The 241,474-nt window shown below is 43.9% G+C and overlaps 2 protein-coding genes across 10 annotated transcripts; both read right to left on the bottom strand.

The window, feature by feature from the left end:
• Positions 1 to 14,960: 14,960 nt before the first annotated feature.
• On the bottom strand, positions 14,961 to 28,195 carry kdm4ab (lysine (K)-specific demethylase 4A, genome duplicate b). Of its 4 annotated transcripts, none has more exons than XM_018734859.2 (22): positions 28,075 to 28,195; positions 26,887 to 27,047; positions 25,477 to 25,652; positions 25,070 to 25,184; positions 24,670 to 24,863; positions 23,788 to 23,837; positions 23,562 to 23,665; positions 23,225 to 23,362; positions 22,827 to 23,059; positions 22,581 to 22,735; positions 22,143 to 22,498; positions 21,604 to 21,709; positions 21,002 to 21,186; positions 20,533 to 20,725; positions 19,991 to 20,067; positions 19,716 to 19,771; positions 19,158 to 19,266; positions 18,666 to 18,854; positions 18,370 to 18,540; positions 18,156 to 18,275; positions 17,866 to 17,958; positions 14,961 to 17,482 (listed from the first exon to the last, which is right to left on the bottom strand). In XM_018734859.2, exons 2-22 carry the CDS (start codon positions 27,025 to 27,027, stop codon positions 17,342 to 17,344), a joined length of 3,102 nt encoding a protein of 1,033 aa, XP_018590375.1. In that variant the 5' UTR covers positions 27,028 to 27,047; positions 28,075 to 28,195; the 3' UTR covers positions 14,961 to 17,341. The 4 variants fall into 4 exon arrangements, with proteins under 4 accessions (XP_018590375.1, XP_018590378.1, XP_018590376.1 ...); XM_018734862.2 differs by having other exon boundaries at positions 22,161 to 22,498; XM_018734860.2 differs by having other exon boundaries at positions 22,143 to 22,483.
• Positions 28,196 to 37,529: 9,334 nt separating this feature from the next.
• On the bottom strand, positions 37,530 to 217,935 carry LOC108923793 (receptor-type tyrosine-protein phosphatase F). 6 transcript variants are annotated; one of them, XM_018734751.2, is made up of 36 exons: positions 217,527 to 217,935; positions 152,450 to 152,620; positions 136,888 to 137,033; positions 135,951 to 136,092; positions 113,400 to 113,588; positions 110,347 to 110,364; positions 107,346 to 107,456; positions 96,849 to 97,118; positions 94,670 to 95,251; positions 93,618 to 93,751; positions 91,549 to 91,693; positions 89,101 to 89,406; positions 86,082 to 86,275; positions 78,675 to 78,701; positions 73,743 to 73,860; positions 72,920 to 73,498; positions 71,736 to 71,833; positions 70,759 to 71,015; positions 69,039 to 69,120; positions 67,928 to 68,140; positions 64,120 to 64,274; positions 62,121 to 62,132; positions 60,238 to 60,350; positions 57,689 to 57,721; positions 55,888 to 55,985; positions 49,645 to 49,768; positions 48,861 to 49,036; positions 46,667 to 46,786; positions 45,944 to 46,098; positions 45,416 to 45,701; positions 43,629 to 43,807; positions 41,738 to 41,864; positions 41,433 to 41,558; positions 40,217 to 40,371; positions 39,830 to 39,965; positions 37,530 to 39,462 (listed from the first exon to the last, which is right to left on the bottom strand). In XM_018734751.2, the coding sequence occupies exons 2-36, from the start codon at positions 152,538 to 152,540 to the stop codon at positions 39,394 to 39,396; spliced, it is 5,766 nt and encodes a 1,921-aa protein (XP_018590267.2). In that variant the 5' UTR covers positions 152,541 to 152,620; positions 217,527 to 217,935; the 3' UTR covers positions 37,530 to 39,393. The 6 variants fall into 6 exon arrangements, with proteins under 6 accessions (XP_018590267.2, XP_029105878.1, XP_018590268.2 ...); XM_029250045.1 differs by lacking the exons at positions 62,121 to 62,132; positions 110,347 to 110,364; positions 217,527 to 217,935 and adding an exon at positions 173,022 to 173,346; XM_018734752.2 differs by lacking the exons at positions 57,689 to 57,721; positions 62,121 to 62,132; positions 110,347 to 110,364; positions 217,527 to 217,935 and adding an exon at positions 173,022 to 173,346.
• Positions 217,936 to 241,474: the final 23,539 nt, after the last annotated feature.

Raw genomic sequence — 241,474 nt, 5'->3', positions numbered from 1 at the left:
TGTTCACCTTATATGCACATTTCTTTTACTATATCTGTGCATTGAGAATCTTATTTCTCACGTGTCTTCTTCCCAAATTTACACCATCAACTTTTAGCTTTTTCACACATAAATGCTTCTTCTGCACATCTTCTCATTTGCGCTGTGTGCTTTCTCAGAAATTTCAAGGGTCTGTTCTCCACCAGTGTTATGTACCATATTTCCTGTTTAATTCAGTGCAGCTAGTATTGCGAAATATTTTCCTTTAATTTTTTTAATGATTTTTTTTTTTAAAAAATCAACCAAAAAGTTGATTTTAATCCCATTTACATATTGGGCTGATGCTTTTCTCCAAAGCAACTCACAATGTTAAGGTTACAGCTACAAGCATTTACCCATTTATACAGCTGGGTAATTTCACTGGTGCAATTTAGGGTAAATGCCTTGCTCAAGGGTACTACAGCCAGTGTTAGGATCAAACCTGTGACCTCTGAATCCAGGGGCAGTAGTTCTAACCAGTACACTACCAGATGTCCCCATTTAATAATAAAATAAAAAAAAATCCTTTAACTAGCCAATACCTTTTTTTGAGCCTTGCCAGTGGACTTTTGCTTTGTTTAAACAATTATTTGTACACTGAGGGCAGGGACAAGTGCAAGGCCCTTCAAACATACACACTGATCTGTCATTATTAAGCCAAGGCCAGTGCCTGCGTGCTTTCATCTGCTTTAGAAGACTACGAGGAGATGCAGTGGTTACGGGACTCTCGCCTATAAAACGCTGGTCCTTTAGAGTCCCGTTTGACCCTCCGTGTTTCCCGGCCTCCCTGAAGACCTCAGCCTCAGCGCTCTCATGTAATAGCTCTTTATTGCGAGGGGGAACCTCTGATTTTCACTCGTATTCGTTCTCGTCTCGAATGCATGCAGTTTTCTGGCCACGTATAATGCCCGTGGTTCAATTTCATGCAAGTATAAAACGGAGGTTGTACCGGGACTTGTGTGGTTTGTGTGCGCTGCAACGTCACAATACGTTCGTGTCGTAATGGAATCGTTGATTAGGTAGATCAAAGCTAAAATAAAATTAATTTGTTAGCTTTCATTAATATATCTGGAGGGGGGCGCGGCGGGTTTGGCCTGGTCCTGCTCTCTGGTGGGTCTGGGGTTCGAGTCCCGCTTGGGGTGCCTTGTGACGGACTGGCGTCCCGTCCTGGGTGCGTCCCCTCCCCCTCCGGCCCTACGCCCTGTGTTGCCAGGTTAGGCTCTGGCTCACCGTGACCCCCACTTGGGACAAGCGGCTTCAGTCAGTGTGTGTGTGTGTGTGTGTGTGTGTGTGTGTGTGTGTGTAATATATGTCATTCTTTACAATACTGAGTCTTCTTACGCTCCTGTTGTTCTCTCTGCATCTTTCACAATGACCCCCTATAGTTACTCCAGCCAGATTAATCTAGTCTTAATCCCTTCTCTTCCTCTGGAATTTCACTTGATGGTCTTTACTAATAAATTACTGTGTTAGAATAACTGTGAAGCTTACAGCCTCCGTTTTTTTTTAATTTATTTTAATTTTTATTCAGTTTGTATTCTTTCCCAAGCTGACAAGTGTGCATATCAACTGGTTTAAATGTCTGAATGTGGAAACACATGTATGCTGCCGTGCGATTGTGACTAAAGTCATATCATTCCTTTCGCAGTTGATACAGGAAGCGAAACTCAGCAGCAAGACACAAGGACAGGAAAGGTGTGTTCAGCAGAGACAAGGCAGGAAGCATGAGAGCAAGTTAGAATCATATTCTGTTGACCTTATAGTCAGTCCCCGTAACATATGGATGGCCCCGTACCAGCCAGCACCTTCTTACGAGTCCCCTTGCTTCCATTAGCCAATAAAATGCTGAGTGATGGAACTCATACAGCACATGACTTAGCAAGCAGAACGCTGCCTAGATCCCTCAAAATGCTTATGCCAAAGACCTTCAACAGTTTTAACATCGCAATGCCCAGTCATCTGGGTAATAAGTTATTTATATTTTGTATGTAGCGTAGTATATGTCAAACTGTGTGTTTTTTTTTTTTTTTTTTAATTTAAGGGCTTCATTTTCTAGTGTCTCTTGCATGTCAAATTTGTTCAGAATCTTTTAGTAAAGCATTGCATTTTTTATTTAATACTCCAAAATGCAATACACGTTCTTATCAGACACGTCTCAACATCCATCCCCTTCGATAGGCCTGAGCAGAAACTTGACCTTGTCTATGCAATGCTGTCCATTACAAAATATATTAGTATTGGTCCACTTTATTAGTCTGTGTATCTCTGAGTTCATTTTACTTGAACGTTGACTCATTGACACTCTTGTTATCTGAAGTGACATCTGCAAAATATCAAAGCGATGGATTACTTATCAGTTATGGATACGGGCAGGTAACTGGAAAATGACGACCTTGATCCCCAACAGTCTTGGGTTAGGCTGGGCTCCATAGCGACAGTGTGTAGAACATCTCTGCAGCAACTGTGGGTGCTCCCTGCCCTGAGCTGATACAACAAACACCTCTTTCTGCATAAACTGGACCGATACTAATATATTTTATAATAGACAGTATTGCATGGGGGGGGGCATGGTGGCGTAGTGGGTTTGTTGACCGGGTCCTGCTCTCTGGCAGGTGTGGGGTTCGAGTCCTGCTTGGGGTGCCTTGTGATGGACTGGCGTCTATCCTGGGTGTGTCCCCTCCCCCTCCAGCCTTGTGCCCTGTGTTGCCCTGTTAGGTTCCAGCTCGCTGCAACCCTGGTTGGGACAAGTGGTTTCAGATTGTGTGTGTGTGTGGGTGTGTGTGTGTGTGTGTATTGCATAGACAAGGTCAAGCTTTTGCTCAGTCCTATCAAAGGGGACGGATGTTGAGACATGTGTCTGATAAGAACATGTATTGCATTTGAAGTGTTAAATAAAAAAAAATGCAATGCTTTACTAAAAGATTCTGAACAAATTTGACATGCAAGAGACACTAGAAAATGAAGCCCTTAAATTAAAAAAAAAAAACACAGTTTGACATATACTACGCTACATACAAAATATAAATAACTTATTACCCAGATGACTGGGCTTTGCGATGTTAAAACTGTTGAAGGTCTTTGGCATAAGCATTTTGAGGGATCTAGGCAGCGTTCTGCTTGCTAAGTCATGTGCTGTATGAGTTCCATCACTCAGCATTTTATCGGCTAATGGAAGCAAGGGGACTCGTAAGAAGGTCCTGGCTGGTAAAGTAAAATGAACTTATTAACTTATAGAGACACCAAAACCAGCTATTTACAATGAGTTTGTGTGGTAATGGATTGAATAGGTTCTGATTTAAATCTCCATGCATCTCACCATCATCTGCAAAGAGCCATGATTCAAAAATCATGAAAACAGGAGACAATGAAAAATAACAGAATCCAGCAGCTCTAGTAAACAGTACAGTCATTTCTGCTACTACACAAGTTTTCATAACATGAATCGGCTTGCGTGCTATTAGTAAATAGGGGAACGATGGCAGTATACATGGTGGCTTATATGCAATTTTGTCCCCAACTCTGCATCAACCCTTAAACACTGAGAAGGATTCAGCACTTCTGAGGGAGAGAGGGACACAATTCCACCCCATTGGAGCCAAAACTGGGAAATTCTAGATTTTTGATTTTGAATCCCTTGTGCATGGGACCCCCAAGCGGGCAGAGGTGGAGGAGCATAGCAATCTGGGTGGGGTGCAGAGGGTGATCAACTCTTGTAGATATTGGGGAGCACATCTATTGAAAGTCTTGATGGTTGTAACCATAGTTTTAACTTGATATGGGAAGAAACAGGAAGCCAAAGCAGGGAGGAGCAGGGGGATACATGGGAACAATTTAGCAGCTGAAACACAACTCATGCACCAGCGTTCTGCATCAGCTGGAGAGGCTTCATGTCAGAGGCTGGAAGACCAGACAGGAGGGATTTGCATGTGACAAACATATAACCCTATATATGTCATTCTTTACAATACTGAGTCCTCTTACGCTCCTGTTGTTCTCTCTGCATCTTTCACAATGACCCCCTGTAGTTACTCCGGCCAAATTAATCTAGTCTTAATCCCTCCTCTTCCTCTTACTCTGGGATTTCACTTGATGGTCTGTACTAATAAATTACTGTGTTAGAATAACTGTGAAGCTTACAGCCTCCCTTTTTTATTTACTTTTTTTGCAAGCCGATAAGCAAGTATATCACTTTGCAAGAGACATACTGTAAGTAAAAACTTATCTGCTTATATCTGCCGGTCACTTTGTTATTTTCCAAATGCCATTTTAGATAAAGCAAGATTGTAGACATGTCAGTGTCATTTTAAGTAAAATTAGAGACTAGAGATTAGAGAGATACCAAAACCAGCTTTTTACAGTGCATAATCACAAAAAGGTTGTCCAGGGTGCATCTCCCCTCAGCCTTGTGCCCAGCAATTCTAGGATAGGGTTCAGACCTCTGCGACCCTGATCATCACAAGCGGTTAATGAAAATGCACGGATGGATAGACGGATGTCAGATGCGCTAGCGCTCTGCGTACGGTGCTCTCATGAAGCCTGGTGTCACTGCAAGCCATGAACACAGCATCTGCATAGATGCAGAAGTGGTACACAAGTGGTATCTTACCTGGGTCAGCAAGGTCAACACAACTCTTAATGTATCCGACCAGATTTCTGTTCTTCTGTTCTTGTAAAGAGTAAGAAGTATAAACACAGATACTTCGTATAAAGCACCATACCGCTTACGGTATTAAACTAAAGAGGCAACGTTTTTGAACCGAGACTTGCAATTTACAAAAAAAATCACGGAATGTGTTCAGCCGGCGGCATTTTTGCTTATAAAAGATAACCGGAATGATGGTGGTTTGGTTATAAATGAAAGAACAAACTGTTGGCGCATCCTTTTCAAAACTCAACACTGACAAGTGTGCAGGTATAGATGCTATAGGTAGTTAAACTGTACTTGTCGCGCTTTTCATTGCTCTCCTGCTGGAAGCGTTGGCAGATATTTCCGATCTGTTTACGTTCCGACTCGAACGGAAGTTTTTAGAGCCGAGACTGGAACGCTTTGCATGCAGACGCCCTCGGGAGGCTGTAAAACCGTAGCTAATATACCCAGATGCCGGAAGGGCAGTGTGTTCTTTGTGCTCATTTTCACACACTGATAGACATGTAGCACTGATTCAAAGACAAAGCAAAAGGGATGGAGACATGTTTTTCTAATTTCTTGTCTGCAGAAGGTGGTTTTGGCCAGCAGCTGATCAAGAATATGATCAAGAGTATACCAACGTGGAAGTGTGAAGGGCGAAAATGAGGCCGCGGCGACTGAGAAGTCATGAGGCTTTGTTTTTAAAGCGGCCTGCTCCTATTTCTGGAGTCTGGGCTCCGGCAACAATGTATTTTGTGCAAGAAAAGGAAATGACCTCTCTGGAATCTCACTTGCAACAGACACCCCCCCCCCCGCAGCCCAGTGCCACTACTTTGCTCGTCACCCTAATAATTTCCTCTTTCTAAAACAATGCAGACACTTTCCTACTTTGCGTACTTTGTCGAAGCACAGTTTGGTCATTTTATAGGGAAGAAGTGAAGTGCTTTCCCTGTTCACCTCTTTCACGGTTGTCTGTGATTTCCATCTCTTGTGGGAAATGGACATCTGAACAAAATGAAGCTGCGTAAACAAAACTCCTCATACCCACAAAGGCCCTGCGTAGACAAGCCAACGTCACCGTTGGGGCCGAGAACCTGGACATGTGACATTGGTTCGGTGTCCATGAGCGCATACCACGGTATGGCCAGCCACAGGCAAGGCCCAGAAGATAAACCCTTGTCATTTCCCAAAGTCTGTATCAGGATGAAAACATTGATTGGAAGGAAATGCACTGATCTTGGTCTGGAGACAGGACTTGAGCAATAAGACAGCTCAAAAAGTAAACAGAAAAAAAAAAGCAATCTGCTTATCTGACTTCCCATCCTGTGTTTAACGTCCATGGCTTGTCGCTGTAAGAAGTGCTCTAAGAACAGACTTCCCCAGACGTACCAGGGGCTCAGTCTTGGGGGCATCTTCGTTTTTCCCATAGGTAGCCCTTCCTTTACCTCATACGTGCTTCGGTGGCAAAAACGATGGCACTTTTCTATCTTTCCATTGAGGAATATCCCTCCTTGAGCCGTTCATCACATCTACGAGCGGAAGGCAGCAGAAGCCACTAAACGGAGACTGTGATGCACAAAGTTTCCGGTCCTGCCGTGTCTGTCTGTTCCCACATTGCATTGATCCTCCCACTTTGAAGGGTCTGTTATCTTCCGAGCAACCAAAACCTTTATGAGCCTTGAGACAGGTGACAATGTCATAAAGGCCCGAAGTGTAAATGCTACTTCTCTTCTGTTTGCTCTCATTGTCCATCGTTTTCTGAGTCACATCATGTGATTAGTCTTGGTACAGAAAGAGTATACAACGATAGTGTTTCTTTCTGATGCACATGCCATACGTTGCGTTTCCTTGAACGGTTTCAGAGGTGAATTCCTTGGAATTCCATGTTCGCATGGATCCGTTGTTGATGCAAAATAAATATTTGGGAGGGACCGCTGACACCCAGACTGGACCAGGGTTGCACAGTACCACCGTGACAGGGGGCATGATGGGAGAGAGGACCACATTCCAAATGCCCATGGCACCTGACTCCCGCGTGAAGATCACATGGTCTTCATCTAAACTGCTAATAGGCCTAAAAGATTAAGTGGAGCTCTGGGAATCAAACTTCGGGGAGGAGGGGCGGCTCTTGAAGATAAGGAGAAAAGAGTATGTTTGATGTCCCATTCCCGGATGTGGAATTCCGTCACGATTTGTATCCTTGTGTTTTTATTGATTGCGTTATGGACTCACAGGTTGAGTGCAACCGCCACCCGCCAAAGAAATGCAGATTATCCTGTCTACTCATATGCACCGTCACAAAGAAATCCCTCTTCCTGATGTGGAAACAGCAGTTCTCCTCTTTTAGCAAACGAGAATACGTACGGCAGTTATCGTGTCGAACTACCTCCCGTTGGCCTGGTCAATGGGTTGAGTTTCATGTTTCTTCAGCAAAGCTAAGCCCATCCATTTACATCCCAGGAGTGACGAAAGGTTTGATTTAACAGAATAAAATTAACTGAACTGAGCCTATTTGAGGCTCTCCCCAAAGGCAAGTGTTCAAAGTCCCTGAAGGCAACATCTCTGACATGTTCAGACACGGTTACACCTGCATATTTGGAGGGAAGTTGCGTAGGCAGTTCTGTTTTCAGTCAGACTCCACGAACCCAGCCGTTTCTGATCTTTCACACACCAAGCTGTGGGAGCTGTCGGCACAAGCAGACGCAGACGCAACATTTCACCAATTCAATCATTCTGCCCAACTTCTCTAAGCTGGCACCGCTTTCTGTTTTAACTAAACTGGTGTAAAAGTCGCAATGGCAGTTGAGAGCAGAGGGGAACTGACTGCGGCTGGTGTTATATACGTACCTTCGATCAAGTGACACAACAAATGAGCGGAGTCGCCTTGAAAAACACGAGTTTTTGAAACCAAAAGGCAGTTTAAAATGAATGTTTTTCTGAAGAAAGTCAAGCTTTTAAAGAAGACAACTTTAAGTGATTCACTGTCTTTGTTGGAGCTTGAAATGTCAGGGAAGCCCAAACCATCCTGGATGCTGCTGACTGCACTCTATGAGTTTTCTGGTATAAGAGCAATATTTGATGTTGCTAAAGTGCAGAAACAGAATAGAGTATAGATTTTAGGTTTATAGAATTGATCATATCTTGATCAATAATGCTGAAGCCTGGACTGCGGCGCTGGCCTTGCTGTAGTGTGGGCTTCCTAATGTCACGGGCTCCAATCCCATAAATTTTCCTCTAACCGACGGCACCTCAGCGATTCCCGCGTCAGGGACTCTTGCAACAGATCCTTGGGATCTCACTTCTCGGTACATTTCTGCTGAACGTTCGCACTGGCGGCTCTGTGCTGACACTGGCAGCAGGCCGTTCCGCTGGATGTGGGAAAGAAAAGTAGGACTCGGGCCACAGGGGACACGTGACATCACGGGGCGACTTTGCAAACCGGGCAAGAGAACGTCCTACAGCGGCGTTTGAGGGGACGGGTCACCAAAGCCCTGGACCGCTGCCTGTGAGCTGGAACTGTAGCAATTTGGGTGGAGCTCCGCATACGACTGCAAGCGGTTGTCACTCGCCCACCCTCCCCCCGCAGCACCGCTCACCACACCCCCATCTCCCGTGGGCAGTGACCCTGTGTCTCGTTCCAGAATAGCACGAGCGAGTCTCCTCAGTGCTCCCTGGCCCAGATCGCGGTACGCTCCCTCCTTCCCGGCAGACGGCTCTTGGCCTGCGCTCTGGGTTCCGACCTTGAAGCACAGCTGTGAGACCATCATTGTTATCTGGCAGACCTGTCTTCTCCTCCGTCTCCATAGAGAAGACTGGAAAAAACAACTTTTCTTTGTTCTGCGTTTTCCGTGATTTGACCTTTGCTGATCCTCCTGGGTTACTGGGTAATGTTTAACGCCGAGGGCCCGTGGCGAGGCTGACCTTGGACATGCAGCTTAGTCAAAATTCGGCGCTGCTTTCAGTGGTCAGATACCGTGTGTCCAGTGGCACACGGGGCCACTGCGAACCTTGGCAGCGTTTCGAAAAAACGGCTTTGCCGTTCGGTCGTTTGCAGCACGACGATTAATGAGAGTGAGAAAACAGCCAAGTTGTTTCCACGATATAAAACTAGGATTTACTACAGATTCCTCCCGTCTCAACCTCCATTTCAGTGACATTACGACTCTGCAGCCTTTCAAGTTTCAACGCTGCCGGGAACACCTAACAGGAGGGTTGATCGCTTAGTATCCGAAATAAGAAAGTAAAAACCTTAAAAAAAAAGCAAGGATACTTTCGACTCGGCCTCGCATTTGCCGGCGTCTCAGAGACTGGGCTGCGAGAGTCAAATAGCCCCAAAGCGCTTGTTCCCGAAGGTCCAGGACGCTGCGTAGACGCGTGCGGATTAGACCGTTTCTCAGGCTGAGATCGCAAAGCGTCTGAGAGGGCAGACACCACTCTTTTCACGCTGATGTTCCCAAAGCCTTCGGGCTGCTGTTTCCACAAGCGCTACAGGCTTCGTCCATTTCCGCGACGCATTGTGTTGGGGTTAGGATGTGGGCTTTTTACGAGGAGATGAGCAGCAGGTGTGACAAATTCGTATTAAGAGACACTTTGAAAATGAAAGATGAGAGAGAGGATGGTTTTGGTGGTTTGTTTTGGAGGGGGGTTGCGGGGACATGCTGTCGGTGCCTTCGGCACTGCCGAAATCTGTGCCGTGAAGTCTGGAAATTATACGTGTGCGACAACCGTGCTGGTTTGCTGGGATAAGAGGACATTTGCTCTGGTATCTTTGACTATACCTTTATTTCAGGCTGAGTGACGTTTCAGAGAGAAGGGATTCAGAACCGTAGGAAGACACCTGATCGCTTGCACTGGAGCCCCGGTCCCTCTCTGTTCCTCTTACCAGGTCTCCTCATTGGGACAGAAGGGGCTTAAATACGGAGCCCTCGCATGCTACACGTTCCCCGTCGACGTGTTCTGTAAACCCTTGTTCTGTATGAAGGTACTTTCATTTCCATATTCACGACAAAGAGCTCATGTTCATTTACATTTTGTTCTTTTCATAGTTGTGGCTGTGGGGGAGACGCTTCAGTGTGATGATATAAACTTGCGCCATTCTTTTGTGCGTACTGTGCAAATCTTCTTCAAGGTTACCTTAGTAACTATCCCAAAATAAAAACACGCAGAACTGTATCAACAGGTAGTCAGACATGACGGTAAAAAGCAGGTTATTTCAGCCTCGACAAGTTAAAGCCCTGTGAGGATAAGTATAAGCGCAGCTGATTACTGTGTACATTGGGTGTACCTTACTGGAGGCCCGCAGGAGGTAATGATTTACTGTGTCATCGAGGCCTCATGCACTGAATACTCTGCTAGTATACACACACACACACACACACACACACACACACACACACACACACACACACACACTGGCTGAAGCTGCTTGTCCCACGTGGGGTCACAGCGAGCCGGAGCCCATCCCGGCAACACGGGGCTCAAGGCAGGATGGGGAGGGGACACACCCAGGACGGGACGCCAATCACAGGGCACTCCAAGCGGGACTCGAACCCCAGACCCGCCCCACAGCGGACCCCCCACTGCTAGTGTACATAAAGGCTTTAAATTATATGCCTCCTTCTAATTAAAAAAACAGCCGACCGAAAGCGATCTACTGTTCTTTGCCAAACCCATAAAAATATTCACATTTTGCTGTATATTGTTGCTGCTCGGTGTACATTTTCACTCTAAAGTATCCCGCTGGAAAGGTACTATACAAAAATAAATTGAACCAAATCAAATGTAAATCACAGCTAAATTACTCCTTACAAAAATGAGACAAATTAAACACTTGGTCATACCAAGCAATGACTGATCTGTGTTAAAAGATGCTTTTATTTAAAATAGATGAAAATGAGTTTAAATGCATTCATTTCATGGGAGAAAAATAATCCTCCCATCAGCCCCAGTGTGACCCCAGCGATATGATGCTGCGATTAGCATCGAATTCAGGATGCCATGGAAAGTAAATAAATACCGGACTGCAAAATAACACGTGATACCCAACATGCGCTTCCACGGTGTCTCTGTTCCGGCAAAAAGATGAAATGGGGTTTTTGCGAAAAGAGTGTAAGAACAACACTGCTGGATTCGAGGGGTGGGGGGTGGCAAACTGCTGTGAAAAAAGGAGGATCATAAAATATCCGGGAATAGCGTTTCAGTCTGTATGTGTTCATCAGCAGACGACAAAATGATGCATAACAAACAGCTTAATTATAGCCAAATGCTGGGTACCTTCCTCAGCAGGCAGTTTCAATGTCCCATTAAATTCGAGCCACCCTCCCTCTGACTAACATGGTCAAATTGCAGATTGAAATGTTTCCTTTCTTTACGAATCAGAACAAGGACGAAAGTAAGAAAAGACACGTTACATCGACATGTTTTGGACTGGGGCGCAGCACACTTAGAAGAAGGTAACTTTCTGATTGCCCTTGAGCAATAGGCCACGTTTTTGGGGTAGTGTATCGAGGGGGCAAAGTTTCGGCGTTATCTGATCACGCAGCTCTGCGATCCGCTGAACTTTGTCACATAAGCTGAGCAAGTGTGCAAAACAGCCTTTTGCACATCGATCGTTTCCTGAGAGCGGGCAGCGTGCAGCCGCAGGAATCAACTGATCTTTCCCGGCTCCCGAGGGCCACCCGGCACTTGCGGCCTCAAAAGAGACATTTCAAAGCCACCATCGTCTATTAATCTGAATCTGCGGTGAGCCCTGGCATCATTAGCAGCACTTTCTCTCCTCCCGTTCTTTTGTGAGCCGTTCTCGGGCAGAGAGAAGAGAGAGAGCGTAACCAGACCCAAAGCATTCACACCAGACCTCCAATGGTCCCCAAGGAGGTTGCGGTGAGCTAATTGGTTGGACCACAATGCCTTTTTGTGCTAAGTCAAGAGTGGAACCACGGGCAGCTACCTCATACCAGAGAGATGGGGTGGGTGACCTGAGACAGAGAGACTAGCAGTTGCCACAAGAAAGTGCATCTCTTGACACAACAGAGAAGACCTTTGCAGCCCAGAGGGCTCCAGCCAAATGAGTGACTCATCTGCACATTTCACGGCGGCCCAGAAACACGGAGCATATCCCGTGTGACGTACTTTCTCTAAGGGTGATGAGCCAAAAGTGTTTAACCGTTCCATCGGCACAGGAGGTGAGCAACCCCCAAGGGCGAAAACCACCAAGAACCAGAACCAAGTGTCCATTTGCAAGTTACATAACGGCTTTATTGAGGAGTCAGCTTGGGGATCGCATGAGGGACGTCCCGTGACGCTCCAGCTCCACAAGCAGCATTTCCTACCTGTGGACGGTCTCTCTACGGACGTATCTACGCAAAGGTCTCCTCAAAGTCGAGGAGGAAGTGTTGGTCTGCTGGAATCTGTCATGAGCTTCTTAAGTCAGTTCAGCTAAAGTCTACGAAAGTCTTGGATCCACAGGAAGTGGGGGGGAGGGGGGTGCCGAACCATAAGCGCACAGCGCAATCAGAGAATTAGTCCGGGATCCAACTCGGATTCTATGCCTTTTCCAAATTTTATGCAACACGCGTGAGGTCAGAAAGGAATATTTATGAACACAGAGCTGAAGTGTTATTAGTAAAACAAGCTCCTCATTTTCGAAATGTGTTCCAGCACCGCAGGGCCCAATCTGTAGGTGATGGAATACAGCCATCGCCGAAATGACATGGATTCTAGACTCCCATCACCAAAATGAGCCGCCGAGTCGAAAACGGGACAATCGAGGCTAAATCTCTTTCCAGAGCTGCTTTGATTACATCTATGTAATTATCTGGCAGGGCCCGAGAGGTGATCCTCGTAACTGCGTCCATTTCTTCTCAGCACCCTCCCCCCTCAAGTGAGCAGGGAATTCCAAAGAATGGCCAAGAGGCTTAGAGAGTTACAAAGGAAACCACCTACGTTTGCTTTCACTCAAATCACGTCAGCAATGATTTGTCCCATCCAGGGGAGAGGGGGGGGGGAAGAGAAAAAAAAAAAAAAAAAACTTTCCATGCCCACAGTGACCTTTAAGGTCAGCACAGATTGTACCTGTTATGAGCAAAATGGATATTTCTGTTGGACCCTATCATGTCACGGAGAAATTTCCAGATGGCACAGGGTGAGCTGCCGTTAATCTGTTACAGGTGATTGTAAAGGGTAACTGGATCCACAAAGAATGTTTCATGTGAAATAACTACGTTGGAAAACACCATCTGAATGAGGACTTCCTTTGCAAATTGGCTCGTAGGGGAAAATACACACAAGTAGCACAATCTGGATAAATTCTGCTCAAATTAGTACCTTAAATTTGACCTGCGTGAGCCACTTAACCTGTCCTTATTGCCATAGATTTCCAGATAATAATAATAATAATAAAAAAATTGTCCAAGGTAGTGTGCAAGATGAGAGCCCCTGCAGGAGATTCCCTCTCTGGTCCTCAGCGCTTGTGAGACAGTGTGCGTAAGTCCACCTTCAGACAGCAGTCCCACATTTTGTGTTATACTTTCATTCTTCGCGAAACATCAAACAACATATTAGTCGCCGCCCCCTTTGTTTATGCTCGTTAGCGATCGTCATCGTTTTCCCACAAACCTCACTGAAGCAACTGGTCTTCCAGTGGCGGTTTCACACGAGATGAGTAGCAGGTGGCCAGAATAACTCAGCACATCTGTGTCAATTGTCCATTGTTTTGGACTTTGCTATAAATTATGAACAGTACTCTGGATAAATTTGCTAATCAGAAATATTCTGTTGTTTTCAGCAAGGTGAAGAGAGCTGAAGTCTGTATTTTCACGTGTTGTTCAGTTTTCCAATCCTTCACTGCAAACTATGCTGACATCCAATCAACCAAGAACACAGTGAACACGATAACATTTTCAGCAGCATCTTCTTCCTTTTATCAATTGCTTTCCAGCTTCTGAACGCCCCCAGCGGCACCTTATCAGCTTATTAACACGAGCAGAAATGACATCTGACCTGCCCGTTCTCTTGCACCGGTAGCCTATCAGTTCACGGCTGCGCTTTAACAGCAGCACGCAGTCACACTCTGTCTGCTCAGCAAACACTCATATCCAGGCCCACACTCTTCCTCGCTCAGTTCCTCTCCTTCTCGCGCTTGGCACAAATACTTTAGCGGGAGCGAGGCGGCTTCCAGCAATTGTCTGTGCTCCTTTCCTCACTGAAGCCTCCCGCTGCCGTAAGCGTCTCCGCGAAGACGGGTCACCGCTCACACACGACACTTACGATTTTACCCTGCCCGAGCCGACGTCCGCGGCAAGAGGGCGATGGTATTCCATCTGTAGGAACACCAGGAAACCTCTTACCAGTCACTGCTCGCTAGTCTTAATTTCACCTCCACATTTAAATGTGGCTACTGCTACGTGGCTGTGTTTTCGTGGAGGGAGGGAGGCGGGCTGGCTGGCTGGCAGCATGTAGACTTACAGTTAGGGTTGCGCAGGCACATGGCAGGCACACAACTTTCAAATATTTCTGTTATTTGGCAGTCTTTCCTTTTCATATATTTATAGTATAGTGTAGGGAAATATTTACCTACTAGTTGTTCGAAGTGCAACTGTGCTCCTCATCGGTAAAAACCGGCAATTGCACAGCGAAGGAAATAGTGTACATTTCCCCCCCCACACTAAAGAAGCTCTCAGAAGGCCTTGTACAAATTGAAAACAACTCCAGTTTACACACGTGTGTTGAGTATATCTGGGAGGTACATTCATTTGCCCTAATTAGTAAATAAATGCTTTGTTATCAGCTGACTAAGGTTCCTACACAATCTTAAATTACAGGTGAAACATGATTATGAGTAAAGCATTTACTGAGAAGATAATGGCCAGACCCACCTTGATCTTTACTACATCACTGCATGATAAGACATTTTTTTATGACTTCTACAAACGTCTAGTCAACTCTGGTATGGAAGTTGAGGATAGTCAGAAATTGTGTGCCTCGGTTCTTCTCACAGGTCTAGTTGAGGTCAGCAGTGCAATTTTCCACGTTTTTCCCACATACAAACCAGCCGTTCAGCCCTTGCTTGGCGACCCATTCCCCTACAGGCAGGGGGTGTCCCAAGATTTGCGGTATGATAACGACACATGCCCTATCAAAAAAACCTCACTATATGTCACATCACAACGGTATGTCCATATGGCACGTGTAAATGTCTTTTGGTGGACGCTGAACACTTCATCATGACATAAAACAATAACAAGAGCTTTAATATAAATACAGTGAAACTAATTTATTATAGAAGTTCACTGCATGTTTCATAATTATCTGAGTGCCATAAAAAATACATCTGCACCAATTACATGTGATTTGCATGTAACCGTCAGGCAGGAAAGTACAGAGCAGGCACATTGCACTAGATTTCCTGCTATTTTTGTCTTCACAAGTTGTCACCTCTTTACAAGTGACACCAGATCAGTATTTACAGGGTTACACGACTGCCTTGCGAGTCCACACTGTGACTGTACACACTTTTATGCTACAGTGTTTAAACTACAAACAGAGCTGTGGAGAAACAGGCATGATGGCTCGCAGAGGTCATCTGTAACATTTGCAATTTCTGTGTCTCTGGCCATCAACCATTAAATACTAAGTCCAGTCTTGACACAGTAAAAGCCACAGTATAAAGGGTAAGAAAAGAACATAAGACAAAAAAATGCAGTATGGGTACGAACACATGGTGAAGATGGCCGCTGCTACATTCAAATGTGACTCTGCAATGATGTCTACGTATTACCAGGCTTCTACAGTAACAGAAGCAGACGAACATCGCAGTGCCACACTATCGTTACAATTAACATTGTTGCTGTTATTAACGTCGATGCTTTGCTTACCTCTAATGTCGATCTCGACCCATTCACAAAAGAGGAAAGTCTAACGAGGCGATTCCACTACCTTCTGGGCACTGGGCTGTTGTCCTGAACCAGCATGCTAACTGCTGCCTATGATTATGTAAAAATGTGATGAAGGAGGGAGAAGAGGATGCAGAATGGAGGAAGAAGACAATTCACTGCGACACAGTGCTTGGGCCAGGTGCTTTACTGAGGTGCTCGAGCATCCACTGTAGTGCTGCAGAAACCCGAGGATCCTGCCGGGTCAGGGGTTGGGGGGAAGGGTTGAGCGCAGGGACAGAGATGGGGGGCCCAGAAAGTATGTCATCGCATTCAATACTGCGTTTTACACTTTCAAATTATCTATGCATAAAGCCACACAAAAGACAACTCACAACACAACATGTCTACAACACAGAAAAAAAAATTAACTCTTTCAACCCGATATTGTAAGAACAGACTTAATTAGCTTTCAGATTAGGAAAAAGTCATTCTTTTACATGTGCAGTGAATAATAATAAAAAAAAAAAAAAACTGCACAGTATTAAAAGATAGCAGAGGTGGAACCACAAACAGTGGAACTCAGGACCAACTCTTGACTTTTGGAGCCTGGAGATCCCTTGCGAGAGCACGGCGAGCCACAGCGTGGGACAGCGACTGTGTGGGATGGCAACCTGAGTCAAACGCATCTTCCTCCAGGAAGTGCAGGGTCACTGTGGGCAGAACCTCTTACAAGGGACCGCAGAGAGGTAACTTCTCAGGAATAAAGAAGTCATAAATGCGCCGCATTCTCGGCAAGTGCATCTCGCTGCATGAGAGCTTTTAACAACAGTATATATTAACAAATATAGTTCTTCAATGTAAAAATAATACATCTTAAATAAAATTAACCAAAAAAGAAACATCTGAATAACAAATATAGATACATCTTGGGTTTAAGCTACTGTAAAAACATTTGCGTTTTTAAATTCTTATACAACATTAAATTAACTGAGCAATTTAACATTAAAGGTTACTGAAAGATACCAAGAGGTATCAAAGGGTTCGAGGAAGAATAAGGCTTGGCCAAGGAGCTGCTTTTATGAGCTTGGGGTAAAAAGAAATAGACGTACTTTGCAGTTGTTAATGGGTACTACAATTGTATAAATATGATTAAAGAAAAATTAGGTAGAAATTAATGTATTGCAAGATTGCATACTTAAAGTACTTAATGATAAACTGGATTTGCAAAAAACAATGCTATGAACAAATGTCTGGCAATTTTCCCATCTTCATATTTCAATCTGCAGGCTCGACAGCAACAAAATGGCACTTTTGTTCGCGAGCGCTGGCAGAATTAGCACCCTGAAGAGGATGAAAATAAAAACACGAAACGGTGGCAAAGTCTACTGACAGCAAGAATCATGCTGTGAAAGAAAGCAAAACTTCTCCTCTGAGCAGCAGTTCTGGCTGCTTTGATGCAGTACGGACTCACGAAATTGTCCCCTCGTTGTGTTGCTACACGACACAAAGGTCTATTAAAAAAAGCAGAGGACAGCAGTATTTACTGAAGAGTGGTTTTTAGAAAGAACAATGCAATAAAGTTAAGCAGACAACACAGGGCCCAGTTAATGCAGGCTGAGGATGGTGGCACTGTGGCCCTGGCCCAGTGGAACCCTGCTGGTCAGTCAATAAGTTAAGGTTTAGAGGGTAAAGCATCCCAAATTTATTAAGAAGGGAGGGGGGGAGGAGGAGGAAAGAAAGAAAGAAAGAAAGAAAGAAAAAAAAAAAAAAAAAAAAAAAAAAAAAAAATCAGTGCTGGTAGGTCCCGCTTAGTGCAGGTGGAGGGTTATTCCATGATGGCTCTGTAGAGGACGGGCTCAACGTAGTCACCCCTGTATCTCGAGCTGATCACCCGCTGCCTCTTGGCATCTCGTTTTCCCTCCGGCTCGGTGAAGATTCCGTTGAAGCGCATGTCCGAGGCGACAGACTGCAGAAGAGAGACGCAGTGCATGCGGTCAGCGCTGACTCAGCACGTTCCTCGTACCTTCATTATGTTCGCTGTTGAGTGGCACTTTGACATTTTGCCATCACGCAGCTAATGCCAGCAGGAGAAACTTATAACTAACTGAAGCTGGAATGTGCTAGTTCGCAGAAACGCAGCAGCATGTAAACATGTTGCATACTAACCTGTACAACATTCAAATGACCTCACCGCAAATCAGCCACACACTGCAATAATGTGCTCAGAATGCTTTTGTGAGGAGTTTCTTCTATTATCGTAACTCGATCCTGCAGCGAAGAACAGTTGCTCAAGCCTCCGAGTGCCGCGACTTCCCCCCGACCCTGCGCAGCACGCTGGCATATGCTCACCAGTCGTGCCTTGACTCGCTTCGGCAGCTCCTCGTCCAGGGTGTACACGTCATCCCTCTTGGCGGTGAGCTGCGACGCATCCTCAAACTCCACCTGCACCGGAGGACAGTGTCCGCATGTGCACGTACCATGAGTCACAGGGAACATCGGTTTCGCTGCACGCTCCCAAGAAAACACACACACACACCCACATCACGAGGCAGCCAGAGCAAGACTGCAGGAAAACACGTGGTCGATCACAGTACTCCAATCAGGACTAATTCATGCCTGTCACGGAATGCCGCTCTCACCTGGTACATAGGGATGAAGTGAGCGGCCACAAACTTCGCCCCGTAAATGAGGCCGTCTGTCCACCGCACCTGTACCACCTCCCCCTCCAGCGGGGGGCCGAGCTGCACGCAGTCTCTGTTCTGGAGCAGGGAGAGAGAGCTCTTGGAATGCAGCAGGCAGGCAGACCTCACAACAACCCACCAGGCAGGACAGAGGCGCGGATGCGGAACTTACCACAATGTCCTGAGGGAAGAGGTTGTCGCTGAAGGAGCCGTCGTCGAACACCACCTCGTAGAAGGTGGCCTGGGTGAGCTTCACCACCTCGCACTGGTAGTAGCGGCTGTTTTTGTGCTTGCAGATCACCTTCTGGCCCACCTCAAGCTCCCGCAAGGATGCCTTATTGCGCTGGACGCCGCATGCAGGGGCAAGAAAATAGAGAGAGGACCAGTGGTAAGTGTGTGGATGTCGGAGACAAGTACGCTCACTGAGAGGCAAGCGGGGAGCAGCGGCTCAGCGGGATCGTCACTTACCTTGGCCTGCATCGGCCCCATGTGGCGCCAGCAGGTGATGTACACCACGAAGGGCCAGTCGTCCGGGTGCATGAGGACGCCGGCAGCCTGCGCGCACGTTGCGTGGAAGGAGGTGGGGCAGCGGCCGTGCGAACACTGCACGCAGCAGCCAGACGTTCGTTTCATGCGCCTCTTGCAGAACGAGCATTTCTAGCAGGGGAGGGACACGCCCAAAGGTACACCTTAGCACCAGGACGGGGACTGCACTGCACGACCAGCTCCAGTACAAGTACACTAACAACACACCCATAATGCCTCAAAATGCATGTGGAATTTCGGCGCCGGAGGCAATGTGTTTATGGAAATACTTGTTTGTACTTCACACAAACTACCTGCTTACGTAACCACAAACCCTTGCGAAAGACGTATTACCGTGCTCAAAGAGTCACTCGCAGTAAGCGCACATGGAGCTTGATCTCAGGTTACAACAAGGACGATTTGGCTTGAACTCACCAGCTTAAACCTCCTCAGGGGTATGCTGCTGAGATCCACGGGACCGCGGTCGGACAGGTTCACAAAGCGGGCCTCCAGCACTGCCACGGCACACAGCACATGAACCCACCTGCAGGGGAGCGCATCAAACAGCCGTTCAGGAAACCAGCCCAGGCAACACACCTTGGGTACCTCTGAGGCTGGCAGCCAATGGATGGTCCCGCAAAACAGTAAACATGTGGGGTGACTGCCATTTACCACAGTGACCAAAACAGAAGCCTCTATCTCTCTGGTGGAGCTCAGTTTTCAGTGGTACTGTCAGCACCTCCAGAAAAATTCTATGGCAGGGAAATTAAATAGATCTCAAGGACGTTGTTTAGAAAGTTACAAGGCCTAGGAGTCATTCTGACTCTAGCACACACACAGACCAGTAAATAAAAGTTACTTAAGGACTGCAGGCTCTCGCAGAGGCTTCAGAAAACAATCGCAGTTATCAAGCTTGACAGACTTTCTGTTCCTGAAAAGTGTTACTGCTTCCAGTGCAGAGCGCTGTGTCCTCCATTGTTCGGTGCTACTCACTTGTCATTGTTGGCTTTTTGCAACGCTCCCCCCCTCAGTGAACACAAACAACAATCCTGCAAAGAGAAAAAAAGCACACAATAACACCATTATGTGTAATGAGGTTCCCGTCAATCGACAATAGGCACAGACCTTCTGGTGGTGTCTCCCCCTGGTGGCAACAAATGCCGTACAGTTCAGCGGAGGGCATTACCACCCAAGCATCTCTGGCAGCAACTGCCACACACACAGCTACCTGCGCAAAAGCCTACAGGGTGCTAAAGAGATGGACGGACCTGCGTTAGTGCATCGGCTTCGCAGCGCGAACACTTCCAGCCCTCGGACACTTTCTCTGGAGGCACACCGTAGCAACCTGGTGCAAGGTGGGGACAACAACACAAAGTAAGTGGTCACTGAGCAGCATCGATCACAAAAAGAGCAGTGGTGCAGCTAGTAGGGCAGTCTGTGTGGCATCTGCATATTGTTACTGTATTGGTGAAGATTTCCTCCCTGTGGTCGCTCTGGTTTCCTTCCACAGCTCAGAGACTCGTGTTTCAGGTGGTTTGCCCTTATCGTGTGTACGTGTCAGTGAAGATGTGTGTGTGATTGCCCTGGTGTGACCCTGCCTAGTGGCCTATGCTTCTGGGATAGGTTCTGCATCAGTGGCTATACTGAATAAGCGATTATTGATAACGGATTACTTTATTCAGTTATTTTTACCACGGCTACAAAGAAACTCCAACAACACTATGTTTGTCATTCCAGTGAGCTAGAAGCTTCAGAAGTCACTACGAGTCAGAGCCACATTCTCTCAGTAACTCGTGATGCGTGAACTCACTTGTATGAACGCGCACACAGCACCGGGAGCAGCTGACCAGCAGACTCGTTCCATCCTCCTCTACGTAGGGTGTGGTCAGGTCTACCTCGGAGCTGGTTGTTGAGCTGAAGCACATCTCCGGGATGAGGGGTTTAGTCCTTGGTCGAACACCAGAGGGTTCCTGGAGTGGTTGTCCACCGTTCTCGTACTCATTCTGGACAGACACGTGCACACGCGCGCACAAACAAACAGGCACACAGACACCTTATCACTGCCCTTTAACAATGAAAAAAAACTCATCCTAAGAGCAGTTTGTAATTTTTTTCTATAAGAGAAAAAACAAACCCGCGGAGCTCAGGCAGTGAGAAAACTGTATTTGATGTCCTGGTATGCGATGCTGGACTCGCAGAACCCAGGAACGTTGTTCCATGAACAGAAACACGTCTGCTAGCACTCAGGTGTTGACTTTGCAACTGGGGCTCACATTTACCTGCTGGTACGTGTGGAACAGCAGGCAGACGGCGCAGTAGGGGGCCTGCTGGCCCATGCGCTGGTTATACTCCTTTTCTGCTTCAAAGTTGTGGGGTCGGTTCTGCCACAGCTGGGCTAGCGACTTGGCCCAGGTTTCTGTCTCCTGGTCTTCTGTGTCCTCCTCTGCAGTTTGCTCCTGCATCTCTGGGGGGGACAGTTGGGCGTTCAATTGGATGCTTAGAACCTGTATTACCATAGCAGAGTTCAGAATTTATTCAGAGAAAAACTCTTCCACGATAACCTCCTGATGCCAAACCATTCATTTCGGCTCACTGCTGAAGACGTTTTTTTAAAAGTATCACCAAACCGTACTTGCACAGTGATGCTGCATGTTTGGAGATGGGCTGTGGACAACCTACAGAAATGTATGCAAAAACTGTCTTTTGCTGCAGATATCAATGTGTGTGTATCACATGTAAAAGCAGACCACACCTCTGAAGGAGCATGCAGATTTTGCGATACCAGATCAGAGTTCTGTAAAAAGATGTTTTTAAAAAAAAAAAAAAAAAAAAAAAATGAAGTGGCAACTCTCTAATCTTTATCATTGTCACTGCCACTCACCCTCCTCGCTGACGCAGTCCTTGATGAGCGGATGGAGGCGGGGCAGTTTGCTGAGGGGTTGCCGTTTGCTCTTCATGTTCTTGTTTTCTGCACCCGGTTCCATCTCCTGATGAAGAGAGACCGTCCAGTAAGACCTTGGGGGTCATGTTAAAGGATTGAGACACCCGTACCTCCCAAGCATAGAGGTGAGTTGCAGACAGGATGCCAACCCATCAAAGATGACTGACAGAAAGCATTTTGGGTTGTGTCTCACACTGTACCTGGTCAACAGTGAGGCAGCAAGTAGCATACTACTAAGAGCCTCTGACTTTGGACTCAAAGGGCTCAGGTTCAACTCTCACCTCTACGGTACTTACTCTGTATCGATACAGTAAAAATTACCCAGCTGTATAAATGGGTAAATCACTGTAAGTAGCTTTTTTACTTTTATAAAGCGTAGCATTTTAAGTCGCATTGAAAATAAGTGACTGCTAAATGAATAAATGCAAATGTGAAAAATGTAATAAGGCTAAAAGAGGGGCTGGCATCAGCACGCTCACCTTTTTGCACTCGATTACCGTAGCGTCTGTATCCTCTTTGCTCGGGGTGGAGAGATGAGGTGTGCAGTATTCCCCTTTGGCGTAGCTGTGTACGTGCAGGGCGTCAGAGGGACTCAGGCTGCGGTGAAACAGCAGGCTAGCCACTCCAGCTTTTGGCGCTGGACGGAAGTTTCCGCTGGGGCCCGCTACCATGCCGCACCGTCCAAGGGCCTCTTGGTGGAGGTCGCTTTTCTCCTCGTGACTGGCTCTGTCAGTACATTCCTCCTCAGCAACGGTGCTGTCCTCCGACTTGACTTGTAGAAAGGAAGGCCCCTTCCTCTCACGATCCTGCTGTTCATCTGCTGAAGGCAGCAGATCTACGGTTCAGACAGCAGCGTTGGGCTGACAAGACAAGCTTTAAGAACGAACTCAGGGAACACAGGAGAAAAGACACCCTACCTTCATCTCCCCTGCTGTCCTCGCCAGGAGGAGACAACCTTATCCTCTTCCCTGCCCTGTCCTCCAGCTGTGTCTCCTCATCTTTTGGAAGCACCTCCTCAGGGACCTCCAGACACACCCTGTGCCTCTTAGTTCCAATGCGCTGCCTGGAGGTGCTGAGGGGATAAAGACAGAAAACTAAACAAACAGAACCCCTAAGCACAATGGTGAGCCAAAACACTTGTGCTTCCCCACCAGGGAACGCACCTTCTCTTCTCCTCTCTCTCGGAACCAAGATCATCCCCGTAGTCCTGTCCTCCGCAGCCATCCTTGGTATTAAATCCCCCTCCGCCCAGGAACTCGGCTGCCTCGGGGGTGGGCTTTGTGTGATCAATGGGCACCAGATCCTTGCCCGCCTTCCACAGCTTGTAGCGCTCTGGCTGGAATTTGCGCACAAACACGTCCATGGAGATCTTCACCATGTCCTTCCTGCAGGAACACTGTGGGGAGGTGGGGTTGTTCAGAAACTCCGTGTGCATTTTACATGTGTTTGGCAGCTACCAAGCTCAACCACAACTAAACCAACAGCCTTCAGTATATTAACACTGCACAGGGTTACAACAAGTGGTTCACCAGAGCACCCCGAGCACACCCAAATTCCTTACCAGGATGGCCTGCTTGCCGTACTCAATCCAGCGCTGCGTAGCGAAGTTGGTGGACTCAGCACAGTTAAAGCCATGGTTGAAGCCAGCGTGGTAACCGTAGGGAAACGTCACCATGAACTCTCCAGCCTCCTGAGTGATCTAATAACAGGATGTGTACTTCTCTTAAGATGCCAAATACAGTCAGAGCACACATCTAAATTCTGTTCTAAAAAGAAAAAGGCAGGCAGGCATAACGTGAACCAGAAAACTCCCACAAAACTGACACGACACAACACCTTTACAGAGCAACATATTTAGGGACAACTTTCCTAGGTAATACAGACACTCTCACTCTTACCTTCTCAAATGGAATGCCATACTTCTTCAGAATGGAAGGGGAGATGAGGGTCATTTTGTGGCGAAGGAAAGCTTCACAGTTTTGAGAACTTCCAGGGAAAAAACCTGAGAGGTGGAACGAGAACAAATCACGCTACGGCGCTGTACAGTCAAGACTATGCTACAGAGACACATTTACAGAAGAAAACCTGGCTGAAGCTCAAAACCAATCATCATCTTGCGCTTACCTTTGGCCAGGCGCTCCAATCGCTTCCCATGTTCTGGTGGTACGCAGTACCTACAGGGACAAAAACAAGTATCTCATTCAGGTTCAAAAATAAAAAAAAGCTATATTATACACATACATTAGGGCATTAACTTTACACAGTAGATCAGATATAAGACATTCCAATATAAGATAGAATTGCATGAAAGGCAATAGAGTTGGACCCCGTCCTTTTGCTTTTATACTGATAAAATAATTTGAATTTTCAAAACAAAATATTTTTGAGCTCTTTATTCTCTTTTTTCCTCTTATTTCTGTACAGATAAATTACTACAATGTCTTTTCAAACAGATAGGTTGATCATGTCAGCTGTCACTGCAAGTATCTATAAATGGGTGTGCAGTACAATGTAGACTAACTTACAACGCAGTAAAATACCTTGGACTCCACTGTTTGCCTTATATCAGGTCTTTCTTATTTCATGCTTTTGAGGCATTACAGGGCTATCCTCAATCTCCTTTTATGCAAAGACTGATGAACATATGCAAAAATCCAATGCAATTTTCCAACTACGTTGTACATTAATACTCTCTAATGCTTGATGATGTAATCGTAAGGGAACTGAAGTGACACTACTGAGGCAGCAGGTGGCACAGTGGTTAGAGCTGCTGTCTTGCAGTCAGAGGTCCCCAGTTCTACTCCCTACTCCTGGTGTAGTACCCTTAAGCAAGGTAACTGACACAGCAAAAACTACCTAGCTGCATAAATGGATAAATCGGGGTAAGTTAGTTAACAGTGCAAGTCATTTTGAGAACAGTGTTAATTACATAATGAACAAAATCCAGCTCTGAGTCAATTGATCTGTTTCACACAATTTCTAAGAGCTCTGGAGGAGAAATTTTACCAGGACTTGGGCTCGCCAAAGTGCAGATAGTTGATGCTGTAGAGGTCCATGTCCTCCGTGTGCCAGGCAAAGGTGGTCTTCCACATGCCAAAGTACAGATAGGGCGTGTTGACCCCCTCAATGGTGATGCCGCTCTCGCGCTCAACTGTGTCCAGGATGGTGTGAAGGTGTCCAATGTTCCACTCCATCACATCCTGATCAACCACATAAAACACTTCTGAGAAACCATCCAACCACTAGAACTTAGTGAATGCAATAATCATCTACAAGTGAGAAGTAAAGGCAGTGAGACAATACAATCTTAATTGTACATCTTAAAGTAAACTCACAACAGGTTTTTGTATACACAGTATTTCACTGGACTAGGACAAAGCACTCCACACGCTAGTGGCCACTTCACCTGGTCATAGAGTGTCCCGTTCACATCAGCCCCATATATGGGGGGGTTGAAGGTCAGGTTCTTCCAGTACTTTCTTTCCAGCTCTTCAAAGTCCACATACCGAGGAGTGCAGAACCTGTAGCATTTTGGAGAGTGGGCAGTCTTCGTAAGTCCTAATAAGTTAGAGTTTCTCTGACAAACTGCTTGCATATGGGATCACCTACATTCCTATGAAGTGACAGCTATCATTTAGTAATAGTGCATACATCACACAGTTAGAATCATCACATGAAAAACAGCCATGAGCTTGCACTCTGCTGTTTGGTTGATGACATCACCTCTACAGCACCTTACAAACCACAAATTTGTCCACAATAATCCTGCAGCTCCAGGGTAGAGGTGGACCGACTTGCGCTCCACCCACTCACTTGTCACTGTTGGCAATCCTGCGGAACTCGCGCACCGTCATGGGCTTCTTCTGGATGTTGTACTGGGTAAAAAGGCCCGACTGGCCCGTCACCACTTGCTGGATGGGGGCTGCGATCACCAAGTCATCAATGTCATCATAGGACCGTCGGGGTTTCCAGTCTTTGGGGGGCACGATCTGGGAAATTTGCACACATGGTCACATTCCACATGCCAGAATGAATTTACATGAATGAAAAGAGTCAACAGAATCAACCAGTGAACAGGGGCCAAACCAGAAAAATGTTTGACAACCTAATTAACGTCACCCAATCAGTCACACAATCCCGTGAAAAGGGGTAAAACTGGATTTTTAATGTTCTTAGATCCAGCACAAAATAAAGATTAAGAATATTACAAGGAAGGGTAATCGTTTAAATCCAGATATTTACATTTACACTAAATCAACTGAACCCAGAGCCATGCCATTTTGCTCTGGTGCCACTTAAGAACAAAGGATTCCTTTTCTAAAAAAGAAGAAATCCAGCATTTTTGACAGGGCGCTTAGAACAGTTAAGTGTGACATAAGATTTACCATTTAGGACTTCACACTGGATGTATGCACTGAGCAAAACCAGATGCTTCTTAGGCACAGAAACACCTCTTACTCGTAGGCAGTATGAACTATGATTAAAGAAGTGCCCGAGTGTGAGAACATGATGCTTACCATGGCTGAAATATGGCTTGGATGGATTTCGCCTAACAGGTGCAGAACTTCTAGAGCTTTGATTGCAAACGTAATTTTTTCCTGTCTCACTGTGGAACAGTCTTATTTTCGGAATTTGCAAATATATTCTGCACCCACCCACACCACACAAGCACAAAACCCACACATTTTGAATATGCTTGTTTTTGGCGACCTCAACTGCCATCCTGCACCTGTGCTGTTGAAGGTCACACAGAGAAAACATATTGCTTAGGAATTTGCAATACTGTGTAATTTACCACAATGTGCAGGTGCACAATTCATCAGCAGTTTTTGGGGACTGAGCTCTTCAGCTTCAATGCAACTTGCAACGTGACATATGTAACCGACAATCACGTGAGCCACAAGTTACATTTGGCCAAAGGATGCAAAACAGCATCTGTGGTGCAATGTCTAAAGGTGCGAGACTTCCTTTACAAGCATGGCAAGGAAATGCCACTTTAAATTTAGATTTAGTAGCAGTACCTGTCCAACGTCACTAAGTCCTTTGGGCAATATGTGCAAATGGAAAAAGGTCCCCCATTAAAGTAGTTTTTTTGGGCTGTGACACTGCTGATGTTATCAAACCAGTTAATGGAATTCTTCTCAAATGTTCACGTTTTCATCTCATAGTCTGGATCCAGTGTACCGTACCCTGTGGATTAACCCTTTCTGCTCTGTTGCATACCTTTGCCAGGCCAGCCCTGTGGGCCCCTTGGGATTCCATGTATGCAATGTAACGGCTGAAGTTCTTGAACTCCTCCTTGTTGGGGTAGAAGGTCATTATGCCCCTGGAGCTGGGATTCTGGGGTCCCGTTTCCGAAGCCATCGCGGCCGAGGTTTGCGCTCCTTCAGAGGACAAACAGAATGCGTGACAAAAGAGGATGTCGTCGCTGTCAACAGCACTGCCTTGATTCCTTAAAAGTCGAAAAATATCAAAACGCACAACTCAAACACTTTCAGCCTGGTGTGCGTGTGTGTGACTGTGGAAAACAGGAATAACAGGTGAAGTTTTGAGAACAAGCAGTTAGGTCACAGGACACCTCTAGCCAAGTGACATTTGCATGGGAAATTATGAAAATTTCATAACAAGACACCACTTCGCTGGGGTTTTTTTAAAAAAAAATATTTCTCAAAAATAACGTACTTTAACAAGTCAGTAAAAGTCAAACTGGTTTATTCTGAACCCGTCATGCTTCTCCTGCCCAACGCAACACTCTGTCCTTTACCTCAGACTCAGGCACCACTTTGTTTTTTTTTTTTTTTTTTTAAATTTATTTACAGTAACAGTGTACAACTTGTTCCACTATGTGGCAGTAACAATAAACTTGAGCTTCTAATGTCTCTTTCGAATCACTGAGCAGCGGTGTTGAGGCAAACCGGGGGAGCGTGTCGAGATGTTCTAGGAAAAGCGCTCAGTGAGAAACGTACACTGACTGGGACGGTCCACTACATAATCTTTCATCGCTATCTGTGTCTCTCGGTTTCCGTCTCCGCCCACAACGTCACCACCCCACGTGACCGCCACCTCGCTCTCTGATTGGTCAACACCAGTGTCTATTTACAAGCCTTCATGGCCCACTCCGATGCAATAAATGCTAACTAGGTATCTCAAATAACAGTCTCACCGTGTACATTTGTCCAATACCAAAAGCAGTGCGCGTGTTCGTGTACTTACTTTACCTCAAATACGGCTTTAGCGGTCCGTTCGTGACCCATTGTCGGGCCACTGCAAAACGAAGACATAGCAGAGAGAGGCTACGCTAGCCGTGACGGGGGTAGCCTAGCCTAGGCAGTGCGTAAAATAAAAAAAGAAACTAACGAAAAGCATCTAAAGATTACACTTTGTAGGTACAAGCGTAACAGATATACTTACTGATTGTTGTAAAATAATTTCTGATTGCTTGAGTTTGTCCTCGGTGTCTTGGTAAAGATGTTAATTTAGATATTCACTCCGAAGAAGAACAAACAGCCTCCATTACTTGCTCGTGTACGCACGCGCAGGTTTTTTTTGTTTACCAGCAAACCCTTTGACGGCTACTTTCCCGTGATTCGCTTCACGCTGAGCCAATTGCCGCTTTCTCTGAACGGTACGAGCCAATCGCTGCCCGGCTGGCAGGAGGCAGCCAATTACTGCAGTTTGGTAAGGTATGGGCCGAACAGCGTTCTCCTGCTATGTTAGTGGAGGCTTTTAATAAGACAAGCAGCGATGTTAAAAATTTTCTACAAAGTACGTTTTCATTTTTTATGAATTGAATGTCATATAAAACGAGCAAAAATGCATTTCGCGAAAGTGACAATATCGTGTAGGTGTTTCGATAAACAAAGGGGCGGGGCGATACGCCGGCGCTTCGGGCCGCGTAGTGAGGTGTGTACGTGCAGCCGCGCACGCACGCTCGCGCCGCGTTCGCTGAGGCCATTTTGAGGCACAAATGAAACGACAGTAGTAAACCAGTGCGGCCTGGTGTAACTGTATTCTAGTGGGCTATGTTTTATTCTGTCTCTTTTTCTTAATAAAGACAGACAGTCCCAGTTCCAAAGTAGCTGTTTAATGAACTTAAAACACCGCACTTACACAATCACGTTGCGTGGGCTAGCTTTCTCCCGGCGCACACTCACTGTAAAACTGGCACCTTGGCACCTGCTGCAACAGCATAGATATATAACAGAAGTCCCTGTTGTTACAGGCTACACACACAGCGAAACAAGCAGGGCTGAAAATAACTTGAGACGATAACAGCAGCGCGTTTCTCCGCCGCGTAGAATAGTGTCTCCTAGCGGCGCACTGAAGCGCCAGGCAAGTCGCTTGCGAGCTTGTGGCACCTGGCATTTCCGCCACAAACGAAACAGTCGCTGCTTCATCGCAGAGCGGAGCTGGAAAAGGAAGCAAAATAAAAGTGTAAATAAGTGACCCCTGCCTTGCCCACACGGTACCTTGTCTTCGCAAGGAAGCACCGCGTTTCTGCCACAACACACACTCATGCAAAGACTGTGTATAAGTTAAAAAGTGCCAGGGCCCAGGTTGGGGAACAAAAATGAGAAAGAAGTACTGAGTGGAGCTGTACACGTATCCTACCGCCATACCGGGAAATGGCCGCTGCCGTTGAGGTGATTTCTTGCCGAGAGGACGGTTTCGTTGCTGTACCAGCAGAACCACCCTTGGGCGAGGTGGAGACTCGGCGAGTCTCTCTTCTCCCCTTCTGCCATCCGAAGAAGTGCTGAAATGCGTCGCGAATGAGCTGAAAACAGTTGATTTATCAGCCGAAATATGTCATACAACATGGACGTGACCGAAGAGTTCGCTTGAAATCGGAGCTGCCTGGAGTGGACAGCCGGGCCCTGACTAACTTTTGAGTAATAAACTTCCCGCTGATACAAACGTTCTAAACAGGTGTTTAGTGTTGATGCTTTCATGGAAAAAAAGAGCTATAGGGTATCGAGTCAAGTCACGTGCTAAGGATGGAGTGTTAATGACTCCGAATTGCAAGCAAAGCTCAAGTTTTCCAGAAGAGAGTGAAGACGGTGGAAAAAGATGCAAACAAAAGGCAAAGAAATTACCCAGCTGTATAAATGGGTAAATAATTGTAATCTCAACACTCTAAGTCACTTTGGAGGAAAGCATCAGCTAAACGTGGATGATTCTGCACCTTCAACATCTGCTTCTGAGCCCATAGCTGAAGTGTAGCCTCTTGATATCCCTGCACCTGAGTGCAATACCTCCGAGTCAACGCAAATACGCCACTTCCGTCGTCTTTTAAAGCTCTTATAATTATGCTTCTTTCTTTTTACTATGCTAATATCGTGTATTAATGAATTTTGAGCGACGTTTAGTGTAAAAGAAGGGATCAAAGAGCTGAAAAGGAGCACTAAAACCCCAATTTCATTCTTCATTGGGTTTTCTTATTTACGCGGTGTGGTAAGAAGTCCTGCCAGGGGACAGAAAATGTCCAGGCATGTGCACGAGGCATCCCGGCTCACCAGAGGGACAGGCTGTCTGCCTGCTCATTGTGTGCCATCTGCTAAAGGGAGATAGAGGGAGACAGCCTGCTGCGATGCTCCATTTCTGTCGGAGAAAGCCCGCGGTTGCCTCCCGTACCACGGAACTGTCTGGTTTGCTGACATTTACATTTATCTATGTAGTAAATGTTTGTCTCAAAAGTGAAGCATTCAGAATAAACCAGTGCATTTCACAAGAGACAAAGAGTTTTAGATACAGACACACAGTTCTCATAGCAAAGCAGGTTTCTCCCCACACACACACACAGAGTCAGAAACTGTTTGTCCCGATCAGGGTTGCAGCGAGCCGGAGCCTAACCTGGCAACGCAAGGCTCAAGGCTGGAGGGGAGGGGACGCACCCGGGACAGGATGCCAGTCCATCACAAGGCACCCCAAGCAGGACTCGAACCCCAAACCCACCCCATAGCAGGACCCGGTCAAACCCGCCATGCTGCCGCCCCCCGCCCCCCTGGTTTGTCCAATTGCACCTTTTTTGCCAGCACATGTAACACATGAGCAGCTGCATATCAAAGTGATGATGAGGCCCTGGCTCCCTCTGTTTCACATTCGACTTTCAAACTTTTTGAGTAATGAAGTTTCTAAGTATGAGACCAATTGTAATTAAGTCCTGTGATTATATTTGATTGAATGTTGTGTTTATCCATCTATCTGTCTTTTCTAATTTAATTTCATCTGGATGATGCATTTGTTCAAAGCAATTGACTGTTTTAAATGGTTATAAATAATTTCATTCTTTAGCTTTTTAAGACCAGTTTATACAGAAAAGCAATGAAATATAATGGGGAAAGAAGTGTCAGGAAATCTGTCCCTATGACAGAGTGCATGGGTTTCCTCTGGGTGCCCTGGTTTCCTCCCACAGCCCAAAGATGTGTTTCAGGTGAAGGGGGGACTCTAAATTGCCCGTAATGTGTATGATTGCATTGCGATGCAGAAGTGTCACATCCGGGCTATACTATACCATAAAACTGTCTTTGTGACGTTTCACTGGATTATTTAAACAAATTTATGCAACATATGGTACGCACACACGCACTCTGAACTGCTTGCCCCACACGGGGTCACAGGGAGCTGGAGCCTAACCTGGTAACACAGGCTGTAAGGCTGGAGGGGGAGGGGACACACCCAGGATGGGACACCAATCCATCACAAGGCACCCCCAGCAGGACTTGAGCCCCAGACCCACCGGAGAGCAGGACCCAGTCCAACCCGCTGCACCACGATGCTCCCCCTATATATGGTGCATATTTGTAAAAAATGTATTTAGTTAATTGATAACATTGTTTAAATAATCCACAAACCAACAAAAAGTCATCAAAAAAGTTGGTGGCACGGTAGCACAGTGAGTAGTGCTGCTGTCTCACAGTGCCTGGGTGGTGTGAGAGAACATGGGTTTGATCCCTGCTTCATCTGTGTGGAGTTTGCATGTTCTCCTTGCATCTGTGTGGGTTTCCTCCCACACTCCAAAGTGATGCTGTTCACGTTTCCCCCATTGTGTGTGTGACACAGAGAGTGTGTTCCACTGATGTATGGATGAGTGACCCAGTGTAAGTAGTGTATCTAGCAGTGTAAGTCACCGTGCTGAGTAAGGTGCGTGGGCTGATAACACTACATACAGTTCACTGGAAGTTGCTTTGGAGAAAAGTGGCTGCTAAATAAATGAAATGGATAACCAATAATTCTGTTTAAAGACACAAGGCCACATTGCTTTTGATTGTAGTGACAGGTACACATAACATCACGTGTCATGTCGAGGTGTTCTGGTATTGTCACAGTGCTGGAGTTAAATTATAACATACTGTCCACCCTATCCATGACACATCCACAAGGGTAAATAAGTAGGTAATGGAAGTTTTCAGTGCCAGAACTCCACAGCTGTTAACTATCTAGTTAAACCGTGATAGAAGGTTTACAGCTTTTAAACCAGCAGAGCACTTCTCAGTGGAGGGAGACCTTGTTTGAGTTACAATACTTTTGCTTTGTTCTTATGCCTGAGTGTAACTTAGAGGTGCATATATTTGGGTTTTCTTACCAACACTGTCCTTCTCTCCCTTTTGTTTCCTTGCTGTGTCTTGTTGGCTGTTTAGTTTTAATTGCAGTCAACGTGGGATTTACATGTTTTTTGTGTCTTTGCATGAGTTTCCTCTGAGTGCTCTGGTTTCCTACCGCAGTCTGAAGATGTGATGTTTCAGGTGAAATGGTTACTCTGAGTAGCCTGTAGTGTGTAATTGTATTGCAAAGCAGAGCCATCCCATTCAGGGTGTACTTTGCTTAATGACCTATGCCTCCAGGATAGTCTCTGGACCACTGTGACTCTGTATAGGATGAATGATTATTGATAATTGATAATTGTTGGTTGGATGCTTCTGCACAAAACCCAGGACTTTTTTAATCACTCCTGGGGGAAGTTTTTCTTTTTTTTGGAAAAAAGATTTTTCTGTGAAATGACAAAATGAAGCAAAATATGGAAGAGAAAAATGTTTAAAAATGTCATATATAATAAAGGTAAAACAGTAGTTTCCTCAGCTTTTGTTCATCATCTTAATCATATGCGTTTTGCCATCGAGTACCTCCGACAGATAAACATGACGTTCAAGATGCAAAGGCGGCTACATTTCCACTGACTCACTCGCTTTGAACGGCTTAAACAAACAATTAATGCGTGAAATAAAAGTGAGCCCTGTTTGTTATTAGGCGTATACACAAGTGTAATAGATTTGTAAAGTGGTGGCTTTGATTTTTGGAGCCCCCCCAGGAGAAAGCCCAGGGACGTGAATTAAACCGTGGCTGAATCAGATGAAAAAATGTGATACCCATCAATGCGATTACATTCAGGCAGGCAGCCAGCTACTGGATCAACTTCCACTGCCTTCATCGCGGATGGCAGGCAAAGGCAGAGACAACAAATATTAAATATGGAAATCGTCTTCAGTGCTCTGTTTATGCCTCAAAACAAAAACCACATGAGATGATGATTCCTAACCACAGGCTATGGAACCTGGGCAAAAAAATTGCCTGGCATATTTTTCATTTGTGTGATGTGAGAACGTATGAACACAATCATTGTTAATGATCCAAAACAGCTGTGTGGAATATTAATAAGGGAATTAAAGAAGAACTTAATTTGTAAGCTCCACTTGTGAGCTGTTGTATTTCACTTTGTTAAGCTCACATAAAGGGATGCGCTAGGCAAGTGGAGTAACAGGTCAGGATATTACTGACATGGTGTTTGTCCATTATTCAGAATTCAGAGGGGTTCATATTGAAACCTGACTCCCAAAGATGTACAGAATCTGCTCGGTGCTAATTCATGTTTTTCTGGGATCTCAGACAAAAACCTTGTATTTTACGGTTGCATTTTATTACCTGGGGGCATGGTGGCGTGGTGGGTTCAGCAAGTGTCCGCTGTGTGGTGGGTCTGTGGTTCCGGCCCTGCTTGGGGTGCCACTCTAGGTGTGTCCCCTCCCCCTCCGGCCTTATGCCCTATGTTGCCGGGTTAGGCTCCGGCTCGCTGCGACCCCGCTCGGGACCGGCAGTTGCTGACGATGGACGGATGGATTTTATTACCTTCCTTTGATGAATCGAGCCAACTGTTTTCATTTTAAATTGGAAGTAAAATTTAGCATCGCCATCCAAAACAGAGACAGCCTGACTGAGCTGGACCAAACAAACAAAAGGTTAACACCGATCAAAGCAGCAGTACTGGACTGATTTCTGATATACGTCTTCACATACATTCTTGAAGAAAAGACAAAAAGACTTACTACATTGTTCAGGAATCCCTCATATAACAAAAGGCTCTTTTTGTAAGAATTCTGATGTACGATCAAATTTATTTGTACCCGTAAAGTCTCAAGGAGCTGTCAGCTCATACAGGGTGTGGCTTGCAAGTATCTCTCATAAATTCCTTGACTTTTTAATCATCTATACTAATAATCACCGTTAAAGTTTTTTCTTTAAACTGTAAAGAAAGGCAATCTTTAAACAAAGTGATAAAATGAATGTAATTCTCGTTAAAAACAGTGACGACTGACTTTTTGATTTCACTCACTATTCTTTTAGTGTAAATGACACTTTACAAGCAGACCTACAGTGAAAGGTTAGAAGTGGTTACAGTAATTATGACAATGGCATCATTAGGCAGTGTTAATAAACTATATTTTATACAGTCCATTTACAGCTGGCTTCTCAAAGTGTTTTACAATAAAAGAATATGGGTTACAACTCAAAAGCAATTAAAAATAAATATTAGCATTAAAAAATCACACCAGTAAAAGAGCAGAATCCATAGATAATAATCAATGCAAAGATGTAGTGAGCCTGGTCCTATCCTAGAAGCATAGATTGTGACGCAAGGTACACCCTACATGAATTTGCTGCAGCTACACACGTTACGGTCAATTTTGTCACAAGTTCACCTGCAACACACATCTCTGAATTGTGGAAGGAAACCAGAGCACTTGGTGAAAACCCATTTGAACATGGAAAAAGATGCAAACCCCTTAAAGACAGAGCAGGATTTGAACTAACATCCGAGTCTAAGGCCCAAGCCCTTGGGTGGCCCCCAAGAACAGAACAAAAAATAGAATAAGAAAAAACAGTAGGATGCATGATGGGATGGAAAGGGAATACAAAAGAATGGAAAAGGGGTGTAAGAAGGAACACGCAAGTATATTATATATAAATGACTTTGAACGTGTGGTCTTGAAGCACGAGTTAAAGGTGTGGATAAAATTCTGATATTTTGGATTTCAGTTTGAAATGACACTTTGTTTAAAAGGCAGTGATTTTCAACATTTGGTGAAAAACATGAGCGAACCATCTGTGGCTCAGAGCTCATTTAAGCCAACTGTAATAAGTTATTTTTATGGGAACTTAAGGAGCACATCTTCCTGAACAAATTACACTTGGTATGTGACAGAAGCCTGTACTACATACGTAGCATATTATTCAGGTGAACAACTAAGTCTCAGAGTAATTGGGTGATGCTCGTATACGTGTGATTACTAAATGTATAAAATATTGTATTTCCCTACGTCCATGCAGGGAGTGTGACTTCCCTGCAAGTCACGCTCTCCAAATTCAAGCGACTGTCAGAAACTGAAATCTCTGACCTCCTGATATCACACAGAGCCATCAACTGCTCGCTAGATCCGATCCCATCGTCACTACAGCCCATCTTCCTGCAACTCTCTACCTTCACCTCCAAGATCATCAACTCCTTGCTCTCCTCTGTCTGCTTCCCACCTGCCTTCGAAATTGCTAATTTCACCTCTGGTAAAGAAACCCTCCCTGGATCTTAACTCGGGCCAAAACTACAGGCCAGTCTTCCTCCTCTCTTTTCTGTCAAAAACTGTAGAACAGGCAGCCTGTGATCAACTCTCTGAATTCCCCACCCAGAACCATCTCCTTGATGGATATCAGTCTGGATTCAAACCTGGTCACTCCACCAAGACAGCGCTCCTAGCAGCGTATGATGGTCTCCAGTCGGCTAGAGTGGCCTCCCTCTCTTCGGTCCTCATCCTCCTTGACCTGTCTGAAGCATTCGACATGGTCAACCACCAGATTCTCCTCTCCTCTCTTAGTCAGCTTGGGATCAAAGGAGCAGCACTTAGATGGTTTGAGTCCTACTTATCTGACAGATCCTATCAAGTGGTCTGACAGGGCTCCTGTTCTTCTCCTCTGCCTCTCAACTAGTGCCCTGCAGGGCTCGGTACTGGGTCCTCCGCTTTTCTCGATCTACACCTCCTCCCTCGGCCCTGTCCTTGCCTCCCATGGATTTAAATACCACTGCTATGCTGATGACACCCAGCTCTTCCTCCCATTTCTACCTGGAGCAGCAGACATTTCTGTGCGCATCGCTGCCTGCCTGTCAGACATCTCTCCATGGATGTCTGATCACCACCTACAACTGAACCTCTTTAAAACAGGGATCCAACACCTCCCAGCTGGCCTGTCTTCCAGTCATGATATCGCAATCAAACTGGACAACTTACTCATCTTGTCTACCTCCTCAGCTAAGAGTCTGGGAGTGACAATCGACTCAAGCCTATTCAGCACATCGAAACCACAACACGGACCTGCAGATACATCCTGCATAATATCCACAGGATCCGTATAGACCTCACAACAGACTCTGCGCAACTACTTGTCCAGGTCACGGTGACATCCCGTCTAGACTACTGCAGCTTGTGTGGCCTTCCTGCTACTTCCATCAAACCTCTACAGCTGATACAGAACGCTGTTGCCCGAGTTGTTTGACCTGCCAAAGCGTTTGCATGTCTCTCCTCTACTCGCTCTCTGCACTGGCTTCCAACAGCTGCCTGCATAAAATTTAAGACCCTGCTTATGGCCTACAAATGCATGGAAAAAACTGCTCCCAGCTATTTACAAGACTTGATCATCCACTACACCCCAACCAGACCGCTGCGCTCTTCCACATCTGCCCGCTTGGTGGTCCCACGCACAAAAGGTAAAGCATGGAGGTTCTTGGTTCTGGCTCTGTTATGGTGGAACAATCTCCCCCTCTCACTCAGAACTGAAGAGTCTGTCTCTCTCTCTCTCTCTCACACACACACACACAGTCTGAAACCGGCGAGCCGGAGCCTAACCCGGCAATACAGGGCACAAGGCCGAAGGGGGGGAGGGAACACACCCATGACGGGACACCAGGCCGTCACAAGGCACCCCAGGCGGGACTTGAACCCCAGACCCACCAGAGAGCAGGCCCCGGCCAAATCCACTGCGCCACCGCACCCCCTCAATTGCAGAATCTCCATTCAATTTAAAAATAGTCTTAAAACTCACCCTTCCAGACTCACTTCATCCATGATCTCTTAAGTTCATGTAAAGTCTAATTGTTTATGCGCGATAACTAAGATCATGCCCGGATAAACCTTTAGGCAGCTACTCCTGTAACGGAACGTAAATGTATCTATGCATCTCCAAAAAAAAAAAAATACTAGGAAGGGATCAGGAATCGTGGATATTCTGATAAAGTTTTATGCAGCTACTCGTGTGATTAACATTGGTTCATATGGTAGAAAGAAACAAACCACTCAATCACACGCCTGCAGCTGTCTTTTCCCGCTAATATAGTGCACATTGCATTTTCTGAAATATACGTTGCTTTGGAGAAAAGCATCTGCTAAATGAATAAATGTAAATGTATTTCATAAAGCTTTCATCCATTTATAATTGCACATTTCAGTCAAATTTTTAATCTTTCTGAAGGGTAATTGAACTCTGTGCTTTTGCAGAAGTAGACCACCAACCCTTCAGCTTACAAATGCATTTCTTTAACCATCATGGGGCCTGCTGCTCTACAGCATCATCTTGGGGCGGGTGACAACACAGCACCCTGTCAACCATCTCTGGCTGGACCGTTGTGAGGTAGAAAGTGAAGACAGTTGTGTGCCACGGTGCCTGAGGTTCCAGGATTGGCCAGCAGCCCCTACCTGAGGAGGGGGAGGCAGAGGTGTGGCCTCTAAAAGACTGCAGAAAATTGGCAGCTGAAACATTCTGCTAGAAGACAGAGAAGGGAAAGAGGCGTGACAAATGAGTTGTACAAAACCCAATTATTCAACTTTATTAACATCAAGGAGTTTTTGCAACGCTTTTCCTTTTATTAACAAATAGAAAACAGACTGTGTATTCAACAGATTGAACCCCTACAGCACTATGCATACACAAGGTAAAAATGAACTTTAATTTTCCCGCAAATATTTCAGTCCCTTGTCTTGAAATGCACTGCTGAGCGAGCACACTGGATTATATGTAGAACTCCTCCACCACTGGCTTGTGCTGCCACACCCTGCCAAGATGCCTCACTTCCTGGGCCTCGGGTGGCAACTTCATAATACAGTAGTTTATAGCATTGTACCATTAATACAAATTCAGTGACACAAGTCTCTTTTTGCCGTCATCCCTAGTGTCGATTTGTCGAGAGAATCAAGGATTATTTATGAGTGGAATATCGAACAATTGTTAATGCTGTTGCAGGATGGCAACAAATGTATATATGTATATATATATATTTATATTTATGTATTTATAAAAATAATAGCAGGCCTGTCCAAGGGGTGCAAGGCTTCTCTTGTCCCCTGGAGGGTGACCGTCACTGTACAGTTGGGTGTTATTCTCTGTTGCGTGGGGTGCTGTCCATCACCCCGCCTGTTTGGGGTTCTGCTCTTCCTGGTTCTGCCCAAACCAACAGATCTGGTGATTAGCCCACAAGGAAGGGGGCCGAGGGGGTGTAGGCTTCAGGAAAAAAAAAAAGGGCCTCACTACTGGTTTTGAGGGAGACTGCGATCGCCTGTTCTTCCCAACGCCATTCCTCACTGTGAATAGTGGTCTTGGAGTGACATAGGTTCCTTATGAAGTCACAGTTAACAGCTATTGAGAACAAAGTTAGAATCTGTACACAGCTGATATCTTTTCTTTAGTTAATTGATTCATTGTTCTGTTCCTAATGGATTTATATAGTACCACTAACTCTGGCATATGCTTTATATTTGTTTTCTATTATTCACTTCTTTTTATAAAGTACCAGGAATTGAAAAGACTTATAAAATCCCCCATTCCACTGTATAAGACAAGGAAAACAAAAAATAAGAATAATAATAAAATCATGGTAAAAAAAATTGACAGCAGCTTAGAGAACAGAAGTCCTCTTGTATTAGTATCTAGGGACATGTTAAAAATACATGTCCCTTGTGCTAAATAACCTACAAAATATGGAAAAATTAAAAGAAAAAAATGTACCAATTATGGAAAAAAATAGAAAACAGACGAATAGATAGGGCCATTAAGACTAAAAGAAAAAAATTACATGATTATAAAAAAAACAAGAATCTAAATATATCAATAACAATATAAATGATAATGATAATAAAATAGGCAAAATAATGCTTCCATGTTGCCTGTAGTGAATGGAAAGGGAGGGATATGTTGTGTGCAGTGTTGTATCAGACTGCCGTTCAAGGTTGTTGGTTTCTACGGAGGGTTTTAAAGCAATCTCGCTGTGCCATTCCAGGTGGACCGCTCGGATGGAAGGCTGGCCGGCTGCTCCATTCCCCTCCCCTCTGGCAGCTCTCTGTACAGAATCAGGTGGGTGGAAATGGCTCAGAAGGAACACTTGGCACTCCTGAAGGGATTTCCGGGGGGGCTGTCCAGGAGTGGTTACGTTGCATAGTGATCAAAACTCCCCAGGTACTCCAGTGCTGCTCGGTAGCACAGCTGGTACTGGTCCTGAGAGCCGCACAGAGACAGAAGCACTTGTGTCAGCGAGCAACTGTGAATTTGTTGAACACAACAAGTTTGCAAGTTAACAAGTAGCTGTGTCCATCTGCATCCAGATGTGGAACTGGCTGTCTCTTTAATCCTCCGCCTTGTCCATTATACAACCCCATCTCCTGGCCAAACCTTACTGCTCCTTCTGCATCGGCTATTGCAGAAGTAGTTTTACATAAATACCGTATCAAAACTCTTATTTCCAAGCAGAATTTGGTTTGTACAAAAAATGCTAGTAAAATACCTAGGTAGAGGTATTGTTCCCTGAGTATTTACCACATCCAGCCTGTGACCCCAGTTCCACTCCACTCTACCGCAGCCCTACCTCTGTCTGCACCATGGCTGGCCGCTGGGTGCGCAGCGTCTTGACGGTCTGGAACAGGTCAACCACACCCTCGTATCTCATCCTCTCCAGAACGATGCTGAGGGTGATGAAGACTCCTGTCCGGCCCACACCAGCACTGTAGAGGAGACAAATGCGTTACATGCTGGGCCACCTTGACACACACACTTTTTCTTTCCTGCCCTCAGTCCACGTATTGAATTTGTCTCCTTCCTGCCATTTTTTTGGACTCACTTGTGTAACACTAACATGCAGAAACTCTAAACAAGCTGCAGTGTTGTCACTACTGACAGTTTGTGTGCACTTGTGGTGTACAGTATATTTGTGTTATATTTTGATAGGTAGCCATTTTGGAACAGCTGTTTTTACCTGCAGTGCACAGTGATTGGTCCATCCTGCCCAAACTGCTCCTTGGTTTTGTGCACCTGGCCAATGAAGTCAATAAACCCCTCTCCGGTTTTTGGCACTCCCTGCTCGGGCCAGTCAGTGAACTGGAACTGGCGAATGGTCCTGGACTGGCCATCCTGGTGGGCCAGTGAGAGACATGATGTGAAACTGCAGCAGCAGGTTGTGCACAAGGCAAGTGATGTGACACAAACATCCTACTCAACGACTTCAAAGAGGCTCTTGGCTTTAAAAAAAAAAAAAAACGTCACTACATACAATGTCTAAAGATAGTTCTATTTATAGGAGTAGCTTATGGTAGCGCTTTCTGGTGTCTTTATCTTCCCTGTGTCAGCCACTGGATCCTTCTGTTTCCCAAGCAAGGTTGTACAACAAACAGCAGAGGGGAAATACGTAGAAGATGTGTAGAGAGGAAGTAAACATGTCGGCGTGATCTTTCTCTTCGACACTAAGTAAAACAGTGGCTACGAAGAGCCTGTGCAGATTAAGGAGCTTTCTAATTCCCAGATGGCAGGATGAGTGGGAGTATTGCATTATCTATAAAACACAGATAAAGCTTCGTTTCCCATACAGAGATGTCCTACAGAATCTGGTCAGCTTCCTTGTGCCGTGATTTAACCTTCTCCTGCAGGGCACTTAGAGAGGCACACTAAAATGATGAAAAATGACAAACTGCAGATACAAAAAGATGTGGTTTAAGTTGTGTCTCTGGGCAATGACACTTCAGTCCTGCTGAATGACAACACAGTTAAATCACGTGGCTGTCAGCGTGGAGATACAGACGGCAGAGTGCTTGTCCTGGGCTCCTGTGGAACAGGCCCTTGAGCTGAACAGCTCACACACACACACACACACACACACACACACACACACACACAGGTGTGGGTATGAAACTGTACATCAGCAGTTGAGCCTGTGTGGTGCACTGTGACTATTTCACACCCTGGCCTATTTTTAGAGAGCACAAACCTGGAGTTTCCAGAAGAATCCAACCTCAATTCCCAGAAGAAGTGCATTTTTTACTGGCCTGTGGCAAATTATACTAGAACTGACACAGTTCCCTTATTTTTCATCTCCTCAAGAGAAAACTAATTAAGAAAAAACAGTGGAAAAGCTGAAACATTTGCTGAGAAAAATACAGAGGAGATGAGAGGGCAGAAAAGGGATTGACATGACCTACCCTGGCATCAGTGACCTTGAACTCCCTCAGGATGTACTGGGGCATGTTGTACTCTGCCATGGGGTCAACCACAAAATACTGGTACCGCGCAGAGCGCTCTGCGGGCCAGTACTGGTGGCACTTCTCCTAGAAGGACAGAGATGAACAAGGGTTGCTCCTTCATGTGGCAGTTTGTGTTTGAGGTGCAAACACTGGACCACAAGGTCCTGACTCCACCTGCTCTCAGAATGTGATGAGCTGTGTAACTGGTTGCAAAGTGTGAAGCGTTAGCGCTAAGGAGAGCCTCCTGGGGACATCTCACTCACTCGGCCCATCTCCCTCAGTTTGGTCAACATCACCACGATGGTGGAGTTGTGTTCCCACAGCATTCTCCAGAAGTCCTCCGTGGTCTCAGCCAGGGGGCCCTGTGTGGCTATGTAGGCCTTCTGCTGCCTGCAGGCATAAGGTAAAATAGGAGTGAGCACTGGGGCCTCAACCCCTCTCCCACGAGACCCCGAGTGTTCCCACAATACCTACGCCGACACTCTGCTAGAAATCCTGACGTTACGTGGCGCACAGTTATAACACAAACTGGAATGAAGGCCAGCGCGATGGAGGATGCAGGGACTAGCCCTTCCTCACATTCCACAGTGAGAGCGGGTCACACTACACGCCAGCAGAGGGCAGCACGGCACAGTGTGAGACACAGCACGGCAGTCTTCTGCACGGAGCCGTGGGTGAGCGACTAATGAAGGCGCTGCAGAGGGAACCAATAATGTAAAGCCTGGAGATTAAGGCCAGCTCGAGGCCCTGCTCCACACAAAGGAGGGTGAGCAAGAGGAGCAGCAGTAGGAGGAAGAGGCGGTGGAAGAGAACGGCTGGCCTCGTCTGTCCCTCCCACTACCTGTCAACACCAGCTAATAACAGCACTGGAAATTTTCCCTTCTAAAGAACCATGGACAATCAGGAAATGCCTTGAGGATCATCTCCCCATCGCTTCTTTCTGCTCCTTCTACCGCCTTTAAAAATTCCTGACCTCTTCCCCCCCTTGCTGCACAAACCCATACTGCTACGAAATGACACGCATTTCCTAGCTGAGCTGTTCACAAACATGCAAATGCAGGCACACTAAAGAGTCCCGTGGAGGGCCCAGTTTACCTTTATTTATGAAACCTAATTAGTGCACAGGAAAGTGCTGGTGTCGCCTAAAGACTGGCGTTCAAGAAAAAAAACCCAGCTGGCACCGTCTCACGCTCCACTCCCAGCCTCAGGAGCTGTGCTGGACAACAAGTGGCTGCGTCTCATGGAGCTATTTCCTCCAATTAGGGGAGCAAAGTTGCAGATGGATGGAGCCCACCCCTCATCTCTGGACAACAAGGTGACTCGGGTAGAACGCTCCCTTTCCAAGCAGCACTCATGCTGTTGCGTGTGGAGAAGGGCAAGATCACGAGGTGTACTTAACACCTTCCTCCGCAAAAAAGATGGGAGTACATTTATCAAGCATTTGATTAAACTACCTTCACACTGGGAATCACTGCAATTACAGTATTTACACTTTAATAAAGGAGAGGCCTCTGTGGAACAGCTTTTAATAATGTTTAATTTGCTGAGGAATGGCAGTCTCGACACGCCCCTGGACACGTCTGGCGGGCTACAGTTTTGTGACATTTCACGTTCACTGATTCTTGCACCCAGTGTTGCACTAGGTGCTGGGTCTATTAAAAGGCTTCATTGTGCCCTTGCCAATATAATCGCCCCTATATTGGTGAATGTTGTGCTGCACAGGTCAGCAGCATGCCAGGCCCAAAGCGCAGATCAATTAAAATCCCATACTTGGTCGATGCTCTGGGAAAAAAAAGCCATTTTCACAGGGAGTTGTTTTACTCTCAAAACAGGGCCCTGTCACCACTGACTGGAAACACGGAGACTGCAGACAATCTGGCTACACATGAAAAATTGGGTGGGTATATTTAAAAAAAAAAAACAAACTTTTAGACTTGTCGATGAAAATGGTTTTCTTCACAACTCTGATGGCAAGCAGAAAGGCAGCATCCAAGTTATTTCATCGTCTGAATGGAAGTGTTTGACAGCAGTGCCCAAGCTCAGTACTCGCCATCTCTCTCTCTCTCCCTCTGTGTTTTTCCCAACCTCATTATTACTTTCTTTCTCTCTCTCTCTCTCTCTCTCTCTCTGTGTGTGTGCCTGTGGTCCTCGTACCTGTATCCATCGATGCAGCTGGCATTGATGTAGTCCGAGCCCTCCACCCCCCGGATGGGCTGCAGACACACTCGGGTTGACTCAAAGGGCATGATATTCACCAGGCGGTTCTTGAACTTGTTGCAGGGGAGGTTGGCACTGATGAATCGTGAGGTATGAGCCTTGGAGTTGGCCAGTCTCTGCAGGGGAAAGGAGGTGTGAACCAGGTTAAGAAGCAAGTGAGCGTGCAAACTAAACCTTTTCCAGAAGGTACTGATGCGGGGCACGTGACCCAACTGCTCTGTATATTACTGATGTGTATGGACATGTCGAAAGGGATGGCGCTCAGCCTGATGTTCTCAACTTCAAATGAGACTACACCTACTCATGTAAACCTTGTTGTGTTTGGGGAGTAACTGTGCAGAGGGAAACTGGCATGTGGGCATACATTACATTTCATATACACCCTTTCATCTGCACACAGGTGAATCTAGATGTATGAACTCTGTATCCATAGAGTGGGAACAAAAGCAACCTGCTGTCAAAAGCCCCCCCAATTTACCCCCAGTAAAGTTGATACTACTGACGAACTGCAGGATCACAGTGCACCAGACCTCATTATTCTCTTTTTGAATTACAATTACCTCCCTCCAGGATGAGTTTGATCCCCATAATTTCAGCACCTCACCAGAACCACCCCCCCACCTTTTTTCAAATTAAAAAAAAAAAAAAATACACACACACACACACACACACACTCTGGTCCTCAAGCACACTGGATTGGGTCTCTGCTGACGGGCAGCTGGATAAGCCAGTGGAGCGAGACCTGGACCCCGCCCCAGGATAGCAGCAGCGCTCTGCGGGTTTATCCACGGAGCTGTCAACGACCGTGTCCACCATGCCAGCCCTTCTCCCCCACATCTCAGATAAGTCTGACAGTCGGATTGCTCACCCGCAGAGAACCTCTTTATTTGTCTCTTTGTATGAGAGACAAAATGGATACAAATCCCCAGCTTCTCTCGGCGCAAACTGCTATGATGCAAGCGCAAGAGTTTCTGGCACTGAGCAAATAGGGTAAAATTTCAAGCTGAACTCATACTGGCTTCTCCTGCTTTGGCGTCACAAAATGTCTCAGCTGCTTTACAGAGTTCACAATAACAACATGAGTTATTTACCATTAGGTTTTACTATGTTCTCACATACAAACATGAACAGAAAAACAAAACTTTATAAAGAACTTTTACTGCATTTATGAGTACTAATTTATTAATTTTAAAAATGTGTAGAACTGGTGATGAAACATCCCCGTTTGCACTGCCACGAAAAAACTCTGCTGGAAGACAAACTGATTTTTTTTTAACGTGCAACATTCATAATTCTACAGAAGTTCAAGATGTCCTGGGGAGAGGCAAAGCGGGCAGCCCAGGACAGAGAGTGATGGAGACATGCAGTGAAGGCTCTATGTTCCAACTGGTGCAAAGAGGATTAAAGAAGAGTTATAATTATGCCCTCTACTGGCAACTGCAAGCAGTGAACACAGGTGTGGAAAAACCTCTACAATGTCCCACAGAGTCAGTGTAGAGTTGCATCCCAGAAACTGTACAGAACTCTTCACTGCAGAGTATATATTTGATTGTTGAAAATTAAACAATGCAGAAAAAGCCAACAGAAAGATGGCAACCTGTTACTGTCAGCACTATATTCTGCTAACTGTGCGCAGAGAGCCAGGGATTTGCTGACAACGAGAGCGCAGCGGACGGCACTGGAGAAAAGTAGAACTAATTAAAGGGAACCGACGGAAACGTTACCTTGAACTCCAGCTCCATGGCGGTGACTGTCTCCCCCGTTGGGACCTGCATGAGCTTCTGGATGTGAGCATAAAGATTGCGGGCAGGCACCTCCGTGTTGCCACAGGTGGCTGCCTCCAGCAGGGCCTCGTGGATAAAGATGTACTGGTCCTCGGTCTGCACCATATAGTTGCGCTGGGCTCGCATACAGGTCACATGGCCATAGATGTCCACCGACTTTTCATGCTTCATCCGCTCCAGCATGGCCTCGATGACTATGAAGCAGCCTGTGCGGCCCACACCAGCGCTGAGAGTGAGCGGAAGAAGTAGTGGCATTAGGGCGCTGCTGATTGTTTACCCACCCCACGCAAACTAAAATACACCATCACGCAAAAACAGCCGCACAATTGCTACTCCCACCATTTACTCGTATGGAAAAGACAAATGCTGCGTGAAATAGTACCAAGAAACTGCAAAACAGCACAGATCCTCAAAGGATGTGTGCAGGGAGTGGCCAAGGGTGGAGTGGGGGCAGAGGTGGCGGCCTACCTGCAGTGCACCACCATGGGCCCAGCGTCCGGCGGATTGCAGGCCTTGACGCGGCGCAGGAAGGCCAGGATAGGGGTCGGGTACTCTGGGACTCCGTGGTCGGGCCAGGCCATGAACTGGAACTGCCTGACCTCCCTCTTCTCACTGGAGCCGTTCTGTGTGGGTTGGGGCAGGATGGGGGAGGCTCTCTCAGCAGCATTCGCAGAGACACGTGGATCAGCACTTTACTGGACTGCCAAAGGCCGGGCCATCTGGCACCCCAGCAGTGCGGATGAAGGGCATACGGCACGTTTCTTCTACAATACTGAGGTGATCTAGGTCTCGGCTATTCGGAAGCGTGTAGCAGGAGCTGCCCCTGCTGCCACCGAAAAACTACAGGACTGCAGGACACTCTTCCCTACTGTCAGCACATACATTATTTACTGTCCTAGCAAAGTAAAAGCACACAGCTGACAATTTCACACAGCTGGCTATTCACTGAGGCACTTCAAAAATAAACACAGTGGTTAGGGGTGTCAACAGAAGCACCTTTGTTTATATTTAAAATCGTGACACAGAAGTCCTCATCTGCTTTTCCGATCCTCCTCTGATAAATCACATTTTGAAAGTACATCACAAAATCTTAGGATATTTCTGCTTGCTGGATGTACCAGAATCCCTGTCTAGAGCAGGACAGCCTTCGGGTTGTCCACAGATGCTGAGAGTAACTGGTGGTACTCTTACCTTATAAAGAGCGAAGGTGCGCACACTATAGGTTGCCAGCTCCACTGTGTCCAGCATGGTCACCTGGATCATACCGTAGGTTTCTGTGCCTCGGATTGGCCAGTACTGGTCACACTTCACCTGTGACACACAGACACTAAATGAAAGTACTGCCATTACATTGTAATGCAATCCCAAACCACTGAATGAATATGTCCTCAGCTTATGAGAGTGATGCCAAGTCTGAGACTGAGCGCAGTTTGAGGAAGGTTCACTACCCAGGGGCTGAGGATACACAGTTGGCTCCCAACTGTGACCGGAGCAGAGGCAGACAGACTGAGCACAGCATGCACCACTGACTCTGCTCCCGAGCTCGGGAGAAACCACAGAAAGCTAGCAGATTTATGGTGCGGAGGCCAAGCCTGTGGGTGGGAGGGGGGAGCTTGGACAGCGGCCTAACAGATGGGGGCATCACGCTACACAGACCCCCGACCCTAGGCATAGGGCCTTAGGATAGCCCTGTGGCTTCACATGTTGTCTTCGCATCTGGCTGTCTTGTGGAGACACGTGCTGGTTCGAGAAGGGGGATGCCCAGTAGCTGTGCAGCATAACTCCAAAGAGCAGGCGAGCGCACAAAGCTGTATGACGTACGGGGCTGACTGCATGCAGCCAGGCCACCACCTGGTCTCATCGCAGAAAGCTTCCTATCAACCTGTGAACCGAGTGCGATCACCACACAGCCGGTGTGAGACAAGTGTTAAGTGGAGGTCACATCCATTCTGGAGAACTAGCTTTTTTAAAACTCTGAAATGTGTTTCTGTTAACTCTAAATGTAGTGTTTGCCTCCTTGGCTTTCAGACTGCTTCCTATACATAAACTGCTATTGCACTTCACACTGGCAAGATTAGGAAACAAACTGCACGACAGCAACAATCGGACACAGAGGTTTTGTAGATTTTCCAGGCATGAATGTCAAGGTGCAGCACCATGCAGAATTTGAAATGGAAGCTGACACACAAGCCGTGCCTTCACTGTGGAACAGGTTAGGGAGGGATAGTTGCACCCCAACCCCCATCTGTACACTCCTATTCTCCTGTCAGTGAAAGTCCCCCCCAAATACCATTTTCCTGTGAGAATTTTGTGGAGATAGAGTGAGACTGGGATGGACAAACAGGCTTCTGGGTGATGTCAGTGAGAGTGGGTAAGGTTTCATCATGGATGCATTCCCCGTCTTGCCAACAGTACCTCCCGATGTGAAATGTGTATCATCTCTGCGAGACAACGGACTTTGTCACTCAAAAAATACAAGCTGCCGGGACGTAACAGCCATGTAGGACTAGACTAATAAGCATTCTGAAACTGCATATCTCAGGAAGATGGCACAGTGGCACAGCAGAACAGCGAGTAGCGCTGCTACCTCACAGCGCTTGGGTGGTGCGAGAGGACATGGGTTCAATCCCCTCTCAGTCTGTGTGGAGTTTGCATGTTCTCCCCGTGGGTTTCCTCCGGGTGCTCCGGTTTCCTCCCACACTCCAAAGACATGCTGTTCAGGTCCCCCATAGTGTGTGAGTAACAGAGAAAGTGTGTTCCACTGATGTATGGATGAGTGACCCAGTGTAAGTAGTGTATCCAGTAGTGTAAGTCACCCTGGTGAATAAGGTGTGTGGGCTGATAACACTACATAGAGTTCATTGGAAGTCGCTCTGGAGAAAAGTGTCTACTAAATAAACGTAAATGTAAGTCAGGTTCACTTGGGAGCGTGGCCAGACGTCTCCTCCTCCGTGTTGTGTAATTGGTGTCAGTCGTTTGATGGCTTTTTCTGACACATGGGTATGCTGGGAATGCTGTCAGTCCAAACCGCTTCAGCTGTAGCGCTAGCTTCCACCATCTACTGTCATTCCACAAACAGTTCCAATTATCTTGCTCAGACCCCTGAACTTGTGTGGGTGTACTCTCTCAATGATTGCAAACCGACAGTCTTGTTGTTTTTACTCTGTCTGAACTTGTTTTTCTTGCTTTCATTTCCCCATCTCAATTGTGACCTTACAGCTATCTGATTCTTCAAATAGCTGCTGTGCCACTGTCAGACTTTGACATTTTAGCACCAATGAGGACAGTCTCACTGTTGCAAAACGACAGCCTGACTTGGACAGACAATGGCACGTGGTCTACCAAATGGTGAACCTGGACATGGGAGCTACGTTTGTGAACTCACTCTGGACTTCTCTTCCAGCCGGGTCATCATCACAATGGTGCAGGTCCTCTGCTCCCATACCATCCTCCAGAAGTCACTCAGTGTCTCAGGCAGTGGGCCCTGTGTGGCAATGTAGGCATTCTGCTTGCGGTAGCCGTCAATGTAGTTGGCATTGATGTAATCGCTTCCGGGAACACCTGGAAGTGGGTAACAGTGTGAAACGGATTCCTCAATATGTGTACAAAATTTTGAAATGGTGTTTTCCATTGCACAACCATCAAATAACTAAAACAACTATCATTCATACGGTTTTCTTCAGCCTTTGAACACAGCTAGAACCAGAACACTTATTTTGTTCCTGATTCCAAAGTTCCTAACTCCTAAATCTCAATACATGAAAGTTTTATAATAGAAAACCCTAATTTATTCACAGGATAGGTTCTGTAAGAATCTTGGATAAAGCTATAACAAATAAATTACTCTAAGACACTACTTTTTAGTTGATTTTTTTTAAACTTGTAGCTCTGTTAAAAAAAATTAAGCTAATATAATATGTTTTCTTCATAAACTCTCCATTTTGGTAACTGGCAACTACATAAATGACGAAAACAGAATTATAAATAAAGGTAATTGTACGTATCTTTGGATATTTGTAACTTGACTGCTCATAATATAGGAAGCTACTATACAGGTATTCCATTATATTGGGAACAACAAACCAGACCTGTGGTTCCACACTTCAGAATGAGATGTATAATGGACTTGAAGTCAGTGCGTTTATGCCTCTTACTGTGAGGTCACTCACCATCGATGGAGGAGAGGATCACCCGGGAGTGATCGTAGGCAATGACATTTGCATAGCGATTCTTTGGCTTGTTGACCTCCAAGTTGGAATTCTCCCATGTGAACTGCTGGCCAGGATCAATGGACTGCAAATGAGAAAGATTGGAAGAACGGTGGGCATCAGGGTGACACTTGTGTCCTACAAGTTGTTCTTTGTCATTGTAAACTGGTGAACAAGCACAGATCTGAAAAACTGCGGACAAATGAATATGATATGCAGGTTCATATTTCTGTATTTATGTGTGTTAGAGCTGAGAGAGAAAGGAAGGCCAAGAAAGCCTGCTTGTTCTGTTCTCTACAGCAGCAATGTGGCTGGAGAAGAAGCAGACTGAAGAGATCAGGAAACAAGCAGTGCAGACACGATACCCAACTCTCCTGCCACAGAATGTACTGCTTACATCATCCAGAGGTCCTTCCCATTCTGTCAAGCCTGTCATGCCAGCCTCTCTGTTCCCCTTTGCTTGAGCTGCAAAGACGATGCCTGAGGGCATCTGAACTTTGCACTAACTCCAGGGCTCATTCTTACGCCAATATTGGCTCTGACACAGTTTGCTCTCAGAGCTCTTTAAATGGCACACGTGTGGCACCCAGCAGCTTCACGCACCAACCCCCTCTGCTTCCCTATCAGCACACTTCAAATCGAGGCCTTGACTTCTTTAACACGTGCTGTAATGAAAGGCAAACACAGCGTAAAAGCCACTTGCAGATCCAATATTGCACTCGGAGGCTGGGTGCGCGAGTAGGATCTTATGATCTGCAAATATGGGCCTGGTGAAAATTTCATTGTGGTGCAGAGGTCCCTGCAGAATCTGACTGGTCTGGATGAGTCAGCGGAGGTCATCTTAATGAGAGTAGTGCTTTTTTGGTCCCCTTGCCAGCAGAGCCCCAGGCAACCCCGGAGTGACGGAAACCAGTACTGGGTTCACACAAGTCATCTCCTTAGTCTTTATCCCACTTCAGCTGGCCTGGGCAGCAATCCATGTATGAAAACGAGACCGCCAGGTGGAACAGATGGTAAAAGCGTGCACTGTGTGTATTCCTAAATCTAATCTGCATCTATGGCCTGGCAGTTAAATGCATTTTAAAGCCCACAAAGAATGGATCTATGCTGGGGGTGGGGTTAAAGTCAGCTAGTACAAGGTCACAACTTTTAAGAGCCCAGGTAGGAAAAGTCAACAACCAGTGACACTTTTTTTTTTACACTGTCTCAGACCATTTCCATGAAGCAAGATGGACATTGGACTGTAGTGTTTCCTGCAAGGACAAAGATTTTAGCAGCTATATGATTTCAAGGGCACAAACGGTGGCCACGTCCTGTTCCTCTGTCCTCTAGCAGCAGACCAGGACGGTGAAAAATAAGCCCTCTTATTGGTGGGCTGAACATGATAGAGCCACCACTGCCTTGCTGTGCTTGGCATGATGAGGTGTGGAGAGAGGGAACAGCTTACTGGGATGCTCATGCATCCTGACAGTAGCACAGTTGCCCAGGGGTGGTGACCAAGTAGGCATGGCCATGTGAAGCTCACATAGTTCAGCACAGAGGCAGGCGCTTTCCGAAAGACTGTGAGCTGGCTTTTCAGTTTCACGGCTGTGCACGTGCACCACACCAGCCTCAGGACTTTTTCCACGATGAACTTTAAAAGAACCTTTTGAGAAATTCAGTGCTGTACTTTGGATAATTCCTTCTTGCCATTTTGGTATTATGTGGGGGAGTCATAACTCTCACATACGTTATCTGAAAGAATGTAAGCTCTCAACCTTGGGCAGCCATCGAGGCCATTACAAGTACACTTGCCCGCAAAGTACACGTATCTGTAAATAGTGTCTGCAGACTGCACAATCCCTGATGGTTTAACCTTCCTGTAGTTTAAAAAAATGTTTTGCCTCTTGTTTTCATATTCTCTTATCCACAACTGCAAGCAAAGCGTATTATTATTTGCATCCGAATGACACATCTGAGGTCATGAGAATCCACAATATATCAGTAGTAAAACCCAGGCAGGTTCTCCACACTGTGGAGGTGTGTGTACTCCTAATTCTTAATTTCCTCTTGGAAGGTGAACGAGCAGACAAGGGCCGTATCTTTGTATCTGCCACCGGGGGACTCTACAGCTGCTTGCCTGCTCAACAGCGCCATGGAGCAGCCATTATTCAGGATTGATCTTTGCTCTCAAATCACCGCTCAAACCAGCTCAGTGTCCATTATCGTGGAGTCCTTCACCTACAAACAAATATAAGGTAGCACAGCCACCATGTCTTCAGTGTCAATATGGGTTTTATTAAGGAAGAAACGCTCTGTCCTTGGTATTACAATGTTTCTGGAAGACAAAAATATTTCAATATGTCGGTGGGCAGCTGTCATGTCAACATTAAACTGTGAAGACTTGCCATTATGCCCCACTGGTCCCATTTCTTACTGTGATAACAACATCCTGAAAAAAAGCTGGGAAATAGACATCGGGCACCGAAAATGCCACTCAATTGCAGGGATTACCTGGTCTGAAAATGCAACGAAATCAAAGTGCCGGCAATTTGAGTGGGAGTGGAAATTTTTCGTGCAGGGAAAACGTGCAGTGATTCCGCAGCTGTAAATTAGCTGCAGTGTGGCCAGGCGATAGCTGGTAGAAACGAGATACTAGAAGAAAAAGGGGAAAAAAGGCTTCTAGAAATCCCTGCTGCATCTCCTGCCTCTGCTCGCACTGACACGTTCCAAACAAGCTGCCACTGACAATAATGATAATGGCGTGAGGGGTCTATTGTGTATCCTATTTAACAGGCTGTTAAGTTGGGCTCCTGCACCTTCAGACTGACAAATGCTGCTCATTACTGCGAATGTGCCCCGCTGACGGAGGTATCAGCAGCACCCCTTGTCGCCAGGATGCTGTTTGTTCTGCCTGCTATTAATTCACTGCAACCAGGGGACTAAAACAGTGCTATTAAAAGACACATAAAGACATTTTTCCTCAAAGTACCCCAAACATTTGAAAGGCTGTAAAGCCTGGTGATTTGATTTCACCCATTTTTCAGTCTATCTTCCAGTAACGTGGTAATAAAGTAAACTCAGGTGTTTTGCCCATTAACGGGCCCGGAACTTGCTTTTACACATCCTGGGTTTTTCGTTTAACATTCACATGAAGGTCACTGTCCACAAAGACCGCTCATGGGAACAACATCAGTGCTCGTTTCCAATTTATTACGGTGAAATTCTGCAAGCACTTCCTCAGGCTGCCCGGATTGTTCATTTTTGACATCTCTTGCTAACAGGGGACTCTGGGTAGCCTGGCTCTTGGTGCAATCTTAGAAGTGCAGACGCTCATACACACAGAAGCACCTGGGTATGCAGACACGCATTCTGATGCATGCAACCTGTGAGTGGAACTCTGTGCCCCCGCCCTCTCCTCCAATGTGGTGTGATTAAACCCGCCCGCCAGCCCACCCGCCGGCAGCTCTGTGCCAGGATGAATATACAGATCAATGGGGGCTGACAGTGTCGGGGGCGGGCAGAGCGGCAGACATTCTTTGCTGTATTCCTTATTGAGATGCTGCAGAAATGCAGTGTCCAGCCCAACAATAGGCCCCTCTGGTGCCTTTCTGTGCCGCTTGCTAAGCGGCAGTTATTTATGAGACCTGTCCCAGCTTATGTGGGATGCTCCTTGAGGGTGACTGTATGTACTACCAAACAAGTGCACCAGCAAAATGAAAGGCAACCATGAAAAAAATGCTAGGATCTTGTTGCAGCAAAGCAGCCTTTCCAACGTCCATTTGTCAAATATCGCCGTGTGTAGTAAGGCACGGATCGATCAAAGGTTTCTCATTAAACCATTATTTTGCTCTGTGAAAGCCCCTTTACTCGCGGAATTTCTTACGCACAGATTTGTGATGCTTGTGCCACAAGTGGGCGCCAAACGAAAGACCACTGTCACGGAGCCGATGGACATGCTGCGGTCAGCAGCAAATTGAGCTTTTGTTTCTAAATAAAAACAAATATAAATGTAGGAACACAGAAACCAGATCCCTGGTGGTCTGTGGATACATCTCCCCTCTGTCTCTCTGTGTGTCCATCAGAGATTCATATGCACCTTAGTCTTTTTATGTATGTCACAGCAGCCATTTTGGACTTTTTCCATACAGAGATTTCAGATGTTTGCTCTGATTTCACTGAAGGATGGGGTTGGAAAGGAAAATCTTAATAGGATCCATGTCAGACTGCTACAGAAAGGACCATGAGAATATAGAGGGACTGGAGTCCAGTTTCAGCTCCGTGACCACACGAACTTCAGTCAACACACTGCTCTAGCAAACACTGAAGTGAGTATGGTAATATGTTGGCCTGTTGGTTATTTTTCAAAAGACTAGAATACAACAGGTAACATGCTTGGGTACAGCAAGCTTAATATAGCAGTAATGATAATACTACTTTAAAAAAAAAAAAAAAAAAAAAAAAAAACCACTATCTGCATATCATAGCAAAACATACCAGCCGTGTGAATCCACAGATACAGAACAGAATGCTTGTTTCACTATAATGAATGTGACTTTAAAAAAGAACGGAACACTGAAATGAAGCCACATACTGTGCTATAATTGATCTCTTCTCCCTCATGCTGCCCCCATCCTCGGACAAAACACCTTAATATTAGCCACTTTGCAAATAAATATCTTTCCAGGGGACACATGCTTGTGCAGTGTTTGGTGTTCCCAGCTTTCATCTACATTTGTATCTATATATATTCCTCTGGAAGAAACAGTAGCGTAGTGCTTAAAGCAATCATTGCAAACCTCACAATCAATGGATCTGGGTTCAAATCCTGTTTCTGCTACAACATTGTTGACGATGCCATTAACCTAGAATTAATAAACTAAAAACTACCTTGCTGAACCCTAACTTTCCTAGTTTAACATTTTAAGTCACTTTGGAGAAAAGTGTCAGCTAAACAGAGAAAATAAATGTAAGATTTGTACCTGTACTGGGTGCTCACAACTGACACATACCGGCACCCATATGTATTCCTGTAGGGAACGGATTATTTGTGATTTTGTTACACTTATTCCTCTACGTTTCCTGTTTGTTGCCTGCAGTTGACATGCATCTTCTCCTACACTTCATCTGGATGAAGGCTGCGTCAAGGGTATGAAATAAGAAGTAATCCATCTCCCCAACATCCGAGTGTCCTGATAAACGAGTCACCTCCAAATTAAAAGGAAAACACAATAACCATGGTAACAGGAGGTCATGCTCGACACGTGCCACACATTTTTTAACCAAGTGGGAATCAATGTGCCAGCAGTCGCGGAGCCCCCTCAGTGACACTAAACACACTCCTGACTGTACAGGCAGGACCAAAGGCTTTGCTTTACATCAGGCAATTTCAGGTTTATCCTTTCTAAAAGATGCCATTGGAGACGCTGTACTGCATTTATATTTGGCATGAATCTTTGTGTTCCCTGACTGCGGCAAGACAAGATGGATGGAGAGGGAAAGCGAGAGAGGGAGTGAAAATCAGGGCGGGGGGGGGGGGGGGGGGTATCGGGAGGGTGTGAGAGTGTGAGCAGAAAACCCTTCTCCTATTTCCTGGTAAGTCCTCTCACTCGTTACTGTCAGCATGTTGCTTTTTTTTTTTTTTTTTTTTAAAACTCAAGCACTTCATCACAAAATGGGAGACTTTAATGGAAGAGCATCTCAACTTGCTGCAAACAAAATGACTTCCTGTGCCGTGCCATTCCTGCCATTAATTTGGCTACAATGGACAGCTCTCCCGCACAGTACATTAGCAGCAATGACAAGTGCTCCATGTGCTCGCTGAGACTCAACGCTTTACCGAGGGGTCTATGGCTCTTTGTTCCGCGTCATACGTTGTTATTCTTAGAAAGCCCATTTATTTCCGATAATCTGTGCATGGCGTAAAGGTGAGGGTTTAAAAAAGAGCATCATCATATCATTATATGTAAATCTTTTAGTATTATTTATATCGTATATTATGTATATTGTCACCAGACTCTTGCCTGTGTACTGCACTGTCTTGCACTATATGTCTTATGTGGTTCAGAGGTCCAAGAGAAATGAAATGAAATTTCCTTCCCGTGTTACTCACCTATAGAGGAATGAAAATAAAGTTGACTTTGATTATGCTGGAGTGTTAACGTGCCTGAGCACAGTCAAGTGACATCCTTGCCGTCATGTTTTTGGGGAAAGGGACTCACTCACCTCATACTCCTGTGAGAAGCGGAGGCCGTCGTTGGCCTTTAGTCGCTCAATGTGGTCAGCCAGGTCACAGATAGGGATCGGTGGATGCTCCCTCATGCCTGCGTGGAGGGGACACGACACGGTGACACCGTCAGATCTGGCAGGCTGCGCAAAGGAGCCGACAGCACAAGTTACACCAGCCTGGGGCACGCTGACAGGGATGACACTGCCAGAGACACAATGCGGGTGTCTGGGTAAGCACAGAGCTCGACGATGTATGTGGAGGGACAAAGAGAAAGAGAGATAAGGAAAGAGAAAGAAACGAGGAGATAAAGAAAGAGTGTGAGAGCAAAAAGAAGCGGACGCAGGTTGAGTTGATCATGCTGCGCAGGACAGTAGTGAGGCTGGCGGACACCAGTGATGTGCATGAGTGAACGAGCATGCTCGCAGCTGGCGAGATTTGTGACCTCGCCCCCCTTCCTGGATTTCACCCTGGGTTTGGGGTGGGGAGGGGGAAAGGTTGTATGGAGGCCACACAAGAATATCCCAAAGAGCAAAACCACAAAAAGTAACATTCTAGCAGTTCTGTCACTTTCTCAGACTGGTTGCCATAACTGTTCCTGGCTGGAGCAAAACAACACCATTTCCTCCCCATGGTGAAGCAAGGGGGCCATTGACAAGTTTGAAGCAACTGCATGATTTCGATCCTTCGCGCACGTCGTCAAAAATATCTGCCTTGACATTTTCCCATCATCCTCTAAGATTTGCTGTCAGGGTTTATTTGATGATTTCTAACTAATCTACTGGCCCAAATTCCCTGCACATCTCCGACTTGGCACGCTTGATGCTTAACTGGGTTTTTTAAATGCACTGTGCACATTTCAGTGGTGAAAGACCTGAAGCGACTGAGACATGCGTAACCAGTACGCAGAGAATGCAATTAAAAAAACACAAGCGCGCGCGCGCACACACACACACACACACTCTAAAGAAAACCATGCATACCTGCATAAAATAAAAGGTGCAAACACTCACAGAGTGGCTTCAAGGACTGCTCTTACCAAACATAACAGGACAGGCCATGATGGAACACACACACTTGCAGCTTCTTGTTATGGTCACATCATTGTGGCACTAATGGGTTTTTGCAGGCAATCCTCAGGCTCTGGATACATTAGATGCCTGGTAGGAATGGGTCTCGGAGGCTCATCTTCAGTTCAAGACCCGCGGCTGCACCGCAGCCCATCAAACATTGCTCAATACAATCCATGTAGGACTTGAGATGTAAGACAGCAGTCTATTCAGCATGAGATTATCATCATTAATTATACAGCTGGCAGGCCATCTTACCCAAAGCAAGTTAAACTCATTACACATATACAGGATGTTCTCTGCTCAGCGTGTGTCAGAGTCGTCGGAGCTTCACTGGTCAACGATTTGCGCTGCATATTAGATTAAATGATGTTTACCCTCCCCCTGCCTCCCAAGACTGCAGTGGAAGCTACCCTTTGGAAGGCTGTCTTCTCCTGGGCAGAAACAGTTGTGAGAGCCAGCCTGTGAAATGGAAATGGGCAGCATCATGGGGGGGGGGAAATACCAGCCCCCACCACCACTGCCGCCACCCCACTCATCTGCCCGCCAATCGGTCCAGAAAACAAACACACCGCTACAGGCTTCGAGAGGACATGGGCCTTAGTGACAGACAGGGGAGACGTGATGAGGGAGGAGAAGCAGAGGGATGGTGGAAGAGGGAGCTCGAAGCGGAGAGATGAGAAGACAGAGCCACACATTGATATAACACACAGCAAGAGTGGAAACTAACTTGGAGTGTTCGGGCAACTGGGGGCACTGGGACCTGTGGAGAAAAGATGAGGGGGAGGAAAAAATAGCTATCAATAATCATTACCTGAGCTTAAAGACCGCAATGTTCCTACCAGACTCCACACTGAGGGGAGGAAATTGCCAAGAAGTACTGAAAGAGTGAGAGGAGGCAGATCAGCAGGAGAGCAAGAAAGAGACACAACAGAATGCATGTGGAAAGAGGGGACAGAGGCAGAAAGGTAAAGAAGGGCAGGAGTGTGCATGAGAGAGGGGCAAACAGGCAGGTCGGGGGTGGGGGTTGTCGAAGTCGGTACCTATGGCCCCGCGCTTATCGCCCAATACAATCTAAATGTTGTCCTCCAGTGACTTTGAACACTCCCACAGTCTTAAATCAAGTTTTGGCGTTACACACGTTAACAGTGTGTAACTGACATTTGCTTTAAGACATATTTTGGATCCATACCAGACAAGTTCATCAATCTCTTTGGGGCGTCGCCGTCGAAACGGACGCAGCCAGAGGAGTCGGAGAAGTAGCTGGCTCAGACCGGCTTTTTTGTTCTCATGTTCAGAAGGTCATCAGATTTGAGTGCTGCTCGGAATGTATCTGACTTCAGCACTATCAGGTTTACGGATTCCACTTCGCGGTAAAGGTAGCTCTTCCAGGATAAAAACCATAGGCACATTTTGCACCCAGCGTTAAGCAGGGGGTGCGGTGGCGCAGAGGGTTGGGCCGGGTCTTGCTCTCCGGTGGGTCTGGGGTTCGAGTCTCGCTTGGGTTGCCTTGTGACGGACTGGCGTCCCGTCCTGGGTGCGTCCCCTCCCTCTCCAGCCTTACGCCGTGTTAGGCTCCGGCTCCCCGCAACCCCGTATGGGACAAGCGGTTCAGAAAGTGTGTGTGTGTGGGTTAAGCAAGGGGGATTTAATTAAAATGTGCAGTCATGTTTTTATATCGTTACTAAAGACTTACTTCCTAACGCCTACTGTCCATTTTTAATGGGAACTTCTGAAGAAAGCCCTTCCATGCAGTGCAATTCCTAAAACCCATGAAAAAGTGTGACCAGTGGAGCAGGCAGCGCAGGGCCTAGAGCAGAGGAATAGCCCACCCTCCAGTGAGCCGTCTTCTGTAATTCCTCTGTGAGGTTCAAAGAGAAGGAGTGCGGATTCCCAGGAATTAGTGTCTTTAATTACCTCAGATTGCTGCAGTTCACGGCATAGGGACAGAGCTCGTGAACAGTGACTTACACTTTCTGTCAAAGGCCTTTATCCACCCCTCTCTTACCTTGAAATCCAAGGCAGCGGGACTAAGGGTTCATTTACATTTAAAAAGGAAAAGACTGCAGGCAGGTGCTGGGGATCCTTGCTCCTGTCCCTGACCCGAGCACCTCTGATGAGTACGGGAGAGTAGGCTGCGACGAGTGTTACTCTTACCCAAGAGATTCTCTGGTCCTGGGAGGGACTGGAGAAACCTCCTCCTTTCTGCAACTCTAATCGCCCAGCAGAAATAATTAGCTGCTTAGTCTCACCTGTGTCGTTGGTCTTCACCTATCCATGGAAACAGCAGCTACCTCAGACTGCGCTGCTCTAAATCTCTCTTAGTCAAGGCCTGTGATACAGAAAGGCTCACAAAGCTGACAGTGTCTACTGCTACCTTCTGCACTAGTGGCTATGTACTTCCATTGGACAGTAGCTTGTGATCCTCACTTCTACTTTAATGTTGCTCAGAAGCTTGTGTTATAACCAGTCTTGCCAGACAGGACGTTAGTACGTAAACATCCCTCTCCAGGTGGCAAACGTGGTCAAGATGTTCCAGACGTAAGAGTGTTTGGAGCTTAGGAGGCAGATGGCACTGGAAAACTGCTTTCAAGGCTCGGACGTGGGCCCAGCGGCACCATTGCCATCTCTCTCCCAACCATATCTCTGTCAAGTGGTCTTTAAATGTGATATTCACCGCAGCGTGGCTCCGGGCTATTTTGTAAAGGAACGTTCGCAGGACCACCGCCTTCAGTCGAGTTCTGTTATTACCTGTAGCAGGTACATCTGCAGCTTTCTGTATTATATAAGCTTGCTCAGGATAAAAAAAAAAAAAAAAAAAAAAAAAGGACTTCAGAATTCTGATTTCAAATCTTTGCTTATCTGGAGAAAACACTGAGTGAAACAAGCAACCCTACTGCTTTCAAAGAGAGAAAGTTGAGGAAGAAAAAAACCCTGATAAACGAGTGTGCTGAAGAAGACAAATGCTGCGTTAATGCAGTGCTCAGTGTGGGAGTGGGAATGAAGAGGCAGTGAGGGCAAGCATGGTGGGGGTGTCCAAGCCACCCAACCTAATGGCTCCGCATGGCTGCTTCCTCGCCGATTGTGCTTTACTCCACTTCCCCTGCTCAGTGTGGCCCCGTTTTAAGGATGAACCGTAAAAGAGAATGTGAGGTCCCTCCAGCAGCACTGTGCCTGCACATGGTTCAGGCTTTTCCCACTTTCTCATCTTCCATGACAGTAAAGCGCTGGGAGGAGAGGTGCTTGGACAGCGAAGGAGCACAGCTAACAGGAAAATACCTGGGGTCTGGTAGTTCAGCCTCCTCATCTCCACAGGGTCCGAGGAATTGGCCAGCAGGCAGTCCTTCACACCACCGGGGTTCTCGTCCTTGGGCGAAGGGGACGCCCGCTTCCTGCGTCACAGAGAAAGAACCAGAGACATGAGGGGACAGGAAGGTGTTGGTGTTTGTCATAGCTATGGCCCTCCTCAACCTCCTGTTGCGCATTAACAGCACTCGGTTGTTCTGCACGAAGATGTTACACCAGGTTGGTGCAGCTTAAATGATGCATTCAAAGGATTAGGTTAAGTGTGTAACCCAATCGAAAGCTGCAATGGATGGCGTGCATAGAAAATGCAAATGTGACACTAACATAACCAACAACAAAGACTATATTTAACAGTACCAGTCTAAGGTCTGAGTCCAACCAAGCAACCTGGACATCTTGTATGGGAGAAACCGGACAGAAGACTTAAAGCAAAACAACCCATAAGCGCTCTACATCTCTGGGAATTGCTGCTGAAGAGCTGGGAAGACATGGCAGCTCATCTCCTGATCAGAATTGCTCATAGAATACCACGTGAAAACTAGTTTCCAGCAAGCGGACTCTCACTTTTCACTGGTACCACAGATAAGGTGAGAGGCTCTGCGAGTGCGGCTTTCGGGTACCAAAGCAACACCCAGATTTCCAAGAAAGGTGCTGCTTGTCTCCGAAGATCTTGCCAGGTTTCCTATGCTGAAAAGAGCAGCAAAGCAGTGCATGTGCTGCTTACTAAACATCCTTTTATCCAGGCTCCGATTTGAGAGAAAACAAACCAACGCTGTGATTAGCGGATCAGCTGGATGGCACAACAGTGGCTAATTACGCGGCGGCATCACCTGCACTGGTGGGCGCGTCCTCCATCAGGTAGCGGCGCAGCCTAGCGCTAACGCGGGGAGGAGCACATCTGTCAGCGAAGCCCCGCATGGAGAGGGAGAAAAAAACCCGTGGGCGCCACTGCGAGTAGCGCGCCTGAAAATTTCACATCTCATTGCACCCCATTTGCAAACTTCTGAGCGCTGTTTAGCAATCCTTCCTTACAGGCGCTTGAGGGGGAGGGGGGGGGGGGGGGGGCACAAAGGGAATTTAAAAAAAAAAAAAATCACCAGAATGTAGTTGGGCATGGGGGTGCCTTTGCAGGGTATCCTATCAGCACTCTGAGGCCCTAACTGCCTTTCTGATGGATGATATCGGTCAACAATCTCACAATCCCATGTCTCTAACGGAGTGTGGCACCCTGTCTCTCACCCTCATGGTTCCTTCACCCTCCAGCAAAAAGACAAGGTCATTTACATCCGCTTGCACGCTCTAACAGCAAGCCAGTGACAACATGGGGGCACAAATGGAAGAGGGTTTGGGCTGCAAAGGCAAGAACCAAGCAGGAGAACAAAGCCTTTTGTTAATCTCACCTGTCTTTGAAAAAAAAGGAAGGTTTGGCTGAGGGAAATGTCAGCTTTGACATTCAAAACACTTTTCATTCAACAGCTGCCTGGCTGGCATTTACTTTCAAAGGGGATATTAAGATCTGGGCGAGATAGAGGAGGGGGCCTGGACTCCGTGAATTCAGATAAGTCAGCCTTAAAAAAACCACAGCAGATCAACATTAACGTCGCTTTTAGCGCTGAACTTGGCGACACATTTGCATTTCTATGGGGGTGGGGGGGCGTGCAAAATGATTTGTAGAGGTGATAAAATGAGGTGATGTGACATGGCTTGAACTTTACAATGACAACACAAATGACAGCACCACAAACTCCAAGAGTTCTGCACTGAAACAGAGCGGACACTGTGAGGCCCAGATTAAGGCGATTTCACCGGGCGTACAGTCAATCTGTGTTAAGAGTACTGGGATGAAGGACACCCACCTTTCTTCTTTGCTGTGTCCACAGAAAGCAGGGAGAAAGAGTGAGACAGAGGTGATTAGGTGAACAGATGTTGCCTAGCTTACTGGAGGAGAGGAGATTTACGGGCACTGCATTTCCCCGTGCCCTACAGTTTATTTCGACGCCTGTGGTGACATTTCAAAAATGGAAATCTGAAGGCCATGGTCTAATCCCAGTGCCTCTGAGACCATCCTAACCCAGGTTTCTGTACCTCCCATAGGCAGGATTTCTTCGTGGAGCAGGGAACAGAATGGGGGGGGGGGTCTACAGTGAGTTCAGTGAACAGGGTGCACATGGCATTAACAGAAACTTTTGGAGTCTCTGAGAGGGCATAAAGTTGGGCTCACCAGAAGCCAAAATATATCCAATCAGATTGCGAGACTGTAGTGACTGGCAGAGCCATAGCCTTGCAGGAGAATTGGGGGCTATCTGGCGTCAAAGGCTCTCAAGCTGTGATGTTTAATGACTTGCCAAATGTGTTGCTGCACGTTTTCGTCAGCCAGAGTACAACTGTTCGTAAAAACAGCAGTCACATGGCGTGGCTTGGAAAACAAACCTCAGAAGGGGACAGGGGCTGGAGCGATAAAATAGAAAAGGGAGCAACTCCAAGCAACTCTAATATTAGAGATGTCTTAATTCTTAATCAGGATCGATGGAACAAACTTGCAAATGTTCTGCAGTTCTGCACATCAATGTATATAGAAATTAAACAGTAACTCAATAAATACTTAAAAGAAAGACCTAGTTTTAAGACATATTAAAGTACTATTAAGAGTGGTGCTGTGCAACGTATTCTAATTTGAGGGAAAACAGCCACTTTGAAAGGTGTGCGTTGGGCCCAGCTGATCTCCGCCAAGGAGGAGCTTGACATGAAGATGCGAGGCTTTGATGCGAGTTGGGCCGCGGGCCAGTAGCTCTGCCTCTTAATTACGGCTTGTGAATCGCTACTGAGCCAGGCTGGTGGGCAGGGCTGGCAGCCTCAAGAGAGCCAACGTTCGAGCCACTAAGGGCCAACAAGTCGAAGGTAACTTTGTGCAGTGCCAACAGAGGGAGGAGGGCATCTGCTTCGCACCTATACTGCCCTCCTTACCCTCCATCAAAAGCTGTCACTCGCGTTACGTGCAGATGACAACATGTTGCTGGAATTTAGTTTACACTTCTGGGTGGGCCATATGTGCTTTTTTCATTCATAATTCCTGAGCTAAAGTAGCTGCCATTCGAGCTCCTGCTTCAACTGCCAGTTACACAAAGCAGCTTCATTAACAGCTCTTGATTCAACATCAAGCTGCCTGCATGCAACACACCAAATGCACTTCAGGGATTAACTGTAGAAGCAGATTTACATTTGCATTCATTCATTCATTCATTTAGCTGATGCTTTTCTCTAAAGCAACTTACAGTGTTAAGTGACTTACAATTATTTACCCATTTATACAGCTGGGTAATTTTACTGGAGCAATTCAGGGAAAGCACCTTGTTCAAGGGTACTACAGCCAGAGGTGGGATTCTAACCTGTGACCTTTGGCTCCAAAACAGCAGCTCTACCCACTATAGTATCAGGTGCCTCATCATGGTCATGAAGGGAAGGAACTTTCTGCTTGGGCACTGCACTGAGGAAGACAGAGCTACACACATTTCCATGTTCTGCTTACTTCTCGCTATCTGCAGTCTGAGATGCTGCTGCTTTGCTCCTATAACTTTATGAGGGCTGACAGATTCCAAGGACACGTTGCAGTGTAGGTGACCGCATCATGTTCAGGGCCCAAAGGATTGTTTACAAGATGCAGGCCCACATTTTCTGACCCAAGGAGGGTAATGTGGCACTAGAACATGCGTGTAGCTGTCAAAGGCATGGGGATCACCGATTCCTCAGAGAGCAAAACTCAGCAGTACACCAGTTTCAAAATGCCACACTGCAGGGCAATGTGGCAACCTGAGTTAATGCCTGTGGGCAGACTGAGATCAGCAGAGAGGTTCTCACCTCTTGAAGAGCAGGATGGCGATGACGATGATGACAATGAGGACCACGGCCAGGACAGGACCCATTACCCACAGCATCTCGGGCTCCTCGATGGAAGCAGACATGCGGGGGCTCACCTTGATGGGGTCTGAGTAGGGGCTAGCCGCAAATGTCTTCTGCAGGAAGGGGAGGGAGGAAATGGAGCAGAAAGAAAAGTGATTAGCGATTAGTAGACATTTCCCCATCTCTCATTGAGAGCATGCGGAGAATAAGGTCTCCAGAATTACATGACTGTAGGGAGGTCATTATTGCTGAGCTGGTAGCACAGGAGGAGGTGCGAGTATATAATGAGCGTAAAAAAGGAGGTCTGCCGTAACTTGGACTGAACGAGAACATGAGAGGAGGTGAAGTTGACGATTTTGAGATGGAACTCAAAACTCTCAGAACTCAGAAAAGTGTGTGACCAGCGGAGGCTTTTCAAGTGGGAAATTACGAGGCACGAAACTGTGGAAGGCCCGGAGCCTCTTGACTATTACCGAAGGATAACACTTCTCCCTTTCAAAGTCAAGTTTGATAAAAACGAATTTGCGGTTCCCTCGTTCACCTTCCGCTCAGCTGAAACATTTACGCAGTCTTATGGAAACGAAATGAGACATGATATATTTATATTTTATCGCGGTGATCTACCACTAGTTATTCCACTTTCATCTCTGCAACAAGTAGCTAGACAGAAGCCTGTGGCAGCTTCTGCGCATGTTCTCTGGGTTTCCTCTGCGCTACAGTGCAAAATGTGGACCATCCCTTGGAGATGCCACCAGACTGCTGTACCTTCAGAGTGGATCTGGGACAAACTCCCTACCTAATCATTTTAGCGGCGCATCTCAACCACCAGACGAGAGTGCCGACAATGGCTAAGAGGAGGCTCTGATGGATTGGAGCAAGGAAGGGGAAATTCATATCCTCTTCATTAGTATCCTGAGTGAGATGCTGGACTGTGACTTAAATGAGATCTCGCAGCTGCCTGTGCAGCCTCGAAAGGGTGTGGAAATACTGGCCACTTTTTTCTTGAGTGTAAATGCGTGATTGAGACCCCTACCACTGTCCGGGTCTGCATTCATTATCTACTGCCCAGGGCGGTCAGGGACACTCACTGTCCAGCTAGCTCCTTAGTCACCAAGAGTGTGGCTGGAGCCCGGAGTATATGTGCTACATCTCCCTCTGATTTCTGTCATTACTGGTATCTCCAGTAAATTCAAGAAGCAAAGAAAATTGTCAGTGAAGTGATAAGGGACATTAGTGGGAGACATCTCACGCACATATTCCTGTTATCCTGCAAAGTCACAGGGGCGTCTTTGCACTGTCGCCATCCATGTGTGTACACAAGAGTGAGTGTGTGTATGTATACTGTGTTTGCAAATAAGGATATGTATGCATAACTATGGAAAAAACCCTGTTCTGCATATTCATGGTGATGTACAAGGCACCCTTCCCTTTGCCACTGTGGTTCAGTTCTTTGGAATTTGAATTGAATTTAACAGCACATAAAGCCCCTGTTACAAAAACAATGCAGCAAAATTCAGGTTATAAATATAGCAACAAGGCACCAAACTTCAGGAAGACCTATAAATTCACCTTGATGAAGTTGTTCATTGTACAATCTGGCCTGTGACTCAGTATCTTTGACATGTAATAAAATAAAAAGTAGCAACTGAAAGTGTATAATTACTTTAATTAGCTCAATAAATAATTATACCAAATGCTTTCTGACGGGCACTAAGGGTTTCATTCTGTTTCAGAACCTTTCTGTGTGCACATATATAAATATATGGACTGACAGATGATTTAATATTCATAAATAAATTCTTCAGACAGTGCACTTCAGACTCATGCGTGTGTCTCAGTTGCATTTATCTGCTGGATGGGACTGAGATTATGAGGCTGCTGAAGAATGGAGGGTGGAGCTCGGATGACGAGGCATGGTATGTACTTTTGCTGCTCTTATTCTGACTTCCATCCTTTCGGGCCTCTGTGTCAGAAACGTATAACAGCAAAAAAAAAAAAAAAACAGCACAATTAAATATCCATGGGGAATTTCAGGTGATCAATGTGTGGGGTCTTGAGTCAAGCAAAGACTCAATGTGTCTGCTCCTCACTGGTGTGGGAGGTGTGTAGGTGTATTTACTTGTGTGAGCCCTTGTGTGTGTGCTTGAGAAAAGGTGAGAGACAGGAAGAGAAAAGTGAGAAGTGAGAGAGAGGAGAGGGATGCAGCTTCGAAAAAAATGAAAGCCGGCATTATGTGCATTGGGGCCGAACAGCAGGCATGCAGACGTTTGGAGGAAGCTATGGTCGCAGATGAGCATGAGCGTCACAGTCCCCCCACCACATCCCATCGGTTGCATCTGCGCTTTTGCACTTTCAGAAGTTTCATCAGCTGCACAGAGAGGATGGTGAAACGAAGGCTGCATTCTCACAGTGGCAGCTCTCTCCCTGGCCATGTAAGAGCATTATAAGTGGACCACCTCTCCCCTGTTTCCTCCTGCCTCTTTGAGAGCTAATCCTGGCCTTTTATCTTTGGGAAACAGGAAGGGAGCTGGGGGCTTTTCTTCACTCGAAGGACTGACCCCCTTCTCCCACTGTTTGCCTCCATTCTCTCTCTCCATCTCCCCGCCTGCTTTAAATGATCCGGTGTTTATGCACACTCCGCATCTATCATTCAATTTCATACTTCCACTGCTTGTTTACCAGCCTCAGGAGGTACTGTAAGCCCCTCTTTTCCCTTCCCTGGTTGCTGCCCTCCCCCACCTCCCATGGCTTCATCCCTCGCCACTTTCACCTCAACATCACTGCAGCCTGTGCTGGCTTTAACTGGAGGGCCAAACAAAAATAAGATCACTATACTGGATTTCAGATGTTTCTGCTGGTGCGATGCTTTCTGCAGGAATTTGGAAGTATTAAGCCCCAAGACATCCCCTGAGTGAGAGAACGTTAGCCTTTTGTGTCCCTCCTGCAATGCTCTAGGACTCCAAGAGATGGTAAAAGCTCAAAATCAGGAAGGCGACACAATCTACCTAGAAATACTGATGGCTTTGAAGTGCTGAGAGGCAAGGTCATGGCCCTCACATCTGAGAAAAAAAGAAGCACAACTGATACAGCAGATTTTGGATCATTTAAGACCTCAAGAAAACTGCTTTTTCTATTTTCCCCTTCTACTAAAACAGGTGTCATCCTTAAACCAGATCAGGACAAATCAATTCTCGTGGTATCTTAAAACGCCACGAAAGTCCAGCAAGAGCAGTGAGCGGTCAGTCCTAATTAATATTTATGAATCTGGGCTTGGGACACTTCACTTCCAGTGTAATTGACTTATTTCTCATTCTACTAAGTTCATTCAACTTGTCCAGTGAGCACTATTTTGGATTTTTCAGTTGTTGAACAGCTGAAGGGGCTCACAGGGGCTAGGAAATGCAGTGTCAGCACTTCAGTGCAACCAACATGCCTTGCACCTGGAGGTCAGCCCAAATTATCACCTTGGTGGTGGAACATGGCTGAGGGATAATAGTGTATTTGCTCATTTATTCGATCATTCGCCTTCCAGCAGAGGCCTCGCAAAATGTCATGTCACTGTTAATTTCTGCAGCCGAGCGCAAGATTCCACCCTTTGGCTCGTCCAGAACTCTGTCACTCAAACACTGCAGCTTCCTGGAGATGTGCTGTCACTACTGCTACTCTCTGCCTGGATTGGGATCAGCGAACCCAGTGGTAATGGTTAAGGACAGGACAGGATTGGCTGACCCCAAATCAGCGAGGGGAGCTCAGATGGCACACTCACCGAATCCTGGTCCTTGAGGGCCGCCAAGACAAAGCACAGGTACTGTTGCTGGCTGGGAAGGGGCTTGTTGTAGAAACCATTGTAGTTCTTCTCGTCACCCAGGGTGAAGGTATCGGGCAGTGTGGCCAGCTTGGCAGCTATGTAGGGCTTGACAGAGTTAGCCTGCCGCCGCCGTCGCCTCCTCAGGGCGGAGCTCTCACTGGTCTCCAAGAGCTGCCATGAACAGAGGAGAACAATTTAAGTCTTCTCTGCACAGTGAGGACCCGGAGGCCATTTCCCATGCCTTCATGTAAGTGCCGTCTGATCCAGTAAACCCAGAACCCTGCAATTAAGTATTCCATGGTAAGTCTGTAGGGCTCCATCTTGAGAAACTGTGTATGCCTAGGAGCACAAAACCCCCACAAATAGGCAAGGGACTTTGTCAAAGGACAGAAAATGCTACTGATCTGGTGACTTAATCTCAAAGCGACTCAATTACGTCAAGGCACGCCAAGGCCCACCTCGCTGCAGGTATGTCATTGAAGTGCTGAGTCAATAGGTTGGGGCTGAACTGACATAGGCCAGTGGGGCTGCCATTTCTGGACCTCTGACTCACAAGCTCTGAAGGCAGTGAGACTGCACTGTGGCAGGTTTAGGCACTTTAGTAAACAGGGCTTCATTAACTCATTGCTTCTGAAGGGAGACCATGTGTCAAATCATCAGCCAGCAAGTTTGTCTGTCTGGGGGATTGCTGGATAATTTTTCATTTCTGATTTTTAGCCTATACGTGTATTGCTTACACGGCTTGTTCTTTAGGAAAATTGTTATATGTGACAGAATTTCCGTGGATCTGAACCCATCTAGTTTGTATACATATATAGGGCATGTGATATTTTTGTTCACATTTGGAGATACTTTGAAGGATGCCTTTCTTGGAGACCGAAGTGACTGCAAGAAAGCAAACTCAGGAGAAATCCCACTCAATATTATTAGCAGAAGTGCAAAGCACAGCTATGTGAAAGCACATAACAACTCAGAGGAGCCCAAGTATAAATATGAAGCTACAGCACAAACAGAAATGCAAATGCCAATGAGAAAACACTGTCAAACACCAGGGCAGGTGGGTACTCACATCATCCAGCTCTAAATCATCTGGGTTTTCCAAGTGGCGGGATGTGGCTGATGGGATTGGCACCACCACAATGTAGTACCACCTGGAAAGAGAAATAATGAGCTTCAGTGTCCCCCTCAAAGCCCACACCATTTTGCTGGGATGCAATTATTCTGCAAACATGTGCCTGACATTCTCAGATCTTGCTTACTGTTTTGGCCTCCTCACCATAGCTGGTGCACTCTCGCCTGTGCATGACTGTGGACTCCGATACACACGTCTGATGATTAGGTCATCACAAGTAACAGCTGATGCTACCTGATTACATGGCTTTGAAGGCTAATGCTTTGGTCCTGTCAAACTACTTCAGCAAAAACTTGTCTAAACTCACTTCCATTTCTAGGATCTCAATTAGTTGTGCTGGAGTCCTATTTAGCCATGACTGTGTAAACCTGAGTGCTCTCGTTTCAAATGTCATCGACCAGAACTCTGTGCAAAACCAATGTTTCCACCCTTGAGAAAGTCTCTTTCAACTGGAGCCCTTCTCACCCTTGCAATGTTGAGGACAGGACCAGAGAGAACAGTGATCTGTGAGTCAAAGGGTTCCCATCTTCATGTTTAATTAAAAAAATGTAGCAGGAAAATTTAGAATGCAGACTGTATGGCCAAAATAATTTTTTTTTTTTTCAGAAAATTCACTGATGTTCTGACAGCATGTATTAAACCAAACAACCCTGAAATAAGTCCACTCCCCCATATGACATGAAATCAACATTTTTCATTTCAAAAACTACTTCAGCATGCAAAACTATAGCCTTAAAATGAGTCGCTTAACCTTAATTGGCCATTATTGTTACAGTTGATTGCCTGAAGCCTATAGTGAGGACCCAAAGGTACATAACAAAATTCAGACCATCTAGAGAGGAGCCAGCTATCCACCAGTACCTTGGGAGCCGTGGTGATCACAACAGTTATGGTCACAGAAAAAAAAACACGTTCCTCTGCGCTGAGAGAATAACACCTCATGCTGGTCCATAGACCACATAAGATTATAAAGTCTGATCAAAACTGGAATGTAGGGTGGATACTCACCCTGTTTAGGTCGGTCTTGACACAAACAACAATTTACTTGTGTCTTGAATCCGATGCAAGACCTGAGACTGATGTCCACTTTGATTTATTCCAGTGAATAGCCAAATGGCTTCAGCAGTGCTCTTGGCAGCTCATCCTAGGCAGTTAAGTTTGCTCATGTTCTAAATCTTTGGTTTGAGGGTCATACATGAAAACTGAAAAACTGCTTGGATTTGTGTTGGACTGTAGTTGGGTTTGGAGGAAATGTACTGCTTACAACACATTTTGCAGTGGATAGTTGAAGTCTTAACAGAATAGTTAGACAGAATTCAGAAATATTCTGACCTGAAAGTGAACTAGCACCAAGGACAACTACGTTGACTGTTGTTGATCTGAGAGCAGAGGGAGAAAAATCAGTACCTACAAAAATCTGTGATGATCCACCAGGCTGTTCTTGCAGCCAAGGCATTTGCAATGTAAGGCAAATGCTTCTCAGTTTACTGTAAACCTTGCAGGTTGGGACAGAAATAATACTAACTGCATTAACAGCTTAAATACAGGCCTCCTTTCCTGAGCATTGACTGCCGCCATACAAATCAGCCAGCTCAAACAGGTTTCCAGGGGATGGTAGATGGCACAGCAGGTGGGGTGGCCATGCAGGGCAGCTCACCTGATGGCTGCTTTGCTCTGCACTTTGGGCAGGTTGACAGTGAGCTTGCCGCCCTCCTCATGACTCCGGTTGTACAGCACGGGCTTGGTCCGGAGAACATCAGGGGCCGTGCGGATGGACACCTGCTGCTGCAGACCCCCTGCGCTGTAGCCTCGGCTCATCAGCACAAAGGAGTAGTTTGTATCAGGTTGCAGCTTGGTGATTAGCTTCCTCTTCAGGTTGCCCTGCACTTCCACACTCTGCTGATTGTACAGAATCTAGAAAGGGTGGTGGATACAAGGGTCACCTGTGTGCTCAAGCAAACACACAGCCCAGCACTGAAGCACTTCTAACTGCACTGTATTACGAACAGTTTATTTGCACATTTGCCTAGTTCCCAGCTATTTGGGTGGCAACTCATTTTCAAGAATGCTTTAGTCCCATTTAAAAAAAATCTTTCATGTAGGGAGATTAAAACTGAAAACTTGACCCCAACCTAACTAGTAAGTTAGCTCCTCTGAACACTATCTTGGGCTGAAAGCCATGGCTGCATCATTCAGACAATTCAATGAGGTAATTACTGTAATGTGATTATTATTATGGAAAAAAGAAAACTTCTTTCGAGATGCAAAGGCCAATTACAAGCTTAGCCAAATGCTTCTGCGTAATGAGTTAATTATCCTGTTTATGCAATAAATAACTCTTTAAAGAGTTACATCAACTGCAGAAGGAGCTATTAAAAAGCTAACAGTGGGAAATAAAGCTTAGGCTCATCCCATCCATCTCCCTCATTGAAATTCTAAACCTCTCTCTGTATCTTATTTACAGCAGAAGTACTTGGAAAAGAAAGAAGGAAAGAGCACTTGTAAAGCCCCAGCAGAGCAGATATCAATTTCAAAAGTTTGCTTTCTCGCATCTGCCACCATTTCTAAATGTAGCTATTTCAAGTGAATTTGCTACTTCAAAACTGAACTTCGATTTTCCTCCTGCTGGTTTACCTTGAAAGGCACTTGGGACTTGTAGTTCTCTGGGACCTCCCAGGTGAGCAGGACAGAGGTTTTCATCACGGATTTCACGGCGAAGTTTGAGGCAAACGCTGGGGGGGGGGGTAAAAAAAAAAAAAAAGAAAAAACAACACACTGCTTAATTGGTCCTGTAATCGGCTAAACGGCCAGCCACTTGGCCGTCTCCTGGGGAACACAGCTGGAAAAGATGGGCCACATTTAAACATCGATTGCAATTACACCAACGGCCAGTTGCAAACAGCACATTCTGATCACGAAACTGAAGAACATACAATGCTGCCTTTATTTTCTGAAATACCATACACATCTCTGTGCTTCATTACACAAAGCACATAACATACTGTTGCCCAATAATGCAGTAAATTGCACAGAAAGAAACATCTGAGACAAAGAATAAGACGACTTCAAAACAGATTATTACTCAAAACCCATTTAAATGGCAAAAATAGTGATAAGCTAAACTGCTGTGGTTCTGACATGCATGAGTGCTGTTAAAATGCAGCACAGAATCAAGCAGGGGGTGAAGGGTAGCAAAGAAAATATCACAAACGTAGTGTGTTAAGGATATAAATAAAATACATAACATGATTAGTTGATTTCTGCTAAATCATTTAGCTATTTGTGTGTCAACACATAGTGCCGTGGCATTTTAGGCTGGTGTGACCGAATATGAAGCAGAGAGGGCAGACGTGACTGGAATGACATTTATGTGGTCTGACACCGCTCTGGTGTGACTCCAGGCTCATTCCCATACATCTCCACAAGCTGTACATCTGGCTGCCTTCTCTCCACTTCCATCTGCTCTGACTAGTTCAATCTTCACGTCCACCTGTTAGCGTGTGTGTCTGCTGCCGTGTGCTTGGCTGCGTGTCTGGTGATAACTAGGCTTGTGAACGTGTGTGTGTGTGTGTGTGTGTGTGTGTGTGTGTGTGTGTGTGTGTGTGAGAAGGAGAGAGAGAGTGAATGAGTGACTGAGAGCAGACAGACTAAATCCAAGGATCTAAATCAAGGGCACACATGTCCTGAGCCACCCTGTAGTAGAAAACAGAGGAGCTTGTTCCCTCAAGGCCCGCAACAGTAGCAGTTAATGAGCCTTGACGGTCACGCCCACAGGCATTGAAGAGACCTGCCATGGCTGCTGTGGCACCAGCACTCACCGGGTGCAGTGGACATGGTCCTGCTCTGGATGCTGGGACTGAGGGGCCCCCCACCCTTGCTGGTGAATGCACGCACACGGATGTCGTACGTGGTCTCAGGCCGCAGGCCGTGCACGGTCATCTGCGTCTCGGTGGTGGTGTTGGTGCTATTCTGCTGACTGTTGATGTCGCGGTACACCACGACATACTGCAAGATCCGCCCATTGCGCTCCGACAGCAGCGGAGGGTCCCAGGCCAATTTGGTTGTGGTCGTTGTAAGGCCCACCACACGCAGGTTCTGCGGAAAGCCACTCGGCACATCATCTGGTGTGGTTATCTCCTTCACATACTCCTCCCCGGTACCTGCTCGGTTCTTGGCAGACAGCTTGAAGACGTAGGTGGCACCCTTGTGCAGGCCTGTGACTGTATAGTGATCATCTATCTTCCTGAAGTCCTTAACGATGTAAGTCTCCTCCTCGTCCCTCTTGTATTGCAGTCTGTAGCCCATAAGCTCGCCCACCATCTCTTTGGGTGGTTGCCACTGGATGAGGGCTGTGTTCCCAATGGTGGTGCTGATCATCATGGTGGGTTTCCCAGGCACTGTGAAAAAGATGGGATGGCTCTTACAGGGAAAAGGAAAACTTTGTTCTCAATACTGAATGTGACATGAGGACGCACAGCCTCAGAGACATTCTGCTACTGGTAGAAGCACAGAAAATGCCTTGTGGAAAACATAAAATTAATTAAATAAATTAAATAAATAAAAAAACATAAAATTATCTCCTAAAAAAAAAAAGAAAATTAAGAATTTTATCAGATTTCAATTTTAAGACGCAAATCGTACCTGCTCCAGTAGTGGTGACCACTTTGGCCTTGCTGCGGGCTCCGTCCCCCTTGGTGGTGTATGCTGCCACTGTAACCGAATACGATGTCTCGGAGAGCAGCCCCGTTATGATGGCCTCCTGGGAAACAGAAGGGAGTGGTCAGAGACACTGAGCAGATTCAGCGAACCACTGCCATCAACTCTTCCAGTGAAGAGTTCTGGGCAGAAAGCTAGCCCTTCATCCATGCACCACACAAAGGCCCCTCCTCAAACACACCCCCATGCATTAAAACCATCAGATAGTTAATTGAAGGGCTCTGTCAGCTTTTTGTGAGCGAAACAAGGTTGCTGTGCTCATACTCAAACTCTGATGGCTTTAAGGCAGAAAAAGCTTTAAGGCACACTTTATCCATGGTTAGGCACTCGCATTACGCTTAAATCAAATGTCAAACAAAAAACAATACCATTTATGTCAGCCTTCTCTTGTCTTGCCAAACTGTTTGCAAGGACCTTATGGCCCTGAGGACATCTGGGACTTCAGGGAGTCCTGCATTTGGCTTATACCACCTCCCATAGCCAAGAGTCTGTCAACAACCAATAATGGCTACCTTACTTTAGATGGATAATGGCATTCGGCAGAGAATAAGAAAACGCACACCCTCAGTAAAGCAGAGCCTCGATTAAATGAAGTCTAATTGGTGCCAGGTGAGCGTAACACCACATATTTGGAACATGTGTTCCTTTTTCTCACCGCATCCTCTGTGTGCCTGCATTTTAAATAAATAATTTATAGTAATTTCTCAAGCAATTGGGCAAATCAAGAGATTATAAATATGTTCAGAAATTGCCACTGTTACGGTCATAGGTCATTGTCAGAAATAGGCTTTCTCAGATGAACCATGGGTAGATAACAGGTGCAAGGTGTGATTTGTGGGCAGCCTGATGGCATCAAATGTCACGGTATGGACGAAAACTGTAATGCTGTCCAAAAGTCTTTTGTGTGGTCACCAGTAGGCAGCTATGACCTGGACTGACTGCAGTGCTTAAAATGCACACAGCCAACAGACTGCTGGGGGCAGATGATAAAAATGTTACTTCATCTATGTATGGGAATCAATTACGCTTAATTACTCTTCATTAAAAAGGAAGAGGAGAGACAACACTGACACATATGGTAGTCTGCTTTGATAGGAAAAAAGTGAATCAACATTAAATGAAAGGGAAGAAAACAACAACAACATAAACAAGCCACATCTTAATTACAGAAGCCCGAGAGACCAGTTTTTACTGGCGGATAACCCGATCAAAGTATTCTTGTCCTACCGTGGAGAAGGCCCTTCCCTAATTACATCACCTGTTTGGGTGATGTAAACCCAATACTGATCATTATAACATCAAAATGACTACAGCCCTCCCCCTTTTCCTTTACTGTAATTATGGGCTTTGAGCTCATGAACAGATTCCAGAAAGAAGCGAGAGAGCACCCAAAGTTCAAGCACTCTGGTAGGGCAACTCTCCACAGATGCACGCACCCAAGTGTGTGAGTGCACAGGACACACTACTCACCCAGACTCTGGCTTCAGCAAGGCGACAAAGCTCATCTTACAGTATTTTAATTGCATGGTATAACACTCTTTTTTATGGAAGCCCTCTTTTGAGAGAGGTTAAACCCACAGCACTAAACCAGATGGGGAAACTCTGCCTCCTCCTAAGTAATCAGATGATTCTCTTTCATCGCCCCTTAAAGTTACGAGGAACCCATGGAAGCAGTAAAGTGCAGATAGGTGAGGTGGGGCTATCTTCCATCTTCAGACGGTGCGGGGGGCCGGAGGGGGTTTCCAGTACAGAACACCCATCGAGGCTCCCCTTGAACATTAGATTACCGCCTTGGGCTCTTCTCTAGGGGGAGACTAACCAGAACCAGGAAAAAGTAAAAACACAGATATAAGCAGCAGCATGTAATCCCAGAACTAGTATAAAAAGAGGGGCTTTTAAATCGGTGTCTCTTGCTTCAGTTTTATCAGATCATATTTGCTGGATCAAAAGTTTTCTTTGCCAATTAAAGTTTAGCTTTAGTCAGTAATTATGGAACCAGTCTACACTGGGTAGTCTGGTTTGAAAGCAATTTTGAATTTTTTTCAAACGCGTTCAAAGGTTGTTCGGCTAACTCCTCTTCCTCAGGGAGAACTAGATTGGGGGGGGGGGGGGGGGGGGGTGAATTATCAAATGTTATTAAGCTCATTGTGAAATTCTCATTATTTTAATCATACAGAAGTACATTTCAGTCAGAGCACTGGGATTTTTAGCAAACTTTAATTTTAGAAGTGGAATCACATCTCTACTTTTAAGTGAGGGAGAGGGGACGGATTCATGCAGTTTAAAAGATTAAAGGTTCATTCCTGTTTTTTTTCTTTCCAAACACTCCAAATTGAACAAAACATCATCTTGTGTCCTCCTGACCGCCCGTGAGTTGAGTCGAGGACAGGGGGGCTGTCTGTTCCGCCATACTATGCGCTCAGTCATAGATCATTAGGAGTCAAGTGGCTGACATGCATGTTAGCATCACGGATGACTGAGGAAAGGAATAAAATAAAACAGTGTGATGCCACGTTTTCAGCAAGGACTGGCTTTGCTGCCCCAAAATGCTGCATCTGGTGCTTTCTTTGAAAATTCCAGTTTGAAATTTGAGCATTTTTCATTTGCAGGGGTGAGGAAATTCCAAGAACTTAAGAAATAAAGCTCACACCCCTTACTATGGAAACTCTTGGAAGGAGTAATATTAAGCCCGTTTTAATATTAAACGCTAGAATCATCAAAATCTGAGCTTGTATATGTATTTGATGTAATAGCTGTCACTATTTAAAAGAGTCACAGTCAATCAGGTCTGACACTACCTTCCAACGTGAGAGCCTGGCAAACTTGTCTACGCAGACACAACTAACAAGGAGCACAGACTGACGATACTGTAAACATGCATGGTGAAAATAAACTGTCTGCTTCGAGCCTGCACATGCACACGGGACCAGCGAAGTACATGGAACCAGGGCTGTTGCACACACAGACACACACAAATGTCCCAGAGGTTGCAGGGCAAGGTGTAAATCCTCTTTTATTATTGCTAAAAACAAGGCGGCAGCCACTCGGGGCCAGTTTGACAGTTGCGTGCGTTTCCTGAGCCTGGAGGTGAGTCACACAACTACGACTGCAGTGAGGAGAAGAGACTGGCCCATCTGGACTGGCCAGTCCAGCTCGATGAACCCAAAGAGGGGCCCTGCAAGCCCCGACAGGCCAAGCGCATTCTTTGGAGCTGAGGGCTCTGCGGGTGTGGGCAAGCAGGCTGCCAGCACTCCTGGCAGAGGGACAACAGGAGAAGACATGGGTGGGGCTAGCATGCATACACTGGCACTGAACCCTTCTTTTCCTTCAACAACATGAAACAAAGAGGATTTACAGCTTTAACGCCTGCAAGTCTGACAGTGCAGCGGGTTCTCACGCAAAGCAGTGAAGACAGGGACTGGGCCGTCTTCACTCTCTCTCTCTCTCACACACACACACACACACACACACACACACACACACTCTCTCTTTCCAGTGTGTCCCCTGCCACTGATGGTGGCCCCACACTCTTCACAAGGTCACTGCCATGACTTTTTTATTTTAAAACTATAAAACAACTAAACTGAGTTTCTGAATAATTGCCACAGATGAGTTTGCTTTCAGCAGCCCCAAACACTTCTATAAAATGTATTAAAAACAGCAGCTTAAAAATGTCTTAAAAGTAACGAAACTTAAAAATGGTCAAGTCATGTGATGCAAAATTTTTTTTTTTTTTTTTTTTTTTGAGTTGGGGCTACAGAAAGGTAGTCAAGTTATGCTTGGTCTTCACTTACCACCATAGCACCAAAAAAAAAAAAAAAAAAAAAAAAAAAAAAAAAAAAAACTTACGGGAAACACTGATTTCACTGTGATGGACACACACCCACACAGAGCCCAGATGGAGGGTCTACAGACACCTTCAGCTCCCTCTCAACAACTTCAAAAAAACAGCACTGGATCCAGCTGGTTTCCCCTTGAAGCAAGGAATAAAAGGGTCTCTCTGCTCTCATCAAAGTGGATGCACAGGTGGACCATCCACGATCCTACCACAACACCTCAAGGCTTGATATCCCCAATAACACAACCTTCCCAACCCTGTCACCCCCTCCCTTAACCACATTTTACTGGGAGACGAGCAGATTGCAGAAGGGGAGACATGTACAAAGAAAACTGTCTCCTAGCGCTGCCTTACAACAGATGGACATGTTGGACAGTGAAAGAGTGGGTGGCTGTCTGCTGGATGTGCAGGTTTCACATCGAGAGCCAGACTGAGAAGAGCAAAATCGTGATGGCGACTGAGAGAACAGTCTAGTGGTGACAGATTTGAAACAGTCAGTCGACAGAGGAAAGATAACATACAGGCAAGAAAGTGAGAAGCAGTTCTGAGATCCCAGAGTATTAAGGAGGTGGATCTTCAGAGAGGACAATTGAGGGTCCAGATGCCTTTGGAGAGCATCTGAACTTCCACTGGATCTGAAGTGTGTGATACTTTATTAGTGATAGCAAGTGCTTCAGCACATGACCTTACTGATAAAGGCACAATGCCAATTACTGGAGCTAATCTTAAAAGCAAGTTGGCAGTTGGGAGGGGGTATCATACTGTTATAATGTTATGGTAAGGGACAAAGAAAAAGAACAAAAAAACCCATGCTGTTTCACAAGCTGCTTTGCTCTGAGTATAAGCATCTGGAGGACAAACAAAGAAGCTGCCCCGGCTCTGGGTGAGAGCTTGTGCGGAGAGGGTTAGTCCCTGAAGAAGCGACAGGGGGGGGGGTGGCTGCACAGCAATCCCACTGGCCAGGTACTGCTTACAGAAAACCCGCAACGCACAAACCAGCACACACTTCAGTTACTCACATAGTCCGTCGACTCCTCAATTTTCCACTGACGGGGCAAGACAGATGGGGGAAAGGAGTCAAAAACAGATTTAAAAAAGGTTTTCTTGTTTTCTTCAAACAGCTGTAAGAGGAGGTCTTACAGTAGCATGCTTTTCAGGAAAGATTAGTAAATCTGTTAGGAGGGAAACGAGCACTTTTGAAAATGTCTCAAAAGGCTGTAAAACAGAAGGGAAAATTCTGACATTCAATACAGTGCCGCCTGGAGACATGGCAGGAGTTGCATCAGCTGAGGGCGTCTTCGCTATGATGAAGGGATGGAGCCTGGTCGACCCCAGATGGACATGCGAAGAGCTGGACACAGAACTTCTCAAGACTTCTGATGGCTCTAGCTACAGGTGGCTTTTAGGAAAGAACCCATGTTGCAGTTCACAAAGAAAAACTTACCTGATCTGCAGTTCCTGGGAGGACAAACCTGTGGAGCTTCTCGATCATGATCACACATTAGGAAAAGCAGTAAATCACCCAGTTCATCACCGGCTCCCAGCCTTGTGGCTTTGTGACATTCCCCTTCTGTTCCTATGATACACTGCCTTGTTATTCCCTGCTGTCCTCTAACGCAGAAAACCCTTTGCTCATTTATCTGACATTCACATGAGGGAAATGCGCATAGCACAACCGTTACCTTAATGCAGTCACAACTATAATTCAGGTATGTTTATTGCAGTATAATAATGTGTTACTTTAGGATTTATCATGCCTCTCAGAGAGAACCATTCCCATTTTCATTTCAATATATATTCAAAACTCTTTTTCATTGGTCTGCAGGGCTCTGCAAGCAGGCATCTCATTTCCTCTGTCAGCATGAAGTGTCAAATCGCATTATGCCACAGTCGTGTGGGACTAGCATCGCTCAGCTCCGACAGGCCCAACAGCCGTCACCAACACTCTTGCTACCAGAACTAAGACACTGCTTTGATAGGACCAGCAAGCATGGTCGTCAGTTACCTTTCAGTCAACAGAGAGGCTTCACCACACCTACTGAATCAGGAAGTGGTAACCGCACAGGGGCAGAGCCAACCACTGACTGAAAAGCTGCATTTTCCTGAGAAAAAAGTTTTGCCACTGCAAACCATGGTGCTGTTTTGTGACCTAAGGTGAACTTCAATGCCTCTGCCACTTAAGTTTTGTATTGGTTTAGCTCGAACTGCTATGGAGACACACTGTAAAAGGCCAAGGATGTGTGAAGGGGGCGCATTGCACAGATGTCCGCCACATGGACACTGCCTAAAAGATGGCGCTGTAGAGCACACTGGGAGCTTTTTCTGGTCGTCTGAGTTGGAGTTCTGCAAGGTCCCCTCATTTTTGAATTGGAGGTGGTGGACCCGTGGCTGGGGACAACTGAATGTGGCGAGCGCAGCTATAATGGGCCTTTGTTGTGTTTTTGTGTGCTGCCCTTTGACAGCAGGGTGGGACAGGGGCACAGCAGGGGGCTGGCTGGCTGAAAGCCACTTCTGCCAGAGATGCGCAATTATTTATCCGACGCCTTGGCACCTGCCTGACCCCCCCCCCAAAAAAAGAGATGACGCAGCAGCAGTAGGAAAGACAAAAGAGAAGTACCTGCGATTTCCCGCCTGCCTCTTTCACCCTGTGCTTACTGCTCTTATTTATTTGTCCTCCATTCTGTGTTTATGACATTTTATTTCATACTCAGTATAGTGGTAGCCAACTGAAATCTGCTGGTCTCTTTTCCCATAAATCCCTTGGACACCCCAAACACACACACACACACACACACACACACACACACACACACTCAGCAGATGGGGAAGGCAAGCAGCAAGGCTACGTGATTTAACTCTCTTGTCGATGTGCTGTTGTATCTGTGAGGGGCTGAAGATGAAATTTCACCTCCAGAGGTGAGCCCTTCCGCCTATTCAGCAGAGAGCCTGGGAAGCTCTAGTTTTCCACCTGCTTGCATTGGCGCATTGACCTATACGCTCGTTCTGTGTTCTCATTTACTGTATCCCTGCTGTATGACAAAGAGCTCATAAACCCTGGTCACTCTCTGCACCCCCACTGCTTCCCGCTAATGGAAGGAAGGATTTTTTCTTGTATATTTTAAAATAAAATAAAAAAAAAAACAGTAACGGGAACTGGTTTATAGTCTGTTACCTCTTATGCACATGAATGAGGGTGTGAAGCCCCACACTCCAACCTACTGGGAAGGGGCACATCAGTATTCCTCTGAAGAGGGTCTGCAGACTAAAGCCAAAAATAGCAAAGCCTCAACCTCCTCGGCGATTCCTTCCAAAAAAAATTCAACCATAAACATGTAGCCTCTAAGGTGTGAGGAACTGGCTCAAAGAGCGGCCCACCAGCAGCTATCGCCACCTCAAAATAGTTGAGGAGATGGCAGAATGACATGAGGCTCCATTTTTAGCAGGTTTTCTCGCTCCCAATTCAGTGTTTCTAACAGCCACATTTGTTTATAAGCAATGGCATACTGCCTAGGACATGAACCAGGGTCCTTGGGCAACACACTGGTAGATGCGGGATTCTTTTTATAGGCATTCTCTCATCTGAAGAGATCACAAGCAGCTTTTCCTATCCACATGCATTAGTTGCCTTTTGGGGGGGGGGACCTTTAAATTACAAACATACAGCAATGAGAACCTTTTGCAACAGCGTTATTCAATATGTTAAGTCATGCACTGCCAGATCAGTGGCCCTCACTGCCGTAAGGATGGGGGAGGGTAACTGACAATCTGAAACGAGGAGTGATGTGCTCCATTGGACTTTTCCATCCAGTTCTACTTGGGGAGAGGGTGTGTGGTTGGTATGTGAGGGAAAAGGTAGACATGCAATTGGAGCTGCCACACATGGCTCTGACAAGCCACTTCCAGTCCAACTGCTTTTACCACAGTGAAACAGAGACCGCAATACTGTACCCAGGACCACACGCTCATCCCAAGAAACAAATACATTTTCCAAGGGCATTAAATAAAAATCTTGGCATCCAAGACAGATAAACGGCAGGGAAAATAAAAATGAAGGACCAGCTTGTAATCGGCATGCTCTCTCATAAAATGGAATATAATCGCAAAAGGTCATAAATGACAGGGAAGCTGGTGTATCAAGGAAATGATCACCTCTTTCATGGAAGATTTCACAAGCAGAAGAGAAAACGGTGCCTGGGGCACAGAGGTCGTGCTTTTTGGGATCATGGGCAGTGAACTCCTGGTGAACTGTAACTGTCCTGTGAGTGTCAGGGTACCTCTGTATGCCCACACACTAGATGCTGGAGTGCAGACTGTGCCTTGTAGCCACCCTGTGACAGGACCGCAGGTGAGCTTGGACTCCAGGAGGTCTAGGATAAGACGGCATGTATGAGACTGTAGGAACATGTCCTTCCCGATCTTTACGGTAGATAATTACCACTTCTAGTGACTGTTAGGGTACTCCATGTAACTCATCTACATATTGATTTTAACCTTTTTTTTGTAAAAGGTATTGGGGGATTTAAGGACTGATTGAAACCATCAATATTTGGCATGATTTGTATTATTTGTTGTAAAAATGTATGGCTCTAAATGTAGCTATTCACTGATTTAGTGTCCATTACTCAAAGAAATTAACTATTGATCCATTTACAACAAACCTAAAATCCAAATTACTGTGATACTTGTTTTCCCATCTATTACAATCATTACAACTGCCAAGCGGCCATTCACTTACACTAATGTTTCATTTATTTTGCCATTATGTATAAGCATATACTTGTCAGTTTTGAAATAGTGTATAAACATATGTATAAAGGGGGGCGCAGTGCCACAGCGGGTTTGGCCTGTGCCCACTGTGTGGCGGGTCTGGGGTTCGAGCCTCACCTGGGTGCCTAGGGGTGGACTGGCGTCCCGCCCAGGGTATGTTCCCTCCTCCTTCAGCCTTGCACCCAGTGTTGCCGGGTAGGCTCTGGCTCGTAGCACTTGCAAATTGCATATGTATAAACATAGGGTACAGGTGCAGCAAGTAGTGTAGTGGTTAGAGCTGGTGCCTTTGGATCCAAAGGTCACAAGTTTGAATTTCACCTGCAGTTGTAGTACCTTTGAACAAGGTATTTACCCTAAATTGTGCCAGTAAAAATTACCCAGCAGTGCAAATAGGTAAATAATCGTACTTGTAAGTCACTCTGAAGAAAAGCATCAGCTAAATGAATATATGTAAATGCAGTATAATGTGGAAATAAAGAAGCTCATCACAGAAGAGTAGTGTGACGGAAAGGAAGCTCAAATAGAGTTATTGAAAGATATGGCTGATGTTGTTCTCAAGAGGCTCCTGTGCTCTAGGGTAAAGCAATGAAGGGTAGAGAAGAGGGTCAGCCTGCATGCGGTTGAGTCACATGGTGACAAGGCCGCCATGAGTGAGAGTGCGTGCCAACACAGCTCTGCCCCTGGGAGGTGGGGGTGGTGAGGAGGCAAGGTGACCAGCCAGGAGTTTGTCACAAGCAGCAGGGCTCCAAATCTACACAGAGACACTGAACACACTTAAGAAAATAAACAGACATTCACCTCCTCACCCCACCATTACTTGAAAATTAACTGCAAAGTTAGGCTATTGTGTGGAATATGAACATGAAATTTGTCCTGGAAGGCGGGGGGGTGTCCCTGGGAACACAGGCTCCCTGGGAAGGCATGTTTACTTGGGCTGAGGGAGACAGAGATAAAAGTACAACAAAGATTTCTTATCTGATTCAGGGTTGAAGGGGAACTGGGCATGTTGGTGGAAGCAGAGCGGATTTGTGAAATTAATGAGAAACGTCTTCCGAAGTGGTGCTACTGGGGGATGTGCTGTGAAGCATGGGAAAATAATTCACTTGCAATTAGAGGTTTATGTTCTGGAGTCACAATGACCTTCATGGCCAACAGTTGGTGCAAATTCTGGGTAACGTGACTCCGCAATGTTACAAGAAGCTAAATACCTCCAGTTTGAGCGGAATCTGTAACATAGGAAATAAAAGCAAAACAAACTCAAATTATAAACAAGGCTTTCTGGTAACAGTTATAATAATGTTTGCCCAGGAGATGAATCTGATCTTTGATGCTGACTGCACAGACCTGTTATATAAGCTGTAGTACCAAGGTGCTGGATGGAGGAGTGCAGAAACATAACCGTTAGTATTCAGAGAGGCAAATCCCGACCAGTGGGGATGCATTAAAAAAACGCTACTGTAGCTAAATGCAAGGCAGCAAATGATCTAACACTGGGTGTACTCCTAAATCAAATAATCCAGGCAACTGGCAATGACATCCAACATCGAGGAAAAAAATCTAATATGTCCCAACAGATTTTCGTCATCTACATCGCAATTGTTTTTCCCCTTTTTCTTACCCTCTCCTCTGTGAAGCAGATAAACCGCAGACTTCAACACAAGGAGTCACCTGGCATTTCAATACCGACAGCAAGCGCAAACAAAGAGCCCTTATTGATCCCGTCGCAGAACACGGAGCCAGGATTTTCTCTTTTCTCCATGATGCGCTGTGGCAACACGCTAAGTGGAGCGCAATGAAGGCCTCTTGTAAAAACATCCCTGCAGACCATGTAGTAAACATCTTTCCTGACACCTCTTTGGCAGTGACAATCAGTATAGCACAGCTTTGAGCCCAAGCAAAGCTTTCGTAAATCATAGTAAACATGCTCCGGCTCTCCGACACAAAAGGCCCAGCTCAACGGTTCCTCAAGCCCTGGCAAGCCCTGGGTCAGGCCCACAGAGGCACAGTCATAACCGTGTTTGGCTAAAGGTGCCCCCCCACCCAAAAGGAATGTGGTGTTATCAGAGGAAGAGCTAGGAGACAGCAAGACAGAACAGGAGATTACTGGGATTAGAGGGAGGGGCTTGTGGTGGGGAGCTGTTGTTCGCAAAAGCAGAAGTCTTTATCGATGTTGCTTGTGCACACACTGGCGTTGATAAGGAAAGGAACGTGACCACGGGAAGTGGAGGTGCAACCAGAGCCCTGGTGGAAAGGCAGGCAAACAAGAGCACAAACATTAATGACCAGGATGGAGCGACACACCCGAACAAGGTGCTGATGTCTCAAAGCACCATGAAGCAGAGCATCAAAGCTATCCAGAAATATGATGACCTTGAGAGGATGGCAGAAGGAAAACAGGGGACCTACAAAAATGATCTCAAACCATTGACCAGGAAAATTACACACTACAAGAGAGACTGCAGTTTCGTGGCCAACAACTGCATTAATTTTGCTTGAATTTCTAAGATGTACTTCTGTGCTGCCACCTTTTATTTGTTCTCTGAATTACTCACAATTTCATACAAGCACAGGCCCTCTAACCAGTCCACTTAAGTGTCTGTACAAAAACACTGTTCTAGTACATGTCTAATAGACACTGTAATTTATACAGAAGGAGACAATTTAAATAATATCCTGTACACACAGGAAGCATTGCTTTTAAATTGACTAAAAATTATAGGTGAAATTACAGAAGTGACGACTGACTGGAGAAGATGCCATTTATCTGCAAGATGCATGACTTGCACCCATTTTTCTGTGTTTTGCGCTGCATAGAGAGGCCTTATGATGACATTGTTGCAAAGTGGATCATTTTTCCCATAACAGAGTCTTTTTACACCATCATGGCTCATTTGGAATCTCCTGTCAGGAGCTGATGAAGCTTACCTGAACTAAACAGAGAAGAGCCATCAGGGGCAGCAGTGATGGGATGGGAAATGCATGTTTCCAAAAACTAATTCTAGGATAACAACGGGAGCCCTTTAATTAAACACCAAACTCCCCATCTCCCTTTCTGTAGATGATTCCACACAGTCATGGATTATACAGGTTCTGTCGTCTGGATTAGCATCTCCTCTCAACCCCCACCCTCACACAAAGGATCTTCGGGCAATTTCCAGTTTGCGCAACAAGTGAGAAGAAGTCATATATAATTTATAAGAGAATAACAAGGCAGTGCATATGTAATACCACTAAGTCTTAAAGGGGGCCAGTTTGGAAAAAAAAGCCACCAATGTAACAGGTATTAAAAATGAAACACTGAATTGAATGAATGAATTAACATACAACCTGTTATCCTGTCTTTAAACATTTTTTTCTCCCTTACCTACCCCCCCCCCCCACCCACCCACACACACACACACACACACACACACACACACAGCTATCTGCTTTTCATCTCCAACTAAAAAAAACATAACAGGTCAGGGAGAGAAAGAGACAAGTCTCTCAATAAAATAAAAAAGCAGTCACATGCAACCTTATGAAATTAGGAGAGCAGTATCTGAGTACAGAACAGGAGGAGGACACATCAGTATTCATCAGCCCTGCTCTGCCCTCCAAATTTCAGCAGTAGATGTGACACTGATGACTGCTAAGTGACAGCAATCGTCAAGCAGTACCTGGGCCTCTGGCAGCGCCACGTCCATGATGCTGGGCTGCCCACGAGGCTCCCCATCCTCCAGCCGTGAATATATGACCTGGTAGCCCCGGATCTGCCCATGCTGCTTCCCTGAGAGGGGTGCTTTCCACATCACCCTGATAGCGGTGGAGTTCACGGCTTCTGCCTCCACCTTCCTGGGTGGAGCACCGGGCACTGTGGAGAGTAGGGGAAAGGAATTGGGGACGTTACGGGGCAAAACTGTCATCTACCGTAGGGGCAAACAACCCTGCTCTTCAAGTGGATAAAGGTAGCAATTCTACAAAGGCCACTTTGCCAGTCAAAATGAGCAAGAGATGCTCCTGAACATGAGTGCCAATTGAGAGGTGAGTAGCAAATAGCAGCCATAGGGGTATCAGTCACACTTAATGAACAGGGCTGGTTATGCCTGCTAGTTATACAGGCAGGCAAAGAGGGACAGGGAGTGGCAAATGGGGAAGGAAAAGCATTAGTGTAAAGAAGTCATGGTGGTTTCCAGGTGGAAGAAGCCAGGTGGAAATGCTCAGTGTCTCCACACCAAGCTGTTGTAGGGTATAGTGACACCAGATGGAGTACACACGGGTTCGGTTGCCATATTGAGCTCAGTCGGGGAACGTGATCAGGCTGCGCGGTGGCTAAGTACTCGGCCCCTTTTGCTGCACTGCTTCAACAGTTACTGTGCTTTCAGCAGCATGCTGTGTCACAAATCCATTCCAGGTAAGTGTTTTGGTCGCTTGCAGTGCCTCGTGAGGTCACTATAGTTTCAACACGGGCAAGGCTGCTTAGCCCAGGGGCCTCCAGCCTCAGTGGCTTGTGCTGAGCCTCTGCGGTTGTGTTCTCTCTATACTGTCTGAGCTTGTTCCCCTTGCAAATAAAAGCCCACATCCTTCCTTATGAAATGATTCAGCCTGAGGGGGGGATCAGCTCTAACCTCAGAATGAGAGTCTTCCATGCAGTAAACACTGTCTTTCCCCAGCACATCATAATGCATCCTAACGTCACCTGTTTTTCTTCCCCCCTTCACTGTTTTCCCATGGAAACTGCCAGACAGCAAGGGCAGCATAAGTTCACTTGGTGTCTAGCTTAATTCTCAGCATTCCGTTTCGCTAATTCAGTTTCCCTGGAGTTGACCGGAGATCTGCGGACCTACCGGACGGGCAGGGGCCACGTAGAAAGTGATGCAGGAAAAAAAAAAGCGGAATGACAAGGATTGAGGAACTGGCCTGCTTGCTCAGAGGGATACAAAATTTTACAGCATAACCAGTATGCATTTGTTCCTAGGGCTGGTGAGCGGCACTGGGAAGCTGAAGCGTGTACAATAACGGTGAGGCTTTTTCCTTGGAAATGAAGGACATGTTGGGCTCCAGTGAAATTCTCAGTCCCTAAACTTATAGATGAACACTGGCTGCTTTTCACTGTCTTCAAATAAATAAATTATGAGAGGAGGCCTGAGAGGAAGCAGAATGGGAGGATGACAGGAGCCCTGCTCCACTTCTGTGGGACGTGGGGGAATCAGAGCTGGACCCTGGATGGAGAAACGCAGGCCACAGCTGCACGTTCCACAGGGATTCGCAACCTTTGGAAAACCATGTAAAAGGAATGGGCTTCAAAGTGGGATACGGGACAGAGTGGGGGGAGAGAGGAGGAGGGCGACAAAGAGAGAAGAAGGAGACAAAGATATCTGAACTGAATTCTGAGCAAGTCTGAGAAAACAAAAGCACGAGAGTGAGAGAGCATAAAGCAGACCTGGTTAGAAGTGGGTGTGTGCAGAAGGGGCTACGTGCTTGGGTGAACAGAGAAAATCCAGTTAGCTAGAACAAAGCTTATGTTGTCTCCAGGAGGCCAGCGGGGGCTGCATCCGGTCTGTAGTCGCACGGCTCTACTAGTCTGGGAAAGAGGGCGGAGCTTCCACGAGACAGACCCCCTCCCACCTATTCTCACCGCCCCTGACTGGACCAAGCCTGCCAGATGTGGGCCTGGAACAGCCTGTTCCCCACAGTACACTGATCCGATCGATGCCTCTGGCAGCCTGGTAGAGTCATGCAACAGCAGCTGTTGGGTACAGAGACTCCCGCTACTCCCCACCACCACCCCATCTGCACTTCACACCCTACACCCCCTGCTTGCCCATCACTTGGCACTGCTGCCCTCCACAAAGCAGATGTGGACCATATCAACCCAATTAAGAATAAAAACGAGTAATGGCAGCAGAGAGTAAAGCAATTAAAACGAAATGTGGGAAGTTGGAGAGAACGTTGCCAGAGTATTAGTGTGTTAGGCCTTGTGACAACACAGACCCATTTTCTGTAGGATACTGTCAGAGCGCAGGCTGCAGGTGATTAGAGCAAAAGCAGTGGATAGCTTAGGTGGCAAACAGTCTTTATCGTTGCCTGCTGTTGCCCGCATTGCTGCAGCACGTTCTTAAGCCAACTGAGCTCGCTTATCAGCAGCTACACTTCAATTTTGTTTGGAGTATCGGCATGAGTTTAGATTTGTCCGGTTCCCAGTTCCGTGATTGGAGTGTCTGGAAAGGTCAAGCCATCCTGGCTTTATTTGGCACAGTCTGCCCAGACATGGCGATAAGCGTAATGGAGCTTCTGCAGCTGTGAGAGGACAACAACTCTTGTCAAGCACCGCTTTGCCATCTAAACCTTCCGTCTAGCTCCGCAAGACCTGGTAGAGGTGACTCCTAGGAGCTCCACCCACACACAGATAACTGGAATCAAGGTGACTCCACTGGCAAACACAACTATGCAGAATATGCATGATGCTCCTACACGAAAGAGCTTTCTATCAAGAGCTAGAGTTCATTAGTTTGCATGTCACAAGTCCTCAATCAGGCTGACCCAAAACTCTATTAGCGTGTGAAAGCAGTCCTTACTGGACAGTTGCAGTCGGAAATGTTACCCTTGTGCACTGAAGCCGCAGGCAGAAGGGAAGGGAAGCAGCAGAGCCAAAGAGCTAGTTGCTGTGGCAATGGGACCATGCGGTCGCACACCTACCGTCCTCATTGGTTCGGATACGGGTGACGGGGCTCTCTGGACCAGGCCCCACATCCGTGTGCGCCCGCACGCAAACCTCGTACTCGGTCCACTTCTCCAGGCCCTCCAGCACATAGCTGGTGGCGTCCGCCTTGATGCCTGTCACCTCATGTCGCTCTGAGTCCTCGCCCTTGGGCGCCTGGTAGGCCACGGTGTACTGCACAATGGCCCCGTGTCGGCTGTCTGCCGGGGGTGCCACCCAACTCACCTTGATGCTGGTGGAGCTCAGGCTGACCAGGCGCACCTCCTGAGGAGGTGCTGAGGGGGCTGCAGAACACAACCAAGGAGGGAATGGATCAAGCAAAGGAGCAGGCAGGGAAGGAGTGGTGGGAACTGTTGTTTCTGGACTGAGAGAAGGTTAAAAACTTGCATGCACGCTCCAAGCTTCAAAATGGTGTTTTTAAGCTTCAGAACTGAAGTTGATGTTTGGGCAAAAGCGAGCCACAGAGATGCGGCTTCCCTCACACTGCGTGTTAAGCTGGAGGAGTGCACACGCTGTGGATGTTGTGTCTGATACTGAGAGCCAGTAACAAACTAGCTGTCGGCTGCCAGCAGCACAGCACGTGTTCAGATGACATCAGTTCTCCAGGTGAAGGAGGGACAGATGACGAAAGGGGTCAACCTCTGCCTTGCAGGATCCTGGCCTTGACTCCAGCTCCACCCCAGAGAGGATGGCAACATAGCCTGAGCCTCCGCAACTCTGCCCTGAGCTGTGTGGTAACCTTCCTACCGACGGCAAGTGGAGATCTAAGCCCAACACGCAGTGTGCAGTCACATCTCCCTTCAGTATCAGCCTCATGTGTTCTACACAGTCCAGAAACAACTCAAAAAAGGCTACACAAGAATCACAATGGTTGAAATAAAACTAGTGACTAATAAAAATAAGGCAATAACTGTACAAAACAGGCATTCTTACATGCATACAGGAAAAGACAGAAGGGATGGAAGAGGGTGGAAGAAGCTATGGCATGCTTGCTTGTGTTTGGGGCAGGCAGAGCAGTGAGCACAGATTGAGCACTACTATCCTTGGAGACCAAGGGAAGTTTGCAGTGTGTACAGTGTTGCAGTGGGGGCGGCTGCGAATCTGCTGACAATGTGTACAGGGGGTGTGAGGATGAGCAGGAAAAAAGGTGACAAATACAGAAACAGGCTAACAAAAGCCTGTAAGTAATTCATTGGAATTTCTTCTTTTCAGATCTTTTTTTTGGGGAAGGAGGGTGTCGGAGGTGTCTGAGACAAGGGAAAGATCAAAGGGGACAAGGCTTTAAGCGAGAATATAAGCCTGGCGAGAAAGAGAGAGCACATGGAAATAGAGAGACAGACAGAGAGTAAGGGAGACAGGAGAGGGAGGAATAGGGAGCCAAAGAGGCTCTGTGACAAGCTTGCACATCTCCAGGGATTCTGACTCATGCTGTCAGAAGGAGAACAGATAAGGAGCTGGAATAAGAGGCAGATTTTGGGCATCCGTTCCTATGGGAACTGGATCCTGGGTGTATGGAGGTGTTTTTTTTTTTTTTTTTTTTTTTTTTTTTTTTAAATCAGCTGACAAGTAAAACAAACGGCTTAGAATAAACATACATTCCTTTTGGAAGCCTTCATAAATATTTCAGGACGTTCGGGCCCGCATCTGACAGGGAATGTCTCTGTCACATTTGTTGGCATCACTTTATTGAAGGTAAAGGAGTCTAGCAAAATTGAGTCGATTACGGAGGCTGAAGCACCTCTCCTGATGCCCACCTATTTGTTTATTTGGAGTAACTCGAGTGCAAAAATATTATTATTTAAAGAATTATTTAAACGTGATTTAAGCACTTTTTTCAGTGCTGCAACGGGGGGGACCACACAAGAAACGGGGAATCTTTAACAGACAGCTGCTGTGCCACTATTTGTGCCAATCACAGAAACGGCAAGAAATCAAACACCAGGGTCTGCCAGTTTGTCTGGGAAGTAATAATTCTGAGAATTGAAACAACTAGAGTATTTCATTTCATCCTGTAGGCTCTTTACATAGAAAGATGTCTATCTCCCAACCCAACAGCACACACACCACAAAAGTTACGGGATACCGGTAGAATGGCAGTAGTCAGTCTGAAATGTGCGTCACTGCTCTGGATCAAAAACAAGAAACACAAGCTCCAGAAATCACAATACATTGCTTTCTGATGCTTTTTTGTTGTGCACACAAAATATTGGTTGATACACACGTAACATACCTTTGGGCCTCATCAATGAACAAAGATGTCCCTTGTTCAGAGGCATGAGGGAATTAATTGAGGAGATGCCACAAAGGCTTGAGAGGGTGAAAGAAAATCTTTGCTGGCTGAAAAAGCTGTGTGTTACTTGAGGGTCATCCAGGTTTAGTCGATACTGTGAGGAGGCAGGAGGGAAGGGGTGGGGTGGCAGACTTACTGGACTGTGCAGTTCTGGCTTCAATGGGTTGAGTGTAGACCCCCAAGCCCATTTCAGAGCGGGCTGCCAGAGAGAATTTGTAAAGCGTGTCAGGTTTCAGGCCCTCCACTGCATAAGAGCCAGCTGGGTCAAAGGTCACATGGATCTGAGGAAAAAAAGGCAGAGCATGTACTGCAGTCAGCTGTGTGGACACTGGACATACCGTGAGAATCATGCATCAAAGATTTATCTCATGTTGAATCCCTCTTCCTGCAGAATCTTCCAGCGCTGGTCATTACTTTGTCCCCCACAGTGCTACTTGTTCCTACTCATTCTATCTGCATTGTCTGTCAGGCAATGGAATGAAAATGACAGAACTCATCTGACATGCAAAGATTAAACAAAATAACCCCTTGGCTCATAGATTTAATATATGTGGTTAGGGGAACATTAAGGCGACTTTCACCACGTCCACTACAGAAGACATTGCCCGTGACTTTCAGTGATGCCAGCAGTTGGACAGAAGCCAGTTTTTTTGCCCTTATTCCAGGGGTGGTTGCCGTGGAAACCCATCATCATATCTGAAGGGAAAGCTAAAACTGTGATGCTAGCTAGTAATATTGCACATATTGCAATGTGCTTATTCCACTTGAAATGACTATTTCATTTGTTTTAATGCTAATGATATCTGAAGGTAACTTTGTGAAGACTCCAAGTCAGTAATATATAATACACACACACACACACACACACACACACACACACACACACACACACACACACACACACACACACACACACAGAGTACTGTGCAAAAGTCTTAGGCACTTAGATGTTTCACAAAAATATTTGTTTTAAACAGCTATTTAATGTCTTCTGCATTGGTGTCAATGGGAAAGAGCATGTTTTAGATTTTCAAGCATTCCTTCTGCATAAAGTTACAGTATTACAGTAAGGGTTTTGTATGTCGTTAAAGAAAGTACACACACACACAGTCTGAGACCACTTGTCCCAAGAGGGGTCGCGGCAAACCAGAGACTAGCCCAGCAACATAGGGTGCAAGGCTAGAGGGTGAGGGGACAAAACCATGTTAATTAGCTAACTGTAAACAAAGCAGCATTTTGCAAACCTTAAATATGTTCGTAAGATCTTATAACACAGTAACACAGATAAACTAATATAATAATAGACATCTATGAACAGATGACATATCAGTGAACTGGCAAGAGGCGAGCAACTTACAGTGTGTCTCCTGTTGAAATGTGATAAAACATAAAAGTAGAAAGAAATCAGCAAAGCACATGTGGCTTGTTGTGTTACTGCTGCCATTGGTAGGCAATCTGTTCAACCAAAGACCAGGAAACACGTTAGTTAACCTGTTCCAGTTGGACAGCAATCCTTACTATCTTTAGTGTTCCTGGAGAAAGAGACAAGTGGGCCCTGGAACCAATGTCCAGGAAATTTAGGAAAACGCCAACAGATCACACAACTGTAATCTGTTTTCCAGATAGAAAAAAATGTATTTGTATTCCAGCACAACACCTGACTTCACGAACATCAAGAGCAGCAAAGAGCATCTAAGTGTGTAAAGTGGTATTGATTAGTAATTAGTGGAAACACGGGCAAATTGCAGATAATGAAAGAGAAGACTAAGTTGCAACCTTAAGAGACTGATGGCACACTCTTTTGTAGCAGAACAGAAACTTCGGAAGGTCTTTCCATTTTTTTGACAAAAGGGCTGCTGTACTCAGTAATTTTTCCTGATGTCAATATTGGAAATCATTTATTCCCCCACTGCAAATATTCTGCATGATTTCTTGGAGACTGAAGCACAGAACATTCTTCCTGCCTACATTATATTTAATCAGGCTGGGTAAAAGAGGAAATAAAACACTTTCACTCATTCTTCAGAAAAGATCTCATGATATGGAGTAGGGACATTAGCTTTTCCCTCACGACCCCACTGTGGAGATTAAATGTGTGCATTTCAAGGAGGAAAAAATGTGCTGTTTTGCTTTATGTCTTGGAACCAGGGACAGGCCACAGCTTCCTGTGCTGTTCCTCTACCATTTTCTTCACAGAGTTCCTACCTTATTGTCAGAGTTGGCCTCCCAGTAGGTGAGTTCGTATTTGGTGATGGGGTCCTGCACAGGCCACAACCAGGTCAGCATGATGCGGGTGTCTAGTTCCGCTTCGGCCTCAAAGCTGGAGGGCTGGGCTGGAACTGTGAGGTGCATTGGAAAAGGAGAATTTAAACAGTGCTTCACCTGTGTTACCAGCCATACCTTTCAGGACAGCAAATTGGAAGGACTCGCATAAAGAGTACAATAAACGTGTAAGATATAGGATTTTCGATATTTAAAATACTTCTCCTGGCAATCATCTTGCGAGGGGAAAATGCACCTCAAATATGTTAACAAGATTACGGGGATTTAGAACAGGGTGCAATTCGTGGCACATGCTTAACAGACCCTTGAGAGAAAAAGGCAGCGGAAAATGGCAAAAATGTGGTGCTGAGAGCTCTCAGTGTAGCAAAAAGGGAGGAAAAAAAACATCCCTTGCGAAGGGCAGTGGAAAATGGAACTAAACCTGGAAAGCAAAGACACAGAAGCAAAAGCCTGGACAGCAGTACAGAAAAAACTGTCAGGGTGGGATTCTGGGAAATGTGTATTATCAAAGATATGTAGCATCTGACCCCAACAGGCATACAACCATCTAAAAATACAAGAATGGTGGACATTTTCCTTGGTCACTCCATCCAAAGTCTAGGCTACATGTCGACACACTGTCTCCTCAGCATTCTGTCCATAATGTGTAAATTTTAGGAAAGTACAGAGTAATCAATAGATGGAGGGAACAAGTAAGCCAGGTTTAGCATTCCAACTGACAGAGCCATTTCCACTGTGGCCCAATCAAAAATTTCCAGTATTATAAGAGCCTGAAACACAGCAAACTGCTGCCATGAAGCTGGAAAAGCCACGTTTGGACACCAGGCTCCTACCAGCGACCACATGCTGCCGTAGAAAACACTTTGACAATCAATCCACTTTTATTTCCTTTACGGGTACACCTACGTGACGTGCATGCTCTCTTCACCCATTTACACCATTGGATGTACAGCAAATGAGGTGGCCATACTCACCGCCCTGCTGGGTCTTGACCTGTAGCACATCAGAGGGGGGGCCATCGCCCACAGAGGTGAAGCCCAGCACTCGGATGCTGTAGGTGGTGTCTGGCTGGAGGCCTGAGATAGTGGTGAGGCGACTGTCGTCCGTGTTGTGCTTCTGCCAGGTGCTGAGCGGCGACTGCAGGCTGGTAGTGTAGTAGACTCTGTAGCCGCGGATCTGGCCGTTTGGCTCCTCTGGTGGCTCCCACTGCACCAGCATGGTACTAGAGCTCAGCATGCGTGCTTGTACATGCAGAGGGGGTGAAGACGGTGCCTGCTCGCCTGTGCGGGCCTCGACGATGTCGCTGGGCGGGCCCCGGCCAATGTTGTTAACAGCCATGACGCGGAACTCGTACTCAGAGTAAGGGCTGAGGCCACCAATACTGTAGCGGGTGGTGGCCACACCGTCCACCTCCTGGAAGCCGTTATCTGACACCTTGGCTTTGTACTGGATCACATAGTAGGAGATTGGCTCTGAATTGCCTGAGTCCCACGTAAGCGTGACACTCGTAGCCGTGGTTTCTGTCACAATCAGGGAGGTGGGTGGCTTCGGAAGGGCTGTGGGAGACCACAAAGTATGCAAATTAATAGCTGAAGTGAGAGTCTCTTGCAGGCTTTGTGCAGACACACAGTGGGGGACCTCAGGAGGATCAAGGTGAGGCCCCTTCAGACTGAGGTGCTCTCAGTCTCCACCCTTTGGGCAAAGCAGCTCTCAAGATTTCAGCCCACAGCATACCGAAAGATTTAAAAAATTGTCTCCACCACTACACTTCACATTCTTGTCTTCATTTATATCTGTTTACAAAAGAAATAACTAATGTGCGCTTAGACCCAGTAAGGTCATCATCAGTGTTCTTTAGTGGGGAGGAACGTGAGAATGCACATCGATTAAATATTTGGGCAGCATGGTGGCACAGTGAGTAGCACTGCTGTCTCACAGCACCTGGGTGGTGTGAGAGGATATGGGTTTGATCCCCGCTCACTCTGTGCAGAGTTTGCATGTTGCCCCTGTGTCTGCGTGGGTTTCCTCTGGGTGCTCTGGTTTCTTCCCACAGTCCAAAGATACGCTGTTCAGGTTCACCCATAGTGTGTGACAGAGAGAGAGAGTGTTCCACTGATGTATGGATGAGTGACCCAGTGTAAGTAGTGTATCTAGCAGTGTAAATCACCTTGGTGAGTAAGGTGTGTGGGCTGATGACACTACATAGTATTCACTGGAAGTCACTATGGAGAAAAGCATCTGCTAAAAAAAATGTAAATGTATTTAAAATACATTCTGATTAACTACTTTGCAGAGTACAAAGTACAACTTGCTGCTCTGAAAGGCATTTCTATGATGTTTTTATGAAATGTATTTGTTTTTTGTGCTTTACATGTACAGATCTGAAACTAAAAAACTGGCAGAAACATGTGCTGCTGGGAGATCAGGGCAACATACAGCAGCTCACCAAAGCTTTGGTTAGCAAAGTGAACACTGTGAGGTTTGTCCAGACGTCTGGCTGGGATAAACATATACTCAGGATAATCAAAGGAACACAGAGCCTTTAATTTTATATAACTGTCTCAAACCCTTTAGCAGCAGAGCACAAGATCTATATATACACTGTATGTGTGCATGTTTCAGTGTGTGTGTAAGTATACTTGTGTTTTCAGCTCAAACTAAAGTCATTTTGGGGACAAGTAGTTACATTTCTATACAGCAGCCTGTCATGTAATCATTAGAGACAAATGTGGCAAGACAACAGGATTTCAAAGCGCTTCTGTGCCAGTATTTGTGTTGTTAGAGTTGTTGTTGTTGTTTTTTTCCTCCTAGCAATGGGATGAGGTTTGATAACGAGCGCTTCCTGAGGAATACCACATGGAGTCCTACCAAGGGAAACTCTCAGAACAGGTTTTTAAAACAGTGATGTGCGCTGTCTCAGTCTCGAGCCAAACCCAGAATGCCCGAGGAACCAAATTCCTCCTAACCGCATGATGGGGTCTGTATGTTTGTTATGATAACCGTGAAGCTGTTTGTCAGTTCTGTAGCTGAGGAGATGTTTCTGGTTTCTTGTAAACAGGATTTGTCCTCTTCGGTAGACTTCCTGGAGCACATAGGTATACACATTGTCAGCTGTAACTGGGGGTGACAGTGTATGTGTCAGGCAGCGCTCACCTTTGACAGTGATCTGGGCAGTGGCCTCAATCATGCCCAGCGAGGAGATGGCCACGCAGGTGTAATTGGCTGACTCGCGGATGTTGGTGAGTTCCAGCACGTTGCGGCCCACGGGCATTTCATCCTCCTTGGTAAGCTCCACCAGGCCCGCCATCCACTTGACATATGGCATTGGGGCACCCACCGCCACGCAGGTGAGGTTGACACTGCCGCCTGGCATAACCTCGTGGTTGGTGGGGGGGATGGAGAAGCGGGGCGGGACACGGCGGACTGCCGGAGAGAAGAGAGAAAAACGTAGGGGTGTGGCGGGGCGAGCCAGAACAAAGGAGAGACAGAAAATGTGGAGAAAGGCGGCGCTGTGGGGAGAGGCTCGGCTATGGCTACAGCTGGTCTCTTGAGCATCAAAATGGAACCAAGAGAAGAGAAATGGACATGCCCAGTCCATATAATCTCCTTCATATTCATATTGAGGGCCTGGGCATTACTGTGGCTCTGTTAAAGCTTCTCATCTGGGTCTTTGGCAGAAGCCAGTAAATTTGTGTTTTGTGGCTGCACTGGGACGTGTTGAATTAAAGCAAACAGCAGGTGGACGCAGTGAACAAAACAGAGTATCTTCTCCCAGACTGGCCAGTTAGTATTAAAAGGTTTCCATCTGTATTCTGAGACTGAACCAGCACAGTGGAGACTGGCAAAGCCAAGATGTAAATCCTAGCACTACTGAAGCATGAAGACATGTTCGAGGGCCTTGGCTATGAGCCACTGCAGGAGTGACAGCGTGAAACCAGCCCAGCCAAGCTTCGCGGGGGTGTGGTGGGTGGGGGCTGCTGGACAGGGGCTCTTCCGAGTGCCACATCTGCACGGGTCGACAGGCACCCCGTGAAGCTCCCTCATTCAGACGTGCAACCATGGAAAGGGGTTCCCATGGAAACACACATGCCTGTCAAAGTATTTGGAGGCAGTGAGGAGAGGGTTAGCAGCTAATGGTACGCAACTGATTGCAACACAATTAAGGCCTGGTCTGGTATAAACAGGCTGCTGCATAAAGGAAGTCAGCCTCATGTGATAAATCATCTTCAAACAAAGGAAACTGAAGGACGGCTGTATAGTCTGCAGTACAAAAGTTAGATGCAGAAAGAAAGAAAACAAGTACTGATAAAAAAAAGTAAGATAAACAGATTTTTCTCTTTGGAATAGAAAAAATTTCTTAAGTTTTGTTTTTTTGGGGAGGAAGACAAGGAGCAGGACGCTCTTTCACATGCAGTGAAAACATTCTGAAACCACAGGCAAATTGGGATTCCAGTTTGTCTGAAATTTGTCTGGAAGAAGATGGATGACAATTCAATGTGGTGGCAGACCCCGATGGTGGAGAGTGGTTGTGGTCATGTGGGCTGCTTTGGTGGCCCCTTTTCAGACCCAACTCGACTGATTTTTGAAACGTGTGAGCTAGCTGGGCTTCCTCCGTTCATCTGCCGCCACTATCCCGACAAACTGACCTTCTGCAGTGCTCGCATTCAACCATGACAAAGACCCCATAAAGAGGAGACCCCACAGGCTAGAGCCCAAACCGGATTCCTCCAGTCCCACATTTCTGACTCCCAGTCTGCCATTTTAAGGGATGGTTGAGAAGGCAACTAAAACAGACCCATCTTTCCCACTATTGTTTTTCCTTTTGGGCAAACAGTGGCAGTCCAGTGCTTGGAAGACAAGAAGATAGTGTACTTTTGAAAGTAAAAAAAAAAAAAATTAAATATTAAGTAATGGCTCTGTGAGGCAGAACCAAACCAGCAACCATTCATCTGCCATGGGGGAGGTAGCTGCAAGAAGTTTTTAAGTGTCCAAGCTGGCCATTACATCAGCAGATACGTATGCCTCATAATTCTATGTTCTGAAGGCAGATATAGGAAAGAACTCCAATTCAGCAGGAATGTGGCATTCAATTCTGACTCCACACTCAAGCTAAGAGAACCCATTTGCATAGCGTACTGTCTGAAATCTTTTGGCAAAAGAGGAAAACGCTGGGAAGCTAATCATCTTCCAAAGCACCAAGGATGCTGCTGTCATTTAGCAGCAACACACTGGACTGGATTCCCATGCCGCAGACTCCTTGACGTGGCGTGGCCTCCTGTGCTGAGGTTTGACGTTAGTTAAAGGGGTTGGCAGGCGCTAAACTTTTTGAACTTTTGTGACAGAGCCTATGAATCATACCAGCACTCCTAACAAAGTTTCTTCTCCTCCATTTATGCTCAGGCTCCATATCCATCTTAAACCTGCACATGCCCTTTGAGTGCACACAAACAAGGTATATATTCTGTAATGAGTGTAGATTTTAATTGTGCATCTATGTGTCAACACAGGTTGAAGTACAACTGTGAGTCATCTTGGGGGAAATAATTCAGATTCTTAATTCAGAGGGAAAGATGACCAGCAGCTTTAACAAAGCTCGAGCAGCACAATGTGCAGAATGAGCGGCATAGAAGTGCAGTGCAGATAACGGGTCTGTAGTTAGTTAGTGTGCCAATAACAGATACAATGATGTTCACTCATGGACATGGAAATGGTCACAAAATAATGGCAGTTTGAGTTAGAGCACATCTGGGTCAGGGCCCATTTCATAGCTACTTATTTGACAGCGTGTTTCTTGGATTGTGCGAGAAGCCACATGAGCCAATACAGACTATGTGAAGCTAATTTAAAGCAGACACACACCTCTGTTCACAGCATGCTTCATGCCACGGTGAGGATGGAGGGTCACTCACAGGTTCTGGGGGGGTTAGAAGGCTCAAGGTGGTTGCTAAGACTATCATTTATGCACAAGACACTCTCTCAGGCAATGCATGCAGCCAAAGTGTAGGTACAGGTGTGGAGGCAAACATAGCCAGGGCAGCATGCCTGTGTGATCAGTCAAATGAAAAAAATAACAGAAATACCCCAACAACTAATCCCCCAAAACCCCCCGGGGGTTCCAGCCCTTGCTGTTCTCTGGCACACACTGCTTTGGCAGGGGGGAAACTGTCACAAAAGTCAGGGAAACAGCAGAGTGCTCGTTCAGCAGAGCAGAGCTGAACATACACTTTTGACCTGCATATCATTTTCTAAAACATTTACTTTCTTCTTTATTTGCTGTATCCGCCCCTCAAATGGAACAACATTCCAGTATCTAAAAGCTAAAACTAAACTGTTCTCTATAGCTAGCTCCTCTTATGTAGTACAAGCAAACTCCTTTGATTATAAAACCTAACAATGTGAGCAAACCCAGACAAACATGCGAACCACTGTCACAGAGCTGGCGGACACAAGCACACTGTTGAAGCGCAGCAAGAAGGTGTTGCCATACTATAATACCCTTGAACAAGGTACTTAACCCAAACTGCTCTAGTAAAGTGTCCGGCTGTCTAAATGGGCAAAATTATTGGACAAGTACCTTTGGATGAAAGCCTTGATAAAGAGACGAGAAAGTAACCATAATCATTTTATTCAGGGTGGTGCTGATTGTAAGTGGTTTGGCTAGCAAGCGGCACAAGGCAATCTCCCCCGCCACTGCCTCCTCCCCTACACTCAGGAGTGAAGGCCACTGGAGTGAAAGGAGACCCTATCTGCTCTTCCCATTCCTCGAAGAAACCTCACAGCTGTCACAGTGGTGTGGCACTGTTGTGACGTGCTGCTTGTCAAGCCCCTTTCGAGAAAGGCCATTCGAGAAAGCGAGAGGAAATTTTTCTCGGAGAGTCAGAGAAAAGTGACAGAAAAGATGTGCTGCAATGTTTCGTACACAAGGTGTAAACTTTCAACTGATCTTGTTTAAAGGGTGTTCGGAGACACAGTTGCATAGAAAGTACGCCTTTTAACATGATGCCACTACTGATATTCCCTTGGTGGGCTGAAGTTCCAGCCATAATGGACTCCAGTTCTGCTAGAGCCACAAGGGAGTGACATCACTGCTACACCGTACACCCAGCTCAATGTCACACAGATCTCTGCTTTCACAGGGGGGCAAAGGGAGTCTGGAAAGTGCCCCACCCCACAGGACAATGCCCAGGCCCTGCAACCTACAGAGCATGAATATACTCCTCTGGAATCCCAGCAAACACACTTAGGTAGAGGCTGCTGTGGCAGCAGGAATGAACAGGAACAAAGACCATGGATGCGTTTTCAAGCTCCCACTTTGTACTAAACCAGGTGAACTTTACAATCACAGTCCCCCCGAAAAACATTTTGCATAACTGGTATTAAACTGTAGAATGGGGAACATAAATGGGGTCGTGTGTGAATTTGACTGCAAAGAGAAGACATATTCTTATTGTCTGACATACACTAAAAATAAAGCTGGCTTTGAAATGATACAGGTGCTAATTTATAGCCTCCACTGCAATTTCTGAGATGAAAATAACTTTGTCATGATAGACCTCCACTAGGAAAAACGTATCAATTATTGCTTCCAGAACCAAAGAAAGAAGCTTGTGGTTTATTTCTTTAGCAGCTAGACAAATTGTTAAGAAATGCAAACGTCCATTTTTAATTTAAATTTGGGTTTGGCAAGGAAAACAGTTGAAGTGGTTTGAAATTAAGAAAAGCATTGCAGTCCTTTCTTAACAAGGAGCATGTTTCCAAAGTGCCAACCTTTAGCTGCGGTGAAGAAAAGACTTGGAAGCTGGTACAGAGCCCTCAAAGGGCCTTGGCGACAGTGATCGCAACAGCAGCCCTCATCGCTGCTCTCTTGCTCCTTTGTTCACCCAGACAGATGAGGACCTGAATCAAACATATTGATCATAAAGCTACTTTGTAACGACTAAATGCTCAGTAACCCAAAAGCAGCCCTTGGTACCTTACCTTGTAAAACATATTACAATGTACGGCATTCAGATTTTCAAAGGGTCCATTTCTTAGGTTGTGTACTGAAACCGGGACATGCTGTTAACAGTGACACATATCTAGCAGTCCCTGCATCTGCTGCAATGCCCTTGAACTGTTATACCACCTGCTGGCCATATATAAGAGAATTTGCAAAGTATGCCATCATACTGCAAGCTGAGCTACAAAAATGGATGAAAGCATTAACAGAAATGTGGGATTATTGTTCAAATTTATCTAGCATTCTGCCTGAAGAAAGAGGGGAGTTTCCCATGTCTGACCTTTGTGCCCTGGACCAAAAAGAAGAAAAAAAAAAAAAAGCAGTGTCATCAGACAAAAGTGAGCACACAGAAGCACTCAGTTCTGGCAGCGTAGCTTTTGACAAGCATGAATACAAAGAGGGAAGTAGCAGAGCTGGAGCAGTGGGCAAGGAGTGAGTTCAAGGGCATGGCGCCTGGGGTGGGAGTGGGTGTGGTGGGGGAAGCAGGCCAGGTGGAGAGATGCACAGGCAGACATAAGGATGGAGCACTTGGACAATAAAAGGACTCATGCAAGCATTCTCTGGTCATATCAGGCAGGAATGGGCTGTGAGAAGCATTGCAATAGCACAAGTGGGGTGAAAGGGTGCACTACTGGACTGTTGGGGCAGAGGCTGCGTCCCCGCAGGACAGGGGTGTGGGAGGAGGGTGGGAGGGACCCGCGGTGCCCAGTCGGCTCCAGTCCACGCAGGGCCTGGCGTAGGAGGGGAATAAAGTGAAAAGGACCAACCTTCCCGCTGATCTGAGAGGTGAGTTTGGGTTTGATTGTTTTGATGGCAGAGTGCGATGGTGATGGAAGGAGTTAAATAATAATAGCAAAAAATAATAAAACAAAGAAAGAAAAAGAGGAAGAAGACAAGGAGAAACACAGAGAGAGTAAAACAGGCCAATCTTCCGCTTATCCACAAAAGAGAGTGAGAATATGTGATGGAAACAACAGCACAGGACATTGATTTACAAGCCACAATTGGACACACACACATGCACACGCACACACACACTCGCCCTCTCTTGCTCGTGCAGGCGTCTCACGCACGGCAACGACTTCCCCTGAATAAAGATGGCCATGGACAATCGGTGCACGCTGACACCTCTACTTCATTATACACAGTACAGACACTGTCCAAATTTATTCTGTGCACCGACTCCTTGAGAGCGAAGCCACTGAACAGGTTTGAGGCTGGATATGAATTCAAATGGGCCAAATGAATTAGTCATTCATTTCACTGTGCACTCAAAACGGTCTTACCCCACATTCCTGACACAGTCTGTAGCATGCACGTGTTCCCATGGAGGGAAACAATGCATCTCTTTTCACAGGCGGCCCACACTGAAGCTAAACATGAGATATACTTATGCTGGGCTGAGACCACAAAAGAAGAAATATAAAAAATAAACAGGGCAAGATGAAAAAGGCCATGCAAGATACATATTTATCAAGGGGTTTCGAAGCTCATTAAATAACATGATATTCTAACAGATGAGCAATGAATTTCATTACTGCTTTAATATTTAGCCAAATACACACACACACACACACACACTTACATACACACATGCTCCCACACATATATACAAGCAATGGTATAGCATGAGCTACCCAAACCCCCACATCATCTTTTCAGAAACACCTGTGATGAGATACATGAAAAACATGAGTGAGTGCAGACAATGGACTCCTTTTCATTGGATAAGGATAAGCATTTGACAAATGAACGTTCACATATACAGTCAGTATACATGCCTTGGACGGGCCCATAAGATGGGCTCAAAAAAAGCAAGGAACACAACAAACAGCTTTTCAAAACACCGAAAAAGCAAAAAAGGACAGTGAGATGGTGAGTGTGAGAGAGAGAGAGAGAGAGAGAGAGAGAGAGAGAACGAGAGAGAGACAAGTGGACCTTGAATGAAGACACCCCCCATCCCCTTGCCCCACTGCTCTTGGCCACACATGAAGACACGAATGCTTTTAGTGCAGAAGCCTAACAGCACTGGTGATACACACACCTGGAGGAAGAGACAGGCACTGACAGGAACACACACAGACAGACGAGCACAAGACACACAGACAGCGCGACATACTCAGAGAGGAGGCAGGACCCTGGGAGCTCCACGTTTACAATGCTGTTGGAGTTTAACATGCTTTAGTTGTGAGAAATGTTATTATGAAACAGCAGGACAATGGACCCCAGCCCAACACCCAGGTTAGTTTTGAATGAGGGTTACTTGAACTCTTGATACATTAATCATCATCTGAAAAATGGAAACGCTAAGATAGATACAGAAATATCTACAAAGAGTTCTAAGCTAATATCAAGCTAAAAATAACAGAGTTGAAGCATTATAACCATATAATAGATCGTTGTGAGTTCTCAAAGGCAATTGTCCATCACATCTCCTTCATGAGTCACTGCTCATTTCTTTCATATGTAACTGAAAGCAAACAAAAAGCGGAGGCAAATTTTAGCCCTTGCCATTTAAAAAAAAAAAAAAAAAAAAAAAAAAACGCAAAGCATCCGGTGTGTGTCATTGAACAAGAACATCAGGGAGAACACAAGTCTGCTGCAACAGACCTGAACAGAAGAAACAAAACGGAAGCCGTGTCCATCGGATTCCTGCTAAAGACAACTTGTACCAAATGATGTTTGCAGCTACCTTTGGGAGCTCCCTTCATGACTTGCTTTCATTTTCAACTACATCTGTATTGAACAAGCTCAATCTGCAGTATCAACAAAGAAATAAAGAAAGACTTCACTTTATTATTGAAGTGGACTGGCGCCCCATCCAAGGTCTACCCTGCCTCATACCTCTGTTTCTGGGATGGGCTCCGCAACATGGCCACCCTGCACTGGACAAGCAGCAACTGATGATGGCTGTAGTGAAGGAGTTGATTTCATTAAGTAATCTCAGGGGCAGCAGGTAAGCTGTGTAGCAGTAACAGACACAGACTTGTCTCCTGAAGGCTGCTGGTAAAACTCTACTCCCTGCTGCTGACCCACAAGTAGGGTACTATTACGGTAAAAAATTTACTAGAGCAGCGTGGCATACGTAACATGGCATCGATTTAAATTCTGTTTAGAGCATTTTAAGAAGCACAAGAGAGCCCCTGGGGCAACTGCTCCTGCAAAGAGACAATCCTTCAATGTTCCTTCTTCCTATCATAGCCAAACTGCGTGACTTCGCAGACAGTACTTTGTCCATTTTCAGCTACAGTATTACAGTACAGTTCCTGAATTAGTAACCCTTCTTCAGGCCTATTTTCTGCTCACCAACAGCCATCTCATGTCTCTTCATTTTATAATCTAACAGTTTAGGGAACAATATACTTCTGTTTGGTCATTTCTGGGCGTAGAGGTGCCTCCAGAAACTTGTTCTGTTTCTGTAGAAAGAAATTCAGTCACCATAACAGTGTTTTTTTTTGTTTTGTTTTTTTTTTTTTTTAAATTGTTTACACTGGCAGGTGGTATCATTAATTGTAATTCCAATCTCACTGGGCGGATGAGCACTCCCGTGTTTCCAGCATTGCCTGACAACATGTGAGTAGCACCACACGCTAGCTGGAGGCTTTCTTGTTGGACGGGCTTCTTCTGCTGAGCTGCCGTCACCTTTAAGGGTGAAAAAACTGCGGAGTCGACACCCCTTAAAACAACAATGTGCCTGCTTTTGGATGAATGTGATGTTCTTGTTATTTGAACGGATCAAAGGAGGAATAATAGGAGCTATTTGGAGTGTCTCCAAAAGCTACGTTCATGTTTATGGATTCAGTATGATGATTATGAAATACAGAAAACAAACTGTTTCATAACTTGATAAAAGTAAAAAATTAAATGCTCTGCCTGCATTATTGAAATAATAATAATAAAAAAGTAAGTTGGCACAAACTGTGTAAGCGTCGAGACAAGTGCACAGTTACTGGCCCACGAGAGAGAGATGGCTTGTCCGGCAGTGCTGCTTTGGGGCGGGGCCAAAGGAGGGTACTGCGGCAGAGCACCCCGTGAGCCCACCATCTGTCCCATGTTTCGGTCACATCCTGGTCCACTGCAGCTCTACTGCAGGATGGGACAGCACGCCGTGAGGCCTCCCACTAGCACATCGCCCTGGATCTCAAAGTGGAGTGTTTATATCAGGGAGCATACGGGAAATTCTGGACTTCACACATGCACAAGGTGTGGGGAACAGGAAAGGTTTACATCACTTTCTCTCACTCACAGCCATGTTCTGTCTGCTGTGAATGCTACAGTATTCTAAATGAAATTCTCTCCCTGCCTTAACACAGAAGTAAAAAACACCCCAACATTCATCTTTGTAGCCACTTTCTGAAGAAAGCATAAGGGAAAACTATTTTAACCGTTATCTTTATAATGCAATACCTAGCTGTATGATGAAGCACATTAGGAATAATAATATACTACTGACATTTCTCATTATGGCTCCCTGTGACAGTCTTGGATTTCATCAGATAAATGGTATTGTCCTTAACCATAACCTCAGAACACTATTACTCACAGCACGTATTCGCCTGAGCACCTTCATATTGATCTGAGCAAACGTATATCTCTTTTTGAGCTCCTGATGGCTTGCACACTATTATATTTCGTGGTGACCTCTGCTTCTACAGAGGATTTCTTGCCATCATTATAAAACTTACGAAACAACGACACTCGTTTTATAAAAATATTTTGTGTACTTTTTCAAGGGCTGAAACATTCACTCAGATACAATGAATGTGTTTCCCTAAAATATGCTGTCGTTTATAGAGCCATTACTTAAAAGCACAATTTTGTGTGGTAAAATTGTGCAGAGATGCAGTTAGACTTGTGTTTTGTGATAGAAAACATTGCAATAATCCGGTTTTCTATTTCCATATAATTTGAGATGGGAACGACAGCTGGCAGTATATGCAACATAACTCAGACTTTTCCACAACATGTCATAATTGCCTTTGAGAACATGAAGATTTCAGTTCCCCTGTTCAAGGGAAGCTATGAGATCTTCTCCATAAAGAAAAGGAGAAGGTCAAGATTCAGATGAAGGCTGTGGATATGTTGAGAGAAGATGACTGTTAAAAGTCACTGCAGGCAAAATTCCCCTATTTCACTACCAAGTACAACAAGAAGGACAGCAACACAAACAATAACAGTAAGATTTTGGTGTTTTCTAGCCTACAATCCCAGCCAAGTCTGCAGAACAGACACCATCCTTTGTTTCTTTGCAATGCTGGTGTGGCTTCCACAGTCTAGCCCCAAATTCAGACTCTTGTCCAGAAAAACTCATGCTGGTGGGCTTGTGACGAGCATTGACTGACATGACAACGGCATGGAATCCCAGACGATGTGCACTGAGGGCTGGATTCAATGGGAGATCACAGCAAGAAAAAGAGACGTCTGAACACTGAGGTTCACGTTGACTTTCAAAGGCTAAAAACCGTCTCCATCCTGCTGAGCGACACAGAAGAGTGAGGTTAGTGGTGCAAAATCCCACGGGTGCAATGCTGAAGGGTAAGAAGACGAACGCCTGACCTGGGTGGCAGTTAGAAGTGATGGAGGTGAGGCACCACAGTGAAGCAGTTAGTGACCCAGAACTACCGTGGGGCCGAGTGGGGTGGGATTCTTACCACGCACGTAGAGGTTGGCAGGAGCAGAGTAGCGTGTCCCGGCGCTGTTCGTGGCCACACACTCATACTTTCCCTGGTCGGACTCCTCACTGTTCTCGATCTGCAGCGCTCCTGGCAAATGTGGGGGGCAAGGAGGTAAAAAGAAGGGCATAGTCAGGGATCAGGTTCATTTATGATGACCACACATATCGTGGTCAGATGGCCTGAGTCCTCTAACACACTTTCACACACAAGTTAGGGGGGTACTAAGAACACTAATGAACACTAAGAACAGAAAAAACAAGAGTGTAACCCGTATCCACAGGTGGAGAGAGGCTTTAATAACAACAGTCAATCTCCGGGGCGGTACAATTCTCTAGTACAATTCACAGATCTACACCAAAGGGATCAGTTTAGCAGATGAAGAGTTTGTAGGTATTGCTGTTTATACCGATATCTCTGTGTGCTCATTTGAAATGCAAGGATTCAATAGAACCAGCTTCTTCTGAAGATTTTAGATATATATTCTCTTCCTTAGCACTGTGACATTAAAAAGTCCTAGTGCAACACCGTCCATACCTGCATCTACCAAAACAATTTCAGCAAAACAGAAGTCAAAGTAAACTATTTTAATCATTTATGCATATTGATAGTATATTAATGTGCATACCTGCCACTCATGTCACACTGCAGGAAAAGACCTATGTATGAGTCTTGGCTAGCGGAGGTTCCATGACACAGTTACGAGATGCAGTTAGTGCCCAGTCTTGCATGTGTCATCACTTGGGGTCAGCAAGCACCACAGAGCAACGTACAGATGTGCGGCTCCTGCAATGAATGTGCCTATGGTGGACCCTACACACCTGCCTGTGTACAAGAATTCACTGCCAACCCTCTTCATGCAGAGAAGACCAATGATGAGGTTAGTGATGATGTACAGGCTGTGTTGTGGAGCAGAGTGCTACTGTCTTCTGGAGATAGTAGAGGAAAGTCAAAGGTTTCACATTTGCACAGCTGCAGACCAGCTACGAGGACACATGGGCTACAAAAGAAAGGGGTGGGAGTGTTAAGCTGCCAGATAAACCTGCAGCAAATTGCTAATCAATTCTGTGATTTATATCTCCATGTGCTATTAGCAGCAATGCAGCCTGTATCACTCCATCCACAAGAACTCTGGGTAATTAAAATCAAAGGCTGAAAAATTATATAGTGCAGTATCCAAGTACACACAGGCTTGTTATTCCACCTGAAAGATTAAAATAAAAGATTGGCTCCCAATGAGAACTTCACACAAAGAGGCTTGCAGACCATAATATTTGCAAGGAAAACAAGTGTTGACTTCATTAAATATGGACTTACCTGATTTGATCAAGTGCATCAAATCGATACTTTTTATATACTCATTTTGTAACCTTTTCCTCCATTTCTACTCAACCCATCTATCCTGCTGTGTATTTCCTACAGACGATTCTCAGGTGAAAACTCAATTTTAACACAGTGCAAACAGACGCCGACTTCTCGCTCTAACAGCCAAGCATTACTGTAGAGCAGTAAAATTCAAGACAGACACCATGCAATTTGTAAAAAAAAAAAAAAAAAAAAAAAAAAAAAGGTGAAACACACTTATAAAAAATATATGCAAAAATATATTTCAGGAGTCCAGTGATGCATTATGGGATGAATGGCTCTGTTACGAAAATGTTTGGTACCGACAAATGTGACTCAAAAGAAACAGAAGGTGAGACGACATCCACAATGGCTCTTTTGCAGTGAGGTCGGTGTCACTCAGATCATGGGGATTTCTCAGCCCACACCTGACTGCTTCTTCTCCAGTGCTCCCAACGACAGTGACTGGACACTCTGATCGCTCACTGGGAGGAGATCACATCAAACTGATGCGCTTACCACTACTTGCATCTGCAAAGACAAACGGTAATCTCTTTGCCAGCACCAACAGCACTGTGTAGCGAAACTTCCCCAGTACAGTAAACAGTGAGCTTGCGTTATAATGCAAACACTCATAACTATCATCAAATTCAACATGAAATGACTGCTCTACTGCAGCTAGCAACTTAAAAAAGAAAAAAAATATATCAAGTGTTATGTAACTAACACCATGCTGTTTGTTGCCTGGCATTTTCTCTCAGAGTTAATTGCACAAGGAAAGTAGTCGCTAGCAGTGAACCCTGACACCTCAGGCAATAACAGGAAGCGCTGGACCAAAACGTGGCTCCAAAATGTACTATTTTCCCTCTCACACCGGTTTATACGCAAACTCCCCACCTATGGGCTTGCTACGCTGGGACGTTTCTCCTCTGACCAACCACTCGAGAGGTGCTGACAGACAACTTTCAGCCGACTTGACACCTCAGATTTTCACTTTCCATCAACGTTAAAATGCGGCGAGCTCGGGCATCCCTCTGGAAGCCCAGTGCAAAAGCGCAAGCTGTGGGATTCTGCAGAGGCTTGTGTGAAACACGAAGCAGATTTTCCAGACAATCCATTGCCTTCAGGCAATTCCTGTTAACTGAACCTGGTTCCATGTAAAATAGAAGTGAATATGAAAATTAAGCTGAATCCAGGCAGTCTGAAAGCAGGAGAGCTGCAACTGGCCACGTCTCAGGTGACATTTACACACAGTTCTTACCTCCAGTGATATTAACTGACATACCACATGCACACACATTTTCAGTCTTAAAAGTATGTCAGGGGAAAGCCCAGATTTAGAGAGCCAAGGTTTAGCATTGAGGTAAACCGTTTTTGTTTTTGCAAAAGTGTTGTTTAATAGCCCCTTCAGAAAGTTATGCTTCCATGAAACTTGCACATTGACCTCATCTCTTTCTTATTAATCAGTTTCTTGGTATTTTATTCATTTAACTAAAAACAAGACGCAACAACAATGAAACAGGGCGAGCGCTGAGCAGAAGAGGTGTTAGGGGCCGAGAAAAAGCTGGAGATGGGTACAGGGGGGAGGGGCGGATGGAGTGAGTCGACAATTCAGGGCACTTTTCAGCATTCTTACCTCTGATTGGTGTACCACCTGGTGAGGTAAATTGAATGCAAATAAGATTAGAGAGAAGCGTTAGTAAAAAGAGGAGAGAGAGTGAGATAGTGAAAGAGAAAACAACAAAAGGAAGGAAACCAGAACTGTGTACTTCTAAAATGAGTTTAATATTTTCAGCTTGAGGAGGGAATAGGAAAGACCTGAAAAATAGCAGTGAATAATTATAGAAAGGTGGCACAGCTATAAGTTAGTGCTGCTCCATCAAGATGAAGCGAAGAGTGTGGCCGGCAGACTGGCCATTCACCTGTACGCTGAGCTGGACTCCATACTGGACCTGTGCTCCAGGCCCGGCCCAGCGCAACCCTTTACATGTTGCGAAATGTAAAATATCGTTTCATCATCTTTCCCTTCATCATGTCTGAGTTGACAAAAAGTTGGTGACAATACGTCTGCTTCTTTGCTCCTAGATCGAAATTAACGTATTTATTCAACAAATGATAATAAGCCTAGTTGTTAGTACAGGAAAACAATCTGGCAGAGAGGTTGTGGAGCGCGTTGGTTACCATGCAGATCTGAGATCCGCATACTAAACCAACCACTTGCCACTTGGACGGAGCATAGAGATAGGAAGAAGGGTTAAGAGTAGAAAAGCCTCCTTAAGCTGTCTGTGGTGACCTAGGAGGACAACAGCTTACAAGTGGCTTTTCTGTGGACGCCGAAAGCTCACTTCTCACATTCACAAAAGAGAACTCCCAAAGAAAACCCAAACTCTGCAAAGTCAGCCTCTGTTACACCGAGATTACACAAAGTCCTTCTGGGCAGATTTTACTGTAGATACCATATCATAACTAGTACTCCTGCTCCATTTTAGCAATACTTAGCATCCTTAATTCTGCATAATTCTGCATTGAGCATCAAATGCACTCTGTTATCTGTTGGTTTCTTGGATTTGCTTTGTCATTATTTACCAGAGAATGAAAAGGCTCAAAGACGAGGCTGAGAACTGGATTCATCTATTAAGAACCAAAGCTTTTATCAAGAAAGCACAATGGGGCCTCATGCACTTCGGTTGGACCAGTGTTTCTGAGTTGGTACATCGAGTGCTCCACTACCTTGCAAAACTTTAGTTTTATTCCCTTATTAGTACAGGATGTGGGGTCAAAGCCCCACAAAGTACTCGTACAAGCCAAAGCGAGGGCATGGCTGATCTTTCATGAAGTTGGACCCAGATGTCAGGACAGCTGGTAGTGTAGTGGTTAGAACAACTGCCTTTGGACCCCAAGGTCACAGGTTCAAGCCTCACCTCTGGCTGTAGTACCCTTGAGCAAGTTACTTATCCTGAATTGCTCCAGTAAAATTACCCAGCTGTATAAAGGGGTAAATAATTGTAACCTTAACATTGTAAGTCGCTTTGGAGAAAAGCATCAGCTAAATGTAATATAAATGTTGATGTAACCTCTGAAATATGAGTTACCTGTCAAAGGGACAAGAGTGAACTCTGCTAACAACAGGTCATATTCTTTCTTCATTCTATTGGCCACCTTTCCATTAGACCCAGGGACAGACCTGTGGTGTTTGTTTATCAAATGGTCCATGTTGTAAAGAGAGGGATGATCAATACTGAAGCAGCAGGGCCCAGCCCTAGCATGGCTAGGGGCTCTGATTGCTCCAAGATCAATTCCATATTTTAGAAGGGATTAACCATCACCTGAAATGAAAGGAAAGAAAACTGCGTTTCTGTGACCACAAAGATCACAAATTGGGGAGAAAAAAGTAATTTTTCCCTTACTTGACAGCAAATGTGAGCTAATGCCATTTTCACCAAAATGGATAATTTATTTCAATGTAAATAATCTATACAAATCACTGTATTGATAGTATTGTCAAAATGACAACAGCAATAATTATGATCCCACTGTTTATTCTGAGCTACTTCCTGTCGTATCCAAGAAAGCTGGTAGAGTAGTAGTTAGAGCTGTACCTTCTACTTGAAGTACCCAGGTTGGAATCCAGCCTCTTACTATAGTATTTTTGAGCAAAGCTGTGCACCTTGGAAAAAGGCATCAGCTAACTACACAAATGTTAATGTAACTCACATACAGACACAAGCAAATAATGCCTTGTGCTCTGTTCAGCTCTTTGACTCCTCACTTCTCAGCCTGCTGCATTTATAAGCCCAGCTCAGAGTTGTTGAGTTGCTTTTGAAATCTTGTCAGGCAAATGCAGGGGGACATGAAGCCATGAGTGCGGAAGGCAGGATTGACAGCACGGCCTTTACAGCACCAGGGTGAGATAGAGGACATCAAAGTCTGGGGTTTTACCCTGACCTCTTGTAGTGCTTCCTCTTTTCCACACACTCCTGGAGTAATGTGTTATGTGGTGAAAAGCCACAGGTCAACACTCCAGTTGTGTTTGTGCACGTGCATGCATGTATCCTTATTTTTAATCCTCCCATTAGTAATCTCCACTGACTACAAATGAGTAATCTACCATCAGTCTCTCAGGGAAACAGCAAGATTTATTTTAATAATTTGCACCTGAACTAAAGAAAAAAAATGAGGGCCCCCCAGGGTGTAAATTTCTGTAACCTACATGCTCATACTGGTGCTTCTGTTTTGAGATTGTCATTTACAAAGAAAGATAGAGAGGGGTTATAGGTTGAACATCGCAGCAACCCTTAGAAAGTAGACAGGAAGGGGAGACACTCAGCGCTGTGCCCCCTGTTTGCTGCCATCTGAATCTAGGCCTCTCAGATAAAGCCCAGCTCTCCTAGAAGAGAAGTTGCCCTGGGTTGCTTCACTCCTTATTCCTGAATACACAGAACATTGCCTCTCACCCCTCTAATGAGTCTGGCCTTTGACTGCCAGCACACACATTGCTAGGATTACACTTGGAAGGGACACACAAGGTAATTAGCAGAGAGTTTCAAAATAGAACAATAATTTGCATGCTTCAAGTTGGAGGCGCAGAAGCATTGATCATTGTTAGCCTTTGTCACAGGCATCGATTTTGCTGGCGTGCACATGGGCGATCGCGTGTGTATATACGGGAGCTGGCAGAGTGCTCTGTACCTGATCGAAGCTGTTTGATACGCCCGTTGCTGCTCCCGATGTCCACAGGAAGGAAGTCCTTGAACCAGAAGATCTCAGGGTCAGGGTTGCCACTGGCAGCACACAGCATGGTAGCCGTGCGTGTCTTCTCCACCACCTTCAGTTGTGGGCCCATGTCAATGGTGGGGAAACCATGTGGGATCTGGTCCTCTGTGAAGAGGCAAGACACAAGTAGGAATAAATCTTCACATTCATTCATTTACACATCTGATCTTCCAAAAGAGACAGTTCCGCATTCTGCATATTGTATTATAACACAGTTAAAGGCAGCATCACATTAGAATTTCACACCACCTAAACCAGGAAAAATACAGTAGAGGGTAGGTGACTGCAGCCGGTCGTGAGCCCCAAGTTTTTCATTAGTCAGATCAGGCTGTAATGTAGCCAGACACAGTGTTCTCTACAGCAAGGAGCTAATGTGGGATCGCAGTTCGGGTCGCAGATCTCCATCTCACACAATCTGAGAGCCTAACTGTTGTCAAACACTGTCATCAGCCAATGAGCCCTGCAACAGAACCTTCATGCTTGCCTTTCTACTAAACAGTGAATAGTCAAGCCATTAAAACCTTTCCCTAAAAACTGTAGCAATATCTGTGCCCCAGGATAAAGAGGAGGATAGAGAGCAAGAAAATTAATTAACACAGTGGTCAGGAGAGAGTGGAAAAACAAAAGATAAGGAAGTGAGGCATTCATACTAGTTTTCTTCCCAGAGCGAATGATAGTCTGAAGTCCCCAGTCACATGCAGATGGAAGAACACCATTTCCAGGCACATCTGCAGCTATGCTATGTGTGAAGCGCATAGACTAGACAATGCACAAATGTGCTCCTAAAGCAAGCTGCAGGTGCCTTTAAGGCAGTACTTCGACCCCGCAAAGGTAACAATGACATTTTGAACAGGAAGTTCCACCAGTAGGGAGCATAGGCCCATTTCATCAGCCTGTGGCATTTCTGCACCACTATTGCACCTATCATAGCACTCTTAATGCCACAAAAATGACAGGTGATATTAACAGCACCCCACTGGTGTTGCTGGCTTGCACCAAAGTCCCCAAGTTGTAACAGTAACCCCATGGAAAAAGGTCCATAGAAGATAATTCAAGAGTACATTAGGAACCAATCACAGCCAGGCCATGGAAGAAGACACAACCTAATGTCAGATATTAAGACAAGATGACAAATGCTTCCAGTTCATTTATATGCCCTCTGTGAATGATGGTGAGCACTCAAAGATGCAAACAATTTTATCAAGTAGAAAAATAGATGAAAGCGTGGTGGGGTGTTTCTGCTGGTGTGGATGCCCCAAGGCCTAAAGCATGGGCCTCCTGCCACACACCCAGGCAACTGGGTAGTTTCCAGCGCACGCTCCGCTCTAGACCCCAAATCAAATGGACACAAATCAAAACCTTAGGCTGTCTCATCACCAGAACTATGTTCAAGATCCCACATGGTCTCTCTTGTTCGAAGTGACCTTCCACGGTTCCATTTACAAAACTATCTCCTACTTTCCATATACAGCATCATGCGCTGTGAAATCACTCGGATCATAACAGAACAGAATCAGTAGTCCACCAGGACCGCCATAAGGGATTTGCCTGATATATACAGCTTAATCCCTGGCTGAGTGTCACCTTGAGATTCAGGCACCCTGACACTGTAAGTGGGGATATTAATTTCTATGGAAAACCACGTTGCCAAACTAACGTGTTCCATCCCCAGACTCAGGCTTGGGGCTCCAGCCCCTTTGATTAATTGTTCAACTACGCACCTCTTACAGAAGAAATAGAGCCAAAAGACAGCCATTGTAATGAGTGCAAACAGATGGACACAGGAACATGCTAAACAATAACTGTGTATTAACACATGGGAAAGCTGGTAGCGTGTGGTTAGAGCTGCTGCCTTTCCATTAAACTACGTTACTAAACTAAACAATCCCAAAGGTCATAGGTAGGAATCCAACCAACTGCTATGATACCACTGAGATGGGTACTTGACCTAAATCGCTCCAGAAAAATTACCCAGCTGTATAAATGGGTGAATAAGTGTAGGTAGCTTAACATTATAAGTTGCTTTAGAGAAAAGCATCAGATAAATGAACACATGCACACCTTTTTCCTTTAACAAGAGAAAGAGCAGGCTACTCCACCAGGACTCAGTACGCAGCGTTTTCATACTACTTTCAACCTACTTTGAATGCAATTTTTCCACCCAAATAAGATGATTTGACCTAGAAAGAACTGAGTCTTTAAGGTCCACAGCTGTAGCTGAGCAGTGCCAAGGTGGTCAACACCAATGTTCTTTTGCCAAGGTGACACCTTTCACTCAGCCATGAGCAGACCAAGTATCCATGGCAACAGCAAGTGGAGGAGCACAGGAGAAAGGCCAGGGAGGGAAAAACTAAAGAGCTGCACAAAGGCAGAGAGAGCAGCCAGTCCACCCTCAAGCTCTCTGGCTTGTGTTCACCCAGATCAGCTGAAAGTGGGAGAGGTAGGTCTTGCCAACTTACTAGAACGGCTACTGCCTACAAAACAAGGGAACTTTCTGCTTTGGCAGCCTCTGGTGATCAGGTGCCAAAGTTTCACCTTGCTCCAACATATAAACAGAAACAAGGAAGAGAGGAAAGAAACAGGAAAGAAGAAACATCTGAAGCTTCACCAGCATTTCTGTCAGTACAGAGACAACACACAGAGTCAACATGGCCCTTGGTGTCTGAGGCACCCCCCACTCCATCATACCTGTGCATCTCAGTAAGCAGTTGGCTTTGCCTCCTGTGCCAAGCTGTATCACAGTCAGACAGACCCTCTGCCTCTCAGGGGGATGTAACACCCTTACTGCTGCAGCTACAAAGGGTGCAGGTGGTTGGAGGGGAGTTATGTTTGGAGGAATGAATTTTAAGTAACAGACTTTTTAGGGGTCTCTGAATCACTGGAATCATGGGCAGACATTTTGGAACAGAGGAACCCTACATGCTGAAAACACTGTGGTGGGTCCAAAGGAAGTTATTACATGAATCAGTGGCTCTCCTCCATCAACAGCACATGCAGAAGCCAGTCCGACACCCACAGCGGCCATTGGAGGCAGTGTGGATCTCAGACTTCATCTTCAGCGCTGCTCATTGTGGGAAGTAAAGATGTCGGAGACATTCAAGGAAAGAGGGATGTTTATAAAAGACTTAATTAGGAATAGCAACACAATCAAGTTACATGGCTGTCTGCTCCACCACTGCACCCACCAGGGAGAAAAAAAAAAATGCATGGCTTCAGACAGGGTTTAATTATCTGCTTTTGAACTTTATTGTATGTCGTCTTGTTTTATTTATGGACTGCTGGAACGCAGGGCACAATTCTGTGTGTTTGTAATGTGGCGTTTTCTCTTCGGCCATGACACCTGTGTGCACGAATGCTAACTTGTTGCTGAGGCTGTGTTGTATATTGTGTGGCATGTGCCTTTGCATTCCAGTCGAAACAAAAGTATCTGATCAAAAGGAAGAATGAGCTTTAAAAGAGATCTACTCTTCCTTCCATACCAAGCCATACAAAGAAAAATGTCATTGTTTACTCATCTGGAAACTGTGCGATAATCTGCAGAGTAGCCAAGCACAAACTGCCCTCCTTTCTCAAGGAAAAAGGAAGAAAAACTTAGACGAGTCTTTAAAAGAAGGAACCAAGGAAATCAGATGAAAGGAGTGAAGGTGCGGGTGAGAAAAACAACAAAAAGAGAAAACAACACCTCTCAGAGTTATTGTGAAATTGTACACCCCCTCTGAGACTGGAGTGACTCAGCGATCACTAACGATTCTGAAGACTGCATTAGCAGCATTCTTAAGAACAACAGGCTAATGGTACTTAAGATGGCTAAGGTTTCTTGACATTCAAAACGGACAGGGAAAAAACAACATTAACGCCATGTTTTCATACTATTTAGACAATCATTTGTTGGGAAGAATTACAGTACCATTTGGGTAATATAATTGGGGGGCGACAAATGAAAAACACTACCCTGGTGACACACAGGAATTTCTAAAACAGAGGGAGGATTACCCATACACCCAGCTTAATCCATATGCGCAAAGACAAACTCATTGAAATGAACCTATCGGCCTTGTCAGTCAAACGCCATTGGAACAGAAAATTATGGAGTTCCAACAAATTTTGTGTGACAGCTCCTGTCACTTTACCTGCCGAAATTTGCAAAATTCTTTGCCATCACTCTGACAATAAGGGGATATATGGAGAAAAGCCCAAGAATTTGTTATATTTCAGATTTAAAAAAAGACACGCATTTATAGTCAAACCATCCTAAAGCTCTCTCAAAGCTCTGCTGTTTTCATCTGCAAACTTGTTGTGGACACCTTGTGACACAAAATCAGGAGACAACGAGTCAACTATTTTTCAATCCCAGTTTAGACTGCTCTTGACCGGTTCCCCCACTTACTAATATTGAGTCACAAACAGGTGAGGCTCATGATCAGTCACTAAAATACAGAAAAACAGAAGAGCTCCTCCTCGCCTCAGCATGACTGCTCATCACGGCAACATTACCGCAGCGGCTGCATGGACCCAAACAGCTCCCTGACAGCGGGCTCGGCATTCCCCAGAACCCACTATGACAAAGTGCCTGGTGGTTGCAAGGACATGTGTTCCACTAGTAATTGGGCTGCCATCTTGTGAGACAGGAGAGAAACATGAGTGGCTGGGGGGGGGGCGCTGGGTGCCACAGAGCATGTGAGCCTGCCAGGCAAGTTCCACTGGGTAGACTTAGAACAAGAGGGGTGGGTGGAACGTAACGTAACAAAGATCTTTCTTGTTTGCCTTGCTTGACAAGGTGATACGTTGCACCTTTAAATCCCCTCCTGGCAACTGTTCCTTAATTATACATTCTCTTACATGAGCCTGACATCTCTGTCAGTGACAGAGCACCAATCTGGTTAAAAGGTGAGGGGGGGGGCCGCTGATTTCCAAGAAACGACCTCAAAAAACAGGCTTCAGCTTTACGAAGACATACCAGAACTAAGGGGATGCAGATCAGACACGCAAATGGTCATTATGCTGCCCTTGCGAAGGCTACCCCAGGAATGTCAGGGTTGACCTATCTGAATAAGGGAAACAGTCCAAGAAATTAGAAAAATTTGATAATATTCACAACGTTACCTTGCCTTTTTTATGAAACACTGCCGAGCTTCTCAGTAAACATAAAAAAAAGAACGTTTTGGCTGAAAGTTTAACCTTGAAGATCAGAGCTGAGTATCAGTTACTGCTCACATGTTCCCACAGAAGCCTTTGCAAAAAGGAAATATTTGTGAAATGACGGCATTCTGGAGTGGATTAGATGACTGCTGGAACCTCAGATTCTAAGAGATTACGTACATTCCCATAGTGGAAGATTTCACCTTACAATTCCCAGGTAACACGGGACCTCTTAAACTTCTTTTGGAAAGGAAAAAAAAGTCTTAACACCCAACAACCACAATGAGTAAACAACCATAAAATGTAAACAAGGGACCTGTTTCAAAGGTTGCATGATACATACACTGCAGACAACTCAGGTTTCAGTTCTCATGTGATCAAAACTGAATCTTTACTTACTAAACCACACACAAACATATACAAACACAGACACACCCACAATCCACTTTCCACTCCCTTTGCACCGTTCTTCTACTGTACTGACCAACTGTATTTCTTACTGCCAATTAACATGTTTATATCTATAGTACTTATTATTACATTGTAATATCTTCTGTTTTTTTACTATGTTTATCGTTTTTTGTTTTGTGTAGGTAGCTTTGTGTTGGTTTTTATGTAGCACCATGGTCCTGGAGGAACATGGTTTCATTTCACTGTATACTGTACCAGCTGAAATGACAATAAAGCCCCTTTGACTTTGGCTTGACACTTTGACTTAAATCTTACTAAATCATGAATACACGAGAGGGGGGAGATTAGGTGAGCATGTCAATGACTCTGCTCTCAGGGGGCATGCAGTGGAGCAATCTAGTGTAATTGTGAGCATACACAATGCATACCTCCAGGGTGGCACATGAAGAACAGAGGTATCCACACCAATGAGTGGTAATATCATAACCCAAGAGCAAGCCCCTGCTATCTAACGGGAGTTTGGCCACGTTCAACACAATGATCTGAAGACACATTTGCTTCCAGGTCTTCTGACATGTTAGACTCTGTGGTAACAATCACCCTTGCTTTGTGGTACTTGCACTTTTTATTAAAGCGCACCTGTTTTACACTAGGAAAGGGATTCCCTATACCTCTCCTCATGGACCTTCTGCTATAGCATATATGTGTTGAATTTTACCGGCAGCACACCTAATTCAGCTGAGCCTCCCCAAGGAGGGGTATGGGAACCACACTGTACTACAGCATGTGGAAGTGTGCAGAGAGACTGGGCTTGTCTGGGAGAAGAAGCTGTAGTGTATGAAATACAATTTGTCTTGACATTTCCTCTATTCTAAACCCCTCCCCACACCTTTTTAGTGAACTTAATAGAGAAGATGCACTTAGAATTATGATTACAGAGCTTCACATTCATATCAGTCACTGAAAAGAGGTGATTTTATATTAGAAACAATCTAAGGAAAAGAACTTGAGTGGTACTGAAAGCAGCCTTCGGTATGACATCCCAGCAGAAACACCTAATAGGTCCTATGGTCCACAGAGGACAGGTTGGCCATTCTCATTTTCCATATACTCATAACCACCCAACAGAACCACCACCACCACCACACATCAAGATATGGCATCAGTTTTCTCCGAGGAGGTCGCACACAAGATTCTGGGATGGATTTGGCACGCAGCCAAAAGAATTATTCAGCAATCGTCCTGTCATTTAATGTGTAACGAATGACAACTGTGCCATTTTAAAAGAACTCGTCCGGGCGACACTGTGTTATTAAGCGCATGCAGCTCTGTGAAGATGCAAATCTCCTGTACTTTCATGTGTCTCGCGGTTGGAATAGCTGCTGACTTGTAGTGTTATCAACGCAGGCCCATAAAACAGGTGTCAACCTCTGATTGTGCAGGCAGAGTATGGACGTCAGCAGCAATCTGTGACGTGGAACAAACGCAGAATTGTTCTCTGAGGCAGTAAATCATGCAACTGGAGCCTTGTTCAGGCCAGTATGACCATCTTATCAGATAAGTGTGCCAACTGTAAAGACATGCAGGGGTCAGAATGACAGGTACAACTGAGTACTGTACATTCACAGAAGGGCCTGACTAAAGAATGGAGAGGAAATGACTGAAAGCATACACAGAGAATGACAAAAAAAAAAAAAATAAAGTTTTGGATCACTTCTCAAGTTTTCCAAAGCAAAGTCAAAGGAAAGGATATACAGAAAAAAAATCCTCAACGTCACAGGAACATTGCTCAAACAAAAGGCAATCAATTAATTACGAAACAAAAAGACAGGCTAATGGCTTGCTTATTGGCACACTGCATCCATGTTTCCGAGTTTGCACGTTGTTTGCAGGTAGCACAGGTTTGAGTCCTGACTGATAAATCTCTGTGAACAATGCATGTAGTTTGATGAAGAAATGCATTTCCTCCAAAAGGTTCCTGCTATGAGGACGCATGCAAACAAAGCGTATCTTTCCGAAACCAACCAACCAACAAAACAAGGAAGGAAATGCATAAGCACATTGAAGCCAACAGAACAAGGACTAAGTGTAAAGTTAAAAGCAGTCATCCTGGCAACCTTCCTCTTAATGGCCCTGGATTGCAGTTAATCCAGGAGTAAATTACAAAAATGCTCCCTGAGCATTTTTACTCAGAGAAGAATCAATTGAGGACAAGATCCAACTTCTACCACCCTGAAGCAACATGCCCACTCTCTTTTAAGTATCCCCACCAAACACACAGTGTGTGAATAAACAGCAAGCAGCCCCCCCAGAAAAGATGGAGCTCCCATCTCCCTCTGCCTCAGGCTTTCCTGCCTGTGCTTCTCTCCATGCCACACCGCTAGCAGGCCTGGGAGGAAGACATGGGACTCAGTTCTCAAGCCTGAGGGGAGGCTGGGGTGTCTCCTCTTTAAAGCCCATTAGTGAACCCCACAGACGCGCCGTTCATCATCTGAGCTGAGGCACGGCTGCTGACAGTTTAACTGAATATCTCCTTTAATGCGGAACAGGTAATGCTGTGCAGAGAGAGCTCTGACAAGCCAACAGGCTGGTAAAGGATGAGTATGGCTTTAGTGGAGAGGGAGGATGGGGTTTCTCTGCCAAGGGCTGGCTGCTCTGCCCCCAACTGGGATAGGCTCCTCACACTTACTACTGTTCCCCTCCACCACCTGTAAAAAGGGTCTGCTTAACCAGACAAGATAAACACACATCCTGCCAAACCAGAGACAGAGCACCTGCAGTGATCAGAAACTCTGCCAGAGCAGCATTTATAACCTAATGATAACCTTAAAAACTCAACATAAAAATCCTCCTCCATTGTCAAATTTGGGTTCTGTAAGGAGGCACACTGTGGCCAGTCCTGCTGCATAGAGGACTCTCCAAGTGGCAGGGCACTAGGTGACAGGGTGGCTTCTCTGGCTGTCACAATGGACTAGCAGTGCCAGGAGGAGAGGGGCCAGGGGACGCAACTCGGGGAGGGAGTGCAGGTGCATGCCAGCCTCCAGCCCACTCCAATTACTGGGGAGAGCGGAGCAAAGCCGCAGAGCTGAGGGTCTCATCAGCTGCCACTGACAGCGTCTCCTCGCTACCCTGTCACACGGAGCGGCTGCAGGAGAAGCTGGCAGCATCTGGGCCTCGGCGCTGACAGAGCCCATTAAACCCCCCCACAAAGGACACACCCCACAAGACAGAGACTCCCACTGGTGGTGGGGCACCTCTGCGGGCTCTTACAGTTCAGAGTGATGGGATCTGAACTTGCTTGAAAAAAGGAAGGTTTTCTTACTCTGTGAAGAGTGCCTAAGTCCCATGAGTAATAAGTCCTTTGAGTATAATGTGATGACTATGAAAGTCTAAGCACAAGACTAACATCCAGGCCTCTAAAACAAAAACACTTTTGGTCTATATTAAACTTGAGACTTGACACGAAACATAAATTTCCATCCCAAATGTATTCAAGTACCCAACACATTTCAAAATATATTCAAAATAATATCTAAATGCAAATACTGCAGCATTGGCCAACGTCAAAAATGTAATATTAGGCTGTGAAATGGAGCACAGGGGAGTTTTACAAACATCGAGAACATTCGATTCTAATGCAGACTCATTCCTCTGAAGCAATGCAGGGCCTTGGGAAGATGATGCTTAAAACCAAAAATTAAAAAGTAGCTTCGGTGCAACACGTGGCGTATACAGCTCTGAGAAGAGACAAAGACCTTGATCTCCACACACGCATTGGGGAGGTGAGACGTAGGGGGTGGTGACTGACAGATGACGATAATTAAGCACGATGCCAGCTTTGATAGCGAAGGCTAAAGGAGCCAAGGCAGCACAAAGGGGACTCGCGTCATGGCGCATTACATCATTGAGCATTAAGCCGTACCTGTTTCGTTCAGGGGCTTGCGTGAGCCTCGTGATCATCGATCCCCCAGTTTGCAATGTCAGCCAGGGGCCTGAGGTTCAACATGATTCATCACATGCTCCTCGAGCAAAACAGCTAACACAACGACTAGATGTACTGGGATGACAGCTGGGTATGTATTATCTTCACCTCTGTGCAACGGCCACTCAACATCCTCCCATGTTTAATGTCAGGATATCCTTCACGAGTACACTAGTTGGTTTGTTATAATCCAACTGTCTACATCTGTGCCAACCTGTACAAAACTATGGATCTTCAAAAGTTTTGCATGACTTGCACTGAGTTCAAATATCACCTAGAGTTAATTGTGGGGAATTCCTTCTTGAATGCAATCCCTGTTGCTGAAAGCTAATTTCGTGCCTTTCTCTCCATCGCCCCGGCAACCTGTGTTAGTGACACTACTGTGATAAAATGCGCAAGGTCTCTGTTTCAACTGGTCTCCAAACGTCTCCAGACACCAAATGCTACCCCTCAGGGTGTTGAGAAATATCAACAAGCCAGACATACTTATCAGTCAGAGCCCTGGAAGGGATCTGGGGGGTTCAGGCTCTAGACACAACCAAATCCCTGCAACTAAAGAGAGGAAGGAGATTATGGAAACAAACATTTTGGTGAAACGACAAAAAAAGAGGGATAAACTCCTTAAAAAGAAAACCCTTTGCATTTCTCTTGAATGAAGACTTCTCAAACATTACTGTTCTTAGAATTTTTCTGTATGTTTTCCAGCATCTGTCTGGAGGCAACATGAGGAACATCTTAGTGTTTCAGCACAACGGACAGTATGCTGGCCATCTCCACGTAGCTGCTAGAGTCTTCTTGATGGTCCCAGATGCTTTTGTGCAAACACACAATTATGAAAGCCTCAAGGAATTAAAAAACAGAACACTAATCTCCCATGGGCAAGGAATGACATAATAAGCCTGCCCACTGCCTACGAGTGAGGATTGCTGCTTTTAAGTAGCCCTTTCCTCTCCACATACACATTGTACAGCACGTGGACAGCAAGCAACGGACACCACATGCATGCAAAGGCCACTGTATAAAATTGCAATTAACATTCACACTGGATAACCTGCATTTTTGCAAGTGTTACGTACATGACACACAATGCACACCTCAACAGGGTTTTTTAAAACATACAAGCCAAAATACAAAGCAAAATGATTTTTCCTTGTTTTGTTTGACCTAAAGAGCTGGAGTGGGGGGTGAAAACCTACAGAAAGCTTGAGACAGTCTCCAGTGAAGATAAACAGAGCACAAGATATGACATTTACTGTCAGCATCTCCCCTGGCACTAATAATTAATGTGTCTTTCGCAGGCGCAACACTGCTTTCAAACATTTACTCTTGCAATTAACAGTCAGCAACAATCCACCCACAAAAAAAACACAAAACAGTTGCGAGCTGCTGCATTGTATCCACCCTGCTGCTGGTGTGTGTTTTTGCCGTTTCCATAGTGACGTCGGGCAGGAGATTTGAATGGTGTCGTAAGCACCCCATGGGCATGCAGGCACACCTTTGCGCTCACACGCCAGGCTCCGACCTGCCAAGCCTCGCCCCTTGTGCCGCAGGTGAGTAAACACGGCCCACGAGCCTTACCTCAGGCACAGATCCCAACCTCTAACTCAAAGAAGGATTCGGGGAAACTGCAACTCCCCAAGCTCACAATCCACTCCTATAGAACCTAAACATGTCCCTTTTGGGGCACAGCTGCTTGTGAGTTGTGACACCACTGGGTATTGAAAAGCATTGACTGGGGCAGCAAAATCAGGGGAGTAGAGAGGTGGGTACTATTCGGTGGCAAGACCACAATCTTTTTCAGTTGGTTACTCACTGCAGTTGGCGTTCCATGCCACTGAATTTGAGAGCAAACAAATAACTACTGCAAGTCTGGATGGTCAGGTATGAAGCTCAAAGGTTAAAGAAGGCCAATGTATTTTAATTGACCGCGATGAAAACGTGGAATCATGTTATGAGGAAAAGCAGAGATGGTGTGCCTTGAAAAGCTCAGACACTGAGCATAGAACTGTGTGCTGCAAATGAGGCAACTCTGCATAAAAACAATGTTCTGCAAAAATAAAACAAAGCCGAACAAAATCTCAAGAGCAGAGCTGACCTTTTAAAACCTGAGAAGGAAGCGGTGCCCGTAAGAAACAAGTCAAAATTCAGATATACACTTCCTAACACAACAGCTCATATCTTGTGCTCATTATCCAAATTTATCCGGGGCAGCTGAGTGTGGGAAGTCGCCAAGGTTGCTGCAGCATTGCAGAAACACTGAAGGGATGCTCTTCGCTGCTGGGCATGATATGAGGTGCATGTGCGCATGGGAGTGGGGTAATGCATGCCGTGACCTTTACGGTAATGCAGTTGTCGTCACACGTGGACACTCCTCACAAAGAGGCACTTCATCAATAATAGTGGCTGCCTCCATCCACTCCTCTCCCATCTTCTCCATGACTTCCACAGTCAGCAGTGTGGTCTGCTGCTATGCCATAGGATTGCCAAGGTTATATATACAGTTATCCTCCGATATGTAGACTCCCAACATGGAGTGGTGGTCCCAGTTGGGGGTGGATGATCCAAGAACCTAACCGTTTTTTGGTGAGCAAATGGCCCAACAGTCACGTTGCCTATTAATAATACAAAAAATAACCAACTGAAATGTACTCAAAATATACCGTACACACATCTGAAGGAGATCCCCTGGTTTCTGCTTGGGAGCTATGATTAACCTATCTTGGAAAACAGCCCTTAGACTTACACCAACAATGAAACATTGCTCAATGACTGCTCACTAACGCCAACACGGCGTCCCTTCAAAGGCCTCCCATTATCGATTACGTTGGTTAAGGAGAGGCTAATGCATTTTTAATACTCGCAGGAGACCCTTTGCAATGTCCTGGAAGCAAAAAGAAATACATAAGCGCTTTCTTTGTTTTTAATTGACGAGCTAATTGATCAAACAACCTTAGTGAAAGAGCAGGAAGGAGCTTGTCATCTATTATTCAAACGACATTTACACAGGAGTAGTCTGAAAGAAGGAAAAATTAGCCACCATCTCCAGAACGTGCACTTTTACATCAGAGCAAGATGGAGTACAAGGAAATGGAGGGCAAGGCCAAGAAAGCACTTTGAGGTTTTGAGCGCAGTGTTCCACTGCCAGGACTCTGGAGTACTAGTTGTAGATCCATAGGAACCACCCTGTCCCTTCTTTCCAAGTCCAAACAGGTCTGTAGGGGGTGGGGCTATAAAAAAAAAAAAAATGTAGGCATATTCTTCTGCCAGAATGGAAATGCCCCCAGGGCCCCAGAGGAAATGCTGTGTTAAAAAACAATGGGGTACTTTTTAAAAGCTCAAAATAAACTGCATCCCTTTTAAGCCTCTTACTCCTAGCTCTCCAGTCTACCTTGGAGATGACGAAGTTGTACCTCAGCATAGTCAGTGCACAAATACTGACACAGACCATGTCTGCTCAGAGTAGACAGGAAACAACATACATGGCTTTTATGCAGGATTGCAAGTAAAGCATGTGGCTGTGCTGATGCAATAGGTTCTGCCCACCGTGCGATTACTATGGGCTACAAAAAGCAACAGGACACAAGAAAGTTAATAAACAAATAGAAGAATGATGTATCCCACTGCTGTAATAAACTTTTTTTTTATGGTGGGTTTGTTAACGAATATTTTGAGCAAGATGCTGATATAATAGGGGAGAGGGGAAAAAAGCTTATTTTAGCAAACGGGTTATCATGATACACTATGGCTCCCTGTATGGCTGAGTTACACACTAGCAACATTACCAATGAAATGTTCAATTTTAGTGTGTTGTTGTTATTATTAGTGTGTTGATTTTCAGTGTGTGTCAGACTTGAAGGAAAAGTTAATTACTCTTTTTTGGACTTTTACAAGTATTGTGTCTCACATACCAAACTGTATATTCACGAATTACTTTTAATTATGGCAAGTATGTCACTTACTGTTATTTTAAAACAACTGGCCCTCAAACCAGTGACAATCATGACTTTAGCCTTTGGCCAAAAAAGGTTCAACACTGCTGGCGTAAGATGTTTTTTCTATGCAACCTTCCATTACATGCATTTACTCAAAACCAGCAGGAGCTGAACCTCTAAATTAGTGGTCTACCTTTAACAACATTCTGAAGAAATGTTCAAAAAGAATGTATTAAAAAAACTCACACTCTTCCATAGATAAGAGCTGACAGAATACAGCCCTAAAGTACTTTACCGATAAAATGAACACACGGAACAACATTCCATACATATTTATTTATTTCAAAGACATCTTGCTTTGCCTGCCTCCTTCACAATCGCTGACTACACTTATATGTTGCTTATCACACACTTTTAAATATATTTTAAAAAAACTGCTTGCAATTGTTACACCCTTGCTTCTGTTAGCTTCTCTTGTGGTCTCCAGTTCAACCACCTCTCTGCTGCACAGCCTGGGTGCTCCTTGGATATTTACTGTCATTTCAATTTCTATCAAGGCCAAACAGAGCACATGTTTAATAAATAGCTGCTGAGGGGGAGGCGGAGGTCGGCTGCTCTTCAGGGAAAGCCTGTGGCGCTCTGCTGCTTAACTGCACAGGCATCTGCTGTGCAACACGGCTGGTTTGTAAAACAAGGTAAGAACATCGACATAAATCACAGCAGGAGAAGTTAACTCGCACTCAGACCCTGACGGCATTACGGCCTCTGAATATCCTGCCCATCCGCACCACGTGCACACAGCCACTGCTCAGTTTTGATAGGCGGGTCAAAGTTAACTGCTATTACCAAGTTCATTGAGTGGAGTACTGAATTCCAGCAGACACTGCACAGGTCTGTGAGGCTGACAGACATGGGCTCCTATGATACGCTGCCTGGACCTGGACGAGAGGCACTCCGTTTTTCCCGGCCATTACTGGCAGTCTGATTTGAGAGCCCCCCAAAAGTGCATGTGTATGCATTAGTAATTTTGCGTCAAACCGCTGGCTCCATACCGTCCCTGCAGTCATGTTCTACTGCACAGTAATAACCGTGGGTGCTGCCCACTGAAGGCCATGCAGAAGGCAAGTCTGAACTGGCTGAAGGGTGGGTGTGTGATTGAGGCACTGAGAGAAAGGCTGTAATAAAAGAGAGAGGAACCAAGACATTGTTTTCATTGAGGCCATGCTCAGCCGCACCCAGTGTAACATCTACATGCTCTGTAAGATGTCTTATACTGCCCATAACTCAGCTGCTGTTTACATCACTGCAAATCATTCCTGCAAATCTAACCACAATGTATGTTTTGTAGACACCTTACATCCACAGTATTTGCTTTTGAACTTTTCTGAACTTGAGGCAAAGAGCTTTATTTATCTGTTTTTTGTAACATTTACATCTCTACAGCTCTTTTGAGATCTGGCATAATTTAGTCTGTATTCATATCTTGCCAGAGGCAATGGAATTGGAAAATATGTTTACGATTTGATATATTTTTACATCAGCACAAGAGATGCAGTGGAAAAGCTATTCAAGATACAGCCTGTAACACATTTCACCCATGAAAATGCTTTTGCCAAGAAAAGCAAGTCCACCACCAAAAATGTCCAGAGTGCAAAGCAAGAGATGCAGATACAAATCCTACTGGATTCCTTCCAAGTGTCAAAAAATGGGCCCCTTCCAAAGTGATCCCCAGCCTCAACTATAACACCAGACTTGCTGTAAAGCATCCCTAACCATTCTTCCTGGTTAGAGAAAGAGCATCTGACAACGATGTTCCGATATGTGTTCAAACGAAGACCATTTCTGCGCTCGCTGACAACGTCCACCTTTCCAAGACACTTGGACCAGAACTCTTCAGCTGGAAGCAGTTACATTCCATACGGGTCAAAACATCTGTGTATTTCTGCTTCAAAATCCACACGTCCTACCACCATGATGAATGCGAAAGGTAAAATACCGCCAATGGATACTGTTGCAAGACACAACCTTAACTTCTCTTGAAACAAATGATAACGCAAAGGCCACTACATTTTCACGCCCTTGTGAGACTTTTCTTCTCTGTGACATTTACATTTTTGAAAAGCACCCTGTCAAAGAAGACAACACTGACACACACCAAAAAAAAAAAAAAAAAAAAAAAAAACACTACCTACAAATGAAAATGCTTATGTAACCTATTTTCTCTGAATTGAGAAATGAAGGAAGAACTACTGATAAATGCATAAGCAACAGATGCACTTTCAAATACACTGCTGTACATTTAATTAATGCAAAGGCAGCTGGTAATCTGGATGATGTTGACAGTTGAGTCTCAGTTTGAGATGTATCGCTGAATTCACTGACATATCACTGACAGACTGACAGTTTTTGTTCGAACACAGAGGCTGCTGCTATCGTTAGCCTTAATGGAGTTGAGCTCTTACAAAGAAGCAATGCAACATGCCTTTCTGTGGAGAGAGAGAGAGAGAGAGGGAAGGTCGAGTTGCGTGAAGTTAAACATTGCAGCTATTGCGGTGCTGGAGAGTCTCCATGGATCCGTTCTGCCTGGACTGCCTGAGGCACATCTCAAAGTGCAGCCCTTGTAATGAAGGTGACATTATGGGTCCTTAGATTGGATGCAGATTAATGAAAAATGATTAATAATTAAGCACTTATGAGGGAGCCATAAATGTCACTTGCTTGTTTCAATTAATGGAGTCCAACTGATTTTTTACAATGATTGGACACAAAGAAAGTGTTTACATAAATGACATTTACTCACAAACATGGACACTGGTTAAAAGTAAAGACAGTTTTGTTAAATTTTCACCAGCATCTCTTAGTAAACTTAACTGAAATTAAACACCACCTGCTGCTCCCTGCATGAGGACCATATACGTGCCTGTGTATAATGTTATCAGAAGGGTGCACCACACCTTCAAACTGTTGTCCTTTGGAGTTAAAACCACATTATTCTTCTTTCAGTCAGTCTGTAAAAGAAAGTCTCAGCAAGATTCTGAGCCTTGAATTTTCCACCCTCCAAAATCCAACATTATTACACTTAATATTAGAAATTTAGAGGGAAATGATCTATGTGGTAACTTTGGCAAAAACCTTTCCCCTTTGGGCACTGGGACAGAGTCTTTTCTTTTTTTTCTGAAATAAGTTTAATTACCAGTGCAGTCTGATCAGTTATTGACACTTAGATATACTACAGCAATCAAGATTGTGACTGGAGCTTGACAAGTACTCAGTGTAGTTAAATTCCAAGCAAATTACAAAGTTAAATCTTTAATAGCGTGCATATATTTAAAAACATTGTAGCCGTTTTCTAATTTCATATATTTAATAAAATACAAATACCTCTTGATAGTTTAGTTTATGGGAAACAGCCTGTTTTTGGGAAAGACTGCTTAGCATTGGAAATGGGTTTTTACCAAATAATTTTGAGTCAATAAGTAACAGACAAAGAAAATTACTTCAGCAACAGGTTAGATGTAACATCTTTCAAATGTTCTCATTGAGTATATGAGGATCTGGATTAGCAACAGGACTTCTTTTCAACATGTAGAATCTGCTGGCATCTTGGACAAGAGTGACAGACATCATTGAAGTGCTTGACAAAGAAGGGAATCAAGCAGCAGCCAACCACTAGCGCGCATAAAATGAAAACAAGGCACATCAGCCATGCAAAGACACCAATTTTGTAGGTGACATTGGTCAGGATTTGCTGCTTGCAAGAAGGGTAAGCCACCATTCCTTGAGAGCGCCCCAAATTGGTCTCATAACTGACAAACTTCTTCTTCGTTGCATCACCTAAAGATACTACTGTTTGGTAAGAGTCATCTCTGGAGATCTGAGATGAATTGAAAGGCGGGTGCAAATGGTAAACCTTCACCTCTTCGTCCACTGGTATAGTATAGGGTGGACAGGAGGTATCAATTTCTTCAGTTTTCTGAGCTTTATTCATTTCATCTTCTTTAATGAATATGACTGCAATACCTAAAACGCTTTCACTGACTCACACCAGCTGTGCTCAGTTGCACTACCTTTCTACTGATGCAGCCAGGATGAGTCTGGTGCCTCTCCATTGCTATAATGATGTTTATGACCACCTCAGGACCTCCGCGGAGAACTTGTTCAGCAGCTCAGCTTGTTTGTGGGGGAAGTGTGACTTGCCAGGGCCTGTCCTTGCATCTGCCAGCAACCCCGATTCCCTCACCCCTTCTGCGCTTCATCATCCCGTTTCTTTTTTTTTTTTTTTTTGTTTTTTTATAACACTGCTCCACCCGGCTGCCCACAATGCACTCTGCCAGTTTCCCCGAGAACCTCGTAGGGGTCCAGGCTTCATTTTCACCATGCCCAAACCTGCACTCTCTGCAGAATGCCAGTGTTTTTTTGTGTGCAAGTGGAGAAGTAAGATAGAAATTAATGGTCTTTAATCAGTTCCAGCATTCTTCCTGTTAATCTATTCAGGCATTCAAGCAAGATTTTTTTTCTTGTGTACAAACACACGAATAGTCTTTCGTTTTTTCTTTCTTTCCACTCGACCCAACCGCACAGGAGCCCACCCTTCCTCATGGCAACTGCAGTTAAGATATTTCAGGTGATTTGCTGACATTCATAAACCACGTTCATGCGGTACTGACAGGGACTGCTAAATTAATCTCATCACTCACATTTAAAAATACTGTAGTCATTTATTATCGCTAAGGCTACATGAAGCTTATGCCCTGCTTCTCCTCTTGGCGATGGTCTTCCACAGACAATTCTTTCCCTACATTCGATGGTTTCCTTCACAATCTGAAAACAGATGAAGGTGACAGTGGTAATAGTTGATCTCCTATTGGCGCACATGCCCTTGGTAAAACAGAAACCATTGGGTGAATTTACCCACGGCACTGTCTGCTCCAAGGCAGTGGGATGTTCTTACGTTTGTTTACAGTCCACACAACAACTTATCTAAGTCATTTGCCCAACTGTGGGAGTCCTCTGTTTTGCTGGAGGAAAACTGAAATTACTGGCAGTAAGTAGACAGCCTCTATGAGAAACATTCATGTAGGTAAAAGGATGTCTTTTCTCAAGAACTGATAAAAGACTATCCCAATTTCACAATTTCTTCACTGAAGGCAAGGCAGTAGGTTGTGCAGTAGTTTGAGCCACCACCTCACAAGCGGAAGGTCCAAGGATTGACTCCCTGCTCCAGGCTCCAGCTGTAGTATTCTTGAGCAAAAGTACTTGACTGTATTTCTTTTTTTTTTTTTTTTTTTTTTTTTAAAAGTGCTCAACCAATTCGACATGGTAGGATAAAAGGAAAAGCCCTCATAACAACAACAACTGCACACTTTCAGAGCTGGGAGATACATGCTGAAGTTTCCATGAGTGTGCCTTTGATTTGTGTTTGATTCACCCTGGTCATTTTAAGGTGAGAATACCTGTGTAAGCAACTCATCTTTGCCAGCTGGGAGAAGAATAGAAAGAGAGACCTGGATCTGCTATACTGACTAAGCACTGGGTGGGAATGGGTTGCTGTCACCTGACACTTACAGCTGTTATGGTTGCACACTAGATACATGGCTATACTAACAACAGTAGGTCATCACAGGTATTTCTGGAACAGGTGTAAGTCTCTAAAGGAACCCCACCAATGAACACCCCCCAGTATGCCAAGTCTACTCTTTCTTGCTGAAAACCACGAATTGCCTTCGAAAAAACACAAGAGTAAACAGACTAATTTATGGCATTAATGGCCAAGACATCTCACCCAGTCCTTCAGATGACTACGATGATCAGAGGTTTTTTAGTGCTTTCAGTGCCAGGGACGGATATCCTGGGGATGGGCACTGGGGGACAACACCTACAAACTGAAATGCTAGGTAATAATAAAGTCTAAGAGCAACTCTGAATTACTGCATTCTGGAAATTTATTTACTGTGTTTGAGCCAGCATGCAGTGAGACTGCAGTGGCATTTGTATTCCTATGCTCTGTGGTCTTTCCATGCATTATCCATGCACTACATCCCATAGCTTGAGGCCCACATTCCAACCACACACCATGAGGTTTGCCAAACCAACTGTGGTAATGGAAGCATATAATAGCATTTACAATTCAACCATGCCATTTATTTATTTATTTTTACTGCCACTGAATACCCACTAAACATGGGGAATATAAAGATTTTTTTCTTCTTTGCTTCTAAATGGTCATTTGCAAGCAGTCCTTTCACCACAGTTTAAAATAAATAAATAAAACACACACTTGGCCTGTTCTCCAAGGTCACTGGTTGCTGCAGGTAAAAAGGCACCTCTCTTCTATGGATGGTGGACATGGGTTTTGAACTGCAAGACATCTGTGATTCATCGCTAAGCCCCATGGAGGGTGGGGTATGCAAGCATGACACGGACCCTCCTAGCGCAAGAAATCCTGCCCCTTCACATTACTTGTCACCCTAACTTCTGTGGTCAAACTCTCAGTTAGGGACCATGCTTGGCTGCCAAGGCAATGTGCCTATTCACAACAGACTGACGACCTTCAGCAAACCTGAATTTTCATAATGAGAAGCTTGACGGAAATATGGAAAAAAATATATATACATATATATGAGGGGGGAAAAAAAAACACAGTTAGTCTGACTATTTATTGTATTAGTTCCACAAGCATCACATGCTTTCTTGTATCAGTGCCTGACAGACATACTAAACACAGAGGACGAAGAGCATCACTGAGTTCATAGGTAAGCAAGGGGGGTGGAAGGGGTGGGGGGAAACAATGCCGTATGAAATTTTAAGTACCAGAATTCCTATATGGCACACAGCCATGAAGGTCCTGATGGGAGGAAAACAGAAGCTGTTCTTCCAGTGCCCTTGTCTGACACACTGAATTTAAATGACCCTACTGAGGACATCAAAGGAATGCTGAGTCTGTCTGTCGTGCAGCCCAGAAAACAAGATAAGAACTCCTGTGGTTTCTCCACAAGCTGCACCACTTCCTGACCTTTATTCTTCTCCTTGCTCGTGTGCAGCGCTGAGCCTAAGTCGGCAACCTCGGTCAAAAGTCATGGAAGTCTACTACTGATACTGGTCTCTTAAGGTGTAAAATTTTACATCAGAGTCAGAATTCTGCATCAACAATAGAGAAAATAATCGTTTTTATGCACAGAAACTACTCGTTCCCTTCATAAATGGAGAGTGACATGATCCGACAAGTGATATTCCACTTCAACAACCATAAAACATCAACGGCAAAAATTCACTACACATCTTCTTCTTCTTTGGCCAACAGGGTGTGTAGGCTTCATGGATCATTTTTCGGAGTCCTTCGTACAGGAAGTGAGGAGACGCTGGCTCTGTGCTACTCTTCCCCATCAGCATGGCCCTGGTGACATGTACAGGCTTGCAGACTTGTCTCACTTCCCTTCCTCTCACACATAGCAAGCAACCTTGTAGGCACTGCTGGGTTCCAGCATCTACAGCAGGAACCAGTATAGCCAATCATTTTCCTGCTCCACACCACAGAGGTAAAACGCAACGAGAGTGATGACTCAAGGGTCTGACTTTACGATGAGTCAATACCCAGCATAAGCTAGCAAGGAAAAAAAAAAAAAACACTTCCTTTTATCCTGTGGGCCTGCCTGCCTCATTACTCACCTGGGTGGCTCACCTATTTCACAATTTCACCTTGCCTTAACCTGGTGACACGTCCCCCCCAACTACCTTCTGGCAATTTCCCACACAAGGCATCTGTGACTAACCTGCCCTTCAGTGGCCTGAGGCAATGTCACTCTTGCAGGAACCCCTGCTACTGGCCACTCCCCACCTGGCCTCAAGTTCCCACCTGCAAGTGCTCTTCTTCAAAACATGTGTAAGGAAGGGTGTTAAGGCTGTCAGGAGGTATGTGCCATAAAGAATTAGTGCTGGGTGCACGGAGTATGCAGCCTTGACAGGGCGAGAAGTGTGCTCGTCCCGGTGAGTGTAAGAAAGCCAGTGCCTAGAGAGACCAGAGAACCCCCACCCCCTGCCGGGATCTCTCTCCAATCTACAGGCCCTATGGGACTCCCAGGTGCTTGCAGTAATGGGCCTTCTGTGCTGACACCACAAGGCGGCACAATCTGCCCTGGGCTTTCAGATAAAACCAGAGTGATCTGAACAAAATTGGCCCTTCTACACACTTTCAAACTGGACAAATGAGCTCAATTTACACTAAGATTTACTTTACGCACAAAAAAGCTTTACGCAGCTGCACTGGGGTCAAACACAAACCATCAGAATCATTAACAGGAGTGCATTAATACGAAAGGCATGTCTGATAGCTCTGTGGACCCATGCTGAGCAGGAGTGAATTAATGCTGTGATGGATTCCCACATGTCCACAAAAATCTCCACTTGCATGCGTACGCTAGTAGCAATCCGCAGACTAATCTTATTCATGTGTGTCTAATGTTACTCTTACTATAAACAGTAATCATCCATTTGCTAAACTACATTTCTTCTAAGACCTCCAGGAATTTACAATGTTAAAAAGGCATGCAGTGGGTTTTTTTTTTTTTTTTTTGGAAGGCCTCCAGCAAGATCATGTAAGTTTGGTATCAGCAAAGCAGTCTGACACAAGTCTGGGTGCAACTGGGTAACTCATAAAATTAAGAAAGAAAGAAAAAAAAGCAGAAGCACTACTTTAACAGAGGCTATCGAGTCAAACATGGATTAAATAATTGCCCTTAGAGAAGTTCCTAATCTGCCTACTGGCAAAAAATATTAAAGCCATCTATGAAAATAGCACATTTACACTGACTTTGTGCATGTTTCTAATTTGCATAACTACATTACCCAGAAATTCAGCAGGCAAAATAAGCCATTAAAAGGCGAGTTGATCCATTCACATGGACACTGACAATCATTACCTATCCTACCAGAAGTTGTCTTCTAGGGCTCAATCAGTTACAGAAGACCCTCACCCAGAAATGATTTCACTGTAATCATGGTTGTTACCTTCCAGCACGGTGAGCTTAGCACTTGTATTGATTTCCCCCATGCTGTTGGTGGCGGTGCATTCATAGATGGCCTCATCCCGGTGCGTCCGCAGGGGCTGGATGCGAAGTACAGATCCTGATCCGTCATCAAACTCGATCACCTGTGACATTGATGCGCGTTAACATTTCAGGACTTTCAAAATGGTTAATGGTTTTCAATAAGGTTAATGACGAATCTCATTGTGCTAAACATTGCTGCTAAAAGCAGGGTGCAAAATGGATTTTCCATGCTGAAATATTGACGTAAGAGGGATGTCATCAGTTTATTTGTTCATAAACTAATCACTACTCCTAGTCCTTCCTCTTGTTAACATAGTGAACACAAGCTCTGTCTGGCTGTGGAAGTACCATGATTGTCCTGTCACATCATGTGGACCCAAGAGAGTCTCTGCACAGAGAGCTGGCTGAAGCTTTGAAGAGGCAGCTTGAGGAAACAAGTTCACACAACCTAAATCCTGAGGCACCCTCGAGGGAATGTCTGCCTCAGTAATGCTACCGAGTGCCCCAGATAACCAACTGAAAGCGCTTGCTGTACGAAGTTTTAGACCAAGTGTGGCGGTTAATAAATCTGTGAGCAAGTGCATCTTGTAGATGTGCTGAGCTTCCCAGCTCCTGCTGCTTGCCACAGCACCTCCCCACCAGTAAGCGGAGCTCCTCCTCAAAAGACAGACCTAACGGTAAATATGTAGGATGTACTTGTCATATCCAGTTTAGTATGAGGGGATAAGAAAAGGGAACGAGGAGGTAGAGGAACTTTGAAGAGTGTGTGCAGGAGCCTCAGGGAACAGCTTCAGGATTTCTGACGAGGGATGGGAGGACAACAGCATGCACAAAGCTCGGGAAGCCGGGCTGCCACCAAGCCTCTACACAGTGGTAATCGAGCAGCTGAGATGTACCTCGAAGCGCTGAGAGCTGACTTTCTTCCCCTTCTTCATCCAAGTGATCCTGGGTTTGGGTTCACCCACTGCCTGGCACACAAAGGAGGCAACACCACCTGAAATCCCGGTCTGGTCTTCTGGGGATTTGATGAAACTTGGCAAACCTGAGAAAGAAGGAAGAGGGAAAGAGTTCATATGAGAGAAGGGGAGAGAACACATTATTTGCATCAGGACTTGCTGTAATAAGGAAAGCTGGTTACAGGCATTTCAGATGGTGGTGTTTACAGCGTAACATTGCATGTTCCCCAAATAATGATCCCACAACACCCAGCGTAAAACCTGGGCAAGCTGTTTGGCATAGAAACCCTCCATCTCACAATATTATGGGTTTCAAGATTTCTTTTGGCTCAACATCACCTGTAGTCATATGAATCATTAAAATCCCATACTGTTCGTGTTTATACATAGCTTTTTAAACATGGGAGGAGAAACGTGCTCTTTCACGTCTGGTCTAAACAACTGCCGAATCTCTGGGGAGGTTTCAAAACCAATTCTCTGTCTCAACGCTTTGCATCCATAAAAACAAAATGCCACTTTTCACATGAATACTTGGTTTCTGAATCATTAAGAACTGCATAATTAAATATCCATCTTGTCAAACATTGTGGGGTGAGAGAAATGACTGAATATTCTGCCAGAAACCTTTAGTCATTTCTCAGCAGAGATGGCCAGTGTGGGACAATATTCCTGAAGGAAATTCTGGCTGTGCTTACAGAAGTGGGGAGGGAACAGGACTGAAGATATGAACGTAAAGACAAAGCACAGAAGCCAGCCACGTTCAGGAAGGATTTCCAGTTGATACTGTACTGCACCAAGGCTATGCTACATCAAACAAACAACAAGACCCTAACAGAAAGTGTACATACAAATGCAAATAGCCAGCTTGCAGGACCATGACCTACTACAAGTCTGCAGAATGCTACACCAATCCCATAAAGCTGCTGGTCGACACACCTCCCTTTGTTTACAATTCCCTAATGAAATGCCCGGGTCACCTTAAGAGATCTGAGCTAAAACACTATATCAAGCATAGCCTGCTGGAGAGACCCTAGATATGTAAACAAAGTCAACATGAAATGAGAAGCAAAGCATTCTGAAATTTTAATGGGAATTTAATTGGTTGCTACAGCCAATTCCACTCAGTAGCAAAAGCAGAGCCACACTTGAGACATAAAGCTGACAATACACAGATGATGCTCTCTAAGTGGTGTACAAGAATCCTGGTTCCCAGTGGATTACAGCATAAGAGAGAAGCACTGACATGTCCATGGTTCCCAAAGGGCAGCACAGAGCAGCACCATTGGCACAGCTGCTATGGTCCCCTTTATTTATCTTGTAATAAAAGATCTGCAGGCAAAGAGAAAAGGGAATCGATATCCAGTTAACATAATGCAACACCTACTCTGAAATTGCCTACGCCAAGCCATGTACCTTTGCAATGAGCTGTAGGTAATCATTCTGGTGGTACGGTGGGCACTGATAAGAGCAGGACAACATGAGTAAGCAGCGACACCTCTGGCCTGGAACTGTCTGCAGTGTGTTCGAGGAGCTGTGGAGTAGAACTGTGTACCATACAGAGATGAGGAGGAGGTGTGTAGGGGTGTATGTTTAAGTACAAATGCTTCCCTGTGTGACTGTGCATGTACAAATATGTCAGTAAGCATCCTACATGTAATGTACACACCAAATTACTTTTGCAGTCAGATGACCCCTCAGTCACACTGGGCAGACTGACAATTTTTCATGACATTTACATCCTCCCTCCCTGCAGCCAGTGAGCTTGATTGGCACTGCAGGGCAATGTGAATCTCAGCAAGAGGCTGACAAACTGGACTGAATTCAGAAAGTGAGAGAGAAAGTACTAAAACTGGTGCAACACCCCCAACTTACATGTCTGACTTAAACAGAAAGGTGGACGTAACAAAGAATTTTCTGCAAAGCCAGTGAAAGGAGCATTTCAAGCAGCTGAAAGCTGGAAAACTTGCTTAGCAGAATTTTGACCTCCTAGAATCACTTTCAAAACATCTGTCACCTCAATCCTACTCAACTTCATGTGAACACAGAGACCACTTTCCCTGCATGGGGAGTAGGAGAAATTAAAGCAGATCTGGACACATGCGTCCAAATTACAATACACAAACCCTGCGGGTTTAAACCGTGATGCCTTAATGAGCCCCAACATCTGCAGGAACCAGAGGGCTAAGGTTGGAAAGTGTCGGCCACATCTTTTCATGTTATCTGCTCAAAATGTGTTAATCACATATTTATAGGCGTAATTCTCCACGGATGGAAGCACTGTTTGTCTTTAGCAGTATTTTCACTCGCTCCCCTGGATCAGAAACTAAAGTTGACCAGTGGACAGAGGGATGTTCGTTCAGCGCAGTATCAGACAGCCAACCCTGCAGACTCCATCAGGTACCACAGCTGCCCCGCCAGAAAATCTCAACCCTTAGTAGGAGATCCAGTTGTTCACTTTTGAAGACAGATTGCTAGATTCGATCAGCCTACATCACGAAATCAGCATGGCAACATGTCATGTGCACCTCGAGGGTCAGCCCCCTTGTGTAGCTATGTGTTGAAATGACAAGGAAACCTAATTGAGACAGCCATCTAATCATAGACTTGTCCCATCTGTTGCTGCTTGATTCACTAAGGGGGGGGGGGTTCACTAATTTCCTCTGCCAAGCCTTAGTTTTGCTCAACAATCCTCTAAATTAGTACATACACAATAAGATGCCTTTTTGCATTCTTCAAAGTAGCTCTGTCCTTTTAATTTGAAAGTGGAAGCCACAATGGCACTCTAATCATGAAATACTGTCCGATTCAGCGGGAATCGCAGTCCATTGGGACCAAGCAACTAAATTACAAGGGTTGCAGTGGGGATTTTCCCTGTGGTCTATCCCCCCTAAATTCAGTTTTCAGATGAGATGTTTCCTCTATTGCAGAGATGAACAGATTGATAAGAAGGGTCACAACCTCTGATCGTAGTACTGCAATTATAATGTTCAGAGTAATATTGAAAGCACAATTCTGCACACCATGACAAATATTACAATAATCCAGCTCAAAATGGTGAGAGTGAACTGCTCAAATGTTCAAATGTACATGAGTAAAAAATTAAAGTTGACTGTTGGGTTTCCATTAAAAGGAGCTTATTAAACCATATATGTGCTGGAACTTTTGGCATATTTTATTAAACTACACCACAGTTGACATGGATGAAAATGGATAAGGAACACATGCATTTTTTTTTTTTTAAATTTGAAAATATATCCTCTGACAAAAAAACAAAATGTGGCACTTATCAGGTTGTTTAATAGTTTTATTTTAATGTGAAAACATTTATTAGAAGAAAACACCAAAAAATATTGTCTCAATATTATATCTACTCTTGTATATCATATTATACCAATAATATATCAATAACAACATTTAAATTTATATATAGTGAATATAAGGCTCTGGTTCCCCCGTGACCCTGTATGGGACAAGCGGTTCTGAAAATGTGTGTGTGTGTATAAATATATAATGAATTCTTATGTGCATCACTTCATTATAATGAACTGGCAGCAATGCAAAACAGCCTTGGCGGGGGGGGGGGGGGGGGGAGATCACAAATGAAACTATTAAAGAAAAATAAATAAAAAAAAAACCTTTGTTTCCCAATTGACTTGATTCAAATACAAATAAAAGAAGGAATGCACAATTGGGCAGGAATACTATGTCGAGTTGGCTTCATGATAATACAGTACTGAAATAAACCCTGCCTCTTACCAGGGTTTAGTAACCAACCTCTTTAAGAGGCAGTCACACATTCCTCAATATCTCAAACCTCAGAAACACTCAATTCCTCAAAAATGTTCAATTCCATTCAAACAAACCAACAAAAGAAACTGATTTGCTACATAAAACAAAGCAACACACAGAGGCAGATTTGCTGAAAAAGGTGATATCTCCAGTAACATAAGTAACACATTCTGGTGCATATAGTGAGAAGCTTCTGAACGTGAATCTGATATTGCATTCTAGTCTTGTCTTCTTCCCTCAGGCACTTGGGTGGGCACCACATGAGTAACTCCATTATTGCTGGAGTGTCACAATCACTATAAAATAATGGCATCTCACCACATACATGTGCACACATGCACACACAAGTACACACGTCCAAGAACATCACATTACTGAAAACCAGCAGGAAGCTCACTACTGCTGTTTAGCGCAACTTTGGCTGTAAAGCTATGCTATCAAGACTGCTTCAAAATCCCCTCCACCTGAAAGTCAAATCCCTGAAACGGAGAGATGCACAGGGGTTCTGATAGGGTGAGAAGAGCAGGGGGGCAAACAAGGGACTAGTGGAGAGATGCTGGCCTCAGTGGTCAATGAATGCCATTGTTACAGCTTCTCTTATTAAACTCAAACCATGCTGGCAAAACAGAATTCAGACACCTTAGTTGAGGGTAGTGTTGGTCTTGACGCTAGTTTAAGGCTGCAACCTCTCCCGGAGTAAAGGAGAGCAAAGGAAGTGCAAGTTCCTGCATCTAGAATAGACAATGTTGTTCCACATCTGGAGGCCACAGTTCTACATCGACTGGAGAGAGGAATCTAGTCTCTCACTGCTCTTATGGTGGGAAAAGTCCAAGAGGAAAGCAAAGTGAGCAGCAGCTGCGCCCCTTGATGGCCTATCTGAAAATCTGACTGCAACGGAACAAATTTCAAGAGTGAAAAATCAAGAGTGCTGAATTGGGGGAGGGGGTCCCAGAGCTCCACTGCAAGCTTGCACAGCACTGATGCAAACAGGCTATGCTCCGAGTGAGTTCAAATGATCAATAAAAAAACCAGAGTGCAAAACATTTATTCTCATTAATAATAGATTACCAACTTATTTTCATTTGTGCATTTAACAGATATTTGTCAGTTAGTATTGGTAATGGTTGTTTTAGTGGAGCGTTCCCAATTAATGCTTTTTACACCATTAGCAGGCAGAACTTGCAGCTGATTCCACATAAAGCTGCCTCACTAGCAAATTATTTTCCACATGAGGTCAACTTCCTTCATCGTTTGTTTGTTCAAACTGACAAAACATCCTCTGGTTGTAAACTAAACAGCCCAAAATACTGTGAGCCATTCATTTTTGCTAAAAGACAGTTCTTTTATTGTTTCACAATATATTCATTTCTAACCTGCAGCAAAATTAAAACAACCTCATTCATTCACCATTTACATATTTAGCTGACACTTTTCTCCAAAGCAACTTAGAATGTTAAGGTTATGATTATTTACCCATTATACAGCTGGGTAATTTTACTGGAGCAATTCAGGGTAAGTACCTTGCTCAAGGGTACTACAGCTGGAGGTGAGGCTCGAACCTGCGACATTTGGGTCCAAAGGCAGTTGTTCTAACCACTACCCTACCAGCTGTCCCCAATGTTAAAAATTACACATAACCAGTCATTTTTAAAAGTTCAGCTCCCACCCAAACACCTGATCAATTATTTGATCCCTAATGCGCACACTCTTGAATCTATCCGACAAGAAGGTACTCTACAAACTGCTCTTTTGTCCCACAGCACCACAGTTTTATAGGACTGTCTTTCCATTGCCATTAATACATTCCAAACTTTGTACCGGTTCTTGATACCTATTTTCCAGAATGTCAGTGTGTGTATCACACTCTGTAATCATCAGATGTATAAAACACTGATCTGGTTCAAAAAAGTAATCCAGGAAGAATATAGGAAATGTCTTAAGGCAGTATTCCTTCCTGGGTATTTTCGATGAGAAAGAGAGATCCAGTTGGGGTTACGCAGTCAATTACTTCCCTAATAGGTTGAATAATAAACAAAGAACAATGTGCTCTGAGAGCTCTCACTCTTTATGTTCACCAGCCCCTACATACACTGCAGGCCAGCTGTGTAGTTATTGTGCTCCAGCTTCACAAAGTTCTCTTTTAGACTGAGACATTGTGGGTGCTGAGGGAGGCTTCTGAACCTTTATGGCTGCTGCGTTGAGCTTTTCAAGGATGACTTAAATATTCTGAAGATATCACAGACACGCAGATCAGTGGTTAGCCAAAGTTTTACAAGAACCAGAAAATGCTGAAAACTAGGATGTTACAAATTTACTACATGAGAACTCTCCTCACCAGGATATTTCAGAGATGTGCTCCCATTTCTGTTGTCGGATTCAAATGGTGTTTGATCACATGAAGAGCACCTTTACCTCACAACATACCCATGTACTTGAGGAAAGATTATTTCTCAAAAAAGGCCTTGTTTACAAAACATGAAGCAGCTCTACAGTTACTAGGAAGGGAAACAAACAAAAAAAAAAAATTTCCTAAAAACAGTACTGAAACAGCCTACGGCAAAACCCTGAACCACATGAACACTACAGTCATCACAGCATGTTAAAGAGGAAATCCCCAACATCCACCCCACCCTTCTCCCAAAAAAAAAAAAAAAAAAAAATCGGTTTTGATGAGGACTTCTCCCTTTGCAATCAGACTCATGTTAAAACATCACTATGCATTCCTGTCTGGCTTTCTCCATCCCACTGTCAACTACATTAATAGTCTCCTCCCGAAGAGCAGATTACATCACTGAAACGATCTCCTGGGTTTTGAGGTCCGAAGAGACATATATTACAGCACTTCTCCAAGCTGACATAAATGGCGATGAAATAAAATTAGCTTTTGTTGCCTGAGTTCCCATCACCAGTGTGAGTGGTATGCAGTGTGTCAGACAAATGCATTTTCAAAAAAATTTGGCAAGTACAGAAAGTTCCAGACAATGAGAGACATGCATTATTTTGTTAAAGGGGGGAGGCTTCAATCGCGACATCATGACAAACCTCCTTGTTTCTAGTCATGGGTCTCTGAATTATAACATACCCTTCAAGTGTTTTCAAAGGCATGAATCATCGAATGTGGTTTCTAATGGGAACTTAATTGCACATCAAAAAAGGGAAGCATTGATCATAGTAGGATATTGTTTCTTCTCGTTATTTTGCCCTCATGATATAACAATGGAGATTCATTTAGTCATCAGCTTACAATAAAGTAGGAAAGAAAACAATTAAAAAAAAAAAAAAAAAAAAAAGGTTAAAGAAAAAAAGAAAATCCAGTGCATTCTAGTTTGGTGTTCTTGTGAGTGCCATCATAAGGCCCCTGTTTCAGCAAGCTCACTAAAAAGGCAGCACAATGAGCTGCTGTTCTCTACAACAATATCCTGGCCGGCGTGATGAGCTGGAGCGAGGACCCACACACAGCTAGGGGGGCGGCCAAGTCTGTATGGAACAGCAGGCTTGAGCACAATGGGACATCTTTAAGAGGCAGGGCCTTCAAGTTCCCAAAAGCTCTGGTATTCATTTCACTGAGGCTTCTCTGCAAAGCGACCTGGAATGTTATGCTAAATAAAATTATCTATTCATTTATATCACTGGGTAATTTTTACTGCAGCAATTTTATGGCACGTACCTTGCTCACAGGCACTATAGCAATATGTAGGAATCAAACTCATGACCTTCGTATCAGAAGACAGCAGATCTATCACCTATGCTAACAGCTGTCCCTGGGCTTGCTAAATTATCCCACTGGACAGGTTTCAACAGGTTAACAACAAAATTATCTGGGACAATTCCAAACCTCATTCTTTAACCTCAAATTATGAATGGGGAGGGGTGGGGAAGCATGAACACCACCAGACACACATATCACTCTTTGTTTCAACTGACACAATAAAAGATTAACTGTTTATGGCTTTCCAGGGAATCATTGAGTTAATGGTCAACGAGAGAAAGTCTGAAAGTCAGGTCTGGCTTTAATCGATAAACAATGACGAAGAAGGCCTCCAGGTTGCCTAGTCTAGGCCTTATACTGCACAGCCCTCAGGAGAGGCAGAGGAATGACTTTTTTGCAACTGAAGACAATGTGTGGGAGCGTGCACCATCAACTCCTCACAATTTCCATTTCATTTCATACAAAGTGAGCCCATTTATTTTCTACAAGGTAACACACTGTACAACGATGGAAAGGGCACTTTGAAAGGGGGGGGGGGGGGGCCCTGTGATGAAGGTGTAAACAGAAGGGAGTGCCAAGAGAGGGACATCCACAGCTCTGTGGGGATTTATATTCAAGGCTCCACTTTCCTTATCCACTAAATTCAAAAAGCTTTCAGCACAGTGCCCTTCTGCACATGTTGATAACTACAACCACGACCATCCACACATGTAGAACGGAGGCAAAGCGTAAAGTGTGCTCCACTAATAAGCTGAGCCACACTAACTCCTTAGGGGTCACGGTGTGCATATGTGAGGAGATTCAGCCTGTCAGAGTGTGCAGCTTGTGATGGAAAGGATACAGGCTCCCTCCAGGAGCTGATCTGGTGAGGCCCCCAGCTGCAGCCAATGCTGTCAGTGGCCTATTCCTGCTGATGGTGTCCCCTACAGAGCCCCTCTGTCCCAGCTAACCCTGTTAGGAGTGCTGGATTGCTATCCAAAATTAACACTCCCAAGAGACAATCCCATTCATTGCTGCCAGGTTTTGTACCCTTTCCCCCCCATCTTGGTGATTAACCCATCACCCTTTCATTTTAGCAATGGAGTGCCCTCTGGGTAAAAACTAAATTACAGCACAGACGCAGGTGGTCGCCTTGATGGCCTTGGTTTGAAAGGAAAATACATTGAAAGTTCAGAGCAAGATTGCAGATTTGCAGTAAATCACTGCTAAACTTCACTTGGTGCAGCCACAGTGATCTATGCAGCACTACCACCATCCAAAGCATCACTGTTTGCCACTGACAACGCTGGCAACAGCCTGAAGTGATCTGAACCACAGGGGTTCTCCACTTACAGCTGCTGACCTCTGGACAGCTCCTTCTTTTCATCCACACTGATTTAATTATGTCTTTTCTTTTTTAACTGCAAGTTACTCTGGTTAATTGCTGAGGCCAGGGAAAAGCTGTGCCAAAATTGTTTCGAACCTGTTTGAAAGCTTGAAAATTAAATGTGAATTTTTCAACCATTTAATAATGTCACCTAATGCTCCAAAATTAAGAATGCATAATAAAGAGGTTAAACAGTTCCCACAAGTAAAATATGGAAGAATAAATATTCATTATTGGATTCCCACCCACTCCCTTAAAAAAAAAAAAAGAATTTTTTAGGTACACTTTAATATTTAACTAAATGATAATACATATTTTAAACATTTTGCTTGTATATGAGAAGCGAGAACAATGACTCAACTTCTCTCTATTCCTATGGCTCATTATGAGCGATTCCCTGTCATGCAAATCCAAGAATTTCCATGGAGGTTTGACAGATCAGTCAGAGTGACATGTTAACCAATTTCCTCTCCTTTTCCACCTCCTCTAAGATCTTGCCGCTATATATCTCACTGAGCAGCAGATAAAAGAAACTGAAAAATTTCAAACTCTCCCAACCTTTTCATCTAACACAGGAGTCAGACGGAATCAGAAAAAGGGACTTCTGAAAATGTCAACTAGAACAATTGACTCTGTTAATGAGGGATGAACTCCTGGCTTTTAAAAGAAGGTTCAACTTTTGGGGAAAACAGCGAGTTTCCAAAGTGAAACTTTGAATGGAAGAAAATAAAGTTTAGACACGTGATCTCAATACAAAAGTATGTAAGTGCTACTTTGTATTACCGGAATAACATCAATAATATCAATATGCTGCTATATTCTCTGAGATAAAATATAAGCATTGATACTACAAACTGCAGTAATCATAGAAAAAAAGTCACTAAGTAAATATCCCTTAAGGCAACTTTCAATGCTTTTTGGCCTGGGTACCCCTGCCTAAGCTAGTGATTACATTTTAATTCAACCGTTTGTCTTTTCAATCGGTAACAATTCCTTTCCAACTTCTTGTCACTATATATGTGAATATAAATACCCCTTCTAATCTAATTTTTTTAATGTCTTATGGCTCCTAAATACTGTTCAACATTATCTTACACTTTTTAGTGAATTTTTGTTACCGTTTATTTCCTACATTGTGTGCTGTACAAAGTAGTACAGTTAATGCTGAAAAGCAAATCAGCTTTAACTGAGTGAATATCTGATGGACTAACTGGATTCACAGACAGATAAAACCCATAAATGGTTGCATTTCTGTTGTGGGAGAGTACAGATGTCTAATGACCCAAGGGAAACAGGGCCCACTTGTTCTGTTAAAGGACATAAAATATTCATGCGCGTAAAAACCTTTACTGTCCCAGCGGTGCTCTGATGGAGATCATCGTCCTCATCGCTGCTTTGACTGTCTTTATTAGTGCCTTGATCCCTTTTCTTTGAATAACTCTGCACCTGTCACAAATAATTAAGTCGCACTTTTTGAGGTTTTCTATAAAAACTTAAGAAGTACTATACGTAAAGTCATAGTGGAGCCGATTACGCCGACATGTGTGGCTTCGGTACTGCTACAGAACTCACAAACTGGCTACTCCTCTTTGGTGCCTGAATGCATTGGTAGCATAAGCATTTTGATGTGTTCAAGTAAGAGGAAGGTCTAGGGAAAGCAGCAAGTCCTAAAGAGATGTTAGACATCTTCAAGAGGAGATTGGGAAATACTCTGAGCTTGTGATATGATTAACCCAATAATGAACGACCTCTTAGACAAGAATTGAGATACTTCACTTCCATTGTAACGCATTTCCATCTTCTGGGGAAATGGCCTAATTAGGTGAGAGTTTCTTGACTTAGGGATTCCTGCAGTTCATCCAATTAGTACTTCAGCTCTGGCAGCGAGGACCCCTTGTGCGTGGCAGTTCGTACATTTATTCATAGCACATTAAGGGCCTGCTGGGTTATTTGTTTGGATAAAGGCAACCTATTAACAATCATTACATGAAGAAATTATGGATGCATGCACATACACACACAAATGCACAAACACGCTGCCTTTAAAGCATATTCAGATATTACCTCTGACTAAAGTTTCTTCTCAATGATTTTTTTTCTCTAGTTTCTCTGCAACTCAAGGGGGGACACCAAAGACCCAGGATATATGAATTTATATCACCTCATTTGTCTCAATGCTGCTTTTTGCTTCCAGGAAGGACACAGATCTTGTCCCTTGATCTCAGCCATGTAACCAGGCCACTGAGGGGCAGACGGCTTCCCATAGCGCTGACTTTGAGGGACCTAATTCTATTAATCTCGCATCGTTAACCTATCCTAACACTACCCCGCCTGCCACCACACTCCCCACAAAGACATGTGTTGTATGTGTGCCTCTACAGCTCTACTCACCAGGCAGATTCCTCCCAGGAACACAGCTGTGGACTAACAGTATTACCTCTAAGTGCCTGGGACTAAGGATATGGTTACTTTTAATTAAAAGAATCAATTTCCATCCTCCATTAATTTTGCTTAGTGTCCATATGGACACTCAAAAACAATTCAATTCCCTGTGCTGCCCCCAGCTTGTTGGACCTTATACTCCCTCAGCTGTAGATCATACTTGACACAGAGGGCCTGACAGATAATACATAATCAATTTACAACAATCTATAACTTTGAGAACTGCAACAAAGAGGTTCTTTGTCTCATTGAGTCTTCAGCACATTGAACACTGAAATATGTATGCACATTCAAAGTTTTATTGTCGTGGTGAAACAAATCAAAATCCTCTGGATTTACTAAGCCTTTGAATTACTAATATTCAATTCTGACTTTACCTACTCTGAGGGCCTGTGTGCATTGCTTGCATGTTGTTGACTACAATGCTTTGACTGTAATTATACAATTGCCCATACTGACGTACTCAATTAGGGTATAGGCCTGCTTTTTCAATACAGAGTAACATAATACTATGCATTTTTAACACATAATAAGAAGAGTCTGATGGAAGGCTGTTAAAGTAGTGCTATAGGGTGTAGTTAGTGGAAAAGTAGACTAAATGCATTACAGCTCCATTTGCTAATGATGCTAGTTTTGTGAAAACTGATTTGAAGCTTAAAACTCGGCTGGCAGGGGAATGCACAGGGCTTCACAATGGCTGACTGTCGAGGGCTCCTCCGATCAGCTGAGGTCTAGCAGCCAGAGCTAGCAGTAATCGGCAAGAATGGTGAGATCCCACCACCTTACTGGATCAACCTGCTAGAGCAAGCTGCCCTCTGACATGAATAAACTATGTATATGAATAAATGTATGTGGCAATCAAAACAATCTTAAATGAGGGATGTGAAGTTCTCAAACTGCATTTGAAAATCCTTCCAGTTCCTCTCAACTGACATTGCAAATTTTTGGAAATGTAGTGGTTCTTTTGATTCTGTTCTTCAGAAATGAAAACAAGTAACCTTTTCAGCTGCAAAACTAGAGCGATACGTTGCTTATTTTCCACACAGTTGAGCTACATCTGTTCACAGTGTAGTGACAAAGGGTCAAAGGTGAACGGGGCAAAACTTTACACACCTTAGTGACATGGGCATTTCATCACAATTTGTCTTAAGGGCTAATAAGCATTTTAAATTTCCAACAGTGCTTTGACAGATTTATGAAACTTATCAACTGTGTCATGAACTGTCATTATGTGACAAATGTTAGAACGTATACTGACGATTTAGACTTAAGGGATTCAGGGTCCTGTCCCTAATGAGAACATGTACCCTCATATGAGTCTAAAGGATATGGTAGGGCATCACCTCTGTGTGGTCCACAATGACTTTAATCAGGGAATAAATCAATGATTAGTAAAGACACACACCGTCATGGTGGGTTTCCTCTGGGTGTTCCACTTTCCTCCCACAGCCCAAAGACAGGCTTTCAAGTGAATTGGTGACTCCAAATTGCCCATTGTGCGTGCGTGCGTGCGTGCGTGTTCCACTGGTGTACAGATTAGTAACTCACTGTACGTAGCATTGTAAGTCACCTTGGGTGGAAAAGCGTGGGTTAAAAGTGACAAAAATCACTTTCGGAAAGAAGTGTTCCTGTTACTGTACATTCAATCGTTAAATTCAAGAATCAAAATTCAAAACATGTAAAATGTAATGGATTACAGCTGCATGCATGTTTAGTCCTCTGAGACCTTGTAAATTAACTGCTTCACACAAGTACAGCAAGGTGAAGGCACATTACAATTACAGTAATTCAATTTATCTACATCTTTGCATCAAACCCGATGTCAGTGGAGACCCTTTCAGCTCTATCTGACTTGTTGTTTAGCAACTAGTCCATGTGCTGTGGGTCACCACTTATTTCCATCAATAAAGTGGGCCAGCATTAGCAGTAAATCTATGACAATGTGCACAGCAATGACTTCTCATAAATGAACGAAATGCCTTCCTTTTGCTAGCTGTCAGACATATACCTTCTAAACCCATCTCTTCCAGGCCAGACTGTGGTTTCCATCTGCATCTGGGCCCATTAAACAGCCTCTCTGCACAGCGTGTACTACAGCTTGTTTAAGTATTCAGAACACTTGCCCCTCAAGGAGGGTGTTAACTAATGAGGGTGTAGTGTGCAGCGTTAACTGCCAGCTGGATGCAAACACTCAAGCCATATCAAAATTGAATACATTAAGCCAAAATCTGGTTAATGGGGCCTGTTGTCTTTTCTGCTTTTACCAAAATCTGACACCTATTATATACGCAGTTGCGTATGTATGTTCTGGAAAAAGAAAAAACCCTAATCCTAATAACAAGAGCAATGAATTTCCGTAAGCAGATCTGCAGTCGGGTCTTTCTATTCCACTGAGGCAACCGCAAAGTCACTGAGGGCACTTTATTGTTTAATTTTAACCCGCTACTAAGGCACCATTGTCTACAAGGGAGTGCCTGACAGCGGAGGATTTTTCTGAAGATCCCAGTGTCATGTGACATTCCGGTGTCACTCAATTCAAAAAAAACAAGCTTTGGGTTTATTGTCACAACACAGAGGCTTTTCAGTTGGCCGTTTACATTCCTAAGAGGATCCCTTATCCTACCCTGATCTGCTAACACCCCAGTTTGTTCTCAGGTTAATTGCTTTTCGGGCTTTCAAAAAGTCACCAGGCGAGTGGGTCCCACAAGCCACTGTGAGAATGGGTAGATCAGATCTACAGACAGTCACAAAACTATTTCAGCAGTATAGAGAAGTAAAAAAAAAAAAAAAAAAAGGGGGGGGGGGCAAAAAAGTATCAAATCGAAGAAAATAAAGCAGAAACTTGTTGGCAGTGGATGAGATAAGGCAAATATTTTTTGTTGTGTGTCATTTCTGAATGATGAACCATTCAGTAGCTCACCCTTGTTCTCTGAAATCTCCAATGTACAATGAAAGCCTGATTTCTCCCTTTCCTTCTTACTAACTGGAAAAGACAGACCCTAGTGCTTCAATAACTCTTCCCTTTCCCCCAGTACAGAAGAGAGGGACTAAGATCCTTATGAATATCAAAGGCTACGGCCACCGGGCAGTCCTGACAGAAAAATTTGAGCGGTAAATGAATTCCACAAGGTCAGCCTCACTTCACCACTGAACAGAAAGTGTGCAGATGGACAGCAAAAGGTTAATACAAAATGACCAGGTCTCCTAAAACAATCAGGGTTGAGGTGGCTCAAGATCTAATGGAATTACGGTCACCCAGACAGCAGTGGGCCCCAGTTCGTGAGGAGAATCAAATCAGTGGATAAACCCACACAGCAGCACTGGACCTGTGGGGTGGAGGGTGTTTGACGCGTTACGATCTCACAGACCCCCAACAATGTCACATCACTCAACACATATTTGCACCACTATCTCTGATCTGCAAGAAAAGGCTGGAAGTCAAGTATTCCAAGTCAAGTATTCTTTCCACCTTCTGAAGAATAACAAACCTTAACGTTTTCAGGGGCACTTTCACACTTTTGGGCCATTTCAAAAGTAACCATATGTTTTTACTGGAGTTCAGTGAAGAGAAGTAATGAATTAAGCCATATGTTCCATGCTAAGATGCATGTAAATTTTTTTTTTTTATTTCCTAAGTGTGCAGAACTTTTCATGGCAAAAATTAAAACTTTCAGGGTTTTCTTTGGCATTTTTTATATTTATACCATAAGGTCTGGAGAAGTACATGAAACCTACAATAAGACTAAGCTTAAAAATCTGCTGAATCAAGTGAGAAATTATTTTTATTGGGCTTTATTCATATCTATTAATTTCTTCTTAAAGGGGCAAGCCATTTTGACCCACGAACACATTCAACTGTATTACAGAATGGTACCATTTGGCAGGAGTAAACTTTATTGGCTTCAAAATTACTGACAGTAATGGATCTATGGCTTTTATGAATAGTAGGATATATAAAGACACTGTGTTATACAACAAAAGTACATAAAGCCCAATATACCTAGTTAGCCCATATAGAAGAATCTGTTCTGAAAAATAAACCTATGTACGTATGGACAAAAATTAACACGTCATGGTACTCAATTAAAAAATACATTAAAAAAAACCCTGGAGAGCATTCATACTGGGTGCACAATACATCCTAGAGTTGTATGTTCTTTTATGCGAAGAAGTCTGAACAGTGGTGGGATACTTACTGTCCGCATGTGAGGTCAGCGCCATACAGCCCAGCAGCACTAACGTGGCTGCCACATGGAGGCATGTGGATGGACAATGGTGAGGCACCATGTTCCTGGTTGGCACTGCTCCTCCTGGGTCCTTATACTCCCCCTCAACAGCAGCGCGTTCACACGATCATAGGCTGACACCTGGGACAGGGACAGGAAACATCGAGGAGGTCAACATCACCTCGTGCTGTTAAAGTAACCAGCAGTCTGGTTCCACGCAAGCTTCTGCTCTTAATGTTTTATCAATAATTTAAAGTCAAGGGTCACAACATTGCTTTTGAGACACTGCAAAAGATGCAGGAGATTTTACTTAGGTATTAAAATGACTTCATTTTAACTGATGCAAAATCCTTAGACTAATCGAAAAATGATATCACAGAAACAAAAAACAAAGCATATAAGGTACTGTGTCCTATATCATCAGCACTGCCACAATGAGCACATCCAGAAGCAAGAACAAAAGGTTATCTCCCAAAGGGGAGTAAGGGTTCAAGAGGGGGACCACACTGGGATGGTAGGCAATAAAGTGGAGTGCACAAGATTAAATGTGGACAACAAAAGGAGGTTTGCCCTAACTAGCCCCATCCCCTTCATTTCATCTGCCTTCCCAAGGAACCCTGCACCCCCAGAGGACCTCCCACATTAGCCAATGCTGCTCCTAAAAGCCCCAGTATGTTATTGCTTGTTCCCTTGGGGTGGAAGGCAGTCAAGCAACAGTGTCCCAGCATTATTAGAAAGGCCCTTCTCCCTGAAACTATAAATGTGGTGCTGCTAGGTCTCCAATGTGTTAATAAGGCTCCTGCGCTCACAGCGCAGCCTCACATTCTCCATGTGATTAATTACACATTGCTCAGAGTGAGGTCTCAGTTTGATTGGTGCACACCTGTGGAAGAGACACTGACCCACTTCTGTCACTCAAGCCTGCTTCAGAGTGATGATACACAGTGAGGGGGGGCATGCCAGGGTGGGGTTTAGCCTGTGGTTATGGGCAACTTGGGAACACTACAGGGTGTCACCCACTGTGTTAGGCTCAGCCAGAGTAGACAGACGGAGGCTGTCTGTGCATGAGCGCTATCTTGGCCTTCTTTAGAGGCTGCATTTAGTATAGGCCATCTGGTCATAACATCTGGTTAGAACACTAAGGCTGCCAGCCATTTTCTTAGCAGATCATCCCTGAACCAGGGTACTGCCACAAACTCAGTTGGCTAACTTTATGGCACAAGCTGAAGGCTGATACTAAAAACCCATGTCTCGGAAAGGCCCGTGATGTCTCCAAAAGCCTGTAGTCCTATGTGACTTCATGTCACACTCTGAAATGATTTAATGGAGTCGCTGCTATGGGGGGACTAGAGCTTCAAAGTAGTCCCTTCCCCCTTTGTGTTCCCTTTCCTAGACTAGTCAAAAGTGTTTCAGCAACTTAGCAACCTTTCCAGCACCCAGCACTAATGGGTTCTCCCCCCCCCAGGGAGCTAGCTTTAATATTACCAGCAAGGAAACAAGTCTCGCTTGGGTTGTCGGTTGATTTCAAGTTTATTACAGGAAATCAAACACCTGGAACATCACACACAGACACATACACATTCTTCATTATGTCTGGGCTAAGAGACAGGCTGCAGCCCTTGTGTACACTTAATGCAGTCCAACCTGTTCCATTCTATTTAACTCCGCCATAGACGGTTCCAAGCTCGGCTGAGAAAGGAGGAGGGTTGGGTGTGGGGTTAGCTGCTCCACACCATAAAAACCTTGCCAGCTACAGAAACGCCAACAAGGAAACTTCATGACATCTCAGCTTTTAGGGATGCCTAGAGAGCCCTTGTTGGTGGCCTTATGCCTCAGGAGGGGCGGAAGGCATAAGAAGACAAGATGAAAAAAAATCGTATGAACTTCCTAATACAGATATAATGTACAATTAAAAGACTGAAAAACTGGTTTCATTTTTCATGCACTAACTATATCTTATTGTGAAAGATTTTAAAATGTGTGTTTAATTTCCCTTTGAAAACCAGAACACCACTACTTCAAAGTGAAGGTGTAAGATAAACCAAAGTCTGCTATCATTTAGACATCTATCATTCTTTTAATGGCTTGCATGTGTGGTGACTACCCTTTTTGTAAGTGTCAATTTCGGTTGAGCAAACAAACCCTGAAATGCTGAGCCACACATGAAAAATCTGACAAGTTCTTTGTCAGGCTGAGCAAGAAAAGAAAGAAAAAAATAAGAGTCTAAAAATTTGAATGTTTTCCAAATTTCCTTTAATCTCATTTGAAAGATAGCTTAGGTCAGAAGCAGCTTGAACGTGAAAGAATTTAGTGTTCTGTTTGTAAGCCAATATTTGATTGGCAAGATCTGCAGTCCCTTTGCCCATCTAGTGCAATCATCATAAAACCAAGACAATTATCTCCCTTTTTGGCCTGGTAGGACCATCAGATCCAAAAATCACACTGGCTTCATTTCAACAGGCTCTTGCTGGAAACAAACTTCAGACTTCTGGTGAAATGCAAAAAAAGGTTTGTATATGACATTGTGAACTTAACTTTTAGTCTGCTTTCCTGCTGAGACAGCCTTCTACACAAGAGTGATTCCATATCCCCAACTCACAAGCTGAGCGTCAACCCACTCAACCTGAAAATCAACCTGATGTGACAAGGCAACTATAAGACAAAGCTGTCAAACACCCCTTGTATCCTTTACAGTGAGGGTGGCTTCTGCAGCAGTGCTTTAAATCAACAAGAGCATTAATACTAATCTTCCAGCATAGTTTGAAAAGACATTGCATGTAGTTTGTTGATGCTGTTACCAAGAAATAAGGGAAACTTGGAGGTTGCTCCCACATCAAGGAAGAGCAAAACTTACAAATAAGCAAAAAGATTGAACAATGATGTAGCAAGTAATACACGAGACCCTGAGCGACTGTATTACAATAGTGCCAGGGCCTCCTACGCCAACTGCCAAAAAACAGGAAAGAGGTTAGATTCACTTGAGGCCAATAACAAAAATCGCCCTGTCCTTATTTTCAGAAATGTCTCCGTCTTTTTTTTCCCCTTCTTTTCATTTCACGAATCCCACATGAGCCCTAAAGGAGGTAACTAGTCTTTTTTCAAAACCCTCTAGTATGTGCAATACCATAGTTTTTCTAAAATAATCAGGGGAGGAGTGAAATCAGCTTCAATACAGCGCTGTATATTTGTGCCGCAAAAACAAGAATCTGACTGTACAAGAGCTCAACACTCATGCAAAGACAATTTGGAGTTCTTTAAATTTCAAAGTTCTTTGATTACTGAACACAGATGTCCTTAGAGCCACTTGTGGTAAAACAATCCAACTGACATGAAACTTCAAATGATCAACTTTACTGAAATCCCCAAATCCAACTGTTAATCCAGACTAGGAATCATTTTTATATGAAGCTTGACTCAAATTCAAAGTACCTTGGACATGAAAGATGACTTGAAATGCTTGGGAATAATACTTCAAAAAAAAAATAAGCGGCTCTGATCATACTATTCAAGCATTAAACAATTCCTTGTTTTCATTTTGAATTGCTTGTTCTATACACATTTCATTGCACCGGTAAAGAACTCATTGGTCAAGGACACTCAAGAATAGTCAACCAGTGAGCAAATGTGTCCAGGTGTCCAAGCCACAGAATACCAGCACCTGTACTGAGTAACCCTGTTTAGGGGTTGCACAGACTAGTCGACTTGTCAACTTTACTGCTCTGCGATGATGCTTTAAGCTTGACATCAAGTAGTTGCTTATCACATGATTATGACACTAACAACATGGACGCCTCCGAGAGTCCACCATAGCTGAAGAAGTCCGTAATTATTTAACAACACCGCATATTCTCACCATGGAGAACCCACTGCAGTGGCAGGCCTGCAACCAGACAGATATCCCTGTTTGGCCAAGCTATGCAAAAGCTACTTAGCTGTCCCAGCAACCAGCATCCTAAGCAAAAGAATTTTTTCTCTGGCTGAGAATACCATCACGAGACAGCGGGCGAGCCTTCATCCAGCCCACGTTGATGCCCTCATCTTCTTACATGCAAACCAGGACCAAAAAATAAAAACTGTGACTGAGCAGAACTATGACAGTGAGTAGGCTTACAAGCTAGATCGAACGTGAGTTTTGTTTTCCTCATCAAGTTTTACACCATTATTTTGCATCAGTCTTTCTTTTGAACTTAAATGGGAGTTGTAGAAGCATACAAGTGTTATTGTTGCATAGAAGCGTTATTGTTGCAGCTCAGTTGCAACGTTTTATATATAGCCTATGTATGAGCTGTCTTGTCAGCATATGCATTCAGTTTGAGAATGCAGCTTGTCGGTTGTTGCAAAGCATTCCCTTCTCCTGTGTTTTTATTCATGACAGCATCAGCGATTAGTCAATGTTGACTCGACTTTCGTCACATAACTGTCGACTTTAAAAAATCTGAAGTCGTGCAACCCCTACGCCTGTTTTGAGTCTACATCAAGTCTACATTTCTATGCATATACAACATTAAGTGATGCTTCCACACAAAGAACCACAAAATACGCCCAAAAAGTCAGTCTTCCCTCTCGAGTTATGCTGCTGTAAGGCTGTCATGTAGGCACACCGGCAAGACGAGGGACTTCTGAATCAGTGTTCTACCCATGGAATAGATGTCAATGCAAAGAGAGAGAAGGAAGGGAAATGGCTGAGTTACACTCTCCAATGGGGGTGGTGGATAAGCCCCAGAACGATGAGGTGGTCTCACCACCCGCAGCGAGACTGCCACACACTTACACGTGCACACTGATGTCTAGTTCGACTGCAGAGTTAGGTGGCTGATGAACAGGGAAGCTGATATGGGGTCGGTGAGGTGCTGCAGGGAGCTAATTTATAAGCCCATCGACCCAATCTCTCCCAGGAGCAGCTGCGCTTCCTGCAACGAAGAGGTCTTGCCTCCAAGAATCGGGTTACACAATGGAGAAATCATCTACACCTAAGCCGTGGTGTCTCTTCGTAATCAATCTTCGTTAGGCACAAAGCTGGGTCACATAATTGATTGTGACATGGCTCGCCTGCCTTCTCAGAGGGGAGAGCACTAGGTGCCGGGTGGTTCAGAGGAATAATTGATGAGGCTAGCAGAATTAAAACGTGAGGGGGCCACCAACAGATGGACATTAGAGATGGAGACCACTAGCAAAGTGTGAGTGTGGAAGAGGCCACTCAACAACCTGTCTTGCAGTCCATAACCAGGCCTCTGGCCACCACTTTTACTACCTGCCAGTCAAAGCCAACTGAGAGGGATAGTGACTTCTCTCTCTCTCTCTCTCTCTCTCTCTCTCTCTCTCTCTCTCATTAAAGGGGCCAGGTGTCAGCAAATGAAAAAAGAACTCTGCCACTCTCCGCAACCCTGGGCTGGAGGAAGTGCCGACAAAAAAGCACATTCTTAACTGCAGTTCCCATCAGAAAATGGAGAAAAACAGTCATGGTTAAGCAGCAGTGGTGGGGGGTAAAACAGAATGGATGCACAGAATTGCTTACATGTGGCAAAAGAAAATAAGAGCATTTACAAGGGAGCTCAGCTAATGACTGATAAGACAGGTGAGGGATACTAAGTACATTTCCTTGTCTGTATTTACTCAGTTACAAATGCGAAACAAGGGCCAGAGGATTTGCAAAGGAAGCCAGTTCGGATTAACAGCCAGGTAGGTCAGCGGGACACTCTCTTGTTACATAAATAGTTACTGCAATGCCACCCAGGGTTTAAACTCCCCCTTTTGTGTATCCAGCTGGATGACTGAATACACAAACGCTTCTCAAAAACAGTCCTAACATTTAATGACTACACCGGGGTGGGACGGAGATACACATCCAGTACGTTTACGAACACAACGGACCATTCTGCCTCGGAGGCAATAAAACTGACCCAGTTCGCTGATAGAGCCAAGGTCCGTGCAGAAGACACAGCCACAAACTCAACTGGCAGCTCAATGTGGCCAATGGTGCGTGACTGCTGACAAGCCTTCTTTGCGGTTCTGAAGATCACAGGACACAGAGTGCTGCTCTTCTCCACACATTGAGCCTGAGAGAAAACCCTACAGGAGTAAATGTATACTGATAACAGTCCAATTAGTCAGGAAAGTAATTACTGCACCTTCAAAACAAGTTAACTGTACAAAGCCAGTAGACACAGTTTGAGACAGCGAAGCTTTTCTGAGCCATAATAGAGTACATAAAGTTCCATACACCAAAGGCAGTGTCACATGACCAGTTTACTGCTGTTTGGTTTATAAGGGTAGTTCAGTGAGCTAATCATTAACATCCGCTGACACACACACACACACACACACACACTTTTATGACTCTACCTATTTTACCACTAAACATAAATTGCTTAGAAATGCATTTTTAGACACTAATGTTTTTTGGGGGAGAGAATATATCTGCCAGTTCACAAACGGTTGTAAATATTCAAATAAGTCCAAGCACACCAAGGACAAGGAATAATATCTTATCTGAGTCAAAACCAAAGCCAGGATTAAAAAGAGGTTGCATAAGTTGTCCAGCAGCTGTCAGGAATGATCAGCAAATTTAAAAGGAAGAAAAATTACTCATAGACTCACACAGACTGGAGGATAAGGAAGAAGCCAAAATTAACAGATTTATCTATGAGGTACATGGGCAATGACAAAGATGTCCTCTGTATCTTTTGCACATATTTCTTCTGGTTTATTACATTAAACATGAATGAAATATATTCATAAAGAACAGTTACGCAGAAAACACAAGCCAGCTGTATAACACCTTTATAAGAAGTGTTACTTCAAATCTATTGGTCACATGTGCATAGCTACAGAACCACAATTTAAAAATAAAAATAAAAAAAAAAGAACTTCGATAAATTACGTATAAGCAAGTTATTTTCAAAAAGGTTACTTATTTCATTGAGCTATAATCGTAGAAATATGTAAAAGCGATATACAGCCCAGAACGTCTTCTATTACACTGTATGGCAAAAATCATATAAATGTGCTAAGTTGATAATGCTTTGAAAAGTATAGTTTCAATTTGCAAAACAGCTTCACAAATTACTCATCTATGTACGACATACTTTGTGAAAAATAAGTTAATGCTGATGTACACAGAGTAAAAAAAAATTAAAAAACGGACACACCATTTGTCAAAAATGCTCGGAATGACATACTATACATAGACTTGGCAACACGTATTGAAGTAGAAAGCTGCTTGCGACTGCTAAGCAGGGACAGCAGAAGTGTTAAATTGCACTTCCATTAGACAGTGTACTTTTGAGGTGGACTGAGGAATACAGCGCAAATATGAGGGCTTCTGAAAGCTGACATCAACACTTGAAAAGGCCACACTTCTTTCTCCTCTTTCAAAACTAGAAAACCGGCTTGATTAAAAACATGCAGTCCTGCTTCGGAAAAGACCCACAGAGTCTGCAAGAATACAGATATCCCCTAGGTCCTCCTCAATTCTTTGTTGAACAGCAGAGCTGCCATTCGACACAAATGCGCGCAATATATTCTACAACAAAATGGAAATGTGAGCAGAGGGGAAGCTGGTTGAATCTCAGATCCACAGTACTCATGTGAAGGGAGGGGGGGAAAGGAAAGAGAGAAAACATAGGAATCATTTCAGTTACAAGGGCTTGGGTTTTATATCAGTGCTGTGAGCCTTGAGTCCATTAGTCACACAAGTTTTATTGCAATAAAAAAATTAAAAAAGGTTTTCTCCTGCCCTTCAGATGATGAAGATAAACTTCAGTGTTAGCCAAATTACTTTACTACATGCATGCAGTAAGAAATAAAGCCTTTCCAGAAAAAGGAGACTTAAACTTACAGACAAATGACAAAAGCTATGGGAAGGGACTGGTAACTAGCAAGTCCTTTGCTAGGAACACCAGTGCAATGAAACAATGGAGGTAGAAATGAAATGAATTATTAAAGGTATTAATTTTTTTAGAACAGTAACCTGATTAGACTTAAGCAGGTTATTTAAAAAGCAAAAAGAAATAGCCATTCATCTTCAAGCAGCTGGAGTAGTAGGTTAGAGACCCGGGAAGACAGCAAAGCAACCTACACTATGTTCGATCACTGGCCAACCTTCAGCACAGAGACCTGAGAAAATTACTCACTTTTAAGTGAACATTCAAAGTTTTAGGTGTCTTGGAATATGTTTAACCGCCCTATTCTACAGTTACAAGCTATAGAGGAATGGCAACTCAAGGAGTATATGGCAGTGCACTGGAAGAAAGTAAATAGTAGTTAGTAAAACTAGAATCCATCACTTCCGATATTCACACAAGCATTACCACTGGACGGTGACACCTCGAGTCACAGTTCACTACCAGGACAGATCAGGTGAAATGAAGAGTGATGCAATAAAAAGCACTGCAGTGTCTAAAAAGCACACTGCCAAAAACACTGAGGCACATTTACACTGAGTAGTAACGGACTTGTGCGCAGACCTGAAAAACGGGTTTGGAGCAGAGCAAAGTTGTTCTGCGCGTGCAGGACAATGGACTGAATACGATGGCTGCAGGCCTCATTCTTGTATGAGTAGACAGTTTCATGTTTTCACAGTAAGAAACTTGCAACATATGTTTTAACTAACATCTGGAAAGTTAGATTTTAAAAATCAGGGCAGAAAATGACCATACTGCTAGACAGCTGGTAAGATTTTACCAAAACAAATTAAAAAAGTAAAGCTGTGAGCAGTCAAAAAAAATTTCTGTAGACAAGAGAAAAAGGAAATGTTTATAGGAGGTGAGTCAATTTTAAATATTTTAAGATGTTGTAGTGTTACTGAAATGTTTACTCTATTCGTTTTAATTAAACATCAACTCAATATCATAATGGTCAATATATGTTTTATTTTGAGGATTTTGCAGTTTTTGTCTTATTATACTGATAAACAACCAGAACTGTAATTTTGAATAAACCAATTGTCACAGCAGGCTAATATCAGTTAATTCTAGACTTTACAAGCATGCAGCAATAATGAGTAAAGCTGAAATGATGCAGTGGTTCTTCAAGCTTACAAGGTGACAAACAATCGGTTCTCTTGTCGGACACAGCTATGCTCTCCAGAGTGCTCAGAGCGCAACTGACAGATTGCTGGGCTCTTAACATGATGGCTAATACAACTATTTTACATTTTGCAATAGGTTCAGAATACCACCAACAAAAAAATCTCAAGATTTTATATAAACTATTAACCATTAGACATTTACAGGTTTTACATGCTGAATAATGCTGATCTGAACAGCCCCCTGGGGAGGAGTAGGGGAGGGGGGGGAAAAAAAAAAAAAAAAAAAAAAAAAAAAAAAAAACAAAATTTGGAACACAGATTTGCCAAGGGACACTGATGAATTCCTTTCACTGAGACGCTGATGGGATAGTACTCAGAGCCATTAACTTTAATAAAGATTGCAATTTTGAGTCAAGAACAAAAAGCAAAAATGAAAAATAAAACAGGCACAACTCCACTTGCCCATTAGTGAAGTGAAAACATACTGAAAACACAGGGGTACCGTTTCGTTTGGCCACATTTAAATCGTACAGAAAAACACACATCCACGGAGGGGAACTCCAGGCCTCTTGCTGGGGCAATTCACCATTTTGAGCTGAACTGGCTTTAATCAAACAATTAGGGGCTCAGAAAGAAGGCAAAGACTAGACTAGACAAAGGTTTACTTCCTTATCAAGGTATGCCAAATTCCTGGAAGACTTGATATGCTGACTTTTATGCAATTCCTAGTCTTAATTACTTAACTCATCTAATCTCTTATCAAGAAATGCCTCACATTTTCCCAATCATAACTTTAACCTTTAGATTTAATTTACTCTCTTTCAATAACAAACACCTTCCTTCCTTTGAAGAAAACGTTGCAAGGGCAAAGATAATTACTTTTCTCAATTACTTGAAGTTCTGGAGAATTTTACAGGATCTTACAAATTTTAAATACAGAGGTATTATAGGTGCTTAAATACACTGTAGGTATTTCATTATTATACTCAATAAACCAGCATATGCATAGCCTTGCAGGAACTGGTTTAAAACCCAGATTGTCTGCCATATCACTTAAATGGGCTTGTGTCGGGTGTTGATCTTACATGATGAATTTCCTGTAGCTTACAGGTTTACAATGACTACACACGGCAATAAACAATGCAAAGATTAGCCAAAAAGAAAAAAAAAAAGCAATACGAAATCCAACCACCATAAGAAAATAGAAATATTCATTATCTACTTACATTATACTTCTCAACCTTTTTTTTTCTGCTGATGACACATGACAAATCATGCTTTGATTCACGTACATCTGTTCAGCAGTTTATGAGGTAACACTTTCCCATGGTAAAATAAAAGATGAAATGCTGCAACGCTTCCCAGGGCCTAATGCACATCCTGAACCTGTATGGAGTTGGGGAGTAGACACCTGGCTCCATAACCTTCTGAAATCCCAGGCTCTATTAATGTAGACAAAGGCCTTTCAGAGAACAGCTGCAGCCATTTTGAACCCCCACTTGCCAGATAATCAGTGTAGCTCTGCAGACACCGGTGACCTGCTAAACTCTAAAAGTCCTGTTTGAAAACTGTGCTGTGCTCCCACTGAGCCTCTACAGATGGTTGCACAGTGTTGATACTCCCTGAAAAACTGGACAGGTGAAAGGTCAAAGTATACAGGTGGAACACCAGAAGATGTTGACTGGGTGGTAACAGTTATAAAAGCACAGAAGATGGGCATTGATGAGCTCACCTGTCTACAGGGACCCCTCTGGAGATGTCAGAAGACCTTTGTGTGTGGGGGGGGGGTGCTGGGGATGCAAATGGTGCTCTTCTACAGTAGGTTCAGTTTGTTAACCCCTTGCAGTGTTTGTCGCTAACGAGCCACTTTTCAGAATACCTCAAGAGACGAGGGAATTAGAGGTGTAGATGAAAGACAGAAGATGCTACCAAGCAGGTAATTAATAATTATGATTCCCAAACCCTTTTACACTTGGAGTTAGGCAAAATGATAAAGAATCTTGAAAATAAGTGAGCTAGTTACACATACATACACACAAATTTGGCTGAAAAATTTATAGTGGGGTGGGGAGGAGACAGTTGTGAGTGGCCACAAACAAGGATTTTGAAAATGCTAGGCCTGGTGGTTCCCTGGCAGACTACTCCATGTCCCAGGGCTGCCTGCTCACAAGCCACCCGTCTCCACTATCTGACCGGACGTGACGTTAAACCCAGCCGGTCTCTCGGGGGCGTGATTTTAAATTCAAAAGAGCAATGCACAGCAATGTGGCTGGTGAACATGGGCAAAGCAACTGGGGATAGGCTGATTAAAGAAGAACCCCTCCCACCCATCCAGAAAGGGAAACACTCTGCCCATAGCATGGAAGAGAACCCCACACACAGAAAGACACACACATACATCCTCTGCATCACTCTCTCCCTGTAACCCTGGAGTGATATGAAAATGAAGCAGGGCCACAAAGGTACTAACAGATGCCCTGCGCTGGAGGCAAGAGACAGACTATGAGCAGCCGCCTACAGGGGCTGCCATTGTGACAACTTCTATTTCTGAGATGAAGGGGGACATTGTTGACAGTTGTTATAACCATGATGTTTGGGGTAGGGGCTGGCTGAGCATTGGGAGGGTGTTTGAGGAGATCCCACAGCCATTGGGTGAGGAGTAAGGGAACAGATCTACACCCTTAGAGCAGCTGTTTGAATTCCATGCCTCAAGAGGCCTCGCCCCACAGTGAATTTGTGTTAGAGAGAGATACAGTATTCACAGACAAGGCCAGACAGCATTTCTGTCAATAAACCAACTAGTCATCACTGTACTGCTGAGCTAAGGACCGAACAAAACATGGTTTGAGAAACAATATAGTGTAAAGTACTGCCTTGATTTCCTAGCACTGTGAACCTTGCTGTTCTGTTATCAAATACTGAAGTGGGTGGACTGCTGTCACAGGCAATAACCATCCCTGTCCCACTCTCACAGGCACAGTGAGAAATCAACTGTGGAGGACTCCTCACTCTCAATCGCAGTAATGAAATCATCTTCTGGAGAAGGCATAAAACACAAAAAGGGAGCTTGTGGAAAGTCTAGTTAGACCACAGTAGAGTTTAATCACTTTTGTGATTAATAACAACAGAAGTTGTTGCCAGTAGCACATCTGACCAAAACACAAACGATACATGACCCATTTAGCGAGCCTGTACCAAATGTGCTCACACGGGTCCTTAAACAAAACTGAAGAGTTACTACCACACACAGAGTTCCGAAATGTCATTTCCACGGGGGTGGCACGGTGGTGCAGCGAGTAGTGCTGCTGCCTCACAGCGCCTGGGTGGTGTGTGTGGACGTGGGTTTGATCCCCGCTCAGTCTGTGTGGAGTTTCCACGGTCTCCCTGTGTCTGCATGGGTTTCCTCCCACAATCCAAAGACATGCTGTTCAGGTTCCCCCCATAGTGTGCAAGTGATAGAGAGTGTGTTCCACTGATGTATGGATGAGTGACCCAGTGTAAGTAGTGTATCTAGCAGTGTAAGTCACCTTGGTGAATAAGGTCTGTGGGCTGATAACACTACATACAGTTCACTGGAAGTCGCTTTGGAGAAGAGCATCTGCTAAACAAATAAATGGACGAAAACACTTTCTGCTAACATGCATAGCGTAACCATACTTTCAATATTGTCGTAAGAAAAAAACATGATGCCTATGTTGGTGAGAGGAAAGCCAGTGAAATGCTGAGCTTTGTGAGCAGAATGACCTTAGATGCAGCTCCATAATCAACAGGACAACTGAACTGTATCTACAGGTCACTCAGGATGTTATATTTGAAAATGCAGATGTTGCCATCACTTGTGCATCCAGCGAATATGCTAATGTGTCCCATTTTGAAACAAAAATCACTGGAGAAGCAAAAATCTGAGCTCTGCCTGCTATTGTCCCCTCTAGCCCACACTGCAAAGTGTTCAGAATGACAACAGAAGGCAGAGAAGGTTGATCGATATGAGTCCTGAACATGCGTCTCATTACAGTGATGCAGAGAGCTATGGGACTGGGTACTTCAAGCAACAGGCACTTTCATTAGCAGTGCCAAACTTCTCCGCAGTAATGTGAAAAAAAAGTTTACCACTTTTATTTAAAAGGGACTAGTCTCAGCGGGAGGGGGGGGCACAGTGGCACAGCAGGTTTGACCAGGTCCTGCTCTCCAGTGGGTCTGGGGTTCAAGTCCTGCTTGGGGTGCCTTGTGACAGACTGCAGTCCCTTCCTGGGTGCATCCCCTCCAGCCTCGCGCCCTGTGTTGCCGGGTTAGGCTTCGGTTCGGCGCGACCCCGTTTGGGACAAGCGGCTTCAGACGGTGCGTGTGTGTGGTCTGAGAGGCCATCAGCAATCAATCCCCCTTCCAATGTCTCACGACCAGTACACGTTAGTCCATTGGTTTCTGAGCTAAGACTGAAAGCCTTAGCTGATGCAAAGTACTCAAGTGTTCGCGACTACTGCGTAACAAGGTGCTTCTAGTCTTTCTTCTCCGTTTTCTGCCCAGCAAGTTTTCTGTACTTATCAATCCTTTCACTAAAAACCAAGAACCATGAATGAATCAAAGACAAAAATGTAAAATCCTCCATCAATAACATTATAACACAACTTACTATACAGACATATGCCGAGCATTTGTGTGTGGGGCCTTTGTGGATATTTCTCTGCTTGCATGTACTTCGGCATTGAAGGCTGACCTGGCCTTGGGACTCCTGATCCATCATTCATGGCATGAAATTGGAGTGCAAATGAAGGAAGCTCAATACCTTGCATTTGTCTGTAAGCATACTGAAAAATATAGATTGGTGAGCATAAGAAAACCCTTCCCTCTGAATGTGTCACATGCCCCCGGAGTTGCACTGAATTTTACCCCATCTTGGCACCCCTGCCATTCCCTCATCTGTTCACCCCCTCTCTTTATCTGTAGCTGATGTCTTCCCTCACCCACTCTTAACTCCCACCATAGTCTTGTGAAGTATCACCATGCTGACAGAGACAGGATTTACCTGTGGCCAGAAGAGACAGTTCCCAGACTATCAGTTACCCTCATCGCGCTGAGACAATGTTCTGGTTCAGACAGAGCCTCTGCTGACACCTCCCTGCCCCTCCTTGTGCTTTATGCAACACTGTTAATGCGAGGGCATCGACACAATGCTGTGACACACTGCTACACTTTCACCTGAACTCTCTGATGCAAGGCATCTTTAAAAAGACCGTAGTTTAAAAAAAAGAAAAAAAAAAAAGCAACATCCATTCACACAGGTAGTTAGAGGGCTGTCAAGGCTGTCAGGTGAGGTCACTGATGCTGATAATAGCCTGCAGGAGCTGGGCAACTGTGGCATCACAGCCAGCTTCTGTCTGGATGGAAGAGTGAGAAATGGCTGAAAACTGTAAATGCAGCTTAGAATTGAACAGCATGATCATTTTACTTAAGAAACACTGCAATTTTCCGTCAAGGGCTATGTGATTTAGGTGCTTTCTTCACATACTTCAGAGTCACTGGGCCAGGGCCAGCTGGCTGAATAGGGGATAAACAATTGCCAATTTATCAGGAGAAAAAACATCAACAATGTACCATGCACCAAATTTACACAAACAAAATATTCACTATAAAATTACCAAATGGACTGGCCAACGATAATCTTCTAACTTTAAGAGGCTTAACCAAAAGAAAAACTTTCAAATGCAGTTTACTGGAAACCCAGGGAGGGATAAACAAAAAAGGAACTTCACCAACCGAAGTTCTCACAAAACCATTTCAAGTACATTGTAAACCTCTCTTTTCCTACAAGAAATCAATTTCTACCAAACTTATAAAAATTTATCTTAGCAAAGCATACTGGAAATCTGAACTTTTCCAAACAAAATTTTATTCTAGTTCAGCCAATACAACATTGTTTCTCCTCATGGGCATCCTAAAAGCAACACTTGTGGCCCCTTTTCAATAAAACCAGGTGAGGGGAATGGTTTAAGACCACAACCAGAGCGAAAGGGATTCAGCTGGGATCCAATTTTAGAACTCAGACAATGTTCCTGGGCAGGCAGGGTTTCTTGAGGGGCTCAAGTGACAGGGTCTTTCTCTGCTCCTGTCCCCACTCCGACTTGAAGCCAGCCAATGACTGAGGGCCATCCATGGTGCCGCAGAGTTAAAAATGAGAACATAATCTTTCAAATATGAAATTTCTATTCATCTTCCACAAACAAGCACAGAGCGCATTCATCTTATACAAACAAGGCCAGGCCAAAGCTTTGGCACATTGACTCTGAAAGCAATTAATGGCCATCATCACCCCTTATTATCTATACCCCAGTATTGCCTTCTGGGCCTTCCCTACCTGCTTTGTTCTAACCCCATTAAATTTTGAAGTGAGGCACAGGAAGATCATGTCTCTCATCAGACTTGCTCTACACCCGAAAACTGAAGAATCAAAAAACATTTGAAACACAACATGTACTTTGCAGCCTTGGCAGATTCTGGGAGAACAAGGGCATGTGCAAAGCATTTAATTCCTTTGCTGTGCAAAAAGATACACTGCAAAACACAGCACGAGTAATGTCATCAGCAGTCACAGCAGACAAATGCACTCTACACTGATCTGAGGGCCTAGAAATGGTCAAACGCGGCATGCAAAAATATGAAACCGAAAAGAACAACAAAAAATATTCTTTTACCATCTTCAGAGTTAAACCATGCAAGAGGGAAGAGGATTAACTCCTATTGCCTCTTCACTCACTCATTGTGGATACATCCGAATGGAACAGATTCTATTCAAGTACAATAAGATCACCAGGAACTGAAACAGTGAAATTCTACCTGTAACAAAAAAGATCTGCCTTGTCCTTCAGGTCCCACCTATGCTTATAACATGTTCAGTTGATTCGGTCAAAAAATTCAATTTACATGCTAAATACTACGAGAATGGCAAAGTGAAAATGGAATTTATTTTATAGTAAATTGCTGGGCATGAAATATGGTTATTCTAATGATTGCCACTAAAACAAAGTGAAACACTGACACTTTCAAGCAATCTAATTAATGTAAGCTCCTTACACACTGAAATCCAACAGTGGATCTACAACCATATTTAGACCAAAACCCTAGGAAGCAAAATTCTCTTGGTGCAGGCTGTATCACAAAACAGGTACATCCCAAACCATGCGCAGATGCCACAATTGTTTTCAAGCTGTTCCACGTTGTTTGAAATGTCAGTGCTTCTTGCCTTACTGACTAATACTTTTAAAAGAAAAGCAAAGGAAACAAACTGAAGCTTGGTAGGACTTGGTCAAACTAAACTATTACATTTCGGTTTTGTTAACTGTGAAGACAATTCCGAGGTTAATGTAAGCGATCATCATGCACACTTCAGACATATTACCGATAAGGGTTTTATGCAGCATTCAGTTTTTCACAACTTTGCACAGGGGTTCAAAGGTTGAGTGCTAACGTTACAAGCAGCAAGTTTGTGGAATAAGAACAGACATCCTTTGTCATGGAAAAAAGACACAACAGTCAGCTGTCAATTACAGCATACCTATTTACAATTCTCCAACCACACAAGGAAAAAAGCATCTCAGCAACAGACAAAAGTAATTCATGTTCATCACCTTTTCCTTGTTATGCAAAAAGAAACAGGAAAATTCACAGCTTATGTCCATACTTTCCGAACTTCTGTATGAAAAATGCAAGATGTAAACATTTCTGAAACCATCAGTTCAAATAACAGAAGAAGTCTGATAAAAATGGTAGATCAGTAAACAAACCCAAAAGCACATTCAAGTTTTAAAGCCTGTTATCAGCAATGCATTGGCACCCATAGACTTAGTGGGGTACCATCCATGTGTATCTAAACTGTTCATAAAACCCCTTCAGCAGCAAGGCAGTGCAATTCAAATAAGTTGCATATCACTCTAGAAGATGGATGTCCCTTCTTAACAAGGAAAGGTGGGAAGGTACAGAAGCAAAGTTGACTCCTGGTCATATTTCCCAGTGTGAAGAGAGCAAGTTTTTTTTTTTTTTTTTTACAGCCACTGAAAATGGCTGGTGTCTTGTTTGCTATGGCAAATTTTTGCTGAATATTTAATTGTGCCACTAACTTTGATTCATATGATAGCTAGGTAGCCACAAACAGTGTCAGAAATAAGCTGCTATGGATTTTGGCAATGCACAGCTAATTAAGAAAACATTAGCTAATTTGTGATCAGTCTGTCAATCCAGTACATTTCAAATTAACACAACTTGTGTTCACCCACATGAAAATATCAGTGTGTATTTTTAGGATCTAGAGAGAGAGCTTACATGTTTTAACAAGCTACTTAATTGAAGTAACCAATGTAGTAATGTTGTATCATTTATTACCACAAGCAAATTCAGTTGTAAAACCATAAAGCAGACAAGCCTAAAGATGACATTCCATATTCATACTACAACATATGGATGGACAATGGCCAAGACTGGACATACCACCAGCAGCTCATAAGTGTAAGAGTCCCTGAAGCCTGTGGCGAACAGAGGGCCGGTGAAAGTGCACTAAAGCTGGGAAACACTCCAGTGATCCTTTATGCCAGCGCATTCTGCAGTGCTTGTCAGGACACATCAACATTGTCACTATTCAAGGTTTCAGGGCAGTGCAGCAAACTGCTAATGGCCAGCCCAGGTAAAAACTGATTTGGATTGTCAGATGTCCACTTACAGGACTTCAACATGATTTGCAAGGCCATTGGTGCTGTTAGCCTAGAAGCTTCCAGTTAGAATATTCCCCTCAACAATAAATTAGAAAAAAGTCTAAATGCCAGCTTCAAACCAGGCACGTGTTCCAAAAATGGAAAAAATGGTAAGCAAGCAAACACACACACACACAGAGTCCGAAACTGCCTGTCACGTATGCACACAAGCATGGTCACGGTGAACTGGAGCCTAACCCGGCAACGCAGAGCACAGGGCTAGAGAGGGTGGGGACACACCAAGGATGGAACGCCAGTCCACTGCAAGGCACCCCAAGCAGGACTCAAACCCCACACCCACCGGAGAGCAGGCCCTGGCCAAACCGCTGCGCCACCGCACCCCCCTTTGGTAAGCAAATATATTTTTTGAATTACCAAAAGCAAACTTCCATGGACCAAAATCCTTCCTTGTGCCATATTCCCAATTTAATTAACTACATAAGATATACAATTATAGCTGAACTCATAACTATTTAACAAATCACTGGATTACCAACACAATAAAACTGAGTGAAAGCAAAATTGCCAAATACTTCTGAATAAAAGATACATATAGTCAACCACTGACAAGTAAACACAGCATAAGAGAGCACGTATCCTGACAGCAAGTGAGATACACCTTTGACCATAAACATGTGTACACTCCTTTAACAAACAGATCTCCAGAAACTGCAAGGCAGACTTAGAAAAAGACAGGTTTTATTTTACGCCCCATAAACACTGGAAGAGATACACCATACACCACAATCATACACCATATCAAAAAGGGGAAAGACATCCCCATTAACTCAAGACCCAAAATGAAAAGGCATTCCAGTGAAATTCATATTAACTCATTTGTAGAGCCAAAGTCTTTGTGTGTCCTATGACAAAATAAGTAAAAATACAGATTCGGTAAGAACGAAGAACTTAAGGCATGGCACCCTGGCCAGGAAAACAGCAATCTTGCGTGTAAAAAAAAAAACTGCCTGAAGACACTCAAAAATGTACACACCTTCCTATGTAAGGAGAAGAGGGAGGTAAACAGCACAGTGGCATACACTGGAACATTGGAACCTCCACATGCACAATGGCGGGATTAGCAACATTAGCCCTGGAATCTCAGTGGCTGAAGAACATACCCCTTTGGCAGGCTCCTCTGAATGGCGCCAGCGGTGATGAAATGGTATCTTGGAGACGTGACAAAGGCACAGAGTAATAAAAAGCTCAAAATCTGAAGTTGTAAACAAGAGATTCAAAGGTCAAAAGAATAGAGCCGGGGGGGGGGGGGGGGGGGGGCGTGGAGGTCAACTTCAGCAGATAAAACAGCCCCCGCCCCCACCCAATTAAAAGCTACATCAGTGGGACTACAATTAACTGGTGGCTGGAACACTGAAGGATAACAGTAAGTTTGGCCCTTTCTCAAGCTTCAGTTTCCATGTCCCTCGTTCATATTCACCTGTGGCCTTTTCCCCCTCAGCCAAAAGACGAGTAATAAGCAATAGAATACTAGCAAACAGTCCCTACCAAAGATTAGAGGGGTAAATGCAGGTCTGAACAAGATGTGGAAAACCTTGGCAATCTGACATATATACCGTAGGGTGGTCTCACGCCCCCTCGCTAAACAAAGGCAGGCAGACATCTGTTATGCCAAAACTTGTTCACCTTGACTCACCAGTTCAGGCAGACCTTGACAGAGTGCAAAAAAAAGGTTTGCTCTTTTAACAAATGTGACCACAAAAGCCAGGCAAGATCACTGTTCTCACCTACTTTATCAGTTGTGTTGACATACTGCACACAGGGCGAGGACAAAGTGGACACTTCAACAGTCAACTTATGGTGGGCTGAAGGAATAAAGAATCTGTTCTCATGGCAGTGCACCAGATCAGAGTATGTGTGATAAAGAAATAAATGCCGTTCTGAGATGTTCGGCACTGGCAGGATATTGTTGAAGTTTCTTCCTGTTTACAGTATTATTGCTTAACTTAAAACAATTACATTTTATTAACCTTCATACAGACTGACAAAACAACACTACTACTTGTTCCCCAACTTGCAGTTTTAATATAATAAATAAAGTGTTGTCTGGTTTTCATATTGCCACTGTTTCTGTACACAGGTCGTGTCCCAGCAGTTTAAAGAGAGACACATCCTCATTTTTGCTTATGACCACAAAAGGAACAAAAAACTGGAGAAAAACAGGGGTACGCTAGCCACTCAACTCACACACTGCTTCTCTGTGGGGTGTCTCACCTCAGCAGCAGTAACTAGGGGACAACGAGGGGAAACTATGGGCTTTATTCAAAGTGCTCAAACTGAAGGCGTGGGGGTGGCTTTCAACCGATGAGGGAACTTGCCAAAAAGGCTAACTAACACAACAGAGCATAGACATCATTTTATTATTATTTGAGAATAACAAGATAGACTAAAAATGAAAAAAGAACCAGAGTAATCAAACAAGCTACATTACCAGGACAGAACATTTTTTTTTTATTTTTTTTTTAATATGTAGGAAAATAAATTTAAAAAAAAAAAAAAAAAAAAAAAAAAAAAAAAAAAAAAAAAAAACATGAATAAATGAAATGTTATCAAGTATACTTCAAAGCCTGAAGCTATTCAACCACACTCTTAGACCATCAAGTAAATACACTTGTGTTCTTTGTGCTAGAACACAACTGTCCCCTCAACATCCTTTTCCCAACACCATCAGGTCTGATGTATGTCTAAATGTTGAAGTCAAACTCCATATTAAACTAAACAAAATGTTACAAGATCCCAACCGAAGTTCCACACTTACCCATATCAATAAAATAAATCCAAGAGAAGTACAGTTGTGAAGTCGTCCTTGGAGATTATACGTACGTTTAATGTTCCAGTGACAAAGCCTTATAGTTATTCCCAGTAGTGTACAACAAGACATTAAAATCCTTTATACACGTTTGCCTGCATCCAGCATGGGCAATCAGTGTGGGAAAGGAGGAGGCACGTTTCTTGGTGTGGCTATCCAAAAGGCATTAAATGATTAAAGCTCCTTGACTCTTTTCCCACAGGTAGCTGCACACCAGAGAACAGCCTGTAATGCAGGTCTGAGATACTCGTGTGATGTGAATGGTTCGAACACTGAGTAAGCCTGGCTCCGGGGCTCTGCCTACGTGTGATGTCACAGGTGTTGAGTTTCATTGTGGGAAGGGCCTGCTGGGATAGGACAGGAAAATAAGGCTGGGCTATGTCGTTGCTCCATCCAACTGGAGGCTTTGTTTGCAACATACCTGTTTGAGCCTGTAAAGGTGAGTGAGCCCCCCCTCTGGCTCACAGTGGAGTAAAAATAAAGAAAGATTTTTATTTAAATTTATAGCTTTAAGCTGAACCACTCTGGACTGCTCAGATGGACAAGTATTTCAAAGAACTATCACACGTTGCCTGACAATCATGCAAAAACAAACCATTCCAAAAACACATTTCACTTCACACAGGTCGTGGAAATCCCCCAAGGAAATATAAGAGATTTCCTCTCTCTATGAGAATAGTAAGCATTGGACACTAAAAACTGGTTCCTTAAAAGATTTTGTGATTTTCCTTACTGCTTCTGTTACCATATTAGCCAGTTACACAAAATGTAGTATATTTCCCTAAACCAAGTTGAGGGCACTGATGTTTAAAGGAACATTAACCTACAGTATGAGTTTTTTCAGGATTCAATATCTACAAGAGTCCACAAAACACTGTCCCACCTATAAGGTCAATATAAGAACCTGGCATCTAGTCATAAAACTACAACCAGCTGTACGGCTTTATTGTTTTGAACAAGCAACATGCGAAACTTGAAGAGCCTGTCTTGTATGCAAAAAATGTCTGCTAGGAGAAAGCCTTCTGAATGGCACATTGGTGCCCTCGTTCAGACATGGAAACTGCAATGATGGGCTTTGGAGGTCTGTTGAGATATGTGGTCCCCCGAACCGCCCCACTGAAATTCACTCCTTAACCCCCCACAACATCTAATACATCCTTTCCTGAAGCTTGCTACAAAAAGAGAAAAAAGTATTCATTTTTCACTCTAAGATACTGGAATTCTGCTAAGATTCTACCAAAATACCTCTTGTGAGCAAACTTGTAACAAAATTCCTAATCTAATATTATATGCCCTTGAAACTTTACAATATTTCATATGAGTACTTTGTAGTGGTGGGTAGAGAGGATTAAAAAAACATCTTACTTGAAGGTCACATTGTTTTTGTAAACTGGTGCCAACAGTGTAACTAGATAGCAATGGCTTACCACACCTTTTTAAGCAAAGCAGTATTTTATGTATTAATTGTATGACCAGTTGTTTTGTTAAAACTTTGAAATACATTGTGGATAAAGCAAACACTTAATGAGCTGGTCAGCCCTTCAAAATTACCTGCCTAAATCTGCATCAGAGGCCAGATCCTGCAGGCATTCCTCATAATCAATCTTAGCAATCAGCAATTAACAACATGTCATATCAACAACATAAAGCAGCCAAAATTAAATGAATGTTTGTTTTTCTAATACTTCTAATATTTTATTCAGTGCCAATTCTGTTTCAGTACTAAAGCACAGCTGATATATGAAAACAAGCAATCAGTTTAAAACCTATGTAATGCGTGTAAATGCAACATACGCTGTTTAACTTCCAATTAAATCTTTTCTTAGGGGGACAAAAAAAATTACTGAAGGCTATATTAATTTTGACAGCTAGAGTGCATAATCAGCTAGCTAGATGACACAGAATGACAGCTGTTGCTATTAAAGAAGGACTGTAAGGTCTGCCAGTGCAGTGTATATACCAATCATGTCTAGTAATAAAGAAAAACAACCAATGTTAGTTTTGCAACTTCTGACATCAGTATCATAGGTAACCAGTTATCACTGCCAAACTAAAACAACAAGGCACAGAATAAAGATCACATGGATAAAAATTTAAGGCAGGGATAATTATTAGAGTGAGGCAAAAACTTTGTTCTTCTATATGTTTTTTCATTTTAGATACGTCATTACTTGACATGGAAAAGTAACTGAAGTAAATTTAATGCCACTATCAAACAGTGCAGCAAAAGCAGGGGCCAACTTTCACTTGAAAAGACCACCATCTGAAACACCACTGTAAATCATTACTAACCTGAACTGGGACCCAAAGAAAGTGAGCGAAAAAACCCCCAGTGGCTAGCTAAATTTAATTATGGATTATAGACTTTATACTGAAAACTCAAGGGTTCAACGTCATTCACCATTTCAAAGCAGAAGAAAAAATTATTCCTGAATCGAAAATCAAAAATGCAAAGACTCCAGGATCACCAGGAAAATTCTCATTATAGTAAAAACACTGAAAACTGAGCAGGATCCACAGGTCAAGCATAAGAAGCCTGAGTCACTTATTAATCTTCACTGTCAATCAAAGGCACTATGCAAAGGCAGTGGAACAGAGGAGGACTGTTCTGCAACCAGAGTGGTTATTTACAAGCCTGACTTCACTTCTCACAAACGATTGTACATGGCAGATGGCAGGTTTGCTCTCTTGTACAACAATGGGAAAACAGCTCAAAATGGATAAATACCTGCAATATCCCACTGAAACACACTGACAATATTTTTTATGGACTACATAACACCATAGAAAAGTATGTAGTCTGGACAAAGTATGACTTGCTGAACTTACATTTAAATTTTACATTTATTCATTTAACACCACCTCTCCAAAGTGAGGTAGATCTCAGAAAAAAAAAACGTGTCCATTACACTAGCAGAAAGAGAAACAGTTTGTTACTTTCCACTATGTGAACCAATGTATATAAGACGAGCAGCTGTATAAAACTTTATCCGAATATCGACGATTCCTAATAATTTTTTTTTTTTTTTTTAAATATATAAACATTCACATTACATGAGTAGCTGCACAAAGGTTTATCCATTTCACAGGTATGATCACAAGGGTTACATATCATGAGACCATGGGAGAAGTGAGTCCAACTTACGGTTGGCTTTTATCACCTGAAACATTACCACCGCTACCAAGTATGACCTTCTCAAGTTGGCATTCACATTTAGTCAAGGTAAGTGGGAAGTTGCTCTTACTGAAAAAGGCTCTTTTCCTGGTTTTTGCTCACATTTCAAACTTTTCCTAGATATCTTTGTGACACAGAACATGTCTGTTCAAGAATCCCTGAATTCTGGCCATGTCCCCTCCCCCCATTTACTGCAAATGACACTATGACTCACCAAACCGATGTATGCAGTGTTTGCTTGGAAAGTTACAGAAATCTATAACTGAGCCTAAAAAGTACGGCACAGAAAGTCAGTCTGCTGACTATATTTTTGGCAGAGAGGGGCAAACTCTCCCACCAGTGTATATATAACAGCACACTGCTGTAAGGGACTTGATGTCCAGACAGTGTGTTAAGATTGCCACTGTTGTGACTAAGAGATTCATTACACACAAATCTCCAAGCTTTCCATTTCAATAGTAATCAGCTCAAGTTACTAAGACTTACAATTCCCAGAAAATGGATCCCATTAACTTCTGCAATTTCACAGAGTGAAAAATGGATGACAGAAATGACCCTTGAAGACATCCTGGAGCTCCTCAAACCTTTCACATCTTCATTAAAATGCTGGCTTTATGGCTCTACTTCCACAAACATACATGTCAAAGCCCTTGAAAACTGTCAGAAAATAAATATTCTCTCCCAGCATGCCATTCTTCGAGAAGAGAGACTAGTACCTACCCAAAAATCTGTCAAGTGACTTATGTTGTCTGATATGTATCATGAAGGGGTTTGTTTGTATATATTTAGAAAGATGTGATGGATCTGTGTACAGAAAAAAAAAATATTTCCTACAGAAAAAACTAAGAAAAAAAACTGACTCTAGAACAGCAGTTTGGTCTCACATTTTCAAAGGATTAAACCATAATATAAGGGAGGACAGAAACAGGAGGAGGCATATTTTGTGAAAAGACAATCCACAAAACAACATACTGGACTTAAATTAGAAGCCAACTAAAATTCTGTTCTAAATGTAACATCTGCATTCTAACAGTTGAAAGAAATATTAAACAAAAAAAAAAAAAAAAAAAAACAAAAACTTGTTAGCAAAACACCAACACAACTTTCAAAGATTTACAAGCTGAGTGGATTAAATGTTGTCTCAAACAAATAAGGATATACCACAGTCAACATGAGGAATGTTAAATCTTTAAATTATATTAGGAATACTGTTAAGTCAACCTGGGGAAATAGAGTACATCACTAAACTATAAACTAATGTAGTTTAAAATATTTCATCTTCTATAAACCCAACTGTCAAAAACAGCCCGGTCCTCATCACCACCACAAGCAGCCCATAAACCAAAAGGACTTGCCAGAACATGGGACTTGGGCATAGATAGTTTCAGTGAACCATTCAAGAAATGTGAAACCAGAGACCTGTAGAATGCTAATGCTGACAAATTAACACTAAAAATAATAAAATAACAGTTTGTCAGAGTAGCTTAGTGAGAGATGGACAGAGTAATGAGTGTGTGCTGTATTTTTATTAAAAATAAAAATGCATTCTCCGTTATACTCATCAGGACATGTCAAACAAGCACCCTCTCCTTGGTACAGCAGAACGTGCTGGGGAATGCAGCAAACAAATCATTTTTATCTGGGACCCCAGTGGGCACTGACAAACTAGGGATGCATTTAGATATCCCAATTAAAACAGGAAATGGTTTAGTGAGCCTCGCACTGGTCGAAGTCTCTGTTCCACTCGCACCACGCACTTCAAAAGATCGCATCCATCGAAGAGGCCCAGCTGAGAAGTTACCACATCAAAAGGAGGGGGCCCTTGAAGCAAACAAGCAGGTGGGGGGGGGGGGGGCAACAGGAGGGTCACAAGGGTAGGGTATATGCCTACCAATGACCATGAAAACTTTCCAAGCATTGGTTATGCAATTATGCAAAGATCCTGATGGGAGAGAACGAAGCAAAGCTTGCTACAGTGAAATTTTCTGCTTCAGTTCATTTCAGTGTTTTAACAAGTGATTCGAATTCTGTGAAGATTCTACTAAACATGCTGGGTGATGGCTGCAGAGAGAACTTCCAAAGACAAACTGTACATCAATAACAGAATTTTATTTCTGGTAAAACAGACACCAAATAGGATCTTAACTTCAAAAACAGCAAAAAAAAAAAAAAAGATTGTGGAACTGAAATACCAGGACGTTGTAGAGTGTGGTGACCGTAATAATGCAGTCTAAAAACAACTTTAGTTATTCAGATGCTATTCATACAGGCCATTTCCTGCATACAGAACAACTCTGCTGCCTTTAATTTAGACAAAGGCTATTTCAGCAAAGATCTGTCGAAACACTATGCATTCAAATAAACAAGGTCTTAGTGAGGAGAGACCTAAGCAGTTCTTTTTTTGACAGTAAATCTATCCAGCTGATTAATTGACCCCGTTGAGAATGCAGCAATGTCAACCGTGTCCTTGAAACAGACAACAAGTAATATTAAAAATCTTGCAAAAGCAGCGGCAGAAGTTCAAAAGCAATAAAGGAAGTGTAGAAGGTAATCTGGGCCTTGGCAGTATGTGGTCCAGGACACATGTTCTCACTCAGAGTTTCTCAGGCAAGGCTTTGTTCAGCTTGAGAGTTGTTTTTTAACAGGGAAGGTATGGCTGGAGAGCAAGGTTCTGGAGATGATATGATTACGTGAAGATGCTCCAACGTGCAGTCTGGGGAGGCTGGAGAGGACCCTCTAGTCTCACTTCCGCTTTCTCTCACCCTTCTCCTTGCTGACAAGGCATCATTTCTAAGGAAGAGAAAAACATCCAGGAGCTGCCAGTGTCTCGGGAAAGATTTTACAACCGGCAAATTCAACTTCGGCTTGAAATTTCCTGTTTGATGGTTTGTGGGTGGCAACAACATTGCTGTGTACACTACAGACAAGATGTAATACTGATTGAGACTATATTTTTTGATTGCATGCAATTTCTTCTCTCTAGATACTACTGCTCCCACATTCAGTTCTTAAATATAAATTCCTAATGGCATTCTTAAACGAACAGGAAACATAGCCATCGAAGCAAAAACACTTTAAAATGTTAATGGAATTTCTTGCAAATGCAGCAATGTACGTTTCATTGGGCGATTCTTATTTCTTTATTGTAGAGAGTACTGTAAAGTATAATACAAAGACATCAAACAATTCTGGATTTTTAAGGTTAAGGTACGAGCTGCTTACAATGGCACACCGTCACAAATAAACATGGGATGTGCAAGCAGCTAAAAAGATGACTGCAGCATTATGTGAAAAGATAAAGGAGAAGAAGATGGTCGAGATTTATGGCTTGGTTGAGCAACACACCGGCTGCCATTATCTCAAACAGAATGCATTAACATTTTGCCATTGTAATTACACATCATTGCTCTCCTGAACACTGGGGGATAATTATGGAGAAGTTGAAAGGTTTATCGTGCTAAAGCGCCACAGAAAAATAGTGACTACATAGGATAATGAACATTCACATCAAAGAAAAACCATAGACAAACCATTGTGTCGTTACATAATGGGTAGGTTTACATTCACTAAGGGGAACAGTATTTTCTGAAACAGCAACTTTTCTGTTTTGTAAATGGAGCTCAAAAAGTTAATCTTCCAGCCACTTGTGCCAGAGGACCAATGGTTGTGCAGAATGCTAGGTTCACTGGGTTTAGTAACAGAGCATGTGTGGGGCAAAGCCTGACTTAAGCTATTTTCCTGAGGAAACTGGACTTTGTTCTTAGCTGGAGGCTTAGCCACCTAATGTCACACAACCTGGTCTGTCAAAAGCCCATTCAATCACCACACTGTAACCAGCTCTTTATTCTTTGTTCTCAACAAATGAAGAGACTCCCAATTTACCAGCAACTTCTTAGCAGAGAAACCATCTCCAGAAGCTTGTCTGTCCAACAAAACGCAGACAAATGGAGACAGGTAAAGCTTTGTTTAACCTTGTGTGTCTATACTTTACTGTGGGACAAAGTACAGTGCAGCACAGGGCAGCCAATACCTGCTCATTCTTCCGCTTACATACTTTGAGCAGTGAAAAAATACTGATGGGGTAGTTCATACATAAACCTCACCCTGCCTGCACCACCCTCCAAAAAGTCCACACTTCAGTCCAACACTAGAGGGAGCAAAGCTGCAAGAGAGCTGACACAAGGAGATGCAGAGGGTGATGAAGACTTATAAGCAAAGAGCAGCATGGTGACTGCAGGATATGTGAGGGATGTAGAAAAGAAAGGACACTGCTCCAATGTTCATGGACAGTAGGGGTCTCCACAGCACTGCACCAAAGCAATAAGGATGGGGCACACAGCAGGGTGGGGCTGGCCTTCTCTGTGACCCTAGCGGTGAATCGTAAGTGTTCATTGTCCCAGTCACTCGCAGAATTCCCCGAGATTGCTGGCATGTCTTCCAACTAACCTCAACACCTAAAATGGACTCACTGTGATGTAAGATATTTAACAGTTTATAATTATTTTGATGAATCATTTAATAAAAATGTTACACTAAGCAAAGTCCATTCATTTAAGGAAAATAAACTGAGTAAGAGATGTCAGTGTTTCTCCATTTTGAATCAATTGTTTTGCTTGCAGCAATACTAAGGTAAGCATCATTCTTTCAATCGCAAATATACATATTCATTTACTAAGCTTGGCATTTACAGGATTACTTTTCAGGTCTTATGTCATGGAAAAATCTCATTACTGACTGAGACACAAACACACACACACACACACACACACACACTGATTGAAACCACTTGTCCCAAGTGGAGTCGCGGCGAACCGGAGCCTAACCCGGCAACACAGGGCGCAAGGCTGGAGGGGGAGGGGAGACACGCAGAATGGGTCGCCAGGCCGTCACAAGGCACCCCAAGCAGAACTTAAACCCCAGAACCACCAGAGAGCAGACACAGGTCAAACCTGCTGCGCCACCATGCTCCCCTTCATTACTGACCAATGTAGTACCAAATCATAAGAACACATCAAGAATATGCAGCATGCATTCGTATATTTACGGCTTATTTTTTCCCAGAGTGGAATCAAAAGCAAAGCACTAAACAAATGGAGAGACAGAGGAGTGTAATTGTGCACCCCAAAATCATGTGCTGGCTGACAGGCCTAACGGGCTGCTGTAATTACAGTAATAAAGCATTTAACACTGCCCCACTTGCCAGATATCACCTGCCGTGTCCTTCAAATTTTAATGAGCAAAGAACAAAAATATAAAGAGTAAAAGGAGTTCTCTTTTTCGCTCCTCACACTCAACTAAATTTAATTCTTTGCTCCAGATGGAGGACATTACTCTCTCCATTTTCTCCTTTCTCCCCAGCAATAACCACATTTCACACCACCACCCAGCTATGTTAAATTTCTGTAGGGACACAGATTTGGTCTGATAATGCTGCTTTACTCCAATCGTGTCTCCCGCCCCTAATTCAGCTTCAACATTCCTCAATTTCGCTATAAACCTGGACTTATTTCAAGTGTGTCTGTCTAACATTGCCTGATGACACAATCACTACCAACTTTTGTTTGTTCATTTCATACAAAACTGCTGTGATTCCACAAAAGTTCTGACCATTTTTCCCAGGGTGAATTCCCTTTTTGTATTTTTTTTTCCTCCTACAGATAAACTAGATTAAAATGTGAATCTCTGCACAATGCCAAGCACGTTCAATTCAGAATAGCTATAATAAACTGGTAGTAGTTGTTCATTCAGGCAGCCAGAGGAGGTCACATTTCTGAGAGCACATGTGGTACTTAAAGCGCTATTTATACTTACGAATGGGGAATTTGGCTGAATACAGTCCAGCTGAAGTAAAGCTCTCTGAAGCACAAAGAAAATATTGGGACATTTTCAGGTTACACCCAGGGAGTTTGCAACCAAAAGTAACCAAACCACAAGTCCAGCCGTTTGTAATTGAAACCCTTGAAAAGAAATAATTTTTGGCAGCCTGGGCCTACACAACCTCAAAGAGAATAACTGGGAACATGCCACTGGCAGTGACCTTGAAGACATAGGTTTTTGAAAAAGGCAGAAATCCAAGCACCCCCCTAGCTGCCAGCTTCCATAGCTGCATCTCTCCAACACCCATAACCATGTCAGGCCCAAGATCGGGATAAGGAATCTGAGGGCGACATTGTTTGAGGCACTGGGATTATTTCACAGATGCAGCTAAATTCATCTGAGTTGGATCCCTTTGCGTTCCCTCTGTGCTGACACACGGAACAGTGCCTGGAAGGGCTGGATGGAATTATACCTGTGTTTGCACTGTCACCCACCAACCACCAACACACCCTACCCCAAGATGCCTGGGTCCCGCGGCTGGGATGCTGTGCACGTCTTTTCCTAGCTTGCACTTTTTTTTTTAAATTGGTTCTCTTTAATGCACTGTCATCAATGCCCCCCTTTTCACGCTTTCTAAAGGACGAAGGCAACGGTTTCAAGACGGGTGGGGGGGTGACTGAATACTAATTAAATCTAAGTGGTTGGATTACAAAATTACCTTTACATTGCATTTTTAATGAAATATGGTTTTGAGGACACACAAACACCTACCGCTGAGCATGTACTCAAATTGCAGTTGTGAGGTAGTGAATGTTAAAAGACTGGACCTTCAGACAAGTGCAGTCATAACTGTTTTTTTCTAAAAATGCTACTTATTCCAGCATTTGTCATTTCTAACCTGAATGATCAGCATGCAAGACAAGATCAAGGCAACAAAAGAACCAAGATCACAGGAGGTCTGGTCTGCTCATCCTGACACAATCATGTTTACACTAAGGGTTTTAAAGAAGGTGTTATGTCCATCAGTTCTCCCCAGCTACTGAGTTCAAGAAGTGTGGCTGATGCCATCTGACAACCCAGTAAAACAGATGTGTCTCTCTACAGCCTCTCATACTCTCCAGTGAAGGGTTACCTACTTCATAAAAAAAAAAAAAGGGTTCAATCCATTTCTATCACAAAAAAAAAAAAAAAAAAAAAAATTAATTCTGCCACTCTGGTTACATCAACTGAAATATTAAGTGCAGCCTTATTATGAGGAAATTATCACCAAGTGGCAGCAGAACTACAGATTTTTGACTTAACAAAAGAGCTCTAGGCTCCCAGAGTACTTCACGTTATTTTTCAAGCCTGTAAACTAGAAGCAGCAGGCTAACGACCAACAAGGAACCGTATAATGTAGAACTACTTGTGGCCATGCAAAAAAGAAGGGTTAAAACTAAAATACGGGTAGGAGGGCAAAAAGATCAGTTAGCCAATTTGAGTAGAGATCAGGCTGCAGGTTGAGCTTTAAGTGTAACTACTTCCTACTCCCATTTCAAAGTTTTGCATGAAAGCCCAGCTAGACCTGGGGAAGACGGACAACCTGGTCCTTCACTACCAGCTTCATAGCCAAGAAAGCCCAGCAGCATGTAAACTTTCTGCAAAGGTTGAGGAAAGTCCATTTTGCACCCCCCATCCTCACCACACTCTACAGAGAGAGTATCGAAAGCATCCAGAACAGCTGCATCACTGCTTTGTTTGGAAATTCCACCGTTTTGAATGGCACGACCCTGCAGCGGATAGTGAGGAAAGCTGAGAAGATCGGGGTCTTTCTTCCCTCCATTACAGACATTCACACCATGCGCTGCAACAGCAAAGCCACCAGCATTGCGGATGACCCCACACACCCCTTACATAAACTCTTCACCCTCCTACTGTCTGGCAGAAGGTATGTAAGCATTCGGGCCCTCACGGCCAGACTGCATAACAGTTTCTTCCCCCAAGCCATCAGACTCCTCAATACTCAGGAACTAGACTGACACCAACTCACACACATACATGCATGCACATACGCACACACCCATACTCAATGGAACACCACTCCACTGTACTGAACACCATGTAACGATACTGTACCAACCAACTGTATTTTCTCTGCTAATTAGTATATCTATAATGTTATAGTATCTGCTGTTTTTTTTTTTTTTTTTACTGTGTTTGTTTTGTTAATTACTGTACTATCTTGTGCTGTTTGCACATGTCTTGCACACATGCAGTTTATGTAGTCCTGTGGAGGTAGCTTTGTGTTTTACGTAGCACCGCGGTCCTGGAGAAACGTTGTTTCGTTTCACTGTATACTGTACCAGCTATACATGGTTGAAATGACAATAAAGCCACTTGAATTTTTTGGCAACTAACACTGTGGGGTGTTCTTAACGGCATCTTTAAAGCATTTTAAAAACCTAACGGATATGAAACTTCATGACAACAGAGAAGCTGTTTAAAGGACAATCTTCACTACCCTGCTCAAGCATAAAACTGATAAACCCCTTTTCAGTAGTGAACAAACCACAATCTACACCTCCAAGGCACAATGTATTAAAAATGGCAGCACAGTGGCACAGCGAGTAGTGCTGCTGTCTCACAGCACCTGGGTGGTGTGAGAACATGGGTTCGATCCCAGCTCAGTCTGTGTGGAGATTACATGTTCTCCCTGTGTCTGCGTGGGTTTCCTCTGGGTGCTCCGGTTTCCTCCCACACTCCAAAGACCTGCTGTTCAGGTTTCCGCATAGTGTGTGAGTGACAGAGAGTGTGTGTTCCACTGATGTATGGATGAGTGACTCATTGTAAGTAGCACATCTAGCAGTGTAAGTCACCTTGGTGAGTAAGGTGTGTGGGCTGATAACACTACATAGAGTTTATTGGAAGTCACTTTGGAGAAAAGTGTCTGCTAAGTAAATAAAGGTAAATAAATGTAAAAAGAGTAGAAAAAGAATATTAAAGAATAAAGAGTAAAAAAAGTATTATTCAGTATGTGCTTGTAAATTTGCCATTATCTCAATTCCTGTATTTCACAGAAGACAAAAGCTTAAAGACAAAAACTCTAGCTAGTGTTCTATGAACATCACTGAGCTTCAAAAAAAAAAAAAAATGTATTTCCATGTCCAAGGGATGGCTGATTATGCAGAGGGTCTCCTTGGTCAGGGTTACTACCTCCCATTCTCCAAAGGCTGAGAGATGGCATCTGCTACATGGATCAGCTTGGAAAATAGGATCCAGCTTCATCACCGGTTCAACTCTGTTTCCTGGCAGAGGTGACAACACTGATCATGTCATGTGCAAGATCTGTCGGTGCAAGTTACATCCACTAGTGATGGGCAGGAGGGACACTTGAGGAGAACCCCAGGGAAACAGTCAAGCTTGGATGGAACTGTTTATCAAATCAGTGTTTTGTAGGTCTGGGAAGCAATAAAATGTTGCGCATTGTAAGGTTAATTTTCATCACCCATTGAACTCCCCCCCCCCCCAGATCTGGTCATTCTGAAAGCATGAAGTGTGACTCATAAAGCTGATGAATATCTCCAAAGATCATTAAAAGCAGGCTTATCAGCTTGTTCAATCAATCATGTAATTTCAGATACTGCACTACCTCCACACTGTAGAGGTAATTAGTTGGAACAGACACCTCCACCTGTACCTGAATTTGTGCTACATCACCACCAAATGTGGGAGGCTACCATTCTAAATAATTTATCACGCAAGCTCAAATGGAGCAAGTTTTATCCTCGGATGATAGAGGCCATGGTTAACGAAGGCTGGTCCTCCTCTTCTTCCCCAAATGGCAACAGGGCCAGTTCACATCATTGCCCAGCTACCCAATTATCCTAAGCACTGTCGGGACGAGGTGCATGACTAGTCTGGGAAAGTCTTCAATGTCTTCCAGTTACAAAAAGCCCTTGCTGGCGACCCTGGCTGCAACCTTCACAAAATGAGCTTGATTAAACAGGCTCTTTTCTCCAGTTGAAACAAAGCACACACACACAGGCTTTTCTAAAGAAGTCCTCAATGACGTCACTGGGAACCAAAAAACTCATCCATGTTAATTGAGCTGAGAGCTAAATGAGTGTTTTAGAAACTTTGGTCTTGCTTAACTGTGCCTGGCTATGTCAAAAAAAGTTTGTCACAAGATTCTTAGTACATCCATTTTTTCCAATTTATTGCACATCACAGCATTCATTCATTACATTTATTCATTTAGCAGACACTTTTCTCCAGAGCGACGTACATCTCACAGAAAATACAGTTTCTGCATTACCTTAGGAGAAACGGACATAGTTGCAGATATGCGATTCTTGAGAACAGCGTTTCCTTCACCATACGCACAGGCATTCTAGAGGTTGCAGACTAGTTGATTTGTCAATTTTACTGTTCTGCGATGACGCTTTAAGCTTGACATCAACTAGTCGCTGATCATGTGATTATGACACTAACAACATGGACGCCTCCGAGAAGACAGCAGGTGAGGAGCCTGATGGGCAACTGCACCAAACCAGCAGTGGTTCATCAAGTGTGTGGAAATAATTCACTAAAGATGAAGCCCATGCTACCGTCACATGCAAAATATACAAGTCCGTCCTGAAGTACAACAAAAGTACAAGTGCAATGGACACACTCATCTGAAAAGTCATCTGCTAACACTAGCAGAAGTCTGATCCAAATCAGTCCATGTACGTTGCGTTCATTCATTTTTTTGATTCTAAATTTAAAAAACAAAATGCAAATTACGATGCTTTCATTCATTTTTGTTTTAAAAATGAAAAACAAATTATGAATTAACTAGCAGTAAAATAACGGCTTTTTATTGTTTCTGAGTATACGCAAAAAGAAAAGGACTTGTTTATTAATTTTCTCTTTTCGTTTAATCATACAAAGTGTTGAAATCAAAATCTCACAATATCAAATATGATGAATGCCCTAAAGTGCACAATATTTCCAATCTAATGGCACGGTGGCACAGCGAGTAATGCTACGGTCTCACGGCACCTGGGTTGTGCAAGAGGACGTGGGTTTGATCTGTTACGATCCATAACGTATTAACTACCATTACGATCCGTCCGTAGCGATCCATACATTGTCTGGACTTTGCATATTCTCCCCATATCTGCGTGGGTTTCCTCCGGGTGCTCCGGTTTCTTCCCACAGTGCAAAAGACAAGCTTTTCAGATTCCCCTGTAGTGTGTGAGTGACAGAGTGTGTTCCACTGATGTATGGATGAGTGACTCATTGTAAGTAGTGTATCTAGCAGTACGAGTCATCTTGGTAAATAAGGTGTGTGGGCTGATAACACTACATAGAGTTCACTGGAAGCCCCTTTGAAGAAAAGTGTCTGCTAAATAAACATACATGTCTAACAAGAAGCCTAACCTGGATGTAAAAGTGAGCTTCACTGGTGGTCTTTTCTTTGGAAAAAATGTCTACTCTGAAGCCATTCGCACAACTGATAAATAATATGATAGAAGCCAGAGCAACATACTCAGAGATCACTGACAATCTAGTTCAACATGGTGCTGAGCAGGGTTGTTCTACAATGAGTGTCCAATGATTTTGTGTGCGGCACAACACTGTAAGAAGAGAACACACTTGCTGCTTCTGAAAAGCACCTAGTGATCCACGTTAACTTATGATCAGTAACTCTGAATGAAAGCAGCATGTTCGATGAAGCCACTGATGTGCGGTTTCAATTCGTTTACATGCGGGTTGTTCAAGAATACCACGAAACAAAATAACTCAAAGTCAAAAAAAAAAGAGATGGAAAGAAACTATAAATAAGGCATATTTTACATTTTTAGCAAAAAATGGTTTTTAAACATAGTTAATTCATAATTAAAAGTTTTTCATTTTTAAAACAGAAAAAAAAACTGCATTTTTTGAACCCAGCTACCATGTCCCATCTTATCTGTTTATATATAGCCTATGTATGAATTGTCTGTCATGAGCATATGCATTCAGTTTGAGAAGACAGATTGTCAGTTGTTGCAAAGCATTCCCTTCTCCTGTGTTTTTATTCACAACGTCATCAGCAACTACTTGACGTCGACTCAACTTTCATCACATAACTGTCGACTTTAAAAAAAAAATCTGAATTGGTGGAACCCCTACAGGATTCATCACACAAGTAATTCAGAATGAACAGGCTGTCTATTAAAAGTTAGACCATCAGCAGTGCTCTACAATTATGATGCCATGATATTGTCCCAAAATTGCTGTAGAAATTCTACCCTCCTACAACACAATCAGCCTTGGACCTTTTAGTCACCTCACATCTTTCAATGGACAGCAAGGAAATTCCAACCAAGCTGACTGAAGAAATAAAATCAGCAGTCAATTAATGCACACTTCAATCTTCAGTACTCTCTTTCACATGATGCCCCCAATTATGTTAAAGGGAGAGCAGAGTATAAATGAGCATTACAGCAGTGTAGATTAGATTTCCCATCGTCAGTCATTTCAAACCTCATAGTAAGCCCCTGGCCATGAGGATTTGGGCAGATAAATGGTGATTAACATCTCCGTAAAGCAAGAATCACATCGAACACACAATACCGCACTTTGTTAAAAACTGGAATCAATGTCAAATTGTGCATATGACCGAAGATGACAAAACTGATATGCAAACACATGCACAGAAAAAAGCTGTTTGCAGACCACAGAGGCACAACAGTTTCCTTTAAATCTATGGATTACAGCCCCAGTTACATTGCATCACAGATGTACCCAACTTCCAGAAAACTTAAAAACCGGGCAGTTGGGACAGTTAAAATGCGAAACAGTTTAAACAAGTCAATTTTTTTTTTTTTTTTTTTTTTTTTTTTTTAAAACAGGAAAGTTGTGATAAAACCTGACCTACATTTCAGGATGTTCTTATTTCAGAGCCCGTCATCCTCAATGTTGCTGAATCCACCTTTGTGCTGAGACAAGCTGCGACAGTTTGCAACTATTGTTAAACACCTGCAGGCCTGTCTGTTTTCTACATGACAACCACGGTCTCTTATCTGGACCAGACTGACACTAAGTCTTGGACAGTGTAGTCAGAGTGAAAGTCATATGGTGGGTTGAAGTCTTCAGAGAGTATGGTAACACAGTGTCGTCCACAGACAACCTGTTGCTCCAGCCACGTGGCTCTTTCTGCAGTGCCACTGCAAAAGAGGAGTCTGGGAGAGGCATGAAGATGCTACTGGAGATCATCATCCCTGCCTGGAAATGAGGCCTTGTCCACTGTTTCACAGTCTGCCCCACAGACTACAAATCTTGAAACCCACATCCATTCGGTACATGACTAAAGCAAAGTCAGCCTTCTCATAAACCACCAATAGCATGCTGAATAGGCATCTTGAGCAAAATAGAGGCAATCATTCAATTAAACAAAAATTTGGGGAAAATAAATAGAACAGTCTTGAAAAATGAGGACCTTTTGAAAAACAATGCAGGTGGGATTGAGGGACTGGCCAGAAAAGATGCTTTTGACCAACAGAGTTAAAATGTGTATGGTAAGAAGAAAAGCAACAGGAAACATCCAAAGTAACATCTTCCAGATCTCCTGAGCAGAGGTAGCTAAAGAGGCCTAATGACTTACCACACCTTCCTCCTACAGCATAACGGAGATGGCCAATCAGACAGGTATCAAGCACACCTCTTTAACATGGTCTCTTTGGTCACGTATCACTCTGGCCACAGCAAAACCCTACCACCATCCCATCTCCAGGACTCTGTACAAGTACAGTAGTATGTCACAGAAGAATCAGCAGTGATATGCAATATGAAATGTGTTGTCCTCTCCTGCTTGAAGACATTAAGTTTCATCTAAAGGTTGACACACTAGCCAATAAAAACTGCGGACCCCATGAGCGCCGGGTGAACCACCAACAAATTTGGCAGACTTAACTGGCACAGAGAAAGGTTACTGTCCTGGCTCCCATGACACAGAGGAGTGGGAGTTAAAGGGAAGTTGTGTTGGAGAAGGTGGTGGGCCTATCTTTAGGGAATTAAGCATGTGTGCCATTATTTAGGTTTCAGCTGCTTCTGTCCAGGTGTGAGGTTCTCCCAGCACACCGCAGAGGTCTAGCCAAGTCTGTTTCTTTTGAAAACTTTTCATTCAGTTTTAGTTGCTGTAGTGCAACAGGAGAGATAATTTAAGGTGTAATGCTCACAGTGAGTAAAGAGAATGAACAAGTCTGACATAAAACAAACAATTCTCTCCTCCCATTCAGGAAACAACCATTTTGCACTGGAACAAGGGTGACCCCATGGCACAGCACCAAGAGAGCCATGACTCCCACATCACAAATATTGCCCACTAGCAAGTGAATACATCCATTGTGGAACACCTCAAAACAGATCGCCAGACCTCCTAATGCATCACCTCACCTCCTTTCCTCTACCCCACGCAACACTTTGCTAGGTACAACTTGCTTGGCTGTGACAGCATAGCTTTTGGAGGATGGACTACAGTATATTGCTTTGGACTTGGCAATACGATGTGCAGTGAGTGAAGCACCAAAGGGGGCAGGAACACTTTGAGGTTAAACAGTAGCCCAATCAGGTAACAAGATGGTCCATGTCTTGGAGGGGTTGATAATTAGTACACCAAAAAGAGACAAAAACTTCCCTTTTTGCCAGATTCTAAAAAATAAAATCAAATGCTAAGTAATACAGGAACCATTTTCTTTTGTTGCTTGTTTTAACATTGAGCTCTCATTACTGCTTTTGACACTGGATGAACAGAATATCACTTGAATCTTTATTAGTTCTGAAATATATTAATTCTGAAACATGAAATTAGTTATAGGTGCATAATGGTGCATTACATTGCCATCGTGTAGTGTCTGAAAACCAGGTGCAGGAGATTATCTTTTGGTTTTCTAGTCATAATATGTATTTGGGAACATGCTTGGGCCTGTTGAATTCTGGGACACAAAATCAGGTATTCCGTTCAGCATCTTTTGTACCTTTTCCTGCACCTTCACCAGCCCTGCCCCAAACAGATACCGCTAATTAAAAACACAACGGGTTTACTGAAGACAGGATATGAATTAAAACATGGACTGTATGCTACCACGGCATTCCTGGGATCCGGGAGAATCAAAGCAACGAGGATCCTCCAAACCACCTGGAAGAGTATTAGTTCAGCATCTGACTGACAGAATGAGTGCAAGAGACGGATAGAGGGGTCCTGCCAGATCCTCTGTACTCTCCCCAAGGAGGTTCTTTCTAAGTTCCTCCTGACAAGGACCACTCAACCTACCTAGACACTTAGAGACTGGATATGAGAGAGGGCAAGTGTGTATACACACACACACACACACACACACACACAATTATTAAAAAAATATTTTACCACAAAAACCTAATTTGTCAGACTTCAAACTGCATGGCCTCAAAAAAGTTACTGTAATGGTAAATCAAAGCTAATTAAGCCTGCACACCTTTTTGAAAATGTGATGCAAGTGTATCACTTAACAAAATTACAGAAGTTTAATGTTTTCACTACTTTCCAGTTTCACCTTCTTTTACATACACCGGCATCAACTCCAGGTTTTTAAAGATATTACCATTAAAAGACAAACTATGCAGAATCTGTGGTACATCAGATCACTAAAAAAGTCACATGAGCATAGTACGTCTTAAATTCACTTTTAAAGCCCTCAGACATTGTTTTGATGAGTATTAAACACTTAAAATTTAACATCACAGTTGTGCCAGCATTTTTCCCCACCTAATGCGCTCCAATAAGTTAGATTTCTAAAAATTGCTGCCTTGAAGCTGACAATCTGTAGATGTTTTGTATATTTTTTTGTTTTGAATATTTTCATCTAGGTGCCATCTTAGTCTAGTGTCTACATAAAGGAAACGTTAGCAAAACAATATGAGCACATTAGACAAATGTGGAACTTCGTACCTTGCAGAAACAACCAAGGGTCCTTGAGATGTTTTACCATTTGAATTTTACAGATATTCATATACTAAATAGAAAATATCAGCATAAGAACAAGACCCACTGTTTCAAAAGCATTTTAAATCTATGCTACTTTAATCCACAGGAGAGTTTATCACAGTATCTGAACTGAATTTATGGGAGGGTGTGGTGGCACAGTGGGTTCAGCCGATGCCCGCTGTGTAGTGGGTCTGGAGTGCGAGCCCTGTGTGGGGTGCCTTGCGATGAACTGGCATCCTGTCCTGGGTGTGTCCCCTCCCCCCCTTGGCACTGCACCCTGCATTGCCAGGTAAGACTCCAGCTCGCCACAACCCCACTCCAGACAAGCAGTTGTTGATGATAGATGGATGGATGGATGGACTGAATTTTGTCAGTCCTAATGGACTGAAGATTTATAAACTGGACCATAACTCTGCTTTCTATACTCAATGCAGGTGTGCCATTTTTGAGGCTGTTTCCATTATGTGAACCAAAAGGGAAAAAAAAGCTTGTTTATCTAATATAACCATGAACAGAAACTGTGAGACCATTAAATTATCAAATCTCTGATAATATGCAATTGAACATTAATTCAACTATTTTATATTTATATAGTAATGACCAAAGGAGATAAATTACAACTCATCCAGTTCTCTTGCTCTTCATAATTTAGGGTCTGCAAGTACACTTTCAGTAACACCAAGGCAGCTATCAGTCCTTAAACTGGTGCTAAGAGTAGGGGAGTTTTCATTTTTTATAATTAAAAAAACACACCTTTGTTGGGCTGAGGCAACCTACCTGTGGGACCAGTGACCATCCCTGTCTGTATGTTCTTACACTGAACACACACACATGAAAAGTTCTTACTCCTCCCCTTAGCAGTTTATACTCTGGTGCACAGCAGTGACTGTGTAATAATTTACTTGACTGATTTATTTCGGTTTAATTTGTCAAATCAAAAAACATTTGGAATAACACTTTGAAATTTGAGGTGCTATATGTTGACATGTCTGTGCATTACTGTAGATCAGGCAATCATTTTCAATGCACTTTTTTGTGTTCAGAATGCTTTTCGTGTACCATAACCTACAAAATCACCATTAAAACTCAATCCACCAATGTTACATTACAGATTTCCTCTTCAAAAATTTAGTAGAAAGTTCTTGTGCTTATAATGCATTTCATTAGAAGTCTTCAGCAACACTTTAATCACGGCCACAAGTCTATATATTTTACAAGCTGAAAAACAACTAATTCGCTTAAAAGTGGTGGGGGGGGTGCAGTGGCGCAGCAGGCTTGGCCTGTGACTGCTCTCTGGTGGGCCTAGGGTTTGAGTCCCGCTTGGGGTGCCTTGTGAGGGCCTTGCATCCTTTTCTGGGTGTGTCCCCTCCCCCTCCAGCCTTGTGCCCTGTGCTGCCAGGTTAGGCTCCTGTTCGCCACAACCCCGCTTGGGACAAGCAATTGAGTCAATGGGTGTGTGTGCGCACGCATTTAAATGTGAAGAACCTTTTAACATTTTAAGGATACTTTTTTCCACTGAAGCCGCAACTGGTTTTTTTAGGGTTATGAGAAAGAGCATGTACACGTAAGTTTGCAGTGAACTAATTTAAATATGAAACTCAAACATGATTCCGATTTTTGACTATTTTTGATATTTACAACAAAAAATTCTGGACAAAAAGTATTATCTACATCTCATAGTGGCAATGGAAGAGCTTAAAAGTGCAGAATCGGAGTAGGCAATTCGACTTTTGAGTGGCTGGAGAAGAGCAGGCAGCATCTAATATTTTACTTTATATTGATATACAGTATATTATCATTAACAGCACCCAGCAATGCATTAATCCAGAGCATAGATATCCTGCTGTATTAGGGCAAAAATGCAGGACCAGGTCATTTGTGTTATTGCATTTACATTTATTCATTTAGCAAACGCTTTTGTCCAAAGCGATGTACATCTCAGCAAAAGTACAATTTATGCATTACATTAAGAAAAAGAGACATACCTGCAGACATGTGACTCAAGTAAACCTAGTTTGTTACCTACCACTTGCTGCACCGAAGTTCATAGTTCAAGTAGGTGCATAAAATACAGGATAGACAAATCCTGACACCCTCCTACAATTTTATTTATTTATTTTTTTAAATAGTATTAAGATACACAAGCAAGCAAATACAATGGCAGAGTAGTGGCTGATAAAAGGCTTTATCTGGTGATGCTCATGAAATTACGGTGCATGAACATTTACACTGTACATGAGCTGGAGAGATCTTTAGCGAAATGGGTCCAGAAAAGGTGAGTTTTAAGACCCTTCTTGAATGAGAGTTTCTGCTGTTCTGAGTGAGAGGAGAAGAATCTGTAAAACTTCTATAAAAAGTGTAATTTGTTTTTTTAGGATGGAATGGAAAATGTAAAATGTCATTTAACAACAGGGAGTTATATAATAAAATTATAGAAAAATATTGGAACCATTTAATCCACAGGTAAAACCACTGATCAGTATATCCATTTTTTACTACTCCCTTGGTGATTTACTGTATACTTCATTAACAACTGAAACCCCTAGCAGAGGTATACTTTGCAATCAATACTGCATGTGATTTCATTAGCCAAGTTTACTCTGAGGGACACACAACAGCTGAGTGCAAGGCTTCCCACCATAGCCCAGCACAAGGGAGAGAACCACAGGTGGTGGGTGCAGGAAAGAATTACTGCAGTGGGGGTAGGAAACACTTTGTAATACATTTAATGTCTCCAAATCCTCAGAGGAATGCATGAAAAACATGAAGGAAAAAATAACAACATGCAACTGCATTCTTGGCATGGCAAAGCTCGTTACCACTGGCCCTTACCGCTAAGCGCAACAAATCAATTACCATCCCCTAATAATAATAAAAAAAAAATAAATCACTGAAGCATCTGCTGGATTCCAAACCAGTCATTTCCTGAAAATATGTTCACGGAACCAAAGTCGGGGACTTGCTGAGGCATAATCAACCGAGGTTTTCGGGGGAAATGATTGTGGAGGGTTTGTTTGCCTCTTCCCAACAAGGGACGAAACCAACCTAATGTTGTCTGAGGCGATGAAAACCTTGTCAAATTAACCTAAGACACACACAGACAAGGCACTGCTAAGAGTAAGAAGTTTCCCTGCTGGGCTTGTCTAGCTCTAATAAGTGTGACCAACATGGTTTTTTTTTTTTTTTTTTTAAATGGTTACAATTGTTTTCCCCTTATTAGTTCTTTTGGTTATGTGGTGTCAAATAGCCACATGAGACTTTCTGTCCACTGATTATGCAGAATGCCTGATGGAGATTATCCACCTGTTCTAGGAGACATTCTCAGCCAGTTACACAGGTCTGGACTATTGCACATGTTCAAAGGATGGCCAAATATCCATCAATGTGGATATTAGTCCATAAAACATAACAGGGGGCTGTTGTCATTGTACATCAAGGTTAATGAGGACAGCTGGTAACGTAGTGGTTGGAGCTACTTCCTGTGAATCCAAAGGTTGCAGTTTCAATCCCCTAGTACCCTTGAGCAAGGTACTTACCCAGAATTGCTCCAGTAGGATTACGCAGCTGTGTAAATGGGTAAATAATTGTAACCTTAATACTGTAAGTCACTTTGGAGGAAAGCATTGGCTAAATGAATAATCAAATAATATTTCACCCAGTTCATATTCACATTTCAATCAAAGCTTGAATTCAAATAAAGTGTACCTTTAACAAAAAGAACAACATAACCAAAAATCAGTAGCGTAAAAAGAAGCTGGTGTTGGCTTACTGAGTGGGACCACCACAGATACATTTGTCATCTGGGAAAGTGGGGGGGGAGACAGAAACAAGAGTATCATAAATATCCTTCCCATCTTCATGCAGAATTTAAGTAATTTTCTAATTCCAGTGAATTAGCCCAGCACAGAGTTCCTAACCTAAGACACTTACAGGTTAGTCATTATATCATTACCCACCATGGTGCACACTGTTAATTGGACTTCACACCAATCCATCTCGGGCCCGGTTGTCAGGACACAATGATTTGTGCCTACTGATGAAATAACTGTAATTAGCTTGGTGTGCCCCCATCATAACATTAGCATTAACCTCAGCTGAGCACCATCAGTTTGAGGTTATTAAAATAAAATAAAAAAAAAAAAAGCACCCATTTCTCGACGAGGATTCAGGCAGGGGGTCTTGGATCGATTCATTTACACAGTGGGTCTTCCACCTCTCACTATTAAGGGGGAGGGGACATTTTCCTTCCCTCAAAGCTCTTCCACTGGTGTCAACACAATCTCCTAATGGAGCACACACTCTGTCCATAAGTTGTTCAGGAGGAAAAACAACACACATAGCTTCAATAAAGGAGGGGAGGAGGCAAAAGTTAGCTGAATTTTAACGTCAGATTTCTCCATGACCGTTTTCAGTTCTTTACAAATACATACAACTGTATTTGTAACATTTGTATGTATCATTACATACAAATGATGCAATCTGCAACTTTCCTCCTTTCCCAAAAAGAGAGAGAATGTGAAGTGACCTGCAGTGGGTTCTCATTTTCTCTGTTCAAGAGGTCTCCTCAGAGCTCCTGCTTTGGAATCAAAACACCATGCATCATATCTTCCACAAAGTCCAGCATGCTTCACTGGGACTTTGCAAATTAACTGGAGGAACTGTGGCACTCAGGCCTGACCTGAGCATCCATGCTCCTCTCTCTGAGCATTTAGCACCCTGCAAAGGAGACATTCTGCACAGGCATGCATGTACACACACATTCAGGTACAAAAGATAGTACTGCTTTTGCAATGTGTGTGGTACCCTATCAGTTCACTGAGGCACTCAGTATCTAAATCAAGTGAGACACTGGAAATGATACTTTAAAAAAAACTTGGCACACAATTCAGATTCTTTCCCCAGTCAATGTAAATCACTATTTTCACTGTTTCAACGTGAGTGGACTGCATGGCTACCGAGCTAGATCCAACATATGAGATGGTGCCGTTGTGTCAAACAGTAAATAGACTTTTTATATTAAAAAATGCTTCTGCAAAGAATTTAAGGAAAAATACTAACAGTACAAAAGGTTGATTTTAAAAAAAATTAACTGTCATCAAATGAACAGCTTGCTCAGTGTGAACAGGGTACAAGAGGCAGGATTAAAACGGCACTGATTGGGATAATTCAGCACTTGAACAAAGAAACAGATGATTGGATTTTCACTGATTGCCCTGTACAGTCCATGCAAAAATTCTTCATACAGCCAACTTGGGTACAAAAAATGATTAAGACAAGCAGTTTTACATTAAAACAAGGACTACCATTGCTGTTTGAATGACAATGGCACTTTAATGTGAGAGGATTATTTGTCCTGAAAAGAAAACCGGAAGAAAAAAATTAACAAGTGAATTTCATTCCAACTGTTGGTCAGCAACAAGTCACCAGAACTTTGTGTACTTAACATGATTTTTAAGTCATATTGCCATTCTCATGGTTCCTCATATGCCCTTGGAATCTCAACTGGCAAGATTTATGTATAGCCTGTAATTAACTTTGTGAAAAATGGCTAGATGGCAGTCCTTCCCAGCTTCTCCTGAACAGAAAAATCCATTCTGAAGAGGGCAGAGATCTGTACATCTCTGCAGGTCAAGTGAGTGTCACTAGAACCAAATGTAGAGTTTACGTGTGCCCCTTTATGTAATGAGGCATGACGGGAGGGCAACTGAAGTAGGTCAAACAAAAATTCAATGGGCACAAAAGAAAAACCTACAGAAGCAAAAACTGGTCACTTAAGGACAATAATTAAATAGTTTGAGTACTGAACACAGTTTCTTGTATAAAAGATTAGATGGTTTTATCTTAAAATACAGATTTTACACTTTAGCTAATTAGCAGAACACAGGCCATCCACTTGTACAATACCAGCACAGGGAATCTGCTTGCTAAAGGTATACCCAGAGTGCAGCTGCATCAGGTACAGGCCTTCCTCTAAAAGCTAAACCACAAGTGCCCAAGAGTTTCTCTTCTTGTGAGAGCCAGAATATACATATCACAGACCCAGTCAGGAACAGCTGTGCCCTAAGCTGATACCTCACAAATTTCCTTACACTTTCCCAATGACAGCCTAAAAAACAAAATTATCCATTATGCACAGCAGTAATACTTTTTCATAAATCATATCAATATGCCTGCATTCCCAAGCAGATGAATATTACTATTGCAAAACAACACCTGTTATTTGATATAATGGGTACCACGGTTTTCATTTTTAGGCCTTGTTGCTCTTCTTTGAGAAGCTACGTGCTGCTCTGAAAAGATGCAGAACATGAGAACCTAAATGTGAAGTCATCAATCTAATTGATTCTTTCATCAATTTTCAGCACATCAATAGGCCTCCACACCTTTGAGCCACAGGAACAATTAAGACCAAAGGCCTTATACATTTACTTAGACACTTTTCTCCAAAGTGACTTACATTGGATACCATGCACTGCCATCAGCTCACACACCTTATTCACCAAAGTGACTTACACTCCTAGAGACACTACTTAAAATGAGTCACTCATCCATACATCAGTGAAACATACTCTCACCGTGTCACTCACACAATATGGGGGGGACCTGAACAGCATGTCTTTGAACTGTGGGAGGAAACTGGAGCACCCAGAGTAAACCCAAGCAGACATGGGAACATGCGAACTCTACACAGACTGAGTGGGGATCAAACCCATGTTCTCTCACACCACCGAGACACTGTGAGACAGCAGCATTACTCGCTGTGCCACCGTGCCATCTATAACCTGCCTGATACAATGTTTATTAATGCTCTATGAAGAAAAATCACTGCGAAGCTGGTTAAGTGCAGGGTGGGTGTGTCAATGCCTACCAGTTCAATGTGATCACTATTTAAAGCCTTTATTTGTACCGTCTAAGTAAGTGAGATGAAGGCCACCAAAATTCGAGGCTGGTTTTCACTTCTCGTCAATGACAACTCCCTTTTCTCTAAGGTGCTCCTCTATGCCAGCTGCTAAATAGGTCAGACTGGAGCCCAAACGAGAACTGCATAACTGTGTTTTAATTAGTCTACAAAGCCATCTTTTCTGCCATATAAAAACTGTGCCACTGTTGCAAGTATTTTTACCTCTAGAGCAACCAATTTCTTTTCAAAATCTAAAAAACAAATGAAAATATGAACACTTCAGTGTTCAGCATTACAAAAAACTACCCAAGCACAATATACACACTGGATGTCTTCTATTTAACATACAACAACCATTTCCTTTAAGCACACTGACTCAGTGCAGTTCAGTGTCTGGATCCCCCCCGTTAAAAAAAAGAAATAAAAATAAATAAGCACATATTTTAAGAGAACTGACATTTCTGGTTCCTACAGGCCAAGATGCATTTTTTGGAGAGGTGAGGCCATTTATTTGGCCTTTCCACAGGTTTTTGATCATTGCGCCAGCAAGATGACATCCTTTTCATGCACTGTAAGTGCTATGCCAATCCTATGGTCACGACATTCTTAAAAGTCATCAGTGTCACATCTACTGACCATAAGATCACCAGAGAAAAGCCCCATGCTAGGCATGGCAGCCTGCCAGTGCTGCAGACCTAATTGAGACCCAGTGAGAATGCCCCCTAACCTGCAATAAACTCCAAAGTCCAGGCTCCAGACCTCACCAGTAAAGCACAGGGAGCAATCTGGTTTTTTTCTGTCCTTTGCATGCTCTCAGGGTGATCTCTGCTTCAGATCAATGGCCTTCTTTAAGTCGTTCCTGGTGTCAATATTTCTGCTTTCCCTCATTAGCAAAGCCCAACATCTTCAGTCCACCTGAAATACATCCCTTGGCTCCCTTTCACATTGGCTGTCTCCTTCCTTCAAAGTCTAAACAAATTACCTTATTCCTGCCCCATCTTGTGCACTCCATCCCTTCATACTTGTTCCTGGAACATAGTAAAAACATGCTTGTTACCCTGCTTCCATCGGCACTTTCTGCCATGCTCAACCTCCTAAGACATACCAATGTTAATGACAGATCACATCACAATAACCTGTCGGCAAAGAAAGCTAACATCCATCATCCAGCTGGTGTAACATCAAAGGAAAACTGGAGCTCTGTCACATGGATGGACATTATTATCCATTTGTCAAGCACTGTAGAGTCTTCATTAGTGACAAGCATTTGTTTGTAATTAACATCAGTTACAGAACCAAGATTAGAGTATGAATTTTGAGCACACAGACAATTACATAAATGGCTTGAAGGAAACAAAGCTTACAAAAATAATAAATCAATCATTAACTTTGTGAAAAAGGTCTGAAGCTAATTAAGAGCCAAGTTTCATGGATGTTTTTATGCATTCAGTTCATTATGTATACAACAAAGACAGCGGTCCACACTCCCAGCACCATCCACCCTTCCAAGTAACACAACCTATAGTAGGCTGGCATTTAAATAGTGTGAAGATTCAGGGTCAGCATAAAATCACCAGTCATGTAGAACTGTCAGGATTTAAACTAATTTTCCTAAATTATCTATGGATCAATGAAGAACAATAAAAGCAGGCTACAGTGTCACACAGATGCGTCCTGTATGTCCACCATCATGACTGTGGTTGACAGCCAACAATAGTTCCTCTCACCCACTGTTATATTATTCTTTGGAAAAAGTGCAGTAAAGTCATATGCTTTAGTTACTAGAAACAGATATTAAGTCCAACAGGTCACAGTTATTTAAGAGCCACCATCTTAACAAGGAAGGTGATCGATGTGGGGAAAACCATGACTGGGTCAAGGCGATGTGAACTGGCTCTTGCAACTGGGTTACAATAATTATGGATTTAACAGCATTAGAGTAGTATTCACTTGCTTTCAAGAACTTTAAACCTCTTAATAATTAGGCACTGAAAATGGGTCTTCGAAACCCTTGTCTGATCCCAACCAACTCAGCATCTTAATTACCAAGCTGTAGGCCTCCTTCAAAATTCTTAAAAATAACAAATCTAAAAGCCCTTTGATGGTTTTACATCCTGTGCACACCAGGGAAAGTGCTGCAGCTCTGGATGAAAAGGAAGCTCCAATCAATTAAAACCAATAATGTAGCGAAGATGATTAAACGGTAAAACACAAGCTGTCAAACACTTGCTGTGGAAACTCAATGGTGTGACAAAGGATGGATGGAGAGACTCTGCAGGTGTCTGGTGGAGCCAGAGAATTATCACTGACAAGACAATTTTGGAGAGCAACTAATGCTGCACCATTTCACGAACAGAGCCTGTGCTCCAGACAGTTGCAAGGTCAAATACGAAGAAATGGTGGTGGACCTGCAATATCAATCTAAAATATTTCAGTTACTATCAATACCATGGGCATGTAAATAAAATGTACAAGCAAGCAATGTACAACAGTAAGCCAGAAAGTATCCACAATAATGTTATTGTGGATAGTTTTTGACTTACTCTTGTACATGTTAAAGTTTGGTGCGAGGAAAATTGAGTTTCTTATAACAATAGCTACATGTATTACCTATATTTTTTACAGTAACAAGTTAAAAACAGGGACATTAAAAAATGAGGGTAGAGGTGTTTCAGGTACAGTACTGTTTTCTGAAACAAAGAAATACAGCCTGACACTTTGCTTGCAAAACGTATGCCCCCCCCTTTCCATACAGTAAAACTAAATACATGAGGTGCTAGAATGGGGGGGGGTGTCACCAACCAGTCATCAATAACTACTTGTGCAATGCAGGGTGACAGGACATATGGCAGGGTACATCCTGAATGGGACACCAGTCCATCACAGAGCAGTCATGCAAGTATGCACACAAAATAAGGGTAGTGTAAAGTAACCAGTTCACCTGAAACATCTTTGGTCTGTGGGAGGAAAAAAAAGGAAACATGCAGAAGAATCCTACACAAACAGAACATGCAAACATCACACAACTTAGCTGGATTCAAAACCACAGCACAGGAGCAGTCCATGGAAAAGGTCATACCATCAAATTGGCTTTGAGACAGCAGAAACAATTAGGTTTGTGGGAATAACAGCAGCACAGAATGTCAAAGTACCCTCATTTCACAAATGTCAAGACAAAAGCTGCTACATTCAGGTAATACTTTCCAAGAACTCTCAGAATTAAATAAATTAAAAATAAACCAGGAACAATTAATACTTTTTGATTACCTCAGGGAATAAAAATTTTTCCTAGATCACTAGTCCTTTTACATTGGTTATAATACATGTAACATGCGCATCAGTAATTTTACTTCAGCGGCCATGGTTAACCTGAATGAGAGGTGTTATGCTCATATAACTGCTTTTCTAACTCTCTCGAGGGCAAACTGCATGTTGTGTATTGTCCTGTCTACGTACGTTGTCCTGGGTTTGAGTCAAGGCCAATGTAGTTCAGCACAATAACGGCACAGAATGGCCATTGCTAATCCAAATTAGGTCCCACCCCCCAGGAACCTGGAGAAAACCCCAGGGGAGACGGCTGCTGTGCTGCAGGCTAATTGGAGCTTAAGACTCTGCATGCCAAGGGCCTGCTTCGGAAAAAGCAGCTCTTTCTTACACAGAAAGCAACCAGCCCCAGTCAGACTACACAAATGACCTTCCCTTCGAGCTCAAAGGTCAAATAAAATGTTCAAGACGGAGACAGTGACTTGCTTTACACTGGTTGACAATGTACCATCGGAGAGACACCAGAAATGGCCTTTTCAAGGCCTGTGCCATTTATCTTTCAAAGGCATGTTGCAAAATCCAATATACAATAACAATCTGATACAGTACAGCCCTATAATGACCCTCTGGGTGATGAAAATGAAAACCTCCATATCACATTCTCAGTGAAAGGACTTTTTTTGCACATCTTACCTGCTTCTCTTGTCACTGACCATTGGCTTCAACTGAACAAATGGTCCAGCACATCCCCGAAACCCATCTAGACATGACTACTTCCATAAAACCGGAAGAGATTTTTCTTAAGCTGAATGGTCATCATAAAATCAAACACTACCAATCTGCAGGGATTTTGACACTATTTTCAGCAAGCAGTGCTAACTCACTCTAGAATTCCATCTCAACTAATTACCATTCAGTAAAGGATTACTCCATAACACTAAATGTAAATTAAAGTGAGGGAAGAGGTGACTAGACAGGTCATATTCTCCACTTTAAGACTGACATTCTTGAAAAGATATGATCATTTCAAAATGTGCAAGGTAATGACATGGATTATGGATGGATGAAGCATCAAGTTATCTTCAAACTAACTTTAATCCTGGATTAAGAACATCTTGCCATATTCACCTTTTAGATCCCGACACTAAAACCGGCTGTCACACAACCTTGAATGAATTTTTCCGGAGTACAATTATTGGTAAATTATACTGGTTAGAAAAATAATAATGCAAGTTGATATAAATTTATATTTAAACTAGGTAAATATGGATACTCAACATCACTCCTTAATAACCCAATGAAGGATGTAACCTTAACTATTAGAAATTATATATAGTGCTTGGACAAAATGCATCTTAAAAGTAAATTTCTGTTGGTGTATTACAACACTCAGAGTTACCCTGAGCAATCTCATACTTCATTCTGAAACCCATGCTTTTAACTGTTTAAATGTGCAATATCAGTATAATGTGGTAACCGCAATGTCTTGGCAAACCATGCCGATACAGCACAAAAAAACCAAGCATACCAAGTTCTTTTGAAACAGAACTGGATGGGGAGATGGACAGTTAATACTAGTCATCTACTACACAAGACACACAGGCAAAATCCAACTTAATATTCACAGAATGCAACACTGAACACATCTAAGTCAAGCCCCTTAGTCACTAGATAAAGATTTGTCTAACAGGCAGCCTTTGAAGTAATCCACTTGTGAATGAGTCATTTAAAAAATTAACATCTTCTTTGGAAAAGGTGAGGAAGATTATTAACACCATCATTACTGTCCTGTGCCTTTGCCAGCCCTCTTAAGAGTCCGACATACCTTTGACTCCCATTTATCCAGATGGATATTTGAATGCAGCATTTCAGGCCCGTCTTAATTCGCCTGTTACTCTCACTGATCATCTCATTATGCTGTGTCCAGCAATCTTTGACCTTAACCACATTGCTACCAGCTGCCTAGGTGGGAGTATGAGACAATAATTCTACAAGTCAGCATAAGAAAGTTCAGGATTTGTAGGACTTCATGGGTACACCAAGCTTTCAAAGACAAAGCTTTTTGAATTTCACCACTGATGTTTAAGAAGTGACCCATCCACACCACTCCATTATTGTTTGACACCAAGTTCTTGCATAACTGTTTTGAAGTGTCAGGTGACATTTGAAATGCTCTGCAAAGTTCGTCAGATGCAGTTTGTGTTACCTTTTGTGTTTGCTCAGACCATTTTCCCCCTGCTTCTAGCTTGGAAGACAGTTTAACTTCATACAAGAGGACTCCCATAAGAGAACTTCTTTGGCTTATGTCTAAGTCACACAGAGAACTGCAGCAAAGTGTTGCTGCTGACACTTCATGCATCTGGACCACAAGGAAAGACAGAGAACTAACTGTCAAACTATGAGCAATCAACCTGAATATGGTTTGTATACACACCACATGGTTAACTGCGCCACACTGTCATTAGAATCAATTGCTCATCTGTAATTGCTATATACACACTAACTACTCAGTGAGGCTAGTGGTCAAGACTACAGTTTGAGCATTTTTTGCACTAAGCCTAAAACATAATAACGGTATGAAGACAAAGCTGCAATTTCAAATGAGGCCACCTGGTCTCAGCAAACTACCTCCAAACGCAATGTCCATCTCATTAAAGATTTGAAACAAATGACACCCACACAGTCATAAATCACAGGCCTTCAGTTTATTCCCTTTGCCTTCAGAGAACCATTTTTGCATCCAGTGGGGGGAGACAATGTTTAGTTTCACCTGTGAATGTCAAAATAAGACAAAATAAACTACAAAAACATTTTGCTTCCAGGTGGTTGGGAAGTTAGGGGAATGAACAAACACTGCCTTTGCCCCTTTACAGAAAACACAGCAAGAAAGCCTGAACATTATACATAATTCAACTTTGGAGGCCAGCCACCATGTTGCCATTTTACATTGTCTTGCTGCCACAGGCATTGCTGTGATCCATTACAGTATTGATTAAGGCACTTGTCCTCACAAGGCAGGCAAATGCAGTTAAAAGCAAATCACACCATTAAATGATGTTCCCCCCTTTCAAATTCCTTTCTGGATAAACAGGTACTTTTGTCTTTACAATCAATATTTGCAGAAAGAAATACAAAACAAATATTGGATAACAATTTTACAAAATTAATGTAGAATAAGTTCTTATCCAGGGAAAGAAAGCATTGCGCATATATACACACACACACACACACACACACACACACACACACACAGGGAACAATTTATGTCAAGATGTTTACAAAGCACCCTTTCCACTGCTCAGGTATCAAGGATTGTATTTCAATTTCAAGGATGAGGTCCATAATACTGTTATCATCTACCTTTGTTGAATATAAGAACTTACCCACATCATTAGCACTTTAAAACCCTATTTTCAATCTGCTACTATTTTCTTGGATGCAGTTTCAAACTTGAATTATGGGATGAAGAAAATGTCTCTAGAGCAACTGGAGGTGCAACCAACTGTTTGTGACAACTTGGATGACAAACTCAGATCTTGCTGACCCTAAACAGACCAATTTTCAGTGCATGCACATTGGCAGCTACTCTTTTCTGGACCAAAGGGAAGAGATAACTAAAGGACCTATGAGCTTGGCTCTAACATGGGCCTCACATAGCTGTGAAAGGCAGCCTCCAAAACAGGGACACAATTCTCCTAATGTGTTTGGGTTTGGGGCATTTTACTTTTTAATCAATATATTACACACAGAATGTCTACAACTGCTTGTCCCAAGCAGGGTCACAGTGAACCGGAGCCTAAACCAGCAACACAGGGTACAAGGCTGAAGGGGGAGAGGACATACCCCAGACAGGAACACCAATCCACCGCAAGGCACCCCAAGCAGGAGTCAAACCCTAGACTCACTACACAGCAGGCACCAGCCAAATCCGCTGCACCACCACACCCCGCAATATATTACAGGACCTGAAAATTGTGTGTGTGGAGGGAAGGGGACAAATTTCATATGAATCGTCACCCTAATAACCTTGATTGCAAAATCCATGTCTTTATATGTGGGACTTGACCAAAAGGCCATTTTAACCTTTAGTTTTCCTATTATTGATGAGTTTATAAAGAAAGAACCTCTGGGTCCTAAACAACTTAAAGCCTAACTTCATGCTAACCGAGAAACAGGTTACATGGCCACATTGCCCCATTTCCAAAAGTGGGTCTTCACTGTATCTGAATATTTTAATTTGTCATTGCTGGATCTCTGATCAGACTATAAAAGGGGAAAATGTTCATCGGTTTGACTATTTCCCATTTTAATTCATAACTGAGTTGTTTGCATGATTTCAAAAGATGAGGCAGCATTTGATTTCTTATTACAGTCCCATCCACTCTGGTCATTGGCAATTCACTGTATACACCAAAAAAAATGTGCACACGCAACTGGAAGCTGCCCTTCCTTCTATCAAAGCCGCCACAAAGTTACTGATGGAGGGGGGAGGGGAGACCAGTGGGCTCTGTCTCCTTAGGCCAGGACCTCCCAGATGGCACACCACGAAACAACAGGGCAAATTTCATGCACCACAGCACCAAGGCTATGCCATTTTGATACTAGAACAATTAAACAAGACTTCAATTCTCAAGGGGGGACAAATTCTTCAGAAATTAAATCATCATTCAATCCTTGGGAGAATAGCTACATTTGCAATTATTAAATTAATTAGTCATTAGTTCAACTCTGAACACATTTCACAAAAAAAAAAAAAAAAGCATTTTAAGCATCACCAAGTTTTTCATGTCACCACTGTTTCATTGTTTTCTGTTAGTTTTCCTTTTTTTTTTTTTTTAACAAAAAACCAGCTTTGCACCTGAGACTAAAATTACCTTTTACTGTTTAATCTACACATCTGTTTGTACACTAAGCTATAAAAACAAAAATGACATTTTTCCCAGAGCACTTCCAGTCAGAACTTATTCTATACTGAGAAACAAAACCGCAGTTCGATCACATCAGACAACCATTGGTGCAACAGCTATCAATCTCATTTTAATATTCAAAAAACACAATCCATGTATCAAATTTTGTCTGGTTAATTGTGCAACTTTTTTTAAACGCCTAATATCAATACTTCCTTCACAGAAGTACAAACATTGTACTGCAGTTACACACTACCAGAAAACAAACAGCTACAAGAAACACTAATAGATATGGAAATTCACCTCACAGTATCCTGGAGGTGGATAACAAAATTTAAAGAGCCATCCTTAGATCTGTTTTGCAATGATGCAGTTGGACAATGTTACCCAATGTAGCTTGGGCTGTACTGTGAGCAGAGACTTCTAGACTAAAATGATACAACCTTAAGTCCATTATGAGCTCTCTCATTGTGTTACGTTGTGGGTACTCCAGTTTGAGTGTGAATTTAATTCCAGGAAGATGGTGACATCCAAATCTCTCCAGGGACACTGCGCCACGTGGGATACCCCTGTACAGGGAAAGAACACTCCGTCCGGCATACCACCCCATACAGAAGGTGGAAACAGGCAGGGCCTGCAAGACATGGTGGCCCCGTTTGCCAAGGCTCCTGGTGCCACCCATCTGGTACCTCCGTGTGGGAGGTGGGCCACTGTTACACTTTCTCCCACAATTCCATGCTGCAATTCCCATGCCCAACCCCCCTTTCACAAGTAGGAAGTCTGTGTCAACAGCTCTGTGCAGGGTTGTCCAGACCTGTCCAATTTCTTACAGAGCCGAACAAGGCCAGCGGGCCAGAGTCCAGAGAAAGGTGGAGGGGCTGAGAGCTCACTTGCTTCCAGCAGGCCCCACAGAATGGCGCTGCAGCACTCACGGCGGAGTGAACAAAATGGCCCTCTAATCCACCGCTGTCAGCCGCCTTGTATGAACCCGTCGTTACGGGAACAGATAATGGCTCAACAGAAAACCCTGGAGACTGGGCTGGAAGCAAGAGGCCCATTGCAAAAACGTGGTCACACTGTCTGAGCATAATGACGGAATGAAAATTTTACTTCTCTCTTAGCATTCCTTTATTTTTCTTATTCTAAAATAAGCAGCTCAGCTATCCTATTTGTCTTGACACAGAATGAGTACTCATAAAAGTTCTATCTGTGGATACACAATAATGAATAAATTAGCCACTGGGGGGGGGACACCAGTGCTAATTTTCAATCACGCCTACATCACAGAGTACATTATAATAAAGATATCCTCAAAATTCCTTATGTCAAATTTCTTCATCAATATATGGTATCAAAGGTCAAAATAAATCAAAAACAGCACCTAGACCTAAAAAATACTTAAACACCAATGTTTTATATTTCAACAGATGGGAATGGATTTATATCCCTCCCTCAAAAATAATGTTCCATTCTATATTCATTAATAGCAAGCAACAATGTAGCAAGTGTTCTTGTGTTCCTTGCCAGATGTACTCGTTTATTTATATTTTGTCAACAGTTAAGCAAAACCACTTATCCATCTTCTTGTCCATCATAATACATCTACATAATATACCAAGAATGTCTCATTTAAGCCCATAAAAGGTTCGATTCAGTTCTTTGTTTACTCCATTTAAACTGAAAAACATTGTAATGCAGTCAACAATGATTCCATTAAGGCCAAAATTAATAATAAAATGGGTAATATTGTGGCCTCACTGCACTTCGACACTCGTTTGACTACAGGGTGGAGTGTCTTCTATCCGCACTTCTCCTGGTGACTGCCACAATCCAGAGTCAACCCGGATGGCTGGGATGGCGGACTGTGCCGGTGTGTTTGTGTGTGCATGTGTCTATTTGTGCCTCTGTGATAGCACAGCACACCCAGACTTGGTCCCTACTTTATGCCTGATGTTGCTAGGAGAGGCTCTATACTGGATATTCAGGTTCTAAAGATGGAATGAATGAAATGAATGGACCCTATGGTATTCATACAGACAGATTAACTCTTATAAACAGCAAAAAACAGCTGAATACAATATATAATCTGTGCAAAAGCATTTTCTAAAAATCTTCATAGAGGTCCTGAGAAATGAATTTGTTTCTCAGCAAATTTCATGAGGATAGGAGGACTAGGTCCAAAGTTCACATACAGCTGTGTGCAAAATTAAAACCAGGAGAAATGGTTGGGAGAGCCAGAGAACTTGTACAATGTCAACCATACAGCAGCACAATTTTTGAAACAATTCAGAAGTAGGAGCACAGCAGCACTGATCCCTGAAACATGATCAAAGCACACTCCTGCATTCGAACACGGCTGACACTGTTAAGCATTTCTATAATGTCACATTGGAACTGAACAAAGTGCTGTTGTTGTTATTTCCCCTCCTTTAGTTTGGGGCGGGGGGGTTCCCTTTCAAAGTACAGAAATTGTCTTTCAAGAAAAGATTCTGCAACTGAAACATTTTACCCAACCCAAGCTGCTTTCCTTTCTGTTTAATCATCTCATGATTGAAATCCACAGACCCACAGATCCATTGAGAGCTGTCAATTTATCCTTCTCAGTCACTGGCAGTGGCTGCAGATGGCAGTGGAAAAAACTGGCCTCCATCTGCACACAACAATGGGACATCCATGGAACAGGGTGTCTGGGTGACCTTAACCATGCAGAGAAGGTCCCAATTAAAAAGCTTCAGTTCTGAGGAGAGAAAACACTATTGCAACCAAGGAACCATAAAACACACAGTGCAACTCAGCTTTCAGATTCAGTGTTTCTTTCCAGGGAGATGGAAAAATTGCTCCTCCTGCTTCCTTTGCAAAACAGCCAACCCATATGGACAATGGGCCACAGGAAACTCAGTCCACTTAACATTCAGTAGTTTTCTTGAAGACCTATCACAGGGAACCTGAGAGATTCACAAATTACCAAGTTTGCCTTTTTGGCACTGTCAACTAAAAAGGCTCAATGGATTAACTAGCTGATCCATTATGGAGAACTCACACAACCAAAATCTCCCAGCCTGTCTACATTATTTCGTTCCCTTGATGCTTTGTTTAGCTGAATATTAGATCAGGAGATGGCTGCACTAAAATTCAGGAGCAATATTCAGGCTAATTTCAAGTAATTACATCTTTCAATTTGTAAATCCTTATTTGTCTTCAGGCAAAGCAGAGGATGAGTGTCATCTTATACTGGTCTCTCCCTCCATCTCTTCATTTGTCAAAGCTGGATTTACTGAACAGCAGTTATAGGTGGACTGCAGGTAGCACAGTAGACAGCCAGCTATAGCAGTTATGCTAGTATGGTGCTGTTTGTATCAACATAGTGATATGATTTTGTTGCTGATCCCCCCCCCCCCCCCACGAGCAGTCATGTTTGGATTTGCCTAAAAACTGAAAATACTTAAAATTTTTCTGTTTGATTCAGTTCAAAACATTCCAGATGTGCACGCTTTCAGTGTTGCCAGCACCCTTGTTTCTGTTGATTTATTGGACAAAAAAGGGTTGCAGAAAAACATGGGCACAAATGGCATAATGAAGTGTGAAGTTAAAATAAAAAATAAAAAAAAAAAAAAGAAAAATCTGCAGGTCTGCGCAATTCTCAATTTAACAAATATTTAGTAAACTACAACAGCATACCTCATTACTTAAGTGTAACTTCCTGCAGATAATTCATTAAATTTCAACTGAGTATAAACTCTGTTGGTACATACCAGAAACCATAAAAAAATGGCTTAATTACTATGAAGGCAAAGCAAAATCAATATTTTGATAAAAAAAGTGCCCAGTTTCAGCAAAAAAAAAAAAAAAAAAAAAAAAAAGGGGGGGGGGGGAATCTATTGCAATACGGAAGCAAAAGTCACTCCTAATTAAACAGATTTTCAAACTCTACAGGCTTCCCTTCAAAGTACCAACATGTGGGCCAATTTGCATACCAATATTGAGGAATATGTTTATTTGATTTGAACACAGAGGGTCAGAGTGATGTAAGGCCACTGGAGAGGCTTGAGAAAGACAGCAGTAAGGGATGAAAAAAGGCAAGATGTTGACTTCAAATGCAAGTCAGTGACATTCATTACTACTTTTCTGAACAATCTTTACTGCGGGCACTAGTGTAACCAATCTCAGATCAAGTAAGAATCAGGTTGGTAATCATGACATATCCTACACAATCACCAGGCATCCAAAAGTGCTCAATTCTTTCAAGTGGTTTCAAAAGTCTCCAATCTGTGCAGAAGTTTCCAGGAAAAATTTACTAATTAAGCATGTGTCTAAAAAGCTGCAAGTCAAAAACTGAAATGTTAAAGCACATCAAATTAACATATGATCAGGTAAGGGTACATAAAATACTACTGAAGGTTACACTTGCAGTATTAATAAATTATGGAGGTGAGGCCACATATCAGAACAACACTGCCTGTGGTACTGGGCTGAATCAGATAAATGAACTCACAAGCCACACATTCTGACCTGACCAGGTGGGATCTTTGGTGTGAAGGACAATGGCCATCCTCCTCCACCACCACCAACCATCAGGTTCACACACATTCACTACCAAACAGTGCACCATCACTTTCACTCGACTTGCACTGCTTTCCATACTAGTGCCTCAGTACGCCAAAAACGCATTCATAGAATTCTCATTTTCCAACTGTTTTTCCCCTCTAAATAAACCTGGATGCTCTTCAAAGAAAAGACCTCTCACTGAGTGCGTTATGTCTTGTGCCTGGTGACACAGCAAGTACCATTGCTGCCTCACAAGGCCTGGGTCATCCCAGAGGACATTGGTTCAATCCATTCTCAGTCTCTGTGGAGTTTGCATGTTCTCCCCTTGCTTGCATGGGTTTCCTCTCACAGTCCAAAGATATACACTTCAGGTGAATGGTGACTCTAAATTGCCTTTAGTGTCTGAATTGGTGAGTGACTGTTTGTGGCTACACTGCAATGGACTGGCATCCATCCCATCCAGGGTGTATCCCCACTCAGCCTTGCACCCAGTGCTTTTGGGATAGGCTCTGAATCACTGGAACCTTGCTCAGGATAAAGAATTTATTGGAACTAGATGGATGTCTTATGTATGTCAATAAAAATATCAATAAAGTAAAAATTTCTAGAAACAAAAGTGAGAACCCCATACAACCTTGAAACAGAAGTCCCACTTTCAGCGAGAACCACGTTTCCCCAACACTGGTTATCAGCTGCTGAAACTTCATGGTCTTCTTCAAAACTGGAGTTATAAAATTTCTTAGAAAAAAATCATAAGTGTAGTTTTCAATCACTCCTGCACACTTCACCCCACTCAACAATACAGTAATGCCACATACAGTAAAATGCCACCTCTGCCTGGCATTTCATTTTTCAAGGGACAATCCCATTATCTGTTTCTTTGCTCTGAATCTCAGTGTTATCCAACTGTATTCATTCACATTGCAAAATACAGATCAGACTCAATAAAATGGGTCCAACATTCCACCTGTTTCATGTGAACAGATGATTTTCCATTCGATGGCCATGACTGTCAATGATTTGCCACATGGCTACACAAAGACAACCCACTGGCAAAAGGAAAACTCTGCCAAACCATGCAAGACTGTCCATCATCATTTATTCAGATAATGCAATACACTTGAGAGCCTCACTGCAATAGACTGAAGTTTGGCAAAAATACTTATTTTGGGTCTTGTTCTTCCTTCACATGTTCAGAAAGTACAGACAAAAATTCTTCATAACCAGACTTTTCTACAAGAATCCCAAGGATGACTCTCAGCTGGTATTACAGTGATACTTTCAGTTAGACAAACACCTCTCAAGTATAATCAGGAACAGCTCTATCAAATTAACCCTTTGTTGCCATCATATCGGTAAACGTAGTTCTGGACTTGAAGTCACATTAAAGAATTTAAAGAGAACAGTTTTGCCAAACAGGGTTAAGGAGAAAATAAGAAGCTTAAAAGAGCCTGTAAATTTCCAAAACCCAACCGTTTCCTTTTCCACGTTACTTGGACACGCCCTGTAAAACACCAGTGTTAAATGTTTTATAAGGCCACCCGCAGTGTCCATAATAGAAAACCTGGTTTCAATCAGCAGTCAAATTTCCTTTGCGGCTGGCAAGCTGTTACCACAAGCGCTTTTTGACCTTAGAGACAGGCAACTGCCGCTTGCTCTTGGCTGTTACAAGTTGGCCACATGGCTTCAAAAAAAGGACTCCTACTACAAGTCAGCCTTGCCTCACTGTCTTTCTGGCACCTGTCAACATCAAGTATCTCCTACTGGAGCTTTCAGTCAAAGACAGCGTTGACAATAGGCTGGCTCTGTGGTGCTCACAGTGGAGACCTCCTATAAGAACCTTCTTGCTACTTGAATGTGGTATGAGAACACCTGCAGGCCCACCACCATCTTCCATTCCCCTCATGGCAAAATGGGAAATCACTGTCCCTGCTGTCAGAATAGCTGCCTTTCACACAAATTTAAAGAACACTGCTGAATCTCAGAAGCATTTGATTTCTCATGGCACTCCCATATCACATCAACATGTTTATTCAGTAAAATTAACTCTCATTCCCCTGAACAACTAATGTTCAGGCACAAAATACCTCACCCTGGGAAGGGCACTCTAACAGGTGTGAACTGGGGAAGTATCCTTCCATTGTTAATCACCAAGGTCCTTAAAAGAAAGACAAGAGAAAAATATGAATATTTATTAAGCCTCACCACAGTACAAGTCATCAATGTGGAAAGCAAGAGCAGAAATAAAACATTTAAAAAATGAAACAGCTGGGAGGGGGCTGCTGCACAGCCTTTTATCATGTGGTAAAGGAGGCCTGCAACAGCACCAATTAGCTCTGGCAATGTTTATCCACTGTTTGCAAAAGACTGCCTCGCCACCAGGAGGACCGGGAATATATTAGCTAAGGCAAAAGCTGAAACAGATGCTTTGGCGGGCACCAGCTTGCAACGAGAACACACTCATATAGTCACAAAAACACACGTGCAGGCCTAGTTCCACTACATCACCCTACTCCAGCCCTCAGCTAAACATACCTGTGATTCACCATCAAGTCTCTGACTTCTGTGAGCCCCCTGTATCATCCCTTGCATCCACAGAACTGCTCCCTGCCAGTAACAAGCAGCTAGACCAGAGTCCATTATGACATATCCCACTTATGCACAAATGTTTACATGTCACCCTAAAACTTGGTAAATACGTGGCAGCTCCTACCGGTCTTGCCATGCTGTGCCTCAGAGCCTTGATGTGAGAAATTATTCTGAGAGCAAAGGCAGCATAAACATAATTTTGAACATCCACTTCTGCGTTCCACCTGTTTAATTAGGCTTGTTCCAAACAGGTAAGTGACATACTTCAAAACTACCTCAGCAGTGGGTAACACCACCACCACTGACTAGACAACTAACCAGCTCTTAATTCCTCTCAATGTAAGGAACAGCTGACATGTCTAAACCGGCCATTTACTGCATTTAGATGACGGTGCTCTTTTATGTAAAGTTAAATTCAGACAAGTGTCAGACAATATAAGGCAAAAAAAAAAAAAAAAAAAAAAAGTTTCAACAGTAAAAAATATGACCCCTTATTTGTCCGTTATCACCTCAGAAGGTGTGTATTTAAAAAGAACAAATGCAAAGCCTTCTCACTACTGATGCAACGTGAAGAAACCAACCTCTTCCCTTCTACCGCTTATGCAGCAGGTTTGGTTTAGCAGTACGACAACCACCCAGTCCCTCAGTGTCTGCTGTTCTCTGAACTCTAGGGACTAGTAGTTCTGTGTTCCAAATATTAACTCGCAACAGAAATGCCTTAAATCGTCGGCTTAATGCACACGGCTTCCCTGTGAACGCCCATACAAGCACCATTTATGTGGTTCCCGTCTTAAAATAGCAGCGGAGTTGGGTGGGGGTGTGGCGATGGAGGGGATATTCAGTCGACAAACATACAAATTCGATACTATCATGCAAACTACAGCGTTTTCCTTACTACAAGAAAACTTCCAAGAGAGGGAAAAAAAAAAAAAAAAACGTTTTTGAGAAATGGTGAAACCGAGGACTCGGCCCCGCTGGTCCGGGAGCTGCGCAGGCATTGTGGAGCACGTTACAGACCGGTTTATTACAACCTTCTGTCACGACAATAACTACGGATCTTCCTGATAAAATTATGTTTTAGGGAAGAAAACATTTGTTTTTAAACGACGTCTTTCTGTATGTTGCAGCAGTTCTGAATGCGCACATGTACAATTCATTCATCAGGTCTTAAGCTACGTCTTTTCCACTTTTCGATGTTAATAATGAAGCACCCGGAGAAAGATAGCCGTCAACAGTACGGTCATTTATAAACACCTACAGCGACAATCTCTATAAAATACGTTTCAATTATCTGCGTTGCCCAACCTTCTTCCTCAGCTTTTTAACAGTCATTTTTACTGTTCAATTCAAAATAGATTCATTTGTCAAAGACGACTCTATCTTGCACGCATACTGATACTGCAGCTGATACGTAGGAAACTTGCTGTTCTCCGTTTTACCAGTGTTCTGCCTCTGTAACAGGACGATGTGGCGCTCACGCACTGTATTCCCCGAAGTGTACACACATATTGTGCGTGTGTGTGTGTTTAATTGCGTTTCCAACACCCGAAGCTGAGGACGAAGGACACTGACTTACCCGAACACAACTATAAGACAAAAGGAACATGAATGTCCTTTTCTGTGGAACCATGTTTGCTTTACAGAGTCTCGGTTCCACGACAATGATTCACAGAAACATTCGATTGTGTGCCATCCACCTCGTCACTTCATTCCGATTTTCTTTCCACACCCAGACCAAGGACACAGGCATGCAACGCGTACACCGATGGATGTTTAAAAAAAAAAAAAAAAACATCGCTACTTTAGTTTCTTACCTCCTAGGGAGAAGAAAAAGGGGGTTACATTTGAAATACTAATACCAGCACTTCTGGCACAAATGTTGGTGTATTAGTATTTCAAGATAGAATGTAGAAATTCTGGTATCCAGAAACTGTGTTTTAAAGCAAAAACGGTGCAACTCGAACTAATTTAACCGTTTATTTTTTAATTCACAACAAATAATGCAGGTTTCAGCAGCGGACTCGATGCACGGAAACAGGTTGCTGTTTAAAACACGGCTCCGCTACAAGATTTACTCGATACTTCCCCATTTACTGTTCAACGTCCACAATTACACATTTAGAAATGCAAATATTCACGGTATAAGTTCTCTTCAGCCCGCTTTAATTAATTAACAGTCGCTGCACGTAGAGACTGTGTGTGTGTGTGTTCTGCTTAAGTCAGAAAAAGGGTATTATTTCCCAATCGGATTCCCAAGCCTTTTCTGTCAACACACAGTAAATATGAACAAACTTATTCGAAGACGTCTGCATAGGACCAATATAATATTGTAGCTTTTAGGTGAAACGCTATAAAGTTAAACCCGTTCTTATTAAATTTCCCCTTCACCCTCATTTCCTAAGCTAAGAGGTGACTAAGACCAGCTTAACAGGTCAGAAACCAGGCAGCGAAAAACACAAAGCACAAATCTCAATCCCCTACACGCCAGCGTTTATTTTATGTATTTCATTCATTCATTCATTTCAAAGGATGTCCGTTCAGTCAGAAGGCGGGTGCCGAAGCGCGAAGCGGGCGAGACAAACCCATCCACTCCGCAGGGTTCTACACCTTTGCTGCGCTCCGCGGTGGTGCTTCTTACATGAGGCTCTGGGTGTCTGGATAAAAATCACCAGATGAGCCTTTCCGACAGTGAAACGGATTCAACAGGCAGAACGAGCACAGGTCCTTCTCACTCCTTCGCCAGAGCACCTGACTCCCCGGCTTTTTCTTCTGCTTCGCTTCATTCGTCACACACACACGACGCGTTTCCCTCAAGTCTCCGGCTTCCTTCCTCCGCGGGAAACACCGACCGTGTTTACCGCGTCTCTGCATATCATATGTGCAGAGCTGAAGGGCGACACGGAAGAACCGCGCGACCGGCTGCGAAGTTGCACTTGACACCGAGCCCAGCAGGACAGCTCGTCGGTCAGCGGGATGGAGCAGTTAACCCGCAACGCGATCGCTCCTTTTTCGCTCCAAACCAGTAACGATCTGCTGCTACGCCGAGCGGGTACTAAACCGAGGGGGAACGCGGAGTCCGCCTCTGCTCCGCTTCTTCTCAGCGTCTTACCCGAGCAGAATGACCGTTAACTAGTCCCGGTCAGCTCCACCGTTGACTAGCCAAGGAGGAGCCGCTCAGTATACCATTTGACTACTCCGGCTCCACTCCGCCTAAAACAAGTGGCTCGTCCAGCAAGTCGTGTTGTGCTCCCCCGTCTCGGAGAAAAGCAAAAGCGGCGGAACTCACCGTGTCCGCGTCCCTCGGCCGTTCGCATGTCTCTGCCCGCTGTCCGGCCGCCTCGTCCCGCTCGACCCCCTTCCACCTCGCGGCTCAACTCGCACCCGTTAAAAATCCACTTTTTACCTCAGACAACCGCCGCCGGGCTTGACCCGCCGAGAAAATCACACCACGTGTGGGAAGGGGGGTGAAGTGTAAATCCCGGCGAAGAATAACAGTTCGTAAGGTTTCTTGAGGAAAGACAAAATATTTTTTAAATTATTGTTTCTTCTTCTTATTGTATATTTCCTTCCGAGGCGGCGGCTCTCCGAGTTTCTCCCACTCGCTGGCACTGGCGCTCGCGCTCTCAGCCCGCGGTCCGCTCGAGCTCTTTCTTGTCTCGCTCTCTCCCTCAGTCTCAGTCACGCTCGCTCTCGCTCTCGCGCTCGCGCTCTCACTCCGGCTCGCTCGCGCACAGGTTGCTCTTCGAGACTTTCGGATCCACTCGGTTAGACTCGATTCTTTACGACGTTACGGGATTACTACTCCATTACTTTAAGGAAAAATAAAGTATGTTTTCACGGGTTTGCTTAGTCGGCAAAATTCTCGTTTTCTGAAGGGAAAAAATAGAGTAATTCCCTAAGGAAGCGAGTAAAGCATCTTTAATATGTCGTTTTTTTAAAAAAACACTGCAGTCGCTATTGTCACCTTAATGTCGTATAGTTCGTGGATTTAAATACGAGTTAACGCCCAAACTGTTTTATAATGTGCTACAAGAGGATTTCCAACTACGAACAGCACAGAAAAAAAAAAAACAGCCATGATTTAAATGGCAGTTTCATCGCAATTCACAGCATTTAATTTATAAAACATGTTTATAAATTCTCTTCGGTCATTAAGATAAAAACGTATATGCTAAAAAAGCACAAAGAAATCTTATTGCTCAACCCCCCTACGCACAGATGAGTTACTAGCAGTGAAGTATTGACATTTTTGTAGGCCCTCTCCAATCATCCTGTCTCTAAGTCAATGTAAATGGTCTTGCCGGTTGAGAACCCAGTTTTGTTATAGTCTCCCTTTAAGATTAAAGATGGCTAATAATTGCGAGCATTGGCTGCTTCCCTAAACGCTCATTAGCGGGGGTCATCGTTGCAGAACTTGGGGCTTCCGAAGGGGGATGGTTGAAATTCTACCGCTTGGTCACCCAAGCATGAAATACCAGGAGTCTGGATGAGTGCCTGGAGATGGGCCACCTGTCCCAGCCTGGAGCTGGAGAAACCCCTGCTCGACACCCCTCCTGCCTTCCATGAGCACCACACTCCTCAACTGCAATCAGGCTTAAAGTGTTCAGCAGCGACTGCGAGCAAAAATTAAACAGACACGTGCAGATTTGAGATGCTCCTTCCTAACAGCATTATATTTCATCATTCGTTTACTGCTGCTAGTGCTAAATGGTGCTGCAGTGTTGACTGGCAGGTCGCAAATCTGATACCGCGATACTTATATCGGAAACAGACCCATGGTTTATCTAAAATGAGAATCATAGCATCAAAAACAGCAGAAATCACTTTGCATGTGGTGAGCTTCGTATAAAAAATTAAATCAATACGGAAGTGAAATGAATGCTTTATTATTTATCCATTTAGATGACACTTTTTTCCTACTTGACTTGCAGTGTGAGGTTTGAATATTAAGGTACTTAATTATTTACCCATTTATACAGCCGAGTGATTTTTAATGGAGCAATTGAGGGTGAGGATCTTGTTCGGGGCACTACAGCATGAGGTACGATTCAAGCTGGGACCTTGGAGGGCAAGGTGGGGGCTCTAACCGCTATGCCACCTTACGCCCCAAGAATGCTTGAAGATGGTACGGGTTTTAGCTGTAACTGAGGTTGACTTTTTGTTGGTCGTTGATTTCCATCATTCTGGATTCTTTCCATATTCTGAAAGTTTTTTTCTTCTTGTTGTATGCATATAAGATCATGTCTTTCTCTACATGCAAGAGAAATGAAGTGAAACCACATTACTAAGTAACTTTTTAAAAATCACTCTTTCTTTTTCTCTGTGCCTTGTTCAGGGAAAAAAAAAACCCCCTCATTTTATCTCCAGGATTGTTCATTAAAGACAACTCAATGAAACATTAACCTCATTCAAGTTTTTTTCAACACAAGATGTCCTTTTCATCTACTTAACTTTCTCTGACCTTTGGCTCATCCTTCTACTCAGAGCTAATATGGATTGCAGGTCTTTGAAGAAGTCCAGGCCTTGAGTAACTCTGAGTAAAATTTTAGTATATGTGCTGCCGAAGTGAGCGCGACTCTGAGTTAAAGACCCTGGCTGTCAGACCATATGTATGATGCATTGTTAGGGCCGTCACTAGTGGAGTGGAGTGTACGGACCTGACGATTTCAGGGGCCCACGGCTGGACTGAGCACACAAAAAAATCCCTTAGTATTTAATTTATTTAAAAGGGAGAGCAGTCTTCTTTCAGGGGGCCCAGAATTCCCAGCGACACCCCTCGATGGCGTCACTAGTGGGGTGCGGGGCTGAGGGGGGACTTCAACGGGTGACACCATCAGAGGGGGTGACACCAAAATGACTGTCTATGAATTTTTGTGTAGTGTTTCAGCAGAAAGTATTATTTTTTAAGAAAAAAATCCCTGTAGTTAGTCATAACAACAAAAACATCTTCGTAATAAAGCCCAGCTTACATGTATCAATGTACCTACAAGGGTAAAACTCTGCGCTCATTTACTTTTTGATCCTTCAAAGCGCTCCGCTCAACTCTCATTGTTACCCAATTACAGTGACGCTTCGAATCACGTGGTTTCGTCTCGCGCTGCAGTTCTCCTTGCCGCTGCCGTAAATTATGGTCGCTCGTCTTGTCGCGTTTCCTGCTGCTTTAGCTACAATATTGTGGTAATTAGTATTTGTGAACCTCTTTTAATTTCGATTTTACATTTACGTTAACATTTATTCATTTAGCAGACTCTTTTCTTCAAAGCCACGTATATCTCACAATTTGTGCATTTATTTGTACCATTTTAGTTATAAACGTTTTCACGCTTAATTAATTAATTCACTTATTATTGATTTCTTACCGAATTTTCACTTTAACCACATGAAACAGTGTAAATGGAAACACATTTAGGCTGTGCGTATGATATTGTAATTTAAAGGTGTCATTTTAATTTATGTCACTACTTGCTAGTATAATATATATAGTTGCATTGAGTGATAGAGGGGAATTACAGTACGATTTACGAGTAAAAAGAGTACAAAAAAACATTACTAAGGATTGTGTATAGTCTGCTACCGGAGGAGGTCCGTAGAGGGGGTGACGCCACCAGGCCCCTGCTTAGAGATATCACTCAAAGTGTGAATGTTTGCTAAAGTTAAATCCCACTGCAGCATAGTTCAAAGTGCAGTGTTAGTGAGAGGAAGAATTAAACCCTCAATTAAATGTCACGAATGACATCAGTACTATAGGAGCTTTTAGACATAATGATGCAGTAATGGAACAGATAATATCCTATTTACATTGACGTCATGTAGAACGAATGCCTCAAGATGTTTGGATCCTCACAGAGACAAAAAGAAAAGAGACAAAAATGCAATCATGCGAGGTAAAAGTGTGCTTACTGAAAATGTGCTCCTCAGTTTTTTCCGTGTGCGATAAGCATCCGTTTGCCGTGGTAACAGAAACCCTCCGTCTCGGGTTTGTTTTGAACACATTCGAAAAGATGCGTGTTAAGCAAGGTCTCTTCCAGACAAAGTTTTCTCTTCCAGAAGGACGGGAAAATAAAAAATAGCTTATTTTCAGGCATCGGTCAAACAGCGCAGACTATTGCAATTGCGCTACAAAAAAATTAACAACCTTGAAGCGAAGGAGAGAACGATAATGGCTTGAGTCTTCGGTGTGCTTTCCTCTGATCTAATGTTAATCAAGTTTAAACCCAGAGCAGAGACGCTTCTCCCCGATCCCGAGGTATCGTGCTGTTTGAAGTCAGCCCCCGTCACACAAAGGCGCAAAAGCAGGACCTCAAAGACAGGCAGGTTCCCGCAGTCATTTGGAATGACGTTAAAGTCTTACGCGTGGATAAATAAATAAAATAAATAGACGCAACCTGCCTCAATTTGGAAATCTCATTTATGTGAAAGCAAGGCGCTGGCTACATCAAAGACGTTAATTTTTCACGTTTCCGCAGAGTCCGGGGACATCTGAGGAATTCACGTGGCGGGTAGCATTTGAACAGCTATTAACACATAAACATATTTTGTTTATGTTACATTCCACACCACCGAAACAAGAAAGCATCCTGCTTATGATTACGGTTATGACAACATTGAAACATGCTCTTTATGCTGTGCGGTGCGACTGAAAAACTAGCTAAAATATGATCTCCTTTCTTCCATTCGTTCTTTTGCGTTATGTGGATACATCATGGTGGTATCGGCCCCTACGTGTAAAGTGAGTTTCGCGGAAACAACATATTTCTTTGAGTTTCCTTTACCCCGTTTCTAACTCTTCGAATACATTGCCAGGCACCATTGTCTCCCCCTCACATTATGATAGCGTGTATTCTAGTCCTCTGTGCAGAACCAAAGTGTGGGCCTCCTTTTCTCTCACCGTGATGACTGTGCAGTCACAGCTGACTGCATCTCACAGAAATGAGGAAAAATGTCGACGATCGAGAAAGGAGGACTGTCCCGAACCGGGGCTTCGTTGAGCGACAGCTCTTTGGATTCTGAGAACAAAGCTGTGACAAGTGCTGATGTCAGCCGGACGGATGAAAGTTTTGTGTGTTTAGGGCTTGTAGAGTTTTATTTTAAAGGGGAGAATGCTGAACTGCTCACTAAACCCATTTTCACCCCAGTTCTACCCACTAACCGTGATGATGAAAGTTATTATTCTGTTGTTTGTCAGTGATTTTATCAAAATGGACAATTTTACCAATGTACGAAACAATGTTTGCTCAAGCAATTTATGGCAAGAACATTTTGTCCACGGGCCACTGCCAGAGAATTTCACCAGTTACCTTCGTGTTGCAAATCTGGCTCCTAAACTGCTGCAGTACATCTGTGTGTCCACCACTAGACCTTAACATAATGTTGACTGATATCGATAATGTTGAACCCTAAATTATATTCACCTTGTATCAATCCTGTTTGCATGTCTGGGCGTCTAATACCTTTATGTGAGCAATTTCTGTGAAGTAATGCTGGACAGATAATCAGTGTGTAAACATGCAAGTGTGTAGAGCAAAACTTCATTAGAGAAATTAGACCGCAGTAATAGTGAGACCAGAGCGTGAAATTACAGCTCAGTGCAAGTCACAGATGGAAATATACTAGGTCTCCACCCTATAATACAAGCTTTGTTAATCATGCTCAATCTGATATCAACAAGCTCTCCAAGAAAACTGCGATCGCTCCGCGTATTTGCTTTCCAGTTGTGTGAAGTGATTTTATTTGATGCTCATAAAAGTCACCATTGCTCTCCAGATGATTTCAGCAAAAAAAAACATCCCATTTGTCCTCCACATTGCCCTCTTTGTCCCAGTGATTCAATTTTAACTGTATTATGCAATCCAGAATTTATTTTCTGCAGCATCGCTTTTCAGACGTCATGTTTCTTGCATTCTATGTATTCAACAGTGCATCACATGCATATTATTTAAGGAATTTATTGTATGTTTATCCAACAGTCTGTCCACCGATCATCAGCAAGTGCTCATCAAATCAAAGAGTGAACACTCATTTTAGTGTCTGTTAACGAACAGTGAAAGGAACGGCGGATTATCATCATGAATAAAATATTCATAACAGAAGCAAGGAAAATACAAACTGCGTATTTAGATTCGGTTGGTGCATAAATGTAGGGCACATGTGACATCGCGTAGTTGAACACATAGGAGGAACACCTGAAAGGCATAGACTCTATATTAAACATATTACTTCAGCCATTGATTATGGCCTCAAGCCTCTGGCTGCTGTGAAGAAAAATACAGAACGAAGCAGGACCCAGACAGCGCAGACTCTCGGGTTCGAGGGAGAGGCCGCAGATAGAGGCTCACAAAAGCAGAAGAGCTCCAGTGTCCTTCAGTACTCTGGAGCCACAATAAACAGGCAGCATTTCCCAGGAAGAGAAAGAGAGCAGAATTGGAAGCGGATGAAGGACGAGCTAGCCTTCTCCAAGCTGGCAGCGCTCAAAGAGTGCTCCGATATTGAAAAATCAAAGCCAGGGAAAAAAAATTCCTGCGGAGGGGAAGGTGGGGATGGGGGCACGGAACAAGCCGACGACAGGGAGGAAAATCCTCCAGTCTTTTGTGTCAGGGAAGAGTGGCGAAGCTCTCATCGTGAGAGAAGAGGTGGGGCTGGCGGTGGGTCAGGTGGGCTCCGCGGGGGAGAGCGCAAGGATGAAGTGGGACCGCCAGAACAACTCTCCCTCCTCGGTCTTCTCAAGAAAATGAACTCAGCAGCAGAACGCGAAGGAGAGTCGTGCAACGAGGTTCTTTTTTTCACGGTTTCTGGGATTGGCTCCAAAACACCTGCAGCATCCATTTCGGACCACATTGGGCAATGCAAATGTCTTCGATAAGACGGCAGTGTAAATAGTAATTTAGAGTAGCTCCACTCTGGCTCTTAGAAAAATCAAAATGACCCAGCCCACTTTATTGACAAAAGCACTTGAATCCCGCAGCGGTCGTTGAACGAGAGCCACCGCCCGCCCTCCCCATCGCTGTCATTCATTCCCCGACCAGCATGGGGCCTCAAACGTGAACCGTGTAGGTTTTTTGAAGCTGTCATTTGCGGCTTGTCAAAACTGTGGGAAATCAGCAGTCCCCTTGCCTGGTGAAACGCTGGCGATGAATCGGCTGATCGGTGTGAAGATCACGGAGGAGCGCCCACCGCGGCAATGTCGGACAAAGCTGTCCACTTCAGCGTGCGGTTAAGTGTGTTTGGTTGACGCTATTGGAGCTAAGGGGTGAACCAGGATTGAGCATGGAGCACTCCGTAAATACGCAGCCTGGCTACTGTGCCAAGAGAGCTCCCAACTACAGGATAAGCGTTAAAGACTACATTATATGGAGTCTGAAAACTTGCGTCAAGTCGACGTTCCTAACCCCGTTTCAGGTAGAGAGGCTCAAAGGAACTGTGTTAAGATTAATGTGAAGAAACAGAATACGCGCCAGCCTCTGAGCTTAAAAAATATGCTTGCTTTTCAGCTTGAAACAACTCTTGAACAGCATACAAAAAGCGGGATTAGATACCAAAAATGTAAGGTTGTTCTTAAAAAACAAACCATCTGACAAAATGCAAAAAAAAAAAAAAAAAAAAAATAACCCCAAAGAAATAAAAACAAAAAACACTGGCATCGACATAAACCTCCACGGGGGCTTAATTATTTAAAAACTCTTTGGAAAACAAACAAAGAAAATCAAAGTGTCCCTAGGAGCCGACGGAAGAATAAAAAGTAATTAAACTAAAAACTTTGAACAAGCTCGTTCTTTCTTTGCTTGATGGGCTACAGTGGACAAGTGTCCATGTGCAGTGATTTGTCCCACAGTCACTACAGATGGATGGATTCCAGGCCAGGACCAGGAGAACCAATTTTTAAGCTCTCACTACAACACCATAAGCAGTGTATCATAGTCCTCCCAGGCAGCTCTTAAAGGACACAGATGATGATGATGATGATTATTATTATTATTTAGCTGAGGGGGTGCGCTGGCACAGCAGGTTTGGCCTGTGCACGCTCTCTGGTGGGTCTGGGGTTCGAGTCCTGCTTGGGATGCCTTGCGATGGACTGGTGTCCCGTCCTGGGTGTGTTCCCTCTCCCTCCAGCCTTATGCCCTGTGTTGCCAGGTTAGGCTCCAGTTTGCCGTGACCCCGCTTAGGGCAAGCGGTTTCAGTCAATGTGTGTGTGTGTGTGTCCGTGTGTGTGTCCGTGTCCAAGGTGACTCAGTTTTGTATATTAAGGTCCTTGCAATGATTTACCCATTTGTACAGCTGGGTGGTTTTTACTGTATCACATCAGGGGGTGGTAGTTTTCCCAAGGGTACCACAGCAGGAGCAGTGATTCAAACCCTGGTGCTTGGACCGCAGGGTCACCGGCGGTAAACCTACCGGAAGCGCAGCCTCCATGAAAACCGTATCTCCGCAGCGAGATGTCCGTTTGCGGGGAGTCCGTATGGCGTTCGATCACCTGCACGGAATTTAAAAAACGCACATCCGATCCGTCGTTGCTGTCCCCTGCTCTCGTCCGACGTGCGCGGCATACAGAGGAAGTCGTGTCGAACCTCACCGCCCCCATCTCGGGATGGGGCTTCTCCTCGCAGAGCAGTCCTTACAGTGTTGCAGATTAATGTCCGGAGCAGAGCCGAATCCAGCAGGAGTACATCATCTGTGACATCTCTGTCGACGAACACTTCAGCCCACCCCTGACCAATTCATCTCCCACCGCCTCACCTGGCCCACCTGACAGCATGCGGCAGGCACGTCCTTGACAGCTGTGTCCGTCCGGCGCGTTTCCCCGTGAATTGGGCTTTATCGGCAGGATGAACGAGGGGCCCTGCGTCGATCCACCTCTATCAAAACAAAGCCACATTTCGGAGAGGAACGACCCGTCGAGGCTTCGTACACCCCGCATCTGATTATCAGCGTGAGCGTCGTAATCCTCCAATTCTGGCCTTTGTGTGAGCGATACCCCCCAGGCCTCCGGGATGTAAAGGAAATGAAATAAGGTTGATTATGATGGGGACACCGTACAGTGTTTTTTGCACCGTAAGCGCGGTTTTGATTTGTAGAGGTGCTCTTGGTGAGCGAGGCTAAAGAAAAAGGCGAAAGGTGTGCTGTTAAGGAGCTAATTCTGCTGATGGATCCAGCCAGAGCCCCAGGAAACCTGAGGCTTAAGGGTTCAGTAATCCCATGAACGGCAGGCTACCGGCGCACAGTGTTGCTGCCTTTGCAGAACTCTGCCATGCGGTCCTGGAGTCAACAACGGGGCCTGAATGCCCAATGAAAGAAGCAGCTGAACCTTATTAAAAGTAGCATCTTATTTTTTTTCGAGAAATGCAGCGCATCAGCATAAATCACACTTTGGAGTAGAAGCCACGTCTTGGTTGTGCCAGGTTTTGACCCAACTTTCGGCCACCGAGGTACAGGTGACAGCGTGCATATGTGCTTAGCTGATGATTTTTTTTCCCAAAGAAATTGCGATAATTTACGCATTTATACAGGTGGTCCCCGATTTACCATGGTTCGACTTGCAGTTTTTTCAACTTTACGATGGTGAATTGGCGATAGACGTTCAGCAGAAACTGTACTTTGAATTTTGAAGTTTGATTTTCTTTTCCCGGGCAAGCGAAACGCGGAGCGATACTCTCTCACGATGCTGGACAGCGACAGCGATCCGCATCTCCCAGTCTGTCACGCAGAGGTGTGTCTTATGCGTATTAAATGCATTTTTGCCTTACGATATTTTCCACTTAAGATCGGTTTCGGGGAACGTAACCCCATCGTAAATCGGGGACCACCCGTGTAGGTGATCGATTTTACTGGAGAATCTTAAGGTCAGTCCCTTGCTCAAGCGGACTACGCCAGGAGGTGGGATTCAAACGTGGCTCCTTTAGATGCAAGGAAGCAGCTTCAACTGCTACTCTACCTGGTGCCCTACATTACACAGCACAGATCAGCTGTGCCAAGAAGACTAAATTAAAAACTTTGCTCTCTGTCTGATATAAGAATTTAACATTTTATAAAAGAAACACACACACTGTCTGAACTGCTTGTCCCATACGGGGGTCACGGGGAGCCGGAGCCTAACCTTGCAACACAGGGCACGAGGCTGGAGGGGGGGAGGGGACACACCCAGGACGGGACGCCGGTCTGTTGCAAGGCACCCCGAGTGGGACTCAAACCCCAGACCCACCGGAGAGCAGGACCCGGTCCAACCCACTGTGCCACCGCACCCCCCTAAGAGGAACATAGCTATATTCAGTTATATGTCCACTTTATCCAAGATGACACGCAATGTTAGGTTTGTATGGTAAGCTACTTACAGTTATTTACCAATTCCTAAATCAGAGCAATTTTTACTGTATCAGTTCACGATTAAGTACCTTGATCGAAGGCAGCACAACAGGGCAGGAGATTCAAACTCAAGTCCTTCTGATTGCAAGGTGAACAAAACAGAACAAATGGAAATTTTTATCAAATCCCCCATCAAGCTTCCTATTCATCCTTTAGGGATGTGGTAACCGATACCTGTACAAGAGTAAATGTGGTGCGCGGTGGACAGGATGCGAGTCCACTGCAGGATACTCAGACATGCACACACACTTCATCATCATCATCATCATCGTCATCATCAACGCCTGGGGCACAGGCCGCCAACAACGGCTCTCCGGGTGTCTCTGTCCACACACCCTTACTTACACGTAATGTAAAATTTGTTTAATAAAGATCATTCTGCGAAACTTTGTCACACGGTTAGGCCACACTGTCTGAAGTTAATTTATTTTGATTTTCAAGCGCGGCAGATGAGTAACCTCGACACCGCAAGACAATTATTCGATGATACAGCCAAACATACAGACAGTTGTTTTCACTTATCGCTGTTAACGACCCATTAACTGGCAGCAGAGCTGTTCTGCGCATTCGTACCAGAAAGTGGGCAGAGAGGAGGTTGCAATTAGACCACTAACGCTGTGTGGCGATGCATCGTCTCTGGCCTTATTATATTCCTCTCACGCCGCAGACTGCTCCATCGGAGGGCCACGCCTATCCCTCCTAATGGCTCCGTCGCTCGCCCTTCGGTAGAAGAAGGTTCTCGATGTTCTTCTGTACTGAAGCCAAGAAGCCTTTCACTTCTCCTAGTTGAAGACCTCGAGGCGAGTGTCCTGCTTATGCTGGGACAGTGTGAAAATGTGACCGAGGACTGTGAACGCCGATCAATACCCTGCGGAAGCGTTCAGGCGTCCCGGACGCAAACCCAAGCAAGCTGCGTTTCCTGCTTTAATTCGGCGCGTTTAATTTAATCCATTTTTCGTGCAAAAATTGAAGTTCATAAACGCTTAATTAAAGCTCCATTTAACCGCTATTACCGTTTCGTTATCAATTCGCTCTCCTCGTTCCAACGGCAGAAAGGGTAAAAATAACAGCAATGAGCTTTGAGCTTCGTGTTGACATCCATTTGTGTGGGCCGTGCAGTGACGGCGGGGGCCGAATGCGGGCGGATTCATTAGTTAGCGTCCTCCTCCCTGTCTGCTGCCACCGTTTCGTTTCGGCAAGCGGCTCCTCGGCAGATTGGGTTTCTGACGTCACTGCTTTCCTGATCCGCGGTGCCGTGGGAATCGGCGTTTCCTCGCTAGCTCGGGAGGAGACTTCAGAGATAGGGGTATTAGCTGGTTAATTTTTAATTTCTTGAGGGCAAAGCTATGTTTTCATAGGCCGGAGCGCTAATGGGCTCGGATCGGATGTCCTGATGGATACCCCTCGAGGACGCCCGGAGCGGTATCCGGGCCTCTCAGAGCGACATTAATGCCGGCCGTTGAACACAAGCCTCTCAGCGAGACGTTGTCCAGTTTTTGACTGCAAATTGGAGGCCCATACTGGGGGAGCTGGGCAGAGATCAAGAGGGCTTCCTTGGGTCAGGCTGCAGGATCTCTTCGCCACCGTTTTGTAAACCTCCGTGAAAGTGACACACACCATGGCAAATTTCCGCTGGGAAGGAGGACGATTGCCACTATGCATGTTCCTCGTTCTCTTAAACACCCAGAGGAGGGTTTCTTTGCAGGCAGTGCACAGCTCTTTTGTCATAAAATATTTGATTTATTTTCATTATATAAGCTACTTTCAACCAAGAGCGGACATACCATCTCCTTGTCTCTTTTAAGCAACTGCCTCTCTGTCTCCAACTCACCTGGGACAAATAAAGTAAAATGCAACCCTAAAAATTACTCATTTAAAATGGATAGTTCAACTTATAAGTGATGATATAACAAATTACATCATTAACAGTCTGAGCAGGCTCCTTCGTCTAGAATAACTTGCATGGTTTACGTTTGTTCCGGTATTTGCAGCAAGATCTTAATGAAGCTGTTCAGTCTTAAAACCTCGTAAGGAAAAAGCAATAAAATTCATCACGCGTGCTTCTGACGAGTCCAGGTGTCTTAACCACCGCACCACCCTGCGCGACACGTGTCAGAGAAAGAACGATGGGAACAGACAGGCCCTTAACCGTAAAAGATGCTTAGCTAAAGAGCTCACCAGGAGGAGCGTCACGGATGCACTCCGTCTGTTTGTGTGCGGCACTTATTCCGACACACAGATTTATGCAGCCCGTGCATGTTTTCCTTGACTAGGAAAATGTCTGTGGCTTCCACCGAGAATGAAGGAGATGATTGTTTTTATTGACTCAGATGTTCCATTAGTGCCGGTGCGAGGTGCAGTAAATAGCTAGTGACAGTGGCTCTCCGTGCGCAATGCATGTCTGCCGAAGCTCGCATCGGGGTCATTAATGAGCGTACATTAACAGTCCCAGCCCATGGCCTCTCTGACAGTGACAAATGCGCCGCCTGAATGATGCTTTCTCCTCGCATCTCCGTGCGCATGTTTCACAAGGAAAATGGAAGACGGAGATCAAAGGAATTCCATCCCTTGCCATGCAAAATTTAGGCGCTTACATGTTACGATTGCATGTTACCTGGTTAAGAGCAACACCAACATCGACTGTGCAAATCCCATGATCTGCGCATTAGCATACTGGTACATCTCCAGTACCAGTAAACCAAGAGACCTGTCCTCTGCAGCATTCAACACGGCTAACCACCAGATTCTACTCTCCTCTCTTAGTCGACTTGGGATCAAAGGAGCGGCACTTAGATGGTTTGAGTCCTACTTATCTGACAGATCCTATCAGGTGGTCTGACGGGGCTCCTGTTTTTCTCCTCTGCCTCTCAACTGGTGTCCTGCAGGGCTCGGTACTGGGTCCTCTGCTTTTCTCCATCTACAGTTCCTCCTTCGGCCCTGTCATTGCCTCCCATGGATTCAAATACAACTGCTACGTTGATGACACCCAGCTCTTCCTCTCATTTCTACCTGGAGGAGCAGACATTTCCGTGTGCATCACTGCCTGCCTGTCAGACATCTCTGCATGGATGTCCGATCACCACCTCCAACTCAACCTCTCCAAAACAGAGATCCTGCACCTCCCAGCTGGCCTGTCCTCCTGTCATGATCTCTCGATCATACTGGACAACTCACTCATTTTGTCTACCTCCTCAGCTAAGAGTCCGGGAGTGACGATCGACTCAAGTCTGTCTTTTTCTCAGCACATCGAAGCCACAACCCAGACCTGCAGATACATCCTGCATAACATCCACAGGATCCGTCCTTACCTCACTACTGATTCTGCGCAACTGCTTTACCTCCCCCCTCTCACTCAGAACTGTTGAATCTCTCTCCACATTTAAAAAGGGTCTTAAAATTCACCCCTTCCAGACTCATTTCGCCCATAATCTCTGAAGTTCATGTAAGGTGTAAGTGTTCATGCACTATAACTTTAAGATCATGCCGGGACCAAACCTTTACACAGCTACTCCTGTAATGTAATGTAAACGTTTATATGTAACTCAAAAAAAATATTACTAGGAAGGTGATTTTGAATCTTGGATATTCTGATGAAGTTTTATACAGCTACTCGCGTGATTAACATTGGTTCATATGGTGGAAAGAAACTAACTGTACTTAAGAATCTCGCATCTGCAGCTAAGTGTCTCTTTCTGCTAATGTAATGCACACATTGTATTTTCTAAGAGATGTACATTGCTTTGGAGAAAAATGTCTGCTAAATGAATAAATGTAAATGTAACTGGAGTAATGCTGTCTCAGCTTCCCTGGTTGCTTATGTTTAATAACTGGGACATTTGCACCATCACCATTATTGTTACATTGAGGTGTACGTGCGATTTTATCAGCTCATATTGGTGACGGGGACCTATTGAAGTAAATCTTTGAGTTTGTCTGAAGATCTGTTCCTCGACTGAGTGCAGTTATCTCATTCACCTGCTCCTCTTAAGTACATGGGCACTACAGTAAATAACACTTCAGCAAGCATATCTCAGATATCTGCACTTTCTCCCATGGCCATGAATCTGTAAAGCTTACAGCAGTTTTTGGTTTTGTGACTGACAGCTGGAGCTGGTGATGCAGGGCTCCTTGCCCCACATGTTGTGATGAAGAATAAACTGTAAAGGCAACATCTCTACCTCCCAGCAAAGCCAAGAGCTCAGTCCACCCGAAAGGTCAAGGCGTTATGCGTCACGCTGCTCCTATTTCTAGGCCTTCCCTCCGCATGCTGTGGGTCTCTTCTTCTCCATCAGCTCCATCCAAAGTTCCTCCATCCCACATTGTGCAAGCTGCAATGTATCTCTGCAGACCATGGCTTGTGAGTAATGGACAAACTTGCTAGAAAACCAAGGCTTGAAGTGATTCAGTGATTCACAGACAGATGGTCCATGTCCTCAAGGAAATGCATGAAATCACTTCTGAAAAGATATATTTTTTAATCTTTTCAGAAAGAAATATATATGCATGCGTGTGAAGGTGAATAATCTGAGCAACTATTATATGCATTTATGAATTGCTGAGGGCACCATTACGGACAGATGGTTAACATTCTTACCTTGCACAATGCCAAAGAGGACTAACAGCTCAAATGTTAGCACAAGAGGTAAAACTGCAATGAAACTGGCACTCTATAAATTTTATGAGCAGAACACAAAAATAAGAGGAAATTAACCATTTAAGCTCAATGTTATACCTACGATATGTTACTGAGATTAGCTTTCCAAAATTACTTGCATCCTGGAAATTTCAGTAGTTTGTCTGATTAAATTATCATCTCTCATGTTTTGGGACTTAGTAATGAGGAGGCCTGATGTACAACTTAAGAAAAATAAATGTTCAAATGAAAAGTGGAATGAAGTGAAAGACATGAAAACTGCTTTTCAAAAAACTGTGCCGATACAACAAAACAAATGTCCTTTGACTACGTTATAGTTGAGTTCTAAAATTGTCTTTGCTACAAAGGAAAGAGACATTAAAAATAGAGGGAAAAAACCAGCATCTTTTTTCATACGACTAGAGGTACAGGATGGGGGGCACGCGGTGCGCAGTGGGTTGGACCGGGTCCTGCTCTCCGGTGGGTCTGGGGTTTGAGTCCCGCTTGGGGTGCCTTGCGACGGACTGGCGTCCCGTCCTGGGTGTGTCCCCTCCCCCTCCAGCCTTACGCCCTGAGTTGCCGGGTTAGGCTCCGGTTCCCCGTGACCCCGTATGGGACAAGCGGTTCCGAAAATGTGTGTGTGTGTGTGTGTACAAATTACATGTATAATTTTTATTTCTTAATTTGACTGACACCTGAGAATGTTTGGTTTGTATACTATACTACTAGGGCAGAAACAAGGATCCACAGCTGGGTTCCTCAATTCCAAGGCGATGGCTTTAATGACTATGCTTTATATCTACATGTAACACAAGTGGTTTATTTTAAACGTGGCAAATCCTGACATTTCATATCCTTCAACAAGAGCTTCTCGAGGAAAATATTGCTGTCCCATTGCCATCAGTGCTCCGAACATTATTTTAATAAATGTTTCATTATGCTATCAGTAACTGTACTCATTTGATTAAACATATTACCAGTGCATTTTTTTTACACCACATAAAATGAAGCGAATAAAGCTTGCCAGTAGAGTAAATACAGTTTAGCGCTGTTCTCATATGTGAGAAGCGCAGCTGCTGCAGGAACCAAATACACCTATTACCTCCCAATCCCTTTAACTGTCTTGTCTAACACTGGGCTGTTCATCAATTCAGCCTATTGGAGTTTTCAGCACGTGTCAATACCTACAATACCGGTAACACTGATAATATTCCCATAGGTGCATTGTGTCCGCATCCCATAATCATCAATAAACACTTGAGTAGTTCCCGATAACAAGCACCCGGGGTTCCATCAGATTATCATCATTCACTGCACGGAATTCCAGCTGATGTTAACAGCAAAACAATGTAGAAGCCTCCGCAAGCGAGACCCACCAGCGAAAAGGGGCACAAAACGGTTTAGCAGGAACACCGTGGACAACGATATCACCTCCTCGGTATCTCTAAAGGTTACCCCGCTTCCAAGATAAGCAGGGGATCTTAAGCTTTGGACTTGCCATTTATGTCTGCTACAAATCCGGTGGTAAAAAAATCTCAATCCCTCAGAAACAGATTATTTACTGTTGTTTATTTAACCGCTTACTCTTGCGCCATTGGCCAGGCCAGTGTGTCTTTTACTATCCCTGTCAGAATCCTTGTCATTTTTTTTCCCTCCTAGGTAATTAATGCTATTTTACGACTTACAAGTCAAAGGAAAACAAGTTAATTGAAACACATGGCGACATGTTTATGAGTAATGAATACTTTTATGAGGACTCTGTCTGGCGTGGGCGGGTTAAATCCCAGTTTGGAAAACCTGGCGACAGTGCGTTGCCACAAACAATGGCCGTTAATGAACGTTTGCCTGCGTTAATAGGCGAACGTGGCGACGGAGCGTTAGGAAGAGAGCACATTAAAAATAGTTTGTCGCCGTTCGCTGGCGCGGCAAGCCGAGCGTTTCTCGGCGCCCATATGTTGTGGCTTTTTATGGCCGTGGATGACGTTAGCTGTGCGGCGCTTTCTGGACTGCCGTTGCGTCCGTGGGAGAGCGCACGTGGAGCGGCAAGATCGAGTGGCGGCTCACAAGGACGCTGTCTGTGTCGTAAAAGTTCAAACTTAGGAACTTTATGGTGGCGGTAGACAGAAATGAAAACTGTTGACATTTTGCCTTGGATTACAGACTGCATTTTAAAGCCAAAAGCAGAAGTAATGCTAAAAATATGACTGCATGCCGTCAGTGATGCAAGCGATGCCAGTTCTGCATCCCCAAAGAGGGAATCCAATTATTGAACCATTAAATGAAGGAATACGAACTTGTGAGCGCAATCGAAATCATTCGCTAAAGTCGCGCATGTTCAGACTTGCCAGGTTGTGTTCCAGTCTTCCGTGTAAACAAGTCTAGTAGAATTCCTTTGGTGTAATTGCTCATAAAGTGAGGAAAAGATGCGAGATTGTCTGTTTCTCTGAAGAGGACTTTGTGGCTTGTGATGAAAAAAAGCAGCTTAGACAACAGTTATAAATGTCTTACATTTAGCCTTAGCTACCTTTCGAAATTCAAGCGCAAACCCTTTGGAAAATACCAGGCCTTGTCCGTTTACTTTGAGCTATTTTCAGTTTTCATTGTGTTTACAGCCGTGGTGGGAAGGAAGGGGCTGCGATACTTTGCGCTTCTGTCCTGGTCTGCTGTGTAATGAAAACACGATTTCACTGAGCTTATACTGCCCTTTGAGGTACACTCCGGCGCGTCACGTACCAGGCACTACGTCTCAAGACTGTCTTCTTCATAAGTGAGAATGGAGACCTCTGCATCCACAAAATAATCACGTGAAAGATTGCTTTGCATTTGATTAAAATTTCAGTTCACTACAGGCTACCCTGAATTTTTTTTTTGGAGTGCAAACTAAGCTTCTGTTGACGATCTGACGCTAGTCTTAAACCGAGAAGCGTCATTACCGTGTTATAAAAGAAAAAGTGAGAAGACCTGAGATTAAACATATGATGTGGTCTACAGAATTTGCCCCAATGCCTGTAGGCCATGCATTATGGTTACATTACATTACATTTAGCTGACGCTTTTCTCCAAAACCACTTGTTAAAGTACTTATTATTATTATTTACTCATTTATACAGCTGGACGATTTTACTGGAGCAATTTAAGGTAAGTACCTAGCTCAAGGGTACTACAGCTGGAGGCAGGACAAAAAGGAGCATTCACCTTCTTCATTTCACCTCGATACTCAATTAGAGAAAAACACAATAATTAAAAGAACCAAGAGCAGCACTGATGAAAATGCTTAAGTGTGCAACATTTGACTCAGCAGCTCAATTTCTCCTGTACAAGGGAAAAGGAAAAAGGAGAATAACTAAGGTGACTAGTAGGAAAAATCCACTTTTGTACCGTAGCACCTTCCCTCGACCTGTTTCTGTCTCTCACTCATGCGTGCCCCAAACCGCCCGGAGGGAGTAATAGAAGAGCACAACTGGATGAACACATCAGGTAAGTACGCCGGTACCCCACCTGCCTGCAGTGTCCTCTGTTCCCACCTCAGGATCCCACCCCCTATCTTTCCTCTTGAAATGAGGCTTCCCCTGCTTGGAGGGAAATGTGATTAGTACCTCGCCGTAATCCCCCCTCCTCTTCCTGGCACCCCGCAGATGATCGTAGTAATGTAGCAGGGTCTATTACCCTCTCCTCCACTCTGCGGCTGACTCCAAGAGATGGGCCCAGCCGCCTCGGCGCAGCGGCTTTAATTTCACGCTTTGTTAATGCCCCTCGTCTCCTTGCATCTTGCCCGCTGCCCTCCGCCCAACCGACCAGAGTCTCATCCTCTGCCACAACCACCCCCCCCCAACCCCCACCCTAGCCAGCATTCCTCCCTTTATCCCACATTGCCCGTTAGCGCTCCTGAAAACTGAGGCTGCATCGCTGCAGACCGTATAAATGACATATAAATTATCTGGCTCACCATAATCCAAACTTTTCTCCAAAACCAGTATTTTCAGTCTTTCTAACAAGCCACCTGTGATGTCAGGACATTGTAATGACATTATGTTCCGAGGAGTCTTGTGCACCCAAGTGATCTCAAAAAACTGATTGAAAGACCATGATATGATTTTTATGTAGCTTGCATTTTTTATACTTTAGTGAAACATTGCTATATTATCTGATCACCAATCAGCTTTCACCTTTCAAATCCCAATTTCCCTCTCAGTACCAGTAGGGACTTCGGTTGCATTTTCAATGCATTTTTGGGAATAAATATTTCCTGAGAGCCAAGGTCACATTTTGTCAGTCCTATCTTTCATCTTGTTCATCGCAATTCAGAACATTTTCCCACGGCAAAAAACAGAGGTCAAACCATGCTGTTTACCATAGCGATGAATGCTAATGATGAAAACAAAAACCAAAGAGTTTGACAGACATGTGGAGAACTTCCCAAAAAAGCAAACAAGTAGATAAAAATGCATGTCTTCAATTCAGAAATGGTTTGCATCCCCCTTTTTGATCCCCTTTTTTTCTGGGATCAAAAACGTATGAGCAACCTCTCCCGGTCTTGAAAAACACTTGATGCCCCCCACTGAACGTCTGACAGAATGCCCACATTCTCCACCAGTGAACAAAGCTGCATGGCGAGAGCTTGCTTTTGTCACCATGGTTGCCTGGAGGGAGTGACTGCCCCTGACAGAAATGCAAAGGCCTGCCCCTCCCTATCTGAAAGGCAGACGTCTTTGGTTGCGGACTGCTCAGGGCCAACTGTAACATTAGGGCCTCCAAACCCGAGTATGTGGGGAAAACAAAGGGGGCTAGGAGATAGAATGAAGGCATCTGACAGGAAGAGAAAGGAACCTCCATAGAGTGCTGGGGGTCCCATCTCACAGACAAGTAACAGGATCTCTCTGTGAAAGCCTCCCACGTTGTCTGGGGGTCTCTGCTTCCACAGTGGGGGGAAGGGGGCAATGATCTGTGGCTGAATGCTCAGACAAAATGAAAAGGAGAGTGCTAGTGTCTCCCAACCCCCACCCAACTCAACCCAACCCAATCCAACCCAACCCAAAGAACCTATACCAGTCAACCCCCCAACACACATGGGGGTTAAATGCAAAGGAAGGGACAGTGTAAAGGTGGCTTAGTGTATACCCCCAGAAACTGGACACTTAACATTGATTATTAAATCAATTAAAATTTATAACTGATGTTGAAAACCTGCCCAACAAAAGTCCTAAGACTCCCATATTTGTGAAGAAATGATAAGACTTTTTGCTTCTCATGATCACTTAGGCAAAATAAATGATCAGATATTCAAGTCAAACTAGGTAGTTTCACTTTTCTTCTACAGTGAATCAGGGAAGAAAGGCAATTGTTGATTCTTTTTCTATCCAACACAGAATATGCTGAAAAAACATTAGTATAAAGTTAGAGGTAATTGTAAAAGTATTACATATACAGACATCGTCAAAAGATAAAAACAAAGTTAGAGTACTGTACTGGTTGACAATTGGCTGTACTGGAACAATACAGATGATGAAAGTGGAAGTTCAGCACCGATGGGGACATAGTCTCAAACAGCTGCCATCGCTGATGAACAATTAACCCCCTTGTGCAGAGACAAACGAGGTGGGGTCACGAAATCATGCCTCTGCCATTTTTACCCAAGAGCACCTATGGGGTGTTATGACATTGTTCCAAGGAAAGGCAAACAAGCCAACAAACCGTTCACTCTGTTCCCTCTGTTGAGCATTACACACTGTAAGGCTTGTAATGAATCAATAATGTCCTGGTGGCAACTTCACATTTATTTCTTTGATGTATTTCAACCTCTGTTTCCACAACAAAATTCAAGGGGATGTTCATGTTTTGCAAAAGGCGCAATATGTAGAAACGCACACGTAGCTGAAAAAAATTCTCATACAAACAAGACAAAACAAGATGCAAAACAAGACAAAACAAGATTCGCCAGTCTTGGCAACCTTCGATCAGGCACCGGTCTTAGCCTGAGCTTCAGAGAAGCCTGTCGTAGTATTGCTCAGCGATGCAAGACATCCAGAAAGCTATGAATAAAAGCATCGTTTTGCAAGACAAAATTTCTTGGTATTTAACGTGAAAACTCTTTGGAGGGAGGGTCTGTCTCCAGTACTTCAGTTGTCCTTCTAAGTCATTTCTGATAATAGAGGTTGACTCAGCTATGCTGGAAAAAGTCCATCTGATTAACAGGCTCAGCGACCCTGTAAACATTAATTAGCCATTAAACGATGCAACTCCTTTTCAGCTACTCTAGCCTATATCTTGTTGCTACTTGAAATGTTTCTGCTGTTGACCTGATGCGGCGTAATTTATTGCTAATTTGGTGTATTGCTAGTCCTTATTTATCACATAGCTGCTTAGTCATCTGTTAGTGATCACTTTGTGCTTCCATATTTCTACTAATGTGTTCACTGAACTTAATATTGCATTCTCTGCACATATTGGTATGCATAAAAGGACATCTAAGAAGGTATATAATAAAGACAACATTACTGCTACACTGGAGGAGCTCTGATACAGAAAATCATAAAGAGAAGAAGGCTTTGACTGGGACTATGGCTATCCTTCCATGCTCCCTTTATGGTTAGTAAAGTACAGGTGGTCCCCGACTTACGATGGTTTGAATTATGATTTTTCGACTTTATGATGGTGAGCTGACGACAGCGATTCAGTAGAAACCGTACTTCGAATTTTGAATTTTGATTTTTTCCTGAGCAGACAATATGTGGTGCGATACTCCCTCGCGATGCTGGGCAGTGGCAGCGATCCGCATCTCCCGGTCTGTCACGCGGAAGAGTGTATTATGTGTATTAAATGCATTTTCGACTTACGATATTTTCCACTTACGATGGGTTTCCCGGAATGTAACCCCATCGTAAGTTGGGGACCACCTGTAGTTCCTCATAGTTTTAGAAGTCCCCGGTGCTTGCCACCCAATGTCTTTGAGAGACAGCTGTCTAAAAAGCAAGCCACAAAACTAAGCAAAAGATGATCCATTGCTCTTTTCCACTCAATCCAGGCTACTGATAGGTCCCTCTCAATAATTTAGCCATGTGACAATATTTGTGGGCAGCAAGTCAAACTCGCACCCCAGGAAGGACCAGTAGCTGTTGTACCCTTGACCTCCCTTAGCCAGCTCTCAACCTGAGCCCTTAGCTGACAGAACTTGCAGATGCTTTAATGTGACTGAGTAATGGAGGGACAGGCTGAAGATGAGGGACTCAACCAAACTACCAATTGTCACGTCTCGCGTTCTCCCCTATTCCACTGGCAGGAAAAACCAATGTGCTGAACAAATAGCTTTGCTTCTACAAACACCATTCATAACTCAGTTGTATCACATCACCCAGAGCCCAGTGCTGAATATTTTCTATGCAGAAAATGTGTAACTGGAGCCATGCTTTAGGTATACAGACATAAATTCACTCTGTATGTGCTTCTCTGCCATATCCAAAATTTGCATTATTTTTGTCACGTTATTAAACTAAAGGAATCAGTGTGCTATCAGAGGAATCGGTCAAAACGGCAAAGCCCAAACAATGTTACAGAAATTGTTGGTATCCTGATAAGGTTAGATTGTTTTTGAGAAATTGGATTAATCAACAATATTGACTCGATGTGGTCAAAACAGGGCAGCACGGCGGCACAGAAAGTAGTGTTGCTGTCTTAAGGCGCCTGGGTGGTACGAGAGGACATGGATTCAATCACTGCTCAGTCTGTGTGGAGTTTGCACGTTCTCCCCGTGTCCACGTGGGTTTCCTCCCACACTCCAGAGAGATGTTGTTCAGGTTCACCCCTTAGTGTGTGAGTGACAGAGAGAGAGTGTTCCACTGATGTATGGATGAGTGACCCAGTGTAAGTTGTGTATCCAGCAGTGTAAGTCACCTTGGTGAATGAAGTGTGTGGGCTGATAACACTATATACAAAGTCCATTTGGTTCATTGGAAGTCACCTTGGAGACAAGCATATGCTAAATAAACAAATGTAAGTGTAAATAGGGTCATCAGATATGTCATATTTCCCAAAAGACAGGAAGATTAGAGTGGTGCACACATCATGAGGTTATGATAGAAACTGCCTTTTCATTAAAGTTTATGAATTGCAGTGGATTTAATGCAAGAGGTTTACATATCAAAGAAGAAACTTTTGTCAATTACTCACACAGTTACTCAACTTTCAAGCAGACAGCTTGGACTTAGTTCTCACACTGGTTCGACTTAACATGGACGATTATTAGACACACCCTCACATTAATTAAAACTCCTCCCAGAGTCTGTAAAAAGATAATTGATGCATAAACAGATAGAATATGAATACGCTTAGAGGAGACAGACCCTCAAAACTCTGATATTTACACAAAAATTGGCTTAAGTGCCATCTGCATGGTTCTGGATCCTGCCCTTAGAGACTAAATTGGGGGAAAAATGGGGTTAAAAAAGAAAAATATGTTTGCCTTGGCATTGTACCACTGCTGCAGAGTGCTCTCTTTGTGAGTGCTATTGAACAGTGAAGCCAAGAACTATACATCTGATATGCATACGAAAGATGTATCAAGCCTCCTAAATGCACTTAAGTTGGCACAAAGGGGAAAATAATTATTTAGAAAAAGTGCAATGAATGAAAGAGAAAAGTAGGTTAAGAGCGGTAATACAGAGCTGGAGCCACAAGAGTATGCGGAGGAACTGACGAACAGTGGTGCAATGAAAGCCTCAGAGCACATTTCTCTGCTATGAATTATAATACACCCGTGTGCCTGTGATTAGCACATTCTAAATGCATCAGGCATTGCAGGCAACGAATTAGAAACATACTTGCAAAGCACTGTTCAGGGGTGAAAGAGCGCCGTGTACTTGCACTTGCTGGATGCTGCCGTGAAAAGCCTCTGGCATTTTGGAGTGCTCTGCAATTATTATCACACTCTGGAAAAACTAACAGTTTCTCCTATTGTTAGGCTGCCCAAGACTTCAGCATGTCACATGAGCAAAACAAAGCCAAAAATATTTTTTTATTTTTTTTTTTTTAAAAAAAATCATGGCTTTAAATTATGCAAAACACAAAAGTACTGCTCACATTGATATTACTAATTAAAAAATCGTCATATGATTTTGGGTAATTTGCTTAATTTAGTGACTGAGTTAATTGTTCAAAGACTGTAGCGTTGAATTCAATAAATGACATAGCATCTGTGTGTACGTTATAATATAATGAGTCTGTCAACCTCTGTGAGGGCCACTCCTATTGTACCG

Source organism: Scleropages formosus, chromosome 3 (genome assembly GCF_900964775.1).
Source record: "Scleropages formosus chromosome 3, fSclFor1.1, whole genome shotgun sequence".
In the NCBI taxonomy this organism is placed as follows: Eukaryota; Metazoa; Chordata; class Actinopteri; order Osteoglossiformes; family Osteoglossidae; genus Scleropages; species Scleropages formosus.
The sequence above is the reverse complement of the archived record's forward strand: the minus strand, read 5'-3'. Positions and strand labels throughout refer to the sequence as shown.

Excerpts from the sequence above, each read along its gene's own strand:
- kdm4ab (XM_018734859.2), bottom strand. The coding sequence starts at position 27,027 with ATGGCTTCGGAAACGGGACCCCAGAATCCCAGCTCCAGGGGCATAATG. Across the intron at positions 25,185-25,476 it reads AGGATTGCCAACAGTGACAA|GTTCTGCACTCCTCGGTATG; the intron begins GTGAGTGGGTGG and ends AAAATGCTACAG. Across the intron at positions 18,541-18,665 it reads TGGGGCCGATGCAGGCCAAG|CGCAATAAGGCATCCTTGCG; the intron begins GTAAGTGACGAT and ends TGCGGCGTCCAG.
- LOC108923793 (XM_018734751.2), bottom strand. The coding sequence starts at position 152,540 with ATGGTGCCTCACCATTGTCCATCCACATGCCTCCATGTGGCAGCCACG. Across the intron at positions 91,694-93,617 it reads AGGCCAACTCTGACAATAAG|ATCCATGTGACCTTTGACCC; the intron begins GTAGGAACTCTG and ends TTTTTTCCTCAG. Across the intron at positions 73,499-73,742 it reads GGTCACCACTACTGGAGCAG|TGCCTGGGAAACCCACCATG; the intron begins GTACGATTTGCG and ends TCTTTTTCACAG.